At 38.2% G+C, this 288,358-nt stretch overlaps 3 protein-coding genes across 5 annotated transcripts; 2 read left to right on the top strand and 1 right to left on the bottom strand.

The window, feature by feature from the left end:
• Window positions 1-82,052: 82,052 nt before the first annotated feature.
• Window positions 82,053-179,770, top strand: SRFBP1 (serum response factor binding protein 1). Of its 3 annotated transcripts, none has more exons than XM_045794858.2 (14): window positions 82,054-82,226; window positions 93,708-93,796; window positions 94,843-94,915; window positions 123,329-123,400; window positions 137,081-137,162; window positions 137,940-138,648; window positions 139,872-139,909; window positions 143,705-145,177; window positions 147,213-147,437; window positions 153,940-154,000; window positions 154,085-154,220; window positions 172,646-172,853; window positions 173,360-173,562; window positions 178,932-179,770. In XM_045794858.2, the coding sequence occupies exons 1-8, from the start codon at window positions 82,191-82,193 to the stop codon at window positions 143,887-143,889; spliced, it is 1,284 nt and encodes a 427-aa protein (XP_045650814.2). In that variant the 5' UTR covers window positions 82,054-82,190; the 3' UTR covers window positions 143,890-145,177; window positions 147,213-147,437; window positions 153,940-154,000; window positions 154,085-154,220; window positions 172,646-172,853; window positions 173,360-173,562; window positions 178,932-179,770. The 3 variants fall into 3 exon arrangements, with proteins under 3 accessions (XP_045650816.2, XP_045650814.2, XP_087718485.1); XM_087862359.1 differs by having other exon boundaries at window positions 154,082-154,220; XM_045794860.2 differs by lacking the exon at window positions 123,329-123,400 and having other exon boundaries at window positions 82,053-82,226; window positions 154,082-154,220.
• LOX (lysyl oxidase) lies at window positions 166,549-182,739 on the bottom strand. Its single transcript, XM_045794862.2, has 7 exons — window positions 181,742-182,739; window positions 181,291-181,399; window positions 179,764-179,901; window positions 178,212-178,368; window positions 174,511-174,606; window positions 174,035-174,150; window positions 166,549-170,140 (listed from the first exon to the last, which is right to left on the bottom strand). Exons 1-7 carry the CDS (start codon window positions 182,364-182,366, stop codon window positions 170,134-170,136), a joined length of 1,248 nt encoding a protein of 415 aa, XP_045650818.2. The 5' UTR covers window positions 182,367-182,739; the 3' UTR covers window positions 166,549-170,133.
• Window positions 182,740-225,659: 42,920 nt separating this feature from the next.
• LOC123790590 (zinc finger protein 474-like) lies at window positions 225,660-288,044 on the top strand. The gene is made up of 5 exons (XM_045795084.2): window positions 225,660-225,730; window positions 230,794-230,998; window positions 255,506-256,752; window positions 283,119-283,299; window positions 286,324-288,044. Exons 3-5 carry the CDS (start codon window positions 255,718-255,720, stop codon window positions 286,473-286,475), a joined length of 1,368 nt encoding a protein of 455 aa, XP_045651040.2. The 5' UTR covers window positions 225,660-225,730; window positions 230,794-230,998; window positions 255,506-255,717; the 3' UTR covers window positions 286,476-288,044.
• The last annotated feature ends 314 nt before the right edge of the window (window positions 288,045-288,358 follow it).

The raw sequence follows: 288,358 nt of genomic DNA, 5'->3' as shown, positions 1-288,358 counted from the left end.
GGGCTGAAAGGAAAAAAAAAGAAATTGCAACCAAAAATACTCTATCCAGCAAGGCTACCATTCAGAATAGAAGGAGAGATAAAGAGTTTTCCAGACACAAAAGTTAAAGGAATTCATCACCATCAAGCCAGCCTTATAAGAAACATTAAAGGGAACTCTTTGGGTAGAAAAAAGTCCATAATCAGGGGTAAAAAAATTAGAAAAAAATTTCACAGATATGTACAAACATAATAAAAGTACATTCATCACTTACAAAAACAGCATAGATTAAATCTCAAAAGCAGTAAAATCAATTACAGCTATAAAAATCAATCAAGGGATTCACAAAATAAAAGGATATAAGATATAACATCATATGCATAAAACATGGTGAGAAGGTGAGTAAAAATTAAGTGCTTTTAGAATGGGTTCAGAATTGGGGCACCTGGGTGGCTCATTCAGTTAAGTGACGGACTCTTGGTTTCGGCTCAGGTTGTGATCTCATGGTCATGAGATCAAGCTCTGCATAGGGCTCTGTGCTTAGCATGGAGTCCACTTACTTTCACTCCTTCTCCCTCTACCCCTCACCCATGCTCTCTCTCTCAAATAAATGAATAAATCTTTAAAAAAAATAGAATGGGTTCAGACTTAAGTGACCATCGTCCTCATACAGACTGCTATATGCATAGGATGTTATATATATGCCTAATGGTAACCATAAATCAAAAACCTTTAATAGAGAAAGGAACCCAAGCATATCTCTAAAGAAAGCCATTAAACCATTAAGGGAAGAGAGCAAGAGAAGGAAGAGAAAAGAACGACAAAAACATTGTAAAAAAAAAAAAGTAGAAAAAAATGGCAGTAAGTATGTACCAATCAATAATGACATTGAATATAAATGGACTAAATGCTCCATCAGAAGACACAGGGTGATGAAATGAATAAAAAAGCAAGACCCATCTATATGCTGCTTACAAAAGACTTACTTGAAATCTAAAGACATATGCTGATTAAAAGTGACAGGATGGGGGAAAAAAAGTGAAGGGATGGAAAAACATTCATCAAGCTAATGGAAATAAAAAGAAAGCCAGGCAGCAGTACTTATACTGGACAAAATGAAACTGTACTTATACTGGACTTTAAAATGAAACTGTAATAAGACACAAAGAAGGACACTACATAATCACAAAGGTTACAATACAATAAGAACATATAATAATTGTAAATATGCACCCAACATTGGAACACCTAAATACATAAAGTGACAAATAACAGACATTAAAGGAAGAAACTGATAGCAATACAATAATACTAGGGAACATTAACACCCCACTTACATCAATAGACATTTCATCCAGACAGGAATCAATTAGGAAACAGTGGCTTTGAATGACACATTGGACCGGATGGACAAAACAGATATTTTCAGAACATTCCATACCAAAACAGCAGGATACACATTCTTTTAAAGTGCACATGGAACATTCTCCAGAATAGACTACATGTTAGGCCACAAAACAAGTCTCAACAAGTTCAAAAAGCTTATAATCATATCATGCATCTTTAATGACCACAATGGTATGAAACTAAAAATCAAATACAAGAAAAAATCTGGAAAGAACACAAATACAAGGAGATTAAATAACATGCTACTAAACAATGAATTGGGTCAACCAAGAAATCAAAGAAGAAATAAAAAAATACATGAGACAAATGAAAATGAAAACACTATGGTCCAAAATATTTGGATGCAGCAAAAGCTGTTCTAAGAGGGAAGATTATAGGAATACAGACGTACTTTAAGAAGCAGGAAAAATCTCAAGTAAACGACCTAACTTTACACCAAAAGGAACTAGAAAAAAGAAGAATAAGCAAAGCTCAAAACCAGTAGAAGAAAATAATAAAGATTAAAGTTGAAATAAATGAGAGACTAAAAAAACAAGAAAGCAAATCAATAAAATGAGGAACTAGTTTTTTGAGAAGATCAACAAAACTGATAAACCTTTAGCCAGTCTCATAAAAAATAAAAAGAGACCCAAATAAATAAAATTAGAAACTAAAGAGAAGAACTAACAACTAATTCCATAGATATAGAAAGAATTATAAGAGAATATTATAAAAAATTATGTGTCAACAAATTGGACAACCTAGGAAAAATGAATAAATTCCTAGAAATATATAACCTCTCAAAATTGAATCGGGAAGAAATATAAAATTTGAACAGACAAATGAAATTGAGTCAGTAATCAAAAAACTCCCAACACACAAAAGTCCTGGACCAGATGGCTTCACGGTTGAATTCTACCAAACATGTAAAGAGTTAACAACCAATTCTTCTCAAACTACTCCAATAAATAGAAGAGGAAGGAAAACTTCCAAATTCACTCTATCAGCATTACCCTGATACCAAAACCAGATACATACATACACACATACATACATACATAAAGAGAGAGTGAGGTACAGGACAATATGTCTGATGAATGGAGATGCAAAAATCCTCAACAAAATAGTAGCAAACTAAATCTAACAATACATTTTAAAAACTCATTCACCACAATCAAGTGGGATTTATTCCAGGGACATAAGGGTGGTTCAATATTGAAAAATCAATCAATGTGTTACATCCCATAAGTAAGGGAAAGGATAAAAACTACATGATCATTTTAAGACATATAGAAAAAGCGTTTCACAAAATACAACATCCATTCATGATAAAAACCATCGATAAAGTAGGTTTAGAGAAAACATACTTCAATAAGGATCATTTATGAAAAACCCACAGCTAACATCAGACTCAATCATGAAACCTGAGAGCTGTTCCTCTAACATCAGGAACAAGACAAAGATGTCCACTCTCACCACTAGCACTGGAAGTCCTAGTCACAGCAATCAGACAACAAAAAGAAATAAAAGGCATCCAAATTGGTAAGGAAGAACTGAAAGTTTCACTATTTGCAGATGATATTATACTATATATAGAATACCCTAAAGACTCCACCAAAAAACTACGAGAATTGGTAAATTAATTAAGTCACAGGATAAAAAATTAAACTATAGAAATCTGTTGCATTTCATTTCTATATACTAATAATGAAATAGCAGAAAGAGATATCAAGAAAACTATCCCATTTACAATTGTACCAAAAAGAATAGAATACATAGGAATAAATCTAATCAAGCAAGTGAAAGACATGTATTCTGAAAACTGTAAAACATTGATGAAAGAAACTTAAGATGACAAACAAATGGAAAGATATCCCATGCCAATGTATTGGGAGCACAGATATTCTTAAAAAGTCTATACCACCCAAAGCAATCCACAGTTATAATGCAATCCCTAACAACATACCAACAGCATTTTTCACAGATGTAGAACAAATGGTACTAAAATTTGTATGAAACCACAGACGGCCCTGAATAGTCAAAGCAATTTTGAGAAAGAAGAACAAAGCAAACAATTATATGGTCAATTAACCTTCGACAAAGTAGTAATGAATATCCAATGGGAGAAGGAAGACAATCACAAATGGTGTTAAGAAAACTGGATAGCAACATGCAAAAAAAAAAAAAAAGAAAGAAACTGGACCACTTTCTTATACAATACACAAAAAACCCCTCAAAATGGATTAGAAACCTAAAATATGAGACCTTAAACCATAAAGTTCCTAGAAGAAAAACATGGGCAGTAATTTCTTTGACATCGGCAGTAGAAACATTTTTCTAGTTATGTCCCTTTTGGCAAGGAAAACAAGAGCAAAATTAAATCATTGGGACTACGCCAAAATAAAAAGTTTCTCCACAGGGAAGGAATCTATCAACAAAACAGACCACCTACTGAATAGAGAAGATATTTGCAAGTAATATATCTGATAAGGAGTTAATACCCAAAATACACAAAGAACTCATATAACTCAATGCCAAAAACACAAAGACTCCAATTAAGAAATGGACAGAGGATATGAATACGCATTTTTCCAAAGAAGACATAGAGATGGCCAACAGACACATGAAAAGATGTTCAGCATCACTCATCAACAGAGAAATGCAAATCAATGCCACAGTGATATATCACTTCATACTTGCCAGAATGGCTAAAATTAAAACACAAGAAAGAACAAGTGTTGGTGAGGATTTGGGAATAAAGGAACCCTCATGCACTCTTGGTGGGAATGCAAAGTGGTGCAGTCACTGTGAAAAACAGTATGGAGTTTCCTCAAAAAATTAAAAAAAGAATTACCATATGACACAGTAATTCCACTATTGGTATTTACCAAAAGAAAATGAAAATATGAATTCAAAAAGATATATGAACCACTATGCTTATAGCAGCATTATTTACAATAGCCAAGATATGGAAGCAACCCAAGTGTCCATCCATAGATGAACGGATAAAGAAATGGTATATGTGTACAACAGAATACTATTCAGCCATAAAAAATAATGAAATCTTGCCATTTGCAATAACATGAATGGAGCTGCAGAGTATAATGCTAAGAAAATAAGTCAGTCAATGAAAGACAAATACCATGTGATTTCACTCATCTGTGGAATCTAAGAAACAAGACAAATGAGCAGAGGGAAAGGAAAAGAGAGAGAGAAACCAAGAAACAGACTCTTAACTATAGAGAACAAAGGGAGGGTTACCAGGGGGGAGGTGGATGGGGAATGGATGAAACAGGTGATGGAGATTAAGGAGTGCACTTGTCATGATGAGCACCAGGTGATGCATGAAAGTGTTGAATCACACCTGAAACTAATATAATACTGGAATTAAAATAAAAATGTAAAAATGTATCTAAAAAAGAAATAAATGAGCAAGGGATAAAAGAGGAAAATAAAAAAATAAACTCTTAAATATAGAGAACAAACTTGAGGTTGTTAGAGGGGAGGTGGATGTGGAAATGGGTGAATAGGTGAAGGACATTAAGAGTATCAACTTCATGAACACTGAGTAATGTATAGAACTGTTGAATTGTATAGTACACGTGAAACTAATATAACACTTCATGTTAATTATACTTGAATTTAAAAAAATTACAATTGGCTGTTTGGGAAACTTGATAGTACGTTATTTTCAGCCACCCTTGTAACTACAGATACACTCAACTCAAAACCCAGGTAACTAAAACAAAAGTTTTTCACAAATGTACAAAAAAGATCTCAGAAAGTCAACATACTCCCCCATCACCTTTATTTCTTTTCTAATTCAATTCCTGAATTCTGTAAGGGTCAGATCAAATTTCAACATTTTCCTGAATTCTTCCTTAGCCATCATAATTAGTAATGATTATACTAGGCTTCATACTTGACTTTATTCCACATCTGTGGTTGAGGGCAAATCAAGATACTCCCAGCTAACTAAAAACCTCAAATTTATTCAAATTTATAGCCTTTAAATGTGAATTTAGAATTTACTTTGGAGGGAGGAATCCTGATTTTTTTTAAATGTAAAAACCTCTTTTATCATTTTCAGAGTGGAGGATTTATTACATGTATAATATATGAGCTCATTTCGATTATTTTTCATTCTACATTTTTTGCATTAATCACAACTAGATCACATTACTCACACTCAAAAAAGTTGAAAGTAACATACAGGAATATAGTTCCAAATCCTTTTCCAAAACATGTGGGGTTTTTGCCCTGTCTTTAGTGTTAGCAAAACATTTCCAAACTGTCAACAGCTTGCGCTAGAGTTTTTTAATACAGTATCTTGAATAAGCAATCTTTGGGAGGCATATTAAAGGGTTAAACTTTAGATAAAAGAAAATATTCTTTTATGGTAAGTTGTATTCTTCCATTTATCGTTCATTTTATAAAACTTTAGCTTTCATGACTGCTGATTTTAGGTGACTGCCAACTGATTGGCTCAGGGTTGGTAGCATGGCCCACAGTTGCCCTCTGAACTTCATATATCACTTGTTTAGGTGGGTAATGCTTAAAGATGGTGTTTAGTTTGAAGTGTTTAGTTGTAGAGGCTGAATGTGTCATTAGGAAGGGTGGCAGGGGTCACATGTGGAACTCTAACATTATGTATGGTTTGGCTGTGTGGATATCCAGCCCCTCTCGATAACTCTTTTGAAAAAGAGTTAGCTCCTGCTGTGCCTTAAAAATTGATCCAGCTAGGCTTCGAAGATCTCAAAATAACAAGTGAGTGGGGTGAGGTGGTAACTGTTTCAAAATCCTTATGTGAGGACGCCTGGGTGGTTCAGTCAGTTAAGTGGCTGCCTTCGGCTCAGGTCATGATTCCCAGAGTCCTGGGATCAAGCCCTGCATCAGGCTCCCTGTTCAGCAGGGTAGTCTGCCTCTCCATCTGTCTCTCCCCCTGCTCATGTTGTCTCTCACTTTCTCTCTCAAATAAATAAATAAAATCTTTTAAAAAAATCTTTATGTGCCACCTACCCTCAGGTACTAATATAATCCTCTAGGAGAGTTATTTGAGAAATCCATGATATATTCTATTATGTCTGCATCCCTACTGTTTAAAACTCATTACCTGGCATGTTAACACAATGTTCAGCTATAGTATACATTTAATATGGATTTGTAGATTTCATAAGGACTTTCCTTGAATCTATTTCTTTCTTGCCAATCTTAGATCTCTTTCTTTCTGTGATAACACATCTCCAAAATATGTCTCATGGCAAAAGAGTCATGTTTTTCAGTGAGCCATATGTTGAGGTACTTCCTAATATATATCTTTCAATGATTTCAAGTATTTGTATTTTTGTTGCTTGGTTACATTAATATCTTTCAAAAAGTAAACTTTTATATACTCACACTATGCACTTAATAACTTTTTTATTAAAATCAACAGTGCATTCTATTCTGAGCTGATTCATTGGCAGCAAAGATTTGACAGAAATATTCTGCATATTACTGTATCACTTTCAACTAAATCCAGATTGATTCAGTGCATTTATATTAAGAGTTCTTCATTGAAAGCAGTGGAGCTGAGCCCAAATTAAGAATGCTCCATTGCTTTCTAAGAAGTAGAGTCATAAGAATTATTATATTTAAAATCAGGGGCCTCTTTCACCTCCTACCTCCCTACAGTGGCGTGCACTGTCCTTTAACCCAAGACAATTCAATTTTTTCTTGTTCTCATGGAGTATTTCTGAAATATATTGCAGAGGAAGCTGAGGTCTGGTCAAAAACCAGATGATTACTGTTGCAAATAATAGTTAACATTAAAGAAATCGAAATGTCTTTTTGTTATTATTATGACTTTTTATTAAGGTTCTTCTCATCTGGCAGGTCTACCATCCCACTTGTGTGTCACAGTCCAACAGCTGAGATGATATTGCAGGACTACCGTTAGAGGGGAGAAAAACAACTCTAAGTTATGGTTGTGGGTCATACTGAGCTGCTCACCACCTAATGCTCATTCTCCCTCGTGGCAGGGAGCACATATTAGAACCTAGAAAGTGGCGGAGAGGAGATACATAATTAGAGAATGATCAAAGGAGAAATAAGGGCTCTGTAAAAATGCCTGGTTTACATAATGTTAAAATCAATCATTTGGACCTAATCAGCATCACATTTGAACCAAATTAAGTAACAGAGTTGGCTATAATTTATCAAGTTAAGTACTCTCATATGTGTCGCAAGATGCTCTTCACAACGAAAATATAGCCAAACAATATACTAAAGAGTCAATGAATCATTTGACTATTTTAATTGAAAATGTCTTTAAATATCATCTTCTCCTAATATGTTAACCAATCATCTTTTGTTCAAGTGAAGTAGAAGAATAAATAAATTCATGGCTGATCAGGTTGAGAAGAGTGAGAACTGCTTTACGGCAGTTTTCTTTTTTAACAAGGACAGCTCCACTGAAACTGTTACAATCACATTATTTAAGAGAGAATTTTTTTTTAATTTAAATTTTAAAGATTTATTTTTTGGGAAAGAGTGAGAGAGAGAGAGTGGAGGGAGGGGTGGAGAGAGAGGGAGGGAATCTCAAGCAGACACCCTGCTGAGTGCCAAACCTCTCGTGGGGCTGGATCTCACAACCCTGAGACCATAATCTGAGCCGAGATCAGAGTTGGACACTTAACCGCCTGAGCCACCCAGGTGTTCCAAAATATGTACTGAATTTTAAAGTCAATAAGAAGTATCAAATCTTATTAGTAATTACAAAAAATATTGAACTACAATAGTCACAGATATAACTTACATTAAAATTACTCTCTTCATTTTTCAGGCTTCAAAATTATTTATAATTAATTTTAACCCAATCTAAATTTAGAGACTTAGGAAATCTTAATATTGTATTTAAGGTAGTAAGACTTCTAAAACCTGATAGCAGTTTTGTATCTATAGATAAATATATCTTATTGTTCCTCTCAAGTCTAAGAAATAAAGTGTGGTGCCTTGGCTACAGAATTTTGGATTCTGATTATGTTGGGCAACGAACCCAAGTTTGACCAAGAGAATCCTCCAAAAAGAGGCCTCATAAAATAGAACGTAATGTTAGAGATTCCAATATTGACATAAATCAGGGAGGTCGGCCTCAATGTATAATGCACCCAAATAGCATTGGCCAGTGAGGAAGAAAAGATAACTTGGACCAGAGACAAACAGAGAGGCCAAGTACAGTTGATAGTCTTAGTTTTGCTCGGCCAGTATCATTCCAACTTCTTTGGTATCCAGCTCTACTATTTTGTTTGGAGGGTTATTTTCTTCCCACGGTGTGTGATCTTGTGGGATGTCAGTTAAGGGCACCTGCCTCACAGTGCCTGCGTAGCTCAGTTGGTTGAGTGTCAGACTCTTGGTTTCCTCTCAGGTGCATGATCTCAAGGTCATGAGATCGAATCCCAGGTTGGGCTCACACTCAGCATGGAGCCTGCTTGAGGTTCTCTTTTTCCCTCTCCTTCTGCCCCTCCCTCAGCTCATGAGGGGGGGCTGCCTTAATCTAGCCAAAGGGAAGGAGAAGATATAGACCAATCTAGACCAATCAACACACAAAATAACTCTCAAGAATTTGACTCTCTAAGAATTGAGCTCAGGATTACAAGGGTAAAAAAGATGTGTACCTGATTCTTTCCAATTATGGTGATATCTTGAACAAACAAGCCACCAGTTCTACTGCCTCTAGCCTCAAAACTGCTTTTTCTGAGACCTGGTCCTATAGCTTTTCTTCTATGTGTGAGATACAGCTGTACTCTTCTGACAAATATATCTTCGTCTCATTCTTACAACTCGCTCAAATAAGTTTGTCACTTTTATCCAAATAGCCTAACTGTTTCACTGAGAAGCTGGCTGAGTCCAGAACTGGTCTCCAAGTAGAGGGAAGAGATGGTGATAGCCAATGTCAGTATCAAAATGATGAAGCTGCAACAATCCTGGTTCTGTCAAGGCTCAATATCAAAAGAAGTTTACTCCAGGGAAAAATGCACATGGGGAGAACAACTAGCAGGACCCACACTTTCACACAATCAGTTGTGCTGTCCTTACAGAAAAATCAACCTCTTCAAAATAGTAGGCCAGCCAGAAACAAAGATGCTACAAACAGGCCTCCTAGTCAGAGGACCACAGAATATTAGTGACCCCATAGACTGAAGTTCAGCACAAGGGACCAAAGAAGAATATAGAGGTGTTCAGTAGCTCAGGACCTTGATCATCAGGGCTCATCTCATCATAGCTGCCCTGGATCTACACTAACAGGACTGATTCCAGACTTACCTGTTCCTGGGACCAAAGTAGTCAATAAAGCTTTTTACTCCAGTCAGGAATGGCCCAAGGGCTGGGCAAAGCTGTACCAGGTCTTCAATCTGGGGTGACTAGGCAGGGCTGGGATAAGCAGGTTATACTAGGATAAAGATGGTTTGCTAAGAGTGGAGAAAGTCAGTGATAAGCTGTGTTTTGAGCTGAAAAAGTTTTAATATACCATCTACCACACTTCTTGGTATTTCCCAAAATACTACCTCTCTGCATTTGAACTCACTCTTCTTTCTTCTTGCGATGTCCTTTCTTTTATTCTTACATAGTAAGATGTTTTTTTGTGTATTAGATCCAGCTCAAGTACTATGCATCTTCCAGGGAGCATACTTGGCTCTACAAATAGGCTTATGATATTTTTACATAATTCTAATTTGAATTAATTATTTATTCCTCCTACAGGAAGGCATGGACAATTTCCAATTAATATATGGATTTGTGCAATGTGCCCTGCACATCACAGGCATACAGAAAATAGTTGTTGAATGAATGAATGAATGCCAAGTTCATGAAAGATGTAACTCCCTCTTTGGCTGAAATTATTTAGATCTCTCTTTAATGTTTGAAGCATTCATGAGAAATGTTTCAGCTAGAAATTAAACTCCATTAGCATTGGAGCCATGGTGAGCCCTCCTTTATACACAAAATTAATTCTATTACTGATGGTAAAGAAATTTTCCCAAAATAAGGAGAAAGGAAAAAAAAAGTGCAGAGGAATGGAGGGAAAAGGAAGTATATGTCTCACAACTCAGCTATGGAATATATTTCCACATTTCTTAGGTATTCCTCTCTGGTGTATAGATGGAGCATAACAACAAGGCACTTTAGTTTGTTTTTGGAAAATATGCATAAGAATATCAGTAGCAGTGGGGGCGCCTGGGTGGCTCAGTCGTTAAGCGTCTGCCTTTGGCTCAGGGCGTGATCCCAAAGTTCTGGGATCCAGCCCCACGTCAGGCTCTTCCGCTGGGAGCTTGCTTCTTCCTCTCCCACTCCCCCTGCTTGTGTTCCCTCTCTCGCTGGCTGTTTCTATCTCTGTCAAATAAATAAATAAAATCTTAAAAAAAAAAAAAAGAATATCAGTAGCAGTGAAAAAGAAAATGTCTTTGAATGTTCCAGAACCAACTATGGGGGAAGGGGAGTCTAGATTCTCAGTGGCTGATGACCATTCTCTGCTTCATTCAGATAGCTCTTTATTCCAGATCAAAGGCTTGAAAAGTATTTTTTTCCCTCTAATACCTGAAATCCCAGCTTTCAGTGCCCAGAGTCATCAGCATTATCTTCTTAGTAAAGAATTCTTTCTCAACAATGAAGAATAATAAGTACCTTATAATGTACATATCTGAAAGTACTCCATTTAGAATTTCTTCTTTTCAAAAATACAAAATAATGATTTTCGAAGGAGTGATTTGTGCATTTAACTTTTTTCTTATCCACACAGAACCAGCTTTACTCATAATGTAAGTGAATTTAAAAATGCAATTTTAAAATAACCATGACAGCCTACTCTCTGATAATATATATACAAGTTCAAGAAACAATAAATAAAATAATCAAGAGAGCATTTGTTTCATAAAATTTCAGATAAACTTGGTTTTAGCAACTTAGAGTTCTGAAAAATATGTCAACGTATAAAGCACATTTGTGCATTTCCCAGAAGAGTGGCCTTTTAAAAGAAATCAAACTTTATTTCCTTTTACAAAGATAATCAGGAAGACATCCAAACAATTGTTTCAATGGGCTTATGAACTTTTAAAAGGTTAAAGTCTCTATTCCTGCCTCTTTGGGGATTCTTCCTGTATCTTTAACGAGCTCAGTTCGAGCTACACCCATCAAATGTGTTAGCAGTTTACAAGACAACTGTGCCTGCCAGAAACTAGGCCTATATTTTTACTTACCTTGCAGAATATGACATTATAAAACAGCCACTTACATTCTTCTGTCAAATGATACTGCTCACTTATAAGAGTGAGAGGTTTGATTCCAAAATCACAGCAATTTGAGGGATTTCTCTTTCCAAATATCAGGCCCTCAAAGCATACATGCTGCAAATTAGAACTTAAACGGTGAGATAAAACCTCCTGCATAAGCTGTCTTTTTGAAGTTAAGACTGAAAATTATGTCATATTAAGTATAAAGGAATGTTTATTTCCAAAACGTTTCTCTGAAATATAACCTGAATATCTAGCTTTAGAAGAAAGGAACAATCCTAATTAACAAAGGGTCACCCTGATGATGTAGTGAATTTTTTATCTAATTTACTGCTTGGATTTTTATTGTGTCTTTTTAGAAATGTGATACAGCCTCAAATCTTCAAATGGCCCCAAATTCTATCGAGACACATGATACACTTGAACTCCCACTCCCCCGCTAAATGGCAAAGAACAATGCGCTGCAAATATTCTTCAAACTCTCTCCTCAAAAAGCCCCTTCTCTCTCTTCAGGGTTTTCTTTTCTTTTCTTTCCTTTTTAATCTTCAAACCAGTGTTAATTGATCAGAGCTTATATTAAAACCGGGAGTCTGTGGCCTGGTTATCTATAGCAATGTAGATGTCCAGGCCATTGTTGGATGGAGGGAGAAGGGCCAGTCATTTATCTCCATGGTGCGTAGGCTAAAAAGAAGTACCTTCCTTCCAGAAAGCTAGGAAATGCCTTCCAATCCCTAATTACTTTTTTACGTTCCCCCATTTCCTTGGCCTGGAGCCCAGGGCAGAAAATAATCTCCAGCCCTCCCGGAGCTGGAGGAATAAATTATTCTAGGGATCTTTCCATTCTGGGAATGGAGAGAAATGGATTCAGCAGGAAGGGCCAGGCTCTACCACTTCAACCAGTGAGACTATGACCAGTTACGATCAATTTCATGCTCTTACTCTACTGACCATCATTCCAAAACACCCTTCAAGACACAAGAATAAAAGAAAAAAGAGGCAGAGGGTCATGGTTAGAAGGGGGAGAGGTTTCCAGCTCCTTTGGTCTATAGAGCAGTAGAGTCTCAAGGATTCTTTGAGCAGAGGCATCAAACAGGAGTAAGGTAACAACAGATGATGTGAATGGGAGCGTATCAGGTAAAGAAAGCCTGTTGCGAAAGCCTGCGAGGCCATTCCACTTGCTATAAAATCACAGGGATTATATATTGTTTGTAAAATGTGACATAACAAGCTGTCAAAATCACCTGAAAACGTTCTTGATTCCATCCCTGATTCTCAGGTCTCTTCAGTTTTGATTGAAACTGAAATTAACTCACTTGGAGAAGCATGCTTTCCACATGGAAGTTTACACAAGGCACAAGTGTGTTTACAAACTTTTGTAAATTTTGTCAAAAGGAAAACTATAAAATAACTCAGCAGTCTCTGTGATTTTGTGAGCTAGTTATAAAAATAGAACATTGATTTTTGTGTCTTATGTACTTGGCACAAATCAAAATGATTCAGCAGACGTCCAGCATCTAAGTCTGGAGTTTTCCCCATCTTTCTCAACAACACCCTCCTCCCATTGGCCCACTGCCCCTCCTCTCACTCAGCCTCTGACACCCCAAATCCAGTGTTTCTCAAACTTAGAAATGTACTTATCCCTTTCAATGGAAAAAAAAAGAGACTTCTTTGAGGATTTCTGGTGTTGACAAATTATTTTTATTATTATGTTTGTTAAAAATGTATAAACACAAAACTAAGTATAAACTCCTTATGCTTAGAGCTTATGCTTAGAGCATAAGCAACCTACAACCAAAACAAATTTACCAATGTATACAAACAAAATTTAAAAAGCAATAAAATTCAAATTAACAACATTAATTTGGTGTGATAGATGATGCTATTGCGTTGTGACTAAATATAAATATGGTATTTAACTGCCTCCGTACAGGTTTGTCATCTTCATTCTGAATGTCTACACTATCCTCTGATATCTCATAATTCAGGTGTTCTAAGACTTTTCCTATTGAAACTATTGTGAAGCCTTAAATTTTCATGTGATGCCATTTGGCCTTTACCTGGTCTGTAATGTGCATCATTTATACATTAAGTTCTGCCTCTATTTTTTTCATACCAACCCATATTTTAAGTACCACTTTGCTTAAACACGTTCTTAGACACCAATGCACGGTGGATCTCCATTGGGGCAATTTTGCCCCCCAGGGGATATTTGGCAACATCTGGAGGCATTTTTGGTTGGCAACGGGGAAGACAGAGTACTAGCATCTAGTAGGCAGAGTGCAAGGATTCTGCTAAACAACCTACAATGCACAAGTCAGATCCTCACAAGAAAGAACCATCTAATCCACAATGTCAGTAGTGTGGAGGTTGAGAAACTCAGATAAGGCAAATGCCAACTGTTAAATCCTCTCTGAGTACATACTTATAAGTGGTACTGTGGATGATCCAAAATATGTATCAATTGATTTTATATTTTTATTTAAAATTAAAAAAAAATTTAAAGACCATTCTGTTCTTCTGAAAAATTTCTGAATGCCATCTGATTGATGAAAACTAAAACTCCAGAAACTCAGTTAGAGCTTCCATTTTATTTTATTTTTTTAAAGATTTTATTTATTTGACAGAGAGAGACACAGCGAGAGAGGGAACACAAGCAGGGGGAGTGGGAGAGAGAGAAGCAGGCTTCCCACTGAGCAGGGGGCCCAGAACTTCCATTTTAAAGAAGTTAATTTTCAGGACGCCTGGGTGGCTCAGTCAATTAAGCGTCTGCCTTAGGCTCAGGTCATGATCCCAGGGTCCTGGGGTCTAGACCCACATTGGGCTCCCTGCTCAGCGCTCAGCAGGGAGTCTGTTTCTCCCTCTCCTTCTGCCTGCCACTCCCCCTGCTGGTGACCACATTAAATAAATAAAATCTTTTAAAAAAATAATAAAAAATAAAGAAGTTAATTTTCATATATAATATTATAAAATTCTCACCAGGCTCTAGGATTTCTGAAACTTGATCTATTTATTTTTTAGTCTGTGTACTTATACATGTATAAAATTATTCTAGAATGTCAGTAAATTAAATCACCACAAAAATATTTGCTAGCCCATTAATTGACCATAATGCCATACAAAAGACACATAAAATTTACTGTCGAATCAACACTATATTATAACCTAAGATCTGGATATACATTCCTACAAAGGGATGATGGGTATGAGAAAGTTTGCAAACTAGAATTATAGATCATTCTAAAAGGAGATAGCATATAAATTCTAATGCCATTTTTCGTCTATCAAAAAAGTATTTATTGGACACCTGTTATGTGGCATGGTCTCTATACAGTTCAATCTTGGGCCAAGTATAATGCGTGGTTTTCCTCCCCACCAGTATCCATGTTTAATGGATTCCAGCCAGAATGCCTGGAAAATAAATCCTTGCCGATGATAAAGAAATGAGAATGCTTTTAAAGCCAAATTTTTGTTTGCTGCAACAGAAAATTAAGTTTCAAAACAGTGTGCCTTTCAGTTCCTTTTCAACCTTTTCTAGGCAGTTGCTGCAAACTGCGGATCATCTGTAGCATTTGCACTTGTCTATCCACTCTTCTCTAAGAGTATTAAGACATCAGCCTAGAATCTTCCTCTGACTCTGTATTGTCCTGATTAGTTATGTGACCTTGGGAAGTTATCTATCCTCCCATTTCTTCATTTGCACAACAAAGATAATAATGACGGTTTTATTAGCTTTTTATGGCTAAATGTGTAACACGGGGAGAGCTGAGAACAGTATCTGACACTTGGTAAGCTCTCAGTGTTTGCTATAATTATTTGAGCAATTATAATAAGGAATGAAAAGTTTATAAAAGAGAAGACCGCCAAAGCCTATTTTTAAAACACAACTGGATATTTGAAATGAGAAACATTCTTGTGCCTGAAGGAAACCATTTTCTTAATTCCTTCGGGGCAATAGTTCCACCGAAAATGTGTCCATTTACTATTTTTGAATCCAATTTTTTCATTAATTCAAATAACTAAATATTTACTGAGCCCCTCCTATGTTGTAGAGCAGATGGAGTCCAGTGTGAAGTTTCAAAGATGAATAAGGCAGAGGTTCTTCACTCCAGAAGTTAATGATCTAAAGGAAAACTGATACTGGCACGGAACCAAAAAAACACAAAAAATTGCTTTAGCCCAGTACCTGACTCATAGGCTTACTTAAATATGTTAATGAATACCCATAGTCAATGATAATGCCAAGAAAACAAAGAGCAAAAGGATTGCATTTTCCATGCTTCTGTCTGTCAAGAACTCTTTATGAAAACAGATGTTGATTACAGATTTGAGGAATTCATTCCAAGCTTATGTGCATTTATAATTCAAACACACATGTGCGCACACACACACACACACACACACACAGACTCACACACATAAAGCACAGAGTTTATCTTTTAATTTCATGATGTTTGGTAAAATGCTAAGCTAAGTTTCGCCTCAGGATGAACTCCACTGAAAGAGGTGATGGATATTAGCCCCAACAGAGAAAAGACAGAACAGAGAAGTGAAATTACAAGCACTGCATTTAGAACACTCTTGCCATTTGCTTGATTCCCCACAGGGCTGTGAACGAGACTTGGCCTGCAAACACTCTGTATTTATAGTCTTACCTAGCTTCTGTAATGCTCCTAGGCTTTGTCTGCTAAGAATCTTAAAAGGAATACCACTGTGAAGGGGTCAAAGTGATAAAGTAGAGCTCTGTGTGGAAGATGAGGAGCTAAAAGTTAACTAGAAGGACAACAACAACAAAATCAATATGTAATTATCCTATTATAATATTCCCTGGGGGAGTACTTCTACCTGCAGCATTCAAATCATTGTCCTTGTATCTGTCATATTTATAATATTAACAGTAAAAATGCTGCATGACTTTTGAGAGAAAAAGAAACAATTTAGTATCATGTCACTGATTAATAATTACAGAGAATCCACATTTCAGTGTCATTTGGTTCTATAATTGGAAATCAGTTCTAATATCTTGTATCTGCCAAGACTGAAAGGTAAGACTTTTACCCTGTTTGCAAGCTTACACGGTAGTGTGCCACAACTTCACGAGCACAGTTTGAACACACTACTCTTAACTCAGAAGGAAAGCACACTTTGCTACTCTAGCACTTCCAGTAGCCAGAGCGTCATCGCTTTCATTCCAGCTCTCTAAGCCTCGGCTCCCATGGGTCACTGCAAAATGGGCCAGGTGACACCTGTATGAGAGTGAAGTCCATAACCAGAGAGGAACTGGAGTTTAGGAAACCCAAGTCTTTTATAATGGGCAGTCAGCCTGTTTGAACTTTGCCCCACGGGAGGTCATTCTTTTTATCATGGAGAACGTAAAACAACCTGCCCTTTGCTCCAGAGTAAGACATTGCCCTTACTTTCTTCTTAGAGTGTTTGCTATAAAAACATCCTTAAGTAGGTAGTTTAAAATAAGGCAGACAGTGGCTTCTTTGTAAAACACGTAGGAATGCAAAAGGCCTATGGAGAATTGTTGAAAGAAAAAATATAAAACATCAAAACCCCAAATGAACTAAGCTATGACTATGGATTGTGTTCTTTGGGGTCAATTTAACCACTGAACCATGCTCATTCCCACTGTCTCATTAATTTAAATCTAGAAAGTTTGACAGCTATTTTCTATTTTTCCAGAACTTGACTTCTTTAGTGCCAAAGATTTCATATCCACTACATTGGATTTGCTGTTGGGAATAGGGACATATATCCTGTTCCTATTCCTTCCCACCCTAATGATAATGCTAGAATGGAAAGAGCTTTGGCCAAAAGCATGCATATATATATATATATATATATATATATATATATATATATATATATATATATATATATATATATAAAGTCATTCAGGTATAGGTTGTGTGTGTGTGCGTACGTGTGTGCTTGTGTGTGTGTGTGTGTATGTGTGTGTGTGTGTAACAGAGAGAGAGACAGAAAATGAAAGCTCTGGAATACTGAAAACTATCAGAACTCATTTCTCCTCCCTTACTTAGATAGACTACCTTACTTTCCATACAACCCACATGGCAAGAAATATTGTATTTCTATCATGCTAAACTCCACTACAGAATAAGTGCCTTATGTCATGCAATACAGAGTTAATCAAGAGAAATATTCAAAGATTCTTTTTTTAGAAAAATGAAGTCCAATTCCTAATTAACTATAGTCCCTAGTAGACAACCAGGACTTCATTTTATTTATTTTCGTATTTCAAGTCTCTAACAAAAATGTTGAAAATATAAGTACCCAAGGCAGTGCTGGTGAATAAAACAAAATTTAAAAGACGCCCTGTCAGTATTTACATGACTATCTTGATATAAGTTCAAGTGACTCAATATATTAATAAAAATGTTTTTTTCACCTGGACTAACACTTCACTACCGAGACAGATTTCACACAAATCTATTTTGATTCTAATAAATGAAGCAAAGGAGGTCACACTGTGTAGAAGCTGTAGTGATCCAAAATGGAAGCTTCTTCCCAGTCATCCAAAAGCTAACATATCAGGAGGCCAGGAAGCATAGAGCAAGTATACACAAATCTTAACAGAATGTAGAAAAAGGGGAATAAGGAATAAATTTGTAAAATATCAACTTCATTCTAATTAGATCATGCTAAATTAGCCAATATTTACTTCACAGACTTTGTTAAAGATTAATGATTGGATTTCAGCTCCATGATGACTAACTGAACACAAAAACTTACTTATGTCCCCTCTTAAAATTTTCAACATGACAGAAAAATATAAAAGTAAGGTCATATAGGAAGGAACTTGAGATAAAGTAGTCAGGATGTAATTGCAGTTTTCAAGGCTGCCATTTGAATTGTGGCAAATAATCTTAAATTAGGGGAAAAAACACTTGACTATAAGAAATATTACAGTACCTGACAAAATTAGAAATTTCTCTTCAGTCCAGATCTTAGAATATTTTTTCACAGCAAGTTGTAAATTTCAGGATGCCAAAAGATAGAAAGGAGACAAGCCAAAAAACCTTGTACTATACCTGTATTTCCTATCCAAGTCAATGCCAAGGGATAACCTAATTATATTCTTGCTGCTTCCATCCTTCTTCAAAGTTGTGAGTTCTCAGTTCAGTGTTATCTAGGACCATCAACTGGCCTAGGTCAATGGGGTCATAAGGACAACAGAGAGGTGTACTAACAACCCCTAGCCAGACTCTATGGTCAAGTTCGGTGGCTGCCTTAAAAACAGAAAGTACTTCCAAATGTTTGTATTACCTCCCTGCAAAGACTGTATGATCCTGGTGACAGTTCAATTATAACCCTCTTAATTTCCGAAAGGTTCAAAGGTCTAAGGGGAAATGCCATTTCTGTTCTCTGACAGAAACCGAATAACAAGCTGCTATCATTTCTACACTAAGAAATACTTCTCAAAGAAATTTTGCAAGCATTACATATTACATCCCTTGTTATACTATGCAGTATAATTCCATCCATGGAAAGACACACACCAGGCTTTAACTAGGAAGACTAGTTTGGCAAACTCATTTGTCTCCCAGGAGAAAGATGAATTGACATGTCATCATGTTAAAGAGCCCAGAGATTTTTCTGAAGGTCTCCCATGGAGCTGCAGACCATTATAAACATTACACAGGATACTAGTCCACTGAAGAACACAGTAAAGGAGAAGCAGTTCTTCGTCCCTATTCCAGCGGGCCAGTCCAGGCCCTAATGCTTCATGACTACACAATCTCAACAGCCTCCAAACTAGTCTGATATCCTCCAACTGTTCTTCACACGCCAATAGTCTCCCACACTGTCAGCAACATTTTATTTCTAAAAGTGTAGTTCTAAGAATATTATTCATCAACTTAGAATTTTTCCAACAACTCCTTACTACCTATAGGAGGAGTCTAAGCTCCTTAGCATGATACCTTTAGACTCTGATATGACCTAGGTCTAATTTACCTTTTTAGTAACCTTCTCCTTCATTTCTTCCCAAGCCCATCAAGCTGAACTACTCACCCTTCTCCATTTCTTCAGGTTTCCCTTCCTTTTCCAATATTTCTCATTAGTTGGAAATCATGGGCTGCAAATAATTTATCAAGACATGTGACTCTGGGGGCGCCTGGGTGGCTCAGTCAGTTAAGTGTTGGTCCCTGGCTCAGATCGTGATCCTGGGGTCCTGGAATCAAGCCCTGAGTTGGACTCCCTGCTCAGTGGGGAGTCTGCTTTTCACTCTCCCTCTGCCTCTCCTCTCACTCGTGCTCTCTCTCTCTCAAATAAATAAAATCTTAAAAAAAAAAAGATATGTAACTCTGTGCCACAAAATAAGACTAGAATGCAAATATAAGTAAATCAGATACTTGTATTGACGAAGTAGGAATAGGAGAAGTTTATAAGAGTGAGAGCACATGATATGGTCACTAAGAGTCTAGGCTGAATAGAAACAGGTAGAATCTATAAAGAGCTGGAAGATAGGAAAACAGCAAGGCAGGGAAGCAAATGAAGGTCAAGGGAAAGAAAGTAACAGGTTTTGTTGCAGAAATAAAGATCAAAGACATAAAATGTCTGAAGTTGAGCAGTCCTATAATCCACATTAAGATGACAAATTTCAAGTATTGAGTGGCCACTGCTGAAAATAAACAGATTTCTAAGATTTTTTAAATGGAGAAGGTCAAAGGACCATGAGGCTAGGGTTCTGAAAAGCTCATACAGATCAAATCAGCCAAGTGAAGACAGAGGATGGAGTGGAAAGGAAAACCTCGTCTTCACTGCCCACATTTTTCCTTGAGATGGAGGGGTCTCCTGAGAGAGGAAGAAGATATCACTGAAAAGATGACATGGGCCCCAGCTCACTGAACAACCTAAAATCAAACTAAAATATATCCAATTTCATTCCTTGAAATAAAATATAGCTTAAGATAATTAACATTAAAAACAATTGCTCAAAAAAGTACCCATCAAGTTTATCTGTATTCTTATAGTTGATTAGAAAATGAAAAGTACATTGTTTCAAACAAACACTCCAACAACACCTCTCCTGGACCAAACACACAAAGTTGAGAGACTTCAAGTTGAATTGTAACCATGTAAAACTTCCCAGAGTGAAAAGATTGCTTTTAACCCACGTTAAGATACCTAAGTGTTTAACTTTCTGACAAGATTGGACATGTAGCCGTAAAAATGGCTTGGCAGATTTCGAAAGAGAGAAGGGAATCCCAGCCCCTGCTGTTCGAGTCAAGTTTTCCCCAGGAACTTTATTACCAGACTGACACTTTGCACTGCTTCCTGCCTTGGCTATGACTACCTACAGAGGCATGAATAGATTTTTATTAGATGCGTATTAAATACACTGAAAACAGTCTAGGTTGTCTGTCAAAGAAAAGAAGCGTGTCATAAACCATTATGTTACAAGAGAGAAAAATGTTATTTCAGTAGACACCTTACAAGTGGCTATACCTTTAAAATCAGCATTACAAACAGCACATGGTGACCAGATTTTACTCTTAAGTTGTTGGTCTCCACCTTAAAAAGTGAATAATATCAACTAAAAAATCCCAAATAACACTTATATTTTAAAAATCTAGATTCAGCGATATATATATTCAAATTCAGAGACAGTTCCTAAATAATCAACCAACTTTTACAAGTCACTCCCCATTAACTAAACCACGGTAAAGCATTGCAGATATTAATGAAAACTGGAAAATAACATATCTTTCAAGTTGAGCATTCTCAAAATCTGAAAGGCAATGGGAAAAAAAAGGCATTACAAAACAGTTCACTGAGGATGTAAGAAAATGGAAAATAAAACAATAAAATCAATTTGATGGCTTAAAATTTTCAAAACTAATTTTTCTGTAAGAGGGTGATGCTGTAGGTGACCACCTTCATGTTAGAAAATGTGCTTTTCCTGCTTGCCATAATATAAGTATCAATAAGTTTAAAAATTACAGTGTTCTATCATTTCTCCATCAATAAATTGCTATTTAGGGTGCCATATATTTATAAGGATCTTTTAAATTATGCAAATAAAGAAGTATCAACTTGGTGTTTTTATTCCTCTTCACTCACGCACTTTTTATTTCTACCTTAAGAGAGAGTGTGATTACCCACAGATGATTAAGGTCCTCTTTGTGCATTCTGGTGCTATGAGATATATCTCACTAATGTTTCACAATAACCCTTAGAGAAAGACAGGAGACATGAGACCTGATCTTAAAAGAAATCATGATAAAAAGCAATGCCTCCACCACCCATAAGCAGTGAAACTGAGGGCAAGTATCCTAACTTCTCTGAGCTGCTGTTACTCCTTTCTAATGTCTACCTCCTAAAGCTGTAAGCAATCAGTGAGATAAATGTGTCAAAACTTTAGTGCAGTGTCTGACTTTAGGAAAGTGCCCACTAAGTCACAGTTTCTATTACCATTATGGTATAAAACCAGTGAGACAAGAGCAGCAGAAAACGAGATAAAATATAATGCATCAAGACTACGTGTCAGCAATAGAGGTGAGAAGCATTGCGGGAGCTCATAGTGGGGAGACAAGCCAGAAACAAGGCAATTTCCCAGAGATGCTTTCCTTGAGATCTTGCTGCTTGGTTTGGCTTCAAAGGCAGAAGCTCACAAAAGAGATGAGGGGCAGAGAATACACCTGGCAGGACGAAGGTCCTGAGGCACCGGCATATGTTAGGAACCACCACAGTGTAGCCAGAAGGATGCTCTTGGGGGGGATTTTGGAAACTGCAATTGAAACATAATGCGGAAATAAGATTGGAGAAGACATAAATAACAAAGCAAGGGGTTTAGATATATTCAGCAAATGAGAAGTGAACACATTTTCCTAAAGCCTGAATTTTTACAGGGATGTATTTATATACACTGCTACGTTGATTAAAGTACATTGTCAAAAATTACCTTCTGAGATTTCTCAGATTGGGTCTATATTTAAAAAGGCAAAAACATAAGATTAAGCTTATTTTTCTTGGCTCCTAAAAGAGCAACTGATGCATTCCATAAAACCTAGTATATAGTAAGTAACAATATTGTTATTGATAATGGAAAAATAAGGATGTGTGCATAAAATAACACCAAGTATTACATCGTCCAATAGTTTAACCTTTCCCTACTCCAGCAGCCAACAAGGAGGAGAAAAGTGAAAGATTAGAATTCACCTCCTCTCTTCTGTTGGACACGCTAATGAGCAGAGAAATAGCAAAAAGCGGGAATGATGGGCCAGAGGTGAAGTCAGTAAATGACAAAAAAGCAAGTCACAAAAATGAATAATCACTCCCTAAGTAATATAAAGTTGATTATGCAGTATTATGGATAATTACCCTTTCAAAAGCACTTTAACAATGAAAATCATTTACAAACAGCTATCACTTGCATAGTCTTAAAGGCCTCACATCCTAATTGTCCCTTACTGCGCCTGTTACTGCTGAACTAGTGTACATACAACGTAGGCCGGGGGTCTTCCCTTAATGTCAAGGATATGACTGGGACACATGACAGCCAATCCAGTGTTAAAAACTACTGAGAGGCAATAAGGAGTAAGTGGATAATCATACAGGCACAGGAGCCAGATGGCCTGGGTCAAAGCCTGCCTGACTCTAACACCAACTAGCTATCTGATCTCAGGCGAACTTCCTTAACGACTCTGTGTCTGAGTTTCTCATCTTTAAAATATGGACAATAACAGTGTTATCCCATTATTTATGTAAATTCATACATAAAAAATACTTGTAAAAGTATCAAGAACATGATAAAAGTCAGCATAAGTTAACTAATAATTAGACATGAGACAGGTCTCATGTCTCTTGTGTAAACAAATGATAAAGAATTTCCAGAGCAGGAAGCAATTGCTTCTATATATGACAAGTGGTGGGAGTCAAGGAAGTCTTCAAAGGAAAGATACTAGTAGGCCTAAAGTTTGGTTATGAAGGAAAATGGAGAAAAGACAATTCAGGAAAAGAGCAAGATCGAAGGACATGGAGGTACTTGGTGGACTCCAATAGTGGGGAGCAGACCTGTCTTCTGGAAGTGGTGGGAAGTGAAGCCAAAGTCTTGGAGATTGGGATAACCTCCAAGTAAGGAGGTTCTAAAGCTTTTTAAGCTTAAGAAAGACTTGGCTAGACATAAGATTTAGAAAGAACTTAGGCAGCAATATAAAGGCTCCTTGAGTGAAAGGTGAGATAACTCTAGCAGTCTGATTCATTGAAAGATAGTGAGTACACTGTAAGGTTATCACGACTGATTATTTAAATCCTAGGATGTATCAGTACTGTACTAGGAGATACACACACACGTACGTTGTCTACTCTTTAACAAAACCTTGTGAAATAACTACTTGCCATCATACGTTGAATAAACGAAAGATCAACAAGTTTAAATAATCTAGCCAAATAAACACAATTCATAGAGGCAGAGCTGAGTCTTTGAACATTCAGGTTACTGCGTGCCAAAGTTCCCATTCTTCCTACAACACCTAGCTCCCCTCCCAATCTGTTCAATGGCATTAATCTAACAAGGTCCATAAAAGGGACCTATACGAAGGCATCAGCAAAGTAGATCAACAGTGGATGGTTGCTTCCAAATGTCTTGACCATGAGCTATGAAAAGGGAAGACGGTAAAAGTAAGTCTAAATTTCCTAGCAGGCGTAATCAGCCTCCGAGTGAAAGAAGGATATTTGATGAGAAAAGTGACAGAGTTAGTTTAAAGATCCGTGGGTTTGAAGTGTCAGAGAGACATTCACTTGGAAAGATCCAGGTGGCAGGTAGAAACAGAGGTTGAAGCTTCTTACAGAGGTTAGGCTGCAGAGAAATTTATGAGATATTAAGCATTGGGTGATAGTTGATAATAAGAAAAAGAGAGGTTTGTACAGTGGAAACATCTCTTTTTCTTAAAAGAGAAGGAAGATTTTTGTTTATGATACTGGATTAAATTTTAAGTCCTGGGAAAACCAGTAATTTTAATGCAGGTAACAGTTATTCCATTTTGCCAAACTACTTAAGTGTTACAACATGTATTAATGACATAATGTTTTTCAGTTCTTGTCAAATGCATTAAAATGAAGTCAAATGCATTAAAAGCAGGCAAAGCATTGTCTAAATTTACCAAGTACCCTCTGACAGAATTCATTAACCATCAAAATCTCTCTACAAGAAAAACTCAAGAATTCCAATAACAGCTATAGATTAAAATTTGTGATTCAAAATAGGAGCTCCATAAAATTATTGATAAAACTGAACACAGACTTTATACTCCAGAGCATTATTCAGTGGAGTGACTGCATCTGTTGATACAATGTGCATCTGTCCTTCCTTGGGACTGAACTGAAACTAAATCAGTTCACACTGTTGTCTTAATAGCTCTAAAATTATAATTGCTATTTAATCACGACTAAATTGGGCTTGGCCTTGATTTCTTGGCAAGTTGTATTTCATTAGTAATATACTGAGTTTCTTTCTCTACTTTTTCCTATCTTCTTGCCAAACATCACTTTCTAAAATGATAATATGCAAAGTATCACTTTTAAAATAAAATTATAACCACAGTGCAAGGCAAGTAAGATTATTATCTAAGCATCCTTTTCCATTAGAAAAAGAATGCTATCGTTAAGCATCATAAAAATATGACAAGTCCGGAAAATCTCTTCCCCAAGCACAAATTCCCTTCTGCATGGCAGTTCGACTTCACTAATACACAATATGTAAGTGATGAAACTAAAATATATCTCACATTTGTGTTTAAATTATAACAAAGGTCTGTCCCAAAGATACATTATGTTGCTACCAGCTTCCCTGATAATCATATTCTTAAATCCAGTTCAGAGAAAGCATTTCCAACAGTCAAATAAAGAAAAATGAAAATTGTGGTTTGATTGTGCTTTTTTAATCCCTAATTAGGAACAGCGAATGATGTATGCATGACGATTTATTTTATTTTAGTTAAAATTTATTTATTTATTTATTTATTTATTTATTTATTTATTTATTTATTTATGAGAGGGAGAGAGCACACGTGTTTGAGTGAGGAGAGGAGCAGCGGGAAGGGACAAACAGACTCCTCATTGGGTGGGGAGCCCAACGTTGAGCTCAATCCCATGACCCTGAGATCATGACCAGAGCCAAAACTAAGAACCGGAAGCTTTAACTGACTGAGCCGCCCAGGCGCCCCAACAACAGTTTACTTTAAAATTAAAAGATATTTTAATAGCATTAAAGCATAAAGAATTAAACTGTGTGCTTGACTAAATCACTCTTTCAGCCTTCAGTTTTCTCAACTGTAAAATTAAAAAGCTAATCTTAAACTATTTTGAAGTCCTTTCTAGTACTAATATTTTAATATGAAGTGGCAGTACCAAGGTCTCAGTACAGGAGAACTTTGAGACCACATTTCCGGTAGCACTCAGGGTCACTCCCAAATGAACGGACCAATGAAGTAAAAACAGTGGGCTCCTATAACAAGAGCAGCTTGATGCCAACTCACAGCCTGCCCACCCAGCAACATTGCTGGCCTCAACCTTCTCTGATATAGACATTCTAGAGCCGAACAGCTCATACTCTTTATTCTTTACTTCCAGTAATTATTACATGTACTGACTGACAAGGCTTGAACCAGAACAAGTATTTGTCATTCAAGGAACATTTTAAAGCCTACCTTTAGAAAGGGTAAAGGAGCATTTTGTTTTCTTTTCTATAATCCAAAACAACTAAAAGAAATGTCATAATGTTCTTTCCACTAGGCATATTTTGGATTTTCATCATACCAAAACTAGACCCACAGCTGTAGTTTAAAAGTTTTGACATGTTTCCTATGAGAACACAGGAGTTCTGCTAATAAAACTTTCCTTTCAAGGTCACTGACATATGCAATTGAAGCACTTGGGAGATAATTCTATGTTTGATTTAAGAGACAGAAGTTGAACTAAAATAAGCATATTGAGAAGCACTAGATGCTAAATTATTCGCTCAGGTTTTGTAACTAGAAAACTGGAATTAGCTAGTGCCTCGAGCACTGATACATTAAAGTTTTAATATAAAAAGTTCTGCTTATGACTTTGCCCTGATGACTTCTTGTCACTCATATGCCAAAGAAAGGCCATATGGAAAAGCACATCAGGGCATGGGCAATAAGTAATTAACTGCTCCTCACTTAAAATCTTTCATCATACAAGGCAGAAACTGTCTCCCAATGACATTAACTTACTTAAAATGAATAATACATGGCAAAAAATGGGTCCCTGAAGTTCAGAAAGGGGATTTGACTCTCTTTTAGTGCATTGCACAGACAAGGCAAGGGCAATTCTCATTAAAGTGTTGAGCATATAGTCATAGATCGATGAGGCACAGAATAATTACATATACCTCCCAAAAGACAAAGAACATTAATAATGTTACCTCATACACACCTCAAGGATCAGGACTGAAGGAAGTGATTACAGCATAAAGCGATTGTCTAAATGTTCCTGCAAGGGATCTGATTAAATTTTCACGATATTCTAAGAGATTCTTTCCTTTCATATATTTTGAAAAGATGCAGAGTATGTAATGAGTTTATGGGAAGATGAAAATAACAGGGGAAATAATTTTCATCCTTTTCTAAGTTAAATTATTTCATTGATTTATTAAATATCCAATATATTTATTTCATCATTAAATATCTATTTAAATAACATCAAAATCATTCTTCTAATGGGCAACTACTAAACAAAATCGAAATAATTTCAATTATAGGCTAAACTGTTTTCTATGAGCAAATTTAAACATATCTTGGGCAGTGTTTCAAAGGTTTCTGCAATGACAGTGATTTATAATCCTCACTTTCATGTTTTAGTATGTCTAAGTAGTTTCCAACATAACTCTATTTTTATTGAGGTTTTAAACCTCAATAGTTAAAACAGATTATATATTAAAAGCAGACATTTATCACAAATTCAAAAACATTTTAACTGGAAAAAATACAATTTCTGCTTTTAGATGCTATTTTAAGATAAAAGTCTCAACACACATGAAAAATAATAAAAAGAAATTGTCTATAAGAATATTGTTTTTTAAAAAGATTTTATTTATTTGAGAGAGGGAGAGAGAGGGAGCATGAGAGAGAGAATGTGTGTGTGCACAAGCAGGGGGGAAAGACACAGGGAGAAGCAGACTCCCTGCTCAGTGGGGAGCCCAACATGGCTTGATCCCATGACCCCAGGATCATGTCCTGAGCCAAAGGCAGACGTTTAACCGACTGAGCCACCCAGGTGCCCCTCAAGAATATGTTTTTAGTAAAGTTATTTTAATGAATACTTTAATGAAATATTTAATATTTCATTAATGAAATATTTAATATTTTAATGAAAATGTCTCAAGTATTCTTTGTCATTTCCTGTATTTTTTAAAGTGGATCATCTGATTTTGTCATGATAACAATAATATATTTTTAGTCAATAATCTCTATGAGATACCTAAAACTTCCAAATACAACTTTATTACTTTTTTATGAAATCAAAAGTGATTAAGGCATAAATTTCTTATACAACCTCTTGAAGGCAAAGACTTTCTATGGTTCTCCATAGCAGTTATATGAGTAAGGGTATTCAGTACCCATTCATAATATGAATGGCCACAATCTAGTGCTTGAAAGGTTTTGTTTTTTTGTTTTTTTTTTTTTCCTGAGTGGGTTTTAAATCTAGGGCTTAAAAGTTTTTTCAATGAATGGTTGTATTAAATTATTTTTATTAGATTACTTCTGGTTTTTTTTTCCCCAATTCTGAGACCAAATGAAAGGATTACTAGACCAAATGTAAAAAAAAAAAAAAAAATACTTTAGAGCATGTCATAAACTGCAGGTCAAGGCATTCATATTCATCTAACCATACTGTCTAGCTAACTTATCCTCATGTATAAACTAAGGTCAACCCAAGAGTAAAGACTTTCTCTCTCATCTTCATACCATCCAATGCTTCAAAGACCATTAAAGCCAGGTGGTTTATGGACTAAACAAATGACCAGTGTACACATGGATTGATTACAGTGTTTTGTCCTATAGAATGGTGTCCTAGTACAGGACATGGGACAGTTGAGAGGGAACCCATATATGTGGTGACATAGGAAGAAAGAGCAGCATATTAATATCATACAGAACCCAGTTAATAGCTGTTGTTTCCTCATCATCAGAAACTACCATCAGAAATTCTAATACCTACTTATACAACTGTTTTTTTTTTTTCAATATCAAAAACAAATCAGAAAGAATGGTTGTGCTCTCCTATTATCAGGTACATTATTGGGTTTAAAATACTGAAACACTGGGGCGCCTGGGTGGCTCAGTCATTAAGCATCTGCCTTCGGCTCAGGTCATGGTCCCAGGGTCCCGCACACCGGGCTCCCTGCTCAGCAGGAAGCCTGCTTCTCCCTCTCCCACTCCCCCTGCTTGTGTTCCCTCTCTCACTGTGTCTCTCTCTGTCCAATAAATTAGAAAAAAAAAAACTTAAAAAAAATAAAATACTGAAACACTGGTAAACAACTCACTGAGCACCAATATATAAAAGGAAGCCCTGGTTAGTTATTAAAAAAGAGATATGCCAAATGTTTATGTGTGTTCATATTCCCCCATTCCAAATGGGCAGTGTTCTAATAGAGACTGGGAAATGATAAATGATAACTCTTTCCTTCTGAACATCTGGATATATATCACATCCAGGTTTGGTTTATTACAGCTGAGTTTAGCACACATAGCTAATTCATCTCCTCCTTTATCTGAAAAAAGAAAGATACGAAATGAAGCCTTCAGTCATCTGAATCAACAGTTTTGGGTTTAGATAAGCAATTTCAATTTTAAATTAGAGCAATGATATCTCTGAAAATGATATCTCTTACAATCTTAGTTGTACAGATACCTGTACTGGTGCTGAAACACTCATCTATTTCTAGAGATAGGTAGCTTTCAGCTAAGATACTCTCCTTCCTCTGTACAAAAAGCATATCAGCTTATGTTTACCCAGTTTTGAACTTTAGGTAAAGTCAGTCTACTGAATTACCAGCAAGGAGTTAATCCAAAGAAGTAGTTCTCAAGCTTCACAGGCTAAGACACCTCTAGAGAGCTGGTTACAAGGATAGTTTTCTGGGTTTTACCCTAAGAAATTCAGGTTCAGCAGATGTGGGAATGGATCCAAGAATTTGCTTTTAATAAGTCTTCGAGTTGCTGGTAGTTTGGAAAGTATACTCTGAGAAGAACTTACGTAAAAGGCTGGAACCAACACGTGCATGACTCTTACAACATCAATCTATATATATTGTTCACATAATTGTCCAGGTTAAGAGTTGCTGAAGTATATTATAATTATGAAAACCTTTTGCGGAAAGCACAATAATCTATCCAATGTTTACTCTCAAATGGATTAGTCTGTCTGAGTCTTCTTATTTTCTTTTTCCTCTTTCTTCTTACGTGTGTAGGCACAAACACACACATATACACAGTTTGTTGGACTGATTGACAGATTGTTCCATTTAAAATTTTAAAAACCATAAATCCCAACTTCCAAAATTTTTGATATGGGCTTTTATAATATAAGAGGAGCAGCTGGCTCTGTGGAGTATTTGAGCTTCTGACTTCCCTTCAACTAAAGTCTGACCTAGAAAATGTAAAATGTGAAAACATTCTTTGGAAACTAGGAAAGAGTATTCACTAAAGAAAATTTCAAAGGGCCATTATTAGATAATGAGGGGGATAAAAACAAAGAATTTAATGTCAAAAATATGACTATTTAAATGAAATGAACAAATTCATAGAAAAAAGCTTATAAGTATTGGCTTGAGAAAAAATAGAAAATCTGAATAGTCCTATATCAGATAATTGAACACCTTTCCACAGAAAATTTCAAGCACAAGAGACACTGCTAACTAATTCTAAGAGACATTTAAGAAGAAATTAGGCTTATCTCATACAATCACTTTCAGAACAGAATATGAGACCATTTAGGTTTAGGAGAGCATACCTTTGATAGCATCACTGAGGATAACATTTAAAAAAATAAATTTACAGGCAAATCTCCCCCAAGAACATAGATACAAACATCTTAAAGACTGTATTAGCAAACTGAACATAGCAAAATTCAAAATGGAAAAATAATCCTGACAATATTGCTTTTATTTCAGGAATGCAAGTTTAATATTTTAACATTCGAAAATCAATCTATTTCATAACATTAACATTCTAAAGAGAAAAAATTACATGATCGTCCTAATTTAATACCCATGTATGTCAAAAAATTAATAAAATTAAGAGGAGAAAGACAATTAATATAGTAAGGAGAATCTTTTTAGAAAATCTGTGTTGTGGTTAAATGGGAAATATTGAAAACTTTCCCATTTGAAATTGGGAAGAAGTGTGATTATTAGCTCTTTTTAGCTTGTAGTGAAGATCTTGACAGTGCAATAATAGAAGAAAAAGAAATGACTGAAAAAGAAGTAAATACATCTGTAGTTATTCACAGATATATCAACAGATGACTGTGCACATAGAAAATCTAAAAGAATTCACAGAACAACTATTAAAATTAATATGTAAATTTATCATGGCTGTGGATTATGTCAATGTTCAAAAAAATCAACTGCATTTCTGAATAATAACAATAAACAAAAAAATTTTAAAAATTTTTTTGAAAAATAAAAAAAAATAAATGTTACTTTAATAGCATCAAAAATAACAAATATCTAGGAACAAATCTAACAAAAATGTGCCAGATCTCTATAAAATATTAGTGAGAAACTGTCAGTCAAAAAGAGCTTAAGCATATATGACAATGTAATGTGTTACCCTGAATCAACAGAAAGACATTAAAGATTAAGAAAACCTGAATAAAGCATGGACTTTAATTATTGATAATATACCAGTATTGGTTCATTAATTGTTACAAATGTTCCATACTAATGTAAGATGCTAATAATAGGAGAATCTGCATGTGGGGACTATGGAAACTCTCTGTACTATCTGCAATTTTTCTGTAAATCAAAAACTTTTCTAAGATAAAAGTTTATTTAGAAAGAATAACTGTGATTAGAAAACTAGTTTGACTATGTGAAATTATTTCTAAAGGAAAAAATGGCAACTTACACATATCAATAAAAGTTTTTTTTTTCTGGGGCGCCTGGGTGGCACAGCGGTTAAGCGTCTGCCTTCGGCTCAAGGCGTGATCCCGGCGTTGTGGGATCGAGCCCCACATCAGGCTCCTCCGCTGTGAGCCTGCTTCTTCCTCTCCCACTCCCTCTGCTTGTGTTCCCTCTCTCATTGGCTGTCTCTATCTCTGTCAAATAAATAAATAAAATCTTTAAAAAAAAAGTTTTTTTCTTCTTTTAGAAAATTTTACTTATTTATTTGAAAGAGACAGACATAGGGAGAGAGCACAAGAGGGAAGAAGCAGGGAGTCTGAGGTGGGGCTCAATCCCAGCACCCTGGGATCATGACCTGAGCCGAAGGCAGATGCTTAACCAACTGAGCCACCCAGGTGCCCCAAGATTTTTTTTTTCATATCTTCATTGGTTTTGGCCAAGTCTCAGTGCTTCCCAAAATTTTTTATTCCTTCATGGTCATCCTCCTCAATACCCACCATAGAGCCATTTAATTTTCTTTTATAGGATTTTGATTAGCATGAGTAGTATAAGGGATCAAAAAGATCTAGATTTCACAGCCATCTTTGACACTAGCAATAAATATGACCTCAAGCAACTCGATAACCTCCTTATGTCTTCATATTTCTCACCTGTAAAACTGTAATCTAAAGCATATTTTGTTCAATGCTAACATTTCTAAGTACTAAAATACTCTGTATTTATCAATCTTTAGTAAAGACTAATGATACCATGACTTATTTAAAAAATCTTCTGTAGTCTGTAGTAGGCATAACCAGCTATTAATAATCTCTGAAAGAGGAAAAACAAGAGAAACAAATGAAATAGAAAATATTATAAAACGAGTCTACTGCCTAATGCATTTGGTTGAACATCTCAGAAATTTAATCATTGCCAAATTTTCTAAAGATTCTGTAAACAACTTGAAAACCCAGGCAGAATTTCCTTATTTATACCATTTGTTGTTGCACTATATATTCTGATATAGAATCATACATAGCAAAGCTGTAGAGATTTGAACATAGTTTACAAACACTGCCCCAATCTTGCTTCACTGTTGTTTAAACCAGAGGTTTCATAAATATTGGAAGATAAATACTTTTGATGAGAATCTTATGTTCATGATACTATGCTGTATATTCTAATGTTACACAAAATTAACTTAAATAAAAATAGATGAAGTATTTTTCCTTCCAACTAGATAGGAATAACCTGACATTATAAATAATGAAATTGAAATAAAGTATGGACATATGCACTTTTGAAGTTGGCAGTCATATCTCAGGAAGCCAATGGAAATGTTTCAATTCCTTAGAGATTAAGGAAGAAAATGTCTGTTAGATTAAAATGAAAATATTGAAGATTATATTTGAAAGATTCCCTTAACATTCTCTTACCACTGCAATCCTCCTTCCAAGAATCCTGGAAGATATATATACTTCTCTTAAACTCCCAGGCTATTCAACAAATAACTTAGGAATGTCAGACTGGTTGAAAACAAAAAAATAAATAAATAAATTTGGAAAATCAGTAAGCCTGATAACATAAACAACTTAATGTCCTGCACTAGGTTCAATTATGGAATTTTCCTGAAAATGACTCTTGGATAGCATGTTAATATTCAAGAAAGATATAATCAAAGATGTGATATTTAAGAAACCAGGATTCTCCAAAGAGTCAAGGGCAGCCTGACATTCTAGACCAAGGAAAAATATGTGCAAATATATGGTATACTCATGAAAATCCATGCAGTCTCTGATTGATAGATTAAGGCTGGGATGGTAGTCTTTGACTTCTCTTGTAAGTAGTAGGTACAGTACTGGTAGAAGAGTTGTTCATGTGGCTAACCTTGGCTGCTGGGCAGGCTAGCAAAGGAATGAACATAAGAAGAAAGCTGTTACAATGTGAAATAATGAATACCTCGATGCTGAATCTGAGAATAAACACATCAGGTTTGGGTTTGGTGGGATTTCAGGAAATAACACTAGCTGAAACAAAATGAAGTTTTCCTTTCTCTCATTTAAAAGACATCTAGAAATAAATAGCCCAGGTCTGCTAGAGCACTCCACAGAATCAGGGAGCCAGTCTCCTTTCATCTTGTCCTTCAGTTATTTCAAGCTCATACTTTAATTCTCGTGGTCCAAAACGGCAGCTAGAGCTCCAGGGACCACATTTGCTGTCAAGCCAACTAGAAGGAGGAAACAGGGTAATCCCCTTCCCCAACTCCCTTTAAGGGCTGTTTTACTCAAAGTTTTGCTTACATCTTATTGACCAGAACTTAGTCATCTGGCTAAGATTCTCTGTAAACAAAGCTGGAAAGTACAGTATTTTTTTTCTACACAGTCATGCTTACCACAAATCATGGGTTCTATCCTTAAGGTGAAGGGAGAAAGGATGCTGAGGTACATAACTAGCATCTCTGCCATGGTTCTTTTAGCATTTAACATTTCAGAGAGAGAGAAGTTCTGGATGATAATAATGTCCTAGAGTATTATTTTGCTCAAGTGTAGAGAATATAAAAGATACTGATGTTGAGGAACATGGAATACTTGAAGTGCACGAGTTGGATGCATTATGCACACAGACACTGAAATCACTCAGTAGAATATTTGAAGAATAATACTGAACCAGATCCAAAATTCTCACTGGATTTGGGTTAACGTGGAAGTCTATTAACAACTATATAATCAGAGGATGTGATTTTACACATGAAGAGTATTTTACAACAGGGTGGGAGAATCACGGTTTAGAGTTAATAGGCTTCTAACTTCATCCCTCTAGGCCAGGAGATACAGAAGGTAAGGGTCAAGGAAGAGCTCTGAGCTCTGAGAATGAGTCCCACAGATTTGGAGTTCAGTCACAACTTTGCATTCACTAGTTTTGCAATTACTGGCAAGGTATAAAACCATCTTCCTTCCTCATTTATGAACTGGGAATAATTCCTACCTCGAAAGTGTATGGTAAAGATTAAACAGTATAATACTGCAACACTGTTGAACTCATAGTACATGCTCAAAAAATTTTAGTCACATGTTCTTCTCCATCTAACAATCCCCAATCTTTCTGAAATAGGAGTTTTTATTTTTGAGATTACAGCCTTTTCTACAAAAATTTAGGACAGAGTATAAGAATACCATGGATTGAAAATGCATTAAGTAACATTTAATTATGAAGGTTCATAATAGACTTAGTTTATGATGAATGGGGATCCTCTGTTAGGTCATAAATTCACCCACTTATTTTTCTCAGTACCTTCTCTTAGACTTTAGCAGAGAGAGGGTGCTGTGCGCCTCAATGCCATGAAGGAAAAATAAGCAAATATCCTCCCAGGATGCCACTTTGCTAAAAGCCTGCCATATGTCCATAATGCACTGAAGCATTAACAGCACATTTCATTTTATACCCCCACTGACAAACACAACTTAGAGCAAGGATGAGCTGGCTCTACACGTGCTTGTCTAATTCCCGTTACTGCTAATTATGTGCACACAGCAGGAAGACCACATCTCTTCAGACTCAGGCTTACTTTTCAAGAGAGAGATTATGAAAAGTTAGTAAACTTTCAAAGTAGTGAATGATTTCTTACATTTATTAGCAATTGATATGCCTGTGGATATTTTAGTCTATAACCTTAATTGCTATTTAGTTGTGACCACTTACTCTTTCAAAAAATAACATTATTTTTAATCTGTTGCCTGGCAGGCCTTAGTGAAACCTGTCTTCCTAAAGAACTCTTGCCATGCCATTTTCTGATTGCAGAGTAGAAAAATGATCTCAGGACTAAGATGCACCAGTGGAAGGAATGAAACACATAAAAATAAAAACCCTTCTACATCTTTTTATCTGAATTTTACTAGTGTACACCATTTTTTTTAAAGATTTATTTATTTATTTATTAGACAGAGACAGCCAGCGAGAAAGGGAACACAAGCAGGGGGAGTGGGAGAGGAAGAAGCAGGCTCCCAGCGGAAGAGCCTGACGTGGGGCTCGACCCCAGAACACCAGGATCACGCCCTGAGCCGAAGGCAGACGCTTAACGACTGAGCCACCCAGGCGCCCCTAGTGTACACCATTTTTAAAATGCGATAAATAAGTTTTAAACCAGTTTTCAAGGATATTTTCTATTTTGATCTTTCTGATCATAAAAGAAAGTACTTATGAAATACTCTGGCCATGATAGCACAATATATGACATTATAGGACACACTATAAATACCCTTCTCTGTGCAGTTTCCCTTAAGATATCTATAATGTAAACAAAAGTTTAAATCTAACAACTTTCAGTCTTTCACTCTGGATTACGTATTTTTAGAGTGTTTAAGATTATAATCCATCAAAGAGAAAGTGTATTTTGATAAAATGAAATACCGACAAAGCTATAGAGCTTTACATCATCACTATATAGTAAACCAAACTGAGCACATTCTTTCATCAAGCTCTGCCTACATTTTAGAGAAATCCATTTTCTTATGGAATATCCAATGAAAAATAAGCCAAAATCTAATGCTTGGAAATATATGGAGTTTATTTACACTTACCTTCGTTATCCCTACTTGAATGAACACATCATTTTATTTTTACCCAAGTCCCAATTCAACTCTAGATCTCTGAAAATCACTCAATGCTAATATGCTTTTTGCCAAAAGATCTTTCAGCAGATTTCCAATCTATGGAAATTCTTCTTACAATTTCATATTTTGAGCCTCTCTTTTTAAAATTTTATCATCAGGAGTGTTTGAGGCATTTTATGGAAGGAAAACTCTACACCTGTCAAATGTTGCCTTTAAATCAAATTTTCATAAAGGTGTGTCTTCAGTCAAGTGAAGCATGATCATTACACTAAGTTTACAGAGAAGGTAAATGCATGCTACAGAGGGAAGAGGAGAGATATAAGTTCAAGTTCATGCATAGTAGGGATTGAACAATTTTTCTTTTTAATCTTTTCCTATTCTTTTCAAATTATACATGATTTCATCTGTGTCATCTTCAAAATGGAAAGATAAAAATGCAAGATTTTCTTATTCAGATGGTGTAAGTCTTTCCACTGCTGCCAACACATGAAAGAATGGAAATCTCAATTTAAAAGCAGGTTTACTGTGGGTATAAAACTGACCCAAAAACTTCAGCATTACAACAGTTGTATTTTTTCTGTGAAAGATTCAAAAGATGCATTCCTTGTCTTGTTCCTGATCTTGGAGGAAAAGCTTTGTTTTTCACCATTGAATATGATGCTAGCTGCAGATTTGTCATATATGGCCTTTATTATATTGAGGTATATTCTCTCTAACCACACTTTGATGAGAATTTTTATCATCAATGGATGTTGATTTTTACCAAATGCTTTTTTTGCATCTGTTAAGATTAAATGATTTTCATCCTTCATTTTATTGATATGATGTTTGATTTGTAAATATTGAGCCATCCTTGCATCTTTGAAATAAATCTCACTTGATCATGGTGAATAATCCTTCTAACATATTGTTGAAGGTGGTTTGCTAATAGTTTCTTGAGAATTTTTCCATCTATGTTCATCAGGGATATTGGCCCATAGTCTTCTTTTTTGTGGTGTCTTTTTCTAGTTTTCGTATCAGGGTAATTTTGTCTCATAGAATTTATCTGGAAGCTTTCCTTCCTCTTCTATTTTTTGGAATAGTGTGAGGAGATAGGCATTAAGTCTTCTTTAGATGTCTGGGATAATTCACCTGAGTGTTCATCAATACACAAATGGATAAGGAAGATGTGGGGTATTACACAGACATGAAAAGGATGAGATCCTGCCATTTGCAACAACATGGATGGACCTAGAGGGTATTATGCTAAGTGAAATAAGCCAGAATAAGAAAGACAAATACCATATGACTTCACTCATGTGTGGGATCTTAGAAAGAATGAATAAACAAACAAAAGGCAAAATCAGACCAACAAACACACAGAACAAACTGATAGTGTCAGCAGGTGGCAAAATGAGTGAAGGGGAGTGGGAGATACAGCCTTTCAGTTATGGAGCAAATAAGTCATGGGAATAAAAGGTACGGCATAGGGAATATAGTCAATGACATTATAGCAGCATTGTAATGGGACAGATGGTAACTACACTTGTGGTAAGCACAGCATAATGTATAAACTTGCCAAATCACTATGTTGTACACCTGAAACCAGTATAACATTATGTAACAATTACACTTAAATTTTAAAAATAAAAAAAAGATGATGTACTCTTAAGTACCTAAGAGAGCATCTTTGATTATGTGGCCCCACACATCCACCCCAAGTGAGCTCTAAAAGCTGCTCCAAGGTAAAACTAGGGTCATTTATTCTTCTAGGAAACAGAGTGGTATGCTGGAAATGAGAAAATATCCAACTTTCCTCCCTTCAAACATTCTTTCCATCCCCAAAAGATCAGAATCAAATCTGTTTTCGGGACCAGCTCTAGGACAAGGCCTAGAACAGTCCAGAAAATCATTTTCCCATCCAATAACTAAGAGGCAATTCACTAAGCAACTTCTACTATTAAAGATAAAATGTAAATGCAGGTTGAGTGAAGATGTTGACCCTGTCCATACTGCAGAGTAAGCAGAATAAGACTGCTAAGAACGAACAAATAAAAAGTAATTGTGGGACTAGCAAGACATTCTTCATAAGTTGTATAAGTGTAAAAAAAATTTTTTTTTAAAGAACTGGAATTATTTCAACCTAGCTGGTTATTCTAGGCAGGAATGGGATTTGTTGATCTTTTCTTCTTTTTAAATCAATTAGATAAACACTCAGAAATTGATTGGGGTTACAAATCAAGCTTCTGGAAAGAGAATAAAGAAGCCACTGCAAATGTGCATGAAAATGCCTCATTAAAGGGATAGTCAAGTTACCTGGCTCCAGCCTGGCCCTGTGACTCACACTGTTGAACCAGCTGCCAAGCCTCTCCCCAGCGGATAGCCATTAGAAAGCTGGCTAAGTGGCAGGAATTATAAAATAAACAGCCTTTCTATGTGTTTCTTCCCTACCTCATCAAACCATACAGTGTTAACAGTATTGAGGAACAAGGGGAGGAAAAGGAAAAAAAGTTAAATAATGAACGTGATTTCTAGACTAAGAAAATTTATATTACATTCAAATAAGCACATTTACAGAAAAAAACAAGTTTTTGTCCGTATTTGTATTGAAGGAAATGTGTCACACAAATTTACCTATCCCATCTACCTATTAGATGTTACTATTTCCTTTAAAAATAAGCATTTACTAGCTGAAGTTCATAAATCACATTCACATCTAAGTAAAAATTTACTCTTTTCTGGTATGTCCTCTAATTCTGACACTAGCACCAAAGAACCACCCAAATTCAAAGCCTTGAAGTCACTTTTGTTAGTTTAATCACCCTTCCACCTAAGCCTAGCCCTCCCTCCATCTTCCCACTGGAGTTACTCTCCTTCAGACTGCTCTCAGATCCAGTAACAGCCTCCAGTGTACCTTCTTCAACTCTGATTCCTCCCTGCACAAATGTACTATGTAGGTTCCTGACAGAGTAATCTTCCCATGTCCTGCTTTTGGTTATATCCCCTGCTCAAGTGGCTTCAACCTTTCCTGAAAGCCTCCAAAACAAAGGCCAAGTATCTTGGTAAGTATTTAGGAGGCATTCAAGTCCATACTCTTATCTGACCCCAACTTTTCCCATACTTTTCCCCATTGCTCCCCTTCAAACCCTCCCATGAGCCAAACAATCAGATGGCTCTCTTGGATCTGTTCTGCAAACCCCTACTTCTCTTGCCAAGTCCACTGTATCTGCTGCCCAAGATGTTTCCTTTCCTGTGGTCAGCCTCCTCAACAATGTCAGAAGCAAATTCCTTGCCAATTTCATCTAGCCTCCTTCAGGTCTCTGTTCAAATTCCATCTCCTCAGGAAAGTTTCTGTTGAGAACCCACAACAGGTTAGGACCTCAGTTTCATACACTCCTGACATCTGTTTCTCCCTTGTTGTTCTTACAACATGTATGATTAATTAAATCTTTGCATAATTCCTTGTGCAATTGTTTCTGTTACAAGACAGCAAGTGCCATGAAGGCAAAGAATGGTTATCTGTTTTTAATTCTGTATTGCCAGCACCTGGGGATGTAGCAATCACCCCCCTCTTCTTATCTCCTAGATGCAATTTTTCTGTCCCTACACTAGAATTGCTCTCAAACAGACTGTGCGGTGCAGCAACATGTCATGATGATGCGTGTATGCGTCTTATCTGCAGCCTTCATGCTTTATTCGCCTTTGTCTCCCTGACAGCATCTTGCCCAAATCTTCACAGTTAGTGTTTGGTAAATGTTTAATCTAGTTGAATGGAAAAATCATTAAATGAATGCTTTTGTATAAATGTATATGTATATCTACATGGAAAAACTGACCTTTGGAAGACTGGGATTATTAGCTCTGACTTCTGATCAGTATAAAATCTTGTCTAAATGAAAATAAATGAAGTTTACATTTTCTGCCATTTCATTACAGAGAAGGTCTTAAACCTTGAACCTCTAATCACTTTAAATAGATTGATTTTTATGTTTATCATGTTTACACTGCAGAGTTTATTTCACATTGATACAGTACAAATTCCTTTCAAAGTCTATTAAACTCTCTTTTTCCCATGTATGCATACTAGACTTCTTCCCATGGAAATCTACCAGTCTTCTAAAAGGCCAGTTATTTTAGCAAAATGAAATATTTGTTACATCTGGGGATCTCTCCATGTCAAATCCATTCAACCAGGTTTTCTTGAGCATCAACAATGTGTCAGCAGCTCTAGCATTTCCACAGTAGCTCCAGAATTTCTATATAGAAATACAGCAATATAGTTACAGCAATATAGTTACAGCTATATTGTATAGCTAGAGGACTTGTTTTTAAGGTGCAATTTCATACTAAGTGTGCTATTTTTATTTAAACTCTATGTCCCTTTGGAGTGGCCTGGATGGAAGCTAATGTAGATTATGGACAACGTATTCCCCCACCAACAACTGATGGCACCACTGGCCAGATAAAGAGAAACCCAGTATTACTGTAGTTAACAGACAATTTTTCATGTTGCCTGAGAAAGAAAAATTAGGCAATCACTTTTCTTTCTCTTCCCCAACTTAATTGAGGAATAACTGACAAATATATACATATATATGCATATATATACGCATATATATATGTATATATATATATGTGTATATATATATATTTAAAGTGGACAGTGTGATAATTTGATATACAAATGCATTGTGGAATGATTACCAATATCAAGATAATGAACACATCTATCACCTCACATACCTCTTTTGTGTGTGTGGTGAGAATGCTTAAGACCTACTCTCAGCAACTTTCAAGTGTACAATACTGTGTGATTAACTAGCTACCATGCTGAACATCAGATCTTCGGAACCTATTCTTGTAACTGGAAGTTTGTACCCTTTGATCTACATCTTCCCGTTTCACCGTCCCTACAGCCCCTGGAAACCACCATTCTATTCTCCGTTTCTATGAAATCAGCAGGGGTTTTTTGTTTTTGTTTTTTAAATTACACATATAGGTGATACCATGTAGTATTTATCTTTCTCTGTCTAGCTCATTTGACTTAGCATAATGCCTTAAAGGTTCATCCATGTTGTCACAAATGATGGAAGAATTTCCCTCCTGTTTATAGCTTACTAATATTCCTGTGTGTGTGTGTGTGTGTGTGTGTGTGTACATGTAACATTCATTATCCATTCATCTAGGTTGTATCAATATATTGACTACTGTGAATAATGTTGCAATGAACATGGCTGTGCAGATATTTCCTCAAGATACCGATTTCCTTTCCTTCAGATGTAACCATTTCTCCTTCCTCCACAATGAACAACCTTGCAAAGGCAGTAGTATATTTACTAATGAAGAAATGGGTGCTCTATGACTTTGGGTCAAAATGCTAATTTATACAAAGTTCAAATTTAAAATAATTTTTATTATCAACAGTCGTTTGAGTACCATCCAAGTATAAAAACAGGATCTAGGGCAGATAACTATCTTCTCTTACAAATGAATGAAAGTCTAATTATTTTATTTGGAGAAGTGGTGCTTTCCCCATCTGTGTCAATAAATATCATATAATAAATCATCTTATAAAATACATGAGTTCTCTCATTCCAAGCCACCTAATAAAAACCTCTGTAAGAGAAGAAGGAAACTTATTCAGGGCTGTTTGCGTTCACTAATGACTGCTGAACCCGAGTGAGAGAGAGAGAGAAAGTTGCCAGAGATGTAGCCCATGTCTCTCGCCCATGCTGATTATCTTTCTGCTCTTGCCATCGTTCATCTGGCTCTACAGCCAGGCTGCCCACAGCAGTGTTTCCCAATTAGGGTATGTGAGTTCTATTGAGGATTATTATTTTTTTAATTTCTATGTGTTTATTGTAACAACAGCCTAAAAATTTATACATAACCACATTCCAGATATCTGCCTCTACTTGAGTATAGCTTCATCATCTCAGTACCTATTGCATCTGTCTTTCCCATCATAGTGAAACCCAACAGTTCACTGACTTGTTGAGACTAATGACAAAAGCACAGATGTGAACTAAATATACCAATAATATTTTCACACCACACAAAGGTTAGATGGATATCACTGAACACTCTCAAAACAATGGTTATAAGACTGTTTCAATGAAGACAAGTGAACGGACTTTCGAGTCATTCCTGAGCATATGGTGGTAAAGGCATGCCAAGCTTAAAAGAACTTGCCTTGTCGCAGCTGGCTTCATATTTATATTTTGAGCAATGATTCAGTTTTAGCAAACAACATCATCTGTCGCAGTAAAGCAAGGTTTTAAATACAATTTTATGTTCTCTTTTCACTTTGTTTGCATTGACTGATAAGATTATTTTGGAGATTATGGGGGGAAAGGTTGTACCGAAATTATGAGGAACCACTCTCCACCACCAGCCATGAATTGACAGCACCATTACGGAGGAGTAAACACAGTGTTACTGCACTATCGCATGTAATTTTTTAGGGTGTTTTTAAACTAAGAAACAAAAATTAATCCCCATTTTGCACCTCTTTCCCATTCAACAACCTTATATAAAGGAGTAGTACATTCATCAATAAACAAAAAAAAATCTTCAACACTTAAAACTATTGAAAATAAAGACGAAGAAAAATAATTTTAAACTACATTGAGGGATGTGGACATTTTTGTTTTCCTTTAAAAGGGGCCATGCACTTCTCAGCTGTGAGACACACTGCTCTCACCTGCTCAGAATCTTTTGTCCTGCCTTTAGTTATAGCACCCCATTCATCCCCTGGAAAACCACCCCTCTGTTCCACATGGGTCTAGCAGAAGTATAAATCATGCTGCTGCTTTGTCTCTTACCCAAGGTATGGGCAGTCTCTGCTTTCTTGAATGCTTGTTGTTCAACTCACCATCTTATATTATGAGTAATGCATTATCCTTCCTATAAATTACTTTTTTTAGGTTCATCAAATTCAGTTTCTATTGGTCACCACCAAGAATCCTAATTGAGACACTAACCTAAACAAAACTAATCCACATTCACACAAACATCAAAAAAGAAAACCAAAACAACACTCAAGAGTGTAAAAAAGAAAGGGGAAGAGAAGAGCAAGACTGTGTATAATATATTCGTCCTTTCTCTGACTAGCTTTGGATTCACTTACTAATAAATTTTTAAATTGGCATGTATTTGGCTCTATAATGTATCACACTAAACATTTCTTGAAAGCAAGAACTAAATCTTATTCATGTAGTATTTCTAACATCTTATAAAACACTTGGCATGCATAGTAGGTAGTCAATAAATATGTTTGAACATATTTCATATGTCAATAAATAAAAAGTTTTAAAAATTCATAGAATTTATTATAAAGAGAGGCACAGGTAAGTTTTGCAGTCATTGGAGGGTGATCTTTAAGAAAGGTAATTATTACTACCATGAACATCCTTCACTCCACAGTAAGCTCCTTTAAGTCAGAAAATGGTTTTTATCTTTATAACTCCATAGTCCTAAAATTGCCTGGTATATAGGTGTAACTCAAAAATGGTTTCTTTAGTATATTAATTTATATTAAAATTAGATACATCACTGTAGAACATTCATGATATAAATTAATGTGATTTGAATTTGAAGACCGTTTTTATGTCCTCCTCTAGTTCACACCTAATATTCTGTCAAACTATCTGTATTACTTACCAAATTTCCTCCTTAAAGCTATCAAGTATGCTATACAGCAGCACAAGTTCTTCCCAATTCTCTAACAATACACCAGGTCTGTTGAAGTCCAAAGTGAGAACCACAGAACACTTAACTGGCAGCACACACTCTGTCAGGAGTGCTGCTGTTATCAACAACTTTATTAATATATTCTAAGTCCATTTTGCCGAAGTACATTATGCAGAAATCACTTAAACATATGCAGAACCTCTGGAACCTAGCTTGTTTTTCTCAGGCCTCAAACACCAGTTAGACTTACCTTTACTTCTAGTCCATCCTTATTTCACCTTTCCAATCCAAATAGGACATTTTTGTTAGACACTCAGCAGAGTTGAGGCTTCGTCTTATGTAAATTATATCTCATTAAAAATGGATGTTGGGAAGAAGAGTTTTAAAGGAAGTGGTCTCCAAAACTGAACACAGATGTGGCAAGCATACTGTACTCCTGAACTCAGGGAAGTCACTACACTCTTTGGAGCTGTGGAATTTGAAATCCACAAGTAGGAATTGAAATAAAAACTCCTTGTCTGAGATATTCATCAAAACAAAACAAAACATAATTATATGGTCAATTAATCTTCAACAAATGAGGCAAGAATATGCAATGCAAAAAAAGACAGTCTCTTCAACAAATGGTGTTCGGAAAACCAGACAGCTACATGCAAAAGAATGAAACTGGACCACTTTCTTACACCATATACCAAAATAAACTTGAAATGGATTAAGGACCTGAATGTGAGACCTGAAACCATAAAACTCCCAGAAGAGAACACAGGCAGTAATTTCCCAGATGTCGGCTGTAACAACATCTTTCTACATATGTCTCCTGAGACAAGGGAAACAAAAGCAAAATAACTATTGGACCTACATCAAAATAAAAAGTTTCTGCATAGCAAAACAAAACAAAGCAAAACAACAACAACAACAACAACAAAAACCCACCGAAATTAAAAGACAACCTACTGAATGGGAGAAGACATTTGCAAATGACATATGCAAGAAAGGGTTAGTATCCAAAAAATATAAAGAATTTACATAACTCAGTACCAAAAAAAACCAAATAATCTAATTAAAAATGGACAGAAGACATGAACAGACATTTCTCCAAAGAAGACATACAGATGGCCAACAGATACAAGAAAAGATGCTCAACATCAGACATCATCAGGGAAATGCAAATCACTTCACACCCATCAGGATGGCTAAAATTAAAAACTCAAGAAAAAGACAAGTGCTGGTGAAGATGCGGAGAAAAAGGAACTCTCTGTACTGCTGGGGGAAATGCAAACTGCAGTAGCCACTGTGGAAGACAGAATGGAGGTTCCTGAAAAAATTTAAAATAGAACTACCATATGATCCAGTAACTGCACTACTGGGTATTTACCAAAAGAATACAAAAATACTAATTTGAAGGGATATATGCACCCTAAGTTTATTGCAGCATTATTTACAATAGCCAAATTATAGAAGGTCCACGTGTCCATGGATAGATGAACACATAAAGATATGGTACACACACATACACACACACACACCACAATGGAATGTTATTTAGACATAAAAAAGAATGAAACCTTGCCATTTGCCACAATACGGATGGATCTAGAGAGTATAACGTTAAGTGACATAAGGCTGTGAGAGAAAGACAAATGCCATATGATTTCACGCATATGTGGAATTAAAGAAACTAAGTGAACAAAGGGCAAAAAAAGAGAGACAGAGCAAAAACCAGACTCTTAACCACAGAGAACAAACAGATGGTTACCAGAACAAGAGGCGGGTGGGAAGATGTGTAAAATAGGTGAAGGGGATTAAGAGTATACTTATCTTGATAAGCACTGAGCAATATATGGAATTGTTGAATCACTGTATTGTACCCCTGAAACTAATATAACACTGCATGCTAACTATACTAGGATTAATTTTCTTTAATTGAAAATTAAAAACTTTGTATAATCCACTCTCTGCCATTAACTAGCTCTATGACCTTGATCAAGTTATTTATTCTCTCAGAACCTCAGCTGCCATGCCTATCCATCTATCCACATCTATACTTTGAGAGGGAATATTTTTCTTTGAGCATATCATGCTCTTACCTTTATACTTTTGTAAATGTTAGAAATGTTCTTGCCTCCTGTTGATTGCGGGCCTCTTTATTTACACTCAATCAACAGCTCTTCCTAGAAGTTTCCCAAACTGCTCTAGCGTCCCCTGCCTGTGCTCCTACAGCGTGCTGGGCATGTCTCTCCCATAACTCTTATCACACTGTATCATTACAGCTCTAGATCTATCCATCTCTTCTCTTGGACTAAGAGCTCTTTGAGAGTATAGGTTGTATCTTTTTCCTAATGCTACTCTTATTACTTAATATAGTCCTGTGCATATTAGGAACTCAATAAGTGAACTAACAATAGATGAATAAGACAGATTCTGTTCTAATATTGGCGTTTTTCACAACCAAATGGCATATTTGGTAAATATTTGGTAAATATTATTCTACAGATATAAAAACCACAGAAATAAAGCTTGGTCTCATTAAACTACAAAATGTAAGCAAAGGAAAGAAATCTAACTACATCCTTTTCTGCTTAGAAAGGACCACAGGCAGATCTAATATTTTTATGGTCCTTAGATCCGCTTAATTGCAATGCAGACATTTATACAAACACGATTATGCTATTTGTAGTCAATTCATGATAAATACTTTCTTTTAATGATTGCAGAGGCTAAAGGAAAAAATGAACATCATCATTGTCACAGCAGTTTTCATAAATGAGTTTTGAATAATAAATGAATAATATACAAGAATATAATTTAAATGCAGTTTAGGAGGTACATTTTTTTCTTATGAGATATAGATACACATATTTACATACATATATACATATAATATATATATATATATGCTAAAAAGGAGGTAAGGAGTCACATTGTTTCTCATGATATATATTATCATATATAAATTTTCATTGTTTTATTAATCAAGTGGTGTTTAATATTACATAACAGAAAAATGCTGATGCAATAGTATCACTAAACTTTTCATTTATTTTATTTTTAAAAGATTTATTTATCTATCTATTTCTCTATCTATCTATTTATTTTAGAGAGAGACGGGGAGAACACACACGTGCACAAGCATGAGCTCGGGTAAGGGCAGAGGGAGAGGAAGAAGGAGAGAATATCAAGCAGACTTCATGCTGAGCCTTCAGAACAACACGGGGCTCAGTCTCATGACCCTGAGATCATGACCTGAGCCAAAATCAAGAGTCAGATGAGTCACCGACTGAGCCACCCAGGCACCCCTAAACTTTTCATTTTAAAACATATTTTAATGGAATTTCAAGGCTTCTTTACTATCAATGTAGTGAAATCAAGTATATCTTATTTTTAGCCTAAAAAGAAATCACTAAGAAGGTTTCAAATATTTGTTAGTGGTTGAAATTTCACCATAACAAATGAGGCATACCATTCACATTGATGTTTGCTTGTTTTTATCATTCATATTTTACAACTACAAATGCTTCATGGTCTAAGCCCAAGTTGCACTGTTTCTAACACATAAAAACACACATATCTGGAAACCAAAATGTGTCAACAAGAGGCTGTTTTATTTTTGACAATTATTTTTAATTGTTAAAAATGGAAAAAAAGAAAAGATGAAATTTTGAGAATCCAAATTTCTTCTCTAGTGATCAGTGAATACTACGAAGATCACTGTTCTAAAAGTTCAGTAGACTGTTTACAAATTCCCAAAAGAGCAATGAATAAGGAGAAAAAAAGGGAGAAGACACACAATAAAAGAGCTCATTTCTTAAAATCATTGCAGTTTCTCTGGAGGAAATGAATAATAATATAGATACATCTGGAAAACCTCTGAAAGGCAGTTGATGCAAAGAAGTTTTCAATCACCATCTATTCCTTCACCATGTATATTGTCCGTATTTGTGGTTATTTGTTTTCATTTTTAAAAATATTTCTATCTTAAAATATATCAGAAAAATGAATTGATTTAGGAATTAAATAGTATTTTTCTCTAACATTTGGGACACTTGGGGCAACCATAAATTTTAGGAGAGGTATAAAGGTAGCAAATCTGTACATATTATGCAAAAAGAACAGGTCAAGAATGAACAAGTAGGGATACAATGAGTCATCACTGATGTGAGAAACAAAGGCCAAAGAAAAAAATCAAATTTCCTTACTACTTATGGTCCATTGACAAGTCCTTGCAACAGGCAGAGTAACATTCCTCTAGGAACTCAGCTGCCTTGATGTCAATACTTTGTAAAGAGCAAAAGGCAATCTTAGCTTAACATCATTCCAACCTCCAAGATCCTGTTAAGTCTACTTTAACATATACAAATTCCTTTGGGGGTGCCTGGGTGGCTGAGTCTGTTAAGTGCCCAACTCTTGATTTCAGCTTAGGGTCGTGATCTCAGGGTTGTGAGACTGAGCCCCCGTCCAGCTCCGTGCTCAGCAGGGAGTCTGCTTGAGATTCTCTCCCACTCCCTCTGCTCCCCCCCTCAAATAAATAAATAAGTCTTTAAAAAAATTCTTTTGGAAATTTCCTTGATCTCTAACACCCCCCCCAAAGATATATGCTGGCAATCAACCCCCAAGCATATGACTGACCGATATACATCTAAAGGGTCTCATGACTAAGATTTTATTAAACAGTAATAAATGACCTTTTCCTAATAATAGCTGGCTGCCTCAAGTTCCTGGAAACCTTGCTTCCAAAATTTCTTGGAGCCTTATGCTATCCGTAACACCCTCCCAACTTGAAGCTACATAATCAGCCTCTCCTCATGACCCCAGGGCAGCTCATTCTGTCCACAAGTTGTGCTTTAATAAAACCACTTTTTGCACCAAAGATGTCTCAAGAATTCTTTCTTGACTGTTGGCTTCGAATCCCTTCACTTCAAACCACATCAATCATTTCTTTATAGAATTTAATTGACCACTGCAGCTCCAAATGCCACTGGGTTGTCATCTAAAGAAACTTGTGCCCACCAACTTAAAAATAAAAAGCTCACTTTGTCCTCTTCTCAACAGTCAACAAAAGATGTTGAGAAGTCACAAAATTTGCATTGTCACCCTTTGGCTTTCACAGCTCTGACAGCTATCCTCTTGACTCCCCACAAGGAGAGCTTGTTTACATGATAATTGAGTGGTTTAGACCCTCCGCTAATGAATTTTTTCAATATGGTTAATGATCATCTTCACCAGGAATCTCTCTTTAATTCTACAAATTTTATATACTCTTAAATCACACCATTGGTTTTAGTTTACTTCATTTTCACTATTTATCATTTAAAATAATAGCTTTTTGTGGAGTGCTTACTCTCCCTAGCACTATGCCAAGAACTTTATGGAAATTATCTCATTTAAGCCCTCTGAGAACCAAATTCAACAGGTGCTCCTACTACCTTCATTTTATAGATGAGAAAACTGAAGGTTAGAAAGCATTTCCTGGTCTGCTTAGTGAAAGACCCTGAGACCCTCCAAGATCTGTCTGATTCTTGAACTCGCTCTTAGTCACAAATTTAGACTGCTTAAATAAAGAACATGATCATACCACTCAAAATCTCATTTTAATGACTACTCTTCTTCATAAACTATTCATTTTATTTTATCATAATTTAGACTATAAACAGGAAAATGAAATTCCTAAAATGCAGAAAGACAACTGCTTTATTGAGCAAAACTACTGTTAAATCTTGATCTCTTCAGAGTATTACTATTAGCAATTTACATCAGATTCATAAACATCCTGTACCAAAGAGCAGAGTAAGTTTTTCTATTCAATCTCAGCTTATTCTATAGAAATAGATGCTTTATTAAAAGACAGGTATATAACAATTACTAAACATTAATTTCTTAATTATAGACACTAATAGATTATCTAGAGCAGAAAAAACAATCTCATACTCATAAGATGAAATCTCAGCAAAAACTTCAAGTTGCAAACATTATCATGATTCAGCGGAGTAATCTCTAAATTTCGTGATGTTCAATACACCCTAAATCTCTTAAATCATATACAACATTGCCCGTGGGCTTCCCTCAAATCTCTAATTTACTGATTTTTTTTAGACTGCTTTACATCAAAAGCATTTTCAATGATCCTCCTGAGGACTTTCAAGTTCTATCGAGCTGCTCCGGTAATACAACCTTGGTTATTTGTACAGTATCTACACATACGCAATCCTTCCCACGTCCACAGAAATGGAAAACTAAGAAGCAGCACGAAAATAAGGCTTTCATGAAAACCCCATGATAGTCTACTATTTACTTATCAAAATCCTAGATGGCCATTTAAAGTGGCTCACCTATATGTGTCTAAGACTTCCATACGCTGAAACCCATGATTCCAAATGGCTGATCCTTTTACCAAGTTTTATACCCCCACAACTGCCAGACACCAAGACTGTGGACCTCTATGGTGCTAGAGTCAGAACTTAGAGATATGACCAAAGACCTCAGTCCCTCATAACATAAAAATACGTAACATAAAGGAGTTGCTCCCAAAATGTGGGACATGTAACACTGAGTATTTGATATGGTTCAGTTAGTATATATTTTTAATGTTAACATAATGTATCTATTAAATACATATCGAAACATGTTACCAATACATCAAAATTGTGATACTAGTTTAAGGACAAGGTAAAATAGTATATAGGTTTTACTTATTTAAGAGTTATTTTAACAGAAAATATGAAGTAAATAATATGTGTGATGGAATAAGAACAATGCAAAATGTATGAAAATTCTGTAAGAATTACTTAAGTTTGAAAAACAGTAATATAATTTAGCAATAACTGAAAGTTGGCTATAGTCTCAAAAGAAGCATCAAAATTAGGATAACCTAAATTACTATAACTAATTCATAGTTGTTATTGAAGTTAAAAAAGAGAATAATTTGGTTCCATATTAGTGGATAATATCTTCAGGCATATCTCAAAGCTAATGTTTTATTCAATGTGACATTACAAGCATTAACTTTTACAAACCAAGCCAAGAAATAAAATGTGCTGCATTTTAAATAATGTATAATATTTATAGATTTTTCTCCCACTCAGATATGTGCTTTACTCTGTAAGGATGATAAATACCAAGGGCCTGAAAAGATTTGTAAGAGCTTCTTAAAAGCCTTTCTAGAAATTTATTTGAGCCAGAAATATTAGGAACCATGAAAAATAAAGCAAAACTAAGAGTAAAGTAGACTCCATCCCTGACTACATTACGATAAGAATGTGAGAAAAAGCAGGTTCTCATTTAACAGGTGCAAAGGAGAAAACTGGAGAATTTGTAGTCAGATTAGGCAAAGTTTTGAATTTTGCTCACTCTCACAAATTGTGTGAATGTACGGCTTTATTTATTTCCTAGGGGAAATTAAATACAGTTAATTCTTAAAAATAAAATTCTTTAAATAAAGTATACGTTTTTTGTTTCTATTTTGGACAAAAGCGTCCACTAGGAGTTACTATTTTTAGAAAAAAAATGCCAAATTATAAATACAAATTAAATACAATTATTAGAGTATTCTAGACACAAGTGCTTCAATACCAAAGGTCGACAGTATGGTAATACAGAAGCAAATAAGACATACACGATTTCACACATAAAATTCATATACTTTATATAAGTGATACTTCAAAAAAGGTTCGGAAAAATTATAGGATGATATGTAGTGAAACTCATAGGTGAATTACAGCTCCTGGTAATGGTGAGGGCTGACTGAAAATTATTTCATGGAAGTAATTCAAAAATAACAAATTATACTTTAAAAGGCTTTGTCATAAAAATTGTCACAGACAGTAGCTGGGGGGCAAATTAGGGAGCTGAGCCTCAGGCACTCTAGTCAGCTTGTAAGATTAATCAAATATATGTCCATCAAGACTAAAATGCATACAGCTGCAGTACAGCAAAGGAATTGGCCAAGTCACTAAGGCTAACTATTAGAGGTACACAACATGTACATACAGCAGTCGCCATCACAAAGCCCTCTCCACTCTCCACCACAGGACAGCTTGGAGACAATAATCCTCTATCTGCCTTCAATTTATGAAAGTAGGGTTTGGGTCAAGTACCCCTTCTTACCACTGTGATATCTTATTGATAAATATTTATTCCTCCTCACATGGTCTTTCAGTCGGCTCGCTCTTTCCTTCTTTCCTTCCTTCCTTCCTTCCTCCCTCCGTCCCTCCTTCCCTTTCTTTCCTTCCTCTTCTCTTCCCTTCTACCCTCTCTCCCTTCCTACTTGCCTTCTCACTTTCTAAGTTTCTTTTTTTGTTTCTTACTGACTAAATCTGTTTATTACATACTGTTCAGGACTATCATGATTACTGGTCCTCACAAGGCCTCTTCGGTTTTGTATCCATTGTTATATTGTTTGTATCTTTTATTCCCTTCAACCAAACATCCAGGTATTAGCTTCATATAGATTTTTCCATGAATGTAACAGGGTTGTAGGAGACCATAACTTAGAACTTAAAATTATGGTGTTTGATAAATCTTCTGCTTTACTCTCTATACAACCTAAATTCACTCGTCTGTCTTCTACATAGTATTCCAAAAGTACGCATATGGCACATTTGTGGTGTCCAAAAGCCAGCAGCAATTACCTTCCTGGGAGATAGGAATACTAATAATGTAAGATTGTTATTGCTGTGATTAAACCTACTTAACACAACCTGCTTATTCTGAAATAATCCTTTCTAACTTGTCTACTCCTTAATCCTCTATCAAGTTAACATTCTTTCATTTCTGAAAGTGAGAAAGATATACATAATGAATAAATAAAGCATGTAGTTAATCCTTCACAACTAACCTTTAGCAGAAAAAGACTGTCAAATTATCTTCTTCCCATGCAATTTATCACTGCCCTCTGTTTTCTGGAAAAGTGGAGAGATGTCCTTGAGCCAGATAGCTTCGCAGGGTATTTGATGAGTTCCTAAGGATACATATGAAACGTCAAAGAAATATTGCTACTGGACATTTTAGTACCTTAATGAGATCCTTTTACTCTCCCTTCTGCTCTTTTCCTTTCCCTTATGGACTCCAATGGCTTATTACTTTGACAACAATAGAATATATTACTGATGTAACTACAAAATCTCTAGACTAAAATTCAAGCTCTTTTAGCTTGATGATAAAGGCATCAAAAATTGATTTTAACAAAGATATTGAGTCTTTTCTCTCATTCCTTTGCTCTACTTTAGGCTATTTGTACTACCACAAAGTCCCACCCAGGAACTTGAATTTAGAATTATGAGCAACAGTATATACTTGGGAAACTATGAACTGATGTGACTTAACTTCATTTGGCTGCTGTGAGGGGTAAATATGTGTGGATAGTGTCTAGCACAGTGCTTGTTAAAAAGTACCAAATTCGTAGAAATTTCTCCTCCCATCTCTTCTTCCTTGAAATCCCACTTTGGTGCCTTTGTGCTCTATATTTTGTATTTCCTCATAAAACCAAGTGTCAAAGACCTTAACCAACTGAGAAATCACCTTCTTAATAAATCATCTTCAAATCACTATTCTTAAAGAATTTTAGTTGAATGTACTGACAATATCTCCTATCAAAATTTCTAAAAGAGTGAGTGACTTAAACATAGTGGAAACTCGAATATTTTTTTGAATGAACAATTTAAAATGAAATGGTGAGTTTGGGCATGAGGTGACGGAAAAAGATCCTTGATTCATTCATAAAGATCAACTTCTGGGTATGATTCAAACAGACTGTTTAAAAGTAAACCAAAGTCCTAACATCAGAGGGAGTGAGCACATAAAAGAAGTACACCCTTCCAAACTACTTGCTGAGAGTTCTCAACTTGAAATTTTAACTTTTAAGAGCTACAGTTACCCGGATAGCTCAGTCAGATAAGCAACTGCCTTTGGCTTGGGTCATGATCCCAGGGTCCTGGGATGGATCCCCGTGGTGTTCAGTCTCATGTCGAGCCCTATGTTGGGCTCCCTGATCAGTGGGGAGTCTGCTTCTCCCTCTCCTCTGTCCCTGCCCCCGTTTGAGCTCTCTCTCACTCTCTCTCAAATAAATAAATAAAATTTTTTTAAAAAAGAGCCAAACTACTATAGGGGACTGGTCATAAAAATGAAGAGCACATGGTCCCTAAGACTTTTTCCTCCAAAACCTTCCTATTGTTCTGCAATTGAAAACTATTTACTCAGACTGGAAAATATCATTGATACCTACTGACCTGCCGTTAGAATGTCCTGCTGGCATTTGGAGGGGCCAATTCACATGATTATGGTGAGCATACAACCCAGTTTGCCTAGGACAGTCTTAATTTATAATATGAGCAGCCCCACACAGCCACAGGCAAAATGCAGTGCAGGACCCAGCATTTCATTACATTCTCCTAGTTAAATAGCCTCACAACAGGCTATTATTAACTTTTACTAACTCTTTTGCTTTCTGTATCTTTACATTTTAACTTAATATTTGAGTGTGAAAGTAAAAGAGATAAATCTTGTAAAAATTTTTTTGATTACAAAGAAGACCTTTGCTTTTATCTTACCAATTAGACTTACAGTGTTATCTATAATGTTTAAAGTTTGCCCACATCCCACCATCCTACTCTCGTTCCTATGCCAGAAAAAACACTACAGTTAGTCTGACATGAAACCATCCACATAACTTCTTGCGTATTATATTTACCTACATACATATGCAGCAGCATAAAAAAAGAATGATCTTTGAATTGAAGAGAGTATTCACATAAATATCACACTGTTGAACCAATAGTTCAATTTCCTTCTTCCACTCAACATTTTCTAAATGGTTATTGTTGAAGTAAAGAAATCAATTAATTTCTGCAGGTTGGCCACATACTTTTTCCAATTTGATGAACTCAACAATACAATCTAACAACTCACTTGTCTACTCATTTTAATTTTTTCTTGGTTAATTTTGGTTCTCTATATGGCCTTAGAATATTGTCATGTCAGGGACACCTGAGTGGCTCAGTCGGTTAAGTGTTTGACACTTGACTTCGGCTCAGATCATGACATCAGGATTGTGAGATGAAGTCCTGTGTCTGGCTCTGTGCTGGGTGTGGGGCCTACTTAAGATTCTCTCTCTTTCTCTCTCCTTCTGCTCCTCCCCTCTTGAATGCTCTCCCTCTCTCAAAAAAAAAAAATTGTCATTTCCTCTAGACGTTCTAATTTTTTTTCCATAAAGTCTGTCATCATCTTTGTACTACTACCTGGTAGCACTACGAGTAATAACAAACTGAAGTCATTTGTGCTTTCTGCTTTCCTCTCGATGACATTTACCAAAGGTTCTTATTACTTTCAAAAGAATAATATTAGATTCACTGATAAAATCTTCTGGGTTTTTTGTTTATTTATATTTTATTTTTAATATTTCTGCCTTCTTTTCTCTTTCAGTAATTAATTTCTTCTGAATTAGATGGAGGTATGTTTTATTTTTAGTCTCTTAAAGTTCATTTCATTTGCTTTCGATATTTCATTAGTTTTACCACATATTTAAGTCCTAAATTTTTTGAGTGTACTGCTTTACCCACACCCACAAATTTGGATATGTGATACTCATATACTTGTTCAATGACGAACACCTTATAATACCCATCTGCATTTCCACTTGACACAAACATCATTTAGAGTTGTGTTTTTATTTTCTAGTTGTGTACTTAACTGATTATTAATATCTAATTACATTATATTGGGATCAGGAAATGTATTCTGCAGGAAAACAATTTTTGCTGTTTATTAAGATTTTACTCCAAGGATAAACATAAAAAATTTGGAAAAATATTTTTATTTGTTTAGAAAAAATGTATATTCTCTATTTTGGGAGTAGGAAATTTGTGCAAGTCTCTAGATCAACCCTAGTATTGAGGCCATAATTTTCAATAACCTTAATTTATTTTTAATCTTTTAAGCTGTCTTTTCTGAGTGATGGATATTAAAATTTCCCACTATGTTTATAGATTTTATATTTTTCAAATTGTCTAATAAATTCAAGCAAGTATGTTAGGTGCATAAAGGTGCTATTACATGTTTTTGTTCTTCAAGATGAATTGTTCTTATTATGGGGAAACACTCCCCCATTTTCCTCTGCTTATTCAGTGTTGTAAGGAACATATATGTAACATCTACTATGTGGATTTACCTAGATTTACAGGTTTTTAGATTAATTTGAGCTTCAATTGTTTAAAATAGGTACATTCACTGTGGTTACCGACCTGTCTGTTGTATCTCTTACTGTATCATTTTGTATTTTTATTTTTACTATGCTTTTTGGTTTTTGTTTTTTCTTCTTTTGCACTTTTTTTTTTTGCTTGTGTCTTTTTGTTCTTTTTTCCTCTATTGCTTTTACACATGCACTCTACTTTCTTCTAGTTATTAGGAAATTGTTATCACTTGCACTTTTTGTTTATAGCATCTAGCGTTCATCAATATGGTCTCCACTTCAACAGAACAGTAATATGCTATATCTATTTTATTCCTTCTCTCTACTTGCTTTTGTCCTTCTATTTCCCATATTGACATAGTTTGGAATTTTCACTTCAAATTGTTTTTAGGCATTTTAAAGATTCTGTCCTTAGAATTAACTAGGTTTCCTAATTCATTTTCTCCCCACTAATTTTAGAATTTCACTATTAATTCATTCAATTTTATTTTGCTAGAGTAATCCTTTAGTAATTCTTTCTTTCTGACGATGCTTTACCTTTGAAATCAAGCAATTTTAAGTTTTTATCATAATAATTTGGAATCCATAGGAAGTGACTAGGTTTTTGGTTTTGATAATTTATAAGTTTAATAATCTGCTTTTATTTAGTTATATACTTACCAATACAAGCACAACTTTATAAAATATATTTGGTTCCATACTTCTTTAGAAAGTTGGCTTTGACTACCACTGCCACTCACAATGAACAATTAGGAAATTTTAATACTGCCTATTTTTCTTCCCTCATTTTCTTCTCTATTCACCTGATTTGGGCTGGTTTTATAATTATTCCTACTTCAAGTGTTTATCTTCAAAGTTTCTGAAATTATACTTTGTATTCACTACTCTACCTATTAGTTCAGACATTACCTAAAACTGAAAGTGAAAGTCAGTATTCTTCTATCACCAAAATCCATTCTGACTTTTAAAAGCTCTAATTCTAATTGCATTTGCTCCATATTTTTCCTTAAAGAACTATAGAATCTCATTTGTAAAGCTACCGATGTCAAGGCCTCTACCGTCTGTAGAAAGTGAAGGTGAATTCAATTAAAATTTACTAAGAGATAAGAAGTCCATAAGTATACATGCTACTTAAATTCTGAACCATTTTTTATTCCCAAGCTTTTCAGGGTCTACTAGCTTAAAAAAAAAAAAAAAAGTCTTCTCAGAGATAGTCTATAACATCAATCTACTGGCAATTAATTGTATGACATATTAATTCCCCAGTTTTCATAGCAGATAATTCTAGGACAAGGGGGAAGAAAAGCCTAGGATGTGCAAGAATAACTATGTTGCAGAAGTATCTAAAAATAAGACCACCAAAATCACATCTGCTGATTCTATATAGGAAACAAATTATTCTGAACCCCAAATAAATTTTCAAAAAGAAATGTACAATGGAAATCAGACTAAGAATAATAATCCTGAAAAAAACAGTGCAATTATGTAGATTATTGCATTGACACTGAAAAAGTAACAGTTATGGGAAGGGTTGGATTTTAAAATAGCAAAAGATGGGAAAAATTTCAAAAGTAGTATGAAATACAAGGGTTAACAATTATTGCATGTAGGGGGTAAGGGAGATGAAGGAATTAAAATCATTCCACTGCAACCCCTGAAATGGTTCATTATCTTTACTATTTGTCAGTTTACAAGACTGATGCATGCTGGCTATAAAATATTTAAGTGTAACAGAACTATGTAACATAGAAAGAAGTCTCCCATGATCCAAGCCCAAAGTAAAAAAAAACAGATTTTTTTAAAGCATATAGAAACACTTGAACAACATTTTTATATTTGTTTTGTGTTTCTGTTTTTAGGCACTTCTAACATTTAATAGTTTGGGATTCCTTTTGACAAAAAGAAGGGCACAGATGGGACACAATTTGTTTAACTTATCCCTTATTAGGCAACAATTTTCTTGTTTCCAATTTTTCACAATTTGCAAATGAGGGTACAATGAATACTCTCAGTGGATATGTCAACATATCTGTATAGAGTTGTGAAGTGTGCCCATAGTTCTCAAAATAATATTGCTAAATCAGAGGGTATAAACAGTTCACATTTTAAGGCATATCACTACATTTCTGTAAAAATCACTAGAATATTAGAGTATTATACACCTATCAAGGGCACTGGCCTTTCCCCCACATTGTCATCAACACTGGAAAAGAAATTAAATATGTTGATTTTAAGAGCTGTTAAAACATTCTATTGGAAACACTTCAACCAATTCCCCCAGGACAGCAAAAGGAAGAGGATTGTACTGAAAATAACAGTATTGATAGGAGAGAGGGGTGTCTGGCTGACTCAGTCAGTGGAGCATATGGTTCTTGATTTCAGGGTTGTGAGTTCGACCCCACAATGGTTGTAGAGATGACTTAAAATATAGTTTTTTAAAGACCTATGTATTTATTTTAGACAGAGAGAGAGTGTGTGTGAGCATGAGTGCACACACATGTGCACAGGGGAGAGAGGCAGAGGGAGAGAGAGAGAGAGAGAGAGAGAGAATCTCAAGCAGACTCCCTGCTGAGTTCAAGCCCAATGTGAGGCTCAATCTCATGATCCTGAGATCATGACCTGAGCCGAAATCAAGAGTCAGACACTTAACTGACTGAGCCACCTAGGTGCCCTTAAAAATAAAATCTTAAAAAAGAATAACATTGACAGGAGAGAGACACAAATGCAAATGTGAATCCTAAAATCCTAACTAAGGAAACCGTTAAGGGTTATGATGAAAAGAGTAGTCCACATGGTTTTTAAAATAACCTAAAATGCATGAATTCTTTGCAGTTTTTCTCCAATGTATAGAAGAACTTTGCCTGTGAAATATTGATCAACCAGAAAATAACTGTTTCCAACTCAAATGTAACGTTACAGAAGATGTGATAACAAATTACCTAATGTCAATGACAATAAAAGTTAAAGGCTTCTTCTGAGTTTAGACTCAGTTTTTAACTGCCTTTTTAAACCTGTTCAGTCAGAACCAACTGCGTGCCCTGTATTAATCACATCATTTTAAGCTTTGCTATTTCCTCTGACAGTATCGTCATGTATGATATTACCACTGAAATAAGAACCCTTGTGTTGTTGTTTCTTTCATTTTAATAGAAAGGAGTAATTAGATAGAAATAAAATTCGACTCAACTTACACAGCTAAATTGAAACCACCACTTACCTGAGTCCTTCAAACACTCATTTAATCAAAATGTGTTTTTAATGGTAATAGTTACATGCTTACCAAGACAGCTTAATTAAGAAATACAATGATGAAATTAGAAAGGCACCAAAAGAAGCCATCTGGACACTTAGTCTCTCAACCTATAGACTATCTGTATTCCTTTTATGTTTTTAAAATGCATTTAGGAACAATTTGGTGAGCCAATATAGCAATACCAGATGTACTCTGCAAACTGATTATGAAGCAGATGGTTTTATGATCACACTTGTGTTTTAAAAGGTGTTATTCTATTATGTAAGGTTCACATTTACGACACATGCTTCTTGTTTAGCATTGTGGATGGTGTCATTCTGTCAGAGCATCTCACACATTTCTCTTCTTTTGCATCTGTTCAGTAAATAGGCTGACTGATTCTCATAGCAGGAGGGATAAATTATCCAATTACATTGCTGGGAAGATGGTATATTACACAATCCTTATTCTCTTATTAACATGATGACATCAGTATAACTTCTACTAGAGGCAACCATGGAAAATCAACACAGATGTCTAAAAGCCAAGTCAGGTTGCGTACAGTTTGTGAAGTGACTGATCCATGTAACCTCACAAGATTGGACATGAACATTTTATTCCTTAAATGGTGTCTTTCTGCTATATAGCATATAGTTTTGCTTCAACAAGCTTGAAGGTAAAACACACTCTGAAAATAATTCTATATTATGAGACTATAATCATAATTATTCTAGGCATACTAAACTAATAATAATATTAGCCTCTACTTAGTCATAATAGAAAATAAATGTGACTGCAGTGATAAGCATGCCTTTCTGAAGAAAGCAATTAAGTATTATGCTTTTTGCTCATGCACCAAATTTCAATTTTGTCATTTCTTTAGAACATGATGAAATGTAAGAAAAGCATTTCAAGGAAAGCCTGACTTATCTATAAACTCAGTCTGTGTCCTGACATCCTGGCAATGTTCCCCGCCTGATTTGTTAAGGTAACTTAATTCTGGATTTGAGAGATCCAGTAGGATTTATTCTACTATCTTAATGACTAGATTAGTCCTACTGCGAGGCAAAACCCTCATCTTCTCAACTCAACAAGAATTTATTTGCCACCTACAAAATGCTCCTCTGCCAGCCACCAGGGATACAAATATAAGTGGATCTTGTGCGTGCCCTCAAGGAGGTCACAGTCCAAGGGCAAAGCAGGATGCAAACAATTATTTGTGTGTGTCAAAAAGAATTACCATTATTGTAACAATATTAAACTATAGTTAATGGTGTTCATAATGAGGTATTAAAGACGAATTTTACTGATGTCTATAATTTACATTAAAATACACCTAAAATAAGATGAATTAATAATGGATAGAGGAATGAATAGACAGATAAATAGATACGTTGTATAACAAATATAGTAAAAAGTTAATGATACAATCTGGGTAGTGGGTATACAGGTATTTACTGTAAAGCTATTTTAACCTTTTTATATATTTGAAATGTTTATAATAAAATGTTGTAAAGGAAAAGAAAGCAGGATGCTTACAACTGAAATTATGGAGGAAAGAGGGCAGTTGTTAGTTATGGCTAGTTTATAGTAAGAACATGAGAGAGGTTGGCTGTTTTAGGGTGAGAAATGGGGTAAATAAATGAAAATCAAGGAATTGAGAAACCAAGGCAGGGAACTGGAAGATTCATCTACTTAAGTCTACATAGGTACTGAAATCATCAAAATTTTAAATTTACTGTACCAGAGAAAGTTACAGTTAACCAGTATGTAAATCTTCAAGGAATGAGAAACTGGCCAATAATGAGGGACACAGTCTGATGGCAGAAGCTTCCAGGCTAGAGGCTTTTAGGAAGGAGAGAGAGATAATGTTCTGGATACAACAGAGAGAAATAAGAAGCACACTTTTTCCAATTTCAGGTTTTGGGGCACAAGGATCCACAGGAGAAAAATTAGTCACGACTTGAGAAAGCTACATAAAAAATAGTGCAGTAAGGGTAGAACCGAATCTTGGCTAGAGTACTAAGTTAAAGAAAATATTTAATGAAAAGTTTGAAGGACATTTGATAAGGACAAATCACAACTTCCAGAGAGTGCACTAGCAGAATTTAGAAAATAAAATTGGGAATAGTGATAAAAAACGGAGTCAGATAAGGTTAAACACAAGGTATAGGAGGATGAGAGTCCAGATCCTCTAGTGGGGAATAAAATACACAGTAATAAAAAATGTTATTGGTCTCAGACCAAATGGGGTGATGAAGTTTTGAATGATGGAAGGGGAGAAAGACTTGTGGGTGTCTTGTCAAAGCATGCAGAAAGAGTAGATATTTATCAAGCAGACAGGCGAGGAAGGGATTTCCAAGCAGTGGCAACAGCCTGAGCAAATATTCAGAGGGAAGTAACGAAAGAATGTTTCAGGGATTACAACTAGTTGAACATCTGAGGTGTATAAAATGCAAAGGTGAGAGTTCTAACGGTTGAAGCTGTAGGCAGAGGTAGGGTGTTATAGGCCATGTGGGAAGGGTTTAATAGTTATCCTGTTTAAGTACGGGGGAACCACTGAAGAATACGTAACCTTGTCACAAAGATTACTCTGGACAGGGTATGGCCTGAATTGGAGGATGTCACTCTAGAAGTAGAAAGTCCAGCTAAGAGGACTATTCCAAGAGCAGGTGACAAATGATTAATGCCTGAGCTACAAATGCAGCATTAGGGATGGCGAAGCATGGATACGAGATGTCAAAGGACCACGGGGCACCTAGGTGGCTCAGACGGTTAGGCATCTATCTGCCTTTGGCTCAGGTCATGATCCAAGCATCCAGGGATCGAGCCCCAAATCGGGCTCTGGCTCAGCCGGGAGTCTGCTTCTCCCTCTGCCTCTGCCTCTCCCCCCCTGCTCATGCTCTCTCTCTCTCTGTATCTCTCTGTCTCAAATAAATAAATAAAATCCTTTAAAAAACTCTTTAAAAAAAAATAAAAGGACCAAGCTTTAGGGGGAAAAAAAAGGCTACAGCAATTGATGCAAAAAGCAAGATAATGGGAAATATTTGTGACAGACTCAGGTATCTAGGATAATCATGGAGCCAGTCACTACACTGGAAGCAATGGAAACTGGGAGGATTTAGCGGAAGCTGAGAAGCTTTGATCAGGGAAAGTATAATAAATTGCTTTTGTAACATGAGCTTGAATACAAATGTGAATGTGTATAGTCACATTTGGGTTACAGAATCAGAGAATAAGTGAGGATTGTTAAATAACTTTTAGGGTTTTAAATACTGAACTAAAATCTGATCATTCCCTGCCTGTCCACTGCTAGTTCAAGCATTACAATCAAAGAATGAAAATTAATAGGAAAGAAGCATAGAAATCAAGGGAGATTTACACGATTAACATATTTAACATATTTATTATAAGACATTCTCACTTGAAACAAATATTCAAAAAGTTAAAATATGCAAATAGGTAGAAAAATGTAGTTCTGATATATGATCTCAATATTTTTGATTTAGTAATACTTTTAAGAGCCATAACATTTTAATTATGAGCCTATTACTATTGGGCCATGATACGTTATGGAGGCAATAAAATGGGAAGCAAAGTCTTCACTTAGAATAGCTGTAGAGTTGAATGAAACAAAGCTTAATGTTATTCCAATATCTTTGCTTCAGTATAGAAGTTCACATGGTTCCTTTATTCCACAAGCAGTGATAACCCAGTATTTTGGCTATGGTACTAGATCGATGCTATTCTGCAAACCTCAATGCAAAGCCAACGAAAAATGGACTTAAACCCTAGTAAATATATTAAAATATACATGACCATAGGAAACTCTGTTTCTTCAATGAAAAGTTTAGAATCATTTAATAATTCATTTTTTTTGATATCACATTCCAATATGCTTAGGGCATAGATCACTGGATTCATGTAGAAATCACTTCTCATTAAGAATATACATCCGGGGTGCCTGGGTGGCTCAGTGGGCTAAGCATCCAACTCTTGATTTCAACTCGGTTATGATCTCAGGGCCATGAGACAGAGCCCCTGTAGGGTTCCACGCTGGGTGGGGAGCCCGCTTAAGATTCTCTCTCTCCCTCTCCTTCTGCCCCTCTTCCTGCCCCCACTCCTGTACATTCCCTCTCTTTCTTAGATAAATAAATAAACAAACAAACAAACATACGACATTGCAATTGATTCCTACAGGTAAAAATATTATTATGAGGTGTTCTCATGTTAAATATGATAACATGAAAATTTAAAGTTCACTTCCTGAAAACTGGAAAAAAAAAAAAAAAGAACCACCCCATTTATCTCAAAACTAAAGGCCATTTCTTTGCTGTGGAAGCTACCTCACAAAAATCTTTATAAGGTAAAATTCATATCTAAAAGTATAAATTTATACTTCTTTTTTGACACAAAATTATTATACATGGGTGATTCACCATTCTTCTAAATTCATAAGCCCATTTTTCCCATTTCTGTTTAAATAACAGTATTCTAGGCTAGATAGACAATGCGAGTATACTGTGAAAATTCTAACCAAAATTGACATTTCTTAAACTACTTCTGTCACTACTTGGATTTGACATACTATAAGGAGTAAGACACATCCAGAATTCTCACATGAAATACAATTTCTTTTCAGCCCTTTTCATGATTTCTAATTATCTAGTTTTGTTCTACCCATTCGACCTTGCTGTTGTGTTTCCATTGATAGAACACTATCTATACTATTGCTCCTTTGGCTTCTATTGCATTTCCAATTTGTGGGGTTGTTTTCCTTTTATGTATTTGATTATTAGTATGTCTTATATTAACGGCTGGACATATGTTAAGTAAGATGTAATCCTCTTTTAGCTATGACCAATATAACAAAACTGAGGCAACCATAAGAATTTTAGCATTTGTATTCTGGTTGTAGCCCTGCATTAGTGCTGCTGAATCTACACGTTGAAAATAAAGAAGCTAGTTTTTTTTTTTTTTAAGATTTTATTCATTTATTTGACAGCGATAGAGACAGCCAGAGAGAGAGGGAACACAAGCAGGGGGAGTGGGAGAGGGAGAAGCAGGCTCATAGCAGAGGAGCCTAATGTGGGGCTCGATCCCATAACGCCGGGATCACGCCCTGAGCTGAAGGCAGACGCCCAACTGCTGTGCCACCCAGGCGCCCCAAGAAGCTAGTTTTTAACAGGGCAGGTTGATAATGCTGACAAGCAATTGTTATCCTTCTATCTAGGATTCCTGACAAGAGGTTCTTATTCATGATTGCTTAATTTAAGCGCTATTAGAATTAACAGTCTTTTTATAACCAAATAGCAAAAATGGGAGCAACTCCATTTAAAACTGAGTTCTATTCTGATAAAGATACACACAGCATCCAAACCAACATATAATCCAACATAATCAACCACCTCCCCCAAATCTGAAACATCACCACAGAATAAATTAAGGACCGAGCACTTCAGCAATTTTAAGAATTTCTTCCTTCCACATTTTTCTGCTCAGGTATTATGTAAATGGCTCAATGAAAATGACCTTTGGATTCTCCAACTCTTTTAAAGCAATTATCTTAGACCCTTTGACTTTACCATTGATCTTGACCTCTCTTCATTCCACAGCCTACAGAGTCCCTAACATTCTTTCCTTTTCCTCCAGTTTTCAGCCCAATAATCACTTCTGGAACTTAGTAACAGAACTTGGTTCTCCTGTTTTTCACTTTTGCCCTATCCTGAAATACAACTGGTTCTCCCTCTCTTGACTCTTTTTATACAATTTACTCTGGGGATGCAATATGTCTGATGACAATGTAGCTTAACTGCACTCTCCCCCAGCAACCCAAGTGGTTTGTGAATCTCCACCTTAAGATAATCCATACCCCTTTGCCTACCCTACTTTTTTTTCCTTATGACTCTCATTCCTGTTGCTTTTTCTCCTAGAAAAAAAGAAAACTACTAAGGAGCAGTAACATTTCAATTTGTCTGAAATACATCTAGGAAAAGAGGAAGAAAGTAGCTGAGTAGCTTATATGTACCTTCTTATGTAACATGATTTACCCTTACTCATTCTCTGACCAACTGGTTAACAGAGTAGGATTAAGAACCCAGTGAGGCAGATAATTTTTTCCAAAGTTGGTGCTTATTTTCTAAAAAAGTATTAAAACAAACAAAAACCCCATAAAACTTCTTAGTCAATTTTTTGATTATGCTAGCAAACAAATTCCTTTTTAAAACTGATAAAGGCTATCAAGTATTTATCCCGTCTCTTCTACATGACAATACCCTAACATAACCAAATAGTTGAGAAAATTTCTCTTTATAGAAGCAGGATACCACCTAAATAAATAATAAATAATGCAATTAAAATATCACCATTTTGGAACCACTAAGAAATAAAGCTAGACAATGATCAAAACAGATACTAATGTCACAGAGGAATCAAATATTCATGTCTTCTCATGGAAATACACAATATTACTAAAGAAGTGTTTTTATTTACGAAGAGTCAGAGTCCTTTTAGCCTCCAGATCTAAGTCATAAGAAACATAGGTGTTCGAGGACAAATTAAATGACACCATGGTATTTAGCAATAATTTCAGTTCTTAATACAATAAAATAATTTTGAAACTCAAATACTCATAACATAAAATATATCTTGTTGTTCAGAAAGAGTACAATTAATACGGACACTGAGAACATTAAAAAAAAAAAAAGCAGCAAGGATGTTCATCTCCCAGCCTTGAGAGAATAACAAGGTCTAGAATTACTTTCTGTTATAAGCAACTACAAAACTGAATAAGTTTCATAGATAATTGTCAGAATTTCATATATAATTGTCTTATACTAGATAACAGGCAGCACTGGGTTGTAATTCCTGAAAGAAAGCAAACAAATGAATAGAGACCTATTTATGATATTTTTCTAACCTGACCTTTAATAGTTTGAAAAAACACTTTGAGGAATCAAAACCTAGGATACCCTCCAGTTGTAGAACACAAAAATACAAGCATTTTTAAAGTACAGATATATATAAACAACAAGAAAAATGACTGGGAAGGAAAGTAATACATGAGTAGATTAATCAACAGAATTTTTAAAAATATAATTACCATTATGATTATATCAGAGAAAACTAGGTTCACCCTAATGTTACAGAAAACCCAAATTTACAGTCGCTCAAACACACAAATTTTGTTTTTTATTTCTTTCATTCAGGAAAAGCCCAGACTTGGTAGTACAGTTCAATGAAGTAATCAGGAACCCAAATTCCTTCCAAATTTTGACCTCACCATTATTTCACATGGTCTTTATCTGTGTATTTTTAAATATTGCTGGACCTCCTGTCATGATGCCAAGATTCCAGCTAGTGGTAAGGAGGAAGAATGGAAGGTACATTCACTTGAACATAAGCTATACCCACAACTTACATTTATATCCCTTTGGTCAGATATTGGTAAAGTGGCTAACCCATTATAAAGGAGGCTAAAATACAGTCTATATTCTGGGTGGCTGAATATATTTTTAGCTGCCCAGATTTAAAAAACATATCAATGATTCTTTTACACTACCAGATGAGGAAAACCAGTAATGGAAGAAACTCTCAATCTCTGTCACAGTTATAGAATTATCAATCTAGGATATTGTAAGCTAAAAGAGAAAGACTGAAACTAGGAAGTTCAGCAATCCATATTTCAAAGAATTAAAAAAAAAAGTGAGAATAACTAAAGATAAGGTATGGGGGAAGGCAATAGTGAATAAAAGGAAGTTAGTGGTCCAGGAGCTAACTCAACACTGCTGAACCCCTCTAGGACCTATTTTGATGTTTCACTGGACTAGATTTGTTCTTTTAAATAAAAGAAGCAGAAATGAAAAGTAGGGAACACCTTAAATTACCCTTGACAGATATTTCTTTTAGATTAATTGGAACAAAATAAGAGTAAGTAGAAACCAACCATTTCATGCAAGAAATATGAGTGGACTTCCAGGGCATTTGGTTTGCAAAGGTACCTGTTGTAACTTTTATCTCATGGAACTAAGACAGTCTATGTAGAGCATCCATCCACTACCCTAGTTTTACAGGTGAGGATCCTGAGGTTCAGGGAAATGAAGTGACTTACCCAGGGCCACACAGCTAATAAATTTTAATACTAGGACAACTGACCCTTGAACAGCAAGGGTTTGAACTATAAGGGTCTACTTACACACAGATTTTTTTTTCAATAAATATAGTACCAGTACTGTAAAAGTACTTTCTCTTCACTATAATTTTCTGAATATTTTTTCTGTAGTTTACTTTATTCTAAGAATACAGTATAAAATACACATAGCATATAAATATGTGTTAATTGACTGTTTATGTTATTAGTAAGGCTTCCAGTCAATAAGCTATTAGTAGGTAAGTTTCTGGGGAGTCGGTTTTACACGTGAAGTTTGAATTGGTGGGGGTTGGTGCCCCTACCTCCACCCCATGTTATTCAAGGGTCAACTGTACTAGATATAGAAGCATTCTTATTTATTTATATGGATCTTAAACCTAGTTAAATATTGTCTTGGCAGCATCTAGTTATTCACCAAATTTTAACTTTCTCGATCTTGGAAAGGTCTCAATACATCAATTTAGAATTCTCATTTTCAGATCTATGTAACACTGAGTCAAAAAGCCAGTTTAACTTAGATTCATTTTGTACTTGCTCAATTCTGCATTTTTATGAGGATTCATTTAATCCACAGCTCAACCTGCCTTTATGCTCACACCAATCCAACTTTTTGTTCATCTTCTACTATTAATAATAGTCTTGGATATTAAGAAAGTCTGACTTTTTTTCTATGAAGAATATTGTGAATGTAGCCAGGTATTCAATAGCACCCTGTACTACTACATAACCCTGGGGCACGAAAATCACAGAATAGTCTATGTTAATAGCCTGGATATTCTGCTAGATGCTGGAGAATAAAATAAGGAGTCAAACTACCCCTGGTGCCTGCTGACACTGAGGAGACAGATATTAAACCAGCGCACTAACGGCCATATGATTTTAAAACTTATTTAAGGAGAATAACAAGTCCTGTGAAAGCACACAATAAAGACTTTCAACAAATGTTTATTGAATAAATTTGGGGGCACAGATCATATATGGTGACTGTGAGGACTGGTACGAAAAAGAGATGGTAAAGTTAAGCTGCACCACATTGTCAAGGATCTTAAATAGCAGGCTAGGTGCTTACACTTTGCATAACGAAATGCATAAATAAAGTGACCCATTAAAGATAGTAAAGTAGAGGAACTACATAATCCTGTTTACATTTTGGAAAGAAGACTATGATAATAGTGAGATGGTGACATGCTTAGCTAAAACTAGAATCAGGAAGATAGGGTTGCTGGCAATTGCAAGAGTTCAGGTAAGAGGTAATGAGGTCCTCAATCTAACAGTGAGACAATAGGGGCAGGAAAGAATTTGAAAGACATTTCATGGATACTTATACTGGTAACTAACAACCCACTAAAATGTCAGGGATAAGAGAGATAAGAGATTATAGTTAACCAAATGTTTCTAGTTTGGATGACTAAGGCTATGCTGGTAAACAAGGCAGAACAAAGAGAGGTATTGTAAAAAGATCAGAGGAAGCAAAAAGCAGCTCCTGATGTAGAAGACCTGGTCTGAAACATGCACGTTGGCCTAAGTGTTACTACAAGTCCATCCGATGCTCACAGCTAAACTATGATCTGCTCTTGGACACTAATGATCTCACCAAACATCAGCATCAAACAAGGCAACCCTGAGACCATGACTAAGACAAAAAGATAATCACTGTGAAACCCTCAAAATATTAAATAGTTCCCTACCTCAGCTACTACTTATTTACCAATAACAGTTTATCCTTACTCTAATTGGCCTCCCTCTACATAGTTCATATTTATTGAGCTACCCAATCATAGATTTTCCCTGCTTTCTGAAAGTACCCAACTTATAGCTTTGCCCTTGCTTCCTTAGATCCTCCCCAAAATTACTAAAACTAAACCCAAGTGCAATAAGTTACTTCTAACATCCTTTTAGGGAGACATCCTGCATTGCACTATGTTGTACTTTCTCCCTCACTGCAACCAGTAATATTCCCAACTTTTTAAACTGTTAAATGTACTTCAGTGACCTTTGACTTGAGATCATTGACATAGTGATGGGCCTAATACTGAAAACACAAAGTTAAAGAAACTCCAGGTGTATAAGATGCAGTAGGAAATTCAGTTTTGGAGTTCAGATAAAATGAAGGAGTCAATATATATATGTATATTGGGGAGTTACCAACTTTTATGCCAATATTTCCCAAACTAGTATATACAGTTTCCAATTTAATAAATGTAACATGATGACTTGTGCTCCAATGAGGTGGGAGAAAACTAGTTTAAACATGATTGTGAGGGTCCTTTACTTTAGAATTATCATAGGATTTACTTTATATTATAAATGTTATTTTACATTATAAATCATACAAAAATTCTAAATGTGTTTCATTATAGAAACATTTTTCTAGACAGACCAATCATTGTGAAGTTTGACACAGAATATAATTTGGGAAATGTTTCAAAAGAAAGTTGAAAAAGCAAAAATGAACTATTGGGACTTCATCAAGAGAAAAAGCTTCTGCAAAGCAAAGGAAACTAACAACAAAACTAAAAGCCAACCTACGGTATGGTAGAAGATATTTGCAAATGACATTACAGATAAAGAGCTGTTATCCAGGATCTATAAAGAACTTATCAAACTCAACACCCAAAAAACAAATAATCAAGTCAAGAAATGGCCAGAACACACAAACAGACGTTTCTCCAAAGAAGACATCCAAATGGCCGACATGAAAAAATGCTCAAAATCACTTGGCATTAGGGAAATACAAATCAAAACCACAATAAGATACCAACTCACACCAGTCAAAATGGCTAAAATTAACAAGATAGGAAACAACATACGTTGGTGAGGATGTGGAGAAAGAGTTGGTACAGCCACTCTGCAAAACAGTATGGTAGGTTCCTCAAGACATTAAAAATAGAGCTACCCTATAAACCCAGCAATTGCAGTACTAGGTATTTACCCCAAAGATACAAATGTAGTGAAACACAGGGGCACCTGCACCCCAATGTTCATGGCACCAATGTCCACAACAGCCAAACTGTGGAAGGAGCTGAAATGTCCTTCAACTAATGAATGAATAAAGAAGATGTGGTTGATATATACAACGGAATATTACTCAGCCATCAGAAAGGATGAATACTTGCCATTTATATCCATATGGATGGAACTGGAGGGTATTATGCTAAGTGAAATAAGTCAATTGGAGAAAGACAATTATCATATGGTTTCACTCATATGTGGAACATAAGAAACAGTGCAGAAGAACATAAGGGAAGGGATGGAAAACTGGATGGGAAGACATCAGAGAGGGAGACAAACCAGGAGAGACTCTTAACTATGGGAAACAGAGTTGCTGAAGGGGACATGGGTGGGGAATAGGGTAACTGGGTGATGGGCATTAAAGAGGGCCCAAAATGTAATGAGCACCGGGTGTTATACACAACTGATGAACTGTTGTACACTACATCTGAAACTAATGATGTACTTTGTGTTGGCTAATTGAATTTAAAAAAAAAGAAAGTTGAAACACTAAAGGTAGATGAGCTCCCTCAATAAGTAAAAACACACCAAAAGGAGAAAAAAATTCAATAATATAATCTGTTGTGAAACATAGCCACTGTTAACAGTTAATTAATATAAAGTTATCATTAAGAAAATTATATTCCAAAGGTAATAGATACTCAAAAATAAAAAATACATATCCTTCCTAATTTTTTTTACCACACCACACTATCATCTATGCTTTGAGATTACGATTGCTTGATCTTTCTGGTAGATTTCATAAAACAATGTGCTACTGCACATCTCTTATGATCCCCCTGCTCAGTGATACCTCCTTGGTAGCTTGAAATAGATTACAGTGGGAGTAACACTATGAATAACAGCAAATACCACAATTCAGGGCTTGATTGTTTGATTGATTGACTCTAACTTTATGACAATGAAGGAGAAAGTAATGCAGATTAAAAGTCTGCTGTGTCTACAACCATTCATTGTGGATAGCACGATGTTATTCAAAAATCATATCCAATTCAGCAAAGAAGTGCTCTTGTCATTTCTGAACAAATGAAGTTTCAGCAAATGTCTTCATGGTTTTCACTTTCATCCACTCATTAATGTAAATTAGAATACCAATCAATATTTGTGTCAGAATCACACTCATTCATCAACTGAAACCGTAATACTTTTTAATTATATTTATATATTACAAAGGGGAAAACTTATTACTAGACATTGGTCTATCAGGGCATTCAATAATAACATTATTATTTGTATTTTCAAGCCTGAACTTCTGCATATTTGTCAAAACATCATAAAAAATTGATCTTCATATATTCATATTTACTAGGTAATATAGCCAGGTTTATCAATTTATCTTCCCCTACAGGTCAAAAATGCTTCTAATTAATTTTAATCATGTTTCTTTCATATGAAGCAACATCTATGTGACTACTGAAAAAAATCTTAAACCTTAGAAAATATGGCAGCAATTGTCATTCATAATAATTTCTTAAAAATTATAATACTATCCATGTCTTTGTTTCTCCAGGTTGTATGCCAGTGGTTTCAGCCAAAAATATTTCCACTAGAATATTTTCACATTAAAGTTCATCATAAATTTCTCTAATACTGGTTACGACCACACATTTTTTTTCTTCCGCAAAAATCAGAGAAAATTGGGGCACCTGGGTGGCAGAGTCAGTTAAGCAACTGACTTGGTTTCAGCTCAGGTCGTGACTTCAGTCGTCTGGGATCACGCCCAGCTTCAGGCTCTGCACTCAGTTCAGAGTAGGCTTGGGATTCTTTCTCTCTCTCTCTCTCCCCTCCTTCTTCCCCTCCCCCACTTTTTTCCTCTCTCTTTCTCAAATAAATAATAAATATTTTAAAAAATCAGAGAAAATGGAGAATGATAATCAAAGGGGCATTATTTAATCCACTGCTTTAGAACAATCATCCATTCTTAGTGAAAACCATTGAGGCATTTGCCTACAGCTATTTCATTTTTTGTTTTTTGTTTTTTTAGTGGCAACATAATACCAGCGTCATCGGCTATTTGTTTTGGCATTCTTCTTCGAAAGCTGATTTTTTTTTTCTATGTGAATGTCCATTTTCTTATTTTTTCCACATTTCCTATGTGCCTGCCTTCAAGAAATGATTTTAAAGCTTTGAGTTTCACTGTACAATGTTCAATGATGATTCTAGCTGTCTGCAAATTTTTTATCTGATAAACCTCATCTGAAACTTCACACTAGGAAAAAAGATAACTACAAAAATCACATACAGCTATCATTATTTATTTTGAATAGCTATTAAATGCAGGAATATGTACTCTCACAGAGTTTCAAATCAACTGTGTTAAAAAGTGAGCTCAGTTGATTCCAAACAATCACAAACTTACAGGTGTCTCTGAGTCTATGTGTATAACAGGCCAATTATATAACTAGCAGTTCTCCAACTTATTTTTGTATAAAATACAATGTTTACTAAAGTTAATAATGCTAATTTTGGAGCTTACATCTACTCAGTAGTAAAACTGAGGTAATTATTTGGAACTTAAGCTGACAAAATATTCGTGTGGTGAGGAGAATTTTATCACCAGTTTTCTTTTAGAATTTCTAATGCGTGGTGATAATGGAAGAAGGTTGACTTTTAGTCAGGATTGTAACTGATTTTAAATTCTCTACAGAAAAATTCCTGCCCCCTCCTTCATTTCTTACACCCAGAGGTGACCTCTCCCATAACCTGGCCCTTGCTTGGTACTTCCTGTACTCTAAGGCGGTTGTTAAAGACATGAACATAGAGCAGTTCTCAACCCTAGCACTATCAGCATTTAGGCTGGATAATTTTCTGTTGAATCAATAGTGTCTATACAGCTAAGGTCAGGTATGAAATAGTCTGATACGAAGCAACAATACAGAGTAAATCTATCAGGCAAGGCTTGTAGCTTAGACAATGAGAAATGTGAGGAGACAAAAGAGGAAGGGGGTCTCTGGCTCAGCCAACACATTCAGGTGAGTCAATCCCGGCAAAAGAAAGGAGTGATATCTCACACCCTGAACACTCTAAAGTATAGTTGAGTACCTGGGAGGTCACTGGTGACCTTGACAAACATAGTTTCAGTGGAGAGCTAACAGGGATTCAAAGAGCAGTGCATTGACGAATAGCTGAAAAGTGAAAAAGCAGAGATAGCATTTTCAAGATCTCAACTATGAGTTGGGGAAAATGAGAGTTTCTTTCTCTAACCCTAATCCTTACCAGTAAAAAAGCACTGAATTCCTCCAAAAAGAAGCTAAATGAGCAGCTAAATGTAACTCCCCAGGCTATACACCTTACTCTCTCACGTGGCCTCAATGGACAAGTGACCCAAAACATTTGCTACAAATTCCTTGCTCCTTGATGGTCATGATCATATTAAATATATTTTCTCTGAACTTGCTTTTACATCATTCACTTTATTCTGTCCCAAATTTCCATCTTATTGTCTAAATATAACTGCAGCAAAATATTCTTTAAATGCATAAATCCTCAGATATTCTGAGACCCACTTTTTCCAGTCTATTAAGATTCACAATGTTTGGGGGTGCCTGGGTGGCACAGTCGTTAAGTGTCTGCCTTCGACGCAAGGCGTGATCCTGGCGTTCCAGGATCAAGCCCACATCAGGCTCCTCCACTAGGAGCCTGCTTCTTCCTCTCCCAATCCCCCTGCTTGTGTTCCCTCTCTTGCTGGCTGTCTCTCTCTGTCTAATAAATAAATAAATAAATAAATCTTTTAAAAAAAAAGATTCACGATGTTTGATTTTTACCTTAAAATATCTTGTTTCACACTTCAGAGTGTAGGGATAGAGGGTACATTCCTCAATTTCATAAAAACCATCTATGAAAAGCCTACAGCAAATATCATTCTCAATGGGGAAAAGCTGGAAGCCTTTCCCTTAAGATCAGGAACACGACAAGGATGCCCACTCTCGCCACTATTATTCAACATAGTACTAGAAATCCTTGCAACAGCAGTCAGACAACAAAAAGAGATAAAAGGTATCCAAATCGGCAAAGAAGAAGTCAAACTGTCTCTCTTCACAGATGACATGATACTCTGTATGGAAAACCCAAAAGAATCCACCCCCAAACTACTAGAAGTTATAGAGCAATTCAGTAATGTGGCGGGATACAAAATCAATGCTCAGAAATCAGTTGCATTTCTATTCACGAACAATGAGACTGAAGAAAGAGAAATTAGGGAATCCATTCCATTTACAATAGCACCAAAAATCATACGTTATCTCAGAATTAACTTAACCAGAGACGTAAAGGATTTATATTCTAAAAACTACAAATCACTCTTGAAAGACATTGAAGAAGACACAAAAAGATGGAAAAATATTCCATGCTCATGGATTGGAAGAATTAACATAGTTAAAATGTCTATGCTTCCCAGAGCAATCTACACTTTCAATGCCATCCCGATCAAAATACCAATGACATTTTTCAAAGAACTGGAACAAACAGCCCTTAAATTTGTGTGGAACCAGAAAAGGCCCCGAATCGCCAAGGAATTGTTGAAAAGGAAAAACAAAGCTGGGGGCATCACATTGCCGGATTTCAAGCTGTACCACAAAGCTGTGATCACAAAGACAGCATGGTACTGGCACAAAAACAGACACATAGACCAATGGAACAGAATAGAGTGCCCAGAAATGGACCCTCGGCTCTTTGGGCAACTAATCTTTGACAAAGCAGGAAAAAACATCCAGCGGAAAAAAGACAGTCTCTTCAATAAATGGTGCTGGGAAAATTGGACAGCTACATGCAAAAGAATGAAACTTGACCACTCTCTCACACCATACTCAAAAATAAACTTCAAATGGATGAAAGACCTCGATGTGAGACAGGAATCCATCAAAATCCTAGAGGAGAACATAGGCTGTAACCTCTTTGACATCGGCCACAGCAACTTTTTTCATGACACATCTCCAAAGGCAAGAGAAACAAAAGAAAAAATGAACCTGTGGGACTTCATCAAGATAAAAAGCTTCTGCACAGTCAAGGAAACAGTCAAAAAAACTAAGAGGTAGCCCACGGAATGGGAGAAGATATTTGCAAATGACACTACAGATAAAAGACTGGTATCCAAGATCTACAAAGAACTTCTCAAACTCGATACGCGAGAAACAAATAAATCATAAAATGGGCAGAAGATATGAACAGACACTTTTCCAATGAAGACATACAAATGGCTAACAGACACATAAAAAAAGGTTAAAAATCATTAGCCATCAGGGAAATTCAAATCAAAACCACACTGAGATACCACCTTACGCCAGTTAGAATGGCAAAAATTGACAAGGCAGGAAACAACAATCGTTGGAGAGGATGTGGAGAAAGGGGATCCCACCTACATTGTTGGTGGGAATGCAAGTTGGTACAACCACTCTGGAAAACAGTGTGGAGGTCCCTTAAAAAGTTAAAAATTGAGCTACCCTATGATCCAGCAATTGCACTAGTGGGTATTTACTCCAAAGATACAGACATAGTGAAGAGAAGGGCCATATGCACCCCAATGTTCATAGCAGCGTTGTCCACAATAGCTAAATCGTGGAAGGAGCCAAGATGCCCTTCAACAGATGATTGGATTAAGAAGATGTGGTCCATATATACAATGGAATATTACTCAGCCATCAAACAGAACGACTTCTCAACATTTGCTGCAACATGGACGGGACTGGAGGAGATAATGTTAAGCGAAATAAGTCAAGCAGAGAAAGACAATCATCATATGGTTTCACTCATTTATGGAACATAAGAAGTAGGAAGATCAGTAGGAGAAGAAAGGGAAGAAGAAATGGGGGGGGTAAACAGAAGGGGAATGAACCATGAGAGACTATGGACTCTGGGAAACAAACCGAGGGCTTCGGGGCAGGGGGTGGGGAGAACGGGATAGGCTGGTGATGGGTAGTAAGGAGGGCACGTATTGCATGGTGCACTGGGTGTTATACGCAATTAATGAATCATGGAACTTTACATCAAAAACTAGGGATGTACTGTATGGTGACTAACATAATATAATAAAAAATATTATTATAAAAAATATCTTGTTTCACTTTTTAAAAATTACAGTAACTTAAGAGAATTATCATTTTTGGGGTGGGTCAGTGGGAAATATATTTAAGAAATTTAAAAGCTTTTAACTTCTATGTCTAACGATGTTTTTCAAAACTTCAAGAATGTGAAAAATCCTTTATATTACTTTATGAAATACAATGTCTTTTATTACTTTGCTTTTATAGGACAAATTTCCTTTCCTGAGAATTTTCTCCTGATTCTCTACTGCTTATTTAAGTGTCATGCTTCTTTCAAAATAGAACTCAAAAGCTATCTCCTCTAGGAGGTCGTCTCATCAAATTGTTCTCTCTTCCCTATGATATTCTTTCTATGACACTTAATACATTTGGCCTTGGTGTTAGAATTATTAAAGTCATTACTCTGTAAGTCCATACTGAACATGGACAGGACAATGTCTTAATCATTTATCTCCTACTAAAACCAGTACAACACTTGGCAAAGTAGATGCTCAAAAATGTTGATTAAAGTGAATCAAAGCCATATATTGAAAATGAATATACTGGGCTTTAATAACATTTTCTGGACTTAAATTATTATAGGCTTTGTTGCATAATCTTGAGCTTATCTTGGGTTAACTGTCAAATAATTAAAAGAAACAAATCATATATATGAAGGGATTTATACTTTATAAAGTGCATTCATTCATTACTGAATAATCAATAAATAATTAGGTGAATGGGGGAAAATAGCATGGTAGTCATAAATTATTAATGTAATTTATACTTTCATGTCATAGAGTTGTTATAAAACTGCCACCAGTGATTTTATGTCAAGACTTGGACTGCCCTCTTATTATTACCTCTATGACCTCAGGCATATTTGTTTTTCCTAAGACATGACTCCCTCTTAGGTACTATGCCTTTCTCACAAAGTTACTGTCAAGATCAAATGAGGTAATAGAAAACAGCAGTTTAAATTATCGAGAGGTAAATATTCATTAAGAACCTACACTGTGTTTTTTGTTTAATCATCACAACGATCCTATGAGGCTGATTATCTCCCATTTTTATAAATAAAACTTGTCACAGCGAGCTTACATAATTTTCCCAAGGGCGCATAGTTATTAAGAAGTGGAATTAAAATTTACCAGATAGTCTGACTCCAGAGGTAAACCTCTTAGCCAAAATACTACCTTGCTAAGTGTCAGTTCCATTCCTTCAGATTTTGGAAAACTTAGCTATATAACATTAACTAGCTTTTTCAAATTTTTAATATCTAAAATTTCTAGAATAGAAATTTTTCTTTACATTTCCTGGGGATATAATGACAAATCTATCAAAACACTCCACAAAAATTCAAATGAAATTTAGGCAAAAAATAATCTGTTAGAGGATTAATTTAGTAAACATATTAGCCTAGAGACTTGCCAATTACCTGTCTTCTATACAGTAACTAGTCACAATCTTCAGTATGTTATATACCTATACACATATACGTACATATATATATATATACATATATACATACAATTGAATCTTAAATAAATCCTTTAGTAGTCCACCTAAAGCATTGATTACTGTTTAGTGATTCACTCCAAATCAAAAATTAAAAACTGAGGGGTTAATCTTAGGCATTAAAGAAAAACAAAATCTGATAGATCCAACCATTTTTTAATTTGAAAAATGCTATCATAAATCATTTACTTAGATTGCTTTCTTTAACATTCCAAATTTCAACCGTAATGTGAAATTTGGAGAACAACACTGCCATCCAGGGATACAGAACTGAAAGTGCAGAGCCAGAAAACCAAAAATTTAAGGCAGTGGTTCTAGGTATTGAAACAGTTGTGCCGCAATCTGTTGTGAGTGAATCACCAAAAACTATTAAAGTACTAAAGATTACAAATGACACCATATGCTTAAAAAATGACAGGATTCCCCAAAACTTCTCTTTAACCCACTCAATCAAGTACGAGAAAGGTGTAGCACTACAATCACCTTGTGAGTACCAGCTCATTACTTTCCTTTTAAAAGCACTTCACTGAGGTAAGAATAATATTTAAAAAGCTATACACAATTAATATGCTCAACCTAATAACTCTGGAGGTAAGTAAAACCATAACCACAATCTACACCATTAGAATATCCATCATCTCCCAAATGTTTTTCATGCCCTCATTATTGCTGTCCTTTTTTTTTTTTTTTTGAAGATAAAAACACTCAACATAAGATCTATCCTCTCAGCAAATTTTTAAGTATACAAAGATTGTTAACTATAAGCACTCTGCTGTGCAAGAGGTCTCTAGGACTTATTCATCCATATAACTCAAACTTGGTACCCTTTGACTAATACCGCCCCATTTTTCCCTCACACCAGCCCCTGGCAACCACCATTCTACTCCTTCCTTCTCTGAATTTGACTGCCTTAGATTCGTGTAAGTGTTTAATGTAGTATTTGTCCTTCTGTGTCTGGTTATTTCACTTAGCATAATGTCCTAAATTCAATTGATATCTAATATGTAACGATAGAAATGGCAGTCATCGGGCATGTTAGATAAAGAAAAGATTATTTTTGAGGTAATTTTCTTTTCTCAAAGAAGGTGTCCTGAATTGTGTGTCCTCCCTCTCCCTAACCCTCCCCATCCATATATTGAAGCTAAAATCCCCAATGTGATGGTATTTGGAGATAAAGTCTTAGGGAGGTAATTAAGATGAAACGAAGTCATAAAGGTAGAGCCTGAATCCAACAGAATCAGTATTTTTAAATGAAAATCAATAGACACCAGAGAGAGAGAGAAAGACCAGAGAAGTCTCTCTCCAGGTGTGTACAGTGTGAAGGCGATCTGAGGACACAAGAAGAAGGCTGCATCCGCAAACCAGGAAGAGAACCTTCACCAGAAACAAACCTGATGGCACCTTGATCTTGGACTTCTACCCTTCAGAACTGTAAGAAAATAATTTCTGTTGTTGGAGCCACCCAGTATGTGGTATTTTGTTATGGCAGCCTGAGTAGCCAAATATAGTGGCATTTGACAAACTCTTGAGAAACCTGAAACTGGAAAACTGGATTCCCATTCAACATGCTGTTGGATCTTTATTTTCACTAATGGAACACTCTAATAAGGAGGAAAGAGGTCTCACACTAGTTGCTTTTAATGATAATAAATTTGTTGTTTCATACATCTGACAGCATTTAACTGATACGGGTAAACCTTTAAGGAAAAAAAGGTTAAGATGGTTTGATGTGTCGCTTTCGAGAGAAACCTGTAGTTTCTGATTAATACAAAAACACTGTTATTACTAGAGGGAATGTAAATCGCTTAGCAGAAATCATCTTTGCAAAGAATCAAGATAATTTTTGAGATTGTGACATGAAAACGGGGAGATGGATTGACTTGGAAGTGATACATCCGGGACAATGGGAAATTACTATTTACTTTTAAAATGAGCATCTAAGTTTGCCAAGAGCTTATACTATAGAACAGTCTTTGCAGAAAAAATCTAAAATTAAACTAATCTAAATAATATAAAAATGATCTGCTGATGAGAAAAATTAACTTCTGCTGGGAGCTATGGAAAGGATTCTTTAAAAGGATGGATGGAACTTAACTAGTCTTAAAACATAGCCATTGAGAAAGCAGAGCTGGCAGGGGAAAAGACCAAGGAGAGAGCCTGGGCTAAGAAAAGATAGAAAACAAGCACTGACCTGAGAAGACTGTGCTGGCTGGAGAAATGAGGTGTTGGACATGGGGTGGTCCAGAGAAAACACCACAGAGCTTTTAAGAGCCACAAACTTCATATTAAGGACACATTTGCTAGATATCACAGAATCATAACACCAACTTTCTCCCCAGTGAGAAGACAGGTTTTCCATAAAGCTCTACGCTTAACTTTAACATGCCCTTTCCTATGTATTCATGTATGGGGTGCTACTACCTACCTGAGTTGAAGAAGCCACTACAGTCCAGGAGCTCAGCTTCAAGGAGAAGTAAATGAGTAAGAAGACAATTACAATTCAGTGTACGGCTTGTTAGTGGCAAAACTACCTTTGTGCAACATTATTCAAACAGGAAATTAACTATTAATGCATTTGTGCCCAAATCACACATTAAACTAAAAGAATACCAACCCAAATTCAAGTCTGAGTTAAAGTAATTTGAGTACAGAATCACGACTTAGAAAAATGGGCTCTGGGCAATGCTGATAGAGGCTCATAATTAGGCCTAGCTTAAATGTTCTCTCATCAGTGCTGAAATTCTTCATTTTACCCTTGAATCTGAGTTTTGTACGTGAAGTCCAGGGAGACAATGAAACATATCTCAAGGGTTCAGTCTCGGGTCATCTTTTGTCCTGCCTCCCACATCCTCCACTTGGGTTCTCCTTCTTCCTACTTTCTTGTCTCTGCCTAGCAACTGCTGCCATCTTGTTCCAAAACATGCATCCACCCTAACAAAGTCCTGGGATGCAGATCCCAAGCACCTGTGAGGGTCTGGACTAGATCCACCCATTTCCCTGTTTCCTGAGAACATCACATTAAATACCAAATAAAAACAGAGGACCGGTCAAGAGACACCCTGGAAGAAAAGAAAAAAAATTCTTTCCCCGTACTTTTTGAATGAGGGGTCTTGCAGTTCCACTTTGCTCTGCAGATTTGTGTAACCAGCCCCACAGTCCTGTGGCAGTGGTTGGCCCCAGCTGGGCAACTACGGGCGAGACACCCGGCTCCTCGGAAGTCAGTTTCCACATCTGTAAAATAAGAATAGTTCCTATGTCATTACATTTCTGTGAATATTTTGGAGATAATTCATGCAGAGCTTTTGCCCCAGACTTTGATCCATTTTAACAATCAGTACTACCAGGTGTTAATTGTTAATTAAAAGATTATCTAATTCAGATTTACTCCCTAATGTCTCCTCTGCCTACAGGCTAATACTTCAAAATAGCCATTCCCACAGGCAGTTGCAAATGTGCTTTAAACGTTTTGCTTTAAACGTTCACCTTTTTCTTTTCGGGTTTCCTTTAAATTTAAACGTTCATTACCTAAATTTAAATCTTATTACAGTGTGCAGAAAAAAACATGCTCGTGCTTCAGCTATAACGTGAGCTTAGCTGTACCTAATAAGGACTGCTTGTTTTAAGCACAAGAATCTTCACAAACGCTAAATATTCAGAGCAAAAATTGGTCACTCAACTTTCCTTTCATAAAAGGGCTTTCATCCCCACTGGGACACAAAAACATGGTCCTTACAAAGCCGGGCCACGTCTACAAACGAATATAATAAAATCAGCATCTTGGAAAACTTCTAAACTTGGCAGCGGCTTGCGGAGCGCCCTCTGGGCCACCTGCCCGTGCCTGGTTTCCATAGGAACGCGCAGTTCCGGCGCGTAGCACTCCACTCCGGAAGTTGTTCTCACTCACTTCCGTTCTTCCTCTCAGAGAGTCAATCTCCCTATTGCTCAAGCATCGGCTTGAACGGACGTTGGGTGAATTTTGGGCTGCAAAGGCTGCCGTAGAGGGGCGTGGCGACGGAGCCGCGATTTTGTTCCCACAGTTCACGTGCCGGCCGCAGCGGATCTTCTCAGACTTACCATGGCTCAGCCGGGGGCTCTAAACCTCAATAACGAGGTAGGTGCCGAGGCCTGGGGAACCTCTGGGGCTTCCCTTCAGGACCCCCAGAATGGCTTCTCTGGGTCTTTCTGACGGGCCTGTGGTCTCGTGGGGGCGAGGGTAGGGAGTGCGGCTGGGGCAGCTTCTGAATGCGCCCAGGCAGGTTTGCCGGAACGCGGAGCCTGGCCACAGTAACTTCGCCTCACGGTTCTTAGGTGGCTGAAGCAAAAGACCTGTTTCTGGCCCTCAGGCCCCATGAATTTTTATCTGTGGGATGTTGGGAAGATGTGTAATCTTAATATTCAGTGTCCTCGTCTGTAGAACGAAGCTCACGATGGTACCTTCTTTGGAAGATTGTTGCGAGATTTAAGTTAATTGGAATATGGAAGTGTTCGCACAGCTAGTAAACTCTCTACGCGTTACCTGCCTTTTATTGGATGCCGGAAGTGAAGGGGAGGGGCTAAGAGCTATAGCTTTTACTAAGAGATCTTCAGTGCGATGATCGTATCGTTTATAAGGATGTACGCCCAGTACCACGTTTCTTACTCCAGCTACTGTCCCATTTCTCTCCCATTTACGCAAAATTTTTAAAAAGAGTTGTTTATACTTGCCATCGCTAATTCCTCTTCTCTCCTTTCTTAAATTCAGTCTGAAATCAGGTTTGCCCTTATCACTGCTAACGTAAATTGCCAGTGTCACTAGGCTACCATTTCTGCCGCTATCCCCTTTCCAGTTTCTGGTTCTATTTAAGGAAGTCATAAGACATCTGAAGACTTAAAGTAAGCTGGAAAAGCAATAGTCCCAATAAGGACCTCATAGCTACTGCAAAGGAAGTTCCTTTTCTTTAATCAGTGGCTGTTTAAGTGTTTGCCATGAGCAAGACATACTATTCACGTTGTACAGTTGTGTCTAGATGTACTTTCTGTTTTCAAGCAACCTATACTCAGATAGGAAAGGGTAGGCAACACCCACCGATGGTACAGAATCATGCCCGGAAAAACTAGTGCAGAAAGGTTGCCGAAGAAGGCAAAATGAGGTGATTGTACTTTGTCTTTAAGGATCTTATACTGGAATTGCAGTCAGTGATTTAGTGAGGGGGAAGAAGGCATTCCAGGCAGAGGGACTGGTGTAAGGCACTAAAAGAGGATAGTAGGACCGCCTTGGGTGGTGAAGGGCTAGATAATTCTCCATTGATGAGAACTTCTTGGGTTAAGTAGAAAATGAAACTAAATTATAGTATTGCTTTACTTCCAGGTTAATAAGTCCGAATTTCACTTGATAGTGGCATACAGAATATAGTGAAGGGGGAAATTCTGAAGATGTTTAACATATATTCCGAAACCTATGTTAACTTCCAGAAAACATTTGGTGGGCTTTTTCTCATTAGTTTGCCTAGGACATATAAAATAGTTTAACTGGAGTGATATCCTTGGGAATTCTTTGAAATACTAGTGAGCTTCCTTTCAGTTTTGAAATTGCAGTCAGAGTACTAATGACAGTCATTTAGCACTCTTCGCTTAAGGTGTTTTTTTTTTCCACTTAACTAAATCCCAGGCTTCTTTAAAGCAGTTAAAATTTGATCCTTAGGAATTCCTCACTAATTCACCTCAGTCTGGGCTAGGTGTCCATGCTTCATGCAACCACTTTCTACTCTTGAAACCCTTGTCTACTTCTTCCTCTGTTTTTATGTATTTGTCTACCACCTACAACATATATGCTCTGTGACAGTGTTTGCTGGGCGACTGGATGAGCTCATCAAATTAGGAAGTGTATATATCCCACTTGAAAGTACATCTATTTCATATGAAGGTGGGGGGAAAGGACAGCAGAAGTGAAGATGATGGAAGGTGTTATAATTTAAAACAAATGGGAGAAAAATAGCTACGAAGGGGAAAACAAATACAGATTTGTCTACATAAAAACTGGAATGTCCCCAAATTTTAAAAAGACAGCTAATTAGAAGAAAATATATAACAAATATGACAGATAAGTGGCTAATATCATTACTGTAAAATAGTGATTAAGAAAAACTGTCTTCATAGAACATTGGTAAAAGAAATGAATTAACAGCTTCTCCAAGGAAGAAATATATCTGCAAAAGTTCACATTCACTACTTTAATGTATCCATTCCTTTTTCATTGTCATCCCTTCCTAGTCCAAGTTACATCTCTCACCATAAGTACTCTGCTAGCCTTCCAACTACTGTCCTGACTCTTCTCTCCGTCTGGTTTGATCTCCGTAGTACAGCTGGAGTGCTTTCTTCAAAAGAGAAATCTAATCTCATGACTCCCTTTTTTACAGCCTTTTTGATGGTTTCCTGTTGCTTTTGGTTAAGACCAGTCTAAACAAGGCCAGTCTCCTTTCCCCCTTATAGTATACCACTGCTCCCCTCTACTTCAGCTTCACTGGCCTTCCTCCACTAGATAGCATAGCACTCTTACACCTCCTTTGCACAAGTTCTTCCTTCTACTCAAAACCCCTTTTCCTCTCAGTCCATTTCATACTTATACTTTACTTGTTATTTTCTTCAGGGAAACTGGGTTTGACTTTCATTTTACCCCTTCTATAAACTTCTGTAACGCCATTTACTTCTTTTTAGCACTTCGAAGAGTTGCTGAGTATATGTGTGGGTGAATGTGAGAGATTTCTTTCCTCCACCTGTGTGTAAGCTTTTGCTCACCATCATATCCTTAGTACTGATGTGTTCAGTGAGAAAATTGAGCCATCATTTTTATGATCCTTATGAACCTAAATTAGCTCTCCTTAACTGGGATTTAGGAATTCAGGGATCTTATAACTACCTGAAATTATGTGTGAATTGGTGTTTGTGTGTGTGCCTCTTGGGGGAAAGAGTCCATGGTTCATCAGATTCTCAAACATCTCTAAATCTCTGTTATTATCTTTGGAATATTGTTACTTGTTACCTGTGCATGATTTTTAATTACGGCTTTTTCTTCTGAATCGTTCTGTGGCCATCTAATTTATAGCGTATTCAATTTCCCAAAATGTCTTTTGTGAAAATAAAAAGCCTGCCTACACAGGCACCTATTCTATTATGCTAACCTTCAGTGTCTTCTACCCTTAATATTTTTATTTTTTTCAAAAATTTTCCAAGGAGAAAAGCTGACATTTGTACATGACTTCTTGATTCTAAGTTCTTAAAATAACGTTTATTTTTGAGTATGTAAAATCTTACATTTTTAATTTTACCTTTATTTTCTTTAAAAAAAAATAACTTGAACTTCACCTTATAATTATTTATAGCATTTTTTAATTTTGACCAGTACTTTACATGGACTTTTGAAGTGAGAATATTTAACTGACTTACAGCAACTTCCCTAACCTCAAGCATAGTACCTTGTTTACAGGCAATAATGAGCGAATAGTGTTGGGCAGATGAAAGTATGATAGCTCAACTTGAGTTACTTTATGTTCACAAGAGGGAGGGAGATCTCCTAACTGTTCACTTTTTTTCCCTCCCTTTCTGTTAGAACTAGAGAAAGGATGCACAATTGGAAACAACAGCGCCCTAGCATCTAGTGAATAAAGAATTTGTAAAATGAGAGCTGAATTTGCTCCAGTCATGTTTCTTTAGGCAGCACTGAAATGCAAATTCAGAACTAGGAAGGGGGGGCGCCTGGGTGGCACAGCGGTTAGGCGTCTGCCTTCGGCTCAGGGCGTGATTCTGGTGTTACAGGATCGAGCCCCACGTCAGGCTCCTCTGCTGGGAGCCTGCTTCTTCCTCTCCCACTCCCCCCTGCTTGTGTTCCCTCTCTCGCTGGCTATCTCTCTCTCTGTCAAATAAATAAATAAAATCTTTAAAAAAAAAAAAAAAGAACTAGGAAGGGAACCAGTCTGATCATGTACTTTAATTCCATAGGAGGGCCAAAGGCCTTTATATGAAAGAGATATTATTTTATTCCTGAGAGCAGATTACGAAGAAGCCCATTAGACAATTACTTTCCATTTCCTATAAGATAGCAAAGGTAGAATCCAAAGTGCCAGAGAACAAAGTGATTTGCCTCTACATATTGTAAAAGGTAAGAATGTCAAGAACTATATTTGTATGTTCTTTTGAAGTTACATAGCTCCTATTTCATAATTGAGAGCATAGTGCTTTTTAATATTTTTTTCCCAAAGTAGTAAATCAGGGTCTGTCCATAAGAAGAGAACCATTTTCTGTTTGGTTATTAAACTATTCTGGAGGAGTTTTGCTAGGTGGCAGCATATGCTCAGTAGTGATTAAGTTGTAAATAATCACCAAGCATTCTAGAATTTTTAAATTGCTGCTCTTCAAAAGTAAAAAAAAAATATATAATTCAGCAGTAAGTTATCATCCAAATGACCAAATTAGAATCCCTCTCTATAATTAATACCACAATAATTAATAATAAGTAATTATACCATAATTAATTTTGTCAGCTGTGAAGTAGTTCAAACGTATGGAAAATGATGTAACAAATGTCCCTATAATCTGCTTTTTGTATTTAGCAAGTGTCAATATCTTGCTATATTGTAATGCTTAATTCTACCCACCTTCTTCTCTGTCTCAGAAGTAATTCTAATTCTTCCACTGTAATTTTCTCATCCACATTTTTTTTGTAATTTAGTAACATATACCAGCATTTATTATGTTATATATGCCCATAGATTTATGTTATATATTTTTAAATATGCATGTGTTACTGTATTAATGCAGTATTATACCACAGGTATCATTATAAAAGTTAATTTTCAGGGCACCTGGGTGGCTTAGTCCATTAAGCTTCTGCCTTTTGGCTCAGGTCATGATCTTAGGGTCCTGGCTCAAGCCCAGAGTTAGGCTCCACAGTCAGTGCAGCTTGTCCCTCTGAACCCCCTCTCCTGCATGTGTGTGTACATTCTCTCTCTCACACACACACAAATAAATCTTTTAAAAAAACTCTAGAAGTTACTTTTCACCACACAATTTTCGTGTTTACTCATGACAATACATGCATATTTCCTGCATTGATTTATAATACCGCATTGCTTGTGCTTTATTTATATGCATTATTTTATCTCTTGTGCAGCACTTTATAGGAACCCTGCAGTGAACAGTCTTGTGCAAAGCCTTTTCCTGTTGTTGGAAGTGTATCTTCTGGATGGATTCCTAGAAGTAGGACTTTTGTTAGATGTTGCCAGAGTTTCCTCCAGAAGTATACCAGTTTGTTTTCCTGTCAGCAGCATATGAAGAGTGCCTATTTTTTAACAGCCTCATGGACAGAATGTTGTCATGTTTTTTTTTTTTGTATTGCATCTGATAGATGAGTAATAAGTAGAAGTTTTAATGTACTCTGAGAAACATAGGTACACTCAAGAGTTTTCTTAGCACAAAAGCTCTCTTAGAACAATGTTAGCTTTTGGAATAATTGTTTTCTAATAACCATGTGTTTTTGTTAGAAGTTAATTTAAATGCATGGCAAAGTCAGTGAATTACCAAAAGAGGCTGTCTGGTTGACTGGCTCTCAGATAGTTAACTGTCGGTTCAAAGTAGTATTTACTTCTGTCTTTGGACCATAGTTTGCTCCCAGCTTTATAAATCAGAAACTTGCCACCCTTGTCATCCCAAACTATAACTCATTTTTTTCAAAAGCAAATTCACATTAACCATAGCTTATAAGAGACTATAAAAATGAGGAAACTAGTTTATTAAATATTTCTAATGTAAGACAGTAATGCTCATATTGTAAAACATTCTTTTACTGTCTACTGACTATGTAGACTACTTGGAATGTAGAACCGTAGAAAGGGGTTTTAGTGGTACAGTTCATTGTTGGGCTGTGATACATTTGTTGGCATAATGTAGTTACTCCAGTACAAACTGGATTTCTCTTCTCTGAACTGGGGAACGCTTCTTTGGAATCTCCTTCAATTAGACACTGCCAGCTTTTGCCCTTTGTGGCTCCCTGTCCAGTGTTTATGTTGACTCTTCCCCGTATGCCCCCATGGTCTTTTCCCAAGCAGGTGTATTAGCTTTCCACTTAATTTAGTTATGCTCCTCTTTTAGTTATGCTTGGGTACTGTCTACCCAAGAAGTGATCCAGGTTCCATTACTGGGTTGAAATTGTACCAGGTCAACAGAGGGCATCTGCATTCATAGGTTCTCCTTGACCCCTCACTTTCAGCACCTGTATTGTGTGTCTCTGTGTCTTTGTGTGTCTGTGTGTGTGTGTGTGTCTTTTTCTTCTGTTCTTATAAATTAAATACATTCTTTTGCTGCTTGGAGACCCTCAGCTTGGGTTTGGCAGTCTTACTGATGGTGACCTACAGATTCGTCCTTCAGTTTCTTTCTTCAAGCTCTTCCCTTTCACTTTCTTTCATTTTGTTTCTTCTTTTGTCAGCACATTTCATTCCATTATTATGCCTCTATTTCTCCTTGCTCTCTTTCTCTTTCCTTTCATCCTTCCCTCCCAGACAGTATCCTGCTCTTTTCACATTTCTAACAATGGTAGTTCTATTTGCTTTTGGTTGGAAAGCCAAAGCACATTGCCCTTAAGTAGTGCATTGGCCTTCTGACAGTGTTGAATGTTTTAGGCCAATTTGTTGACTTGTGGGTTTTCTGTCAACCAACTTCCTAATTCCTAAGTGCAAATGAATTTTGAATTCTAACTGAAAGGTTCTTGGTACCTGTTTGTCAGTTTTGCAAAAATAGAGTTGAATGCTTGAAGAAAGCTAAGTGCTTGGGGTAGGCAATTGTGAGAAAAATAAAATAATATTTCCATTGTTACATAAAATGAATGTACTTATTTTTCTAATATATTAAACAAATTTTCCTACTGCCTGCACACAAATACTGGAAATGTCAATAAGCTAGAAAAGGATATTTTGGTTTTGGCATGAAACTACATACATAAAGCATTCCCTTTTCTTTTAGAATTCCTTAATGCAGTAACGACAAACATAGTACTTCTTAAATTGGAATTTTAAAATTGGAGTTTAGCTTTCCCATGATTGGAATGTAACTGAGGGCCAACTCTGCTCCCTGCAGTTTATTAGTTAAGTTTGGTTAACAGTAGTTGGAGAATAGCATATAATCATCTTATGCACCTGCAGGATACAGCAATTAGAAATAATTGTTAATGTATTTTAATGCATAATTTATCACTCACTATTAATTTGTCTTATAAATGACCTTCAAAAATGTGTCATAAACCCCCATTTTGCTGCATATGAAATGTAACAATTTTGGGGCGCCTAGGTGGCTCAGTTAAGCGTTTGCCTTCGGCTCAGATCATGATTCTCAGGGTCCTGGAATGGAGCCCCATATCCGGCTCCCTGCTCAGTGGAGATCCTGCTTCTTGCTTTCCCTCTGCTGCTCCCTCTGCTTGTGCTTTCTCTACTGTGTCAAATAAATTTAATTTAAAAAAGGAAAAGAAATGTAACTTTTTTTTTCACTTAAAATCTGGTGTAAGTGGCTTTTTATTATGCAAGTATGAATTTTTTTTTCTAAACCTAACTTCAAAACAAATTCCAAAGGGGTTTAGTATATCTAGTGGGAAAGAAAGCTGATTATGCTGCACTTTGTTAATGTATTAGGCATTTGAAACCATGAATGAACAAGTGAGTATTACAACCTTTCTGGTCATTTATTTACCAGGTGTTAATTGAAAACTCACACTATACCATCAGTGTGTTAGGTGTTAAGATGTGATGTTGAGTAAAACCAGACACTTGACCCTCATGGAATTTATGACCTACTGGGAAGAAGACACATCAGATTGTAATCAGATTACAAGTAAAATATTGAACTTAAATTAATAGTTATGATAAGTTCTAGATGCAATCCTCAGTACTTATAAAGGGGAATTTTAACCCTCTGTGGAAGGACAGAAAAGATTTCACTGAGATATGACAGTTGAGCCAAAATCAGAAGGATGAGATGAAAGAAGAGTAAGAAAGAGCATTCCTACCAGAGGAAACAGCAAGTGCAAAGACCTGGTAGTAGGTGGGAGCATGGTAAAGACAAAGGACTAAAAGAAGGCCCATGTAGCCATCCTAAGACAAACTGGAAACCGCCAAAGAGAATTAAGCTCTGTCATCAGATCTGTGTGTTAAAAATGTATTCTGGGGCACCTGGGTGATTCAGTCGGTTAAGCGTCTGCTTTTGGCTAAGGTAATGATCCCGGGGTACTGGGATTGAGTCCCACATTGGGCTCCCTGCTCAGTGGGGAGTCTGCTTCTCCCTTTCCCTCTGTGGCACGTTCGCACTGTCTGTGTGTGTGTGTGTGTCTCTCTCTCTCTGTCAAATAAATAAATAAAATCTTTTAAAAAAATATTCTGACTCAGTTGTGGATAACCAGCTGGTTGGAGAGGGGTAAGAGTGGTTGTAGACAAACCAATTATCAGTAACTCACCCAGGAGAGCTAGGAGGTCAAGGTAGGGGGAAGAGTGGTACAATTTGGGATATAATTAGGAGATAAAATTAACACGACTTGGTAACAGATTCATCGTGAGGGATTTAGAAAAGAGAACTACTTAAAATGAGCCCTAGGTTTATAATCGAACAAAAGGATTGTTCTTTTCCCTGAAATTTAAAACAACAAAAAAGGAACACATTTGGGGGTGAAGAACATGGGTTCAAGCGTGCATTGTAGATGATTTTAAGCATTCTTAAAAGGAAATGTCAAGTAGACAGTTGCACATCTAGGTCTGGAGCTAAAAATTCTTAGCTGAAGGCCAAAATTATTGAGTCATCTTGTTTAGGTGGGAAATTACAATATACACAGGTAAGATCACTTAGGTCTAAAAAGTGTATTGTGAAAAGAACAGTTGGCTTAGGACTGCCCCTTAAACTTACAACTGGTTAGAGGTGGATGAGTCTTGAAAGAAGACCAAGGTCAAGTGACGAGAGAGGACAGAGGAAACGCTGGAGAGTATTCTGTCATGGAAGGCAATGAATAAGTGTTCCTAGAAGGAGAAAGTGGTCAGTGGTGTCAAATGCTGCTGAGATTGCAAGTAAAGTGAAGCCTGAAAAATTCCTGTTCGATTTGAGGGACTTTTAGAAATCATTGGTGTCTTTCGTAACAGCATTTAGAGGACTAATGGGAATGAAAATCCAACTGGGATTATGTGCAAAAATAGAGTTAGGGAGTTCGAGCCACTCTGAAAGCTTGGCTCTGAGACAGTTGACGAGAGAGGGTACTCCTAGTGATCTTCATAGTGAGAATGTTTTGGTTTATCTCTAGGGAAAAATGAGTCAAGCACAATTAAGAATCAATAGAAACAACCATGTAGAGATTGACAATGCTGAAGTAAAGGGGTAGTCTGTGGTAAGGGTTCTAAGAAGGCAGAAAAGATGAGATCCAAAATACAACTCGAAGGTGAGTATCAGATACTGTGTAGGAGAATTTGTCAATAGATAGGACAGTAGGTGATACAAGTAAATTTGCATTCGTGGTGTTGGAAGGTGATGGTTCCCCTCTGATGTTCATTTTCTCCATAAAATTGGAAAAAAGAGAGGAAGAGGTAGGTCAGATGTTTTTAGAAAGCAGGCAAAGGTTTAAAATAGTCATTGTAGAAGGAATTGACCAAAAAAACATAGTAGGTTTGCCAAGAGTGTAGGAGCCCATTTCATGTTAGTTACAATGCATTTAATGTAGATAGAATGTCTCAAGTATTTCTGTGGTAAAGAACTCAGGATGAGGGTTGCCTGGGTGGCTTAGTTGGTTGGGTGGCTGATTTTTGGTTTCAGCTCAGGTCATGACCTCAGGATCCTGGGATCGAGCCCCTTGTCTGGCTCTGTGCTCAGCGTGGAGTCTGCTTAAGGATCCTCTCTCTCCCTTTCCTTCTGCCCATCTTTGCGTGTGCCCTTTCTCTCTCTCAAATAAATAAATGAATCTTTGAGGGGAAAAAAAACAACTCAGGATGATGTTTTCATCCAGGATTAACTAGAGGGATGCTAACAGGAAGGATAAGAGAGTTTAGGTATTGACAAATGTTGATCATGTACATAAACTGAATAAAAGGAGGAAAATTTAAAAGAATAGGACTAATCATTTAAGAGAAAGTAGAAGGGTCAGTGAGCTGTTGGTCCCAGTGAAGTCAAAGGCCGTGGTGGTGGGTGGAGTTGAACAAGGAAATAGGCATTGTGATCTCAGTGTAGAGTATTTAAATTAATGGTTATGAAAATGGAGCCCTTATGAGTGATAACAGGGCCTACAGTGTGACCTTGGACATGGGTCCTGAGACTGAATAGATTTAAGTCATGAGGAAAAGAAGTCATCAAGTGAGGATATAATAATGGATAGTTATATTACATAGACATCTACATCACCCAGAATGGTGGGAAAAGTTAGGACAGAGATAAAGTGTAAGCTGATTGCCAGTATCTTCACTGAATAAGGGGATGAAATATACTGAGGGTAAGAAACGGTGTTATAGCCAAATGCAAGAGACTGGAAGAAACAGGATGATGTCGGTGTTGCTATTTTGGCAAGGAGAATTTGAGGGATTGTATGTGCCAGGCACTCTCACAACACTTGGAAAAAAATTATCTAGGTACCACAAGGTCCCTGTCCTCTAGGAGTGCCCAGACTATAGAAAAAGATGGTCACATGAGCATTTAGGGACAGTATGGTGAGATGGATGCTACGTACAAAGTATAGTGGGAACGCGAAGGTTGGAGGGGTTATCTCCATCTGAAGAAGTCATTGGAAGACTTCCAGGGAAAGATTATATCTTACCTGAATTTTATATAGTTCTTAAAGTGGAGAAGGCGAAGAAGGATATTATAGGAGAAAGGATAAGATAGATGACTGCTAATAATGACAGGCAAAATATAAACTCAAAATGATAGCATCCTGTTGTGCTAAGTACTGTTATAACATGTAGTTCTTCATCATTAGAATATTTCCATTTCTTGGCCAGTCTTTCCATTTTTTTGTTCTTAGAGTTCAGCACTGTTGTCTAATGGGATGATTTAAAGCATCTGTCTGTGTGCATACGCATGCACCCTTGTGTTTTTCACATTTCTTTTAAAGTTACGCTTGAAATTTTTTACCAGAAACAAATGCAAGGGTTGCTGTATAAATAAGTAAAATATTATCACTTTCATACATTTGCTTTTGGTCATATAAACACTGATTCAGTAAATTAAATTCTTGCCGTTATGGGTAAAGCTCTGTTTTAAATCACAGGGGCGAAAAGATGAATGTGATGCTCTCTGATCTCGGGAACTCACCGTTTATTATGTTCCAAGCACAAAATATAAGTGCACTATCAAAATACTAATCACCGAGAATGCTGTGACTTTTTAAAAAATCATAGCTTGGTTCTCTTTAGTCCTCAGACACATTTTTAGAATGTTGATTTACTCCTTCACTGTTTATGGAAGAAGTTTGATTTCATCAGACTGTGAATATGGTTGAAAATTTGGTTAAAGTGACTAGACTTAATCTGTACTGTTAAGACTCAAAATAAAGTATGTTTCTTCTCGAATTAAGAGAGAACCTTTCTAATTTTGGTTTTATTCCTCAAAGGTTGTGAAGATGAGAAAAGAAGTGAAGAGAATCCGAGTGCTGGTTATCCGAAAACTTGTCAGGAGTGTTGGCAGACTGAAGTCAAAAAAGTTAGTCACTTGTAGTCATGGTCCTATGACTAATAAAATGTCAAAAGTTGTTTTTATTCAGTATTTACAAAATTGAGGGTGGGACCAGGAGGAATAATTAAGTATCTTACTCATACAACACTTGGTTTTATATGGAGAGAGGCTCTGAGTGGGTTACACTGTGCTGTGTCAGCATGTCCTTGCATGGTTTGGGCCACATTGACTTAAGGTACACAATGAATTCTGCTGTTTTTTCAGAGCTCTCCTTCTGGTCTTTTCAGAATGAAAGTCCTTCGGAGTTATTTATGTTTTACGTTATCGGAAGTTATTTCAAGATGTTGATGTAGTTTAATCTAATAATACCTTGAATCAGTTAAAAAGATTTTATATCAGTTTATTCCTTGAATTGCTAAGTAATTGGAAGTCTTCATTACCTTGTGCAAGTGTTTATCAAAACATTATGTTCCATCTATTTTTTAATAATATTTTGTAGTTTCCTTATCACTAGTATTAGAGTAAGCCCGTTAACAGTTTTTACACTTTCAGCATGAATATTTAGTCTTCACATGTATTTTGTTCCTGATTAATTTCTTGTTCTATCATAAATGACCTTTCTCTCTGATGTAAGCAGGTATTTCTTTTTATGTATTCCTTTAATTCCAAAGAACAAAGTTTTATTTAATAAAATTATATCTGACCTTTAATTGTAGCTTATGAAGGTTATGTTACATTAAATGCAAGGTGCCATTAAGCAGGTGATTAAAAAGTATTATTTGGCCTTCTCATTAAGGAATTAGAAGGCCAGCTGTCTCTCAATAGTAATAGTCATTAATATAATGCTAGATAACACTCACATGTCCCAAAAACTTGGGTTTGTTGATGGAATTGGTGTCTGTGTTGGGCAGTGGGGATGTTCAAGGCAGTGCAGCATGATGATGTTTGTTATTTCCACAATGTAAATATTGTTTATTTATGCTTTTCTAAAAGAAATGAAGAGCCTTTTCATTATGATTGGAGTCTAAAATACATGCTTTTCCTGGGTATATATTTTCATGTATTTTTTACAGGGGTACTGAAGATGCACTGTTAAAAAACCAGAGACGGGCACAGCGATTGCTTGAAGAAATTCATGCTATGAAGGTAAGGCCTTGTGTGGGTGTGTATATCTATGTGTGTTTCTGTGTCTCCTCTCAGCCTGCTCTGTGTGTGTGTGTGTGTGTGTGTGTGTGTGTGTGTGTGTGTTGTTAGTTATTTGAATATTATTGCCAGTTGACTAAGACTTAATTTTATGGGTCTGTTTGGGGAAGAATGTAGCACATTTAGAAAATTGTAATAGGTTTAAGCTTGCATTTTTTCCATGTTCTTTACTGAATTTGTTAAAGTCCTAGAATAATTTACATCAAAACTATGCCAAACTAAACTCATCTATGTTTAATAATGCCTTATGCCTGAGATTTTTATTTTTACTCTACTTTTACCCATAAAGTCTACATTAAGTTCGAGAATTAAAGCGTTCATGCTATTTGGTAATGCGGACGGTGATATTGGCGGCTGACATCATGCTTTGCCTATTGCCAACTCAATAAATTTTTGTGTGGTGGTGTCAGCGTTTTATTCAGCTCTGTAGTAACTTGAAATAAAATTAGTGCTGGACCAAAATGATCCGTATTTTTGTTTCTTTCAGCCAGACTCTTCAATAGCATAATTTTTAGGTCTTCTCACTGCTCTTACTTTGTGGAAACTTTCATTTACCAAATGACATACTATTAAATGTCTGGGAGACTGTTTCATTGCAGAACTTAAAAACAACATTTGGTACCAGCAATTACCTTAATTGCAGGGTCATTTTGCATGTATGTTTTAACTATTACATTTTGGTATAACTTCCAAGTTTGGAGATAGATAAAAGAGCAAGAGAATTCTCTAACAATATTTTAATTGAGTTTGATCATCAAAGCTTCTCACCATTTTTTCCTTTGGAAGGGATGATAAAGTGTTTTATAGGACAAAGTTATCACAGTTAATCTGACGAGAAATAGAGGTGGGACATGATTCTTTGTGTGAGTTATGTTTTTTGTGGAGTATTTTTATTTGTCTTATGTTACACAGGTCTGCAAAAATCACAGAATCCATTCGCTGTATCTTTCTCAAAGTTTCAGTCCCCCTTTTATCTAGTCATTCAGTCAAAATATTCTATATGTGGGTCCTTATTACTGTTTGTGTCACTATAGATCATACATGATGTAGGCTTTTTCATTCCTTTTCCCATGAAATTCCTCTGAGAAATAAAATCTTTATAGAGATTTTTGTTTTGAGTGTAGCACTAAGATAGGAAATTACGATTTATCCCTTTTTCTCTTTCACTTTCTCTTAACCAAGGTCCTTACTAAATTACATTCCTTACCTAAATTTTTCCCTATAATTTCTCCTGAATAGTCATTTTTGCAGTCCTAAATTATTCAGATGCTTTGAACTACTGCGTAACTGCTGATTTTATTTTACCCTGGAAAGGATATATTACATACAATAAGCCTATATACAGTGTGTGAAGAGTTTGAGATTAAAATATATTTGTTAATCTTCCTTTCTGTAGCTCTTGATAGTAAATTTAATTTAATTAGAAAGAAAAGTCCTGTTTGATCTACATGTGAAAGTTGTTTTCTGTTATTCTTAAGCCTCATCAGCAGCAGGAAATCAGGCTGAATGATAATTAAAGTTTATAGGTTTACAAGATTGCAGTGTTGTGATCTTATTTGTTTGTTTTCCTAGTTTACTATGATTATTTAAGACCACTGTGGGATCATTGCCTCATAGAAAATTCATAGCCTGTATTTTCCTTGCATTTGTAAAATTTATAGTGTATGGATTCAAATTCTTGGTAGTAGTGGTCTAGATTGGATACTCTGACATCAACTTCTTTCATAATGCTGTTTAAAAACTGGACTACATTTAAATGTAAAATCCAGAATAAAAAGTGTACTAGGAAGACTGTACATTTTTCTTACATTTGAAATTTTATTTCTCATTCATGATTCTTCTACAAAATTAGGCTACTTTTCTAAAAGAAGCAAATGCGTGGAGGATTTTTTTAAATTGAACAGTCATTTGTGATTTCTTAAGGAAGTGTTCATTATCTACATGGGAGTATCAAAGAAATAGTCAGAAAACAGAAAACTTACAGTCTCAATTAAATTTGGAGAAAAAGCTCTACTTATTTGTTTTTCCAGATGATTTTTTCCTGTGGCTCATATACCACTACATTTTTATAGACTTGTTCATGACATATTGTCCTATACTTGCTTTCTATGATAATAGGGTATTTTGTTGCAAGCTGACTTCCTCAAGAAGAAAACCTGAGATATTTTTAGAAATAGGAGTTTGTGTTTTCTGGCCAAGAAAAAAAAATTCACTGATCTTTATGATACTATAAAATCATAGGTTCTAATTTTATAGACTATAATGTATGAATACCAAGTCTTTGCTGCCTTTTCTAATAGTATTCCTGCTTTCAGCTTCAATGTTAGTATAAGTACTGTCTTCCAAACAGTTCTTTTTTCTTTGGAAATTAAAGTAGCTTATCAGCTTTTACAGATTCCTGTTAGTTAGCTAGAAAAGGAGATGGTAAAATTAAGACATACACTGAAGTCAATCAAAATGTTCAAGAAATTCCTTCGTAAATAGTAAAGGTTAATGACTGGCTTTTACTGAGCTTTTACTACGTGCCAGGTACTATATTGTGTGCTTTATATCCACTGTCTTATGAAGTTGGTATCATTCTGGTCCCAATCTTACAGAATATGAAATGGAGGCTTAGAGAAGACAAGCAGCTTGCCTAAGGTCAAATACCTGTTATTTAATTGTGCTGCTTCAGTCAGGCAAGAACTTCCTGAAATATATCTAGATTCTACTCTCCTCGAGATTGGATGAGAGAATCTAATAATAAACTTGATATTTGGCCTCTAGGGGACAAAGGTTTAAAGATGTGCGACATGTTTTCAGATTCTTTAATTCCTCACAACTAAGTATTTTCAGTTACCTCTCTCTGCTTAGTTTTTTTTACTTGTTCCTCGTTGAGGCTGTTCCTTTTCGGTATGTTAGATATTCCTGTACACTGAGAACGTGTGGGTTCTGTGGGACCTTGCTCTGCCTGCAACCCTTACTTCTCTATTTTAAAACTTTCTAATTTTGTTTCCTTCTTCCCTTCTTTTGATGTGCTCAGGTCTCCTACTCAAACCAACCTTTGAGCTCGCATCAGCTGTTAGGATTGCCTGCTCTCATGCCCCTTCATAGCCAGTTTCTAAGTGCTTGGCAGTAGTGGAGCACAAATAGGAAAAATGGTGTAGATTATGATAATATTTATATCCTGTCATTTGGATTTCACCCCAGCTCTGTAAATTACACAGATTCTTCTTTCATAGGACATGTTTAGAAGAGTTCTGGGCTGCAAACATCCACTGGATTATAGATTTATCATATAGTTTCATATATTAATTAACCTTTTGTGACATTTCTGATTGTATTTGCTTTTTAAAAATTTGTTGAGAAATTTCTCTGTAATTTCATATGCTTCTGGTTGTTTTCTCCAATGAATGTCATAGGGCAAAAGATGCCTTATTTTTCCTGGAAGGGTAATGTGTTAATTAGTTGTATCAAATTAACATTTAGTTCACTTATCCTACTAAAGTAATAGTATTAATTAAGTTATGATCTAAGGATCATAATTATTTCTGACAGTTTCATCTTTTGCCTGTAAGCCAATACAAAGAATCAAATCAGACACATATACAGAGATCCTGCCTACAGTCCAGCTTTACTAATAGTTTCAAGGCTATGCAGTCAGAGGCACATGAAGCAAGGAGAGAGATCTGGGATTCTGGTTGATTCCACATGTGCTTCCTTTCTACATCCTTCCTATAACTTTCTGGCCCAGAGTAAATGAAGTCTCTAAATGAGGAAGTGTAGTTATTACCTCATAGTAAAGAGCATTTAGATTTTGAGACTTCTCCATTCTGTTTCCCAGGATTGGCTGGCTTAAGTGATTTTCTTCAGTGGGCCATGCCTCATAAGTCCATAGATTTTTAGGTTTGTTGACTGTAAGCCTCCTTACAAGGGACAGCCTCCTAAGAGCATTTTTTAGGTAAGGACTTTGCTCCTAACAAAAATCATTAGTCTGTTTACCAGGAGGACCAGTTAACAGCATATTATTAACAAGTATGTTAAACTCCTTCACCTACTCTTCCTGGAGTTTCTTCCTGATAAAGAAAGTGAATGGATCCCAGGACAACTGCGTTCATTCTTCCCTGATTTGTAATAGTCTTTTGGCTTTTTTGTGTGTTTGTTTGTTTATGTTTCCCTCCAACTGTTTGGAAAATATTTCAAACCTATGGAAAAATGGTAATTGCACAATATAATAAGAATAATACTGCATTGTGTCATATCCATGGTTACCCCTTTACTAGTGATGCTGAGTTCTAGTCATTTGGTTTGGATGTCTGCCAGATTTCTCTGTTTTAAAGGCACCTTTTTCTGTTTGCAATTATTAAGTAATTTGTGAGGTAATAACTTTGAGACTTTGTGAATATCATGTAGTCTTTCATCCAGTAATAGACGTTCTGTGGCTAAATTAGTTAACAGTTTTTTATTGTTACTGTTTCTCTGCTGGGATTTTTTCGTTTCTCTGATAAGGTCATAACTCATTAAGGGGAGTTTTTACAGATATATACGTGTATGAATCATTGAGGATATTGATAATAGCCATTTTTGCCTATGGAGAATGAGAAGGCATCTCTGTTTCTTGTTTTTTCCTGTGCTGTGTCCTTTTGGATTTTACCCTGGACATTATGGAAGTTAACAGAGATTCTGAGTTTGATTATTTTTCTACAAAGAGTGGTTGTTTTAGCAGTTAACGTTTTGGGTTAGGTTTTACCCGCAAACTTTGCTTTGCAGACGGCAGCTCCAGCCTCAGTTCACATCTTTTCTGTTTCATGGACCTGCTTTGAATCAGTTCTTTGCATGAGTGGTTCAGGTTTAAGAGTCTCTTAGGTGGTTCTTTCCCTTCTGGGTTTCCCCTGCTCTCTCAGTACTAGTGTCTAATGGCTGTACTCTCCACACTGACTTCTGCCACTGCTCTTGACCATGTGGACTGCAGTTTTCCTTAGGCTCCACTCTGAAGAGATGATACTTACTTGTATAGTTCCCCATCTTTACGTACGGATTAGTCAGCTTAGACTCACTATCAGAGTCTTTCTGCTTCCATTTACTCTCCATCTCCTTCAGTCAGGGCTTTTTCTAGTATGTCCAGGTTTTATGGTTGTTGCTGGGGGAAGTGAGGGACAATGGGATTAATTGTATGATCTGTTAGTATCTTAGTCTCCTACCCAGAAAAGAAAGTGTTCAAAGTTAGAAGTAACTGTAAGTAGCAAGGAAAGAGGCCTGACCACTCCAAGACGCTGTAGATTTAGATCTTAGAGAGATGAGGAAGAGTAAGTCAAAGAGACTGAAAAAGTATAGCGAGGGGAGGAGAAAGAGCCAAGAAAGTGTAGCATCTAGGAAACCAAGAGAATGTTTCAAGAAGGGAGCGATGAACTAGGTGGTTTTGGTGGCGGTAGTGTCTTCGAAGTTAGCAGTATTATTTTCAATGTGCAAACCTCTTTATTTGATCATAATTATTGATGGGTTTCTGAAGTTGTATTTCCTCCGTGGCCTAGCCTACTTTGCAGAACTGTGCTGATAGAACCAAAATGGTTTTTGTTCTTACTCGTGATCCTGAGCATTCCTTCCCTCCTCCCCATCCCCGTCCTGTTTCTTATCTGTAAGAAGATGTCTGACAAATGCTTAAGGCTGAATTTGTTTCAAAGTCCTGTTTTCTTTCTTCATCTCTGAAACCTGGAAGCTGCAGACAGTAGTCCAAGTACAGAAGAAGTGTAATATTTCTCTTTCTCATTTACTTCCCAAATTCCTTGAACATATGTGTGTTGTGATCTTTCATAGCTACAGGTTTTGCAACAATCCATACTGTGACTTATAAGTCCCTTTCATAAACCTGTACTCTTTATTTAGATTATTTTTCTCTAGTGCATTCAAGAAATCAAGTAATAAATAATTTCTTGAAACCTTTAGGTTAACTTCAAAGATCCCCAGTAAAAACTCAGGATGGTATTTTTACTAAGAGGGAGACAAGTAAGGTACTTCTCCAGAAGAGTGGCGGCATCTAGGCACCAGGAGAGTGGTGCGACCTGCGTGATTATTGAATTTTTCTCCTTTATTTCTACTTGTCCCATTACATTTTCTCTTCTCTTTTCTCTCCCTGTTTGCTTTTCTCTTACTGCAGTTACTGGTAATATCTATTCTGGTGGACACTTTATTAAATAGCTCATATAATAGGTGAAGGGATAGACTGAGGAATGTAAAAATCAGTGGCTCTTGGACTAAGGTGAATCTGAAAAAATATCTCTTGTTGGAGAGGACATTACTACACGACAGGCAGTCTTATTCACTGTTGGTGAGCATAAAAGGTCATGTGCCCTTTTGACACAGACACTTGGCAAAGCGTCTACTCTGTCTGTGCCCTTTTGCCACAGACACTTGGCAAAGCATCTAATGTGTTTAATTTATCTTTTAATTACAAAGCCGCAGCTGACATATTTTTATATATTATCATACTACTACTTACACTCCTGAAATACTTACTTTACCAAAATGGCAATTACTTATTTATTTTGTATTTTTGGTAGAGTAAGGCCTTTCTAGACATTTACCCTTTTAGCATCTAACATTTTATGATGGTAATAATTGTTTTCAATATGATCTTCCTTGTATTTTGGTATTTAAAAAGTAGCATATGGTGAAACTCTCTAAGGTTTATTTTAAGTCTTTGTTTCTTCAGAAACTAACCCTAGGCTTGTTCTTACTGGTCTTGGGGGCAGGGGTGGAGGTTGATTTTTCTTTTCCCCTTCTATTCAGGGCCAATCCCTCTTAATTTGCCATGTCCCTTTCTTTTGCTCCTTTTATTACTTATGCCTTATTTCACTGATGGCTTCAGACTCTTCCTTAATGTGGTTGTTCCTCAGCTAATATGCTTGTTTAGTTTGTGCCTGAACACCTATCATCCTCCTCTAACTGCCTCTCACTGTCTTCTTTTCCTTAGTAGAATAGCTTCTTTGTTCCTAATAGTATAGCCACTGTGATCTTGACCTCCTCACCTCCCGTTCCCCTAGCACCCAGTGAATTTAGCTCCTCCCTGCCTGTTGATCAGTATCCTTAAATAGGGTTGACTCTGACCCATACGGTGGTGTTCCCCTTCATTTTCTTTCTTTCTCACACTAAACTCTCTGGCCTGGCCACTTGCAAGTTTAACTACCATCACTATTCTGGACACTATAATCTTTCTCTGAGGCAAATCTTTCCTGTAAGACGTGCACTCTTATATTTAGCTCCACTTCGGTGTTTGCACATGCACCTGAAACTGAACATTTTACACAACTCACTGAGCTAAGCTACAGAGGCCTTTTGTTAGGACAGTGGGGTTTAAGTCTAAGGGCTGGAACTCAGTTTAACCTTGCTGGGGTCTATAGTCGGGATCTAGAGAGCTCTCAGAAACTTAGCTGGTTCATGTATATGTTTCCTTCTTGCCCCTTTTCCCCTTCATTATGTGCTCATCTCTGCTTTTCCTCAGTTTCCACCCCAACCCCTCTTCTCCCTCTCTTTCTCGCCAACTCTCCAGACAGCTTTCACTCCCTAGGTGTGTCCAGGCCACCTTACAGTGGCAGCCTCGACTCCAGAATCCTCACACCTTCTGTTCAAAGGAAGAACCTATGCTGGCTGAAGTCTTCAGCCCGTCCTGGGTTAGCTGTCCATCACTGGTCTGCCACCTGGGGTGCTGGGTGTGTTGTACAATACAGAAGAAACAGTGAATGAGTAGATATTCTGAAAGGTTTTAGTGCCTGAATATTGGCCCTAACATTTTATAACTCACCACAACTCTCTTTTTCAGATGTTCTTTTTTTCTCTTCCTGATGTTGGTTTTCACACTATTCATCCAGTTTCCTAAGCCAGAAATCTAGGAATCTCTTTGTATTCCCTTCTTCCTTAGCTACCTGACGGAGTGAATTTTAAGCAAATTTTTTTTTTTTACTTTTATTGGCCTTATTTAGAATGTCAAGGTTGCTCTGCATCTCCGTAGATAAGTAGAATCCTGACCCGTTACTGACTGCGAAGAGTCTAAAACCAGTCATTGTTTCTAACGTTAATTGTCAGCAATGGAAGATGAATAGACTGTTCATTTCACACTCACCTTAGCCATTGCTCTTAGACCATTTGCCTTCTAATTTAGTTTTTTTTACAGGCAGAACTCTTACTGCTTCTAAAGCACAGTAGGATGCCTTGATTTAATAGCTTTCTGTATTCAATTGTGACATTTGAAATGATAAACAGGAAGTCCTAGCGGTATTTTAAAAAAAGATCAGTATATACTGCTCTCCTCACACTCATGAAACAGCGTTTAGAAACAGATCATCACATTGGAATTTGGGTTTGCTTCCTGGCATGTGGTTTCTGCGGCTTTAAGCCAGCATTTTGAATAAGTCATATTCCTGAAGCCCTTAACAGTATTACATTATTAAGCTGTGTTGATATGAAAATAGTATATCAAGTCTCTGGTAGCCTTAAAATACTTTTATCTTTTAAGTAAGAGCATTTGTGGCACATAAAAGTGGTCCCCATCCTCGCTTTGAACCTGCTTGCTTCTATGTGAAAACAAAGGATAAGTTAGAGGTCCTTGTTGGCACAAGTGATGAAGATGTGATTAGCATTTACTGAGTCATTACACACACCTAATTTTAAAATAAAAAACTGACTTTGGAATTGCTTCAGTCAAGATCACCCTAGTTCAAAGAGAAGTGAGTGTGTAAACAGGATTGAGGGTTAGGAAGTAAAAAAGGAGTATCACATGACCCTTTAAAAAATATTTTTAATTTCTTTTTGTATTGTTTTTATTTAATTTTTTAAGTTTTGTAATTCTGGAAATTTGAACTTAAACCTTGGCAGAACATTCCTGCTAACTGTGAAAGTACCCAAAGCCCTTTTCAACTATTAATTTTAAAAATTTGGACAACCAATACCACTATCATAATTCCAGTGCAAAATAATGTGGTGTTTGAGAAAAGAGGCAAATATTACAACATACTTTGTTGGAAATCCACAATGGGAGAGAACAGGCCCTGGGGAAAAGCAGCAATAATAACAGTAAATAACTGGTCTTGCAAAATAGGATTTTCTTTTTTATTTAACTGGATGTCACCTGAATTTTGGTTAAATGGAGACAAATTACATTGAAACATTCACACTCATTAACTTGAACACATGTCCTACATTGTTAGATTCTTATTGTAACGGAAACCGTGTATGCTTTCTGTTCTTTCCTGTATGTTGGAATAACTAGTATTAGTGTTTAGGCTACTCAAAGAATTGTTATTTCGTGATAACAGATCTTACCGATTTCTCTTAAGACTCAGTATATTAAAATAGAAATTGTGGATTTTGGTTTAGTTAACAATAAAAATTATTCTTCTGTTCATCACAATCGAAGATAGCATTCCAGTTCATCAGTGATGATTTATCTTCTTAAAATCCATAAACTTTTCAACCAGAAAATAAAAACAAAAAGTACAAATGAAAAAAAAATATTAGGAATTTCCAGAACAGCTATTATAAATTCTCTATTATGTGCTCAGGTTAGTTAAATACATTTTAATTTAGAACCTACTGCTATGTATATAGATGAATAGATTTCTTTTGTCAGGGAACATACTCTTCTGTGGGAAACAAGCAACAAGCCTATGAATCTGATTAGGATACGTACTCTACCAGTATTATAACCACAGAGTGGTAGAAACCCAGAAAGGGATCAGTTAATTTTATTACTTACAGGACTTAGGGAAGACCTTAGTGAATGGGGGATACTGAGTTGCAGCTCTTAGAATAGATATGATTCTGCTTTGGAAAAAGCAGCCTCCATAAAGAGAGCACACCAAGAACAAAGCATATAGGTCTGAAAGTACGCGGTATGATTGGGTAGGAGTGCTCAGTTCTCTTTTTCTTGTATGGTATTTAGCACATTGAACTGTGATTCTTTCTTTGTATGTCACCTTTTTGAGAATAGGCTATTACCCAGTGCTAGTGCACTAACTGGCAAAAAGCAGACATTCAGCAGGTATTTCCTCGATGAATTCATATCCTGGATGGAATGTGGTATGAATGGAATCACAAACGGTTGATGATAATGACCACAATGGTAAATGAAATCAAGCTGAAAGCCTTTGAGGAAATGTGGATTGTCAAAGGTTTTTGAGTAATCATATTTGTTTTCTGGCAAGATAAATCTGAAGGACTATGAAAGATTGATTTAGAGGGAAAAGAGATTGGAGGCAAGATAACTAGATAGGAAGCAATTACTGACTTAGTTTTTTCATGCATGTTTATTAAACCTGTCTCTATGGAAGGTTGTATGCCAGAGGATTTGTTGTTCCTGCTCTGCAAAAATCTAACACTATCAGAGAAAGAAGCTGGTACACACAGTTTTAAAAACAGGGTTACAATAGGTGCTTTGAAGATTTTAAAGAGCAAAAATTGCTTTTAGCTAGTAATCAAGAAAGGTTTCCTGGGAAGGGTGACCAGTTATTTTAAAAAAAAAGAAATATTATTATTTACCAAATTGAGTATTTCCTTGTTTTTCTTTAATTGTATTCCAGTTAGATAGCAGGATACAATGCAGCGACTTCACATCCCAGACTTACATTATTATTTCTAGCACAAGGAAATTCAACTTCGTATGTTAGAACGCTGCTGCTCATAAACAACTTAGTAATAATCTTAGTTGGTGGTTGTTGAGCGCCTCCTCTGTGCTGGGCGCTTTGCTGCAGCCTACACGTACTCGTCCTAATCTGCATAGGAGCTCTCCAAGGTTCCTCTTTGGCTCCGTGTTACTGACTTGGAAAACGGGGGGCTTAAGGGGATAATTGCTTAAAGTCACACGCGCTTGATAGATAAAACCAGAATTCAGTGCAAATCTGTCAGAATCTGTGGTCCATGTTCTTTACTAACCTTAATCTCTTTAAGTATTAAATATATAATTATATCAAGGATAACTAGGTATTATAAAGAAATGTGTTTTTGCATTAAAATTTTAATGATCACTATTAATAGAAAAGCAAAAACGATGAAATAATATATCATCATTGATTCTTGGGAAAAAAAATGCAATCTATTCAAAATTTGACATAATTAGGGTAGTTGGGCCTTTCTAAAAGGTAGAGTGCTTTATTATCTATAGAAGATTTTGTGTGTGATTTTAGCATTTAGAAATATTATCTGGAAACTAAATACCAAAATAATTGCCTTGGAACCATGAATTAGTAGCAGTGATTAGGTTTCAAAAAATTTTCATTTCTTGCCAAATTTGGTATTATATTTAAAACACATTTGAATGTAATATGATTCTAATATTAATTGAAGTAGTCTTTTTAAACCATTAACACATGGAGGTATTATCAAGAAATGAGTATGGATTTTATTTTCATATGCCCCTAGAAAAGATTACAGAAACTTGAAGATTCTAGAGAAAATACTTGAAGGAATAACAAACAGTTTGACTTCCTTGGGACTTTGGAAGATTTTCCTTTATTTTTTTTAGTTAAAGACCACTCTCAGCACATTCCTATATTCCTGTTAGCACATCTCTGTATCTTAGTCATAATTCCAAAATTATAGGAAAAAACTGGCTCAGTCACCTAGTGTAATTTCCCTAAGGCATTTCGATGAATTCCCAAGTTGATTCACTGTGAGGGGGGAAAATGTGCTATAGGCTTAGGTAATTGTCCATTAAGTTTGAGGTTTTGTTTCTGGTTGTGGTTGGATAGGGGAAACTAGCAAATATATGTCGATGAAATATTTTAGGAGTAAAAATGCAAATATAGCATATTCAGACCAACTGTAATTTTGTTCTCTTTTTATTTGATGTAGTCAGTAATAAACGTAATATCTCTATGCCTGTCACCTTCACTAATTATTTTTGTTCTTAACATGTTATCCTGAAAAAACGTAAAAATTAAGCGGTTTTAAGCATTTCATTTACTCCTTATAAATTGGTCACAATGTATGTTCTTTTAAACAAATGTTTAAATTTTATGTCAGATAACAGTATACTATTCTCCCCAAGGCCAGCCATTTTTTTAGAAGAGAGTCTTTAGAATGAAGAAGTCTGTCTCCTCTGACTTACTAGAATGCAAAACAGCTCTCAGAATCTTCAGGTTGAGGTAAATGCTGGAACTTCTCTCTGCCTACCTCTTTAGACATGATAGAAGTGAATAATTTTGTGTGCCAGGAACAGTGTAGATTTTTTTTTAAAATTGGTCCTGAAAAAATGTAATCCAGTTTAGTCATTTGGGTTTTAAGCAAGCAGTTTTGTCTTATTTTCTGGAAAGTATTTCTACTGTGAGAGGTAGGGCTATATAATGACATGATGGTTTTAGAGCTTCATTTGGCTAAATTATTTGAAATCTCCTGTGAGGTAAAATGCAAACTTAGAAATACTGCATTACGCAAGTTGTTTTCAGTGTTTGCCCACTGAGATTGTAATCATTTTCATATCAGTAATTATTCTCATATCTTGATGAAAATAATTTATAGTAGAAAGATGTGCACAGTTTAGTTTTTAGAATATGAAGATGTAATTTTAAACATGAAAGTCAGCTTGGAACTGAAGTGAGACAGTACTATTTGTAGACATTTAGTAATTCTCTAACTGGCTGCCAGCAAAAACCTGACACTAGTAAAATTTCCTAGTAGTAAAACTACTTTGTTTTATTGTATCATTCTGCTCAAGAACCTAAATTAGCTTCCTATTGTCTCCCACACCCGGTCTGATTCCTCATGGGTCTTAAAAACTTTTTTGTCACTTGGCCTCTCTCATACTGAGCAGCTTTCTCTTTCATCCCTATTTCTGTCTGCATACGACAGGCAGCATTATATTTCCTGGGTGAACTTCATGGATTCCTGTTTTTATGATCCTCTGGATCTATCTGATTAGGCAGCAGTCACTGCCACTTCATGTATACTCTTAGAAAACTAGAGTGAATCCTTGTCATAGCCTTCATGAACCTCTAAAACAGTGGTTTTGGTGGGGGAGGCAGGGGGTAAATGCCTGAAGCGTCATGCCTGGGGACATAGATCATAATGGATGGGAGGTATGTGCGATTTGAAAAATGTCCCACGGTAATTTGTGTCTTTTTATTGTTCCCACCATTGAGAAGTGCCGCACTAAACAGAAGTTGCCCTGCTTACTTCATCTTCAAATATTTAAGTACTTAGCTAATGAGTTTTTAACAGTCTGTTGCTTTGTATCTTCCGTTATGTTATTAGGAGGATTATTTTGAAAATTAAACTCAACTCTTTTTGGTTTCTTTTATTTTTTTAATTGGAGTATAGTTGACGTACAACATTTTATTAGTTTCAGGTATACAACAGAGAGATTCAACATTTGTACACATTATGACATGATCACCATGGTAAATCTAGTTACCATCTCTCATCATACAAAATTAGGACAAGTTTATTGGCTGTATTTCCTATGTTATACTTCCGTTCCCTGTGACTTCTTTATTGTATAACTGGAAATTTATACCTCTTAGTACCTCGACTACCCTCCTTCCCTCTGACAATGAGCAGCTTATTCTCTGTATTTATGATACTGTTTCTGCTTAGTTTGTTCATTTACTTCGTTTTTAAAATTCCATATATAAGTGAAGTCATATGGTATTTTCTTTCTCTGTGTGACCTATATCACTTAGCTTAATACCCTGTAGGTCCATCCATGTTGTCACAAATGGCAATATCTCATCCTTTTTTATGGCTGAGTAATGTGTGTGTGTGTGTGTGTGTGTGTGTGTGCGCGCGCGCCCACATCTCCTTTATCCGTTCATCTGTCAGTGGACACCTAGGATGTTTGGTCTTGGTTATTGTAAATAATGTTGTGATGAACATAGGGTGCATGTGACTTTTCAAATTAGTGTTTTCATTTTCTGAGCATAAATACCTAGATGTGGAATTGCTGGATTATATGGTAGTTCTGTTTTTAATTTTTGAGGAACATCCATACTTTTTTTCACAGTGGCTGCACCAGTTTATATTTTCACCAAGAGTGCACGAGGGTTCCCTTTTCTCCACATCCTTATCAACACTCCTTATTTTTTGTTATTTTAATAACAGCTAGTCTGACAGGTATGGGGTGATATCTCATGGTGGTTTGATTGTCATTTCCCTAATGGTTAATGATTTTGAGCATCTTTTTATGTACCTGTTGGCCATTTGTCTTCTTTGGGGAAAAAAAATGTCTTCAGTCTATTCAGGTCTTCTACCTGTTCTTTAATCGGATTCTTTTTTTGGGGGGGTGGGTAATGAGTTTTAGGAGTTCTTTATATGTTTTAGGTATTAAACCCTTATCAGATATATCATTTGTGAGTATCTTCTCCCATTTGTAGGTTGCCATTTTATTTTGTTAGTGATTTCCCTTGCTGAGCAAAAGCTTTTTAGTTTGCTATAGTCCCATTTCTTTATTTTTGCTTTGTTTTTCTTGCCTATAGGCAGATCCAAAAAAATATTGCTAAGACCAGTGTTAAAGAGCTTACTGCCCACATGTTTTATTCTAAGAGTCTTAAGGTTTTAGGTCTTACATTTAGGGCTTGAATGCATTTTGAGGTTTGGTTTTGTTAGGGTGTAGGGTGTAGGTCCAGTTTTCCCAGCATCATTTATGGAAGACGCTGTCTCTTGCCCATTGTATATTCTTACCTCCTTTGTTGTAGATTAATTGACCATACAAGCATGGGTTTATTTCTGGGCTCTGCTCTGTTTCCATTGATCCACATATCTATTTCTGTGACAAGACCATACTGTTTTGATTACTATAGCTTTGCAGTATTGTTTGAAATCTGGGAGTGTGATACCTCCTGCTTTTTGTTTTTACTCAAGATTGCTTTGGCTATTTGGGGTCTTCTGTGGTTCCATACAAATTTTAGGATGATTCGTTCTAGTTCTGTGAAACATGCTCTCCGTATTTGGATAAGGATTACAGTGAATCTTGGATTGTTTTGGGTAGTGTAGATGTTTTAACAGTATTCTTCCAATCCATGATCATGCAATAACTTTCCTTTTATTTGTGCCATCTTCCATTTTTTTCATCAGCGTCATTGTTTTTAGAGAAGGTCTTTCACTTCCTTGGTTAAATTTCTTCTTATTTTATTCTTTTTGGTGCAATTGCAAGTGGGATTGTTTTCTTAATTTTTCTTTCTGATAGTTGTTAACGTGTAGAAATGCAGCAGATTTTTTTTATAGGCATACCTTGTTTTATTGTGCTTCTCTTTATTGCATTCACAGATACTGCATTTTTTATAAATTGAAGGTTTGTGGTAAACCTGTGTTGAGCAAGCCTATTGGCACCACTTTCCAGTAGCATTTTCTCACTTCATGTCTCTATGCCACATGTTGATAATTCTTATAAGATTTCAGACTTTTTCATTATTGTATTTGTTATGGTGATCTGTGTTCAGTGAATATGACTTGCTGAAAGCTTAGATAATGGTTAGCATTTTTTAGCAATGACTTCTCTAAATTAAGCTATGTACATTGTTTTTTAGACATAGTTCTGTTGCACATTTAGTAGATCACAGTATAGTATAAACATAACTTTTGTATGTGGTGGAAAACTAAAATATTTGACTCCGTTTACTGTGATATTCATTTTATATCAGTAGTCTGGAACCAAACCCACAATATCCCCGAGGTATGCCTATATTGATTTTGTATCCTGCAACTTTACTGACTTCATTGGTATCAGTATTTATATCAGATTTTAAAACAACAGCTGTAAGAAGAGAAAAAAGGTATTACATAATGGTAAAGGGGTTAACCCAACAAGAGGGTGGAACACTTGTAAATATGTATGCACTCAACATAGCACCTAAATATATAAAACAAATATTAACTCACACAAACAGAAAAATTGACAATAATATGATAATAGTAGGGGACTTTAATACCGCACTTACATCAATGGATAGATCATCCACACAGAAAATTAATAAGGAAACATTGGCCTAGAATGACACATTAGAGCAGATGGACTTAATAGATAAATCAGAACATTCTATCCAAAACAGCAGAGTTCACATTCTTCTAAAGTGCACATGGAACATTCTCCAGGACAGATTGTATGTTAGGCCACAAACAAGTCCCAATTAATTTAAGAGAATGAAATCATATCAAGCATCTTTTTCAACTACAGTGCTGTGAAACTACAAATAACTACAAGAAGAAAACCGAAAAAAACCACAAATATATGGAGACTAGACAACATGCTATTAAACAACCAGTGGGTCAAGCAAAAAATCAAAGAGGAAATCAAAAAAATACCTTCAGACAAATGAAGATGGAAACACAATGCTCCAAAATCTGTAGGATGCAAGGAAAGCAGTTTTAAGGAGGAAGTTTAAGCAGTACAGGCCTACCTCAAGAAACAAGGAAAACCTCGGAAAAACTAACCTTACATCGAAAGTACCTAGAAAAAGAACAAAGCCTAGAGTTAATAGAAGGAAGGAAATAATAAGCATCAGAATGGAAATAAACAAAACAGAGACACGGTAGAAAAGGTTAATGAAACTGAGAGGTTGTTCTTTGAAAAGATAAATAAAATGGATAAAATACAAAGATCATAAGACTACTGTGAACAATTCTTTGCGAACAAATTGGACAACCTGTAGGAAGTGGGTAAATTCCTAGAAACACAATCTTCCAAGACTGAGTCAGGAAGAAATAGAATATCTGAACAGACTAATTGCTCATAATGAAACTGAATCAGTAATCAGAAAATCCCAACAAACAAAAGTCCAGGACCAGATGGCTTCACAGGTGAGTTCTACACATTTAAAGAAGAGTTAAGGGATGACTGGGTGGCTCAGTTGGTTAAGCATCTGCCTTCGCTCAGGTCATGATCTCAGGGTTCTGGGATCAAGCCCCGCATCAGGCTCCCTGCTCAGCAGAGAGTGTGCTTCTCCGTCTCTGTCTCTGAGCTTTGTGCTTGTGCTCTCTCTCTCTGTCTCAAAGAAATTAATTAATTAACTAATTAATTAATTAATAAGAGTTAATTCCTGTCCTCCTCAAACCATTCTAAAAAATTGAAGAGAAGGGAACTCTTCCACAGTCATTCTATAAGACCAACATTACTCCGATGCCTAAAACAAAAAGACACTATAAAAAAAATGTATAGGCCAATATCCTGATGAAAAAATCCTCAATTCAAAACATTAAGGAACTGAATTCAACAGTACAGTGAAAGGATTCTACATCATGGTCAAGTGGGATTTATTCAAGGGATGAAAGGATGGCTCAATATCCACAAATCATTCAACAGGATATACCACATAAATAAAATGAAGAATAAAAATCATATGATCATCTCAAGAGATGCACAAGAAGCATTTGACAAATTTCAGGATCCACTTTTGATAAAAACTCTCAATGAAGTGGGTAAAGAGGGAAACGTACCTCAGCATAATCAAGGCCATATATGACAAGTCCACAGCTCACAGCATCATCAGTGGTGAAAATTTGAAACATTTCCCTCTAAGATCAAGAACAAGACAAGGATGCCCACTCTCACCACTTTTATTCAACATGGTGCTAGAAGTCCTAGCCATGACAGACAAGAGAAAGGAAAGAAAGGCGTCCAAATTGAAAAGGAAGAAATAAAACTGTCACTGTTTGTTATTGCCATGATACTGTATGTAGCAAACCCTTCAGTCTCCAGTCTGTGTTTTAAAGTCTGTTTTATCTGATATAAGTTTTGCTACCCCAGCTTGCTTTTTGTTTCTGTTCGTATTGATTATCTGTTTCCATCCCTCCACTCCATCTGTATGTGTCTTTAGGTCTGAGATGAGTCTCTCCTATGCAGCTTATTGGTGGGTCTTTTTTTTTTAATCCGTTCATTCATCCTTTATCTGTTCATTGGTGCATTTAGTCTGTTTACATTTAAAATAATTATTGGTAGATATGTACTGTCAGTAATTTTTTATTTGGTTATTTGTCTTTTTTCACAGTGCCTGGTGTTCTGCACAATAGAAAGCTCTCAGTAACATGTTTTAAATATTAATATGCACATCTATTATAAATAGGTTTTTGAACAGTTTATATAGTAAAGAAACATTAAATTTTTCTAATCAGATTGAAGATCAATCTTTGTTGTAGTTGCTAGTGAATTTTTTAGTTTCCTTTTTTTTTATCCTTCGTCTAATGATAATGCTTGAGACTTTGTTGTTCATTTTTCATTTCAGGTTTAAGAATTTGAATTTCAAAATGAGTTCAGTGTGTTGATAACTTTTAAGATGTAGAAGAGTGTAATTAAAAAAGCAAAAAAGAATAAAGCTACTTGTGTCATTTCCTGAAAGGTTTACAAGTCAGGTTGATAAACCTTTTTTGTACTTTTGTCTAATTTTGTGGTTTTTAGTCTGTTTCTTCATCTTAAAACTGGAAATATTTCCTGTTTGACGTCTTTGCGGTGGGGGTTAAATCTGTAATGGATTCCTGAACCTATGGGTAGGATAATGGTAGTCCAAAGGAGGGAACCAAATTCAACAGACAGTACAGGAGAGAAAGCAGCATGGGGATAGGAACATAACAGAAGCATGACGAAGAGGCCCATGGTGTCAGACGACTCTGAGCTGTCTCCTCTGAGCAGCGGAGGCTGGAGATGCCATTAATTGCAATAGGGAACACAGGAATAGGTAAGGAAGACAGAGATTTTATTTGGAAAAAAATCCCTTGGCAGTATGATGACAGAGTATACCTTATTGAAGTTCCATCTGGTAGAACTGTATTTAGGAAACAGTAGAACAATATTTAGGAACAAAGTTTTTTGTTGTCACTGAAGGGTAACCATAATGAGATTTCCATCTGTGGAAAAGCATGAAGATTTGGATGTTAGTAGTTCTCTCACGAGTTATTTCAGATTCTGTATTTCAGAGAAATGCATTTCTTGCCTCATTTACAAATAGACAAGAAAAAAAATCTCTTAAGAATTCAGACTTCTCTTGTCACCCTTTAATTCTTTGTATCTGGTCTTAGCCCCTCATAATTTAAACATACTCCAATTTTAGTCAAATTTTGGTAAATACAAATATGTTTTCTGTTTTATGAAGTTAAAAGCCCTACCTTAATGAGAGCCTCTTGGAATTAAAAATGTCAGCATATTACTGCCTCTAAGTTACTTTTTGTCTTGACTCAGTCTCGCTCCCCACAGCCTGATATAGCACAGTGCGATTGCAAACATACTTTGCCCACTGAATCAGAGACAATACTACAGTGGTTATCTAGTTATGAGTCAAAAGATATGAGTCTCAAAAGCCTCTGGAAAGAAGAAAGAAAAGGAGATAGCCCAATAAGCAAAATTGGGATGACCTCATTCCAATTAAATTCACCTTTTAGGTGAGGGAAAGCAGTAGCATCGGCATAATTTGGAATAAGGGACCTGGAGTATTCTGATGAGTCTTGTTATTAGTGAATGACTACTTTTAATGTAGGAAACTTGAGCAACTTTAGTTGAATGTGATGAGGAAAGAATGAAAACCATTTCTGATTTATCACCACTGACAACAGGATATGGCAGAAAGCACAATGTGGGGGTTCCAGGCCCAGCCCTGTCGTAATACCTTGAATGGATCTCTTCAACTTTCTTGGGTTAACATTTCCTCTTAGGCTTATTGATTCCCTGGGAAGATTCACAGTACTCAAAAAAAGCTTTTATGCTCACCGTAATATTTTATTACTGTTCAAGAACACAGATTAAAATCAGCAAAAGGAAATGGCACATGAGGGGAAAGTCCAGAAGACACCAGGCATAAGCTTGTATCTTGCTTGCTCTTCCAATATAGTCACATGGACATACCCCCAGCAATCGTATGTGACAGCACTTGCAAAGTGTTGCCAACCAGGAAAGCTCACTTGGTGCTTTGGTGGGGTTTTTATCCGGAGCCAGTCACGTAGATGTCAATTACCTGCCTGACTGTCCTCATCAGTGACTCAGACTTAAGCCTCCCAGAGCATAGACATTGCCACCATAAGTTACATTGTTAGCATCAACTGTCTGAAATAATTGGTACCCCGAGGATACACCTTTTTCAGTTATGTGGAGTGTGAGCACCCCAGGCCTGCTGAGTTAACCCTTTCCTGCATGGGTATAGAATCATAATAGCTTAAGTCTCTTACAATTCTAATGTTTTAATGAATGGGATACTAACTTCTCTCATACAAATTGTAAAGAATTTAATGCTTTATTTCATCTTTGAGATGAATAGGATAATTCTAATTATTTGAAAGCTTAAATAAAAGAAATAAATTATACCGACGCTAGAAAATAAAGCTGGTTTGAATGTCTAGCAATGAAAGAATGTGTGTCTTACACAAGTCAACACAGAGCCCTGCTCACTGATGAATAAACTCCCAAGTGAATAAAATCCCAAGATCAAGATTTTTAGACTTGAGTCATTGTAAGGAAGTCAAAGGAAAAGAAACAGCCGTTTCAGGTTAGTCAGCATTTGATTAGTAAATTACGGATTTTTTTTTATTTCCCTTGCATTGGTGATAAATTTAAACTTTTTTTTTTCTTAATGAAAACCCTTTATAGGGTTTCTCTACAATTGAGTAAAATTGCGCAGGTTTTACTTGTCTAATTTAGTATGAGTCTCTTTTGCACTCATTTTTTAAGTTGTTTGGTGCAGTTTTCTATATTTTGCACTGTAATAGAACTCTGGTATCTTCATTTTCCTATTGTTTATCCTTGATCCGTGGTTTTCTAGTTGAGAACGGCTTCGTGTTTTTCGTACTTATCTTTTTTTTTTTTTTTTAAGATTTTATTTATTTATTTGACAGAGATAGAGACAGCCAGCGAGAGAGGGAACACAAGCAGGGGGAGTGGGAGAGGAAGAAGCAGGCTCATAGCAGAGGAGCCTGATGTGGGGCTCGATCCCACAACGCCGGGATCACGCCCTGAGCGGAAGGCAGACGCTTAACCGCTGTGCCACCCAGGCGCCCCTTATCTTTTTTTTTTTGGTCACTTAATGTGTTTGCTCATATTTATTGGATTTTAAAATGTTAAAAAATTTCTTTTGCTAAATTGAAATGTATCTAGATATTTTTTTTCCCCACATCCATAGTGTATGATTTTGGTATAAAATTTGCAAATTACCTTATGGAATACTGCATTTTGTTCTATTTTTGATATTGTTGAATATTTGAGATGGTTATATTCAGTTTAAGATAGAGAAGACCTTTCTGAAATTTAAGAGAAATACTTTTATTTGGGAAAAGGCTTTAGAATTAATTTTGTATAAAAGAAAACTAAGTGTTCCTCTCTGGTTAGTCATTTTATTTAGAATTAACCCCATATACTAGAAATGGCATAATGCAAAATTATCATACAAACCCCGAGCTGGTGTCTTTTCTCTTACATTTTTAATGGAGTTTTCTTAACCATGTTCATGCGTGGTGCATGAGGGGATCAGATACCCTTTCAAAACTAAGTACATGTAAAATGTCCTTGGAATAAATAAATAGCTGCTATGTAAAATGTCTGTTGCTAGGTCTAGAAAAGGATCTTAGTTTTCCATTTAGCTTAGAAATCTTTTCTCAGAAGGAACAAAGTCTTATCTTTTAGTTGCCCCCTGTCTAGCTTATCAGTTAGTGTGTTTCCCACCCATTCACAACATAATATGTATGTTTCAGTAAGTGCTTAAGTAGTAGTATTTTACCTTCTCCCATTCTAAATAAAAAGGATAATAACGTATGATACTTTTGAGCGGTAAATGCTCCACTTTGAAACACTGTAGGTGTCCTCCTTGCTGTTCTTTCCAGAATTTGTTCTCTTCAACTTTGCTTCATAAAGAAAAAGCCCACATTTGCAACTAAATATTTGTTGTCAAATCCTGAATTTGACCTTTCCATTGATAAGAGACTTTACTGACCTCTTTTAGATTTTCTTTTTTCTAAGAAATAGACATTTTAAATTTCTTTACTCTGGTCCAGTTCTGTTCAATAAATGTTTTGTACTGGAATCTAATAGGCAAAGGTGAATAAAACACCTTTCTTACCCTTGAAGAACCTTATACTCTAAGCTTTTCATCCATTTTTATATCAAGAAAATGGAAGGCAAAGGTTAATACAAGCATAAATTCTGTGACTGTTTTATATTTCTACTTCAGGTCATTTTGGCTGAACTAGATAGCTTACTGCCTGACCATGTTCAAGTTTGCTTCCTTCCCATCCACTTGAAGCAGAGTTGTTCCCAACAAGCTGGTTAGAGTGTACTTCCACTTCTGAATAGTTAGGCAGAAAACTGAAATTGTTGCAACTCTAAATACCATTTGCCTTTCAGAGTTCTTTCCTTTTTACCTAAATTAAGGCTTTTTGGAGTTTTATCCACAAGCCATGCAATTTTACTTGCTTTTGGAAGTCTTGGCAGGGAACCATTCATTTATAACAAAGAGAGTAGATGTATTGTCAGGTAAGATACCATAGCTGAAAATCCTATGAACTACCCATCATCCCAAGTATTCTTTGAAAATTGTGAATTACTTCAGATTAAAAAAAAAAAAAAAGTCAATTCCCAGTATCCCTGACAGTTTAAATTATCTAGTGGACCTTAATGAATTTTGGTGTAGCACCTGGCTTTCATAATCCATTTGCAGGGTAATTTATTCTTAAAATATGACGAAAATTTTGTGGCCAAATTATAACCTATTGTCTAGTTTTTCATTCAATCCAAGAAAAAATGAAAATGTTTAAAACTTCTCCCTTTAAACGTATATTAAATATGCGGAGTCAGAATGTACATAAATCTAGAATTTAGAGCGGTAAGAGACAGTTTGAATTCTGAAAGTTTAGCGTGAGCTTCCCAAGTAGACTCCACAGTGGACTCTTAGAAGGATTCAAGAAGGCTGTGGGTTAAATTACCTCTTGCCTTTTGAAAGAATACTAACATTTGAGGTGTTATCTATCCACTTGTGACAACACATCAGAAGGAATCTTATTTTGAAAGGCAATACCTGATCTCTTATAAATAAACATACAGGGAGGGAGGAATAACTTCATAATACACCATTTATTGCTGTTTTTGCATTGTCTAAAGAAACATTTGATTTATTAGTTTCTCAGTGTCTACTTATGATAGCACTAAACAAAAATTCTAGGTTTTGGTATAGCATTCCTAGCTATTAGGTTTTGCTACTTAAACACCATTTAAAAGTTTTGTATAAACTGTAACTTAGGAGATAGCATCCCCTCTGCTGCATGTGCTTATATTTAAAACAAAGGCAATAAACAACTTGGCCACAAAATACTCAAGTATGAGTGTTGTCATAAGGAATGTTTATTTTTTTTTTTAAGATTTTATTTATTTATTTGATGGAGAGAGAGACAGCCAGCGAGAGAGGGAACACAGGCAGGGGGAGTGGGAGAAGAAGAAGCAGGCTCCCAGCGGAGGAGCCTGATGTGGGACTCGATCCCAGGACTCTGGGATCACTCCCTGAGCTGAAGGCAGACGCTTAACGACTGAGCCACCTAGGCGTCCCTAAGGGAAAGAGGAATGTTTGAGTCCTTCATCTGCATCTAAATTTTGCTTGATAATTTAAGGTAAATATTTGATTCTGGGTATTATTTATGGTACAGAGTGCTTGTCCAAATTATACAGTGTAATGAATAATACGAAGATTGGTAGGATATAGAAAGTATGTTAGCTTCCTAGTGCTGTTGAAACAAATTATCGTAAATTTAATGGCTTAAAACAACAAGGATATATTATCTTAGAGTTCTAGCAGTCAGAAGTCTTAAAATCAGGGTGTCAGCAGGGCTGTATACCTTCCGGAGACTCTAGAGGAGAATCAGTCTCCTGCCATCCTCAGCATTTAGAAGCCACTTGCATTCCTCCACTCATGGCCCCTTCTTCCATCTTCAAGTCCACCAGCATAGCATCTTCAGGTTTCAATCTCTCTCCTCTTGTTCATTTCCTTTCTCCCTCCCCTACCTCCACCGCAATCTCTTTATCTAACTTTATTCTCCTCTATTCTCTGCTCCTCTCCCATGAGGACTCTTGGTTAGCCCATCTGGATAATCCAGGATAATACCCACATCTTAAAATCCTTAATTTAATTAAATCTGCAAGATCCCTTTGGCCCTGTAAGGTAACATACTCACAGGCTCTGGGAATTGGGACATGGACATATTTGGGAAACCGTTCAACCTAGTACAGAGTGTGCAAATAATAGTCACTTACGTTGTAAAAGTAGAGGTTATCATAACCCTAATTTGTGTTTGCTGGTCATGCTCCCAAAGGTACAAATGTAAACAGATGGTTTTCCCTTCTTCAGTCTAAGAATATGTTCTCTACTCAGTAGCCATTTTTCAAAGGTATATTCCTTAAAGGCTCCTTTAGTTTTGAATGCGTGGATTTAATTCAGGTTCATTGTCTACCGTGTGTCTGAGGGTTTTGAGTTTTTTTCAGAAACAACGGATGAGATAGAAAGCAGGTACTCTGGCTCTTGCTGTTGCTGAGTAATAAAGCGCTCTTTATCTCTGGTCCAAGAGTTTTGTGCCTTCTGCTGGCATCCATAAAACCATGTCAGGCTTACTTATTAACTTTCAAGTAAGGTAAAATCTCAGACCCTTCGCAGATCTTGACAGTGGCTCTTGCTTATAATTTACCCAAGAAATGCTCCGCCTTTTTTAATGGCACTCATGTTTCTTTAAATATACTCAACCTCATTAAATTCAGATCAACTTCAGTTTCCCTGTTAAGCATATTCTGTTTATTTTGAGCCTTCATAACATTTTCCCAGTAGTATTTCTGAAACACGACATAAGTTGCCGGAATTACCTACTGGGGTTGCTTAGCACCTCACATTTGTTCAAAAACCTCTATTTTGTGTGTGTGTTGAAAGGTACAGTAAATACTTCAAGCTTCTATAAATCATTACTGCCTCATTTAAAACTAGAAGGTTCTTATAACTAGAAGATTCTGACTGTGTTCAGTGGTAACATGACATTGTGAACCATGAGATAGAGTTTAACTTTTGTGTTAGTTTTTACATGAATGCTTTAAATATGGTGGAAATCTTTTGGCTTATATCAAGGTGTCAATAAAATAGATTATGATATAGTAGAAGCACTAATTAAGGTCAGTCCTTACACCAACTAACAATAGGACCTTGGACAAATCACATGATTTAATTGAGCCTGCCTTCTCATTTGATAAATGAAGAATTGAGTAAAGATAATTTAGGTTCCTTTTAGTTGAGCATTTGCTCATTTATCTTTGTTACCTTATTTTTATTTATATAGTTGTTTAAAAAAAAAAAACTGCTTTAAATGTGTTCCATAGGTTGTGAAATGCAGTGTTGCCTTATTAATTTTCAGAAACCCTGAAATTTCTATTTATATTTTGACCTTCCCAAGAGTTGTTTGAGGTTTTTGGGGTTTTTTTTTTAATTCCTGGTAGAAGAGACTTTTTGTTTGTCTGTTGGTTTCCTTTAATTCCTACTTTTTCATTGTGATCAGAGAATGATGTTTTTAGTATTTTCCTTGATGGGACTTAGTAATACCTACTTTAACTTAATACACAATCAATTTTTTAACATTCTATATGTGCTTGAGAAGAAGGTATAATTTGTATTACTAGAATATAATGTTCAAAATAAATCCGTAAGACAGATACACCTTATTAATTGCTTAAGATTTTCTAATGCTTTTCCCTCTATTTTCAGCTTTCTTGAACACATTGTTATGTGGAAGTCTTCCGTTAGTGGTGTGTTTCCATTTTTCCGTATCTTGTAGTTTCTGCTGTGTCTCATTTCATTTTTTTCTTTACTTGAATTATTCTTCATCTGATACATGATTTCAACTCCTGCTTTCTAATTGTTCCTATTTGCCTTGTATATCTTGGTGAATTCCTTTATTTTTAGCCTTTTTGAATCACTGTGTTTTTTGTGTATCTCGTATATAGTGTAGACTTAGTTTTGCTTTTTGATCCAATCTGGACGTCTTTTTCTTCTAGTATCAACTTCCCCAGTATCTTAATCTTCGCACTCCCTGTCTCTCTGTATGTGCGAGCTTGTAATGCAAGAGTGCTATGTTGGATTTGGTGTTAGTGTCTCAACTTGGAGATATTTTGAAGTTTATTGTATCCTCTATCTCCTAATAATGATGAAGGCATTGTTTGTGTAGTCCTTGTTGAATTTATTCTTTTGGAGGGAGTATGTGGATTGGTTGAAATTTAAGCAGCATTGTCTTCTGCATGTATTATGTTCATATTTGCAATAACATTTAACTGATTTACTCTTTAGAAGGTTTGCTTTTGCTCACAGAGTAGAAAATGATACTTAAAGATAGCTGACAAAAAAAATTGGATATTTTTAACTATAATTTAAATAATTTTACTGACTTTAGACGGATAGGGAGGCCATCTTTCAAATTAGCGCATCAGTTCGTAAAGACATATTATACACACACACACACACACACTTAAAGAATCTGTTATTTTTATGCTCTTTATATAGATTTGTTTTACATACACATATTTTTCCCAGTTGTATTAGTGTATACAAAATAAAATTGAGTCTTTATTCTCAGAAACTGTGCTTTCTGATCTTTCTGACATTGGACCATTATTATCAGTATTTCTTTTTTTTCCATTCTGTTCATTTTCCAAAAGCATAGTACAGCTCTTTAATGCAGAATATGGTAATTTTTCAGGAGTTACACACATCAGTATGTACAAGGATAGTTATTCCCTTCTTTTGTATAAAAAGATAAAAAAAATCAGAAAACATACTAATGTCCAATAATAAAAGGTTGGTTAAATAAAAAGGACAGCGATGTAAGAGAATGAAAAGAAAATGGATAGATATTTGCTCTATCATTAAATGATAAAGCTAGTTTACAAAATGCTATGGTCCTGGGTTTTGTTTTTTTTTTAAGATTTATTTATTTATTTGAGAGGAAGAGACAGAGCGCACGTGCCTGTGTGCATGTGGTGGGGGGGACAGAGGAAGAGAGAAAGAACAGACTCCCCACTGAGCAGGGAAGCTCCATGCAGGGCTTGATCTCATGATCCCAGATCATGGACTGAGCCAAAACCAAGAGTTGGAGGCTCAACCAACTGAGCCCTACCCAGGTGCCCTGGTCCTATTTTTGTTTAAAATATAGTTTAGGGGCACCTTGGTGATGTAGTCAGTTAAACCTCCCAACCCTTGGTTTTGGCTCAGGTTGTGATCTCAGGTGTTGTGAGATCAAGCCCCACGGTGGGCTCCATGCTCAGTGTGGAATCTGCTTCAGACTCTCTCTCTCTCTTTCTTTCTGTCTTTCTAAAATAAGTAAATCTTAAATATATATATATAAAATTTAAATAATTTTCACAGAATAATTCCTGTACAATTGTTACCATATCACACATTTATCTAACTTACTATCACTCAGTGTTGTTTTAAAATCAACTATGTCATTTTATTTAAAAGCTTTCTCCCAAATAGTAGTATGAAAAAAATACACAAAAGTTCATTGTATTTTTTTCATGCATAGTAGAATCACTGCACAACTGTTGAGAGAAATTTCATTTTTATGTGATTTAAAGTCCTCATTCTTTAGTGAAATGTATATCAAACTTAGTTCTCTTAAACATATAGAGGGGTGTGTAATAAAATTATAACCATGTAAACCTTGTTAGTAATTTTACTCAATTTTTCTCTGCTTTTCTCGTTTTTAATTTTCTAAAATAAATTTAGATTAATTCCTTGCATAATATGAAAGTATTTCGTAGCTCAGATTTTTTAATCGTTAATTAAAATTAAGCATTTCTCTATAAATCTTTATATTTCTCTATAAAAAGATGTAATTACTAATGTCCTGACATGTCATTAAAATAAGTAATAATTTCTTTGAAATTTAGAAATTCTAAATTAATATTTTGAGTTATATTACTCTTATTTCAATTAAAGAACTGTTATTAAGCTAGAAATTTTATGGCTTCCCTAGAATCTGAGTGTAATTGTCTTAGGGGGATTAGCTTTTAAATTCGTTTTGCTGTGGTTTTTCATAGTATGATAATTTCATACTGTGATGGAAGTTATTCTTATCTAAAATTAAAAACTTAATATCAGATTTCTTAAAAGCAAAACATGGGAAGGAATGTGCCTCATAAAAATGAATGGTGCATTAAAATTGGAGTCGTAACTGGGCACCTGGATAGCAGATAGCTCAGTCAATTAAGCATCCTGTTCTCGATTTCGGCTGAGGTCATGATCCTCAGGGTCGTGAGATAGAGCACCACTTAGGGCTCCACGCTGGGCATGAAACCTGCTTAAGAGTCTCTCCTACCCTCTCCCTCTGCTCCTCCCCCACAAAAATAAAATAAATAATAAATAAATAAAATTAGACTCATAACTAAAATTCCTTTTTTTTTTTTAACAGGAATTAAAACCTGATATAGTAACTAAATCTGCTCTTGGTGATGATATCAACTTTGAAAAAGTCTGCAAAAAGGTATCTCTCTAATGGATTGTCTTTCTTTTAAGAAAAGTTCTTTATTTATATGGTTGGCTTACTTTTTCTTGTCACCTTTTTCCTTGAAGAAAAAACTAACCAACAAGCCAGTTACTATTAGTATATGATGGTTTTTCCCTACTTGAGCTCCATTATTGCCACCAAAAATATATTTTTATGGTAATTTATGAATTTTGTTTTGCTTGTAATATCACACCTTCAAGGTCCTTAATGTTGAACTTAATGTGGCATTTATGTGTTAGTAACAATTTGTTAATCTTACTAATCAGGACAAAGAATATTTTTATTTTTTCCAAGTAATTTTTATGACTGTTTCATTTAATCTCTGTATTTAGTACTTGTGAAAGATTATTTTTACCCCCTTTTTACAAATGAGGAAACTTGTAAGTCAGAAAGAATGACATGAGCTGAGTTAAGCTATACCACTGTTACATGGCACATTGGGACTTCTACCCAGTTCTCCTGCTCCTACCATTTTCCATTTATCATTGCCGCCCACTTTGCTAATGTCTACATAAGACACTTCCTACCTGAGAGCAGATTTTGGATTAAAGGATGTTTCTGTGTTGCTTTTCTGTTTTCACTTTCATTGGCATTTGCTCTAATGTATATTATTTCTTGTTTCTTACATTTATGTCCACTTTGCTCTTTTTCTAGTTTCTTAATGTGGAAGCTTCAGTTACTGATTTTAGAATTTTTTTTCCTAACAAGCATGTAGTGTTACAGAGTTGCCTTATGTAAGCACTCCTTTAGCTGCACCCCTAAATTTGATGGGTTGTATTCTAATTTTCTGTGCGTTCACAGTGTTTTAAATTTCCCTTGAAACTTCATCTTTGACCTATGGTTTAGTTAGAAGTACATTGTTTAATTTCTGAACAGTTAAGGGGTTTTCTAGGTATGTTTTCATTCCTGTTTCCTTTATGATCCATGAGCAGACTTGTTATGATTTTTATTTGTGTTAAGGTTGAGAAGACTATGGCTTATCTTGGTGAATATTTCATATGCACTTGAAAACAGTGTTTTCTCTTGGGATCAATGTCCAAAAATGTCACGTAGGTCACATTAGTTGTTGGCGTTGTTCAGGTGATTTGTATCTTTACTGGTTTTCTGCCTATTTGTTTTATTGATTACCCAGAGCCTTATGTTACAGTCTCCAACTATAGATGTCAGTTTGGCTATTCCAGCCCTCAGGAAAGAATGCTCTGATTCTGTGTTTTTATAGACTAGTACTGACTTTTCTACAAATGATATGAGGCATGTTAGATTTTAAAGCATTTTAAGAAAGCCAGAACATGCAAGGTTTTTATTTGTTTGAGGGGAGGGAGGACTTGTTGGTGCCATTGTCCTGATGAGAAAAGCAACACTAAATCCGTGAATATGATTTTACAGCAGTCTCTTTATTTTGTACTGGCATAATTTTACAGTAAATATTCTTATTTCATAGGAGTCTTTCATAAAGAGAGGAAAAAAGTATAGTTTTAAAGTGTGGTTTGGACTATATCTCAGACAAAATAATGACATGTTAAATAGAATAGTGGTAACTGAATAAAAATGTTATAGAATTTTTTTTTTGTTTTCTCTTGAAAGTTTAAAAAAAAATAATTTTTCCAGAATACGTTTTTTGAGATTTTTGGTTGCTGAATTCTAAAAGTATTCATTAATGTTTAATCTATGGTGAGAGTAAAAAGCATCTTCTCTGCCAGATTGTTTTCACTTTGGAAGATTAATATTAGTTTATGTGTAATATTTATAAAATAGTTTTTTAAGGTATCTTCTTCTATTTACAACCCTTCCTTCAACTTTCCAGTGTGTGAAGTGTCATTTACCCAAAAAATGGGGCAACAAACATCTATATTAGCTTATCATTGTTATTTTGTATTAGTAAATTCATTTACATATAACAAGATTTGTAGGCTTGAATTTTCTTTTAATTTATTTATTTATCTTAGAGAAAGAGCACTTGCGCGCATGAGCAGAGGTCCCAGAGAGGCGGTGGGGGAAGAAGAGGGACAAGCAGGCTCTCTGCTAAGCACAGAGGCCGAAGGGCTGGATCTCACAACCCTGCAATCACTATCTGAGCTGAAATCCAGTTGGACGCTTAACTAACAGAGCCATCCAGGCGCCCCCGTAGTCATGAGATTTTTAATACTAATTCAGCTAGAAGTTTGGGATCTTGGAGCGCTTGGGTAGCTCATCCGGTTAAGCAGCTACCTTTGCCTCAGGTCAGGTTCTGGGATCCAACCCCATGTCCGGAATCCCTGATGAGCAGGGAGCCTGCTTCTCTCTCTGCCTCTTCCCCTGCTCTCTCTTGCTGGTGCGCGCTCCCTTTCTCTCTCTCTCTCTCTCTCTCTCTCTCTTTCTTGCTCTCAAATAAGTAAATAAAAGTCTTTAAAAAAAAAAAAGTTTAGGATCTCACTGTCAAGGGTCAAGTGAAACCTGATTACATTTCTACCCCGTTAATATCTTCCTCTAAACAAAAGCAAGTAAGGAAGGGAAGGTGGAGAGGGAGGAAGGAGAAACAGTTCTGTTTCATCCAAGTTTTTGAGGGAACCTGGAGGAATTTAAAGCTAAGGGAAACTGCCCTGCTTAAGAAATCATTTCATATTCCTCCCAAGCTATTTGATTTCACCTATTTTGTTAGTGTTTTATTTCATTTGTGATATTCTTCCATTGGATTCAGGTGTTTCTGTTTGAAAACCTGTTAATAAATTAAACCTCTAAAAAATGAGGCAGGCAGCAGTGTTGTTTGAGGAGAAAGGATTGATTGTTCTTCAGTGTGTCAAAGGAAGTGAGCTCAGTGGAAGATAACCTCACAGGAACGAAGTCTTTTACATAGAGCTCTGTACATTTGAGGCTATCTGACATCAGATCAGAGCAGAGCAAACTAATTTATGTAATATCTTACAGCTTGCACAGTTCTTCCATATACATTCTTATCTCAGTTGATCTTAACAACAGTGATCTCATGTAGAAAGCATTCATTTGCACATATGTGCACACACCTGGTGTGTGTGTGTGTAGTAATAGCAGTGTCTTCATTTTTCAAATGCAGAAAAGGGATAGAAAGGTTAAGTAGGCAGTTAATATGTATATGATGAAAGTTTAAAGCTAGAGAGTTGAAGGATGAGACTTTTGACATTCCCAGGCAGCTGGTGCCAGGATTTCAGGAACTTCTCAATTCAAAACATGTGTTGCGTGCAAAGCAATCAGCTAGGCAGTGTGGAAGATACGAAGGGAATAGGAGACTCAGTATTTTCTACAGGAATATATAATCTAGTAGGGAGTAAAAGACTGGTTTATTGAACAACTACCATATAAGGGGAAGCAAATTAATATTTGTTAGCATCTCTTAACAGTTGCTGACTCATTAGGTGCTTTATGTAGGTTAGCTTTCTCAGGGAGGATGATAACTCCATTAAACAAAGGGACAAATGGCCCAGAAAGGTAAAAAATACACCAATAGTCATTAGCAGATAGCAGGGCCAAGGTCTCAACCCTGGTCTCTGCCTACAAAACAAAAGTTTAGGAGAAAAGGCTGGAATGGGTCCCCTATTTTTGTAAGACTACATTTTAGAATCACGGTGTCCCAAGGATCATAAGAGCTCAAGAAATACAGAAAGGTCTCCCATTGCCTTCATTGTGGACTCTAAGCCTTCGGTTGCCATAATTCTTCTCATACAGCTGAATGGGCTGTTTCTTATTACCTCCCTACGTGTTTTTAATAAATGCACACATTAATACGTCTTTAGGTGAAACCTGGAATTGAAATTAAGTCTAAATAATAAGAATACTGCTACCAGCATTCTGCCTCTATCAGTTCACTCAGAGTCAGTTTGTTGTAGGCAGCTTTTCACAGGAAGGAACATTGCATGTAAGAGAGCTTTTTCATTTTTAGACTGTTATTTGTATTCACATGTACATTCTCAAAATTCTTTTCAGAATTGAATACCAAATGCTTGTGTTTATAAGAAATACCCATACGCCAAAATAAAATTTCTCCATAAAAAGATGAGGTGTTTTCCCCTTTTTTACTTAATTTATTTGAAATGGAAGAAACTGGAGGTGTGTGAAAACCACAGTTTCCTGAGAATTTTCCATGGCAAATGTTGTGTCAACGTTAAATAAGGAAAGCTGTGGTTCCTTCATACCCTCCAATGCAGGTGTAAAAACTGTTCATAGACAAATCTTAGCCTTTTAAGCTTCAAAATCAGTTTGTAAATTTGAGGTTATAGGACTGTATTCGAATTTTTTCTGTAAACCTCTGTAACATTTTTCTCTTTCCAGTGAAGTTTATCACATTCTATCTTGGAAGAATTAGTTGTTCATATGTCTTAACCTTTAAAATTAGAGCAAAATTGTGAGCCTCAGAAGATAGTGTTTGTGTCCGTATGTGTAAGACCATGCCCTTCCCATATTTAGGCTTGTTTATGTAAATATAAATATCAGTAAATATTAAGAGGAATAAAGTAGATGAGGAAGGAAGATGAAGGAATAAAGAATTTGAAAGATCTCATGACAGGTTCTGTGCTGCTGCTTCTTGGGAGTTCTTACCCTCTGCCCAGGGACTTAAGCAAACCGTAGACACAGCAAACGGCTGCCGAAACCCAAAGCACAGCCAAAGCTTCAGACTTCTGCACATTTACTTTACAAGCCTCTTTTTTATGCTTATATTTAATTTCCCACCAAAAAGATTTGAGAGAGGGGGTTGGAGATGAGTCACAAAATGTGAGAAAGTTATCTCAGATAATTTAGAAGAAAACCGCTTGAGAATACTAGACTGAATTCAGAAACCTGGCTGTCACTTGTAGCTTTGTTCCCAGCTGGCTAGGTAATCTGGAGATCAAGTCAAGACTGTTAGTCTGATTATTGGATAAAATCATTGGTCTCTATTCCCTTTACCTTTTGTTAATATTTGAAGTCAAAAAATGCATTGAATGATTTCAAATTGCTTTATTAAGAATAAAATCAAACAGAAGTTGAAAATGTTAAATTTGACATTGTTTACTTAGGAGATATAAAGTTTATTTAAATGATTGCTGTCGTTTATAAAACATGATATTTTTAATAAAGACTTTCTTTAAATCAAACATTTTGGGAAATACACGTGTACTTTTTTTTTTTTTCTTTTTTTGGTCTTCAAAGAAAAAACTGAAATCCTTGGTATTTGTAAAGCATGCAGCTGCGTATATGCCATTAATAGTTTTTCCATTTGCCGTTTTTCCCCATTAGAATATTTTTTCTACTCCCCAAATCATAAGCTTTTTTGCAAATTAGTAACTGAGCATCAAGAACAGATATAAATTAACTGAAAACAACCAGCAAACATAAGTTTGAATCTGTACAATGCATTCTAATTGCAAAAATTGCTGGTTAGCAAAGGGAAGAGGCTTACATTTCTAGGAGTTTCTGCATTCTAACTAGTGTTGGTTTGCTGTTAGCTGCCTGATTTCAGGCAGTTTACTTACTATCTCTAGCTCTAGCTTTTTTGTTTGTTTGTTTTTCATTTCTCTAATAAACTCTTACAGATCAAACATTCTGGTAATGCATTTTCGACCCCCTTCAAAGGCCTTATTGCAGCAGATGTAAAAATAACAGGGTCAGTTCAGTGTTCAGTTTCATTTTGCCAAAAAAATTAAGTGTTTTGTGCACCCTCACATACTCAAGAGTTTTATGGCATTTTTACGCTGTATTATCTGTTGATGTTTAAGTATTCTTAAATAACTGACATTTTTCATATTTCAGTATAACGAGAATAGTTGTTCTCTAAGACATTTGGTGATGGTGTTGGGTAGCCAACTTTAACAAAATTTCCAGTTTATAAAAATTAGAAGCAATAAGGACATGCTGAAGTGTGTATTCGCAAATATCATTATGCTGCAAAATAGGTTTGTCACATATCTATAAGACCACATTATTGTTAAATAGATTGCCAGCTAAATGAATGAGAATTTGAGAAGCTGTATCTTTTCTTTTTGCCTAAAGATGCTGATACATTAACTTTAAATATTTTGGTAAAAATTTTTATATTTTTTGTTTCTAGCTTTATTGAGATATAATTGACATATAGTAAACATTGTGGAAGTCTGATGATTTGATACACATATATATTATGAAAAATTACCATAATAAGGTTAACTGTCACATCCATCACCTTATATAATTACAGGTTTTTTTTTTTTTTTGTGGTGAGTGCATTTAAGATGTACTCTCTTAGATACTTTCAAGTATACAATAAAGTATTGCTGTCTATAATCACCATACTGAATATTAGATCTCTAGAGCTTACTCATCTTTTTAACTGGATGTTTGTAGCCTTTGACCAAAATCTCCCCATTTCCTCCACTACCACCCCCAGTCTCTGGCAACTACCATTCTGTTCTTGCCTCTGTGAGCTTGGTTTTTAGATTTCACATATAAGTCATACTCTGCAGTATTTGTCTTTCTTTATCACTCATTGTAATGCCTACCAGGTTCATCCATGTTGTTGCAGATGGAAGGATTTTCTTCTTTCTCGTGGTTAAATAATATTCCATGGTGTGTGTGTGTGTGTGTGTGTGTGTGTGTGTGTGTGTGTATACCTTGCTTTCTTTATTCATTTCATTTGTCATTGGACTCTTGGTTGTTTCCATGTCTTGGCTATCATGAATAATACTGCAGTGAACACAGTATCTCCTTGAGATCGTGATTTCGTTTGCTTCGGGTGTATACCTGGAAGTGGGATTGCTGAATCATATGGTAGCTCTAGTTTTAATTTGTTGAGGAACCTTATCTTTTTACCCTTGTGTCTCTAGTAGTTTGCGTTCTCACCAGCAGTGCTCCAGGACTCCCTTTTCTCCACATACTTGTTAGCTCTTCTTGTTTTGAGACTTGCCATTCTAACAAGCGTGAGGTGGTATCTCATTGCAGTTTTGATTTACATTTTCCCAGTGATTAGTAATGTTGAGCTTCTTTTCATGTATTCATGTACCTGTTGGCCATTTCTTCTTTTGAAAAATATCTGTTCAAGTCCTCCGTCCATTTTCTAATCAGATTTTATATTTATTTTGTTTTATTTACTTGCTCTTGAGTTACATGAGTTCCTTCCATATTGTGGATGTTAGCCCCTTATCTGAGATGTGGTTTGCAAATCCTTTCTCTGATTCTGTAGATTGCCTTTTCACTTTGTTGATTGTTTCTTTTGTTTTGCAGTAAGTGTGTAGTTTGGTGTATCCCCACTTCTTTACTTTTGCTTTTGTTGCTTGTGCTGTTGGTGTCACATCCAAAAAAACATTGCCAAGACCAGTGTCAAGGAATTTTTACCCTACACGATCTTCTAGGAGTTTTATGGCTTCAGGTCTCACATTTAAGTCTTTTTAGTCCAATTAACTTTATTTTTATGAGTCATGTAAGATACGAGTCTAGTTTCATTCTTTGGCATAGGAATATCCAGTTTTTCCAATACCATTTATTGAAAAGACTGTCTTTCCTCCTGTCAAGTATTCTTGGCTCTCTTGTCAAATAGCAGTTTAGTGTATATGCATTTGTTTATTTCTAGCTCTTAGTCCTATTCCATTGCTGTCTGTTTTAATGTCAGTACCATACTGTTTTTATTACTATAGCTTTGTACTGTAGTTTGAAATTAGGAAGTGTAATGTTTCCAGCTTTGTTCTTTCTCAAGATTGCTGTGGTTATTCGGGGTCTTTTGTGGTTCCCTACAAATTTTAGGAATTTTTTTTTTCTGTGAAAAATGCCGTTGGAATTTTGATGGGGATTATAGTGAATTTATAGATAATTTTGGGTACTATGGATATTTTAACAATATCACTTTTTTCCAATCCTTAATCATGAGGTAGCTTTCCAATTTTTTGTGTCCTCTTCAATTTCTGTCATTAAAGTCTTACAGTTTTCAGTGCACAGATCTCTCACTTCCTTTGTTGTATTTATTCCTAAGTATTTTATCATTTTTGATGGTAGTGCTTCTCCCTCTCCCTCTCCCTCTCCCCCCCCACTCATGTTCTTGCTCACTCTGCTGTCTCTCAAATAAATAAATAATCTTAAAAATATATAAAAGAACCTTTGGGGAAAAAAGTAATTACTTTTATCAACAAAACACTTCGAACAGAATAATATAATTTTTATTTACTGCTGACGTTTACTGTTGTTTTATTAAACACAAATTGCATGTAATTACAGAAGTAAAGCTGTGGTATATGTAATTCTTCCTATTCTTCCTATTAAATTCTTCCTATTAAATTATTAAGTAATCATACCTGATTACTTATCATACCATAACTACTTAATCATACCATAACTACTTAATTATGTATACTTGTATACCTTGTAGACTCAAGTCTTTCATGTTTATTGAACTCAATGCTTTATATATGGATGCATAAGCTCTATACTGCACACTCCCATTGTAATGGCCCCCCTGGTATTATGCAATGCAATGACCTTTTTAAAAATCAATCTTAAGTAAGTCCTCCACCTAGGTTGCGATACAAAGCACAGTTATAAGGGAAGACATATATAAGAATAATAACGTCTTCATTTATTAGAGTAATACATTATTTTAGAATTATAAATCCTGTTCTAGGGCCTTTTTCTGAAAAATAGAATTTACTAAAGTCAGATTACTGAGTCAGTTACTCTGGGATACCTTCCAGGGCATTGCTGAATAAACTCGATGATAAAAGGAGTGTTAACAAAATAGGTTTTAGTTAGCACTAAACATGCAAGTATTATCATTCTAAACCTTGTTATAACTAAGATGGTGGTATGTAATTAGCTCTGGAAAAAAAGAATACGCAGTTCGTCAGAGCTTTTAGCAAGTTGTCAAAGCAGGGGTTTGGAACAATAGTGGGTATGTTTTTGAACAATTTTGTAGGAACACATTTAGTCAAAATTTATTTAGGATCTCCATAACTTCTTACCTAAAACATGTGAAATTAACTCATGTGATTAGAACAGTTATTTTTTAATTTATCTGTCTTACAAATACAGATGTTCATATATTGGGGATTATCTCTGAAGTGAATTATTAGTAGCTACAAAATGGAAATACAATGCTTAAAGAAACAGTTACAGAGTAACAGCTGCTGCTGGAGGGTCTTCTTTTCCCTTGTAAGGTAGAGGGAGGGCAGGCTCTTGGGGTGTTTCTCAGAACTAATTGGTTTTGTTTTTATTGTTTTTACATATAAATGTACTGAGATAAGTAAGTCCCGGCAATTAAAACGTACTGCTTTTTCACTGAATACCAAATTTTCTGTACTAAGCCAGAATCTCAAATTATGTCACCATCCGGGACAAACAGTTACTGCATTTAAGGCTATAACTTGTTGCTTTGGTTTGGCAACACAGGTCTGTCGTGTTTTTTTATTTTTATTTTTTTAAAGATTTTATTTAGAGAGAGAGGGCGTGTGAGGAAGAGTAGTAGGGGCAGAGGGAGATGGAGAAAGAATCTCAAGCAGACCCCACATGAAGCACAGAGCCTGACACAGGGCTCGATCTCAGGACCCCAACATCATAACGTTAGCCAAAAACAAGAGTCAGACGCTCAACCAACTGAGCCACCCAGGTGCCTCTGTTTTTGTTTTAAATTGAACTTTAGAACGTCATGAACCTGCTAAAAATTTATTTTTATTTCTTCCTAATTTTTTCATTTACCTCCACCAAGGATTCTACTTGCTTATTATTAGAGCAGGTGTCACACTTTTTCTGTAAAATAATTCCAAATATAATAAATATTTTAGGCTTTGCAGGGCATACATTCTCTGTCACAACTACTCAACTCTGCCGTGTAATATAGGAGAGCTATAGATAGTATGTAAATGAATGAATTTCTCTGTGTTTCTTTGTTTCCAGCAGGTGAGAATTGGCTCATGAGCCAGTTTGCCAACCACCAGTTTTGAGAATCAAGTACTTCTACAAGACTTGTTTGTGAAAATGACAGTTCTCCGTTAGTCCTTCCCGACTTTCAACTTAAGCTGGTTTTCAGGGGATTTACCCCACATATCAATGTCAGCATTAGTATATTTTAAGTATTAGCTATTGACTTCCTATGGTGGTTTATAAGAATTTAGATCTCTTTCCTCTTCCAGCCTGTCATATGTGTATCTTCCTTATCCCTTCCATCCTTCTAAAGCACTTGGGCCGGATTTAGATTAGATGAACATTTAGTGATTGTTATTTTGACTGTGCATCATGCAGTGAGTGATTTATTTTTCCTTTTCTGCACAATATTTCTATTTCCTATAGTTTATTTTTCCTTGTTAGTTTCCTTTCTTTTCTCTAGTGTAATACCAAACTGTTCCTCAGTTACTGAAATCTCCTCTCAAGAAGATTAATACACCAGGGATGCATGGGTGGCTCAGTTGGTTGAGCGTTTGACTTCAGCTCAGGTCATGATCTCCGGGTCCTGGAATCAAGCCCCACATCGGGCTCCATGCTCACAGAGGAGCATGCTTCTCCCTCTCCCTTTGCTCCTCCCTCCACTCATGCATGCATGCGCTCTCGCTTGCTCTCTCTCAAATAAATGAAATCTAAAAAAAAAAAAAAAGATATTTAGTACATCAGGTATTCTAAATTTCGCCATCCTGAGAATCACCTTATCACCATCCTGAGAATACCTTCTGCCTGCATCTTCTGTTTCTTATATCCCATACATTCCTCATTCTTTGTATCCTTCTTCATTTTAGTGGAGCTAGTACCTTCTAAGGAGAAAGGTTTAAGAGATGTAAGCTTTTAAACCTTGCATGTTGGGGAGTATTTTTATTCTTACCTAATTTAGAAATCATTTTCCTATAAAATTTTTATTCAATTGTCTTTGACCTCCAATTTTGATTCCTGATTTTTTTTTTTTTTTGGTAAATGTTTTTTCTCTCTCTGGAAGCTTGTAGACTCTAGTATTCTGATGTGACTCTCAATTTTCATATATCATGTTGGCCTTTTCAGTATGAAAAATGCCCCTCATCAGCTGGTTCTGTTACAGCTTTTAATATACACCCTATAAAAGTAAATCAGATATATTTGACCTATATGTTCAGCAGCGCATCTTGTCACTGAGTGACTCAGTATACCAGCAATAGGTTTTCTTTCCAGATTCTCTCATATATATTGAAGGCAGATAAAATGAGTAAGAAGTCCTGTATTGGACTTCAGGAAACCCAGCAAGGTGTTGAGAAGAAAGGATTATCTTAACACTGTACTTAATGAACAGTCTCCAAATGTACTATGCTTCTTGGACAAGGTTGAACAGAGGCAGGACGCCTGGGTGGCTCAGTCGTTAAGCGTCTGCCTTCGGCTCAGGGTGTGATCCCAGCATTCTGGGATCGAGCCCCACATCGGGCTCCTCCGCTGGGAGCCTGCTTCTTCTTCTCCCACTCCCCCTGCTTGTGTTCCCTCTCTCGCTGGCTGTCTCTATCTCTGTCAAATAAATAAATAAAATCTTAAAAAAAAAAAAAAAGTTGAACAGAAGCAATATCTAAGACTCTAAGAGAAACAGTTTATATTTTACCCTGAGGCTACTTTAGCAAAGTACCACAAACTAGGTGCTTTAAAACAACAAAAATTCATTCTGTCATGTTTCAGGAGGCTAGAAATCTGAAATCAAGGTGACCGTAGGGCTAAGATCCTCAGAAGTTTCTAAGGAAGAACCCTTCCTTGCTTCTTTCAACTAGTGGTGAACCAAGGCCTGTGGCAAGATAACTGCAATCTCTGCCTCCGCCTTCTTCTCTCTCTCTCTCTGCCTCTATCCAAATGTCCCCCTTGCCAGGATATCGGTCATATTAGATTGAGGGCCACCCTAATCCAGCGTACTCACCTTTTAATTGTATCTGCAACGACTCTGTTTCCAAATAAGGTCACATTCTAAGTTTGTAGTTGGACCTGAATTTTAGGAGGATATTCTTCAACCCAGTACACAAGGCAGTTAGACCACAGATGTAATTTAAAGAAGTTCTACTCTCAGTAACATTACCTAGATAAGTCCTCCAAACACAATGGACTTCCGACAGCCATCATCTTGCATTTACTAATGTACTCATATGTTTGTATTACTAGGAGGGAAAAAGCTTTATAGTGAGCTATTAACAGTGAAGAGAAAATTTAAAATAAAGACGTTTGAAGCTGACAGCTCCACTTTGACACACAATGAAATGTATTCATTTGCCTTATGGGTTATTTATTGAATGCAAGCACTAGGTCTACAGCAATGAGGAAAACAGAGCCCCTGCCTCACAGATGGGAAAATATCTACGCTGGCATGCAGTATTAAGTGATGCGAAGTAAATAAAGAGTTCTGGGAAGTGTGGTTCAGATAACGTTTGAGCAGATATGTGAATAGTAAGAGATGATCAGTCATCTATATATTTGGGAATACCGTATTCCAGGAAAAGAAGAGCGTGCAGTGGAATAGCCTAAGCATCAGAAGACAGTAAAGCTTCAAGAAGAACAGATAGGGTCATATCGTGATATGGCTACCATTTTAAAAACTCACTTTGGTGCTCTGTGAAAAATCAGGGGTAGGGGAGCAAGTGACCAGGTTTGAGCGTATTACGTTGGTGCTGCAGGTGAGAGGTGTTGGTGAAATGGTCAAAAGTACTAAGAGTAGAAATGGTGAGCAGTGATTGGTCCTGAATATATTTTGCATTTAGAGCCCCAAGATTTGCTAGAGGACTAACTGTGGGCTGTGACGGAAGGAGAAATGTGATAGAAGAATTCTTAAAGTTTTAGTCCTGAGCAACCAACAAAAGTGAAATTACATATAGTAAGATAAGAAAGACTGAAGAAGTAAGTTTGTGAAGGACATCAAGAATTCTCAGGGCGCCTGATGGGTGGCTTAGTAGGTTAAGCATCCAACTCTTGATCTCAGCTCAGGTCTCATGTGGGTCATGAGTTCAAGCCCTGTGTTGGGTTCCACACTGGGCTTGGAGCCTACTTAAAAAAAAAGAAAAAAAGAATTCTCCTTTAATACGTCAAGTAGGAGGGTCATATATGAGTCTTGAGCTCAAGTTAGAGTAGCAGTTAGAAATTTGGAAGTTGTCAGCCCATAGAAGATATTTAAGGAAATTATCCCAAATCATGAATTTTCTAAATTCATAAATATATTAAATATATAATCAGTTCCAATTCAGTCATCATCAAATATTTATGAAGTGTTGGCTCTTAGCCAAGCAGTGGTAGAAGGTTCTGAAAACACAGTAGAGATACTACACTTTCAAAATACGAATATTTGGCATCAGATAATTTTTACATCTCTATTAACTGGAATTTCAAACATTACAATAGTTATAAATTGTATCACCCAGCTTAGCACTAATGTTATTTGATTCATATTAGTTTAGTTTTTTTAACTAGATCTTTTAACCTTTTTGAAAGCAGGAGCTATATTGCATTTTTTTAATATCACACAGGATGCGTACCAGAGTTCTGAAAAGATACTAAGTCCCCAAAGAATATTTATTAGTTGATGACATGATAATTTTGTTTTGGGGGCGGTTGTATTTGTCATCCTGAGTTTTATTTTTCTTTATTATAGATAATACAAGTGACCTATCTAATGAATTTACTAACAAATTCCAGTTTCCTAGCTCTCATGTTTAAAAGTATGATACATTTTCTTTTATTCACTTAATAGTACTGTATTGTTTTTATTCCCATGTTTGTTGTTTCCATTTGCAGCCTGATTCTACTGCAACCGAAAGAGCAGTTGCCAGACTAGCGATGCATCCTCTTCTGAAGAAAAAAATAGATGTGCTAAAAGGTATGTATTACATGACTGTTAATATGTACTTAAATGAATTTATGTATATGATTTTGAATAAATGGCTATTCATTTATTTCTTTGGGGGTTTTTTTGTTTGGTTTGAGGACCTTTTACAAATATCTTCAAATATTTTTTAAATGTGGAAGGATGCCTGAAAGTATGGAAGTTATCTGATGTCTAATTAAATCTGTATTTTTTCCTAAGTTCTAATATATGAATACATTTATATTTATATATAACATTCATGATAATATTGAATACCATTGATTTGCTAAATTTTGATGTAATTCATGGTATTACTTTTGATGTTGCCAGTTAGTCACATAATTTTCATTTATGTGTGTATTATAAACTGTGTTGAAAGAAATGTTACTGTCACAGATAGAATATATTTATTTTTATGTCTGAAAACACAGTTTATAATAGTACCACAATCATATCAATACATTATTGCTAAAGAAAGTAGAGTTGCTATTTTATTTTATTTATTGGTATTTAGTGAAGTTTTTACTATTTTCAATAGCTACAAGGCCTGAAAGGATGGTTAATTTTAAGAGTTTTAAATTGAATACCTCTAACCATTTCTTGCAAGTTTGGTTTTTAAAGTCAGTAAAATTCTTTTGTGAGTTCAGACCGGTGATATATATAGTTGAAATAATTGCATTTGTCCTCTTAAGTGTTTCCAAATTATTTAAGAAATACTGTACTGAAGTGGTGATGTTTTATATTACTTGTTTTAGTGATGAAACGAATCATGTGCTATTTCTGTTGTAGCTGCTGTCAAAGCCTTTAAAGATGCAAGACAGAATGTTGTTGAAGTTAAATCATCAGAGAATGCTTCAGAAGAAAATCATTCCAAGGACACTTTGTGTTCAAATGATGATGCCAGTAAGTTACAGCATGAAGGAACTATTATCAGTGAACAAAAAGAGAAAGAAGCCAAAATATTGGCAAAGAAACCAATAAATTCAAAAGAAAAAAGAACCAAGATGGAACATGGACCCAGTGCTGTAGAAGTTCCAAATTCTCCATCAAAGCCTTCTGAAAGGGCTGGTGTAGTTTCTTCTGAGCCCCAGAAGACACCTCCTGACCCAAAAATGAAAACCTTAAGTAAAACTAAAAAAGGGAAAGAGTCTAGTAGCTCCCTTGATGGTAACAGTGATGGAGAAGAATTACAAGAAGAAGAAAAGGAGTATTTCGATGATAGCACGGAAGAAAGGTTTTACAAACAGTCCTCCATGTCTGAGGATAGTGACAGTGGTGATGACTTCTTCATTGGGAAAGTCAGACGGACACGAAAGAAGGAAAGTAGTTGCCATTCTTCAGTTAAGGAACAAAAGCCCCCCCACAAAGTGTTACTTGAGGAAGATACACTTGAAACCCATCAGAGTATAAGAAATGACATAAACAAGCCAAATACAGAATCAAGGAAGTTTGAGTCAGTGTTTTTCCATTCTTTATCTGGATCTAAAAGCTCTAGAAGGTAAGAGTATTTTTTCTGTCCTGGATTAATAGTTCTTAATGTTTTTGAAGATATGAAATATCTGCACATGCTAGCAATGACAGAAGAGAATCGCTCCCATACGTACATGTAGTTTATACAGCACATCCTGCGTTTAGACTTGGCCTTTTCGAACTTTATACTCAGATAATACATGCAAATACACATACAGCAGTGCCACATCGATCCCTACGCCAAATAATTTGTCTAGCTAATTTCAGGTTATTCTTCGATTGTCAAGGTTTTCACACTTTGAGTTAGCTTTTGGTGAAAACCTTTTGAAAATGTCTCGTATCTTACTCTTTAAGCAGAACTTTCTGAAAAGAATGGTGGTTGTTTTTTTTCTTTTCTTGATAACCCAGGGCCATTATTGTAAACATCGGTCATTTTCTTGCGCATCGCTATGTCAGTGTATACAGCTGTTTGCTCTAACCCTGAGTTTCTCCAGACTGCTTTACATCTGGTAGTGTTGCTGCGTCTGTCCCTGCTGTTAAACACCACCTTTCACAGCTCTTCTGTTATAAATCAATCCGTTTCATTTCATTTGTAATTCTAATCTGGGAGGGAATATCTTCACATTTTAGGATAAATATCATGGTTAGCTGATTTCTTCAGTAATAGCTACCTTCTCCAGAAAACTTTTTCTATTTATGTATAAGTCAGGGATAATTTTTAATAGAATAGAAACACATGATGTAAACATTTTCTAAAGAAGTAAGAGTATGGAAAAGACACCATATTTGAAACCTTGAAATTAATTAAAATATTTTTTATATCTCCCAAACCTGCCTCAGAAGGCTCCATTTTTTTTCCTTGCTTGAGAATAACACGCCATTATGCTTTCCATCTCCCAAAAAATGAATTTGTGTAATATGTGACTCATTCCCCTTTTAACAAGACTTTCGAAATTCTTTATCTGGATAGTCCTCAAGAGGAGGAGACACAGGTAACCAAGATAGGATATTTTATGACCAGAAGTCCCTGTAAGGGGGGTGAGAGGGAAACTCCCATGTTTCTGCAGTATCATTGGGTTCTCATAAACTTTGATATAGCTAAAACGTGGGGTTTTATCATTTTTTTATTGATTGCTGATGGGATGAGGAGTACCATAGTCCTTTGAGTGAGTTTTATCCCTAGTTTTTTTTACATTATTTTCTTAAGGTCAGTTATCTTTTTAAATCCTAATGGTGTTTTTCTTCTTTTAGAAATTACAGAGAACAGGCTCCAAAAAGCAAAACCCCAGGTATGTATTAATGGCTCCCTGACCTTGATATGAAATTGACTAATGCTTTGCCAGAGTAGAAGGATGAAAAGTTCTGGTTGCTTAATAGCCTGAATGAAATATTTACCCACAGGAAGGAGGACAACAAGGTCTTTCAATTATCAGTATAATTTTTTAAATTTTAATTGTTTATTGGTTTGTTTTTACCTATGTGCTACCAGTATGAAAGATAGAAGCAAAACTTACCAGGAAGTATTGGGTCTATTTGGTTTATCTTGAACTAAATAATTTAAATTTTAAGTATAACTTTAAATTATATCTTGGCATCATGCTGTTAAACATTCAGTAACAAGGATGTCACTTTCTAGGTTCAGAATAAAATCAAAATATTTTCACATTAATTCATAACAAATCAGGTTACATATATTTGGGTAGGCTGACTTCTGTACATAATTCCAAACTCTCACTGGCTTAAAATAATAAAAATATATTTTTCATGCACATCACAGTCCACTGTGAACTGGCAGAGGGGCTGTGTTTCATATAGTAATTCGGCAGTCAGGCTCCTTTCCTTTTTTAGCTCCTTCCTCCTGCAGTTTCCAGATACTCCTCCAGAAGGGAAGAGTACATGGACAGTTTTGCAGGAGGTTTTTATGTGCCAGGTCTGAAAGTGGCAGGAATCAGTTCTGCTCACATTTCATTAGCCAGAATTCAATTATATGATACCATCTAGCCACAAGGGAGCTAAGAAATGCAATCTAACTGTGTGGTTAGGAGGAAAAAGGAAGTAGAATTTCTTAAACACATAACTATCTGCCAGTGACTATCCTTTCTCTCACCAAGTGCTCATTTCACTGTCCCTCCCCCACACATAGCACACTTTATCTCCTTCGCAAGGAAGCCAGCTCAGAGTCCCAGCCAGTCCCTGCATCCAAGCTCCAAGCCCAGCATCATCCACCAGTCAGGCAGTACTTTCTTTCCATCTGGTCTCATGGATTTGACTGATCAAAATTTGATGGCCTGGTCACTAAAAGACAGACTGCCTGTCCCCAGCTCATACCAAATATTCAGTGGCAGACCAGGGACTACGTAACCACAATACAAACTCCCAGTCAGTTAAGGGAAAATTGGGAGGCACATAGCACGTTTACTACCTGAACAAAAATTGTGAACTATCTGGAGGAACTTCCTTATCTGTTGTTCTTCGTGGTTTCTGACTGTGTTCTGGAGAGGTCTGTGTTCCATGCCCACATCTCAAGTGGACATTTAGTATAATTTCCTTGGGAGTTGGCCCAAGTAACTGGTAAAAATACCTGGTCCTGAAGACAGTTCAAAGTCTTTAACAATCAAAAGAGAGTTTTTCAGCCCAGATATAGGATTCTTTTCACAACACATGTCCCTCAGAAACATAGTAGATTTCTGACTTCCTGGTTTCCAGTTAGTCCATCCATGAGCGAATCACCACACCAACAATTTTCTAGTTCTCAAACTTGCCTTATTTATGTTTAGGGGTATTTTTTCCCACACCCACCATTATTAATTGTCTGCCGTATTGAGACTCTCAGGGTTGGTTGAGAAGGCCATACGTGACTCTTACCTCTGCTCCAGGGCTGAATCTCCATAGACCTTTCCTGCTTAAAATCTTTCTCAGTCTTATATCTTACCATTTGAAGTTCCGAGTCTTTTCTAAACCTTAGTTCCCAAATATCTGGACACTCTGTTCCCTTTTGTTTCTGCCTGTGAGCTGGCCAGTTCTTTCCCTCTTGTGTAGTCCATTGCCAAACAGCCATCACTACACTAATTTTTTTTTTCTTTCCACTCATAAACTCTGGTGCTGCAAACTCCATAGGCCTATAGCCTGCTTTCCAGGTTCTCACTGGCCTCAGTTTTACCCACTTCATTAGCATAGGAAGAATGGGCACTTTGCAACCTCCCGTGTCCATTTCCTTATCACCTCCCACTGAGCCGCAAAGCCAGTGTGAAATTTGTATGCCATTTTAAAGGCTGTAACATCCTTCCGAGCACTGCTTTGGTACTCTTCGTAGTAGACTGCCTGCTGTAACCATGATATGGTGATTTATTTCTCATTCATCACCGACTGCACTGCTTGCAGTCTTCTTCCTTCTTGTGCCTCCAGGAATTCTCTATGCTCCCTGCGGGCAGAGAGAGAGAATAAAAGGATCAAATGTGAGGTGTTCACGGTCAGACCTTTTGTTCATATGCCTTTGGCTGTAACTCAGTTGCATGGCCTCATCTAACTGTATAGTCAGGATGGGGAATGCATCCAGCCTGTGCACCTAGTAGGAAAAGAAAACTAGGTCATGGCAATTTGCCTCACTGACCTTATATTCATAAGCAGGAGAACTGTAAACTTCAGGCACTCCCACGTTTTCCCTGTGAGGAGACCCAAGTGAGAGAATTTTTGTTTTTTGCTTAGCTTATATATTTATAGTATTTAGTTTATCAGTTTGTTTTCACGTATCAATTTACTTTCCATAATTATATAAAATATATATTAGTTTAGAATACTGCCTTATTTAAATCTCATTTTTTGTGTAACAGTTTCATTTAACTATTAAATTCTTGGTTCTTCATTACTAGAGCCATTCTGAGTATTGTATCAGGTTTTTAGACCACCTGTGATTTGTACAAGATTCAGGACATTTTGAATTCTTTGTACGATAATATTTTGGAAATGTTATCCCAAACTGTTTGCATTTGTTTGTGTAACATTATGACACTGGCTTTTTAAGAAGATCTTGAAAAGGCTTTTTTTTTTTTCAAGATTTTATTTATTTATTTGACAGAGACAGCCAGCGAGAGAGGGAACACAAGCAGGGGGAGTGGGAGAGGAAGAGGCAGGCTCATAGCGGAGGAGCCTGATGTGGGGCTCGATCCCATAACGCCGAGATCACGCCCTGAGCCGAAGGCAGACGCTTAACCGCCGTGCCACCCAGGCGCCCCTTGAAAAGGCTTTTGACAATGAATGATGTCTAACTCATAGTGGAGAAAGTATGCATCCCTAGGACTACTTTAAAAAATCTATATTTTTGTCTCCTTTTTTTTATTCCCCTGATTCTGTAAACATGCATTGATTTATGTGTTTTCTGGCTGGTGTGTCTCTCCCAAATACTACTTTATTGTTCAAAATAACGTAGTTTAAGTATCTTATAAGAGGCTGTAAGGTCTAGAAACAATTTGCCACCCTCTTATCTGGTGGATAATTTTATGATTGGAAAAGAATCTTATCTTATATTTGAGTAAATTCAGCAATTTATTTTATAATAATTTTATGTTCAGTAATAGAAGGGAGTGGAGTCAATTAGTAGTCCTTTAAAAATACATATCTCCCATCAACATTGTCAAATCCAATATCTTATTTAAATACATGTGAATTTTCTGGCTACATCTGCTCCATATACAGTTATCTTAAACTAATGATATTCCTTTGAAAATGTAAGATGCTCTTTTGGGGTTTTCTTGGCCTTCCATGTTGTCTGCATTCTTTCCTTTCTTACTGCCAATGTAAGTAAGACAGCACAACATACATTAGGAGACAAACAACAAACATCTGTGTAAAAGATTAGAAAAAAAAAAATAAAAGATTAGAAAGCATGTGTCCCAGAATTGCCTGATCATATGTATATTTCAATCTCACACTGTTCCCTGTTGGACTTAGATTTTAAACTGTGATGTATTCCGTTTAAGTAAAACTAAATTCCTTCCTTAAATACCAATGTGAGAAAATGAAATCTTTCTCTTGCATGCTATTTAGATATATAGTTATTTCTCACTATCTTTGCTTTCTCCTCCCAGGTTTTCAGCAAAATGAACCTCAGCTCAAGAATCTGTTTAATAAGAGTGCACAAAGAGGACTTGAAAGTACAAAACAGCAGTCACAGCTGCCTCTTCATCCTTCGTGGGAAGCAAGCAGGAGGCGAAAAGAACAGCAATCTAAAATTGCTGTGTTTCAGGGGAAAAAAATTACATTTGATGATTAATTAGTACCTCTTTTTGTGAACCAGCCCATTATTAAAGTTATGTTTACATAAGCCTACCACAAATCAAGTACATACTTAAATTGATTTTTAATAATATACCCACACTGTTCCGTCTGTGAAAGAATTTTGAGATTATAGCGATCTCAGACTTCCTCATTTGTGCTTTTCATGAAGGGTGTTTTACAGGTTTAGCTCTGTGTCTTGCCTTGAAAATAAATTTTGAGAAGATATATTAAAATAATAATGGAAAATATGAGGAAATTGTAGTTATTTAAAAGAGATCACCTTTGCTAAAAGTTATTCTTAGCAAAACTAAGTAACTTTTACTATGGTCTAAAGATAATAAATTAACAAATAAATATTAATTTTTATTATATTTGTAATTATTTGTGATCTCCTTTTTGTCTGTCTTAAAATAGATTCCAGGGCAGTTTTTGATTTCTGAATTGTATCTCAATTTTTTAGGCAACACACATGTTTAAATGTAGCAACACAATCAAAACTTTGTTATATATCTCACTGCATAGAAATATTTGTTTAAAGCAAGAATGTATAACATGTAGATACTTGACCATACACTTTTATAGAAACATTTTTTGTGGAACCATGGATTAGAATTCATAAGGATAAACTCTGAAGGAAATGTGATTGAAGAAACATTTCCAGATAACTGAGTGCAGTGATGAGATGACTCACTGAGGAAGGAACTACTCTCTATGGAGTACTGTTATTTCAAAAGAAAACGGGATTTTAAAAATCCTTTCAAACGTTTGGCTTTTGCTTCTCTGGAAGAAATTAAAGGTTCTTGGTTAACTAAGTAAAGATAACTAAATTCCATGTTCCTGTTAATGGCAGGGAAAGCCCCTGGTTTGCAGGAATTTATAAGCTCTGGAGAGTCATTTCTATCATTTTCAAGAGCTTAAGAATTTAGATAACTATAGCAATGGAATTCAAGAGATTATACAGAAAAAGTTATTTTTGCTGTGTTGAAAGCAAAATTTGTTTTTTCTACGTTTCTTTTAAATTTTTATTTTGACACGTCAATTATGCAAAATTAAAATTAATTTCAATGAAATTTTAATTATGAATAATTATTACAGGCAAAGTGAAAGAAAAACGTCTCCATTGGCTACCCAGATTTAGCCAAACTGCGAGGTTGAGAGCAGTGTCCTCCAGACCACCAAGTCTGGCCAAGACTTCTTATCCTACCGCAAGGAGTTAGGGTCCAGCTACAGAATTAGAGGAAGAGCCCCCACAAGACCACTATCACTTCTGACACCAGCTGCAGGTTCGGAGACGGAGTTGGTTGGGGTGGGTTCTCCAAACACCCTCAGGTTCAAAAATTTGCTAGAAAAACTCCCAGAACTTAACTGAAACCTATTTATTTGCACACACTGAAACCTACTGAAAGTTCTTGTTTATTACAGGGAAAGGGTACAAATTAAAACCTGTCAAAGGAAGAGATGCATAGGACCATGTCTGTGAGGGTTCTAACACAAAGCTTCTGTTGTCCTCAGGACGCATTACCATCCTGACATCAATGTGCATAGAATATTGCCAGTCTCAGAAGCTCACTAAGCTTTGGTGTGCAGATTTTTTGTTGTGGCTGCAATATGTAAGCATCAGCAGTTGATTGCCCAGATGATTGTTCCAGATGACTGATACCACATGACCCCAAATCCCCCATCCTGAGTTACAGGTTTTGTCTTTTTTAGTGTAGCTAGCTGCTGCCCTAAACAAGCGTACTTCTATCAGGTATCACATAGGTTGCCTCCCAAGAAGCCAAAAGCAAAGGCAGTTCCTCCTTGGGCAAAGCCAAGTTCTTTACCACACAACATCCTTCACCCAGGTTCTTCAGTCGATAACATTTTACCGCATTTGCTTTATCCTCGGCTCTCGTCTGCCTACCCCTCCTCTTCTCCTCATTTCCTCTTCCTCTTCTCTTTCTTCCCCTCTCTCTTTGCTATTGTTTTTGTTGTATTATTACATATGTCTTCTTATCACGTATAAGTTTTTCTGTACTTCCTTGAACATATGGAATATTAGTAGCTGTTTTAATGATCTCGTCTGCCATGGTCCTCCATTTGGGGCAGTTCTACCCTTAGGGAACATTTGATAGTATCTACATTTTGTGTCACATCTAGTGGATATACGCCAGGGATGCTACTAAACATTGTACATTATATACAACAAAGAATTATCAAGCCCAAAGTGTCAACAGTGCTGAGATTGAGAAAGCTTGGCCTCGGTCTTATTTGGCTCCAGAGGCATTACCATTCTAAGCACTCTGTCTAATGCTTTTTCTACTAGCGAAACTTTCCCTTATATCTGGTGAGATGAGAACACAAACCATACCTGGCCCAGTATAAGTTGCTTCACAAACTCCTTTCTAGTGAATTTTTTCCCTGGCCTTGGTAGGTTCCTCATACACATTGCACATATTAGTCTTATGCCATAGATTTTAGGGGATCCTTCCAAAGTTCTCCATAGCACTTAATTCTGTTCATCTTATCCTGTCTTGTATTTTTCCTCACAAATTCTAGTCACAGTAGCCTATGTAAACCCCGAACTCTTTCCAGGAAGGCCACTGAGTTATCTGGGATTCCTTCCCCCTGTAGCATAGTTAGAAACCATGCAATGAGCTAAAGCGTTCAGCTGGTTTGTTTTCACTCTTTCAGGTATTACTATGCTCTATTCCTCTTTGTCCATTGTCTGAAAACTTAAGTAATATTTTATTTAATCCCTTGTTCTAGTTATTTAATCTAGAATGGCAAATCTGATTCCTGTTACTACAGAAGTAGAAATCCATTATTTATTTTGATGCTCAAATTATCCTTAATTTGGCCAGTGGGAGCCTACTCAGGCTGTGTCTTGTGTCCTTTTGCCATCTAACAGTGAGAAAGATGATTCCCGTTACCCACAATATGTTTACTTACTTTCTCAACCCTAGAATACATGGAAGTTAGTTTCAGAGTTGCTCACTGATGCCTCTGCAAAATACAAGTCTGCCAGCCAAAGTTCAGTGTATGTTTAGAGTTCTTTTTTCTTCAGCTTAAGGACATATGGTCTCAAAACTAAATTTCAAAGTTACCTGGGGTGATGTCAGCAAAAATGGTGGAGTAAAGATGTACAGAAATTATTTTCCCCATAAAAAGCAGTGAGAAACTCTATATTATCAGAATCAACTTTTTTAGAACTATGGAGTTAACCACAGGTTTACTGCAATCCAGGGAGTATTTTTCAAGAAAAATGGATAAATCTTGATAGGAATGGTGGTCTTTGTGACACTTTAACTTTCGCTATTTGCATCTTCCACTCCTCAGATCCATGATAGTTTTGAAAACCAACAGCCACAATCACAGTGAAAACCGGAAGCCTGGCAGCCACTAGGAGAAGCAGAACAGGGTTGGAGCTTCTTCAACAGTATATTCACTGAGAATTGTCATTTTTTGACCAATGTGGTAGTTCCCTGGAAGACCCCACTTAACTGAGAACTTGCTCAGTGTGAAAGTCTTTTTCCTGATACCACTTTTCAAAAACAATCAGAGGTAATTGTTTAATATCACAGTTGCTTGAGGCAGTGAATAACAGTTGAGGCAAACAAATTTGGCAAAAAGCTTGAAGGGAAATCTGGAGAATTCAGTATCTCTAGGGACTTTGATGAGTTCTGACATATTTTCTTGGAATTAAGCAAGTCATGTGCTTGCATAGTGCTGTGTATATGTTCGGGAAGAGCTGAGAAGGCCCTAAACTGTCACTTCTAGCTAACCTAGAGGTTCTGCTCTAGCAGGAGATGAAGGCTCAGGTGGAATTGTAAGCTTCCTGGCTGTGTTGAGGGTGTGCCCCAGCATGCGTGAGCACACACACGCACGCACACACACACACACACAGTCGCTCAACAAAATCACAAGTATTCCAGGCATTTAAGGAGATCTGTCTAGTTATTAGTCCACCACTAAACTAATGAAGCAAAAACTTTAATGGCCGCGCACAACAAAGAATATAGACTTCACAAGTTCAAAAAATCCACTAAACAACAACAACAAAAAACAACAACAAGCCCTAGAGAGGGGGGATTATCTGATTTTTAGATTTGCACCATTATATTAGTTAAAATGACCAGTTTCCCATAAAAAAACTATAAAACATATGCAGAAACAAAGTATGCCCCATATACAGGGGAAGAAAAGCAAACTGTCCCCAGAGAGGTCCAGACTTTGGATTTACTCAACAAAGACATTAAATAAGCTATTTTGAGAATATGTGTAAAGAACTAAAGGAAATAAAAGTTTAAAGAACTAAAAGTCTGAGAACAATGCCTTACCATATAGAGAATATCAATAATGAGATAGAAATTATAAAGGAGACAAAAATTTGGGAATTGAATAGTATAACTGATAGGAAAACTCCACATAAGTGGTCAGCAGATTGGAGCAGGCAGAAGAAAGCTTTGGTGAAACTAAAGATAGGTCAATTGACATTATCCAGTCTTAGGAACAGGAGAAGAAAAAAAAAAAAAAATGTGAACGACAACAAACCAGTCCTCAAAGACTCCTAGGATACCATCAAGTGTACCAGCATCAACATAATGAGGGTCTCATATGAACTGCATTTTCACTAATAGCTGTAGACTCTAAAAGAATTGAAAACATATTCCAACAGAAACTTGATCATGAATGTACACAGTACCATTATTCATAATAGCCAAAAAGAAGAAACAAGCCAAATATCCATCACTTGGTGACTGGATAAGCAGTAATGGTATATACATACAATGGAATATTATTCAGCCATAAAAAGGAATGGAGTATTGATACATACTATGACATGAATGAACCTTGAAAGCGTTAGGTTAAGAAAGAAGCCAAACACAAAATATGGTTCAACTTATATGAAATACCCAGAATAGGTGAATCCATAGAGACCGATTAGTAAATCAGTGATTGCTAAGGTCTAGGGGAGGGAGGAATGAGTGACTGCTAATGGGTATGGATGGCTTTCTTTTTTGGATTGATTAATGTGTTCTGGAATTGGATGGTGGTGTTGGTGGCAGAACTTTGTGAATATACAAAAATCCACTGAATTGTGTACTTTAAAAGGGTGAATATTATGGTATGTGACTTATATCTCAATTTTTAGAGTAATAATAATAAATAGTGACCTGGGTTAATGCATTTTCCCTGCCTTCCTTCCAGGTAGTACTTCATTTGAAATGCACCTTAATTCACATTTCTGATGTGTTTTACTTAAGGGATTTTTTTCTTCCATCCTTGGTAATTTAATTTATATTTTTTCGTTATGTGTGTGAAACACGAACATTGTTCCATAAGTCAGAGCTGCACAAAATGATATACTTTGAGAGGTGGCAGTTCCTGCTTCCAGTTGTTTCTTTTCTATTTTACCCCATTTCCACCCATCCTCTATAGATAATCCATCTCATTAGTCCCTGGTATATGCTTTCTGTGTTTCTGTTTGTACAGATGAATAAATGTGTATGTTTATTTCCTGCTCCTACTGCAAAAATTAACATTCCTAGGTGTTTTATAAACTGCCTTTTTTTGAGGCACCTGGGTGGCTCGGTTGAGCATCTGACTCTTGCCTTCAGCTCAGGTCATGATCTCAAGGTCATGGGATTGGAGCTCTGCAGCAGGCTCCACACTGAGTATGGAGCCTGCTTAAGATTCTCTCTCCCTTTCCCTCAGCACCCCACCCCCCTGTGCTCGCTCACTTAAAAAAACAAACAAAAAACAAAACCAAAAAAGACAAAAACTTTTTTTTTCTTTTAAAAATATGTCCTGGAAATCACTGCACATTTGTCCGTAAAGATTTTCCTAATTTAAAACCAAGAAACAACAACAACAAAACTTTCTAGTACCTCATTAGGTAGACCTGCCAATTTATTCAGCTGCTCATCTGTGTCTGATCATACCAGTTATTTTACATATCTCGCAGTTACAAAAAGTATTGCAAAGAAAATATGAACAACAGTATGTGTTTTCATATTATTGGAGTTAGGTCTTTGGGGTAAGTTCCTAGAATAGAAATGTTAAGTCAAAAGGTAAGCGCAGGGGCGCCTGGGTGGCTCAGTTGTTAAACGTCTGCCTTAGGCTCAGGGCGTGATCCCATCATTCTGGGATCGAGCCCCACATCAAGCTCCTCCGCTGGGAGCCTGCTTCTTCCTCTCCCACTCCCCCTGCTTGTGTTCCCTCTCTCACTGGCTGTCTCTCTCTCTCTCTCTCTGTCAAATAAATAAATAAATAATTTAAAAAAAAAAAGGTAAGCGCGTATGTAGTTTTGTTTAAAAACTGCCAAATTTTCCACCATGAAAGTTGTGCTTAACACCAGCAACACAAGAGAAAGTCCTATTTTCCCACAACCTCCCCAGTAGAGTAAGGTGTTCTACATTTTGAGTTCTGTCCATTGGATAGGTGAGAAATGTTACCTCAGGGTAGTTTTACTACGCATTTTTCTTATTGGGGTATTATAGTAGAATACTCGTTAAAAATTGTTAAGTGCCTTTTTTGTATCAATTTTTGTGAATTTTTTCATATCTTGCCCAGTTTTCCACCAGTGAGTTTTTGTTGTTGTTGTTCTTTACCTTCTACCATAATTTTTAAGATTTTTTTATAGATCACGTATACTGGCCCTTTATCTGTTATGTATATGACAAATATTTTTTTCCCAATTTGTCGGTTGTCTTTTGATTTTATTTGTGTTACTCACTTTTTTATCATGCTGTTTTTCTGTCATTTGTTTATAGTCAGATGCTACAATTTCTTTATTTCCTTTTATTTCATTTTTGCATATGAATTTGAAATCATAGTTAGAAAATCTTTCCCTACTATTGTTTGTTTTCTACTTAATCTGACATCAGTGTTGCTGTCCCTGCTTTTATAGTGTTCCCATTTGCCTGGAATACATTTCACTATTCCTTTCTGAATCAGTCTGTTTTAGGTATGTTTCTTGAATGGAGTGTATGATTAGGTCTTGATGAGCCTAGTTGAAAATCTTTCCATTTAATAGGCAAATTCAACCCTTCCTCATTTGTTGATAAGTTCAGTATGTTTGCTTTCAATTCTGTAGATTTTCTTATGCTATAATTATTGTATTTATTATATTTACTATTTCTCTTCAAACCGTATCTGCTATTAAAAAATAAATTTGGTGTGTAGGAAGATTAATATTTCTATTCTAGTGGTTAAACCATTTTTAATGTCCGTTGTTTTTTTATTTGCAATCTGTATTATCCATTTTTAATGACATTCTCTTTCACCTAAATTACATTTTTTAAAAGATTTATTCATTTATTAGAGAGAGAGAGTGTGTGCCCACAAGTAGGGGGAGGAGCGAAGGGAGAGAATCTTCAAGCAGACTCCCCACTGATCGTGGAGCCCAACATGGGGCTCGATCCCACAACCTATGAAATTATGACCTGAACCAAAACAAGAGTCAGGTGCTCAACCGACTGAGCCACCCAAGCGTCCCTCACCTAAATTACATTTAATGAGTTTATTCTCCTTCTCTCCTTTCATTGACTTTATTCTCCTCCCATTTTTAGTTGCATTATTTTTACTTCATCGGAACATAGAACATGCAATATAGAGCATGTTATGTAACATTATTCTACCCTTGCTGCACTTTAGTTTTCATCTTAGATTTTCTAAGGAATATATATTAAAGCTGAATTGCTCAAACTTTCCCAGTCATTTTTTTTTGGATGAGGTTTATTCTCTAGTAGAGTCCTCAAAAAAGGACTCATGGAAAGAATTCTTTGAGTTCTTGATGGTCAAAATCTTTGGTGGTTTTCATACTTAAAGGACTGCGGGTGGATCCCGTGATTCTGCCGCGCTCTTCTTTGTGGCAGCTAAACTCTTCGTTGCATCTTCGGTGAATCTTGTTTGGAAGGCTTTCTTGCCCCTCCCCAAGTCAGGAGATGTGTCTCATAGTCTGGGCACAGGATAGCTTCCTTACCCTCCCCAGGGATACAATTTTTGTTTTGTTTTGTTTTTCATTTACACTTCCCCAAGCCACAGTGAGTCTTTACCTGTGCCCTCTTGACAGTGTTTGGTGACCTACAGTGATAGGCTTTTTTTCAGTAGGAAACAAGAGTCCTTGTGGGTATTTGTGTCTCCTAAAACAGTAACATCTTTCAGGCAGTACCGTCAATGAAAACTTGATCTCTGCTTTGTCCCCCATCTGTCTCCTGAGTGCCCAGTGTAGTCCCATGAAACCCCCACACCTCGCAAAGTTCTCGACATACATAAACAGTTCTACTCTTTTTTCTTCTAGTACTTTTTATAGGTTTATGTTATATTTAGCCTTTAATCTATTTGGAACTTAACCCAAAAATTCTGACGGATTGGCATACCTAATCAAATCAATTAGCACACAACCAGTCGATATTTCTCAGTATCTCCTGAAGTTAGGTTGGAGTCCTGTGACTTGAGAATTGCTTAATGGAATGTGGATCAAAATTGTGTCAGCCACTTCCAGGTCTAGCCCATAAACTCTTCTTCTATCCTCCACTCTTCTTGTATCCCTTTGCTGGATGTCAATTCCCGGCAAGACATTAGATGTCTTTTTAAGACATAACAACATTTTAAGATGTAGCAACAACCATCAGTCTGGGAACCTCAGTACCTGAGAATCATAGTCATCTACTTATTCCTCCCACTTAAGCCAATTGGATTCAAGTTACCAAAACAAACATCTATCGTGTTAAACCAATGAAAATTAGAAATTATTTTTTGGTAGACAGGTGCTATTAACTCTGACTCCAAGATGGTGGTGGAAGGAGGATGCTACTATAAAAATAAATCCAAAGTACATGACATTCGTTGGTCCAGCAATCAATCAAGATGAAAACTAACATCCAGTATTAGAAAATAAGATTTGTGTAATGCAGTGATGAAACAGTTTTTTAAAAGGTCACTTGCAATTACTTGGAATGTGAACCACGTGCCCTTGACCCTATAGCTCCAATGAAAGGCTAAAAAAGGTAATGTTGGTAGTGAGTTGACATTTACTACCTGCACTTATCAAGGTGATTGAAGAAAAGAGGAGGGATGTGACAAGAATTTGTTACCTTGCAAGTACCAAAAAAGAGAGAGAGAGAGAGAGAGAAAAGGGTGGAAAAAACCATTGCTTCTAGTCCCAAATAAGAGATTATGCACAAAGGTCCAGTAAGACTTCTGGCTCCAGCACAGATCTGAATAAAATTGTGGTATTTCCTCCTAAACATGATAGCTTTAAGACAGGGGACAAAGAATGGAAAAAGTAAGTCAACCTTGAGAATTATATTTAGGAAAGAACTTTGGGAGATGCTACCAGCATATGTAGCTGAATAGATACCTTTCTCTCAAAAATACAGTCCGTTTATTTATAATGCCAAAAGAAGCTGCAAGTCTTTAGCAGCTTTTGGGTGCTCTATCATTAGAAGTATTGGGGGGCTCCCAAACTTGCTCAGGAAGGAAATGGGTTGCAAAACTTTAAATTAATCTCCAAGGGGGTCAGGCCCCATCATTTATTTCAAATGTGCTAATGGACAAAAAACCTGCTAAAGAGTAGATCCAGAGCTATGAAGGACGTTGAATAAGTAGTTCCTCCCAGATAGCAAAGTTGAAATCAAGGATATATTCTTACTGCCAGGTTAAAAAGACCTCAAAATTCCTGCCAGAAGTTTATCATAACCACAGTAGACCAGTGCCTTCTGCATGCCTCTGATCTATCCTTTCCCAGATGTAGTTTTTAGTACAAATTTATCCTTGCTTGACCATAGTATGTTGGCCAGGTGGCAGTAGGGAGATTTCTGTAACTTGTGTTGTTTGTGCAAATATCACTGAATACCAAGGAGCTGTATCCATATATGAACCATGTCAGCATTCAGAGATCTTGGACTTGAAGCTGGTTGCAGTAACTGGATGGATTTTGGGGTTGTGTCACTCGGGGAGCGGGAAGTGTGCTCTGGTGGTAGGATACTTGGTAACCAGAAAGTCATACCGTGTTAGACCTAGCCAAGTCCTCACTTCATCTGTTTCTTCTTCCGCTCAGGTACCTGGCTAACTTACGTTTCCCAGCCTCTTGCGATTAAGGAAATGCTGACCAATGGAATGTAGGTAAAATGATTACATGATGTTCACCTCCCCACAAAATGTTCCGGGCAATCTTCCACATTTCTTCCCTTGTTTTCCAGCAGGATGTTGACATCCTGGGCTCCCTTGCAAGATAGCTTTTGAAGACGAAGTTTCTGCCATCCAGGGTCCTTGCACGACTGCGTGGAGCAGATCCCCTCAACCCAACCCTGCACCTGTTGAGCTTTACATGAGCAACAAGTAAGTATTTGGTTAAGTCATTGAGATCTGGGGGGGTTATTTTAATGCATGTATGGTATGTAGTGATGATCTGACTATTCTGTTTGTTCCAGTATGTGTATTGTGCTAATGCTACTTTTGTGTAGTTGGGTCATCCTTTCTCTACTGACTTGAAATGTCATCATACAATCACAGGAATCCTAGGCTCTCTTTTCCTCTATTTCTCTGATCCAGTATTACATTCTAAGTTATTATAGCTCGTGAATGGATAAAGAAGATGTGATATATACGTGGTAGAATATTACTGAGCCATGAAAAAAAAAAAGAATCAAATCCTGCTGCTGGTTACCAGAGGGGAGGCGGGTGGGGGGATGGGAGAAATAGGTGATGGGTGTTAAGAAGGGCACTTGCTGTGATGAGCACCGGGTGTTGGATGTAAGTGATGGATCACTAAATTCTACACATGAAACTAATATTACACTGCATGTTAACTAACTGGAATTTAAATAAACTCTAAAAAAAAATAAAATACAATAAATTAATTAATAATTTATTATAGCTTTGTATTTTCCATAGACACCCACTAGCCTGGTTTACTCATAAGTCTTTTTTTCTCAACATTTTTTTGGCTATTCTTAAGTCTTTTCCTTATAGACATTTTAAAATTAGCTAGTAAATTTTATTTTCAAAAATGATGTTGGAGTATTAATTTTGATTACTCTGAGAAATTATTTGTGACCTGGGAAGTCCTTGTTACTCCCACAGAGTTGCATAGAACGATGGGTCCACTTCTGTGAATGGGCCTAAGTTTTAGAATTGTAGAAGAAATGATATGTACACGAACACGTTCGGTAGCCTAAGTATGACGTCATCACGCAGAAATTAAGTAGCCTTAAGTCAGACTCTGGAATGTTGTTTGTACTTTGAACATGTGTTTCTCTTCAAGGGAAAACTTGTTTTGAAAGAAAGTCATTCTCCATGTTGTTTTCAGGATTAAATTAAAAGGATGTTTTTTAGTAAAGACAGCCAAAACTTAGAGGGTGAGTGAAGGAAGGAGGGTTGTTTGTGTTTATTTTTAAACTAGGCATGGTATAAAAATTCAGTGTTTGGCTTAACTCTCCCTATTATGGACAAAAGTTCATAGTCCTCACATATACCAACAACAACCAGTTTGTTTTATGTCTGAAATAGGTGTGGACTAGTTCTGAATTTTTTTTTCACCATTGGCACTGCTTGTGATAAAAGAGAAGTTTTTCAGGCCCTATCAAATTTTCAGAGATTTTGTAAGCACTGTAATTGCACTATTGTGCATAGAATTTACTTTATTTAGTGCTCGAATTAATGTTCTCCACCTTGATATCTGCATTGTTCCTTCCCTCAGTTTCCCAGGTCTCTGCTCAAATGTCATCTTATCAGGGAGACCTTCTCTGACCTCCCTTCAAAAATATCAGTTGATTATAACTCCCTCCTTGCTAGATTTTTTTTCTTTGACATTCACCACCTTACATATATATTGATATAGCTGTCAGCCTCCCCATCCAGAATATAAGCTTTGTGAGTGCAAAGACTGTTTCCTTCTCTGCCATGTCCCAAACTTGTATATAGTAGGTTCTCAGGTAAATATTTGCCTTTTGAATACATACACTGTAAATATTAGAGTAAATGTTAGTTTGAATAAATAATCATGGATATTTACAAGTTTCCTCAGTTTATTGACTCCTATAATTGAATAGCTACAGCTCCCAGTTAGGAATCTATCAGAGTAATCCGAGTAAGAGAGAGGACGGCTTGGACTTGGGCAGTAGCAGTGGAGAATAAGAATGGGAGAGAAGATAATGTCTGATTATAGAGGAGAAGGTATGAATTAACCTTCTACAAAAAGTATGAGAATGATTGAAGTAAGAAATGGCACGAGTCCTGGGCAGCATTAGGAGCGCATTTAAAGTTCATTGTCTATTAATTTAAAATCAGAGCAATCAGCACAGCTTGAATTTTCTTTTCTGGGCCCTGTTTTTTGGTCATATTTATTTGGGGCTCTTAGTATTTTTCTTACTGATTTGTAGGAGCTCTTCATATGTTAGAGCAATAAGCCTTTTGCCTGTCACGATTTGCAAGGAGCTTCATTTTATCATTTGTCTTTTGACTTTGATTTTTTTTCCAAACAGAATATTTGATTTTATTCATGTTATATGTACTTTGAACCTTCGAACTGGTTATGCTGCACATATGTAAAGACTGTGAACTTCTGTATATCATCAGTTTCCTCAGCCACAGGTTATCAAACTCTCATTGATTTTTTTTTTGAAGATTTTATTTATTTGTCAGAGTGAGAGAGAGAGAGCACAAGCAGGGGGAGGGGCAGAGGCAGAGGGAGAAGCAGGCTCCCTGCTGAGTAGGGAGCCTGATTGGGGGGGGGGGGGGGCTCGATCCCAGGACCCTGGGATCATGACTTGAGCTGAAGACAGATGCTTAACCAACTGAGCCACCCAGGCACCCCTTGTAACTCCATTTCTCTTACCTAATTAGAATGGCTACTACCTCCAGTACAGTGTAAAATGACAGTACTGAAAGTAGACCTCCTGTCTATTCCTGACGTTAATAGTAATATTTCTGGTGCTTCATCTTAAGCATGAAGTTGATTTTTAGATGTACATAGATATGTTTTATGATATTAAGATCTATTATTTGGTGTATTTTTGTAAATCAAGAATGGATGTTGAATTTTATCAAATACCTTTTGAGCATTTATGAAAATGATCTGTGTGATTTTTCTTTTTTTTTTTCTTCAAAGATTTAGTGGAGAATAACTCTGAAAAAAGTATTTCAGCCTGGTGCATTTTGACAAACTTTCTCTATTTTTTCTGTATTAATTTGTTTAGATTTTCACCTGAACTCAACTTATATATATATATTTGAAAGTAGTTTTTTAATTCATGATGTATTTTATTTGCAGAGCAAAACAATATAATCTCTTGTTTTTTTTTTAAGATTTTATTTATTTATTTGACAGATAGAGACAGCCAGCGAGAGAGGGAACACAGCAGGAGGAGTGGGAGAGGAAGAAGCAGGCTCCTAGCGGAGAAGCCTGATGTGGGGCTTGATCCCAGAACACCGGGATCACGCCCTGAGCCAAAGGCAGACACTTAACGACTGTGCCACCCAGGCACCCCAATCTCTTGGTTTTTAAAATTACCTCTGCAAGTTTGGGGTAGTGCGCCATCAACTTTTAAAAGTAGAATAGCCAGTTATTTTGCCAGTGAGATGGGTTTATTTGGGAATAATAGAAGGATTGCAATTCAGGACATGCAAGCTATGGCAAGTCATAGGCAAGTCCAGAGATCAAAGGAGAGGGACGTTATTTATAGGGAAAAGGAGAAAATTGGGAGGGGCTGCTTTGTACCCAAGTCCACTGGAAGGAAGTGAGAATTCAGGGTGACGATGGCTTCTCATTTACTGAGTTGTTGTCTATAATAGTTGCTGGTTGAGGAGAAATCCTTCCTTCCTCCTGCTGGAGCAGTAAAGTAGGCTTCCTCCTGTGGGGGAAGGCAAGATAGGTCTCCTTTTGGGAGTTTGCAATTGAGGACAAGTGGTAGGGCATGAGAGCTCCCCCTTCTGTCCTCCGACTGTATCTTAAATGAGGTTGCTTGTATTCAGTTTTGCTAGTCTTTTGTCTTATTTTGCATGTCTGTGTTTTACACGTTTTTTTTCTAGATTATATAGTTAATTACACAGTTTTTTCTTTGCGCTCTCTTTTAACCATATCCATGGATTCTGATACATGGTGATTTCTGTGGTACTGGTTTTCTCTTTCTACCTTTTCTCAATTGGATTTCAAATGTTTTTTACCCATTTTCCTTCTCTGCTATTTTGGAATTTCTTTTGGGATTTACCCTTTAAGTTTTAAAGTGATTATTTTCTTAATAGCTAAATTAATTTGAGTAAGCCTACCTGACAACACATAGGCTTCATGACTCTTAGTTCACTTTTTTATCTTGCATGCATTTGTATTGACTATTTTAGTTCTACCTTTTAATTTTATCTCCAAATTAGGCAATATCATTATTGGTTTTTACAGTATTTATGTAGACCTTCTCACATGCTTACCAGTTTCTTTGTTCATCAACTTTTCTTTGTCTCCGACCTTATTTCTCATATTTTCCTATTTTCTAAGTACATATTTTTTAACATTGTATTCTTGAAGATCGATTAGATGGTATGCTTTCTTAGTTTTTGTCTCAGAATAATGTCTTTATTTTTATCTCATTCTCAAATGATAGCCTAGTAGGGTAACTACTCTTGGCTAATTATTTTCTTCCATTACTGTGAAAATATATCATTGTTCTCTGACTTACTTTCTATTGAAAAGACGGCTGCCAGTCACATCATCATTCTTTTTAGGCAACTTCTGTGTGTCAGTGATTTTTTTTATAATATGAAATATTTGTATTTTTAATAGAAATTAACCTTGTAATTGTATATACTATACTTGATATTCTATTCCTTTAGAGCAGGTATCAGCAAACATTTTCTGCAATGGGAGAGACAGTAAATATTCTAGGCTTTCCAGCTTAGCTCTGGCTGCTACTTGACTTCACTGTTGTAGCATAAAAGCAGCCATAGATAATATGTAAACAAATGGCTGTATTTCATTAAACTTTATCTGCTAAACAGGAGGTGTGCCTGATTTAGCCACTGGTTCTTATGTGTCAACGACCCCTGCTTTAGATAGTCTGTTCTGAATAATGATTAAATTAATCTATTTCTTCTTTCAGTATCCTTTCCTCAACTGCTAAATATTAGCTTAAGGTTTATCTTTATATTAATAAATCTAAGAATAGGCAAATGAATATATTTATCAGCTTTAAATTACATATTTTGACCCAAGCTATAAAAATATAAAGAAGTAGCAAACTCACCTTTTCTTCTCCATCCTTTCTCAATGTTCATTGGTTGTGCCATTTTAACCTTAAGAAGGTTTAGAACATTTACATTCTGTTCTGTCACCCTTTTCCTTGTCAGTCAGGTGACTTACTGAATGTCACACAGCAAGTAAGTGGTTGAAGCCAGGATACTCAGTGCATTGACAATGATCTTAGATGGCCAGCCGTGTTGTTAACAACTATAGCATGCTGCCATGTTTTTTCTGAAGCTTAGCTAATCTTCATACTAAACCTAACAAAAATTATGGGGAGGTGAAAGGAGCCAAATCATTTATTAATGTGCATCTGAACATGTCAGTCCTACAAACCAAATTCTCTATATTTTTTAAAGTTCAGCATGATCATGGTTAATTAAATCTTAGGAACTGAATTTGATTAAAAACATCACTCTACTGAGACCAATAAAAATCTTTTATCATCCCAATAAAAAACTTGAAGACTCAATGTACCCATTTCTCAGCAAAGCACTTAAAAATCTAGGAATAGCAGGATAACCCCTCAACATGAAAACGGGTATCTTAGACTAATAGCCAGCATTGTATTTTATGAAGAAATATTTAAAGTTAGAAACATAACAAGGGTGGCTGTTTATCACATCATTAGTACATTTATTACTTAACAGTCTACTGAAAGTTGAAGCCATCACAATATGAAATAAAAGAAATACTATCAATGTAGCTAACTAGAAAGGAAGAAATAAAATTAACATTGGTCTTACCACTGCCTAATCTGTAGGGAAATTTCCCATTGATTTTATTCACTTCCAGTTTGATTGTGGTCACAGTACGAGTCTTGTTTGGTTTGCATTTTTTAATGCCACCATCTTCATATAAAGGATCCAAGTTCCCTTATCCCTTTCTTCGGGAGAACCTACATGTGTCCAGGAGGAGTGTGTGACAGGTCATCCATGGGTGAATAATCAGCTTTTGTCCTTCTTCCTTCTGACCACATCCTTCTCCATTTTGACTTCCCACTTTACTCTCTGTCTCTCCTTTTTCCAGGTCCAGTTGTATTTGTTCTTTTGAGGTCAGAGAAAACAGCCCTCCAATTATGCCTATAAGAACTCACCTGACACTCTAGGTCTGCGGTTTGTTTGAATCTTGGTTCCTGAGTGACTATGAACTGGGATTAGAGAAACGACCCCCTGAGTGTAAGTGAGAAAGAAAAGTGGATGGGAAATACCCTGAATACCACAAAATAAACAGAGACGTGGTCCTGCCACATTTGCAAATAGGATTCTGTACACAGCACATAGGGTTCTTTGACAAGCCTTCTGTGAATATTAGCTACTAATTCTTGAAAAACGCATCTGGCTGCCAAGTAATCATTTCTAACCATTATTAATCTTTTAGTGATTTGCTTATAATTAAAATTTTATGGTGAAAATATCTTTAAATCCATCTAGCTCGGGACCAGGAGCTATCTATTTTTGGTGTAGGGCACCCTGATTAACAGGGCCATGTGGGGGAGGTATTACCCCAAAAGGAGTTAAGGTGATCATTTCTTTTAAAAAGCAGGAACACAAGGTGCTAGCCAAGAAAGACTAGCTGTCTACCGCAAGTCTAATAAGAGAGCATGCTTATATGTGAATCTATACCGAAGAAGATATTTACCTTAAGTAATAGAGAAGTAAAGTTCCTATGTGTCCAAAGGGCAAGTACTTTACATCTGGGGGGACAGGAGGTCTAAGAGTAATAGTAAATTGTCTAGTTTGACTAGAAGGGAAATGCACAAAAATGGTAGGGTATAAAACCGATGAAGTGGTGAAGAAAGGGGCCAGATAAAGGCAGGCCTTGAATATCGTTAGGGTTCTTGAGATTTTTTTTTACAGGAAATTGAGAAACCAAATTTAAAACTGAAAACTCTGAGGAAGAAGAAAGCTATGTACTTACGTAGAGATTTAAAGTATGTAATATATCCACCTTGCCAAGTGTCCTTAGCTTTCTTGTGTTTCCAGTAACCTCTTTGAAAATGTTCTAGGTCAGAGTTTTCCCATGATATTTCACATCAACAGATCATTTGTGTGAGGTTAAAATTACACTTGACAATAATGGAGGAAAAATACACACACACACAATAAAAACAGCTCCAAAAACAACGTTTTGGCTTTTCTTGTGAAAGAGCATAGCACCTTAAATGTCTTTGATAAGGTTCCAGAATTATCTCAAATTACTAAAAGGAGGGGGAAAAAAAGGTCAGTTATCAAGTTTCATGTTAAATGTTATTTAATTGAATAAAGTGTGTTAATGAAAGAAACAAGTAGTTCATTTCAAATGAAAAACCATTATGTGCCATTATGGAATACTCTCAGTTCTTCAAAAAAATCAGTGATTCTGATCATTTGAGATTGGATCTGGCAGTGATCATTAATGGCTGCTAAAATGAATAGGTGAAAATGTGCTGGGGAATTTTACAGTGGATGGATCAGACTGATAGCAGGGAACCCACGATTAATGTTAACATCACAAAAAGACAGACGTCCTGGCCTTCCTCATATGATGCAGGTGTGAAGGAGATACCACCACCTCGCAAGTCTTCCTGCTCTCCCAAATCAAACCTAACCTGTATCTGGTCAATTCTCTAGATCTTGAGTTTTTAAAGGAAATACAAAGAACAGAGGAGTGGACTAAATGACACCACCGGGATACAGACTCCAAAATCTAGAATGTGGAAAATTCTGAGACAATAGGTATTCTTTAAAAATCCCTATTTTTTCATACACATTAATAGTAAGACAAAGGAAAAATGATGAAAGGGAAATATATGTATTCTAAAGAGACTGAAAACGTATAATAACCAAATTCGATGTGTGGTCCTTGTTTGATCCTGATTTAAACGAACCAACTTAAAAAAAAAAAAAAAGTTATGAGACAGTTTCTGAAGTTTAAATACTAACTAGAGTTTTGCTGATATTAAAAAACTATCACCTTAGTGGTTATCTCAGTGGGCATTATTGATTGACGGCCACCGACTTAAGTAATTTAAGTGGAAACAGGATGGAAATAGATTTTGAGTAAAGATCCAAAGTCTTCTGATAGGGTGAAGTTCAAGTCTTGGATTCTTAGTTTGTTTTTTTTTTCCCTAGCAGATTGAAATGAGACCAGTGTCCGAGGTTAAAGCATTCACGCTGAGCTCTTCTTGATCACTGAGAAAGAATCCCCTAGGACCCCTGTAGCTGAATTGTGAAATCCTGTGCATGAGGAGAGAGGAAAGGAGAATATGTCATTTTTTTTCCCCAAAGCTCTAATATTCAGAGTATTCTCCTGGGAAAATTGGGGACGTGGGGGCTAGGATAAAGCTATGTGTGCCTTGCTCCTGATGAGCCTTCTCGAACTCTGAAACAATAACAGAACAACTCCCTGGGGACTAAAAAGCATCCCTGGTAAGCCTGGACCTTGGACACAATCTTGGCTTGGTAGGGCATTTTCCAGAGAGCAGGTTGCCTAAATTAGGGAAGAAGCCGCACCACGTGTATGTTTTTGTTCCCATCCTCTGACCTCATCTCCTTAGATCTCTCATCTGCAAAGCACATTTAGCCGAATCACCGATGCTCTTAGACTCAGGTTCGGACACCTCTGGGTTGAGTTGCCCTACCTGTGTATCACCCCTGCCTCACCCCAGCATCAACCACATGTCAGTTTTTCTATACCCTGGATTTAAAAGAACAGTGTGAACTCTAGAATATTGAGAGAGGGCTGAGCATAGCTGACTGCTAGTTCCTCTCACCCAAGCCTCTCATTACCACTGCAGTTGTTCGTGGAATTTTGTCGTGCTTTTTTCTGAGTTTTCCCTCTGTATTTTTTCTACCATTGAACTGTACCCATGCTACGGGGACTATAACTGTGTTAAAAGCACAATGTAACTCATAGAAATAAAAAGCGCAATGCCCCCTCCCCAAGGTACCCCTGCCTGAGAGAGCCTTTCACTGATGCTGAAGGATTAACAACAGGATAGAAGGATGGGAGAGGTGTCAGTGGGAATGGGTAGCAACTGGAGGAGCAAAACCTTAAAGCAATGGCTTTTCCTCTTGTTCTTTTCCCTTTTTCTCTCTAGGTTGACCCTTCTTTTTACAATTCCAGTGTGAGTGTTTGGATAAGAAAGAACTAAAGTCTTCTCACTGAAAAGAATGAGCTTCCTTTCTGAAATGCCCTAAGACTTCATGACACACAGAAGGTGGGGTGAGAGTGAGCAGGCTGTTTAGACCTGCCAGTAGGGAAGGTGGGTAGTGTTGAAAGGGAGAGCAGGATGGAATTACTTCCTTCTGGAGTAAAAATCAGCCCTTAGATGCTGATAATATGGGGTTTTCTTCACAGAAATCAGTTGAATGAGTAGCTGGAAGGAAAGGTCATGAGTTGTGCTATATAGATGTTGATTTTGTTAATCTTTTTGTTAGACATAAATAGGGTGGCTTGTTGGCTCCCAGTAATCTTCTCATTGACAATACCCATAATAATTCACCCCCTACCTCTGGAGTAATCATTTTCTTTTCCCTCACTTTCCTTTCACACCCACACATAAAGCCAAAATGCAGTCACGTGTTTGGGTGGGAGCAGCCATTCTCTTACTTGACCATGTATCCTTGACTTTGGTGATTGAATAAGAACGAGCACTTGACTCAATCTGGACCCGTCATAATATCCACATTAACTGGGTCTGGGTTTGGCACATGATGGAGTCTGAGCCTATGAAATGCTGTCCTCTGGATTTTCAAATTTGAGCTATAGATGAATACTATTTCCTTTCTGATCAACAAGCCAGGTAGATGTGCACCCAAATGTGTTATCTGTAAGCAACATGGTTTCCATCCTCATGGAGAAACTAAACCAAGAGAATGAAGTTGACACACAAATAAACAGAGAAAAGGCGGTAAGAATGTGGCGTTGATGGTGTTTGATTTCCTGATAACATCTGCTCCTTAGGCAAACCCTAACTTTTTCTTTCCTCTTTTTGGTTGCATGAGTCTATGAGTTCTTTTTTAGACTAAGCAAGTTTAAGATATATTTCTGTTACCAGAAACCATAGAGCCCTAAAACAAAAATGAAGTGATCACAACTACAGATTGTTGATACATCCATGAATGTTAGCTCCAGCGGAAACCCAACTATAGATTGTTAAAAAAGTTTTTTTTTTCCTAGTACCGTCCCTCTAAAAAAAGTAATGTCATTGTAATAACTGAAAATAGTTGACTCTGATGTTTGCTGTCTAACAGTGGTATAATTCGCCTGTTTGCAAGTGACTGGTTGTAATACTGGTAACATTGGCACCACATTTGTCAGGCTCCAAATTTCTGCGTTGGTTCAATAAAGGTAAGTGCAATGAAGATCCAATATTATTTGAATCATTTGCAAAAAGGAGTTGTTTCTTATCAGTCTCTGTCATTACTTGTTAATTATACAGTTGTCACCAAGTCTGGCTTGATTTGGTATTTAAGAAATTGGGAACTAGCAATGTTCTCTTTCTCACAGTGGCATAGGCACATCCTTGGTCATTGTATTAATGGTTCACCTTTGGGTTTGTGCCTTTATTTTTTCTCTCTCTCTAGATTCGGTGCCTATTACCCTTCATTAAGTAGCAAATTATTGGCAGCAAGTTATAAATATATGCGTATATCCTTCCAAGTCATTCATTTCCAATCTTGTTTTTCCCTGCCCACTGTGAGAAGTACTAAGATTTACTTGAAATTTACTTAAATTATGCTGTTACATATAACAAAATTATTTCAGTTATACAAGATGAATGAACCATGAAGAAAATGATTGATTCACCCCGAATGTTATAAACTACTACTATCTGGGAGAGGAGAGATTTTAATAAGGAGTACATAAAGCATTTACGTTATCTGACAAATAGGAAAGATCTATATTTCCTTCTAAACTAGAACATGATTTGGAGACTGAAATTATTGTTTCCACAAGGATCCTATTTAACCATTAGGCTTTTAGAACGCAAGACAAGCAGTAAGTTAGTGGGCTTTAGGTGTTTCTGTGTCCCATAGTCGAAATACTACTAGTATCATATATTTGTTTTAATTAATTTATAAATTACCTCATTTTTATGAACTGATAATTACTTAGTATGTTATTTCCCAAAGTCTTCCAAAATAAATGGTTTAACAGAATAATGAGTGTCATTTAAAAAAAAAAAGATTTTTGTGGCAAAACAAGTTTGAAAAACACTGAATAGCACAGACAAAGTGGTTTCTTTACCTCAGGGGATCTGAGATTCTTTAACATGGTAATATGTATTGGGAATCTCCACCACAGAGATAACATCTCCCATACCTATTTTTCTATGCGATTCTTCTGAGTAGCATATCTTGTGAAACTGGAATTCCTCTATACATGTTTTAAGTGATTATTCAACCTCTGTGTTAATCCTCTACTAACATCTGTGGCAAGGATTAGAAATACTAATAAATGAGTAACATAAGGCAGTCAAGTTTGCTAACAGAAGGGAAGACCCTCCCTCCCCTGTCTTTGGTTTATGAGCTTTTGGTTGAATGAACAGTGCTTAAAACACTGACCACTAATGAAACAAAAGAAATCATCTTTTCATTAATAATGAAAGTAGGTTCAGGTACTTTGCCTTGAGCAGGCGAGGGAAGCACAAAATTGGTGATGTCACAGATACCGTACAACTCAGATTGGCAAACTGCGAGCCACAGGCCTACATCTGTTTTACCTGCAAGAACTTGTTAAAGGAGAATTGTTTTTGTGAAGTAATTTTGCAAATTGTCCCCCCAAAGCACTTGCCCACAGTTTGGGGCCTGTTTGCCTTTCCAGGTCACCAATTTCCGGGCTAATCTGGTACACATTTAGGTAAGGATTATTGTGATAGCAGTGGTTCTCTTTTTATAAATAATTGGTAGCTTGAGTCGGAATAAGTCCCCTGAGTATTTAGGCTCATGTGTACTTCTTATAAACCCTAATCAGAGTGTGGTTCTTCTCATAATGCGTGCTCTGCATCCTTAGAAGTTGTTGGTGATGGTGACAGAGGTTAGGGTCCATTCATGTATGAGTTTCTTTTTAAAACATCAGCTAGAGGAGCATCTGGGTGGCTCAGTCGATTATGCATCCAACTCTTGATTTCAGCTCAGGTCATGGTCTCAGGGTTGTGAGATTGAGCCCTGTATCGGGCTCCACACCCATGCTTAAGAGAACCTTAAGGTGTCTCTCTCTCCCTCTTCCCCTCCCCCCTCCCTCTCCCCCCTCCCTCTCTTAAAAAAGAAAGAGACATCAGCTAGATTTCTATTCATCAAAAACAAGTTTCAAGTCACGTGAGCTCATTAAACAGTTTGTTAATACAAAAGGCAGTTAAGCAAAACCACCAACCCTAGATGTGGTTTTAAGATTTTAACCTAAAATGAAAGTCCTGTCATTTATTTATACTTAAAACAAATGACCACTACAGACACTTGAAATCATTTATTCAAGGCATTTTTTACATAATCTTGCAATCCATTATATAAGCATATAATAAAAGAATGTGAGAGTGTAAAGAAGAATATAAAGCCAGTGTCTGGGCATTTAAAATAAGAGCTCTTCAAAAAAGTTACAAATGTTTTACAAATAGGTTACCTGAAAAATTTGGAAGAAATTAGAACTTCATTAAAAGTATTACAATACCAGATCACATGTCACTTAGTTCGTAGCAAGCAGTTATATATTAATTAAAAGTTTATATCCTGTGAGCTAAGGCTTAATACATTTTACATTCAAGTTGAAATATTTCAGCACCATTTTGGTTTGAAAGATAAATGAAATGCTTTAAGTGTTCAAAAGTGGCCCAGGACTTTTGGTAGTTGGTAATGAAATCGAGCTGTTGATTGAGTATGTTGATTGTGAATATGAATTCTGAACATAAAAAATATAGAAAAAGGGTAATTTTTTTACATATCAGTGACTATACGGTTAATATCAAAACAAGTTATTTTTAACACAAAATATTGTCTGTATTTTCAAGAAGTTTGCTGAAGATGAATTCTCAGTGTCATGATCATTTTAGTGCACTGCATTTTCCCCAGAATCTGAGCATCGGGGATGTTTCTAAGTGTGATTATCCTATGAGATTTCAGAGAGAGAAAAAATTGTTCATTATTACAAATAATACCTAGTGAATAATTAGGTAGAGATTGTGAACAAAATTACTATGTAAAAATATAAAGATTTCCTGGAAATAGGCAATGGATTCTTGTGGATACGTGTGGATTCGCATGTTATGGTACTGTGGGGAGACTGAATCCTAGCCTCAAAGGTCGAGACATCTTTAATCTGAATAATTATGAAGCCACTAATATGGCATATGGAATGAGCCAATAAATTATGTTCCTATTTAGCCCATTTTTTCAGAGTCTTTATTAGTCTGAAAGCCAGTCCCTTTTCAGTACTCAGCATTCTTAGGATTATTTCTACTTCCTATTGTAAAAATATTTTATGTGGAATTTGCTAAGACTGGATTAGGTTTTTTATTTAAATTTTATTCATGGATGACTTTTACCAGCTAATCATTATATGCGAGTTTTTGTGGTTATTCAAAGGAGAGATCCCTTGAGGTTCAAAAATATTGAGTGTTAAATCAATACTTGGGAGTTCTTTGGGAGTGTGTAGGGGTAGTGGGAGGAAGGAATATTTACATAAGGAATAAGCAAGAATCTTTAGCCTCCTAATTGAAACATTTTTTTTTTCAGAATCAACCAAATAGTAGGTGTTATATTTAAGAGGCAGACATTTCAAAGATCGAAAATATAGTTTTAATTATTAGTAACACATACATGCATATAACTATTTATTTTAACTTATTTTTTAAAATAAAATATGGTCATGAAAAACAATAGTGCTAAAAATAGAAAATTTTTAGACATGTACTTATAGTTGTTAAAAATGAAATAAGGTGAACCTAAAGGGTAATACTGACATTTTTAATACTTATTGAGGTTAGGGGACAGTTTTTTGTTTGTTTTTTTTTATCGCAAGGCCTAGCATGTAAGTGGCTGATATGTCAAATGGTGATGGGTGGACAGACAGATGGAAGGCCCAGTGAATGATACTAAATGTCTTCTCATATGTGTCCAAAGGCCATAATTCAGTTTTTACAGGGGTAAGAATCTCAATGAAATGATAGGCCTTAATGTGTAGATGCCAGTCTGGCTCAGTATTAATACTGACAGTAGTTTTGTTTTTTTAAAAAAAAGCAAGTATATTAAAATATCTCTATTAGAAAAGATTATGACTTGAAAGGATCATTCTACAGTCTTAAAACTAAAAAAGCAACTTAAGGCAAAGAGGTACATCAAAGAAGCTACTCCATAGCTCAGATACTAGCTCAATGAAAGTTCTGGGTCTCTATCGAGCTGCATTCTCTGTCGTTAAGTGTGTGTCCTGGCAGGTGAGCACGGTATCCACCCCCGCGTGACTGTCCATCTCTAGCCCCTCTTGCTGCACTAGGCACTAGTGATTGCGGGACGACTCTTAGTAGTTGCTGTTGACTTCACAACTCTCTGATATACGACACAGGGATGCCAACTCACTTTTAAATTCTACCAAACTAGAAATCCCTCACTTGAGATTTTAATACTGGGTAATGTAGGAAGACTTCTGCCTAAGTACCGCTAACTTGAAAGTGTCATTTGATTTCTCTCTGCATCTTTTGGAACTAGGGAAAAAAGGAGTTTTCCAAATTTCATTGGGGCACGTGGTTTCACAGTTTTAAAATAAAATCACAGCTGTCTCATTATGCAGCACAGTCGTTTGTTTTATGGAAAGTTTTTTTTTTTTTCCCTTATTCACCAACCCCTCAACTATGTACTGTTATGTGCTTTGCTAATTTAGTTTATACTTTAGACACACGGAAAGAAAAAAAACATGTAGTACTGATTCCTGGATGACCTGATAATGTTCCTATATCCAGATATTATGTTATGTACTCTGGATAATTTAAATTTTTTTTTAGCATTCTTCATTTTAAAGCTGAACATTAGAAAAAAATATTGAAAAGTTGAAAATCCTAAGATGTTTTTCGTTAATGTTTTAAAGTATTTGAGAGACAGTTCCATGTGGTTTGGGGGACTTGTTTGTATGATTTTTATGTCAACCAGGAAAATTTTTCAGTTAACTGTTCTACATACTTAAACACACACATAGTTTCTCTGAATATATCACATCTATCATCAGAATGACTTCCCATAGACAAAGTTATCCTCCATACACCAGTCCCCAGAATGGTGATTTTGAGAATGCCACTTAAAAGGTCTCTGCCCACAGAAGAATTAAAGAATTGAGGCAGCATCAACGAATGTCAGACAGGAGTTGGGCAGCTCAATTACTTAATTTGTTCCAAAACAAAAGCTGACTTAAGTCAGGATGAAATTGTACACTTAGCAGAAAGACAGGAGTTTACTAATTTTAAAATGTAAACATAAAATTTTATATAGGGATGTAACTATCTGAGTACATATATTGCCATTTCTCTGCTATATAGTAATATTTCTTGACGCCAATGGTAATGTTTGTTCCTTCCTCAGCACCAAATGTGTCTGTATCTATTTGAACAGTAGGAGCCTCCTTTCTAAATTAATCTACGCTAAGACAAAGACAAGCCAGTTATTGTTATGGTTCACTGAAGTTAAGAAAATTCTCAGTTAATAGTAATTTTGGCTCATTCACTGAAATGTTATTTTCCCTTTTACACTACAATTTCCAAAGGAGCATAAGAAATTTGGATCTCCTTCAAAGAGCCAAAGTGTGCATCTACAGAATGGAAACACTGTGTTCATTCACAAAGTAATAGGAATAATAGTAACGATTTCCCAAGTAATGCCAATTTAAATGTTCAAAATCCAGTTATGTGCTTTGTTACAAAACAGTCCAAACAAAAATTCCTTTGTTGTTTTCTGTTCTCTCTTTCAAAATATATAAATCCTACTGAAGTTAATCTATTTTTTTCCCACTTCAGAACACCAGGCACTGATTTATCCATTGGGAGTTTTGGCTTGCTTTCTAATACCTAGATTAAGAAAACAAAATAAGACAAATTATTAACTTGATAATATTATGAATGAGTACAGTAGACAAGCTTAATGTTGACCCTTTAAAAAAAAATCTGTAGCAATTTCCCTATGCCTACACAATAGTCACCTCATGAAATTACCCACTAATACATTATTTTAATAATGATTTGAAGGAAGAGACTACGTTAGCTGCCAAAAGTCTGTGCCTGATACCTACAGACTTAATGTTTCCAGTTAAAAGAAGCAGCCTCTGAAGTAATCAAGGGTAAAGCAGGACATAGGGGACCAGCAGCTCTGTCCAGATGAGTTCACTCCATGGAGCGTGTTCACTCCGTGGAGTGGGACGTGTCCATCTGGAAGCAGATCCGTGGCCTCTGCACTGTCTCACATTGCTCCTTTCCCAGCATGGTTTTGGATGTAGATGGATGCCTTAATAGGCGGAGACTGAGTCAAAGCCAACCAGTCCAACATGGTGTTTATACTGTGATCATAGATCCCCATGTAAAGAAACTAAGCAGTCCAAATCACAAACCAGCCATTTCCGAATATTAAGTTTTATGAGAGGAGAACTTAATTGTAGAATCATAAAACATTTTGTTGACAATGAGGAAAAAGAGGAACAGAGGTGGGGCTCCTGGGTGGTTAAGCATCCAGCTCTTAGTTTCAGTTCAGGTCCTGATCTCAGGGTCCTGAGATTGAGCCCTGCATTGGGCTCTGGCTTAATGTGGAGTCGGCTTGACATTCTCTCAGTCCCTGTGCTACTGCCCCAGTGCGTATGTGCGTGCACCGAGTGCTCACTCACATACTCTCTCTCTAATAAATAAACAGATCTTAAAAAAAAGAGGGAGAGTGGATATATCAAAGGCACACCCTTTCCTCCTGGGGAGTTTTTACGCACCAGTGGAATGTTCTCCAGTGTGTGATTAGCATGAAAACAGTGAGTGAACTGAGGGATGATATGTCTTGAAAAGTTAAAAAGGTACAATAACATTACCAAGGGAATCACATGTCGTGCTGCTCTCAGAGCCACCAGACTGACCACACAGTTTTTAGGCAAGTTACAGTCCTTGCTCAAGGAACTTCAAAGACTCCCCATGGCCTTCAGAATGAAGTTCAAACTTTTTAGCTTGCTCTTCAATGCTCCCTTTGATCTGGTCCCAGCTTACTCTTCCATCCCTTTCGCCCAAATCTTAACTCCTTAGCCACACTAGAAGACTTGGTTTTCCAAATATGCCCTGTAGTTTCTCCCTGCCATGGGGTGGCCAGTGATGCTGACTCCTCCTGGCATGTCCTTCTTTAACGGCCCCCAGTGCAATCCTCCTCAGCCTTCAAGGCGTAGTTCATAGGCTGTCCTAAAGCCACTCCTAAATCTCAGCCAGAGGAAACCTCTCCTTCCTCTGAACGCCTAGCAAGGGAGACCAGAAGCGAAAGTCAAAATAAAGGAGGCAGGCATCATTCTCCTGAAGGTGAGGATTCCTCTCTCAAGGTCTTTGCTCATCTCCCATTAGTTTCCACTCATAGACTGGATCTTGTTATTTGATTACAAATTGCTATGGGTCCTTTCACCTTCCCATATTTCCATCTGATCTATATTGCTTATTAAAGTTTTACCTCAACCACTCTGAAATTTAGTTACAGTCAGTGACAGCTGGTTGTTAAAAAAAAAAAGAAAAGAAAAGAACAACTCTGTGTTGGAGCAATATAATGATTTTTATTTGTTCTAGATACCTGGCAATATCCAATTCAGTAGATTCTGCTCATGAACATTCTATGCCACAAGAGTCACATCTCCAGACCTGTTCTTACTGCAAGGTCAGCTGTCACACTTGGGGGTCACCTAGATGATAGCAGAGGTCCTTCTGTTTCCCCTGCATTTTATCTTACCCCTCATAGAATTTTCATATTGTCTCTCTACTACAGTCATAGGTGTATTGCTCTTGGCCTCTCAATTCCACATTCTAAATTCCCTGAAAGAGAGGGTCATTTCTCTACTCTTCGAGTGTTGAATGAGAGGCTAGACAGTGGCAGGCCTGTACCTGGGGATACAGGGGTGGACAAGAGTCTAGGTCCCAGCCATGTCAAAGTGGATAAGAGACAAACATTATACAGGAGGTTCACAAGTAATTAATTGAGAGTTATTGTAATACTGCTATAAGGGAACAGTAAAGGGTCAGAAATCATATTTATCTTTGCCTTACTCTCTAATACCTAGTGTAGGACCTCAGTAAATACACAGTGCAAATGTGAGAATGCCAGTAAATACAGAGAATGAGTGAATAAGGAATCCTAAAAATTAAGGGAAATTAATTAATCCATGTATTTTACATTATTTTCGTTTATTTTAGCTTCAATTACACTGACGTGCTGAGGATTTTCATTTATACTTTGATCAGCTCCACACAATATGGGCCATAAACCCAGCCAAGTTTTCTGCATGGTGGGCACGTTCAGAAAAATACATTTGATGATCTTTTTTTGGTGCTGTCCCTTTGCCGTCCTAGGCTGCATCTATCCCCAGAGCTATGATGACACTTGTCAAGCACAGGCTCACCTCCTTTACGGAAGAATGAAAAGGCTCCCTGCAAGGTGAATGCAGCCCAAGCCACAGTGCATGGCCGTGTCCATGGAACCCAACTGCTCCGTGGAAGCCTCACACTCCCCCCGGCCAGGAGCCCAGGGGTGGGGAAGAATCTGCACAACTAGGTTGAGGTGAGTTTGGGAAATCCCACAGACGACAGATGTACATGTAGCCAACCCCTTCCCTGGTGTGTGTATCCAGGAGAAATGTGTGTTAAGAGCAAGTTGCTGGTGTAGCTCTGTGACAAGTCTCCGTGTGACCCTGGAGGCACTGGTGCCTCCCCACATTGATGCATGTTCAGCATCATTCCCATGGTGTTTTTATAGTTGGGATCAGTCGCAGGTAGCACAGGGGGTAGGCTCGCCAACCCACCAACACTAGAGCAGGCCGGGCTTAGAGGACGGAGGAGGACAGAGACAAGCCACTCAAACCCCCTGATTTTGCTCCGGTGACTCTCATCACAGCATCACCCCTTTGATATTCGTGTGCTGGGATTCCCTCTTAGATTTCATTCAAGGAAGGGTTTTGGGGCTAGGCAAATGATGGCAGAACCTCCACACACCCCTCCTTTTTCTAGGGTATTTTTCTAGTCCTTGTGGTTTTAGAACTCAAATTTGTAATATCTTGGTTTCTACAGAACAGGCAGTCTGACCTCTTCCATGGAGTACTTTAAGGCAATGATTTTCAAAATGCACTTTAAAGAACTCTAGGAATTTCTTCAGAGCTGCTTCACGGACTCTGGCGAAGAGACAGGAAATCCAACTGTTTGGGATCCCGCAAGGTCATCCACATGGCATATGGCATGTTTTACATACTTAGCCACCACACGGGCTTTTCGGGGTAAACAGTGTGTTCTGTGTGTTTGTCTTGTCTCAGAAGCTAAGCTTTAGGATGATAAAAACCTGAGTACATCTCCCCACCCCTTCTCTAGCATCATCAAAGAAAAATCAGCTCTAATTATGTGATAGCATGGACCATTTTACAAGGAAGCTGCAGTAGGAGTAGAAACAGACACATGTAAGGGCGCCTGGGTGGCTCAGTCAGTTAAGCATCTGCCTGATCAGGTCATGATCTCAGGATCCTGGGATTGAACCCAGAGTCAGGTTCCCTGCTCAGCGGGGAGTCTGCTTCACCCTCTCCCTCTGCCCCTCCGCCCTCTTGTGCACGCTCTCTCTCTCGCGCTCGCTCTCTCTCAAATAAACAAAAATAAAAATCTTAAAGAAAAGAAAAGAAACAGACACATGTATAATGCCTGTCAGTGAACTAAAACTCTTTGAGAAGAGAATTACTAAGCTAGGCAAACAGAACTCACGGTGAAATTGTGCAGCCGGAGGCATACGCATGGTGTCCCGTGTAGCGGATTTCACAGCGCACGACGTTGTTGGTATAGTCCGATTCAGGCACCAGGTAGCTGGGGTTCACACTGACCTAGGCAACGTAAACATCATCCATGTTTCAGATTTCATCAGCAGTGTTTGCTGGTTAATTTCTTCCTAGTTGCACAGGGCTAGAACAAGGAAATGCTTCAACTAAATCAAGCCAGGGAGGGGATTTTAAAAGTAAGGCAAGTGGTGAAATTCTGGAGAAGTTATAGAAGGAGACTCTCTATATTTTCCCCTGAAGTTCCTTAAAATATTTTTTTCATATAGGTAGGTTGGTTTAGAAATATTTCTAGGAGACATAGAATTGCTTGCAGGATTGTGATTATTTAATGTTCTATTCAGAAGGGGAAGCCCATTGAGTTGCAGTCAAAACAAATGAAAGGTTTCTATTTTCAAAGGTCTCTACCTTTAGAATGTAGTTGCCAGGTTTTACATCCGTAATATCAATCCATTGGCAGTCTATGTCTGCGTTATAGGTATCATAGCAGCCAGGACTCAACCCCTACAACAAAAAAAATTTCAAAATGTAAAAAGATGGTATGTGGTTAGAGTATACGAAAGAATGTGCTTATTATTTGCAAATTAAATTTTAAGTTAGTACTTACAAGAGTTTGACATAAAACTATACTTATATTGCATCTCCTTTGAGAAGTATATATTACTCAGCCTTATAGCACCTCCAGCTAAAAAAAATACAGGACTAATATAAGTAGTAGTACATCTAGCTTCTTAAAAGTGTCATCAATCACCAGTGATAAATACAATCTTAAGTGACAGAATAGGCCTCCACCAAAATTCTAAAATATCACCAGTTCGGGAATAAAGGCCGTGTAGTCATCCACCTAGCTCTCATGTCCTCAGTACAACCTTTCCCACTTTCTCTGGGAAATTACCTTCCTTTACTCTGAATGCCCCAATTCTATAGTGTTTTCCTCTAATGCTCTGTCTTGTAACGGTACCATATAAGAATATATCTAACTAGAGATTAGAAACTCCCTTAGGGTGGAATCTTCGTTGCATTTTTGAGTAGGAAATGTTTATAAAGTAGGTAGTATGTGCCAGGAAAAATTTTAAACATGTTACATCTATAAATTCAATTTTTACAAGTACATGAGATAGGTACTATTCTTATCCCCATTTTGCAGGTGAGGAAAATGAGTCACTACAGCTAGTAAGTGGCTGAGCTGGTTTTGAGTTTAGATGTTCGGGGCCCAGGGTCCCTATTCTTAACCACCACACTATTCTCTCTCTCGCATTGCCACTGAAATAGGTTATTGAATAAAAGGGATGAATGTATGCCTCAGTAAATGAATGCCGCCACATCACTCCACTCGCTAAGATACTCACTTCCATAAAGAAATGAGTGCTTTCTACAGGCAGGGAGGAGAAGAATTCCAATAAGATCGGGTCCTTGCTCTCCAGAAAGTTACAGTCTGGGGAAATTTGCTCAGATTGGAGTCTGTAGGTATATTCTTGATTCCATTAGTTCTTCTTGAGAAGTTTGAATGGTTGTATTTTCACTCTAATACTAATCTAAAGTAAATTTAAAAGCATATGCTAGAATCATTTTAAGTCATTACTGCCATATCATTTCAGCCCCCAAAATTTCTTTGGTGCTTAAGATCACTTTGGTTGCCAAAGAGACGCCAAAATCCTCTAATCGTGTTCTAGCAATGCTGGTGTGGCTCTTGCTGGAGTGGGGAAGAATGGCACAGCACTATGCTCTGACACAGCGCACAGTGGCACAGACAGGCCACACTCAAAAGTACCTGTGCCACTGCAGGGAGAACCATATGAAGATTTTTCAGTTTCTGGGCCTAGCACATTAATCCTGATTCTGGCACATACTAGATACTCAGTAAGCGCTAGCTACTGTAATTGTTGCTACTGCCAGGAATAGCCGGTCCCACCACCTCCCATGGCTTTGTAACATGTCCTTTCATTGGATGAGCTGCGTATTTAAGACTGTTTAAACAATGCCACAATGCTCATTGTACCTTCAAGGGAACAAAAGAGCTCTAAAGAGTGCTGAAATTGGTACTCCAGTTGGAAGGATTTAAGTTAAGTTTTAACTTTGATTATTTGAACTAGTGCACAAAAAATAGGAATTTTTAAGGCTTTTGAAAAAACAGGCATGTCCTGTATTCAAAGTCAAACTTTAAAAACAGATGGAATGTAGAGCCTTGGGACGCCCCGGTGGCTCAGATGTTTAAGTGTCTGCCTCCGGCTCAGGTCATGATCTCAGGGTCCTGGGATAGAGCCTGGCATCAGGTTCCCTGCTCAGTGGGGAATCTGCTTCTCCTTCTCCCCACCCCCCAACTCATTCTCTCTTTCTCTCTCTCAAATAAATAAAATCTTAAAAAAAAAAAAAGAAAGAAAAAGAAGTGTAGAACCTTAGCCAGTGCTGTCTAAATTAGCTGTTTGGTTTTAGCAAATGAGAAACGATGGTTACATTAAATCAATGAGGTTAATGTGTTTCTTGTTTCATATATGTTGACATTGTAAATTTGTTATCTGAGAACTTAGGAGTTATATGAAATATAGATATAAGGAAGTTGTATCTACTTTTATATTTGGATACATTCAAACAACATTGTCATACACTTAATTCTAAGTCAACACTGGGGCTTTGTGAGGGTTGTTTTGCCCCTTTAAATGAAGTCCATGTTCGAGAAACACCAGTCTAGTGAAAAACACGAAAACGTCAACCACTTGCAATGCAAGACCTGGTGAACAGTGTAAATAGGACATAGAAGATGATTAATAAGAAAGCTACCATAGAAAATGAAGTGGGGTCACCCCAAGGAATTGGAAGACTAGAAGCTCGATAAATACCTATAGACCTAAATTCAATTATTTCAACAGAGAGCTGTCCAGAGTGCCTCTTTCTCTACATGGAGAGAATAAACTCCAGGGCCCCTGCATAGGCAGGCAGCCACTGTGGAGATCACCGAGCGAAAAGGGAATCTCTCTGCCCACATATGTGTAATGTGTGGGTAGGTTGCATCAACTTTTAGTTAAAGATTATGTGCTGCCCCCAGAGCATGTGGAATTGAACCTTTCCCCCCTCCAATTGCTCTGATGTTTTAAGTTCAGAGAAAGAAGCAGTGGTAACATTTTGGTCACTAAAAAGCTTCCTGCCACAGCCCTGGAATTTGTTCCCCGAGATGCCAGATGCCAGTTGCTGATCCCTTTGTGCCCTGCGTTATGTACGTTCACTGCTCCTTGCCAAGATTCCGGCTGGACTAAAATTATAACGTCCTCTTACACAGGAGAATTTCTTATGGAAATACTGGCCTGGCTTTTAACTGACACACATTTTCCCATTATAAGACATGCACACTGCTTAGGTCAGCACTATTTTTAAAAATCCATCCAAAGGACATCTGACATCAATTATACTGTAGGTTTAACTACATAATGCGTGGAGAGAGAAACTGTGTCCTTCTGCTCCCATTTGCATGCTTGAAAGAGACTGGTTTTAAAGTGCTTTTTAAGAAACTTAGGTTCTCTCTTTGGCTAACCCCAATCACTACTCTCTCTCTAGCTTAAGAGATGAAGGGAGGAATGGTTTTGAAGGTGAGAAAACAGAAGTGTCTTCGCCACCGTTATTTGCGAAGCCACTTGAAGAGTACAGAATGAGTGCAGATACTGGAAATCAGTCAGATTTGTTCAGGGACTAAACCACTGCTTTCACTGTGGAACATAGCAATTATACACATTGACCTTCTATGATGATGAAATTCTTTGAATCTGGGCGCCTGGGTGGCTCAGTCACTTAAGTGTCTGACTCTTGATTTCGGCTAACGTCATGATCTCAGGGTTGCAAGATCAAGCCCCATGTCAGGCTCCACTCTGGGCATGGAGTCTGCTTGAGATTCTCTCTCTCCGCCCCTCCCCACCCTTTCTCGCCCTCTCTAAAAATAAATAAATTAATAATAATTTGAATCATCAAGCGACCAGCTTCCTTTTCCTAATTATTTTCCATCTTGACTAGATGACCCCCAAAATCAGTTTATAAAAGACTGGCAGGAGGAAAGAAAAGAGAAGACCACACTATTTTCTCTCTGAAGCCTATGGGTTCCTGACGTCAGGGGGCCAACCCACCTGTGTATGCGCAGTACATGCAAATCGCCTGTGGTAGCCATAGTCACAGGATGTGTCCTCAAGACAGAAGCTCGCTTTGTGGCCTTCAGCCACTCTCCTCTGGGTACTGGCATCAAGTAGGTCATAGTGGCTGAATTCATCCATGCTGTGGTAATGTCTGATACCCCGCACAACACAGAGACAGAGGTCAGTAACATACAGAGAAAGCCATGAGGACTTTAGATGACTTCCACACTGCCTCCCACACTTGTTTTCACATTACAATTGAGATCCAGTTTATCTTCTTAAAGCCAGATTCATGCTAGCTTTTTTCCCCCAGGAACAGTCATCTATCAAAATTGTAAGCCTTTAACTTTGCTTCTTGGAAAAAAGGACTTATTTTGAGTATTTTGTTTTCCAATACCCTCTGTTTTATCTTTGAATATTAAATAGAAATAGACACTAAATTATCTGTGTTTAAGTAAAACCTGCCATATGCTCTCTAGTCTGTTTCTTTTGGCTGCCAGTACTGATGTTTCATTCCAAATAAAAGAAGAGCACATGACTCTTGGGAGGTTTCTGAGAGGTTTTTAAAAAATATAAAACCGTTACTAAAATGCAAAGAAGTACTGGTATGTTTTCTCCACCATTATTATTTAACTGGTATAAAATTTTATTTAAAATAATTCTATTTTATCAGCAAACTAGGTGTTCATATCTGCTTTTCTCATTTCATTAAAGGAAAGGTGCTGAGCTGTGTATCTTCTCACATAAGGAAAGAACAAGAAAAAACTGCTCAAATTGCCAAAGGTTTCAGGGCATCCAGCGGGATTTCCCGGCATTACCAAGATTCCTGGGCAAGTTACCAAGGCAAATTATAGAATCATCTTATACAAAGATCTTTAAATTTAGGACAGACCAGACAATTACCCTGGGTTTGACACAGGCATTTTAAAAGATAGAGGTAGGTCCTTCTCAGCTCATGGAGTATATCATCTCTATCTTTCTTTGAGATTGGTGTATGAATCCTTCTGATAACAACTTGTGGTTTTTATTAAATGCTAACTAGGGTGCTGGGTGGCTCCGTTGGTTAAGTGTCTGTCTTCGGCTGAGGTTACGATCCCAGGGTCCTGGGGTCGAGTCCCACATCTGTCTCCCTGCTCCGTGGGGAGTCTGCTGCTTCCTCTGCCCCTCCTCCCACTGGTTCTCTCAATCTCTCTGTCCCTCTCTCTCAAATAAGTAAATAAAATCTTTTTTTAAAAAAGTGCTAACTAACTGTAGATGATTTTGGCTACAACAAGCTTTTTTAGAAATCTTACCTGTAGTATACTGGAATAAAATTCTAGTGAAGACAATTGCTGTATCCTATCAGCAGTTTTAATGAGCTGGACTTAGAATTTCCATTTTAAAAACAGGATCTGGTAGTGGATGTATTTTCTTAAAGATAGACTCCCTTGATGATGTTACATTACACAGAGAAAATTCTAGAAATGAGACTTTGCATTTGCACATTAAGAACTACCTGAAAAAGGAAAACGCAACTCGGAAGTACTCAGGAGGCCCATCCACTTACTGGTGACAGCTGTGCCATTCCCAGGAATATCTCGGTCGGCTTGGTAAGAAATCTGATGTCCCTTGGTTTTTCACTCTTTGGGGGAATCGTAGCAGCACCCTGTGATCATAATCTCTGACATCTGCTCTGTATGCTGTGCTGTGATTTTGAAAAAGAAAACATTATTACTGTCACAGGATATTAAACTGAAGACAAATTACAAGGAAAATCTTTTCCATTTTATAATGGCAACTACCCCCCATCTCCAAGTAGACTATCAGTTGTAAGAGGCATTTTGCTTATTTTGTTTATTGCTGAATCTCCAGGTCTTAGAACAGTGCCTGGCAAGTGGCCAGAGTTCAGTGAATATTTGTTGAATGAGTGAATGAATGACAACTGTGTTAATCTGCAGTTAGAAAAGTGAAAAAGCATAATAAAATTAGCATTACGCATGTACATGTGGTAAGTAAATTCTGCATTTATAATCAGTTCTTGTTTAACCACATGAATGAGTAGAAATTATCCCAAATTTAAAAATCCTATGTACTTACAAAGAATTTTGAATTCAGCAGTAGGTTTCTTCTTAAACACTTCCCTAAGATGTAAACTGGGGAAATAATTCCAGAAGCATACACCCAGATTAGATCAATAATTTTGTAACTTCGCTATCTTGAAAACAATGGCATGACTGTAATAATATCCTAGGGAGTGCAATAGAGCGAGTGATGCAAGACTCAAGAATGAAAATGGTAAGTTCAGCTTTCTTCTCTTCCTTTAGCCTGACAGTTATAAAGGGTCAAAGTGGGAGAAATATACAGCTGAACAGATAAACATTACTCTGTCCCTCCTAACATATTTTGTGTGAATATACATTCACATACTGTTGAGTATTTTCACTTTCCACTTGAAAAACATTTTATGAGACCTATCAAAACATCTTTTGCTCCCTCTGCTGGTTTCCCAGGAGCAAAGTCAGAGAATTCCATTCCCCAAACTGCTATGATTTTATTTTAGGACTGATTCAAAAACAAAGCTCTTGCTCATGCTCTTATTCTGGCTGAAGTAATATCAAAACAACTAAGTTAAAGTGTGGCCTCAAACAAAAGAAGAAAACCTAAACTTTGCTGATGAGGGGTGCCCCACTGGCAAGTTAGCCCTCTGTATTTTAAGGGGTCATTAACAAGCTCTTCCATTACAATATTTTTTCCATGTTATTGTACAGTTCTTTAATAGAAAGTTATGGGAAACCATAGGCTCCAAAGTTTGAGGATCTTGGAAAAAGAACGTGAGATCCCAGCTCTCCAGGATAAGAGTTTGCTCCCAATCTCCCTGATCTGTGTCACAGTTTGAAAGGCAGAACCCAGAGAAATCTTCAAAATGTTAACTCTCCATCCAGGTCCGCGTGCACAGGAACCCACATTCCACTTCCCAGCTCTTGCCCCATTTCCCAACTCTTGTCTGCATGGAACACGAGTGGTCAGAACCAGGCACAGGAGCAGCGCCTGAAGCGAGATGGGGCAGCCAGGCCGCGGAGATCCCAGCCAGTACCTAGCCAAGCAGTTTTCCTCTGCAGCGCATCTCAGGTTGTACATGGACATCTTTTGCACGTACGTGGACGCCTGGATGTAGTACGGGTCCGGCACCAGGTCCGGGAGACCTAAACGTCAGGAGGCGATGGGGGTAGGTAGCTGTGAGACAACCCGGAGCCCCCTACCCCGGTCCCGGGTCCCTCCGTATCCCTTACTCTTCACCCTTCACCCAACCGGGCTGCGGGTAGCAGGAGAACGGGGGACGCCCAGGGCTGCAAAGCAAAGTGGAAAGAAAGCAGGAGGGGCCATGCGCGCGGTTTGCACCAGATTCCAGGGCTGCCTCTGCAGGCGCAGGGGGAGGGATCGGATCAGCGGGGACTAAGGCCTGCCGCGCCCAGGCAGCCACGTTGGGGACCCACAGAGTTGGGGAAGGGGTGCGCGGCTGCTCCCTGCGACTTGGGGGTGCTTACCGTACTGGAAATAGCCGGTGCCATATCCGGGCCGGTACCTGCTCCCAGGCCGGGGCCTTTCGTACGTGTCGTAGTAGTTGTAATAGGGGTTGTCGTCGGAGTACTTGTAGGGGTTGTACGGGTCGTCGCCCACCATGCCGTCTACACGGCTGGGCGGCTGCAGGTTACTGAGCGCCGGGCTGTCTCCCGGCGCCGTCCGGTTGCTGTCATGCGAGTCCCCAGCGTCGCGGGCCCCGGACGACGAGTAGCCAGCTTGGAACCAATGGCGGGCGGCGGGTCTGGGTCGGCCGGCGACCCCCGACGCGCCTGCAGTGCGCTCGCGTGCTGCCGCCGTGCGGTTGCGGAGCAGCAGGATCGGCGTGCGCGGCTGCGGGGCTGCGGCGTTGGCAGCGCCCGGGGCGGTGGTGCCCGGGTCCCGTCGGCGCTGCGGCTGGTACTGCGAGCCCAGGCTCAGCAGGCTGAACACCTGCCCGTTGTTCTCCCATTGGATCCTCTGGCGCCAGCCGGCCGGAGCCGCCGGCGGCTGGCGAGGGGGCTGCTGCTGGCCGGCGGCCGGCGGGGCGCAGCGCAGGAGCGCGCAGAGCTGCAAGGGCCCGAGCAGGAGCGCGGTCCAGGCGAAGCGCATCGCTCCCTTTGCCTGATTGTCCCCACTCCGGGAGGACGTAGATCACAGAAAAGAAAAACGGGGCCCAAATCACGTGAAGGAGGGAGAAATCTTCAACCAGGGAGGCGGGCGGAGCGCGGGTAACTCAGTCCCTACAAGCAGTGCCAAGGGTGGGCTGCAGACCCTTGTCCAGTAAAGGCGGCTGCTGGGACGTGGCACCCGACTGCCTCCTCTTTCCCAGTCCTCCTGGAAGGCGACGGGGAGCGGCGCGGCGGCCCCGGCGAGCGGGCAGCGTCTGGAGTGAAGGAAGGAGGAGAGATTTTAAACTTTCTGGCACGTTTGCAAAGTTACACAAGCAGTTCTGGCCCGGCAGCCCCTCTGCTATTTGTTCACGTAATGCGATTGGAAACGTGCAAGGCGGACAGCTCCTCGCCTCTGCCTCTGCCCCTCCCTCCCCGTCCTGTCCTCCTCCCCCCAGACACGTTGCACAGGGAGCGTTAAGGGGAAAGAACAAAACGGAACACACATCCTGAGACACACTCGGCTTAATCTGGGGCGAACATGCAGGAATTTCAAAAGACTCAGACAGGCGAAGGCAGCCAGGCCATGGGGCGACGCCAAAATATGCATGAAGAAAAATGCTATTAGGTCACCAGCCCCGGAGAGGCGGGAAGTCGGGAGGTGGGGAGGGTGCTGGGGGCGAGAGTCGGGGAGGGGGGCGGGGAGTGATGCTTGTGACTAACGTTTATCCATAAGGAGTTAACCAGACAAATTTCTCAATGCATACTCACTCGCTTTTATGGGAAGCGCCCTCAGCAAATAAACCCCAGGATATCAAATTTTGTTTTTCTGTGTGTAGGTAACATGAGAAATGGGTTACAAATTTGTTTCCTACAGTGAATATTTTAATAACCAAAAGTGAAATTTTACAGGGAACAAAGCCATCTAACACTGAAGGGATGGATAAACCTGTCTCTTTTTCAAAATGCCGGCCTGGTTTGTACTTTGAGTGGAAGTGGAGAAGCCTCTTTCATCCGGACAGTATCTACCGGGACATTTCAGTAAAGGGGGCTATACCAAGTCTGCCTAGGATCGCACTCTGGAAGCAGCTTCAAAGAAGCATTTTACATGACTTTTCTCATCCTACATCTGCCGAGGAAGTTTGACTTCGGATTAAAGAAAAAAAAAAAACCTTAAATCATCGTTTGTTAAATTTTTGAAAAGTCAGTATAACATCCTATGATGTTTGGGTGATCTTCCAATGTAAGCAAAGGGGTTGCTGAAGAAAGAGCCTTGGGGTTCAGATTATGGTAAGGACAGGGGAGTGGGAAGGGCCAGCCAAGAATGGGCAGCAGATGGGTAGGAGGCATGTAATGCTGACTTGAAAGAGATGCTTGATGGACTCCATGGACTCGTTATTCACATACCACGCGGGGTTGGGGCAGTGTTGGAAGCATTTCAAAGAAAAAAAAAAAATCTTTAGCCTGATTGAAAACTGTGACTCAGAACCAGATTTTAATAACCTTTTTACTGGTCTCATCACTGGACTCTTGTCTGGATAGACTTCATTATTCCCCTCTCCATGTTGACCTCTCTCCCTCTGCATTTATTCACCTTGTTTTGACAATGTGGTGGACAGCTGCTGATTTGAATGCCTAGCATTCATTTTCCTTTGTTTTCTAGCAAGAACAACTGTATTTTCCTTTGGGAAAATTCTCCTACCCAGTTGCATGGTGGGACTGGCTGAGCATTCATGAGACTTCTGCCACTTCAAGCAGTGGCAGTGAGATTCCAGCTTGGCTTATCAAACCATCTCCCTACCAATGGAATCATGAGCAGATGGACACCAGGCTCAAAAATGTTGGAGCTCACGCTTCCCCCTACCAAAGAAAGTTTCTACAAGTTCTTGCTACACAGATTGCCCCTGAGCTGTTTCAGACCCCTGCCTTGCAAGACCTGATTGTTCAGCTTTTCCTTCCTTTTCTCCATTGCATTCCTTTGTGGCTTGACATGGTCAGTCAGTGCTGTTGTTTGCCACTTTAAGAACCCAGACTGATACTGAGGGGGATTGTGATTGGTTCTCTCAGCTAATCAGATCTCATGATTCTGCATCCAACACGATGGGTTTGGCTCTTTTTAGTCAAGTTAGATTTGCTCTGCCCATGACCGCACAGTGTCCTTGGTAACAGAGGAGTTCCAGATGGAAGCTTGCCAGTAGATTGACACATCTGTTGTTTATATGATGATGAAGGCAAAATCCAAGTGCACATCCCACAGATGGCAGGTGAACAGTGTCCCACCTCTGTCTGAAAGTCAGAGACATTTTAGAGACTTGCCGCAGAACTTAAAATTAAAGTACCCGGTGTCTCCAAGCCCACTAAGAGAAGATGGAGCAAAAAAGAAGCAGGTGTATGTAATTTGGATGGACAGGCCAAATGATAGGGGAAGCAGGAAGGGAGAGAGTGTAATTATCTCTCATCTGTCCTCTGCCCATGAGCAGCTTATTCCCCAGAAAGAGAATCCCGTAACTGCTGGGGCTTGACCACACATCACTGAGGGAAGATCTCTTCTGTGGAGATGACACTTGGCAGACCAGAGCAGCCCCTAATGGGAGGGTAGAACGTTTATGCTGGATGCTGGATAAAATATCCTTGTTTTCCATCCCGGTGCTCAATTTTTTTTTAAGAAAGCTGTGTATCTTTGAACAGCTGACTTACTTTCCCTGGCTCTTTGTTATCTGTAGGATTCAAGGATTAACCCAAGTTCTTTCCAAAGTGTTTTTCCTAGTTTTAAAGCCGCTGATTTTTGTGAATGTCTAAGTAATTCCAGTGACTTTCCATTTATTCACTCTAATGTTGCATTATGATCATTAGTATCTCATTCAATGACTCTTTTCGTTGGGCTTTAAAACCTTGGGTGTATTTTATGTGTGAGTTAGAGTCTGCAGACTGCTATTTTCCCTTGTTGCGTATTTCCCTTCAGTGAAATTCAGTAGACATTTTTGCCTTACACACGTCTGTTGATCACACTTATGCTCTGAAGTGTGGTACACCATCATGTTGAATTACGCACATGAACACTCAGTGAAGGTCAACCGATTCCCTCATTTGCAGAATTTATAGCTGAGTGAGCTTTATCATTTGTTTCAGATTGGCTCTAACAGACTTGAAAATGTGTTATCAGAGTATAAAATAAATAACTAGAGCAGTAGTGGTACACACTATTCATTTTCTTTTAAACACACACACAGTACTTTAGGGGAGAAAACATATTACCCTTTGTCACACATCCTACTAAGTTTTCTCTCTCTTCCACTTTCTCTAAACTCTCTCTGGCCTAAGACTCAGCTGAAAATAAGCATATGTCTACCACATGGGGGGCAACTGAAAGTTTGTACGAGGCCTATAGGAGACCCTGTAGCCACACATCGTGCTCTCTGCACAATGACAAAACTATTATTCACAAAACTGGAGAAACCACACTGCCTTCTAACTGACACTGAGACAACAACAGCAGCAGCAGCAGCAGCAGCTGTATCAAAGCACCTTTAGCTTTTTAGCTTTGGTAAGAGCCATAGCTCATTCCACTTTGACCTTTAGACTTTCTTTTCATGGACCATTCTGCAGTATAGACCATATGAAGAAGAGTGTTGGAATGAGACTAATTCTCTTTTTTGGGTCCTAGGCCATTGTTCTCAAGAATTTTTTTGGATTTTATTTATACTTTTAAAGATTTTATTTATTTCTCAGTGAGAGAGCATGAGCAGGGGGGTGGGGGGTGGTGATGGGCAGAGGGAGAGGGAGAAGCAGACTCCCTGCTGAGCAGGGAGCCCATTGCGAGGCTCCATCCCAGGACCCTGGGATCATGACTTGCGCTGAAGGCAGACCCTTAATCGACTGAGCCATCCAGGCGCTCCTTAAATTTAATTTTTGAGTAATCTCTACATGCAATATGGGGTAACAGCCGTGCAACAAACCACAGCCCTGAGTTACCTGCTCTACCGGGTGAGCCATCCAGACAACCCATTCAATATCAAGAATTTAAACTTAAACTTTGGCACATTGACCAAGAAGTGAAGTTTGTCTCAAGCTATGTCTGTGATATTTGTTAACTATATTTATAGTTGTGGGATAATTCATAGAAGAGGAAAGTAGAATTATGCAGAAAGCCCAAACCATAGAACAATGCCCCGTGAATGACCAGGGCCAGAACACTAAAGAACTGCAGGTTGAACATAAATTCTTTCTTTGGGGATCAGAAAGCTCATATCAACCTTGTTTCTTAGTAAAGATGAATGCCTTTATGTGCTTTGGTGCTGTGTAATTTGGAAACATCACAGAAAATAAAGGATGTGGGAAGTTGGAGGTGTGTAGGGGGAAAATGATTGAGAAAAGAGGAAGGTATGACATCAGCACAAGGGGATGACTTAAGAGACGAATAAAGAGTACATTTATAAAAAAATTAATTAAGAAAGTGAACAGAGTGAAACAAAGAACTAGAACTCATTTTACTTGGAGTAAAATGGACAAGAAGAGTGAGTTAGTCTTCACGTTTACAGTACTCTTGTGTTCCCTTTTCATTCTTGTCTCCTGCCACATACCACTTCCAGGTACTCATCCAAATATAAAAAGTAGACAGTTGGTACACACTTGTCTGTGTGTCAAGAATGGACTGAAAAAAAATTCCGTAAACAGACTGAGTAGAAGAATTCCAGAAATAATGAATTTTAAATATATCTTCTTTGGTTACCCATCCCCTTGGGCCACCTAGGGAATGGAAATGTGGAACTTAACCGTAGGGAATTGAAAAGTATTTCATTCTAGTGTCTTTCTGCATATTCATATGTGATTAAATAAATAATGGTAGTCATTATAATGAAATGGAAAAATGAGAAGAGATGAACTTAGGATAGGAGAATGGCTCTTTGAAATTCACTGAATCAGAGTTCAAAGTAATTTGGTGATATTGACCACAAAAATAAGGGGTCAGCCAGTTGGCTGAACTGCCCACAAGTGAAGTCCAAGTGATTGGATTGGGCCTGATGGACTTTCCAATGACAGAGAAGCAACTGTTCTTCATGCCGTGCAGTGTACAAGGGTCATTCCTGTTTCTAATGGATAGTCTAACATGTTCCCTTGTCCACGTCCTGGTCTACCTGCCCCTCGGCTCTTCCTGGATTCAGCGTCACTGCCATAGAACGCTGGAAGTCATTTAGTTTCCTATAACCTGGGTGTGATCCTCTGAGATGGTGGGATAGAGGTTAGGGGGACATTTATGCTTAACTAGGGCATCTCCTTCATCCACCAACCATTAGTCATCTGTCTGTTTTAACTTAACCCTAGTGTACTGCTTTCTTTTGGGGCCAGGGAGGAACAAGATGACAAAGCACTAACAACCTAATGCAAATTATTTGGAGGTTTTTTTTTTTTTTTTTTTCTTCCCTCCCCTATAAAGGAATAGATCTCAGAGCATTTGAGAGTATTATGCATTGGAATAGAGGCGAAGTGAAAGGAAGATGTTGGTTGGGCTACGAAGAGAAAAACCTGTTTCCTAACTGTACTTAAGGTCAGTTTTGAGACTCATAGTTCTTTCTCTTGTTTTTATTATTGGAATACTACTCATTTAAATCATCTTGCTTCCTCTTGATTATATGGCACCGTAAGCACGGAATCAAAGATTTATATGTATGGGTTCTTAAAGCAGTAAGAGTCTCTTAAAGCAGGCCCAGTTAGGACATTGTTGTAAAGATGGATTTCTTTGCCTTATACCTGTTTTATTTTCTTACCTTCCAACTATTACATGGATCATAGTCATTTCTTTCAGAAGATAGCTGATAAAAAGAGAAAAACTGAAGCTCATAAAGTCTCTGGGAACAGTGTCTCATATAGGTCACCTAATGGTACTAGACAGTGTGACCATTCCTCTGAGCTGCTTATGGGAATAAAACAGGTTTTTCTGCCAATTACATATCTTTTATACTCTTTTGTCCATGGTCTATATAAGATTTTGGAAATAATACAAGGACCTATAACACAATGGCATATTGGAAAATATTAAATGGAAATGGAAACATTAAATACCAAGTGAAAAATCTTTTTTTTAAAGGTTTTATTTATTTATTTGAGAGAGAGAGAGAGAGAGAATGAGAAGGAGAACACAAGCGGGGTGAGGAGTACAGGGAGAATCCGACTCCCTTCTGAGCAGGGAACCTGATGCAGGACTCAATCCCAGGACTCTGGGATCATGACCTGAGCCGAAGGCAGACGCTTAACTGACTGAGCCACCCAGGCGCCCCCCAAGTGAAAAGTCTTAAATGAATGTATATAACCTCAAAATGATCGGCAGCTAAGGAATCACCAATGCCAAAATAATCGGGGTGACTACTCAGGGCCTTTCCAAGCTTGCTAAATTGCTCTGTAGTAGAGGAAGGAAATAATAAGGAAATATGCAATAATAAGAAAAATAAGCACCCTCTCTAACAGGACAATACCTGTCCCCTCATTAATAATACGCATTTCTATTTCTTGTCATTTACTGTGTTCTTGGCACAATTCAAAATGCTTAAGCGCATTACCTCATCTTATCCTCACAACACCCCTGTGAAAGTGGTTATTAATACTTTCATTTTATGGATAAAGGAGTGAAACTTAGATAAAGCAACATGCTCAGTTAAAAATTGGCAGAGCTAGATCTTGAACCCAGATCTATCCTATTAAACACACACCATATTAAACTCTTGCCATGTGAAGTAGAAGGTAGGTATTAGGTTTTTTTTTCAATTTTTCATTGTTTTAATTATTGGAGAAATTTGGCTGAATGACTCATTCAAGGTTACATGACAAGGAGACTGTGGCCAAGGCAAATAAATGAGTAGATTAGCAATGACTACTTACCTAGTGCCTCTAGGTAAATGGCTTTGGAATAGGTATGATATACAAGTCATCTAGAAGGTGACGTGTAGGAGAAAGAACATGGGTGACGGAGATAGACAGTCCTTGGAGAAACTCTTACCTCTACTATTTACTAACAGGGAGTTCTTGGACGAATTACTTAACTCTTTTGAGACTCAAGTTTCTCAACCAAAAATAAAGATAGTAAGACCTACCTTGCAGATTATTGTTAAGTGTATGGCAGAGAGTCTAGCTATTAGGCACTAAGTATCTATTAGGCACTAAGTAGATGATGACTATTGTTACTACTTGGTAGTAAGTCTAGCTTGGCAGAGAGTCTAGCTATTAGGCACTAAGTATCTATTAGGCACTAAGTAGATTATGACTATTGTTACTACTTGGTACTTGGACATTTGAATTTAAAAGTCAACAAAGACTATTTTGTATATGGACAATCATGTGAAAAGGCTTTCTATAAACACAGAAACAGAGACATTCTTCTTTACTTCTTAAAGTGCCTGTTTTGTCTCTTTGGGGCAGGAATATTCCATAAAATATAAACTTTATTGAGATATAATTTACATAAAATAAAGTGTACAATTTTCAAGTGTACAGTTTGAAGAATCTTTGCAAATGTATATATATATATATATATATATATATATATATATATATATATATATATATATATATGCCTTTGGAACCAGCATCACAGTGAAGACACAGATTATTTCCATATTATTTCATAAAATCCCCATGAGCCCACTCTACCCCTGCCCCACAAAACCACAGTTCTGGTTTTCTTTTCACTTAGACTAGTTTTATCTCCTCTAGAAGTTCATATAAGTGGGAATTATACAGAAAGTACCCTTTTGTGTCTGTTCTTTTGCTCAGCGCGTCTGTTAAACTCATACATATTGTTGCTCAATCAGAGCATTTGTTTTTCTTAGTGAGTAGTATTTCATGCTATGAAATTATGTGTTTTCCAGATGGGGCTATTATGAATAAAGCTGCTTGAGTATTCATCTATGAATTATTCTATGGATGTAGTTTTCATTTCTTTTTAGTAAATACTTAGAGGCAGAATTGTTGCATCTTTAGAGTAGATACATGTTTAATTTTACAAGAAACTGTAAAATCTTTTTATTAGTAGTTGTATTATTTACCTTCACACCAGCCACATACAGAGTTCCCGTTGTTCCTCAGCCTTGCCAACCCTTGGATATTTCAGTCTTTTTCCATTTTAGCCATTGGCTGTGAAGCAGTATCTCATTGTCATTTTAATTTGCATTTCCTTAATGACTAATGATTTTGAGCATTTCTTTCATGTGCTATTTTTCATGTGCTACACATTTGTGAAATATATATTCAAATCCTTGCTCAGTTTTTCATGTTTTTTAATCTTATTGAGGAGTAAGAGTTTTTTTATACATTCTGGACACACTTATTTATGTGAGTCATATGTATTACAAATATTTTCTCTGTGGGCTTACTTTTTCATCTTCTTAATGATGTCTTTTGAAGAACAGGAGTTTGTAATTTTGATAAAATCTGGTTTACCAGTTTGTTTTCCTTTTTGGTTAGTGCTTTTTGTGTCCCGTCAAAGAAATCTTTTTCTAGCCCAAGTTCACAAGATTTTCTTCGTGTTTTCTTCTGAAAATTTTTAAGTTAACTTTATTTGTAGGTCTGTGATCCACTTAAAAATATTTGGGGGTATAGTGTGAGATAGGAGTTGAGGTTTATTTTTTTCCACATGGCTATCCAATTGATACAGCACTATTTGTTGAACAGACTATTCTTTTATGATGTCCCTTGGCAGCTATGTCAAAAATCAGTTTACCTTATACGTATAGGTCTCTTTCTGGACTTCCTATAATTTTTCAGTGATGTGTTTACTTAATCTTATGCCACTTGGTTATTGTAGATAGTAAGTCTTGAAACTAGATAGTGAAAGTCCTTCAGTTTTATATTTTTTTACTAAAAATATTTGGATCATTTTAGGTTCTTGCATTTCCCCCACGCACTTCAGAAATAGCCTGTTAATTTCTACCTAAAATACAACTGGAATTTTGACTGAAGTTACATTGAATCTATAGATCAGTTTGGGGACCATTTACAGTTTAATAATATGAATTTTCCAATCCATGAACATGGTATATCACTCCCATTATTCAGATCTTCTTTAATATCTTTCAGCAATGTTTTGTGATGTCCAGTAGAGAAGGTAGGCATCTTTTGTTTTAATTATTCGTATTTTATGTGTTTTAAGGTTATTATAAATGAGAATATTTAAACTTAATTTTCTTGTTTGTTGCTAGTTTGTAGAAATACAACTGATTTTATATATTGACTTTTTATCCTCTTAAAAACTTCTCTTCCTTAAGATTTAAGGAGGAGAATAACGAGACCACAAAAGAGGTGTGGTGAATGTAAATAAAAGAAAGAAATACCCAGAATGATTTTATGTAAACAGTTTTAGAAAATAGGTAATGAAAAAACAGTACCGTATCATTTAACTATTGCCGTATAACAAACCATCCCAAAACATTGTGCTTAAAAGAACCTACTGTTCTTTCACAATTCTTTGGGTTAGGTGAATGGTACTTCTGCTATTTCACATGAGCTCACTCATACAGATACATTTAGTTATATCTTTGTCTCAGAAATATATAGGATACATACCTTAGTCTATCTGTGAATGAATCATTTTATTAGGGAAACTAATTTTGACCATAAAAAAATCTATTAAAAAGAACATGAATGATTCATTTCACATGATCACAGTATTGGAAATAACCAGATATTTTCAAAAATATTCACTTGCTATTTAATCTCAGATATTAATACTTTTCAACTAATTATGGTAATTCATAAAATTATAAGGTATTTTATTTATTTTTTAAATAATTTTAACCCATCACAGAATCAATAAAAGAGTTGCATAAGAGGAGGCAGGAGCAGTATTTGTATGTATGAAAGTTGTCGTTAATCCTGGATAAGAAGGAAATAATTTTAAAATATATGGTTAATAATACATTAATACATATATATCTATTCCAAAACTTTTAATTTAAAATATGTCCAAAACCTTATTTTTCTTCACCATAATTTTCCCTTTATTGTCCTTCGTCTTAGTAACTAACCATAGTGCCAGCTGGCTAGTCCAGAAACAGGGAAGTCATCCCTCAGGTCACTCAGCCCTTTAACTCAGTATCCAGCCCACCAAATGGTCCATTGGACCTGTGTTAATTTTTTAGGCATTTGTACTTTTCCCCATCTTCATTTCAAACACCCATTCTCTGTCACCAGTTATCTCTCTTAGGCTTTAACTTCCTAAGCAGTTTCCCCACGTTCACCCATGCCCACCATTCACAGATTCCATAGAGCAGCCAGGATAATTTCATTACAAACGTACTTCTGACCATGCCATTCCTGTCATTACAACTACTTAGGAGATTCTCACTGCCCTTAAGATAAAGTAGAAAATCCATGCTATGGCCTAATGGACGCTGCTCTTGCCTGCCTCTGCTTCAATGACACCCCCTCCCCCTTCTCCTTACAACCCTACTTCCTTTACCCTGCTGCTATTTGTTGCAATTTCCACACCAAACTGTCACGCCCTCTCCCATCAGGGTCTTTTTTTACGTGAACCACTCTTTCCTCTTCTCTTTTGCTAGCCAACTTCATCTATTTCTTCAAATCTCAGTTCGAAGGTCATTTCTTTCTGGAGACTTTCCCTTAACCCCAAGACAAGGTCAGCTCCTTGTCTTTTGCACATACATAGTATACCGCACTTCTTTGTAAAGCTGGCCTCGCCCATAATTATGTGTTCAGTGTTTGTCTTTCCAACTGAACTATCATTTCCATAAGGGTATAAATTTCATCAGTATATTCATCCAAGCTGTTTATTTCCATCTGTAGGAATGATGACTTTCTTTATGTATTGTGTGTGGACCAAGTGCAGTATCTGTTCTCAATACATGTTAATAAGTAGTAATCATAAAAATACTTTGTCCCAGCTTGGTATGGTTTCAACAAACATGTATTACACTCCCAGAATCAGGGTGCCAAATGAAAAGTCACTTCAGTTGTCTCAGAATGGGAACTGAAGTATTTACTAACTTGGGAGAGAAATGGGCATAATTTAACCAGAAGAGCAGAGCGTCTGCTCCAGAGGTCTTGGGCTGAAGCAATTGGAACCTTAATCTTACTAAAGTGACAGGGTCTTGGCGGTGGTGAATGGGAAATCTTGCCCAATACTCGACCACACCAAACTGGATTTAGTCAGGCTCTCACACTGACATGTACTAGTATCTACATGTTTCTTAATTTAAAAAGGATAAGGGTAACTTGATTGTAAACAAAGCAGTTTTCTGATAGACTAAAGAATTTTAGAGTTATCCTATGGAAATTATCATTTATAAATTGAATAATTCGTTCAACTGAGCTGTTATTCACATCTTCTTAGAAGTCTTGGATATTTTATGCACTGCCCTTTGTTGAGAACAGTGTTTGGGCAGGTCAACAATAACTGTACAGTGGATTGTGAATGAGATGAGAAGGAACTTTACAATGATCTAACACTAAACTGCAAAGTTTATGTGGCAAAATGCATGAGCACTGAGATAGGGTTCCTAAAAATACTATGACTTGTCCTGGGAAATAACAGAGCCCCGCTAAGAGCAACTCCAGCTGCATTCCAAATGGTAATATTTTCATATGTGAAGTGCTAAATGATCATTTAGTGATCTTTTAAACCAACCACAGAGGAAATCCGCAAATTACTACAGCAGTCTTTGTTTGTGTTGACACTTATGTACACAATCAAATAGGCTTTTCTTTAAGTGTCTCCATTAAAGGATTGCTTCCAAAAAAGAAAAATCCTCTAGTAGTAGCTATAGGAACAAAGAATAAATGTAAACAGAAATTAGTTTTCTTTATAAATACATTTTTACAATGCTATAACCTTGTACTAATAATCAGTTTTAAATAAGTGATTAGTGAGAACCAATTGACACATTTTACTTATTTCCTTATAAATAAACAGGTATTATCAAGTTGATTATTTCTGGAAAGAAATAATATACTTTCTTGGTTATACTAAGGGATCGCTAAATAAAATACCGCTATAATGTGCTGCTTAATCACCTTTAACAAAGACTTGTTTGTCATGATGGTACTCCAACTTAATTTCTGAGAATAGAGATCGGTCTTAAATATTCAAGGTTTATTTCATATTGGCTAGAGATTGAGACTGTGTGATGTCTAAAGAAATTTTAAAAGAAAACTGTCTATTCCTTAAGTATGTGCCCCCTATTTTGGCGTTCTCCTTGGAGACTGACTAGTTTCTAATTGCTTCGCTGCTGTTAGAATGATTGACTATTGTTTATTGAACAGACATCCTGCTGAGTTGGTATGGAGCCCAAGTTCTATTTGAGTTACATGTTAAGGACTAGATACTTTTCAGAATTCTGAGGCTAGTATATAATAATTGAAAGAACTAAGTACCCCATGCCTGCCTGCCTATGAACAGAATAGTTATGAATGAGAAAATGGTCCCAAAACAAGTGCCAGTGGGTTTTAGAGTAATACTGAAATCCAGCGAAATGTTTTGGAGATGTACTGAAGCAAAATGTCAATTTGGTAGACAAGATGCTCTAATGTAGAAACTGGATTTATGTAGCATTGTAGTGAGGGAATCTGTGAGCTTGGTTTTTAATCCATTCTCCACAGACTCTCAATTGCTTGGAATTTTTCTCCATTCCTTGTAACAATTCCTAAAAGAAAAGAAGACAATAGTAGACCTGCTTTTATTATCTTAATGTCTCTACTCACCTTCCAAAAATTTCATGTCCTCAGAACATGGCTTCCACTGGGAAACTTGAAGTCAAACAGCTTCTGGATTTACCAATACAGGCTACTTACTACTAGGAATTTGAGAAATTCTTGGGAGGTGTCTCACCAGGAACCCAAGAAATGGAATTTTAGGTGTGGTTAGCAAATGACTTGAAACTGCTTTAGTAGACTTCTTTGGAGACAGAAAAATGTTTTCTATAGGTCTAGTGGGCTCCAAGCCACACAGTACTTTCCTTTCCATAGTGGACTTCCTCGCTGCTCAAGAATGAATGTATAGCAGGATGGAGACTGGCTGGAGGTCATATGTCAAGTTCCTAACTTTGAGTGGGTAAAAACTGCTCTTGCATTCTTACAGAAAGCCATTGAAATGAGTTATGCTCTAGGGGGCGATAGAGTCTGATATAGGCTCAAAATTGCCTGGATCAAGTTCCTGAGGGAAGGATTGATTAGGAAGAATTATTAAAAGATCTTAGACGTCAGAATACATTAAGCAGACTTCAACTTTACTCTAGTTCCTCAGAATCTCCCTGAATTTTTGTGGTTAGTGAAGCTAACTGGGGCTGCTGTGGGCCAAGAGGTTCCCTGCAGGAGCATTACAGATGAATGAGCCTAAACCCCAGATGTAGGGAGGACTTGAAGAAGGGATGAGGCAAGGCTGACCCAGCCTCTCTAAGTGGGCTGCTTTATTTAAAGTAAGGTTTCTGACCCTGAGGCACCCTTGTCCTACCAGGGGGATACCAGGTTGGGAAGGGTCCTCCTCATTTAACAGCAGTATAATTTTTCAGCTTCCTAATTCCCTACATTTTATAGTACCTGGAATAGGAGAAAAAAATTTCTGGACCATATCTGATTCCCCAAAACTTTGGTGTGTTGGCTTGGCCCCATACTGTCTCAGTTGTGTTGGTGCAGGTCATCTAGGTGTCACGGGCCCATGTAATAGAATTCTTGGTGCACCTGGGTGGCTCAGTTGGTTAAGTGTCTGATTTTTGGTTTCAACCCAGGTCATGATCTCAGGGTTGTGAGATCAAGCCCCGAGTCAGACTCCATGCTGGGTGTGGAGCCTGCTTAAGATTCTCTCTCCCCCTTTCCCTCTGCCCCTCCCCCAACCCCACTCCTGTGCAAGCACTCTCTCTCTCTCTTTCAAAAAAAAGAAGAAGAGGAAGAATTCCGTAAAATCACCTTCATCCTGATGTTACTGAAAATGACTACCCTCGGTGGGCATTAAAATCCTACTGCTGATACATTTCCTTTCCAATTTTGTAGGAGAAACTTAGATGGACACGAGCATGGTAGTTTTCCACAGTACGTGGTGGGAGCCCATGTGACCCAAGCAAAGAAAAGAAGCATGTCGGAGTGTGAAGCGTGGCGGTGGTGAGTTGTACAAACACATATGGCATTCTCCTCTTGGTAGTGTGAATAAAGATCTAATGGGGCCAAAGGTAACAGAGAAAATAGAAAATTACTTTATAAATATCCGTAGCCTCCCTCAACTCTTTGTTTTCTTTCTGGTTGGATCTCATTTTCTATGCAGAGTTTGAGTGATGGGATGATTCTTATGAGAAAAACAGTCAAAGCCCAGGGCAAGAGTGAACTTAGAGGGAAAGTCATGCAGCAGGGAGAGTGTCTGTAGGCAGCCCGGGCTGTTGGCAAGGGACTGGTAGGAGGGTCCCTCCCCTACAATCAGGTAGATGAGAGAGAGGGTGGCAGTGGGAAGATCACGTTAAGGGGCCGAGTTAAGTTTATAAAGAGATGAGGAGTAAGAAAACGATCCATTAAAAGGAATGTTAAGTCATGTGGCTTATATTAACAACACACGATCCATTTGTAGGCATTTTCCCCACCAAAAGACTTAGTAAAGATTCCAACTGCTTTTATTTACTATTTGAAAATAGGCCATTTGGGGACAGGGACTCAATTATATTTAGATTCTAATTAAATAGCCTATCGATTTGGAATACGATTATCTACTTATTACCCTAAATTACTTCTTCTGGTTCTTTCTTCATTTTATATTTTGATAATACACTTTCCTAAGTAGCCATAAATCTGAGAAATATTTTAGAAATGTATTTTTAAATCAATAAAAAAATAAAGTTCTAGCCGGGTATTACCAGGCCTCCTGCCAAGTACAGTAATTGTTACTTGTGGAATTTTCTTAGAATGGCCAAGGCATTTGACTCAATAACTATAACTCTGGAACGAGTAGCTGGGTGGAGACATTCGTCTGTTGGAAAGTTGGTGGGTAGGTCAAGCCCATATGCTGGAAGAAGAGATTTATGGATGGATTCACTCAGCACATCCAAGAAACGGGGTATATGTTTTCTTCAAATTGAACATTGAATTTCACTCGTCTGTGCTCTTGGTTCTCTCTTTCTCTTAACCATTTCTTTGCCTTTTTTCCTCTACTCTTCTTTTTTGTTGTTCTTTATACCATAGCAGTACACTGTCTATTAAATTATACTCTTTTGGATATGTAAGTACAAAGATCACACGAAGGTCATATTAAGGTCAGTTATTTAAGAACACATGTGCACTGGAAAGAACCCCAATGCTGTGAGGACTGAGGCAGTGACAGGGACCTTAGGACCACAGCATCACTGCTCAACCAAGCACCCCCAAATACATGGTTCTCAGCCCCAGTGTCCAGATCTGGGCTTTGACATTTTCTCTCTGAATTTCCTTGCTGTTCTTTTCAGTCTGGCAGTATGTGGAACAAACCTGAAGAAATGCAGAATACAGGGGTCAGAAACTAAATCGCAAACGGTATACCCTGAGTGCCAAAGGTAACAAAAAAATTCCTTTGCCAGTGGGCTGGTTTATCTCCAAAGTATTGGTTGGGATGTGCCCAAACATAGAGAACGACTAAAGAACAATTTTAAATTTTAAAACGTTCTTCACAATTGCACCTTTATGAGGTTCTGAACATGATTACAATACCTCTGGTTTCCCCCCGCTATTTATTTCAGTCCATTGAACATTATCTGTGAACAATTCATGGTTGCTTTTAAAAGTCAAACCATTAACCTGAGCAATGTTTTTCATTGCTTTTCATATACTTTTTGTATAAAGTTTTTCTCTTGTTTAATTAGTCCATACTTTAAAAATCCTAAACCATGAGATGTGGTCTCGCACATCTCATGGGAGACTTGGCACATGTGTGGCTCCATGTGCAAGGGGCCTGGGGCTGTTTAGGGGCTTCAGCGGGCCTTATCCATTTTATTTTCCCCTTGCATGTAAGCCCCCTTAATAGCCATCATTTTGGAAAATTACAATACCTAATCAGGATATTATTTGGCTTCTTTGTCCATTGATGTGAATAAAAAGATCACTACATTTTCTAAGCAACAGGTAAACCAACCAAACAAGAAGTGCTCAAGGAGATAATAGCCCTCCCTTCCATCTGTAGTATCTGAAATACTTCCGTGCCTCTTCCACTGAGACCTATGAAACCTAACCTTCAAAACTACTTTAAATAAATTTAAAAGGATATTTGGAGAACCTTTCAGTTCATGAATCCCTCGGAGTTGATTTGCTTTGCTTAGAATTCAGCCCTTGGCCACGTCGAGGAGGAAACGTAAGAAGTCGTATAGGCCCAACCGAATGGCAGCTTGCTGGGAAAACATGGTCCTTAAGCTGATGCTAGACTCAGAACGGAGCTTATTAACATTGTGTAACTGTGAAGCATCCAAGAACTACATTTATTACGAATCCAAGAATAAATGAGGTCATTTGTTTCAGGATTGTTAGAATTCTGCTTTGGGATTTTATGGGGGATGTCGTTCCTGTTGCGAGCCTCCTGAACTTCGAAGGTAGGAACGCTCACATCCATACTTCTCAGAGCCCCCCTATAGTTAGGGTTCAAGAATTAGTCTCTGCAAACACATGGGATTCACAAAACCTGAAACGGAGGCAAGACACAGCTTCTCCTTCTCTTTCTGCTGATTTTGCTGACAAGCGTGATTATGTGGGAATTGGGGTTGTCTGCTGCGGAGGTCGCGGGGTCGATTCCGTAGCTTTGTGGGGCTTGGGCTCGCACAGAATCCAGGAGGGGCAAGATGGCTCTGGAGCTCATGGCTGTACCTTCCAGATCCCTGGACTGCAGCTAAGGTAAGTGTTCCCAGAGCAATAGTTCCAGGGACAGCTTCCAGCTTCCCAGCTTTTCTAAATGTGGTCTAGGTAACAGCTCCTTTGGCGAGCCAGTGTTGCAGAATCATTCTGCAATTATTGCTGGAGGCCAGGCTTGTATCCAATTCTCCATCTCTTTCAAGGATTTTATAAAGACCCAATTCCCTGATTTAAGTTACTTCCTGCTTAAAATAGAGCATTTTCTGTTATCTCTGGCTGCACCCTGATTTATAACAGCATGTGAGACAGTAGGTTAGGTATTTAGCCTACTTGGGTTTGAAGGAAATGAGGACTGACTTACCATGAAATGATGGCATAATAATAATCCACAGCACCTGGAATAAAGTGCCTATAGAAAACACAGCTTTGAGGGGCGCCTGGGTGGCTCAGTCAGGTAAGCGTCCGACTCTTGATTTTGGCTCAGGTCATGATCTCAGGGTTGTGGGAGCCCTGTTTCAGGCTCCACACTCAGCAGGGAGTCTGCTGAAGATTCTCTCTCCCTCCCCCCCTTGCTCGAGTGCTCTCTCTCTCAAATGAATAAATAAAATCTTTCCACAAAAACCACATAGCTTCAATAACTGAGTGATAAGGGCCATGGCACAGGATAATAAGACAAATAGGGGAAAACTGGCTACTGAAAACTGCACTGGAGAGATTAAAAAAAGAAATGAGAAATTGAGGGCTTTAAATTTTCCACTCACTACAGTGAGGAAACCAGGGAATTTTTAGCCTTTAAAGAATTTTCTTTTTTGTGGGTTGTTGGTAGCCGGAAATCAATCACAGAGTCTGACCCTATGGCCTATCAAATTACAGGATAGGTTGAATTCACAGACTTGCCAGGTTTCTTATGTGAAATTGCATCGCTTGGGAAAGAGAAGGCTCTGAGAATGGGAGAGGTGAGCCTTGAGAGGATTTGGAAGACTCTGCTTACCCAGAACTAAAGCCACCGACCTTCCTGTGACAGCAAATGTAGCCCCTTCTACCTCGTGTTCTAGTCTTCCCCTGCTTTCAATACCTGTAGTGAACTTTGCTGATGTAGTCACCTTGCCCGGGGATGCTAATTTGCCTCGTGTCCCATCCTATCTCCACCATTTCCTCCAGACCCAGAAGTAGAATCTGATCTCAGATACCACAGGGTCCCAGCGACAAGGCCACCCCTCAAAGAAAAGTGCTTTGCACTTCAAAACACTGCAACATTTTACTAAAGAAGAAATGTGCTGATACTCACGAGATTTGGAGATCTCACCAGGTACCTCACTGCACGGAAGGGGCTGGCCTCATGGAAGAATGAAATGGCTTATTGAAAACAGCGCTTGTGGGGCTAACTGGAGCTCCGCATCTTGTGAGTTGGGGTCTACACAGAAGAGGACATCTCTTCCCAACCAGTGACCAATGTATGTATGGTCTGAGAGTGCAATCTGGAGTAGCACCATTCATGGTATATTGAAGACAGTCTTGCAAAATTGTTGCTTTCTACCTCACTATGACCAGGGCATGCAAAGCTCTGGTTGGCCAGGTCTCAGTTCCATGTCGACCCCCAGTACCAACCATCAAGTCCACTCAAAACAGATCGTTTGAGAATTGGGAAGGTGGTAGTTCTCCAAAGGAATATGTGGATATGATTGCTGGAAGAAGGGAAAGGAATGGGTGGTGGAAACAACTGTTGTGTCATCTGGGAAACCAAGGCCCCTGTGTCCCGTATGCCATCAGAATGCTTGAAAATCTACCACAAGCAACTGCTTACTGCTATTTAAGATTGGCCTTTTTTAAAAATGGTGAACACTTTCTGCTTAGGGTCTTATAGTCATTTGTACAGATGAGAGGTTAAGTAATCTGTCTAGACTGGTAGAAATGAAACTTGATATAGAGCCGTTTACTGCAAAGCCCCTACTCTTTAAAGGAAAAGACGAAAGTAAGTGGTGCACATGCTATGAAATTCAAAAGGCACAGTTGAAGGATATGTAGAGAAAAATAAATTTCCCTTATACCCCTATCCCTCAGATACCAGTTAATCTGCCCTTGGGTGACCTGGAGCCTGAGCTGGGTCCTTCTAGGGTGCATGTCCTCCCAGCCTGCTGTCTCTCTTGTTAACACCCCAGGGGCACCCCCAAGGTAGAGGACAGAGCTGGGTGAATACAGCAGAACAGAATGTGGTGAATTCCCTTTCTCACGGCATTGGAGTATCACGTTCGAAGAGAACAGGTGAATGGGCTGGTGAGAGGGAATGCCACATCCCACACTTCCCGACAGCTAAGCCGCCTTCGGGCCAGTCCTCCATGCCCACAAAGAGCTCGGGAGACACACAGGAAAAGCCTGTCTCCTGCATCTGCTTCAACACACCGGCTCTCTGACCGCAGAGCAGCCACTTAAACGGAGTCCTCCAGACACCTGGATTAAGAGGGGGTCGGATTGCTACAACCTGTGAGAGAGGGCAGGAGCCAGGGGGGAGCATGCAGCCCCAGAATTCTATCTTCTGTCCTCATCTTGTGGGTATTTTCCCCAAGGCTCAGCTGGTCTTGAACACTCCTGCCAAGGAATGGCTCAGGCAGCCAGGAACCACATGAAAAAGCTTGCTTGTTGTTCTGACACTGGTAATTCTCAGGGAGATGGCAACTCTTAGAAAGGATTGTATGCACTTCTGAGATTTTATGTACCTAATCTTTGAAAAATAGGCCTTGGGTTTGCTAAAGCATGTAAAGTCACCTAGTTTGAACTTGACAAAGTGTATAAAGGCCATTTAAAAAGTCGTGTGGTCCTCCAGGCATAAGCACATGGACAGATTTTGGCGAGAATCTACTTAAATCTCCTGAAATTCACATTTCATCATAGAGAAACGTATATTGTTGTTTCAAGAATTTGATTATTAGATCACTGAGGGCTGTATGTAATAACAAGATTTTTACCTGTGCTTGAAAATGAAATAAAGAGGGAAAAAATGCCTAAATATTGATTAATAAGATATCTCAGAAAAATGTACGTAGTATTGTGTACTCAACCTAGTAAACAAGTGTACTTTTTATTGTAAGAATTCATTGTACTTTCTGGATTTTTAGTAGGTGCAATACACAGTTAATTTGTTTAGCAATCCCTTTCTGCCCTAAATTGAATAATAATTAGGAAAGTAGTTACTGTTGCTATGAATAGAAAATGGCATCTATGTTCCAAGTTCAAAAAATAATATATGCAGTTATGGAGACGTGAGAGGTGGTGGAGACAGAAAGGTTGAGGAGTCAGACACGACTCATTGTCTCTCCTTCTGCCAGTAATTGCTCTGTACTTTGGGATACTTACTTGACTTCTCTGGGCCCTTGTTTTCTTTTCTTTTATAAAATGGGGATAATAAAAGCTGTCTTAGAAGATGACTGAGAAGATAATGGCACATAGCAGCCACTCAATAAGGGCTTTGTTTATCATTACTAATAACATGGACAGTAGTCAGCCTAGAGCAAAATGTACTTCCTTTGAATGGTAAATAATTAGGTTCCTGAACTAAAGTTGGGTACAGTGGCTGTTCTGTAAATTCAGCCATAATCCTTTGGATTATGGAGATTTCTTTATATCCAGTAGGACAAAAGTAGTATGGAATTTGTAGATGATTTTATAGTGTGAAATCAGTGCCTCATGGGTGGGAATATTACCTCCAAAGTTGGACACATTGTGTGTCCCCGAGGGAGTCCGTCAGCCACACTCTGCCACAGTGTTGTTATTTCTCAAATACTGGAGATGGGGAGCGACTTGCATGCTAAAATTAAAAGACATAATGGTTTTGTTTTGGAAAAAGCGATTCATCAATATGTTTTTTTCCTTGGCTATAAAAAGTATTTGAAAATGAAACAAAATAAAGTAGTAAAAAATCTTGGTATGTATTTTTTCCTTGGGTAATGAGGTGCTCATTCAAGTCCTCCTGGAAAAGATTATTTTGCGCTCTGGTCAAGGTGGCCTACTTTCTTTTTCTGTTGAAGGCTTTGCAATTAGAACTTATTTGTATTTTCCCAGGGAGTGTCCACTTTGGGAAGAAAGAAAATTATATGCCTGAAGAATATGGTTGGCCAATTTATTGTTGTTTATGTCTGTGCGAGACCTAAAAGGAAATACATAGAATTCAGGTTTCTTTTTTTTTTTTTTTTTTTGGTGGGGCGGGTTGTAGGGGGCAGATATTGCGTCCCATTTTGTTTTATGGTAGAATAATATTATTTCCCCTGTTTTAGCAGGTTCAGAGGTGAATTCTTTGAGCAAGAATTCTTTGAGCTCTCATTCTGAACCAAACCACACACGTGTGTAAGAAATGGGAGGGAGAATGAATCAGAAGTCCTTACGTACAGGAAGGTTTCAATAAGTATGTTTTCCCTCTTCTGAAAAATTCCTTAAACACATTTCAATTCCTCTAAAGCGTTCATTTTGGGAAACTATCTGCAAAAATAAATTCTTCCCTCTGAAATTATTTTTTACTCCTATGGACTTGTTTCTGTGTCCAGTATGGGGAAATCAGTATCTCGGCTACCTGCTACATTACAAAGAACCGAACTGTCACCAAGAAGAATGTGTAACCCCAGTCATCCTTAGATCAAAAGGCGTTTGCCGTGGACGCATGAAAGAAATTGATTTGTAACATGCAGGTTGTAGAGTCCCAGAGGAATCTGCAGTTGGCAGGATTTTTTCATTCATTTGTGCTAGGTGCCCTCTCCTGGTCACTGAGAGTAACGTTCAAGAGCTTCTAGATTCTGCTTTGCTCTGAAACGTGACAGGTCCAACTGCAGAGGTCCTCCGTGCCTGGCTTCCCAAAGGAGGAAAGAATCCTCAAGACCAGTGACTTGATTTCACAAGAGTTGGGGTCTTATCTCCATCCCTCACCCCAGCACTTTTGATCACCAAGCAATGTTTGGTTAACTTGATGTGGTGGGGTCATACTTCTGTTTCTTACCTGCTGTGCTCTTCTCTTTTTCTCACGACTTCACCATCCATCCAAGGGGGTGCTGCATGCGGCCTGCTCGTACACGACAAGAGGGACATAGGGAATGGGCAGCCAGATTCGGCTCTAAGCAGGTCAGGAAGTGCACATCTTCCTATCCCCACGCTCACTCATGCCACCACATTTGGGCCAGCCACAGGAGGTTCAAACCCCAGGGAAAGGGGGGCACCCCAGTCTGATTGTGTGTTGAATTCCAGTATCTGTGAAATCGCTGCATTTTACTCATTTTGCCTTAAGTTGTTGGCATCAGGCAGAGTGAGGTTCTCAGAACCAGAAATCACATGAAATTTATTACTGAAAAAGCCTATCTTCGTAAGTCTGTCTAAAAACTGTGATTGAATTAGGAACTCTTGTAACTCAACAGGAAAACGCAATCTTCGATGAGAGACCCTAGCATACCAGCTTTGGGAGTGAGTGCATGTGTCCTGTAAGTCCAGTTTCTAGTCGAGGACAGAATTGAACTCCCAATCTCTTCTGGGAGGAAGAGGTAAGTGTATCCCCCCAGACAAAGAACAGGCTTGCTTACTATTTGTTTAAAAGGTAGTGGCTCAGTCGGTTAAACTCACAACTCTTGATTTGGGCTCAGGTCGTGATCTCAGGGTCGTGTGATCGAGCCCTGCATCAGGCTCCGTGCTTAGCGCGGAGTCTGTTCATCCCTCTCCCCACCCCCCTCGCCCCCCACTTGCAGTATCTCTCTCTCTCAAATAAATAAGGAAATAAAATTAAAAAAAAAAAGTAGAGTGGATTCTCCAAGTTCACTGTTCTTTAACTGTGATGCAAAGAACTGTGTACCATTGAATCCAGTGAGCATATTGGGTCATGCTGGGGGACTTGGGAACAGGGGAGCCAGTATAAATACGCTGATGCTCACACTGCTTGCTGTGCCGTGAGTCAAAGAGTCCTGTGTTTCTGATTCAGGACCTCTAGTCTTCAGCCAGCGCTCATGAAATGAAACAGCAACAGGCTCATTTATGAGTTTATAAGTGGGGTAAAATCAAATCCCAGACCTGACAATAGCTTCCTCACCAAGCTGTAAATATTTTTACACGGTACCATTCTGCAATTAATGTTTTCACCTTCTGTATGTTAGATGGCAGGCCAATGCCGAAAAGCTAATTAATTTATCTTGTCGATTTATCCCACTTTGATGAGATGTTATTTGTGGAAATTAATTTAAAAGTAATGTGAAAATATGTTAATCTTTAAAAAGTGTATTTCCTGTTAAAAAGCAAAATGTTGAGAAATTTTTAATAAGGTGTTCTGTATACCTTGTTCTTCCAAATAGGAAAAAAAGATAAAATCCAGTACAGATTTGATAAATATCTGTTTCTCAGACCAAGATTTTGAACATGTATTTATTCATTTACCATTTATCTATTCATTTACTGGTATACAGGAGGTGGTCCATTAATATTTGTTAAATGAATTTTGAACAGAAATACTCTAAATTTTGTTAACTGTGATAATGAGCCCAAGATAATTTTCCAATTACCATAAAAATGAATACCATGAGTCAATTACAAATAATAATGGGTATGGTTATGGGAAAAGCCTCATTATTTTAAGATTGGTTTCATTGTAACTGGATACATACTGTTCCAATGATCTTTTCTTTTCCATTTTAAGAAAATGAATTAGAAGCATAAGTATGATTATGCCTAAAGTAAAAAAACAAAAAATGGAAGAGAAAAATCTTTCTATTATGGAAAAATTTAAACATCAATAAAAGTAGAGAGAATAATAGGATGAGCTCCCAGGTACCCACTGTCGGCATCCGCACCTGTGAACCATGGTCAATCTCACTTCATCTATAGTGGATTATTTTGAAGCCAACTCCTGAATGCATATCTATTTATCTTACAAATACTTGAGAACAAACATACTTTTTAATGAAAAATATAAAATTTTCCAGAAAGAATAGATGGTTGTCATGAACTTAGTATTTCTAGTCAAAGTGAAGCATGAGCAGAAGTGGTATTTCACCCTTAAAAATATTATTCCACCTCTGGTATGATCAGCTCTACCTTCTACTCGAGCAGAGAGAAATTCTAAAGCTCTCCTTGCTCTTGTTTGTTTGTTTGTTTGTTTCTTTTAATTTGCGTCACTGAATTTAGAATATACTGATGATTTCACCAGATTCAGGCTGTTAATGAAACCCAGATAAAACCATTTCAATTTTAAACAAAGTTATCCATCAGAAGTAAGAATATGTTCTAATTACCAGCACTTTTAGAGTAGAATTGGACCTCCATGATGGGAAATTTAAAAATAATTATTTTTTGTCTATTGAAATTGCCATGTTGACTTTTTTTTAACAACTCCTGATGTTATAATGTGTCAACAGAAACAATTTGGGAGAGTGATGTTAGTGCGTGCATGTATTTGCATGCTTCTGTATACACACAATGAAAAGTGCTTTCGAATTGTAAGAAAATGCTGTAGTCTGTTAGCTTCAGTCAGCACATGTAAGTTTTGGCTGTACTTGATAAAATAGTAAGATACTAGGGGTACAAGTTGTTGTTCTAAGCCTCCTGACAGTGTTCCTACTGCATCCAGCTCTTAGATGTCCTCATGGTCCTAATAGGTTGAAGTGCAGCCCAGCTGAGAGCCTGTATGACCCTATTCTAATACTAGGCAGTGCCTTGATCTGGTGGCTGGGTGCCCCTGACTGACCGACTGAAAGCATTTTGAGAAACTGTTCAAGTTTAGAAGATGGTATAGAGCAGACCCAGGGAGTAGGTAAAAATGTGGGACAAACTGTGGCAGGAAAAATAAGGAAAATGCCAGAAAAGCAGGATGGAGATAACTAGAAAGCCTAGTTAAGGGCTCCCTATGTGCATTAAAAAAACCAGAACTGGGGCGCCTGAGTGGGCCTTTGGCTCGGGTCATGCTCCCAGGGTCGTGGGATCAAGTCCTGCATCCAGCTCCTTGCTCAGCAGGGAGCCTGCTTCTCCCTCTGTGTGCTGCTTCCCCTGCTCACGCATGGTCTCTCTCTCTCTCTGACAAGCAAATAAATAAAATCTTTAAAAAAAAAAAAAAAACAGAACTTACTCATTATTCCAAAGTGAGAAGACCAGGTGGGAAATAGATTATGGCGACGATTATGAAAAAAAAGTCATAGTAGAACTGTAGAAAGAGTACCTATTCTGAACACTACAAAGCAAGTAAATAAAAGCCCAGTTGTCGATAAAGGTTGCTGCTGGTGGGCACTGTAAAAAAAAAAAAAAATTCCTTATGTGATGCAACATAAATTTGCCAGGAATGGTTTTGTAAGAAACTTTATTAGCTTATGACTACTTCATAACCAACCTTAGTAACCAGGGTTTTACCTTCCTCTGTGTAAAGCACACTCACTAGTGGCCACAGCTTACTGCACGTTCACAGACATCAGGCTTTTCTCCAGTCTACCAAGGTCCTACCAGCCAAGGTAAGCTGTAACCCATCTTCGACAGTTGTATTCGTTCTCCAGTCTGTATACGTCAGCTGTACTTACAACTCTAACTTATAAATTATTACATAAATTAATAAGAGTGAAAAAAGGGAAATCGTTGTTCTTATGAAAATTAAGTTGTAAGCTTTTAAAACACTTGATAGAGATGAGTCACTAAAAATTGCTGTTGAAGTACCTGTGGACAATTAGTGTAAAAATAGGGAGAGGGGAGAATCCTTTTACTCTAGAAGGATTTTACACTTAGATTACTTTACAAGCATCTTCAAAATCTCAATCAACCTTAAAGAAGTAAAAATTAGAAACCATGGGTCATGCATGATGAAGTGGTTTATTTAAAAAAAAAAGAACAGCACGTATTCTGTCATTTAACCTATTTATTCACATCAAAAGATTGTGAATAAATATGCATGCATTTTCATAAACAGTGAATAAATGTCTATTTTTAATTTGAAATGGAAAGTTAAAGGTAAGTATAATTTTTTATGAATAAGTGCTTGAACTGAATTTTTAAATGAATAATCAACTATTGATCCAGATTGTCTCAGCATTTCTACTGTAAATGACTAGAGCCAACTAGAAGCCAGAGTTTAAGTATGAATTTTGTTATTTTCATGAATATCCTATATAGAACTATTTATAGGACTAACAGAAGGGACTAGAGACATATAAATTTTCTTTGTGTCTCTCATGTATGCTATTCATGTTTGAAGAGGAAATGGAGCAAGAGTCTAGTTCTTTGGTCCTCTCCTATGTGAGAGAAAGTTCGAGGAGGTGACCTGATCCAACAAAGCACTGTGATCTGTGTTTACTTGTTCTGGGAGGTCTTGTTGTGCACAAGGCAGCAACATCCATTGCTCAGAGAGGGGAGTAGCCCTGGTGCTCCAGGCTTTGGCTCTAGGCTCTGACTTCAGGAGATTGGAGGAATCCGCGTCACCCTAGGGGACCAGGCTTTCTCCGGAGAATTCTGCCCCAGAGATGATTGCTAACACATAGGAATGTATAATAATACACACCAAGACTCAAATCCACCCCAAATGTAGTTTCTTTGTTCTTTAAAATTCTCATCTTGCCTTGGCAATCCTATTCCTGCTGATGCCAGAAAAATAATTGTACTTGCCAATTAAAAACACGTTATTCTCTTAAAATTCAAAAATGTTTATCAAGGTTCGTGTTCATTGTCAAGATTTTTACTCCCTTTCTTTCTGCCCACACTGATGTCTGGATATAAGGGGAAGCTAATGCAGCCTTTGAACATGGGGGAAGGCAGTCCTTCTCACCAGCATTTGCTCAGATGCCCTCATCTTGCCTTGTTCCTGGGAGAGGGGTGTGGTGTCTGCTGAGTTGTAGCTGGTCTTTTATGGACTGGTGCTGTGGTGCTATGCTGGCGTGTACAGGTCAGGGAGCATGGCTCTAGCCATGGCCTCTGGGTACGGTGCTAAGGAACATAGTCTCCCTGACTGGTTCTGTGAACAGGGACTTCCAGGTCCGGTGCTCTTGAATCATCCCTCAACCAGTTTGGTATCTCTCCTTTTCATCCTGGAGATGCTGACCGTAAGAGGTGGGCTGGAATACTTGGCCATGACCCCCTACCCAGTTCTTCCCCTTCTTGGCTCTGCCACACAGCAAATAGAAGAATCTCCCCTTATTTCTGTTGGATCGAGGCTCTCCTTAACACCATTCTTCATTCCTTTTTTTACTATGGTTTACAATCCATATGCTCAGACCCTCACATTTTGTTCTTGATATATAAAGGGAAGTTTAGGATTTACTTTTAAAAACTGTCTGTTTCAACAAGGCCTGGATTTCGATGCTATTATTTCACAAAGGACTCAAAAGAATTTGCTTTTAGATTCAAATCTCAACAATGGCATTTTTGATCTGGGGAATATCTATCTACTCTTCTGTTACAATAAAACTTTGGATCTAGCCTGAATTGCTAAAGGGCAAAAGTGAAAGGGAGGGAAATCTGGATTACTGTGAGTGGAATCACATTAAGTAGTAGTTTTAAAATTCCCATTAGATATATTCTTCCCAGGTAAAATATGACCCTCTGACTTCTTCAAGCACTGTTGTTTATATGTGGATACCCATCTGCTCAAAGTCATTCCTCGTTCTGACCCAAGGAGTAGCAATAAAAGATGCCTAGGAAGCTGAGTTCCTGGGTGAACTAACTGGGCACTGAAGAAGTGAGTAATAAAAACACCAAAACAAAGGAACATAGCTCTTGATTCTCAACATGCCCCTCCCAACCCCTGCTGCCCTCATGCATCTCTACCAAGTGTCAATCACAAAGTAGCTTTAATAATGTCTTCTTGGCCTTGTTTGCCCATTAAAGCATAGACATAAAGAAAGCAGTTCCACAGATGGGTGGCTCCTTTATAATATGACAGCCGTTTCCTTGGGTTTTTTCCAAAGAGAAATTGACAGAAGCACTGGTAAGCCAGTATTGACAGTTTTTTTTTCCTTTCCAGAACTTTACAGATGCTCCACTGTCTTCTCACTTGCATTGTTTCACTGAGAAGTTTGGTACAATCCTGGTCTTTGTTCCTAGGTAGGTAAAGTTTCTTTTCTTTGTCTGGCTCTCAAAAAAAAATCTTTTTATCACAGATTTTGTGCAGTTTGGCTGTGATTATGATTATGATCATGTTTTTTGTGGTATGGTTTGTTGAGTTTCTTGGAGCTGCCAGTTATAATTCTCACCAGTTTTGGAATTTTTCACACATTATTTCTTCAAATATTCTTTCTGTCTTCCCTCCTCCTTTAGGGACTCCAATTATGTGTATATTAGCTGCTTGGTGTTTTCTCACAGGTATCTTATGCTCTCATTATATATTTTTAAAATTATATTTCCCCCTGTGTGTTTTATTCTGTATTGTTTCTGTTGTTATGTCTTCAAGTTCATTGATCTTTTCTTCTGCGGCTTCTCATATGTACAACTTCTGGCTCCATCTTGGAGGAAACACAGAGTCTGCTTGAGATTCTCTCTCCCTCTTCCTCTGCCCCTTCCCCCTCTCACTCATGCTGTCCCTCAAATAAATAAATCTTAAAAAAAAAACAGTATCATTTCCAATATCTTTAGATAATATGAAATACTTAGGGATGAATCTAACAACAGATACTCAAGTCCTTAAAACTCTAAAACAGTGTTGAGAGAAATTACGGAAGACTGAAATTAATGGAGAGTTATTGCCTGTTCACAAGTTAGAAGATGTTAAGATACTGTAAAGATGTTAATTCTCCCCAATTGATATATAGGTTCCTCTCAATCTAAAAAAGGGAAAAGAAAAAATAAAATCCCAGCAGGCACTTTTGTAGAAAGAAAGAAGCTAAGTCTAAAATTCATATGGAAATGAAAAAGGCTTAAAATAGCCACAACAATTTTGAAACAGAGGAACCAAAGCAGGAGACCAACACTACCCAATTTTAAGATTTATAAAGCTGTAGGAAACAAGGCAATATGGTATTGGTTTAAATACAGACAAATTGATCAGTGAAACAGAATAGAGGGTCCAAAAACAAACCCCCACATTTATGGTCAGTTAGTTTTCACAACAATACAAACATAATGCAAATTATCTTCTCAACAGATGGTGCTGGAACAAATGGCTATCCATATGCAAACAAATTTCAATGTATATCTCACACCACATACAAAAATGAACTCAAATGTACACTCTAGAACTATAAATTTCCAGAAAAAAATACTGAAGGAGAATTTTTTGACCCTCATTTAGGCAAAGATATCTTAGATACAACACCAAAAGCAGGACCCCCCCCCACACACAAAAGCAGTAAATTGGACTCTATCAAAATTAAAAACCTTTATCTATAGTAGCCAAATTATGGAAACAGCCCAAATGTCCATCAGCTGATGAATGGATGAAGATGTGGTATATGTATACAATGGAATATTACTCAGCTATAAAATAGAATGAAATCTTGGGGCACCTGGGTGGCTCAGTCAGTTAAGCATCTGCCTTCGGCTCAGGTCATGATCCCAGGGTCCTGGGATTGAGTCCTGCATCGGGCTCCTTGCTCAGCGGGGAGCCTGCTTCTCCCTCTGCCTGCTGCTCCCCCTGCTTGTGTTCTCTCTGTCTCTCTCTCTCTGATAAGTAAATAAACAAAACAACAACAACAATAATAATAAATAAAATAGAATGAAATCTTGCCATTTGCAATGACATGGATGGAGCTAGAAAATATTATGTTAAACAGAATAAGTCAGAGAAGGACAAAAAAACCATAGGATTTCACTCATTTGTGGAGTTTAAGAAACAAAACAAATGATCAAAGGGGGAAAAAAAGAGAGGAAATCCAAGAAACAGACTCTTAACTGTAGTGAACACACTGATGGTTACCAGAGGGGAGGTGAGTAGGGAGGATGCGGGAAGTAGGTGATGGGGATTAAGGAACACACTTGTGATACGCACCAAGTGTTGTATGGAACTGCTGAATCACTAAATTCTCCACCTGAAACTAATATGACCCTGTATGTTAACTAACTAGAATTTAAATAAAATTTTTTTAAAAAATTAAAAACTTCTTCAAAAGTCGCTTTTAAGAGAGTTAAGTCAGAGACTGGGGGAAATTTGTAAATCATTTATCAGAAAAAGCACTGTATCCAAAATTCATAAGGAACACTGAAAATTGAATAATGGATGAACAATTATAAATTTTAAGTGGAAAAAATATTTTAACAGACTATTATGAAATAATCAGCATCTAAACAGTGGATAATAGAAGGCAGAGAAGAGGGCCTGATTTTTCCCTTGGTGATTGGTGATAAAGCGAGGTAGTTTGCATTCAAGTAGTTGCTGGGTGCAGTGGGCTTCCTCCAGCTAGCACAAGGTGATTACTCTGAAACTTCTCATATGGGCATTATTTGTTCTATCTTCCTTCACATATTCACCAACTTTTCTATTTTAATAAAAATTAATTTCTTTTCCTCTCATACTACCAGAGTGCTAGACAAATGTCATCTTGCCACCCGAAACAACTTTATAAGGAGCCAGGAGTTTATGCTGTTTTTCTAAATTGCCATTCTAAAATTCTATTTTCAAATCAACAAAAATATATTAAGGCCTAGCAGGTACAATCTGTCACGCTAAGTATCGTTAGGCAAACAAACAAGTATAAAAAAGCAACCTCTGTCATCAAAGTATGAGATGTAGCTAGAGCTAAAGAGCACAAGCTTTAAAGGAGAGAAATTAAATAGAAGACAAATTTAAAATAACTGTTCGTTACAAATGGAAGAGGGACTTCTCCTAAGGCAGTGCATGGTTAAGTGTCCAGTGAGCATTCCAGACAATGGCTGCCATGAGAAAGTTGAGGTTCATAATCCGGGCTAGTTGGGGAAGATTTTCTTAAAAGAAGTAGGACTGAAGTTGGGTCTTGGAGGGTTTTATAACATGCACCAAATGTTTGGCTAGACCTAGGAAACACACAATTGCTTTTAATAAATTGTTGGTCTGATGTTCTGTGTTCAGAGAGTCAATATGTTCAGGGAATGCGCTCTGCCAGTAAAAAGTCAGTCCCTTTCGATGCTGCTGCTGACACCCCTGCCAGGGGATTGCCCTTCTCCCAGGCCCAACACACCGTGGGACTGAAGCCTGAAGGGCTTGGTCAGAAATAGCCCACTTGTCAGAACTGGGATGTGTTTGTGGAAGTGCGTGTTGAAGCACCTGTACCCACCCATGTCTGGACGTAGTTATTAGTCCTTCATTTTCTCCAGTGGGAAACTTGTTCACAGATGTTACTGGAGGGAAAGAAAACGCTCAGTGTTTCTGCAAGCAAATCTGCTCTGAAGAAACCATTATGTTCAACTGAGGAAATGCCATAGTTATTTTGGTATTCCTTTAATTTTGGAAGCCTGTATGATTTGCAGGGCTGACCAAAAGGCTTTTTTAAAAATCCACAAATAAACATGAAATTCCTGTTTAATATGGTGGATGTTATTGGTTTTTGAAAAACAAAAGAACAGTCACTCCTGAGCCCAACCGAAAAGTTCAAGGCCTTTCTGGTATTGACAACCCGGAAATCTTATGACATAAGCCTTATTTCTGAGTTAGAACACCTACCTCCAAAAGTGGGCTCTGCAGGAAGGCCCCTTCTATTCTGCACGTTTCTGAAACTGGTAGCAAAGAGCAGACAGATAAGATAAAGCTGAGTGGTATTTTCCAAAAATCAATCTCTCATCGGCAGTCAAGGGATTTTCCCCCCTCAAAACAATGAGCTCTTGCTCTTTTTAACTTAAGCCTTTTCTGAGCTGGATAAATGGAGGAGAATGCATTCGGATTCTTTATCCATCTCAATGCCTAATAAAGTGTTCATTGTCTCTCAGAAAATAAAGAGAAAGGAATGGTAATTTATAATTTTTTTCATAGCTGCGTTACCTCTGTCTTGGTGAATCGAAATAATTCTGGAATCAGTTGGGGTCACCTGTGATAGTTGATGTAAACCCCTCTCTGGAGCTTCTTACTTGGGGGCAAGTTGGAGATTACCAGGGGATTATCTCTGATCTTATCTCTGTCTCTGATGAGAGATCTGATCACCTCTGAGCTTAAATTCCTATTTCTATTGAATTTTTAATCTCCTCTCATTCCACGTGTGATATATGACACTGACTTTTGCTTCCCTAAATACCACTGACCCAAGGCTGTGTGTGGAGGAGAATTTCCGAAAGATTTGGAACACGAATAAGGGTGGAATGGGGCGGATGGTAGATGTCTGTGTTTATAAAAATACTCTAGACGTTTCTATAACCAACAGGCCCTCTTTTCTAAAGTAAGGACCTAACCTCCCCTCCACCGTGCAGCTTTCACTTTTACTCTTCAGATCTCATTACTCATTCTTTAAAGTTTTACTGGCCCCTAATCCAAGATTCCTGTAAAGTAGCTCCTCTCTCAACAGGCCCCAGACCAGTGCTATCCAATAGAACTTTCTGTGATGGAAAATTTCTATAATCTAAGCTACACAATATGGTAGCCACATGTGGCTATTGAGTACTTGAAATGGATTAAACGTCACATTTAATTTTAATTAATTTACATTTACATTCACTAGCTACATGTGGCTAGTGGTTATATTGGATAGCACAGCTCCAGACCATTCAGCGTGGACCAAGAGGACCCTTTTTCTGAACTGGACAGACTTATTAAAATATGTTGCTCAACACAGATATTTAAAAACAGCAATAGTTTAAAAAGAGGAGTTTTTTTTTTCTTTCCACTTGCTAAGTATCTAGTATGGTATGTATCCATGTGCATGCAACTTAGCCATAAAAATATTGAAAAAATGGGTGAAAAAAACCCTCATTTTAGCCTTTAGTATGCTGTTGTTCCAGCCTTGTTCTCTCCAGTACATCTTCTTAAATATGTGCTTATAGATTTATTTAATGCCATTGTCCAAATATAAATGAGCAACTCATAATTCTCTGTGGAAGTGCTTGCTAAATAATTTCTTAGAGCAGCCAAACAATTTAATATATCTAAGCCATAGTTTTAAAATATATAATTTGTGTTTTTAATTTTCAGGATACACTCCAGTAAAAAAAATATATGTATATATATAATATATATGTGTATTTTGTCGGTTGCATCTAAGGAGGTTTGGCATTCCATACAATGGAAGCATGTGCTTAATTTTTGGCTTAATATTCTTCCCTCTCAAGAACTAAATATGCTTCTGCTAATGTGCTGTCCTGCATCTAATTGTTATTTCTTTCCGTATAAGGAATGAGTTTTGGAGCCCTGCAATTCTTTTAAAGGAAGTATTACTTCTCCCAGGAGTGTAGATTTTGTTTCACAATATATATTTGCCTTCCACATTCCTTCCTTTAAAATGTTTATTACAAATGTTAATCTCAAACAGATGGGTTTTGTTTTTGTGATTGACTGTGCGTTTAATAGATGCTGTGAACCCTTCACAAAAAGACTTTTGCTTCTGAGCCAAGGCCTGGCATGGTAATTCCTTTTCTGAAACGCTGCCTTGTTTAGTTATTTGCTTCTTCCCCCTTTATATCTCTTCTGAGTTTTTTTGGCACCCAATCATTCAGGTGTTTCACGTGAAAATTTAGTGTCTCTGTTTAGGAAGATCAGAGAAGACTGATGCATACCCAAGCATTTCCTCTTGTGACTTGAATTGCCACCTTCCAGGTGTTTTCCTTTTCCCTTGGGAAGTAATGCAATTGTCTTCATTCTGTTGGGTGAAATGAGTTCTGCGAAAGAAACCTTTGTTATTGGGCTAGTAATTTATTTTCTTTTAATTTATCACATTAAGTAAAATATCTACTTTTATCCAGTCAATAGTAGTTTCCAGTCTCAGCTTCTTAAGTTTTACACTTTCAATTATAACAGTTACTCTTATTTTGTCACCCATAATACATAATAATTGACATTTAAAATCGCAGATATCTTTTTCATATACCTTAATTATGAAAGTAACATAAGCACGTGAATTTAAAATGTGGGATTGAGAAGAAAATAACCCACAGCCAACCACTCTAATGCAATCATTCTTTTATTTCTTTTCACACGCATGTTTTCACTTAGTTAAAATAAGTGTTTGTACAGTTTAGTGTCTTACTTTGTAATTAGTTAACATTTTATTGTATGGTTTTTCTATTTGTGACAGTCTCCTCAGCCCTCTTTGTTTATAACCATCGTTTCAGTTGGCTACATATTATTTTATTTAGGTGCCACATAATTGACTTAAATAATTCCCTAATGGTGAACATTTGGAATACGTCTGATATTTAAGTCTGATAAACAAGACTCCTAGGAGCATCTTGGTATTCATAGCATTTTACATATTTTGTTTAACCTAATAGTGGAATTATTTATCTATTTATAGATAATGTATCAGTCTGTCCAGGTCCATGTCTAATAGACTATCTATCCATATCTATTATCACTTTACCGAGATAGTTGAATTTTGAAACCCTAACATCAGGCAAGGGTACAACCAGTTAGTATATTAGGAACGGACAATTTTCTACAAGGTTAAATATGGTAACTAATTTACTCAAAGTATCGTTTTGAGCACTATGTCAAGTACTATTCCTGACATACTAAGAAGGCAGCAATGACCAAGGGAGGCACCACTTCTGTCCTGATGAAGTGGTATGGACGAGTCTAAAGAGAGGCCAGTACTTTGAATGGGGAAATAGATGTCCTATGAAAGTGCATAGATACGACTCCACCCCTACTCCCAGAGTCTTGTAGAGCTTCCTAGAAGACATAACATTTAAATAAATCCTAAAGAATAAGGAACTACCACACACACACACACAAGTAGTATAGGAAAAGAAGGTAAGTATACCTCAAGCAGAGCTCATGGAACATTGAAAGACCACTAAGCAAGGGAGCTCATGTGCATAAAAAAATGAAAAGAAAGTAGTGTGCCTGGAGAGGGGATTGTGTGCTGGAATATTTGAGCATTTCTTTTGCATTTTGCTTAACATTCATGAGCAATTGGATTTAATCCTTGATTTATCTATTGAGTTGATAATCCAAGCTTTCTTTCCCACAAAAGTATTCCTGTCCTAATACAAGGCATTGAATTAGAGGTCAGTTAAACTGCATCCTTGCCAGCATCAGATGGTATCTGTTACGTTATTGTAACAGCAGAAGAATTTTAAAAAGATATTATTTATGTTTATAATGATCATTTCAAGATCTATGGCGTGATTTGAGGGAAACCCCCAAGGGAAATTCTGTTGTTCAAAGAGATCTCCCATAATTCTTTTTCTGAAAACTGAAATTCCTATTGTTTCTTTCTCCTTTGGCTTAAAAATATTGAAAGCTCTTGTTAATTTGTAAATTTATTAGTGGAAAGGATTACACATTCTATTCCTTTCAGCTGTGAACACTTTGTAATAAATTATTTTTTCAAAGAGTTGTGTCCTTAAAGAATGGATCACAGTAGAGTTAAATTCTGATTGTGAATTTTGAGACTGAAACAGTTCCTAAAGTGTTTCTTTTTGGAATGTGAAAACCCAGGTGTGGGTATTAGACTTCTGGAAGCCTTGGGAAGCAGGGGTGGAGAGTGGAAAGAAAATATTAGCCCTGGGGTGCCTGGGTAGCTCAGTCAGTTAAGCGCCCAACTCTTAATCTCAGCTCAGGTCTTGACCTCATGGTCATGAGTTCAAGCCCCACGCTGGGCTAAACACTGGGTGTGGAGCCTACTTTAAAAAAAGAAGAAGAAGAAGAAGATTATTAGCCCCAAAAGATGATGAAATAGTTCCCAATCATACTCTCCGCACAAATTTTCCTAATCCCAGCCCTGTGCACAACAGCCATTCTAGAGGAAAGTAGAAAATACCTTTACAATATAACTTTAAACATAAATGTGAGACCTTTTTGCTGCATGGCCCATTACTCAATATCATGCAGACCAACAGAATCATGGTTTCCTTTATACTCTTTGGCTACTAGGCTCTGTATTAGGAGGCACACCCTGTGTCTTACAAAGTCACGAAGAGTTGCACTCGGTAGGGAGAGTAGTGATTAATGCATTTGCTGGCACCAAAATTAGGTGGAGCAATTTAGTTTCGATTTGGTTATAGCAATCATCATAGCTAATATTTCCAGTCCTATCATATATGACATTTGCAGTCTACCGTTTAAGTACTGTGGCCGTCATTTGACTGTTTATGAATTTTCTGATTCTTCTCTTCGGGGTATGTTGTAGTGATTTCACTCCTTCCTTCCTTAAGATGATGACTTACTTTAGCCAGTTATTTGAGAATGAAAGTGATGTATGTCTCTTTCAGATGGAAGACTTAACCAGTGGAAGATGGCATCAAATGGGCTTGCACCATACAGATTTAGCAGCCATTGGGAAAGGTAGAGTTGTGGAGACTACTGAATGAAGAATAAATTCTCATAATAGTCAAAGCAAGAATGAAAATGGACAGTTACACATCAGGATATTTCTGGCCACACTCCACTTGTTATGTGGAAAAGCCAGCATCCGTCAAATTCTTCCAAAGTAGTCCTGGAAGTTCTCAGGAAACTCTTGCCATGTTTTGCAGCCAAATCTTTTGACTTCAGTGTGCCATCTGTGATCTTCTCTTTTGCTCCAAACCACTATGACAATGACAGTGAGCAAAGAAGCAGCTCTTTTGACAGGTGCACATCAGAAGTGTTCCTGCCACCATACCACGATTGCTGAGCCAACATGCAATGCCATATGCCCAGGACAGTGACACCTAAACCAAATTCTGACTGTTGCAGTTAATACAAATGCCCCCTCGCATTGTTACAAAAGATTCTCGCATCGATATAGAAATGTCATGTACTCCCAAAAATCTCACTCATGTTAGTTTTTATTCATTTTTTCATTATAGACCTGTCTCTTAGTACAAATATGAGGTCCTGGTAGCTAGACCAGAGTGACAGACAGAAACGGGGTGATGCTGTGAATCATCCTTACCTCTGTCCTGGCTCTGAATACTCCAAATAAACCAGTGCATCTAAAAGGACAATAATTAGAGCTATTTTTTTAAAATCGCTGTTGCGGAAGCACAGCCACGAACCCTCTGAGCCAGTTGACCAATGCGTGTGGCACAGACTGTGTATCTCCCCAATGCATTCTTCTCTATTTAGTAGCAAAATATGAGTTTTACCTGACACATGGACCTTAAAGTCCTACATGGCTTTTAATGGGAGGGCTGTCTCTTCCATTTCTTCTTTTCCCTTTACATCTGGTTGGATTGGAGATGTAATGGTGGGACCTTGAGCAGCCACCTCAGACTATGAAGCAGAGAAGCCCCATGATGATGGAGCAAGAAGCTACAAGAAACTTGAGTCCCTGACACTGTGAAACTGCTTCTCTGTCTTGAACTGTTTTCATTCAAACTGTTAAATGAGACATACACACATGTCATCTAAGTGAACCAATTATTGTCTTTTTTATAGCAGATCCGTTTGTACCCTAACTAAGATAATGAGAAAATGAAGACAATGAAAAGAAAGCTACCGAAGATTTGGGGAAGCACTGGAAAGATCGAAAATGAAGACAATGAAAAGAAAGCTACCGAAGATTTGGGGAAGCACTGGAAAGATCAGAGTTCTTTTGGGGTAAGAGATACTTAAGGTAAAGCAAGAAATTAAAAATGCATTTTTGACAAAGTTACACCACCCTGTGTTTATTCAGTAATTGAGAAGCAAGTGTGTGGTTTTCCCAAAAGTTAAGTCGCTATAATTCTGCAACCCCTGTCTTCAGTATGGAACATCAAAAGATGCTTTTCAATAGCTAACTTTCCTGTAGTTAACCAATGAATTTGAATAGCTAACTTCACGTTCTGAGCCCAACCATGGGAAATAACTGATTCTCTCATTCTTCAGCATAGTTTCATTAGAAGAATAAGACAGTAGAAGAAACACTTCAGCATCTTTTGTATCTCTGCATTCCCCTATTGCCTATTTCTGTGCCAGGGGCTAAAAACCAACTTACTACAGTCTTCAGAGTAAATTTCCTTTCTGGAAGCCATGAGTGAATGTTCTCTCCCAGAAGACTTGCAGCCGTCAAATTCTCAGACCCCAGGCCCAGTGACTCTCTGCAGGCCACGGGCTGTAAAAGATGGCATCTGCCTCTGGGACGATTGATTGAAGCCCAGTCCTGAGTGGATCACCTTAGTTCATATAATAAATTAAGAATTGTTTGGTTGCAGTTCATAAGAAACATAACCAATGGTGACTTAAACCATCATGATATTTATTATCCCAGTAAAATAAGAAGTCTTGAGGTAGAAGGTTCCAAAATTCCTGGACTTCAGCGGCATTATGACGTCATCAAACACCTAGATGCTCTCCACTCCTGTCCTTTGCTCAGCATTGGTTTCCATTCCTCTTCAGTACAGGATAGCGGACACAACCCCATACTCACATCCCTCTTCAGCCCCATTCAAAAGCCAGAAGCTGCTGGAAGTACAGGAAGCAGCTTTCTCCTTGCACCCTGCTGGCCAAATCAAGGAAGAAAATCCTTGCTGCTCAAATTGTGGTCCGCAGGTCACAGCGTCATCACTCCCCTGGGAACTAATTAAAATGCAATGTCCCAAGCCCCATCCTGATGACCGATTCAGATTCTGCATATTAACAAGATCCTCAGGTGATTCATATATCCAGTAAAATTGGAGATTCACTGCTCTAATGACCTTGTTCTTATGTCTTTTCAGCCAGAGCTTAATGATATGGCTGTCTCCAGGTGGAAAGGAGGAAGGGAAAGTAATTTTTTTTTTTTTTAAAGAAATAAGAAAGAGCTGGGACTCCTAGGTGGCTCAGTTGGTTGAGCATCTGCTTTCGGCTCAGGTCATGATCCCAGCATCCTGGGATCGCGCCCTGCATCGGGCTTTCTGCTCAGCGGGGAGCCTGCTTCTCCCTGTGCCTCTGCCACTCTGTCTTTCTCAGTCTTTCATGAATAAATAAATAAAATCTTTAAAAAGAAAGAAAGAAAGAAAGAAAGAAAGAAAGAAAGAAAGAAAGAAAGAAAGAAAGAAAGAAAGAAAGAAAGGAAGGAAGGAAGGAAGGAAGGAAGGAAGGAAGGAAGGAAGGAAGGAAGGAAAGAAAGAAAGAAAGAAAGAAAGAAAGAAAGAAAGAAAGAAAGAAAGAAAGAAAGAAAAAGAGGAAAGAGCAAACAAGCTAGGGCATGTCTGTTGATCAGACAACTCCCAGGATCTGCGGTAGTATTTCTCCAGGGGGCAGGGTGGTGCAGAATGCCATGTCCCTGTAGTTCACCACTACTCACTGTGGCTCTCTGCGTCTGTGTAGCCTCTGAAACCTGCCCACAGAATGAAGGCCTGGCCCATCCGCAGTATTTTTAACAGCAGGTTGAGACTTTACCCATGTGATTTTGGAAAGGTTTCTTGTTTTTACAATCTTGAAGTTTAAGAGTGCTGTGTAACCCAGGAGAATTCAAAGGAAAAATATTAAAGCCAGTATAATTGAAGGGAAGGTGAAAATTGTAAAAGAGCAGATTTCTTTTTTCAGCAGGTTTAAAATATGTTTTCACTAGAGCAGCTAACAAAATCTATTTTCACATACATCTTTTTCTCTGCTTTGCATTAGTTTTGTTTTGGTTTTTTGGGGGGGTTTTAGTGTTCAGTGTTTCATTATTAGCGTCTAGTAACCCACGGTGCTCATCACAGCATGGGCCCCTCCTTAATACCCATCACCAGCCTACCCCATACCCCCATCCCCTCCCCTCTGAAACCCTCAGTTTGTTTCCCAGAGTCCATAGTCTCTCATGGGTTGTCTCCCCCTCTGATTTCCACCCTCTTCAGTTTTCCCTTCCTTCTCCTAATGTCCTCCATGCTATTCCTTATGTTCCACAGATGAGTTCACTCATATGCATTGGTTTTCTGGCCTTACCGAAAATTTACTGAGAAGGTTATTTGTAAACAGGAAGAAATTGGCTTTGAGGATTTTGGTCTAATTTTAAAAATGAAAATTGTGCTGTTTTAAGGTTAAGCCGTTATATGCAAGTAATAAATCACGGAACTTTAAAAAAATAAATAAATAATTTTTTTAAAAATGAAAAAAAAAAGATTAAGCCGTTAATAAGCTAAGTCTTCTTAAGCATTTCGTAAAGTAAAATTCTAAAAAGTTTTTCAATGATACAAAGTAATATGACATAATGATAAAAATAGAATATAGAAAAAAATAAAGGAGCAATGTCAGGGGACTTCTCAATCTTGGGGCAAGGACCTTATAGATGCCGACCCAACCCAATTTTGGTTTGACCTCCTTGCAAACATGTGATGATTTACATACGGTAGCATAAAAATAACATGTCTTTTTTGGTCTCCACATATGTCTGTACATTTATTTGAAGTCTCCTAGATCATTGCTCTTTCCCACTGGTGACTTAAAAAGCACTTTGAGAATGGGTTTAGGCTACCTTCCCATCTCTTCCCAACTAAATCTTTACTTGTTTAATTCAACGGAAGAGGTATGCTCCCAATGAACTTACTTCTCTGTTGCCCTACCTTTTTGATATGATTGAATTCATTGAGGGAAACTCCAGAGAAAAAGAAATCTCTGCAGGGAAAAACCAGAGTAAACTTCAATATAGAAATAGCTGTTTGACTTCAGAAATACTGCAGACACACTCAAGAGTGTGTCCTTAAAACGAAAGTGCAAACGAATCAGTGGTCATATGCAGGCAAGCAAAGAGTTGGAGGACGTGTCACTTCTTACAACATTTGGCATGTTTTAAGTGCACATAGTTCTCATCGAATTGGCTGGGAGGCCCCTACAGAGATCTGCTGGCAGACTGTGGTGCCCACTAAAACAACTGTGACTTTCAATAAAAATTCATGCCATGGGTGCCAAAGCAAACTTGTGAAAATCGTCCACTTTCAGGCAACCCGGACAAAAACCTTAGGAGGGCTGAAGTCACTATTTAAAAGGGTCTCCATGAGAGCCAAGAGAAATGTATCCCTGATTTATGTGAATACAGATTCTTGTAAGAGGTAAAGCCACAGTGAGCCAAATATGCATTTTGTACCTGGAACCTGGTTTTGGCTCCCCCTGATCTGGCTAGTGAAAACAGTGAGGCTCCTCGGTCCTCATTCTCGAAGATGCTAAATGGAGATGTCAAGAAGATGTTGAAATTGGATTTTAAGTTTAGCAATTTGGTGATGAATTGGGGATTTGGGGGTGTCCTGTTTTTTTTCTTTCAGATTGACTATAGTCACTGAACTGAAAGGAAAATAATATTTTCAACAAAGCAAGAAAGCAAGTTCAATTACGAAACTGGAAGCCTTAAGAAAATATTGTTTTTTCCTTTTTTGGTATTTGAGTTCCAGATTCTCGTCAAATGGGAGTTGTGTCCAGTCTGCTTCGTGGTAAATCAGAATGTCACCACTTGACCTTGGCAAAGTTACCTGGTAATGAGGATGAAAGGTGTATGGAACAATTTGTGTCTATCTGAGTCACTGACTTTTCCTTCAACAGCACAAATGTGTCATCTGTTTTGTCATGGCTCATCTTGAGCAATAGAAGCTGCAGTGGCCATCGAGAGGAATGGGAACGGCACCCGCCCTTGGGTCATGAGGCAGGATTCACACATAGCTATGTGACTGTCGACTGTCAATGCATAGGCTTTCTGGAAGGATGCACAAGAAACTGGTAACACAGGGTGCTGCTGGGGTAGGTCCTGGAGTGGGAACCTGGGGAGTCAGAGGTGGGAAAATAATTTATTTTTTCACGTATGCTCTTTTTTCATTTTTCAGTCTTGTACTTTGTGTGTATATATATTATAATACATGTATTATATACACATATATATACATATATATTTCCCATTCAAGAAAGCATATGCATATTGCATACGTTTGTGTGCATATGTATCCACACACACACATATATATGTATTGCTTATTGAAAAAAATCAATGTAGTATCAAAAAACAGAGTGAGCAAACAAAGGCCATATTCTTCTTGGTTCTCCATTGCACTGGATGGGTAATTTTCTCCCTCTGAACCTTAAATGACTCTTCTTAAAATGAAGTGGGATAAATTTAGACTACAGAAAAGGCTAATGTTTGTTAAAGCAGGGATTCCCCAACCGTAGAAAATAAACATACTCATTTTGAGTCTGATATTGGAGAGATCGTGTCTTGTTAACAATATGAACCGCAAGCAGTATCTTACTAGCCGAAAAGTTCAAAATTCAGTAGTTTTGTTAGAGCAGCTGCTCTGAGAAGGAGCATTCGGGAAGAGGGGGAGAAGTTGCTAGGAGCGGAAGCTGTGGGGGCAGGATAGCAGAGTGGCTGAAGGCTCATGGGGGATAACAGACAACTTGGTCACGACCAAGTTCACCTGACTGGGATCATCACCTCTCAAGAGCCTCTGCCAGTCTGTGCTTTATCTAGGAGTGAATTTTGGTATGGTTGCCCTTGACCAGCCCAGTTGAACTTGACTTAAAATTTTCCTGTAACTGGGCTCTGGCCTCATTCCTCAGCGTATGCACTTGCCCACACTTTACGGCTCCTAGCTGTATTCCTGCCCACTCTCATTCCATTACAGCTTTCATGGGAGAAGACTCCTCTCACTTCTCTGTCCTTGCACTTTCTCTAACTGGCTTTGACATTGCAGAAGTGATTTTACACTTAGTCACATACGACTGAATGTCTGCCGCCTAGCTACTTGGGGTAGGTGACGTGGAAAAGAGTATAGGCTTTGAAGTCAGGCAGGCAGGGCCTGTGTTCACATTTCCAAGGTGTCCTCACTTGTTGGCTGCAGAAATATGACTAAGCTATTTAGACTTTCCGTGCCTGCTGCTTCATTTGTAATGTAATCCCTTAGTTATGCACCATGAGTCTGAAAAGAGCCTGTTGACACGGCCTATTCTGGAAAGAAAGCATTCTCATTTGAACACCCAGAGAGTCTAGAGCATGAGGCTCAACCTTGGCACTATTGACATTTCGAACCAGGTAATTCCTTGCTGTGGAGGGCTGTGTTGTGCACTGTAGAAGTTTAGCTGCCGGTGGCACTCCCACAACCCCGTATGGGACCACCCGGAATAACTCTAGACATTGCCAAATGTCCTTGGGGTGGAGGGAGGAATCATCACCAGTTCAGAAGCACTGATTCACAGGATGAGTTTCCTATCAACTTTTATTTTGGTTTATATAGTCAAACTAGGATTGGTATCTGGACCAAACAACCTTAGTTGTCTTTTCCTGGTGTCCTTACCATGTACCCTCAATCTAGCTTCATCAGATACCTTGCTAGGGCAATGGGGACGTGGTCTGCTATACTCTGAAAGCTTATGGCTTCATCTTAAGACATGGTCTGCCTCTACCAGGAGCCTCTACAAGGCAAACTTGGTCTTGCTGATATGGGTTGATACTTTGGTAAAGCTCTCATGAGTTAGCACTCTAACCAAGTTTCTGTCTTAGCAAAGATTTGTGGGAAATCAGGGAGTGAAGACAGACAGAAAACTCCAACCTATCCTAGCAAAGGGACAATTCAATAACATGTGCCTGGCATAAGATACGGTGCATAACAAGAGTGATCTCTCTTCTTTCTTTCTAGGTCTCAGAATACATGTCTCTCCTGACTCATCCAGGAATTGTGGGCTGTGAATGTGTACGTTTTTGTTTTCTTTTGTTTTTTGGGTTTTTTTTAATCAACGGGGTGGTTAAGAGGAGGGAATTTCTAATGGATGGGAGGGAGGGTGACCATGTTAAATACATCAAAGTCACCGAGGGTGATGGAGAGTGGAAAGACTCTCAGATGAGTTGATTGGGATGCCAGTGATGAGATTCTAAGAAGATGCTTCAGGGAGAAAAGAGGATAGGAAAGAGGTTAGAAACCAGATGATAGGCCAAGAGGAGATAAAAACTGAAAGAAGCCATAAGGAGGCAGTGACTTGGACCTCTTTTTATCAGGAAGATAGCAGGTGCACAGATTCTTGTCCTTTAAGACAGAGGACACATGAGACTGTCTGAAGTCTGAGAGGAAGAAGCCAGTAGAATAGAAGAAATTAAAGGTGCTAGAGAGAAGGGATTAACCAGGAAAGCCAACCACCAGAGAAGAAATCTCCTCCCTCTGAGACTTACGGAAAGAATGAGATTAATAAGAGGGGGCCTGGGCGGCTCAGTTGGTTGAGCGTCTGCCTTCGGCTCAGATCATAATCCCAGGGTCTTGGGATCGAGTCCCGCATCGGGCTCCCTGCTCAGTGGGGAGCCTGCATCTCCCTCTGCCTGCTGCTCCCCCTGCTTGTGCTCTCTCTCTCTGTCAAATAAATACATAAAATCTTAAAAAAAAAAAAAAAGAATGAGAGTAAGAGGGAATCCCCTTATAACTTACGGTTTTCAATTAAGAGTTTGAAATGCCCTTCATAAAATGCACATGGAAAGGTAAAATACGAGACCGTTATCAGCCATGAACACTCTAATTTAAACCAGCTTTGGAAATCTGTGGGCAATAAACTGGTGATTAAGTATTTATTAAATATTTATTGTTCACATGCCATAAGGCATTGGACTTCTGCCAGTTCTCTGAAAAGAGAAGCAAAATTATTTCAAAATGTTTATATTACATGAAGTAGAAAACTTTAAGGATTAATCTGGTCTTAACATCTTGTAACTTTTAATTACCTTCAACCAAGCGAGTCACATCATCTTCTTTTAACAAAGAAACGTGTGTGCCCAGCTTAGTGGGTAAATATCTGCGGGCACCTAGTATGTATAAGTTCTGTGTTTGGCTGGATGTGGTGGGTTTTGAAAAAGAGGAAGAGAAGCAAGATGGAGGGGTGTGTCAGGACATTCTGGAGAGAGCCAGAACTTGTGAAGAGTCGTCCAGATTCACATTAGATATTTAAAACCAAGAATCGCAGGCCTTCAAAAGAGGAGGATTTCCACACAGTATATTACAAAATATTTTATAATCACTGGAGTGCCTAGATATAATAGTGAAAAAAACATCCCCCATCCATAGGGAAGGAGATCAAAAGAAAGAAATCCTTCTCTCTGCCCTGGCAATGTTTTTCATTATGCCAAGGATAAAGCAAGAGAGTCTTTTGACAATTTTTTTTCATTGGAGTCTGAGTTTGAAATCCGTGGCACATAAACAAATAACTTAATGTCCTCTGCCTCATCAATTTAAAAAAGTCAGGCCAATTATGTACTTTTGCCTGAAGACAGTTGGCTGGACTAGAGGCTATTCTAAAGCCCACATCAGCTCCGAGAGTTCTGGTCCTATGGTAAACCACTCAAATGCATAGGAAATATCGTACCCTGATTGGCTTCCACAAACAAATCCATTTTTCTCTTGAACACAGCTGAAGGGCAATTTGCTGTGTTTTTTTGTTTTGGCAGTTTAGGAAGGTTTCCATGGTTTCTGTGTCTTCTTGGTTGCTTTTTCTGTGTATCAGCTTGACCATTGATTATCGGAGTCCAACCTTGTCAGCTCTTTGGATGTATGTCCCTCAGGCATGCAGTCCATGGAGGCAGTATAAATTGGCTTCGGGGATGACATAATTGTAGATAATACATTGGTTTATGGCCCACCATGGGGCCATAATGTATAAACGGATATCAAGTTTATCTGTGGTATTAAAATTTCCTGGTTGGGGGCGATTAGAAAAAAATTTGGAGAGAGAGCAATGATGAAAAAAAAAAAAAAAAGGTTGAGGAACACTGTCCTGGGGCAAGGAGTCCTCAGGGCTTTAAGATGTGTTGGGCAAGATTCTGGTGCATCAAATATACATTATGTTTTAGCTTAAAAAGTCTGTATTTAACTCATTTCCTCTGCCCTTCCTAATCTACCACAGGACACTTTCTATACAAATGTTTAAATTTAGAGGTCTTCAAATTCGATGCAGCATATAAAGCTCTTTCTTTGTCACAAGAGGTGTAGCTTGGAAAACAGCTCTCTCTCTTGAGGTCAGACTGTCCTTTGTGGCAATCCGGCAGCGAGGTCTTGCAGGAGTTAGTGAAAGGGGAGTCCTCGGGCACCAGAAAGACACACATTTCAGTCCCAGACTTGCTTTTGGTTTAGCCTTGCAACTAGGGACAAGTCGCTTAAAGCCTCTAAACGCATTTCCTCATCTGTAGAACAAGGATACACAGGCTTCACCTGGTAGGGTTGTTGAATGGTTTGAGATAACGGACACTTGCTGTTTCTGAGTCAGGCAGAAAGGCGAAGTAAACCGTAACTGGGTAGAAGAGAACAGGGCGCCCAGTGGACCTATTTTGCCGAACTTCACAAACATCCTGTTTGAGTTCCTGCTGCTGCCATTAAAAAAAAAAAAAATCTAGCATGCAGAATGTAGCCCCTGTCTAGTGTAAAGAATGAAGTATTCAAAAGTATCCTAAGTCACTTTCAGAGGGGGACTTGAGCTTTGCATCTATGAAGGGACATCAGGACCATCAGAGAAACCGGCAAAGAGCCGTATTTCTCCTGCTCCATAAAAATCACCATGATTTACTCCTTTAATGAAAAAGTCAGGGGCTCGTGCAGGCACAACAGCTGTGATTTAATGAAGGGAACATAAACCAGAATTCCTTGTGGCGGGGCTGTCGCCACAAGGGGTCAGATCTCGATTATTGGTGGAGCCTGGCATCATCCCTCAGAGATGTGAACATGATTGGACAGCCAAGAGCTTGAAGTAACTCTCAGTTGTTGTAGGTGAGAAAAGCTCATGCAGCCCCAAACTGGACAAAGTCTGGGTAAGGAAGGGCTTCGGTGTCTTTGATCTGAGGCTGAGCTGAGTATCTGGCGAGGGAAAAGAACATGGAACACAGTTAGCTTGCATCTTAAACTGGTTGCTGGTTGTCCACTCAGCGCATGTGAGCACTTTAGCTGTTGCCCTGAATCAAGGGCTTTTCTCCTCAATGTTAAATATAGGGATGGGTAAATATTTTGGATTCATCAGCCTCCAAGTATTCTTCAGATGTTTTAGGTTCGAGCAAACAGAATACATCGTGCTGAGCACATTCTCCCTTGATTTTTTTTAAGGACCATGTGTGATTTATGGGAAATGGAATCCATATGTTTCTGCTTCGTTTACACTTAAGTCATCAAAAGGTTGTGTTGTAAGAACGATTCGATGTCCAAGATGCCTTCTGAGCTTGATCTTTCTGTCATTTAAAAACAAGCTGCTCAAAGGCACTGGTCTCTTTAAAAGGCCGAGAAAGAGAGAGACAGGGAGAGACAGAGAGACCTAGGAAGGCCTGTTGGGCCAAGATGAAATAGATTTGAACACCAGCGAGTTCACGTCAAGCTGAAACTACAATGCCATGAATTTCACATGGGTCCTGAATTTGCAAGAAAACAAAGGCTCCTCTGCAGCCAGTTTCAGAGGCAGCTCTGATAAATGCAGAAAAGCTACTGGCAAGTCAGCCCCCCCTGCCCCCCACCGGGTGGAGAGGGCTCTGAATGTGCTCTTCGCTGCCCAGCGGATGCATATGCCCACTCCTGGAGGACCTGTCATTTTCCGGCTTCCCCAGAGCAGTCTCTCCAGCCCGGATAAAGAACCTTTCGCCCTAAGCGCAGCAGTATCTGCTGTCCGTGTTTTCCCGGGCTGTCCTGCCCTAGGCCAGACTTTCCTATCTGTTCTTCTGCCATCTGGCCCAAGTGGCTGGCCACTGAACGGAATACTGTGGGTGCATGTGGGAAGGTGTTTATTTACTGGGCAATGTCTTTAGAGAAATATCTCACTGAGCTCACAATAGGGTCGAGAAAACATGGAGTTTGGGTCAAGTACAAAATAGGTTAACCAGGGACCCACAAATTAGGAAAAAGCCCACTGTGAAACAAAGTTTTCTCACTCCCACGCTTAGAAAAACATCCAAGTTGGAACTACGTTAGGTGACAGTATCATTGAAACATCATTAAATCTCTCTAGATAAATAGTAATCGATGGAGCATTACAGATTGTTTTTCCCCCCAACTCCTCATCTTAAGGAACATTTAGTAAAATCTTTTCAACATTTTCCACCAGCTACTACTGTAAACATCTCGGTGTACGTTCTCTGAGTTAAGCACGTGCACACACGCGGAGTTTGATGAGATCAGAGCTTCTCTTCCCACAAATAGACCGTGGAACTTTCCCCATGTTTGTAAACTGTTTTACCTCAGGAGATTTAGTGTCTGCAGAGTATTTCATCGCAAAAATGTACCACACTTAGCTTAACGTCTCAGTATTTTTAAATATGGGGCTTAAAAAAATAATTCAGATCCATTTTAAAATGTTGACCTGAGTTCTTAAAAGTCGTTTGCTGTAACTTAGGACACATTAGAAAATAAACTCCCCGGAACGTCCACATCTGGTATTTGCTTCTACAGCTACCCTTTGAGAACCATGGAAAATCTCCATCGGTCTCCCTAGGAGGCCAAGGTTCCTCACTATAGATGATGCTTTCTAAAGACCTTAGACAAGATCAACAAGACAGTCAGTAAATTGTTTCTTTTTCTTCCTTAGAAAAAGAAAAAGACAGTTCCACTCCATTTCCTCCCTGAGAAGAGCCTTGTGGCTTAAATTCATGTGCCTCTCCTCCTTTGGGGCTCAGTCCATTGGATTCAACTTCCAAGAAAGCTGAGATCCATTACCTATTGTCCTGTTGGTTTCAGAGTCCCTCCACCCCTTGTTTTGGATTTTTCCAATCCGTTACCAGAGAACTCAATACTGTCCCTTTTGTTGACAGGTTGCCAGGATACCTCTAGGCTACAAAGGCTGGGGTTCCTCTTCCCGGCAGCCCAGCCGCACATACTCTAAGAACTCCTGCAAGAGGGCATGTGAATCTTGGAGCTCCCAGCTCTTCTCTTCCTGTTTCCACCAGCCCCCGCCCTGAGGGGCTCAGCAGAGCATGATACAAGCTGAAGCAGAAAGGTGACAACAAATATTACCAGGTGAGGCTCTCTCAGAAGGCGTGCTTCTCCTCTGCTGTCTAACTAATCAGTCTCCAACCTTACCTTTCCACTAATAATAGATTCTTATGTTAGGTCATCCTGATCTCCTCCACTTCCGTCTCACTAGTATATTGTGAATACTTTTCACTATAGAAAAGGAACCCTGAATAAAATAATGAATCATGAAGTAAAAACCCTCAAGTACTACTAAAACAAAGTAACGAGTATCATTTTACTTCATTGGATGATGCTGGCAGTAATGTGAACTATGGAGTCAATGTTTTAGGGGTTAAAAGAGAACGAAAAAATTCTATCTGAAGGGATAATACTATTTAAAGGTTTTATTTATTTATTTTATTTCAGAGAAAGAGAGAGAGAGCAGGGCAGAGGGGCAGAGGGAGAGGGAGAATCCCAAGCAGACTCTGCACTGAGTATGGAGCCTGATGCAGGGCTCGATCTCACGACCCTGAGATCATGACCTGAGCCAAAACCAAGAGTCCGATGCTCAACTGACTGAGCCACCCAGGTGCCCCAGGAATAATATTATTTACCTACTGAGCCACCCAGGGAGCCCCAGGAATAATATTATTTAAATGTATAATTATTTAAAAATAATTGTCTTCAAAGAAAGGTAGATAAAATGTGTTTTACATTAATCCAGGATTATATGTTTATTAATCAAATTATCCCTGAAAGAGAAAGGGTTGAAAAAGGCTATAGTTACTCACTTGAGTTGGCAGATTTTTTATTAATTGAGATAAAGTGTACATAGGGAAATGTAACTGGTCTTAAGTTCTTAAATTCAAGTGCCTAAAATCAGTGAGTTTGACAACTATGTACAACCATGTAAACCATCACCTTAGCCAAGACGTAGGACATTTCTCTCATCCAGAAAGTTTCCTCATATCCTTTCCAGTCCGTTGTCTATGAGCAACCACTGTTCTGATTTCTATCACTAGAGGGTAATTTGGCTGTCTGTGAACTTCATAGGAATAGACTCACACAGTATATATTCTTGTATCTGACTTCTTTGGCTCAGCAGAATGTTTTTGAGATTATTCCATGTTACTGTGTATGTTACTAGTTCAATTCTTTTTATAGGCGAGTATTATTGCATTATAAGATTATCCCACATTTGTTTATCTCTTCTCCTATTCATTGGTATTTGGCTTGTTTCCAATTTGGGTCTCCTATAACTACAGCTGCTGTAAGCACTCTTGTGCAAGTCTCTTGGTAAACATACGGTTTCGTGTATCTTAGGTTCAGAACCCAGCATTGAAATTGATGGTAGATGTATCCTTAACTTTATAATGGGTATGAAATGATACGTCGCTGTGGTTATAATTTGCATTTCCCTGACTAACGAAATTGAGCATTTTTACATGAGCTTGTTGGAGATTGCTAGCTCACTTTTGTTAGCTATCTGGTTACATTTCTTGTTCATTTTAGATGTTTCTTTTCTTGTTTATATCATCTTCAGTGATGTATAATTCACATCCAACGCACACATTTTAAGTACACGGTTTAGTGAGTTTTGACGAATGATTATATCCATCTACCCACTGATGTTATCAATATAAGAACATGTCAATTAGCCTTTGCAGTGCATTCTCCACCCACCCAGCCACCCACAAGCAATCACCGATCTACTTTCTGTCCCTTGCAGATTAGCTTTGCCTGTTCATAGATGGAATAATTCAGCATATTCTTTGTACCTGATTTTTTTTATTCAACGGAATATTTTTGAGTGGGATTTATATCACTGTATCAGAAGTTTGTTCATTTTTTTGTTGTGAGGTATATTCTATTCCATGAATATGCCATAATTTGCTTACTCATTCACCTGTTGATGTACGCGTGGGTTGTTTCTTAAATTTTTCACTATTAAGAGTAAAAGCTGCTATAAACATTTGTATACGTCTTTTGCGGACATATGTTTTCACTTCTCTTGTGATTATTTAGGGATAGAATGCCCATGTCAGTAGGTGGGGGCAGGTTTAACTTTGTGAGATCCTGCCAAACTGTTCTCCAAAGTGTTTATATATTTCACACTCTCGCCAGGCATGTGTGGGAGTTCCAGTTTTTTCCACATCTTCACTAATACTTGGTATTAGAAACCTTTATAATTTTAGCCATCCTAGTGTGTGGTATCTCTGGTTCTAGTTTGCATTTTGCTAATCACTAACAGCTTATGATGTTGAATTGTATTTCGTGAACTTATTGACTATAGTTTTTCTGTTGTGCATAATCTATTCAAAACTTTTGCCCATTTTTTAAAATTGGGTTGTTTGAATTAGGACTAAATATATATATGAAATAAATCCTTTTCAAATATAAGTATTATAAACATTTCTTTCCAATGTATGGCTTTGGCTTTTAATTTTCTTGATGGTGGTTTTTATTTTTATTTTTTTAAGATTGTATTTGTTTATTTGAGATAGAGTGAGAGGAGGAGCAGCGGAGAAGGACAAGCGGACTCTGAGCTGAGTGTGGAGCCCAACTTGGGGCTTGATCTCACGATCCTGAGATCATGACCTGAGCCAAAATCAAGAGTCAGATGCTTTAACTGATTGAGCTACCCAGGTGCTCCTTGATGGTGTTGTTTTTTTTTTTTTTTTTAAGATTTTATTCATTTATTTAAGAGAGAAAGATAGCAAGAGAGAGTGTGAGTAGGGGAAAGAGGGGCAGAGGCAGAGGGAGAAGCAGGCTCTCCACTGAGCAGGGAGCCCGACGTGGGGCCCAGGATCCTTGGATCATGACCCAAGCTTAAGTTGCTTAACCAACTGAGTCACCCAAGTGCCCCTTGATGGTGGTTTTTAAAGATCAGAAGTTTCTAATTTATATGAAGGAAAATTTTTAAATTATTTTTCTTGTAAGTTTAGTGCTTTTTTGTGTTTTGTCTGAGAAGTCTTTGTCATAAAGTCATAAAGACATAAAGACAGTCTCCTTTGCTTTCTTCCTGAAGCTTTAAGTTTTTATACTTGTACATTTTATATATTATAGTTTTTATATTTAGTTCTATGACCCACTTTGAATTAAGTTTCATGTGTGGTGAAAGAAGAGAGTTGGTATTAACTTTTTCCCTACGTATATCCAGTTGTTTCACCATCATTTGTTTAAAAAATTTTCTTCCCTCCATTAAATTGTCTTAGCATCTTGGTAAAAAATGAATTGACTGCATATGTGAACCAACCATGTACTTCTGGACTCTCATCTCTTACATGAACCTATTTATCTATTTTTACTGGCGTTGTTAATTTTTAATAAAGCGGCTCATCTTGGCTTAGAAGTAGTGCAGCAAGTATTAAAAACAAATATACAAGTGGAGTCCTTCCATGACTTCTTGCCAGTGGAGCTATGCACAAGCGTTTGAATTAGGTTGGGCATTTTTTCTTGCATGTTGTCCAAATTTTTCCTTAGGCAATAATCTGATTTTAAGTGATTCTATAACGAACAAAACCCAAAAATATACAGTCAGAAATGTATTCAAGAATGATAATCCCAGCAGAAGAGATGCATTTTTCAAATGCATGTATACAGAATGATAATGTGAACTTAATTTTCATTTTTTCATTCAGCAACTTATTGAGTGTCTACTATATTCCAGGCACGGTTTTAGACAAAGAAAGAGGGAAAGAGATTATTTCTTGGTTCATAATTTTTGCAAGGAAACATTATTTATAATCTCTACTGCCTATTTAACAATGTATTCCTCACAATTATAGAGAAAAAAATCTGTATCTGGTAAAATAAACATCAGATTAAATGTCTTCATACATTCCTGTGAATTGACAGAAAATTATCAACACTCAAGTGTTTACTAAGGAACATTTCCCCAAGCTTTCCAAGTTTGCTATCACTGTCAAAAGATATCCATTCCTTCTGAGCCTCAGAATGTAAACTATCATTTCTTTCCCTTGCATTTTTCAGCTTATTTTAGAATTTGAATTTCATGTATTATTTCAAAGAGAAATTTCTTCACAAACTTGGACCTTAATCTGGCTGTTTCTTCTCTGTGTCTAAATAATTTAAATGAATATGCAATATCATCTTAAATAATTTTCCCTTCCCTGGTGAATGAAACGTTTTCAAGAATACATGAAATTCTAAAACAAAACAAAACAAAAAACAAAAAATCCCCATGAGTGGTGAAGAATGTGAACTGTTGCAGAACACCCTTCCTGAGGAAGCAGGTGGTGATTCCTGTGCAGTCTTAAAAACACAGCAGCATTTTCTGAATACCACAGCATACAAGTATGGCACTGGGCATAGCATACACCATGTTGGGGCAGCGGGGAGGGCGAGTGTAGAGGACGCAAGCTGTTGAGAGACTCAAAGTGATGACAAGCTGCAAATAGAATGTCCAGAGTGCAACGCAGCAAGAGAGTTCTGTGGTGGTGGTGGTGTTTTTAGAGAGAAGACTCTATGAGGAGCCTGAAGGAGTCCTATGCAAGCAAAGCTTGGTAGAATTCTGGTTGCGTTGAGTGCTACTTTGTAAATTCATGTTGATTCATAATTGGATGTTTGCTGTTAAAATAAAATGGAGTCTCATCTGTAGGCTCTAATTCAGGAGTCACCAAACTTTTCCTGTTAAATGCCCAGACAGTAAATAATTTAGGCCTTGTGGGCCATATGCTCTGCAGTTGTGGGGCAAAAGCAGCCAAAGCTAAACACAGAAATGAATAAGCGTGACTTGGTCCAGTAAACCCTTATTTACAGAAAGAAGCAGACAGCTGGCCAGATTTGGCTCGTGAGCCATAGTTTGCTGACACTTGTCTAATCTTCAGTTCTGATGAAATACCTTCCCGTCTCATACATTGACATTTAAAGGCCTGTGGCTATGGAACTCTTCTTCTTCTGAGCACCCAGTCCTTTGGGGTTCTCTTCAAAAGAGATATGAGTTCCAAGGGGAATTAAACTTTGAAAAGAATCGCATTCAGAATGTGTGTGATCAAGAGAGACAATGTATGAATAAGTTCAGCTCAGGAAAGCCAACTTTTCGGATCCTTCTTCAGCTTTCTGCCTAGTCACACAGCACGCACTGCCTAATCTAGCTAGTCCTATGTCACCTCTGGTGTGCATGCCAATTATCCCATTCTTGGGCGAAGTTCTAGGCCATCGATGGTTGTTGCTCATCTCTTGATAAACTGTCTTTGCCATGAGGGCTTGGTCCAGTACACAGTCCTTGGATGGATTCTCATTTCTCTTCAATTTGATAGAGTTACACTTCTAAAGCTAGAATACTAATTCCGAGTTTCTCGAGGATTGCAAGGAACAAGGGTTAGATGCTCAGGTATCCCCAAGACTTGAGAAAATACTACAAAGCTGGCCGTTAACCCTTCCTCTCTAGAAGTCCTGTTGTGTTTTCACTCCTCCATTTTAATAAAAGGGTTGAGGGACGCCTGGGTGGCTCAATCAGTTAAGCATCTATCTTCGGCTCAGGTCATGATCCCCGAGTCCTGAGATCGAGTCCCACATCGGGCTCCTTGCTCAGCGGGGAGCCTGCTTCTCCCTGTGCTCCTCCCCCTGCTCGCTCAGTCTCTCTCTCTCTGACAAATAAATAAATAAAATCTTAAAAAAAAAAGGGGGGGTTGATTTCTGTTTAAAATTTGAATATAAAATCAAGCCAAACTCAGTCAGTTCATTCAGCGTTCAGTTTATTTTGTTGGTACCTACTATGTGCCCAGCACTAGGGATAGAGCTATGTGGAGAGAAAACAAGTCCCTAATGTCTTGGAGTTTATGTCCAAGTGGAGGAGACAAATACTATACATAAATAAATAAACAAGGCAAAAATATAATCAGTGCTGTGAAGAAAATAAAGAGCGGTGTCACTGTGGTGGTGACTGTGTCAATGGTGGTGGCATTGGTCACATGTGCATGCATGTGTGTGTGCATGTTGTCTGCGTGTGCATGTGTACTTCTGTGTTCATGTATATGCATGTGTGTGCACATATGTATCTCTACACGTAGGTGTGCGTGTGCATATGTGTGTCAGTCTGTGTGTTTAAAAGAGAGAGAAAATCCTGGGGGAAGCGTAGTCAGGACAGCTTTCTTTGAATTGATGATATTTAAACAGAGAAAATATGAGACAGCTTGGCAAAGAACTGGGGGAAGATTCTAGACAATGGCAAGAGCCTGTGCAAAACCCCTTTCCAGTCCCTCCCCTCACCTACCCTGGAGTGAGAAGGACTTTGGGTTCTTTGAGGACCTGAAAAGTGAGCAGGGATAAAGCTCAGTGCTGGCAGGGAAGAGTAAAGAGGGACCAAGGAAGAGACTTAAAGAAGAGCCAGGGTACAGAGGATCTTCGCAGCCAAAAGTTTGGATATTATTTGAGAGTGGTGGGACAACCATGGAACATTTAATCCAGGGAGGTTTAGAACCCGTTTTGTGATTTAAAGGGTTGAATATGACTTCTCTGAAAAAGATGGGAGCACGGGAGGGGTTATTCCCCTGCAGAACTGAGACAGGCGTGAAAGAACAGAGGAAAGAAGATGCCTGAAGATGCAAAGAGCAGAGACAAGGGAAGATGTGAAGGTGAAAAGAGAAAGGAGAAGATGAGCAGAGTGGAATATGATGTTTATTTCTCTGCCAAATCATGAATAGGCCATCATATGGAGAATGAAGGGACGCTAAATGTTCTAGTGTCTACGGAAGGAAAGCAGTGCCTTCTACCTTTCCTCTTGCTCTCTTCTCCCCAACCCCTTCTGTCCCATGCAAGCCACACTAAGATCAAGAACCTCGTTGGAGAGCTGGGGTGAAGGAAAACACCCTCATGATCATTTCAGCCTGAACTCACCACTGCTGGACTTCTTCCCAGTCCAGAGATATGGTCAAGGGTTATTTTAGTAAAATTACTGTGAAATGAACAAAAAGCAAAATGAGAAGTAATGAGGATGGGAGAAGAAATAAACAATTGCAGATAGAGTCAGAATTCAATTCTCAGCCAATAATTGTCCTTATTAGTACCATCTGACCTGATTACAATCCAACATACTGTTACCAAATAAGTGTTAGATGGATCCTGGCATCAGTTCATTGCTAAGTGATGATTATGACAATGATTTTCAATATATTGTCTGACCCAGAAGGAATATGTGTAGAGGTGTGTGTGTGTGTCTGTGTGTCTGTGTGTTCTTGTGTGTCATGATAACAAATATAGCTAATAAAATTCCAGCCTCTTCCTAAGCGACTATATATATATATTCATTGGAAGGATATAAGTACATATATTCAATTTGTGAAAAACTATTTACATTATGGATCATTTTAAAGTAATAAATGTGTAAAAAGAAATTAGGGTTTACATTATTTGAATCAGTTCATGGTATTTCCCCTCAAAAATACCAAATGATTGTGCAACATAAGAATAAGATAAATCTTGGATTATTTTATCTATTTAGTTCCAAGTGAACCATCTTATATATGAAACACATGACATTTTGATCAACAAAAATTAAAACCTCATTTTCCTCTTCAGTTAGACTATTTCCTATGTCAAATACGGTGTCAAGTAGAGTTTAATTATTTTAGCTATTAGCATATTTATGGGTGATAAGAAACTTGCAAATAAATTTTCAACAGAGACTCCCAGGACAAGCTTATTGATAAGTAGCCCTGAATTACTGTTGTAACTAAAATTACTTAATTGGACACTATCCATTGCTTTCCTAAATAAAATAGGCTCTGTTGTGCTTCACCAACAATTTAATTATCTTTAATGTGATGGCATCTCTTTCAATGTTAATTTTGTAACTAGAATTTTACAATTAACCAAAAAGAACTGAGTTTTGTAGCCTAAAATCATCATTCCTCCACACAGTATTTGCAGGATAGATTCTAAATCTATGCCTCTTCAAATATTGATTCCATAGCATCTTGAGATATGTCAGACTGTTATTTTATTTTATTTTATTTTATTTTATTTTATTTTAGATGTAAATGTGGTATATAAGGTCTTGGTGTTTGAAAACTAGGAACACGATGGTATGAACAAATAAATGAAAACCAGCTTAAAACATGTAAATTAAAGCTTCTGGGAAGAAAGAACAGTGGCAGGTAGGAGGCAGGGAAAGTAAAGCACTGAGAAATTGCCAAAGCTCACTGAAAGCAAATGGAGATTTCACTAAGGACATCTCAGCTGTAGTTGCCCACCCTGGAAACCAGGGTAACAAAATAGTTCTCAAGACAGAGAAGAAGGGAAACCTTTTTAGGCAGCTTAGGAGGCACATGAGAAATTTGTCACATTTGTCTCTCAGTTGGAATAGCCTTTTGTAGACAGGACTTCTGGGCATGAAAACTCAGGAAAGGGAAAGGAGGAGAGAGGAAGTAAGAGGATGTTTGTGATGCCTAGTGTTGGTGTCCCATGGACGTAGGCTGATGGAATTCTCCGAAATGTTTACCTGGGAGCTGGGCCAACCACAAACCATCCCAGAAAACCCATACAGAAGAGCTCAACTAGACCCTGGGACTGGGGACCCTCGGATTGGCTTATCTGTTCTGTGGGAAGACAAGAAATTGACATGATTTAAATAATATTGTAGCACTAGTGCAGTAGTTACATCCGTGAGGGAAAAGCCGAGATCATCACTGAAGCACTGGTATTGTTGAGCCTCTGACGACCTCCAGACTTCTTACTTTGATAAAAAGATATGCCTCTATTTCGTGAAGTGACTGGAGTAGGATTTTCTTTATTTGTAGTGATGCAAAATTTAACAATACATAATCAAAGTAAACATGTTGTAAAAACTAACCTGTTAACTCATGGTTGGAAGGGTTGGGCTCTTTGGAAATATCTCTAATGAATAATGTGGTGTTGGTGGTGGTAGTGATGGGAGCTCAAAAATTACGACACAAAATATCTGTTCTTGACTTTACTGCCAGAGGCAGCATTCTGGGCTGAATGAATTATTAAATAAACTCAGGCAGGCCTTCTTACCATATTCAAGTCCCTCAGACAGTGGGGCATTTATGAGAAGGATACATGTGCATGGAAATACAGGGAAATCTAAAAACTAGGCCTCCGGAAGCACAAGACCTACCTGTTCCAGGGGACTTCCAAGCCAGAGAGTTGAGTAGACTCTGTTCTCTGGCCCAGACACCAAAATAATCAGTAGGCAATTTTCATAAATTGTCAGAATTCTAGAAGAAAATCAGAGGAACTTCTCAACCAAGATCTTCCTATTTCTGCTGAGTAGAGCATTAATAACCGGATATTACCCCCATTGATTTACAGACCTAAGTTCATCAGGTCTCTTTCTTGAATTCTTGAAAAATCTGAGAAGAACTAGAGACCACAGCCTGCTTCCCTTTTTAAGAGAGGTGGAGAAGGAGTCCTGTCCACAGTCAAGATCCATGAACCCAACGTGGTTACCACTTTCTACCTCTGAGGTGACTGCTTCCTCTTTCATACCTGACATAATTGACAGTGATAGCATCCAAATCTAGTTTTCATTTCTTATTTGGGACATGGTGACAAAAGCTTCAGGTATTCTCTACACTCAGAGTAAGATGTAAAGACTGAAGAACATCACATGTCTTCTGTCCCCAAGTCACAATGACAGCTCCAGGTGTCCTGTCATCAGCCTGTCCCATCAGCTCTACTCTGTTTCACAGCTACTCCTGTTCCCTCTGTTCTGCCTTCCTCCAATGCATCACTTATTTCCTGGGATGTGGCAGCTCTTTCTCACTGTCTTCTTGGCTTGAGTGACCATCACTATTCTTTTCCCCAAGAGAGGAACTTGATTGGACCAGTTCTTTTCATGTCAGGCAATGGAATGGCAGCATTTTGTCTAGCACCCAGTTCTGTTCCAATATGCCCAGATTGGGGAGGGGGAGTTGAGTGACACATTTCATACTGATTAGATTGGATGACTTTAAAAAACGTACTCCTTTATCTCTTAACTTTTCAGTATTTCTTTCCTTTTGGGGACTACAGATTGGAATGTCTCTTTTTTAAGACTTTATTTATTTATTGAGAGAGAGAGAGAGAGAGAGAGATCATGAGCAGGGGGGAGGGGCAGAGGGCCAAGCAGATTCCCTGCTGAGTGTGGAGCCTGAGAGGGACTCAATCTCAGAACCCTGATATCAAGACCTGAGTCGAAGGCAGACCTGAACCACCAAGGCACCCTGGAATGTCTTTTAATAAAATATGATCTGGGGCACCTGCGTGGCTCAGTCAGTTAAGTATCTGACTCTGGATTTTGGCTTAGGTCATGATCTCAGGGTCATGAGATTTGAGCCCCACATCAGGCTCTCCCTCTTTTCTCTCTCTCTAATAAGTAAATAAATAAAATCTTTAAAATAAAATATGATTTGACTTAGCTAACTCAACTTTGGAATTCCTCATAATATTTTAGCAAAAGGAGAATAATTTCAGAAATCTCTAGTTAGTCTCCTAATTACATTTTCCCACCTGCTGAGTTTATGAAAATATGGAGAAGAAGACAGACATTAAAGCCATAGAGTGACAATGATGATAACATACTTACCACCTACCACACAGCGTGCTAAGCATTATATCTTACTTTAAAGCCTCACAATAACTATGCCACCTATTATTATCCCACTAAACCTAAGATGAAACTGAGACACCCAGAAGTTACATATCCCAAGATTCCACAACTGATAAGCATTTTGGAGCTGGCGTTTCAGATAGGTCTGAATTTATAGAAGGGGTATACAAGAAGTACTTTGGAGTGGAGACTAAGTAGAGTATTACTTGAGTCTTTGCTATAAGCTACTTTTTCTGCTTTTACTTAGCAAATTAGACCTTACCAGGGGATTTCATGGTTGGCTTGAACTTGGACTTTTTTCCCAGATAGTATCAAACTTAAGATTTCAGTGACCTGATCCCAGGCCACACAGAAAGGGGAACGGGACTTGGTTTAAAGTTCTGTCTAAATGCAGCAAAATTCTACAGCAGAAGTTTGCTTTCTGGTCCAGAAGTGTTTGTCAGGATTTTTAACAAAAATATTTAGACATGTGTCAGCTACTAGTAACGTAAGATGGGACATGGAGGCGACTGTTTGAAACAACATTAAACAGATTTTGAGAACTGGAAGAAACATATACGTCTGGCTTTGTGTAGTACACATAGTCTCAAGAAGTTAGGTACAAGTTACATTTTGTAGATCAGGGTGATCTATTTTCCTACTAAATGTTTGCTTTTAGAGAAAATTCTGCAATGGATCCTTTTAGGAAACTAAAGAACTTCCTTTGTGTAATTCTTAGATGTGAAATGTTGATATTTTCCAGATTTTCTTACTCAAGACCTTTTTTCAATCATATGTTGCATGTGTTATAAAAAAATCTATAACGTTTCCTCATTTCCTGTAAGGCAATCAGATTTCCTGAAAGTAGCTATGGTGCTTTCCATAATTTGTTTTCAAATTACCTTCCCTGTTACTTATATCTGTTATTCTTCATTCTTTTGCCTCTGCCATTTCACCCACTTCTTACTACCCGTCCACACACACATGCACACACAACCACTTACACCTGTTTACCAACTCATATATACACAGCCATTTACACACTCACAACCATCCACTCACACCTATCCACACATCCCAATCACTCATACTCATCTAAACACACATTTACTCATATTCATACACATACCACACTTAATAATTCATATCCATTCACACACTCACATCCATCTCTCCACTCGCATCACACCTATCCATTCCTTTATCCATGCACGCACCTCTCTTCACTCATACTCATGTGTAACCCACATTCATTCACTCATATCCATCTACACACTCGTATACGTACACTCACTCTCAGTTTTACACATTCGTAGACTCATACACATTCCCACTCATCATACAGGCCCACCCATCTACTCACACCCATCCTCACACACCCACCAACTACTATCCATCTACACACTTACACTCATGTACCCGCTCACCCCCACACACTCATCCACTTACATCCATATACTCACATCTCATTACATACCCATCTGCTTATAGGCATACACGCACCCAGACCCCACCTCCCCAGACTTTCGCATACACCATACACACACCTGTCCTTCTTGCCACAAACCAAAGCCCCATGATTTTCCAAGCATGTCATGGTCTTTTAGGTCCCACATCTTTGCATATGGTGCTGTCTGTGTCAGCTGGAAATGTCTTTCTCTCTATGTAACTCCTATTCTTCTTTCACAAGCCAGCCCAAATGACATTGTTATTCTACACACAACTGTAACTTTATTTGTAATAGCCAAACTGACATCAGCCTGAATGTTCTTGAACAGGTAAAACAAATTATGGTACATGCCTACCGTAGAATAGTAGTTGGCCATTAAAAGCAGCTAATTATTGAAACATACAACAGCTTAGATATATCAGCAGGGAATTATGCTGAGAAAAAAAGCCAATCCCAGAAGGTTGCATACTGCATGATCCCATTTATAGAACATTTTGAAATTAAAAAAATTATAGAAATGGAGGACAGATTAATGATGTCTAGGAGTAAGAGATGGGGACTTGGAGGGGGCAGTGGGAGGGAGAGAGGTGGGTATAATTTGGTGACATGAGGCATCATATTGTGTTAGAACTGTTCAGTATCTTGACTATAGTAGTGCTCATGTTTATAGGTGGTAAAATTGTATAGAGCTTAATACACACATGAATACAGATAAAAGTGGATTATATCAATATCAGTATTCTGGTTGAAATATATTATAATTTTACACAGTGTTACCACTGGGAGAAACCAGACAAGGGCATAAGGGATCTTTATTTTTTTTTCGTAGAAATGCATGTCAAGCTACAATTATCTTAATAAAAATTGCAATTAAGAATATAATCATCATGTCATCTTCAGACCTAAGACGTTAACATTAATTTTTGATATCTAGATAACAAGATACATTTTAAAGGATCATGATGTGATAAAACCAAATGGGATGAAATGCACCTAGGAAAATGTAAACTTCTATAATTAGATTCGAATAGTCAATCACATCAGTGCAGACTGAGGGAGACCTGGTTCAGCAGCAGATCACATGGCTGCAACTAGGGCTGGGGACACGATGATAAAGCAAACCAACCATTCACCACAGCTTTAAGCAACACCTTCTGAAGTTGAATTACCAAGTAGGTCTTCTTTGTGAGGAGCACACAGACAGGGAAACATGAAGGAATGCTCCATATTTTGGGTAGCTACATCATGCTAATGCAGTAACTTACCTGGTGCAGCCCTCTTCTACCTATGGAGAAGTTCCAAATACAACTCAGTTATTGACCAAATAGTCTCACCTCTGAATTAAAATAAGATCTACCTCTTTTTTCTGAGTACTACTGGCAATATCTCTCTTTTTTTTTTTTTTTAAAGATTTTTTATTTATTTATTTGACAGAGAGAGACAGCCAGCGAGAGAGGGAACACAGCAGGGGGAGTGGGAGAGGAAGAAGCAGGCTCATAGCAGAGGAGCCTGATGTGGGACTCGATCCCGGCACGCCAGGATCACGCCCTGAGCCGAAGGCAGACGCTTTAACGACTGCGCTACCCAGGCGCCCCTACTGGCAATATCTCTAATGTTCCTGTGCTGTTTGTACAGTTTATTCCAAATTTCTTTTTTTGCTTTTCTCATGTTCATATAATGCATATACATGGGTATGAAATGGCTGAACTGTAATGACCATGAACTATTGATGCCATTTTACGGGGTTATACAGAAAGTGTCATTGGCACAGCATGTTGGGGGCTCCTTTTTATGCTAAGGTTCTGCAGGGAAGGACAAAGTTTCTATACCTTTTTTGGTTCAGTGGCTGGGCCTGAAGAATGTGCTAACAAAAGACAGATTAACAAGAGAAAAATCGAGTGTATTAACATGAGCTTCAAATACACACACAGGAGGACTCAGTGATGAGACACTCTCAGAATGGTCAGAATTTGAGGTTTATATCGCATCTTAACAAAGAACAATAAATTTGTAGAGAAGTGACAAGGCAAAAGTATTTAGGCTTTTAGAGGTAGCAAAATATAGGAAGGTAAATATATGGGGGAAACTAATAGAAGATACAGGCTATTTAGTGATGTGGTTTGTAGCTTCCTCTTGGTGCTTGTCTCTGAGCTGACAAGAGTCTAGAGATACTTTGAGTTTCCCTTCCTGATTTGGGAGAGGTATCTTTACAAAGTTATGTCTTCCTTTTAGCCAAATAGAGTGAGAGCAGAGAGCTTTCCTGGTATCTTCTTCTTCTCAATTGCCTTCGGCTCAAAATAATCCTTGTGCCAAAGTGGTACAATCTGATACCCTACAATTGCAAATAGGAAATCACTCTACAAAACAGAAATGGCTTTTCAGCTCAGAATCCTTTCCACCTAAGAAGGGTTTAAAGATCCAGCTCCATCGTTTGGGAAGGCTGCTTGCGGTCCTCACAACACAGTTGAAAAGAGAGAAGGGGACCCTTGTCATGTACACAGCACACCCCTTAACAAGAAGTGGAGTCAGTTAACCACAAGCATTTTCTGAAGAAAACAGTCAATAAAGATTCTACCTTATGTAAACATGTAGGTGCCAAGACAAAGAATACAGTCAAAGAGGAAAGGGGAATACAAGCTTGACATGTAGACAGGAAAGCTGTATAGACCACACTGAGGAGAATGCCAAATCTGAAAGGATTATTTCCTGAGTCACACTGGTTGAGGGTCCTAACCAGAGCTAGAAAGAGATAATGGACTCTGCTGTATAATATTATGTGAATATTTGTGCCTTTTTTTTTTTTTTTACCAATGGGTGAATTGTATTATAATTCTCATTCTAGACAGCCACCCGGGACATCTTATCATGGCCCTGGGATGGAGTCCCCCCAGTGGTGTTTCCAGTGGAGACTAGAGCTGGGTGACTGTGAACTATTAAAATTCCAGGGTACAGTGTGGCCAAAACTAGCTGAGTAACATTTTTGCAGAAGTCTGCATTCACAGTGCTGGTCTCTTTCTGTTGGGGTGTTTTAGTTTGCTGTTACTGCTGTAGCAAAATACAATAACATTAGCAGTTTAAAACAACCCAAATCCATTACCTCATAGTTCTCTGTGTCATAAGTCCAACATGGGTCTCTTAAGGCTAAAATCAGTGTCAGCCAAGCTGTGTTCATTTTTAGGAGCCCTTTTTGGAAACCCCATGTCTCTTTGGTCTTCCCAACTTCTAGAGACCATACACATTCCTTAGCACATAGCTCCTTTCCTCCATCTTCAAGTCAGCCATGGGTGGTTGGGTCTCTTTCTTCTTCAGTTGTCCTACCTCTTTCAGTGAAAGGCTGTCCACTTTTGAGGACTCGTGTGATTATATTGGGCTTATCATTTCTAATCCTTCTTCCTCCAGAATATAATAGAGTTAAAATATAAGCCACACTTTTCTAGTGTGAGCTGGTCAGCATTGCCTTATGGCTCCAGAGCAGCAAATTAGCAGAGGAGTCAACCACAGGTTACCTTCTCCATGTTGTGTTAGGTTGTCCTTCCAGACCTAAAGTGGAGACAGACAGACAGTGGAAACAATGAAAGAAAATGCAAGAGAGAGCACAGAAGGTGGGAAAAGAGCCTATCGAAACCACAAGAAAGTGGAAAAAATCAACATCCTCAGAGTTGATTTTAAATTGTATTCTTCTAAGCAAATACTCTGATCTTTCTGATCCAAAGTATGACTTAAAATACACACGGATCTTCTTTGTGTTTACTAAAGGAAAACAGAACAAAGCAGTTTGACACTCTGACAGACTTCCTTGCTATCTGATAGTTACCAGGCGTGGGGTGGAAGGAGGCTTTCAGTAAATTTTAAACTACCAAAAAAATTAAACTACAAGCTAAGAAGGTTTGCAAATAAAGAGCTGTCACCACATTTCGTGTTTGGTCTGGACTCTGGGGACAGAGAGGATGGGCAAGTTCCTCCTAGATACCAGAAGACACCTTCTAGTGGTTTTCTGCTGCAGGGAATAGCCCATGTAAGATTCCTGAGCTATGAAAGGATGTTGTATGGAGGACTCTGAACCATTAGGGATCTCAGACCATCTGGCTAGTGAAAGAGTGCCTTGTTCATGAGAGTCAAAGATGTCAAATGGAATGACAATAGCTTTTTGATGACTTATTTACATAGGAGGACCAGAGATGTGGGGAGAAGAGCAACAAAGAGCCCACGTTCAGAAACAGCCTTCAGCCTGTGGCCGTATATAAACTCCCAGGTCTCCAGCGCCACCACCAGGGAAGTCATGCTGAGCAGACCAGAAAATAGAGGCGCATTCATTACACACACAGCAGAAGCCCAGCCTCATGGGCTCGGCCCTGTTTTTGACTTTCTTCCCAGGGACTTCCCTGAGAAATAGTTTTGGGTGGAGAGAGCATTAACAAAGGGTGTTGATGTCTGCAATGAATGGTAATGACGATCAATTTAAGCGTCAGCCAGGCTGTGGGAGGCACCGACCTCCCGGAGGTGTGTAGCACTAAGGCACGATTTCGAGGCTGTTGTCTGGTAAGTGGGTGATGTGGTTAAGAAAAGGTTCCTCCAGGATACAGGGAGGCCCATCTCTCATTGGCCAATCTCTCCTGGCCAGGCAGCTTCCCTCAAAGGCAGCTGTATTCTTCTTTGTGCTTGTTTCCACCTGGACACACGAATCCAGTGACTCTCTCTCTGATACCACCCTGTGGTTTGCAAGTCTGTGCCAAAGATATCCCACGGAGGTAGCGCACTGAGACAATAAATCATGAGCATGAAGACAGTGGGAACTCTGTGCAGACATATCGCATGATGAGGGCTAGGAAACACATGCCTCTATTTATAGTTTTTAAATTCTGAAATGGTATCTATCCTTTCCCCCACTATGTTTTATCATAATACATCAACTTTAGACACTTGATGGATATCTGCTACCTCATTCTAGGCTGAGAAAGAATTACTGTGCTGCTCTTATACATTTTCAATTCTAACTAATTTATAGGTGATACTTGACAAAATGGCCAGTTTGTCAGAAAGAAAAAGTGCACCAGATTCTGTAATCCATACAAGGAAGCGTAATTCTCTTAGGAAGTATTTGCAGCCCAAATCTTGGAAATCTAGCAATACATTGTTAATGGTTTGTTGATGTTCTTTTGACTGACTGATTCTTTCTTTAGATTAATAACTTAAGCGAGCCAACATTCTTCATGTAAGGGATCATTTAATGGTAAATCAAGAACCGTTGGCTTAAGCAGAAGAGTAGCTCTTGTTATATCAGCGGTAACTAAATAATTATGGGAATGCCTCCAAAAAGTTCAGATGGTCTCCAAACACATTTCTTTTTGTGTTTTTCTTTTTTTCTTTTTTTCGTTCTATCATCTCTCCTGTGGCTGATCTAAACACTGGCTGCTTGATTTTTTTTCTCTCTGAAATTAGATTCATCATTTCCTGTGACCTTCCATTAATGTATGAAAATTCCTCCTCAGGTCACTGATTCTTTCTTTTCCCTTTGGATATTTCCTTCCCTCCTAGAAATAAGTCTTTCAGCCTCACTCTGCTGTCATTACAAACCTTTGTTTCTGAATTTTTATCAATAAATCTGTCATGCTTCTAGTAAATATTTCCCATAGAAAATCCTTCATCTGGATTCACAGTTGACTGAGGGCGAGTGCTCCTTGAAGTGATATTCAAATATTTAATTGAGGAGAAAAATGGAGGAAAGGAACACTTTAAAGTGAGGATCACATATGGTCAGGAATTCAGATGCCTTTGAGAATCAAGAATGAATTACAAATAAATAAAGCAAAGGACTGAACTAATGAGAAACTTTGGAAGAGTGCAGACTGGCGGTCTGACCCACAGGCACAGCCTTTATTCAGTATCAGTTTATGTGGGTTGTTGCCACATTAGAATGTGGGCTCTGTATGGCCAGCTCTCCCACTTTCTCAAAAGAAAACAACATCCTGATTTTGTGTGGTATCTCCCAACTTTAAAATAATGGCACCTAATTCAGACTTAAAAAAAAAAAAAAAGTATATTTATTTATTTTAGAGAGACAGAGAGAGTGAGTGAGTGTGGGAAGGGGCAGAGGGAGAGAATCTTCAAGCAGACTCCCTGCTGAGCACGGAACCCGATACAGGGCTTGATCCCACAACCCATGAGATCAAGATCAGAGCTGAGATCAAGAGTTAGATGCCCAACCAGCTGAGACACCCAGGGACCCCAAAACATTTTGATCTCCAGGGAAGTCAAAAAGAACTTATCAATGGGCCAGACTTGGCATATCAACCACTGCTTTAAAGTCTTGAGAAAGAGCAATTTGGAATAGAGCTATTTTTTTGGAATAGTATGTGCCAGATGTTAGAAAGGATGGTTTGTATGCTTGTTTATGATTCAACAGCCTGACTCCCCCACTTTTTTTTGTCTGCCCTTTGAATTTCTGTACATGATAGGATTCTAATGTGATTATACTGATGGTTTCCATAACTAGTTCTCCACCACTCCAAATGTCAATGTTACAATTACATGATCATACCTGTGTGGTGTTCGTGACTCTTGAGTACTCTGTGATTTGGAAGCTCAATATAGAGTGAAAATTACAGACTCAATCTAACAATAGCCTTCATAGGGTGGTATTATGAGCTTTAACAACATAAGATGTCCTTACCAAAAGCTCTACTTAGAAGTGTAAAGAGTACATTTCTCCTGTTTTCTGTTTGCATGGCTTTCCTAACACCATAGACTATTATGTCTACACCTGACAATTAGATTGAATGAAGGTGAAGAAAGTGACTTCTTGGTTTGAAGTTCTTCACAGTGAAGGGAAGACAAGGAAGGGTAAATTTTCATTAGCTATTCAAAATCAGCCTGGAAATGCCAACAGGGACAGCCAGATTCCCTTGAAGCCTTATGCTTCAGGCTCAGTGGTTTTTCTGAGTATGTTTTTATTTGTTCACCTTTTAGACACTGCTCCTGTCTTTCCTAAACTAGACCACCTCCAGTTCCTAGTTGCTCTCGCCTGGCCTTTTGTCACTCCCATTGGAATTGTTGAGGACCACAAGGGCTACTGGCCCAGGCGCTACTCAGAGGGGAGTGCAGAGAATCAGCCAGAGTGATCTGGACCACTCCCCTCAACCCTCCCTGGTCATCCTTGATCTAGGAATGGGATCACTTTAATTTGACTCCCTATGTGACAGTGATGGCCTGAAGGTTGGGCAGTCATTGTAGAAGAGAATCACATAAAAATGAAGGAAAATATGAATATGCTTAAAATGGCAGATTTCCTCTTTTGGTTTAATTCAATCAGTCACAAAAGGAAGAGCAACATTTTCTAGTTCTTGAAGCATGGTGATGGTGTAAAATTGCAAAAATATGTTTTCAGTGGTCTGAATGAGTTGAGGATCGAATGTTAAGATAAGCACCATATTATTTTCTAAGATGCTACGAAAGAATTCGTTTGAGTTTATATTTATTACAGTAGTGAGGTAATGTGCAGCTTGAATATTACAGATTTTTATTACTTATATTCTGAGGGTGGTTGTATCAGTCAGGAGAACCATGCCAGATGTTAGAAAGGATGGTTTCTATACCATACCAATTATTTAATTATAATTTCATATAAAGAATTGTTAACCGAGAAAGAAGTTGTTATGTAGATAGTAAGTAGTAGGACATAAAGAGAACACAACTCTATGAAGGAGACAGCAGATACCCACTCCTAGGGCTGAAGTCTCAAAAGAAAGAGGTAAGGGTTAATCCTACCCATTATGGACCATGTGGAGTCCCAGAGTGAGCATCCCAAAGCTGAATACAGAAAAGAGCATTTGGAATACACAGACAGTGTTAATTGTCACAACAGCGATGCCTTCTAGCTCCTTAGAAAGCTTATGGAAAAAATAAGTTTTGATTTTCTCAAAGCAAAATATGTCATTTGAATCTGTTCCCAAAAAAAAAAAGAATTCTAGGAAAGGAAGATCGTCAATTTCTTAAGGACCATTGGTTCATATTTATAGCTTCAATTTTTTTAATTTCTGATTTTCAGGAAAAAGTGTATGTTTAGTAAGACAGTTTTGCCCCCAAAGTGTACTCTCTCTCAAAAAAAAAAACTTCGCTGAAGTTTAAAATACCACTGTTAGAATTCATTTTGTGCTAAGCCAATGACCAGTTATTAAAATACAACTGTATCTCATTAGAATTAGGTTCTAGTTATAGGTTTCGTGCAGGGAAAAGACTCTTTAAAAGTGGCTAAAATAAAGTTGGATATTTAATTCTCTTATGTAAATAAAGGCTAAGGGTGACACTTGAAAGCTTATAAGGTGACTCCACCATTATTGGGAACTTAGGTCCATCCAAGTGTCTGCTCCATCGTGTTAGGGGTCACATGAATATAGTCTGGTCCACGATGGCTGCTGGAGCTCCAGCCATCACATCCATGTTTTAAGCATCAGTATGAAGGAAGGAAAGAGGAGCAGGTCGTGGACATGTCTTACACAATTCTGCAAAGGGGTCTGCAGACTTTCAGCTGGGAAATCATGTGCCCAGCTAAAAATTGGGGCTCTCTTAATTTGAGGAAGTTGGGCAAAATAACTACTGGTGGGGAACTAGTTGTCTTTGCCAGACTGTGGGAGGGATATTACCTCATCAATCATAAGCCTTGGTGTGAATACGACTATCAGCTCCTTTTTGAAAGCGAGGCTTCAAAAGTAAGGAAGACTAGCCAGCATATGAGGACACCAGGCAGGGGAGAATGGAGCCTGCTGAATGGGGTGGATAGAGGATATTAAAGACAAACCTCCTCTATTTTATAATTTTGCTCAGAGCCAGCATCAGCTCAACTCCATCTTTCTTATTTATTCATTTGTCCATTTAAAGAATTTGGATTCTATACTAATAGGGAAGGGGTAATGAATCACTTACATTTATTTTGTTTCAAAAGACTAAATTTTTAAAAAAGATTTAATCCTTTGGTTGTGCTCTTGCCCCCCCCCTTTTTTAAATAGGGTAACACCTTCTAATGCCAAGTTGGGTTTGGTTATTATATGCATCTTTGTGAGTGTCTCTCCCTTCTCGTGAACCCCAAAGGGCATGGAAAAATGGCATCATATTGATAAAATGTGATGCTTTCCAAGACATTCTTTAAATATCCTATGTGCAAATATGGTCAAAAAGAATAATTCAGACCAACTGGAGTGAACGTTTCTCCACGGTTGCTTGGGGTAGAGCTGGCTAGCTTTGCAAAGTAGTTCTCTTTATAAACTCACGATGTTACTTTATGATGTGTCTGTGTGGCTAGCCAATTTCTTAAGTGATTTAACTATATGTATTTAGTATTTTCCAGTACTTGGGCTTTTAGAACTAACATATAGGGGAGAGCTACTGGCTGGGTTAGGCCTTGCAAGAATCACTCACTGGTGGAAAGAAACATCGCAATGTTCTCCATGAGACACTGCAGTTCCCCAAAATTTCACTTCATCCAGCTACCTCGTCTTTCATATTTTGGTAACTTTAAGCACAGTAAGACAGCGATTTCAGGAGAACATTGAAGGAGGAAAGAGATGGTGGGAAAAAAGATGAAGATACGATTAGGGATTTGACGATGCTCTCATGTTTGCTGCAGAGAAAATATCGCTAGTGGAAAAATGCCCGCGTCCATGAAGATCCATCCCTAATCAAACCAGGGAAGGGACTGCAAAGGGAGCACCATCTGGCCTCTTGGGGTGGCCTTTGCTTTCACCCCGCACTCATTATACCACCCGAGGTCCCCCTGGCCTGTCCCCACACCTGGGTAATAATGTAGATTTCTCTCAGGGACTTTGGTGAGATCAGGAAAAGGATCCATATCGTACATGCCGCAGAGGGACAGCGTCGTCGAGAAAACCACTCCCAGCAAAATGAGCCTTGTTGCTTCAGGAAAAATGCTGTCCCCAGTATCTCCAGTCTGTCTCTCCTGCTTTTTCCATCTCAGAGGCCTGTCTCCTCCTGCGCCCTCTTCCCATCCTCCCTTTCACCTCTTCCTTCTCCTCAAGGGCAGCATAAAGGCCGTTGGGAGCTCAGTTACCTTCCCGTGAGACGTATGAATCATATATTAAAACCGGGATAAAAACTAAAGAGGAGAAGCTCTTTCGGTGGAATTTGAGGCAGAATGAATCATGGAAAGAGCCGACTACTGGAGCCAAAGAGAGCTGGAATTGGTTCCCAGTTCTGTCACTTAAAAACGGACTGTCTTGGGCAAGTTACTTGTCTTTTCTGACTCATAGTGTCTTCACTTATGAAACTGAAACAATCATACCTGCCTTCATTTGAGATTAATTGAAACTGTGTATATAACAAATTAGTACAATATCTGATGCATAGTTGGTGTTCAGTAAATATTAGTTCTCTTACCTGATCCTAAGGAAGACAGGAGTTGCTGGGACAAGTTAGGGGGCCTCCCCAGCATTCTGATCTGCTGGGAGCAGTGTGTGCATGCGTGCATGGGGGGCGGGGGGAGAAACTGTGAGCAAGTTTAGGGGAAGTAAGGTTATTTAGTTGCATCAATTTTTCCTGTTGTCTTAAGTCCTTTTGTTATCTGCAGCTTCCTGGTATGAAGGAAAATGGGAAAGGAAAACAGGATCCTTGTTAAACAAGATGCCAGAACCAAGGAAGCAGAGTGGTTTGGGGGTTATTTCCCCCATGTGCTGATAAAAACCTAATGAAATCATTTCCCCGGATTCCTTGTGTTTTTTAGATCCTCTTTCTCTTTTGGAGGGTGCCAGTCAGGTGACACATGTTTCTGTGAGCTCCGTTTTCTGTGCTGGCTACCCTGGGGCCAATGCATTCTTTTGTCACATGTGTTAATATCACTGTCTTAGGATCTGTCAAAATGAAGAATCGCTTCCTTTTCTGTGCCAGGAGTGATCCGATGGTCTTATTTGCAAAGATTCAGACCTTCCCTTGCACCAAAATACAGGAACGAGGCATAGGTCTTCCAGCTTTTTTTGTCCTTTATCAAATGCAATGCCCAGGTTTTTTATATTCTAGCTGGCCATCCCTGTGCCCTCTGAACTCAGGGGTCTGCTGTGGTCCGCAGGGTCCAGCCTCAGACCAGGCACTGCTCCTTTTGTGGTGGGGGTGTGGGTGCTACAGAGCCTCTCGTCCAGACCCGAATCCCCCTTCAGGAAATGAAGGAGGCCCTGAGATGTCTGACAGTAATCTTTCTTGGGGCCTAGGCAATAATCTTCACCCTTGATGAAACTGACTCATGCCTTTCCCCAAGGTAAAAACTCCTTAGCCTTCTGCCCATGATGAGATTTTATCAGCCCGCCCTTCTGGTTTGTTTAGGAAAATCATGAGCCATGTTGTTACAAAAATTATTTTGAAGATAGATAGATAATATCTATTATAGTATATAGTATTAATATAATTATATGTGATTAAATATATTGCATTAATAATTTATTATTGATAATTATAACTTAAATTTAAAATAATGTAAAATAATAAATTATGAATATAATATATAATATATAAAGTATATTTATAGATAACATATTACCTATGTTATCTATCTTCCATATATATTATATATATATAATATGTAACTATAATATATAAATAGATAATATTTATCTAATTGTATATTATCTGTTATCTAATATTTAACTAGTATCTATACTATTTATCTGTATAGCTAGAGATAGAGACAGAGATAATACAAGGAATTAAGTACAATAGCTATTTAAAGAACATCAGGCAAATCTGAGCCTCTTCATCCCCAGGAAGATCTATAGATATTTTACCAGGAAGGGTATAGGCTGGGGTCGCATTCTTGGCTTGACATCTGTGGCCCCAATTTATTCCTCCTCCATTCCCATAACAAAGAAAAGTGGATACATGGTAGGTTATAAGAAGTTTACCCCCTCTTCGGGTTTTTCTGATAATCCTCATAATATTCACTATTAAATTCCTTCTGCAGGGGCTCTTAACCTTAGACTAATGGGTATTCATTAAGTCTGACCTATTACTGTATCTCAAATAAAATACATATTGCGGCCAAAGATATTTGATCAATTATTTCAATAAAATTAGTTTCACCTGTAATCGTAAGATTTTTATACTTTGCCTTTAAAATCATAGGCTTCAGAGAACTGTCAAAAGGATCCATGGCACTAAAAAGCTAAGAATCCCCAAGGGAGTGGAAGAAGGTCTTTCTAGATTATCTGCAGTTTCATTAATTTAATTGTCACAGTTCTTAGTTCTGTCTTCCGCAGTCTCACCACCATGCCTCTGTTGATTTTTGCTGTGTGTGTCTCTGATCTTTCTCTGGGCAGAACACTACTTTCACTGCAGTAATAGTGCAATTCGTAGTGGAAATTGTCTTCAGATTTATTTCACCATTTACTGAACAAATCTTATGTGCTAGTTACTATCTAGCCAAAGAGGATACTAGTTTAAAAAAAAAAAAATTACTGCTCTTTATCAACTTACGATCTAAGAGTGGTGTGTGCGTGCGTGTGCGTGTGCGTGTGTGTGTGTGTGTGTGTGTGTGTGTGTAATGAGTTCTTGATTTATGTTTCCCCCGCAGATCTTGGAGACATCTGAGGTTTAATGAGGACTTTCCAGCATTCCAGACTGCTGCCCTGCAATGAAGCTCTGAGTCATGGTCTCTGGGTCTAAGGAGTTGGCAACAATGTGGAACCCCAGGACAGCCAACCTGACTAACCTTCACTCCGAGCAGAATCCCAAAATGAGTCTGGCCTGAAATCAGAGCAAGGCCAGAGAAAGACTTGCTTGTTAATGGAAACAGGAAAGGAGAGAAAGGTTTGTAACAAATTGCAACAGACTTTCCATCATTCTAAAGAGCCCACCTTCCTTATCAACCAGGCCGTTCTTTGTGGTGACTCCCATTCTAGCCTTTTGCCAGACACAGAGCATGTCAGTCGTGCTGGAAAAATAAAGACAGGACCTCAGAAAACAAGACCTGGAACGGTGATACTCTCAAAACGGTCCAGTAGGAGAATTATGTCGGAAAGTCAGCCCGGCCCCCCTGTGATCCCGTCCCGCAGGCCTGGATTCCGGGTGTGCTATATCTGTGGCCGAGAATTTGGGTCCCAATCAATTGCCATTCATGAACCCCAGTGCTTGGAGAAGTGGCGGACTGAAAACAGCAAGTTGCCCAAGCACCTGAGGAGGCCAGAACCCTCCAAACCACAGCCTCTTGGGGGCAGTGGGTCCTACAATCTTCAGGCAGTGAACGAGGCAGCATTCCAAAGTTCCCAGGCTCAGCTGCTGCCCTGCGAATCCTGCGGCCGCACGTTCTTGCCAGATCGTCTTCCTGTTCACCAGAGAAGCTGCAAGCCGAAGGGTGACGGGCCCAGAGCACCAACCCCCAGCACTTCTGATGATCGCACTGGTCCCAGGAAAGCTGCTGGTGGCATCCCAGCCCGACCAAAGGCTCTCATCTGCTACATTTGTGGTAGGGAGTTTGGCACTCTGTCCCTTCCCATTCATGAGCCCAAATGCCTGGAAAAGTGGAAAATAGAAAATGACCGGCTCCCCAGGGAGCTCCGCCGACCACTCCCACAAAAGCTTCAGCCACTTCCCACTGGACAGTCCAACGAAGAGGGGCCAAGTCAAGTTCAGCTGGTGCCCTGTCCAAACTGCAGCCGGACCTTTGCCCCGGACCGCCTCCTGATACACCAGAGAAGCTGTAAAGCTCAACTGAGTGGGCCAAAAATGCAGAATTTGACCTTAGGGAGTAAAGGTGGCCTAAAACAGTCCACTAATTCCAAGCAGCAAAGCAACATGGCAGCGCCCACGATGACTGATAAGGTAATTCATGCCAAGTGAGGTGCTTTGGGTGGACCCACGGGTACATTCCGCCCCCGCCCCCGGGGGAATGAGAGAAAACTGTTCCCAGAATCAGCTGCTTCAACCCCTAGGACGGTTTCTTTCAATGCCTTACGTCTGCCTCAGTGCAGCCTGTCCAAGTCGACCCCTGTTGGACCCTGTATCTCAGTTGGCAAGGTCGGTATAAGGACATCCCTGCCTGGTGGGTTCATAGTCCTCTTCTACTCTGTCGCCTAAAAGAAAGAGGGATGGACATCCTTCTACCCTGATTCCTCATACCAATAATCCTTGGGAGAGACTGTTATTTGAAAATGAGTCATTAATGCTGTGTCTACATTGCAGAGATATAATTCCCATTCCAACGGCCAATATTTATTACCGGTTTATTTTAGTCATCTACCTTAGGAATTCATTTTTGGCAACCCCGGGTTATGCTGAGTTTATCTTACTAAAATAGAATGTGTGTCAAAAACCCCAAATGACTTTAGCAACAATTAGGCACTGGAGCACTCGCAGAAATCGACGTGCTCCTCAAATACAGCATGTTTTCTTTTAACACTTACGTGATTATGATATGTGCGAGATTAACCCCAGGGCACGCTCTGAAGCAACGAGGTGTGGGTTCGTGGTTCCCAGAAGTGCTCAGTTCCCACTGCTGCTCTGTGTCCTGTGTTTGGGTTGGGCAGCAGCATTGCTCCCCACTTGGGCGCTTGGGAAGAAAAGCATGATGCCCCGGGTCCCCAACCTGTACAGCGAAGTATTGTTTACCTGAAGGTTCACCATCAGCACAACTGGGGAAGAATGCTAATGAGGGTGGCTCCCCATAAGATGTGGTCCATGTGCTTTGTCCTGCCATTAAGCCCGGGGCATGGCTGCACTGTTCTGTGTCATACCTTACAAGATGTCAAATCATGAGAAATAGGCCGTGGTCAAAATCTTTTCTCTAAGGTTTGCTACCTAAAGCACCCCACCTGTAGGGATACTTTTTTTTTTTTTTTTTTTTTAAGTAGGCTCCACACCCAGTGTGGGGCTCAAACTCACGAGCCTGAGATCAAGAGTCCCATTCTTTACTGATTGAGCCAGCCAGGCGCCCCTGTCTTTTAGTGGACTGCTTGGGGGAAACTGAGGTTACCCAAGCGTTCTAAAGGATTAAACCAGAAGGACTGGAGGGTGGGGTTTGGGGGACGAGAAGCAGCCTTTATTTTTACTGCAGCTTTTCTTCCTTCCTTTTTTATTGCATTATATTGGCAACCATCTAGTACTTTTCCCTCGCTTTCAGGTTTAAAATGAAATGATTAGAAACTTACTGGTTTAGAAGATTCCAAGACAATGATCGTAAAGCCCAAGAGTCAGACTGAGAGAGGCTGGGCAAGTTTTCCGAATGAACATTGAAGAAAGAATGGCTAGTTTCCTTGCCGAACTCAAAACCCACACTTTTAAGTGTGGCATGAGCTGCAGGCTGGTCTCATAAACATGATCTGTTTTTCCCATCGCCTGACTGTTGCTTGTCTTCCAAAACGTGTGGGGTCTGGATTCAGAGAACACAAGAATCCGTGTCTCAGGGCCACACAGCAGCGAGTCCGTTAGCTCTCTGCCTCGCAGCCGTGTTTCCTGAGCGCATGCATTTGCTTCACGTGTTCTCAGTACAGATCCCGAGATAGGGGAGTGTGGTCAGGATCCCGGCTCTTGTTGTTGTAACACATACTGTGTGCCAACAGGCTGAGCACAGCGTGTTCTCACTCAGTCACGACTGCTAAAAGAGGCTGGCCTGGGCCCACAGCTTCGCAGGAAGACACCTCCTGACTCAGCCGGTCGTCTGGAGGGGAGATGTCAGAAGGAGAGGTCACCGCGGTGGCCCTCGGGGACTTGGGCGTTTAGATCAAAGTGGGGGCTGTCCGTCAGAAAAGGGCATCTAGAGGACGTGGCTCTGTCACAGCACCACCAACCCTGCTCCTAGACCTGAGGAGGCGTGTGTCAGCGGGAAGTTGGCGCTCACGGCTGTTAGATGTGTGCTGGCCCGTTTGGGGACCACACAGGCTTTGGTGGAGGGCATAGGAAGGTCATCCAACATAGGGTCCCTTTCGCTGCTGGACGTAAAGCAGGCTTGCATGAATTAAAATGGAGAAAACCGGCCGGCTTCAGAGAGGCATAAGGTCTCTTGAAGCAATGGACTTGAATTCTTCCCTAGAAGAGGTCTTTGCCATTCCACAGCGCTTTTCAGCAGGAAAGCTCCCCCCGGGCAGTGTGGTTTTCTCTTTCAGCTGCAATTTGATCTATTGCTGTTTTTCTTTCTTTGTGTCATTTCAAATTTAGGTAGTACCATTTCTTTGTATCATTGACAATTGAGATATTATGGGAAATCATCCATTTCCCATGAAGATCACTGCCTTGTGCACGATCAGATTTCAACATTTCATCTGCCTGTGTCAGCCGACTTCTGGCTATGACACACACCCGTTCTTGTCACACTTCAGATGTGTGTGGCTTCTTGTCAATCAGAATCTAGAATCCTTGCTCTGACTTCAGATCAGCATCAGCCAGCTTGCCTGACGCTCTCGGGAGGGTTCAATCTCGTAGCGAATTCAGGTGAGGAAGGATATTTTCAGCCCCGTGACCGTGGTGCTTGGAAAACAATTCACTCCAGTTGGGCAACAATGACTGTTTCGCTGGCAGAGTGAATTACCCTCCGCTCAGAATGTTCTTCCAACATAGACTGGCTCAGTTCTTTTATGACACAGGGGCTGCTGTTACCCTTCAATCAAATCTAAACGCAAATAAATACCGCCCGAGGCGAGTTCTTCTCCAAGACTTCCGCGGGCATTTTGTTTTAGTTCTGCTTTGCCCACTAACCACCGTATGCGCTTGAATTGTCCCGTTGCTTTTCTTCGAGAACACAGGGCTGAATTTACCCTTTCTGATCTCACAGGCAAGCTCTGAAGGACGCTAACAGTATGTAAGAGGAATAAAACCCTGAGTGAGGATCTTTATTTCAAAGGTGTGACTGCCCTCTGGTCGCTGCATCTGCATTATATGGTTTCATGAGCTGAATCACCTTTCTTTCCTCAAAAAAAAAAAAAAAAAAAAGAAGGAAAGCCTGCATAAGCAATCTCCACCTTAGCAAGATTTTAAAAGTGGTGATAAGTCCAGATGAAATTTTGATGCATAATATGGAAACCCGTAGGTTACCCTTTTAAATGTTAATATTGCATTTATTTAATCTATTAGATCTTAGTCTCTTTAGTAAACCTACTGTCTATTTTAGTAAGCAATTTCCTAAGTGATGCTGAGAAGTACAGTAATAGAGGTCATTATTGCTCCTTATTTTAATATGAGTGAATAAATTTTAGTGCTTGCATTTTGATATTTGGAAAAAATGTTGCCCTTTTCTAGAACCCGATCATCTTTCATTCTTTGATTTCAGGCCCTTTCTGGCTAATTGGAACACAGATCAGCAGTTAATTAAATGTAGCTACAAACCCAAATGAAGCCTTGGTCTCATTACCTTTTCTTGGTTAGATAATGGTTGGGGTTATTTTCTTAGAATTTTGCTTGTAACGTGAAACATTGTTCCCCAAAATCCCATACTATATTACAAAATAGGCGTTGTTTAGGGAAATCATCTTTTCCTGTAAATGATTCTCTCTGAATCTAGTTTTGAGCTACCTTTGTCTTCCTAGATGTTTAGGTTTGAGCTAAAAAAAATCCCATCAGACACAGCTCTAGCATCTGGTGCTGCCATCTGGTGTTTTCTTTTAAAGTAAGGTCTCTATGCTGTCGAAAATACTATTCTTCTGGTGTTACCTCCAAATATACTTGAGAAGGCGCCCTTATAATACAGACTGCAGTTCTTTAGAGCTATAGTTATATATTTGGTTTAACATTATGAATGCTGTTTCTTGGCTAAGCATCTCATTCTCTAAAGGCAAAACTCTCAGCGGGCATGTCACAATCAGAAAGATTCAGAAGGGGCAGGATGCACGTTGTCACCTTGTCCAATGTGTGTGCACGTTTGCACCTACTGGGTTAGAAGTATTTAGAGTTTATATGAAAGCACGGAAGAAAGGAACTTGACTCTTTCTTGGGTACCTTTATGATCAGTAGTAACCATGCCCGATCTCCTTTGAATATTATCATAACACAGATATGATTTTCCCACTTTCTGTCTGGGGAGACTTAGTCAAAATAACCTGCCCAAAGTCACACAGTGGGCTTGGTAGTGCGTGTCAGAGCCAGATCTAATTCCAAAGACCCTATCTTTTCAAGTCTAAGAGACATGGTGTGTGTGTGACACAAAAAGGGTGTTAAGTGTTAAGTAAGACAGAGGACAGAAGTGTGTTTATTCGGCAAACATTTATTGTTAGGCATTGGACTGAGTCTGAAATACAGAATCATAAAAAAGAAACAGTTCTTGATTTCATGCAGTTTTTATTCTTATGGAGGAGATAATAGGAAATAAATATAGAATTCCAAATTGTGATGTGACGGTGTCTAATGACGGGAGGTTGGCATTCAGAATCTTGGTTAGAGAAATCCTGGGCAGGGGGAGTGATATTTCAGCTGCGACATGACAGGTAAGAAAGAATGAGCCAAGAGTAAAAATGTGGGGGGAAGGGAATTGTAAGAGGAAGAGACATGGCCAAAGGTCATGCGGCCAGAGCTTGATAAAGGAGGTGACAGGCAAACAAGAAGAAGCTGTAGAAATGGCACAGTCCCTGTAGCTGCACAGTGGACGTAGGTCACAGTTGTGTGGTTCTTGCAGGGATCCAGCTAAGAGCAGATGAAAGCTTGGCCAAGGGCGTTGGTAGCAAAGATGGAGATAAGGTATAATAGACGAAATTTGGCAGTAGTTGGGATGTTGGAAGTATTGAGGAGGGGTCGAGCGTGGCTCCCAGACTTCCTTCCGGCTTGAGTAAGTGCTCTGGTTCCATTTTCTAAGATGAGAAGCCTGGAACCAGGGGAGGATCTTGCAGGTTAAGACCAATAGTTCCCTTCTGGACACAGCCCATTCAAAGTGCTTGTGAGATATCTAAGTGGGTAAGTCAAGCTGAATATAGAAGTCTGGATCTCAAAGAGAAGATGGGACTGCGATATATATGTGTGCATTATTCATATATACTTAAAGTCATCAGAATGAGTAGTGGGTTGGAAAAGGAGACGCCAGGCTGAGCCCTGAGGCATTAAATGATTTAGCGGTTAGAGAAGAAGGAGCTGGAGAATGAGAGCCTGGAGACACTGCAGAAAATGTCATGAACAAGGGTGTGGAAAGCAGTGTGCGATGCTGAGAGGTGGAGTAGGAGGAGGGCCAAAAAATACCTATTCAACTCGGCAACGTGGATTGAGTCTCATAACCTTGGAAAGGACGCATTCCATGTAGTGGTGGAGGTTCCAGAATGTGTGGATGATGAAGATTGTATCCTCGGGGTATTTTTGCTGTGAGCGTCTTTGCCACGGACATCTTTGCTCCAAGCATTTTGCCGCAAACATTTTCACCACGTACCTAACTGGCTGTATGGCAATTTGGCTGTAAAAGACAAAATAACTGGTTGACAGTTTGGTTTCATTTCTTCATTGACAAAGTTCCAATTTTAACATTATATAAATCTTACCTAGCCTTCATAAGGCGCCGTACAGGGGCAAACAGATGTGGTGATCTTAGCATAGTGAATAACAACACCATATATAGACTTGATAGAAAATAGAGTGATAAAACTTACTTCAAGTGTGAAAGAGAGTGTGAAGCCAGATTGTATACTATATTCTACCATACTAGAAAATGATAATGCATCAGTGACAATGATAACAAAGCCCAGCAACAAATGCATTACAGTGTTAGCATTTCTTCCACATTTCCCATAGAACTTTGGAACGTCTATCGACAGACATGTGACAATATGCCAAGAACGAACAGTGTTGAAGGCTTTCACAATGCAATGCAAAGCTCAGCTTCAAATATGTTTCTTCATATTTGGAAAATTGAGATCTCTCTTAATGAAGAAAGAAATTAATAGTTGTATTACTTTTTATGTTTCCTTGTGTCCTTTTTACTGTCCCTCTTGTATTTTTTGTTATTTTATCTCTTACGGCAAAATTGCCATACAGCCCATTAGATATGCAGCAAAAATGCTTGCAAAAACTACCTAGAACCAGTAACAGTAGGATGTGTTTTGAAACGTTTGGCTTTGAAGACCAGGAGAGAAATAATGGGTAGGCTAGAAATAGAGATGTGGGTTAACAGAGGTTTCTTTAGAAGATGGGAACCTCTAGACCATATGTGAATGTTTAAGCTCATGATTCAGGGGAGAAAAGGAGGTTGAAGAAGCAGGAGGGGTCACAGGGACAAGCGTGAAACCTGGAGGTGAAACACACCGCAGCGGGTGGGATCCTAGCACACCAGGGGGGCGGGGTTTGACAGGAAGCATTTGCGAATGTCCAGAGGAAGTTGAATGCAGATAAGGCAAGTTTGTAGGCTGCTAGTGGGAAGATGAGGTAACCTGGATCTGTTCACTTATATCTCATGTTTTCTCAATGAAATACCAGTCAAGCTTATCAAGCTTATCAGATGAGAAAAAGAGGCAGAGAGAGAAAATGGTTAATTTTAAGAGTCTACTTAGTCATTTGTCTCTTCATGCCTTGAGTTAGACTGAGTTCCTGAAATCAAGACTAAGGCTTCTGGAACCATTTGCCTCTATGATTCCCAAACACAAGAATGGCTTGGAAGTCTTTGGAGATGGTAGATGAAACATTCAGTGGGATCCTTCTGGGATTTCTTGTCCTTATAATCCTGTTCAGTGGCCCTAATTCACCTCCTCAGCTGTGTTGATGTCATGAAAACCAGCATTGACCTCACAAACTGCCCCCTGATGATGCTGACAGCTGGACCACTAATGGCCAACTCCATGTGCCATTTCTTCATCTTTCCTTGGTGCCAACCATGCCTGCATACCAGGGAAGCATTCTTGGATCCCATGACTCTCAGGTGTACCAAGTGCAACTGTAAGGTAACCAGACCCGTTCTCTTCCACACTCTTGTTCTAGAAGCCAGCCCAAGGGAATCTGTGTGTGTATATGGCGTGTGAGGACTCTTTGCGTAGTGAGGGGGGGAGGAGTCACAAATTTTAGAGCAACAGCATCATCAGTGAAATTGATGTATCACTTCCTAATATGAAAATGTGAAGAGTAATGCTCACCTGTACAAATGACATCTAACATAATTATTTTTTAAAATCAGCCTCAAATTAGGATTGCGTATGTGGTAGGAGAGACCATAACACAGTTACCTCTTCCAGAGCCCAAGACCAGAGCAATATTCGGTAGTCATTGCGTTGGTGTTTCCAACATGTGGCCTTCTGTTCCTGTAGAAACAAATATACTGACCGTCACCTCTGTGAGAGGAGAGTATCACATATAATAAATTCTAATATTATGCAGGCCTAAAACAAACAAAGCTACAATATGCCACCGTCTCAAACAGTTAAACCAGCTTAAATAATTTCGTACATCTCTATGTGCTTGCTTCTCCCTGTCACTCCCTTCTTCCTGCTTCCGGCCCTAAGCAGATGTCCATATTTTCTGGTTGTAGATACTTAGTAAATCTTCACATAATGACTGGATGTACGTAGTTCTTAGAAATCCAAATTCCAGATCTCTCCCAAGATTCTTAGAACTTCCCCAAAGACAATACAACCTTGAAGAAGTTCTTACTGAAACAGGGGTTATTCTCCTGTGAACAGAATCTCACTGTTCAATGTCAGACAGAAGTTCATCCTCTGAATAGGCAGAGCATTGAGAGGGTCTGACTTAGGACTCTGTCTCTTGCTTTCCCTTTATATTATGTAATTCACCTCCTTCTTACATCTACTTCCCCTTCAAATTTTTACCTCTGTGAGGTTGTCTTACATATGAAGAAATGTCCTAGAAATTGAAGGGGGCCTAATATGCCCAGGAATTCAAGAAGTTTCTAATATTTCAATATATCGATATTCTAATATTCTTATTTGACCTTCCCTTTGAGCTGAGGGGTCCATTAGCATATAAATTGGAGACAAATCGAGCGTTGGAAATAACCCAACTTCCAAGTTCCAGTTCGGATTGTATCTATGCTTTGGGCTTTTTTCCAACTATAAAAGCTGGAAAAACTGATTTTCTCAGTTTGTGAGGTTTTTCCTCTCTTACTCCCATTGTTCCCTTTATTGTTCATTCTGCCTGTGACCTGAAAGTCATCTGAAGGCCACAAGGTCAGGCCTTATGCCAAATGGAGAAGCACCAGAACCAAACATCAGGGACATCCTCCAGCCATTTTCTTCAAGGAAAGTCACTCTTGACAATAATTTGGCAAGAAACTTGATCATACACCTCACTTTCCAACCAATATCCTTCTAAAACATCAGAGGCAAAAGCAGTTTTATTTCAAATGCGAGAAGAAGAAAAAGGAAAAAAAAAAAAAAACTTCAGCCAAGAAACTATTCCTTTTAAGAGCAGAGACCAACTTGGAATTTGTTCTTTGACTTACATTTTTCAGCCCTGTATCTCAGGATGAGCAATTAAATAACTAAAATTCCAAGCATATATTCCAAATACTAGTAGCTCATTTTTAAAAATCAGGTACGTACAGATACTTGAATATGAACAGCCTTTCCAGATAGTCGGCGGAGTCTTTCTTATCGTACGAAGGAGCAAAACAAAACTCTACATCATAAGTAACAGACTCTAATAGTTGGCCAATACACAGGCTGGGTTGGAAAATTCCTTAACGTGGCATCCAGTGATTTCCAAAAACAATTCAATTTCAAACAACGATCCTTCCAGATGTGACATTTGGGTAGAATTGTTTGAAAACACCAGAAGGAAATGTGAAATACCAGTGGTTTCTAGACAATCAAACTGCAGTTGTTGAGGTTTGAGATGGAGCTATGCTGTTACTCCTATATATTAAAATGCTATTTATACTTGTCTGCATGTGTATGGTGTGCCTGAGGGAATGGAAACTTAATTATACACATTCAGTCTCAGGTTTGTTGAAATTATGCTTTAAATGGCCGCAGGCAAAATTTTGACTTTGGGAAATGAGTCTCTGGTGACCCGGTCTCATATACTGATCTTGTTCTCCTTTTTAGCACCTTGTGTACCCTCCCTGTCCCTGCCAACCCCCACCTCTCGATATTGTTGGAAGGGGCTTGGGAGAATCTGATAAAAATCCTTCACAGGAAAATATCTCATAGGACTATTTGCATTTTGAAAGAGGATCTGGAAGGAGGCAGTATTCAACCCAAAGGAATGAACATTCGAGGTAGTCAAGAGAACAGGCGTAAGAATTGGGCTGATTTCTCTCAAATCCCACCCAGTGGCTGACTCTTCGGACAAATCAGACTGAGCGTGAAATTCTGCTAACCTTTGATGACCTTACCTCCACCATGTTTCTAGAAGGAGCTGGAATCAGACAGACCTGGAATCCAATAATAGATGAACAATGAAGTCACAAATCTTTGAGCCAATTACTAAACTTCCCCAGCTTCTGTCCCCTCACTGTGAGAGGCTGAAATGAAAGATCTCCCGCACAGGTCCAGGGATGGTGTCTGACAAATCTTCTCTAGTCAGCTCCTTCCTGCCCCTTCACAATGGCAGGGGCGACAGAGCTCCTGTCTGAGTGAACACAACCCTCACTACTTATTAACTACCCTGTGCCTCAGTTTCCTGATTTGTAAAATGGGGGCACCTAGTCCTGCCCAGAGGATTAAAATGAGAATTATTGGGATTAAAGCATGTTAAGCGCTTAGTACAAGGCCTGGCACTTAGAAAGTACTGGGGAATTATTAGCTGCTACTTGGTCGGATATTTTCAATATTGGAATGTTCACAGGATTCCTACAAGAGATTTTATTCTTTTCTCCACAAGTATGGAGGAGAAAAACTTTCACTCTTATTTCTACATCCAAACTTTCTGTCTTCTCTGATATGCTTGTGCACTTACCACAGACATTTCAATTATTTGGCCCTAATGGAAGGAGTCAGGAGTGTGGAAAATTTAAAACAGCAGTGAAGGCCCAAGTCGTCTATGTTTAATTTTGTCATGCAGAAAGAGGAACACGGTCAATGGCATGACACCCATCCAAAGAGCCTCAGAGTCCCTCAGCCTCTGGCAGATGGGGCCCTGTTTTTGACAGCCATCGACCCAGAGTGGGGGCAGCCAAACATCCTCCAGCAAGCAAACGACTTGTGGGTGAGGCAGTTACTGTGCACACGGCGACGTGCGGTCTTGGAAACCATCCTCAGCCTTTAAAGTAAAAACTTCTTTAGACCTCAGGATGGAAGTCAAGACTCCTGTCGAGTTCTGTGGGAATTGCCTGAGTGCTAAATTTAAAGAAAGCAGGGCATTTTCATTGTGACCATCTATTAATTTTCACTGTATACCCTTAAAAAAAAAATACACACCTCCCTCACAACCTGATGAGTATTGAATTCCACAGTCTGAGATTCAGTGCTTGGACTCCCAGCTAAAAGGCAAAGATACCCTAGATGGGTAACAAACCCTCTTTAGCTATTGGCACATGAATGCCAATTAACCTCAAGTTCAGCTCATGTCTTAGAAATGAGATAGAAGGCAAATACCTTTGATCAGGGAGCGGAGTGGGGAAATAGCTACTCAGGCCCCCAGCTCAAGTGCTTTCAGGGTTTAGGCAGGCTGAGTGTGGGGCAATGGGGAGTGGTGGAGCCTGTGGTATTTTGGAGAATACGTCCTCCCTGAAGATATCACATTTAAAACTTTTAAGAATAGCATGCTGGTCGGGGCGCCTGGGTGGCACAGCAGTTAAGCGTCTGCCTTCGGCTCAGGGTGTGATCCCGGCGTTGTGGGATCGAGCCCCACATCCGGCTCCTCCGCTATGAGCCTGCTTCTTCCTCTCCCACTCCCCCTGCTTGTGTTCCCTCTCTCTCTGGCTGTCTCTATCTCTGTCGATTAAATAAATAAAATCTTTAAAAAAAAAAAATAGCATGCTGGTCAAGTACAACATGCCTGTCTCTTGGCTGAAATGGTCATTGGTCCATCGGGTTACAATCTGAGATCCAGAGTACAAAGCAGAGGGGAGGGAGTTCTGGGGGGGAGCCTGGTGAGATGCTGCAAAGGGGACAGACAGAATCGAGAAGAACCCGTGAAGGGACGCACATAGTTGTGTGACAGTTGTGTGCTGGGACCACTGGCCTGCACGCTCCATGCCTGAGCACAGGGTAATCCACCCCAGCCGCCAGCTGCCATTTGGATCACCCATTGGAGTCCCCAGACAATGAGGCTATTCTTGTGAGCCAAACATCCAGGAACCAAACCTTCTAAGAATTTTACAGGGCCGGGCGCCTGGGTGGCTCAGTCGTTAAGCATCTGCCTTCGGCTCAGGGCGTGATCCCAGAGTCCTGGGATTGAGCCCCACATCAGGCTTCTCTGCTGGGAGCCTGCTTCTTCGTCTCCCACTCCTCCTGCCTGTGTTCCCTCTCTTGCTGGCGGTCTCTCTCTGTCAAATAAATAAATAAAATCTTAAAAAAAAAAAGAATTTTACAGGGCCACAAGAAGTACAAGATCCTAGAGTAATCCCACAATCTGGAGAGTAGTTTTTAGAACTTAGCGTCTGAATTTGAACCTATTAGTGGGTGGAGAGGTTAAGAAATGCTTTGTCCACTCAGCGGCCCATTTGTCACCCAGACTGTGCTTCTTGACTAACTTCACATGGGGTGGGCTCTGGGCCTGCCACAGAAGGATCTGTGTACCTGACCTACTGTCCCAGAGAAAAGAGCTTAGGAGAAAGTGAAAAAAATATTTCCCAAGTAAAGTAGGAAGTGAAATAAGGTTATCCCAGGGGCACCTGGGTGGCACAGCAGTTAAGCGTCTGCCTTCGGCTCAGGGTGTGATCCCAGCGATCTGGGATCGAGCCCCACATCAGGCTCTTCCGCTATGAGCCTGCTTCTTCCTCTCCCACTCCCCCTGCTTGTGTTCCCTCTCTCGCTGGCTGTCTCTATCTCTGTCGAATAAATAAAATCTTTAAAAAAAAAAAAAAAAGAAAGAAGGTTATCCCAACTATTGGGACCAGTTCCTGGTTCTGTCCCTAGCATGGTGCCTGGCACATGGCCTGTAACCAGAAGTTTCTTCCTGAGCGACAATATCTGGGCTGCATTGAGTCACCTCCTGACAGACAGCCCATTCCTCCAGATGCATTTCCACTCAGGGTAGGTCTCAACCTTCCAAAAGCCTGAGCCGTGCTTTTAGTAGGTGTCTCTGGGTCTTTTCTGCTCACAATGCAACTTCAGTATCAATATTTAGAACCTCATTGCTTTTCTGGTTTTGTGAAGTTGAAAAAAAGCTGATGAAACCCAGATATTTACACACTGGCCATACTGTGCTCGTTACCAGTTACACTCCCCACACGTCAACATACAGAAGAATGGTCCGAGGCCAAGTCTTGAGACAGGAAGGATTGTCATGTATACCCCTCCCACGGCCATCACTTTTTAATTTTGTGTCTTGTGACTTCTACTCTTAGAGATTAATGATCGCAACCAGACGGTTTGAAAGCGTGTTAAGGTGGGGCACCTTTCTCTAACCTACTTGTCAAAGTCATGGTTTAGACCAACGGAAATGGTTTCTTTTTCAGGATGTTCTCACCTCTGGGTTCCTTGATTCCTCTTTGACTCTCAGGTTAATGGATGCCCCCAAATGATCACAGGACACAGGGCTGTTTTGATGCATGGATGTTATGATGCAACCTTGAAAAAAAGGACAATTAAGGGCGCCTGGGTGGCTCAGTCGGTTAAGCGCCTGCCTTTGGTTCAGGTCATGATCTCAGGGTCCTGGGATCGAGCCCCACGTTGGGCTCCCTGCTCAGCGGGGAGTCTGCTTTTCCCTCTCACTCTCCATTTGTACTCTCCCTCTCTGTCTCTCTCTCTAAAATCAATAAATAACATCTTGAAAAAAAAAGTAAAAATTTAAAAAAGGACAATTAAACTTACTACATTTTTGGTTTCATTTCCAAGTAATGTGTGAAGCATGTTCCTTGGAGGAAAAAAGGCAGGCATTACATACATATTTGGTAATAAAATGACATCTTTTGCGTTTTGATGTGGTTACTTCGGCAAAGCCCTGCAGAAATGACCTCCTCAAAAGGAACAGGCCAACTTCTTCCATGACGGCAAAGAAATCCAGCAAACGACTGCCTCCCAGTGCTCGAACGTGGGAGGCTTCCCCGGCTCTCTGGTGGCACATAGCTAATTGTACTTGTGACCTTCTAGAACCAAAGCTCTCAGCACTCTGTCTCTCTTTTCTCTTGAGGGGAATGAGCTGAGAGATAATAACTGTAGGCTGGAAGGAGGTCAAGGACAAAGCCAAGGAAAACGTAAAGGCATGGAGAGTTTGAAACAAAGGGCGCCTTTGGATATCCCTAACATCACCTGCGGAAAGTGACTGACCTGACCCGTGTCCTTTGTGCATATGCGTGCACACACACACACACACACACACACACACACTAAAGGACTTTGAAGTTTCCTTTCCTGGAAGATGAGAAACTGGTGTGAGTGATGTTTCCAACAGACCAGATGCCACGCACATGGGCACAGAGGGACCGTGCTACTTTCAAACTATTCACCTCTGCCCCAGGGCGAGGGCCTGACAATCTAGAACTGGACTTCTCTGCATGAAATTTTATGTGAATGTGGTTGCTGTTCCCCAGTGCATTATCTCTGGTAAAAATTTTGATGTCCTGGGGAAAAAAAAAAAAAACTCAATAAAATGTTTTCTAATTCTCTCTAGTTCTTTTTCGTTTTTCATTTTTCTTCCGTGGTATTTTTTTTTCTTCTTTCAAGAATTACTTGGGAGACAAATTAAAGGGTTGTGAACCTAGATGACTTAACAATAGTCTCTTGTGCCTGGCAAACATCGCTCTAAAATACATCATTTGATTCTGCAGTTTCCTCTGACGGGGTGTACTGCGGGCTTGGAACTGACTGCAGTCCATGATCACGGCAACGCAAAATACTCCCCTAAACGAGGTCTGCATGAGTGGTTTTTAACCGGCTTTATTGAGGACTGAGAGACAAACAATAAACGGCATTCATTAAACTCTCGCAATTCAATGAGTTGTGACAGTTTTATGTACCTGTTATATCACCACGATAATCAAGATACAGAACATTTTCATCACCCCGAAGATTCCTTATACCCTTCATTCTTGCTTCCACCTCCCAGCAACCCCTGATTTGATTTTTAAGCACTACAGCTTAGTGTGGATTTTCTCTCCCTGGAATCAGGAAGCAACGGACTCCTTCATGCCTGGCTGCTCTCAGCCTAATGGTTCTGAGTGCTATCGCGTTGGTGCAAGCAGCAGCGGTACTTAATACCGAGTAATGGTCCATGCCATGGCAGTGTTATACTTTATCTGTTCACGGGTGTTTGCAGTTGCCTTACTGTTTTTATTATCACTTCAGAGTGCTGTCTGCTTCAGGGCAGGCAGAACCCATCTGCATTTCCTCAACAAGAAAGAAATCAAGATGGTTTAATCTATGAAAAGTATGAAGTGCCCCCATGTGACCCACGCCTTCATCTGATTCTGTCTCAAAAGGATGAGGTCTTCATCCTTACACTCAGGTCTCAGTACAATCAAGACACTTTTTGTTACTTTTCTCATTGCCCTCTCTCTTCCTGATGCCCCAGCCAGCACAATGCCTTAGCTGTGGCTGATGCCACTCTGTTGGCAGAGAAAGTACTGGCTGCCAGTACCTTCTGTTAAATTGCTCCCCAGTGTCTGAAGCATGGCTAGCTTCTAATGGCAGGAAGGTGGCGTCTGGGGTCAGGACCCAAGTGGAACTGCTTTGAAGAGGTGCCAAACTTTGAGTGTGCTCTCAAGGACTGACTGCCTATTTTGAACAGAATGGTCCTTGCTCTCACACTCTCTCTAATCAGTCTTCATGACCGACTTTAATGCGTTCATGTTAACTGACTACAGTAATAAAAAACAGTTGTTGAAAAGGTCAAGTACATTTCTACCTGTTTGACAGCCCATTTTACTGGCTTCTGGTCAAAACCTTTCCTTCCTTCTTACTGCAGGCTCCTGTGGGGCTCTGTCTATGACACCACTTAACAGTTTTTTTTTTTTTTTTTCAAGGTAACTTTATTCAATTCCTACCCTTTTTTTTTTCTTTTTATTTTTTTTTATTTATTTTTTATTTATTTATTTTTTTTTATTAATAATGATTTTTTATTATATTATGTTAGTCACCATACAGTACATCCCCGGTTTCCGATGTAAGGCTCGATGATTCATTAGTTGTGTATAACACCCAGTGCACCATGCAATACGTGCCCTCCTTACTACCCATCACCGGTCTATCCCATTCCCCCACCCCCCTCCCCTCTGTAGCCCTCAGTTTGTTTCTCATAGTCCATAGTCTCTCATGTTTCATTCCCCCTTCTGATTACCCCCCCTTTCTTTATCCCTTTCTTCCCCTACTGATCATTCTAGTTCTTATGTTCCATAGATGAGAGAAATCATATGATAGTTGTCTTTCTCTGCTTGACTTATTTCACTAAGCATTATCTCCTCCAGTGCCGTCCATGTTGTAGCAAATGTTGAGAACTCATTCTTTCTGATTGCTGAGTAATATTCCATTGTATATATGGACCACAACTTCTTAATCCAGTCATCTGTTGCAGGGCATCTCGGCTCCTTCCACGATTTAGCTATTGTGGACATTGCTGCTATGAACATTGGGGTGCATATGGCCCTTCTCTTCACTACGTCTGTATCTTTGGGGTAAACACCCAGTAGTGCAATGGCTGGATCATAGGGTAGCTCAATTTTTAACTTTTTAAGGGACCTCCACACGGTTTTCCAGAGTGGCTGTACCAACTTGCATTCCCACCAACAATGTAGGAGGGATCCCCTTTCTCCACATCCTCTCCAACAATTGTTGTTTCTTGCCTTGTCTATTTTTGCCATTCTAACTGGCGTAAGGTGGTATCTCAGTGTGGTTTTGATTTGAATTTCCTTGATGGCTAATGATTTTGAACATTTTTTCATGTGTCTGTTAGCCATTTGTATGTCTTCATTGGAAAAGTGTCTGTTCATATCTTCTGCCCATTTTTTGATTTGTTTATTTTTTCTCGTGTATTGAGTTTGAGAAGTTCTTTGTAGATCTTGGATACCAGTCCTTTATCTGTCCACTTAACAGTTTTGCCTTCTAATTGAACGAGTAGTTGATACACTAGTCTCCATTATTGAAGAAAGCTAAGGCTTGGCATTCCCCGTAACCTCCAGCACAGGGAAGATGCTCTCCTCCATTTACACAGTTATTGCTGGAAGGAACAGACAAATAAAGTCATGAAGGTAGGAAAAGTGGAGGACTGCAGGTTCTAGCTTGGGGTTTGGGGCTGAGTTTGGTGTGGCTAGTAGACCTGTTTCATGGGGCTAAAGTTGGCATGAACGAAGTCAGCCTGAAACGTTTGGTCTTTATTCTGTAGCCACGGAGAACCACAGAAATTCTGGATACCACATCAGACAGGCGAAGTCTGCACAAAACATAGTCAAGTGCAGAGAAGAGAGGGGAGCAGCTGGGAGGCTAAAAATTATATGTTGATTTGTCAGTCCAGCCACAATTGGGCAACAAAGGACCCAGGGGATGGTTCAATCCATCCATCCCCCCAAATTATCTCTTTGGCTGCCACTTTTCAGCATAAGATGGCTAATACCATACTGTCCCATTTAGTTATTTCTGAAATCATATTTTGGCTAATGCAACCAAGCCAGACAAACGAGTCTGAACACAATGTAAATATCTGGGAAAGCTGTATTTAGATTATATTAGGTGGAAACAAACTCACGCTAAATTCTGTCTTCAGATTTTTTTTCCAGGCCTTTGTATGGCTTTTTGAAGTAATGGAGTAGAATTCTAGGGCCTCAATTAAGTTGCGTCATATAAACATGTAACTGATGTATGTTCAACTATAAACAGTTGACAAAATAAAATGGTACTATTGGGATAATGTAATTTAAGATACTGTAAATATTTTCATTTTGCTTTACAGTTTTATTTTGTGCTATGCATAACTATTCATTTGTAACATTCATTCTAGGTCCAATTACTAATTGATGACAACCCTAGATTGGGTTATATACACAGGCTTGATTACCATCTTTTATCAGTTATTTAAGGAATGTTCAGAAAGTAATTTGGGCTCCACTTGATTTTTCCCATTAGGACTAATTGGATTACCTAATCCCAACTTAAGTTTCGATCCTGGAGTTGATATTCTTTTTATTATTTTATTATTCTTATAAAAATGACACAAATTTATTATAAAAAATTCAAGCCACTAGTAAAGTACAATGGTTGGCATAAAAGTTGCTCCGAGCTCCTTTTTGCTTAACCTAGGTGACTATTATTCCAGCTATCTCTCTGTGTGCACGAACATATATAAATAAACAGGCATGCAGATGTTTTCATAGGACTAAGGTTGTCATGTCCAAGTTGTTAATACAGATAGTATAAAGGCAAAAACAGAGATATTCTATTTAATTTTACTTGAATTTGACAAAAAGAAACCAAAGAGACGGTGATGGTATTGCTGAACTTAAGAAAAATATTTCTTCACTAAAGAATATTCGTTTTTGAAGGACCCTCTACAGTTAAAAACCAAAGATAAAAGATTTGGGGGAAAAATGTAACTCTGGGTTTTAATTTTGTACTGTTTTAAGTGACTGTCATGACAGTAAAGAATTTAGTATCAGTAACATCTTTGCCCCTCTACTTCCCTTCCCTTTAATTTTCTTCTCGAACCCCCAATTTCTAGGGTCATCTCGCTTTGGTTCTAGGCTTACTTGGATCCATTTCCCGCTGTAGAGTCACGGCTTCAAGATTTCTGGGCTTGTTTGGTGGTTTCACCTCTTGATTGCTTCTATTTTGTTAGTGTTTTCCAAAAGGCATCAGAAGTAGAGTGATGACATAATTTGTTAATCAAATGGAGACACCTTAGACAATGCAAGAAGGAGCTATGAATACTTGTCAACACAATAGCACAACAGGTGTCATAGGGACTGCTTTAGGCAAAGCAGGACTGAAAATCGCCCCAAAGCCACAGGTGGTGTATTTCATAAGTTCTTGCTTCAACTCAGCCCTTTTTTTGAGGCTTTTAAATGGTACCAAATGGCTCCTTACACAAAGAAGCATCTATTTGGGGGAAAAAAAGAAGTTTACTCTGATTAAAGGTCCAACAGCTCACTACCTGGGGTTAAAGGGTGGGCTTTGGGGAGTCCACCAACCATTCAAAATCATACCCATAACTCTGTATACGTGTGCATTTTTCTGGAAAGATGACCATGTAACTCATTAGATTTTCAAAGGGGCCTATTGCCCCACAAATATTACTAATTTCTATTTCACCACAAATCTCCAAAAAACTACCTTGCTGGATTATGTTTCCCTAATCTCCTAGAAATGATATCACACAAATATAATTTCACATTATTATTCCTTAGTTTTTGTTGTGGGATTAGTATAAGGAAGGACCAAATGTGAAGAGTTTCTGGTCTTTTGTAAAATCGCTAGTAATGACTTTGATTTTCCTTTTCAGTATTTCTTTCATTAAGATTCGTACAATAACACATAACGTTAGGAATATTTTTCCCCTTCAACCAGTTGTTATACTTCCTTCTATAAGCTCTATCGCGATGGAGTTGTGCTGTTCACTGGGGTTTCCTTTCAGCCTGACCTGTCAGGGAAGTCACTGGGAGCTGTTTGAAGCTATTGAAATAGATATCCTAGTCTAGAATTACTGGAACCATTTCCATTCTTCTTCTATCAATACCTCGTTTAATACCAAAACACTGTTCCCATTGCTTAGATGGTGGTATTACACAGCTATTTATTTTTATTTTATTTTATTTTTTTTATTTTATTTTATTTTATTTTATTTTATTTTATTTTATTAAGATTTTTTATTTATTTATGTGACAGAGAGACAGCCGGCGGGAGGGAAAACAAGCAGGGGGAGTGGGAGAGGAAGAAGCAGGCTCATAGCGGAGGAGCCCGATGTGGGACTCGATCCCAGAACGCCGGGATCACGCCCTGAGCCGAAGGCAGCCGCCTAATGACTGCGCTACACAGGCGCCCCTATTTTATTTTATTTTAATCTTATTTTAATTCCAGCGTAGTTAATATACAGTATTACATTAGTTTCAAGTGTACATTATAGTGATTCAACACTTCCACACATCACCTGGTACTCATCAAGACAAGTGTGCTCCTTAATCCCCATCACCTGTTTCATCCATTCCCCCCACCCCCTTTGCCCTCTGGTAGCCATCAGCTTGTTCTCTAGGGTTGGGAGTCTGCTTCTTGGCTTGTATCTCTCTCTCTTTTTTTTCCCCTTGTTCTTTTGTTTCTTAAATTCCACTTATGAGTGAAATCATATGGTATTTGTCTTTCTCTGACTGACTGACCACTATTATAATCTCCAGCTCCATCCATGTCGTTGCAAATGGCAAGAGTTCATTCTTTTTGATGGCTGAGTAGTATTTCATTGTGTGTGTATACCACACCTTTATCCATTTATCTATTGATGGACTTCTTCTTCTGGGCTTCTCCCATAGTTTGGCTTTTGTAGAGAATGCTGCTAAACATTGGGGTGCATGTATCCCTTTGAATTAGTGTTTTTGTATTCTTTGGGTAAATACCCAGTAGTGTGATTCCTGGATCATAGAGTAGCTCTATTTTTAACTTTTTGAGGAACCTCCACACTGTTTTCCAGAGTGGCTGCACCAGCTTGCATCCCCACCAAGAGTGTAAGAGGGTTCCCCTTTCACCTCACCCTCGCCGACACTTGTTGTGACAGCCACTTATTTTAAATTGTAAAAGTGAGTAGGTGGATGACCGGTCACCCACCCTGACTCGGAGAAAAGTTGTTAAATGTCCACTTTCCTTGGCCATGCACAGTTCTGGCCCCAAAGATTAAACATGAAGTGTTCCCAGCAGAGAAAAGACATTAGCAAAAAGGAGAAAAAAAATGCTGCATGGAAAATAAAATGATGATGCCAGTGGTGGCCAGCAAAATGATTGGAAACATATGAAAGTTAGTGGATTCAAGTTAAAAGAAATACACACATCTGAAGGCTTTCACTGAAGGGCTCAACGCCCTCTGTCCATCTCCAGCCTCAGTAGACTTTCCCGGGAAATCAGGAAGCAAAAGCAAATTTGTGATGAGCCCTAATAAACGTGTGTGTGTGTGTGTGTGTGTGTGTGTGTGTGTGTGTGTGTGTTGGGGGGGGCCTTTAGCTGCCTCCCCCCCATAAAGCAGTTCACACCTGAAAGAACACTTCTGTGGATTCAGGGATTAACTTCTTCAAAAAATCTTGTACCTTGCTATTAAAAAAGTAACGCCTCACCCCCAAGAGTATCTGAAATGTTGACAGGAAAACTGTTGATCTAACCGTTTGCTCTGCAGGAACTTTAGACTTATCGGCTTCCTCTTTGCCTTCCTTTGATTACAGTTTCCTGGAATCCGTGGCCCTGGCAAGGCCCCAGGTAGATAGCCCCTGCACCGTGCCGGGCAAAGCCTCAGTGCACTGGCTTGCGCGGCTGGGCCGTGCCATTTCATAGCAGAGCCTTCTGCCATTTCTGGCAGTGCTGACCTCCTCTCCTCTTCCCTCTCAGTCTTCCCCACACCCCCATCCAGCACAAAACACCAGAGAAGGAGGCTGAAGAGCAAACCCGTGGCAGGGACCAGGGAATGGAGATCGTTCAGCTCTCTTTGCAAGTTTCAGACTGACAATCGTGAAATTAATGAAAAATAAAAGAGGTTCTCTTATCTCCGTTCAGCCCCGCGGGGATGCATTTTTCTCTTCAGCTGTGTCTGGGTTGCTCACACTTCCCTCGAGCAGGCTTCGGAGTAAAATGTTTAAAACCTAAGAATATGGAGTGCATTGCAGGGTTCAACGGCAGTTCAACCACAAATATAGAGCATGGACCAAGCTTTGGAAAATATAATATAGGACATCTTAGCCTTTTTATGGTATTAATTTTCTCCCACATCCCTTTATTTTGTGCGTGTCTTCTGGCCTCTGGGTCTGCCTGTTTTCTTCTAATTTTTCCTTCCAAAAGAAACCTTCTGACAATGTGACATGAATGTCTCCATTAATGACCCATGCCATTTATTTTGCTTATATGCTTGGTTAAATACTGGATTTGGCTCATACTTTCCATATGGAATATTAATATTCATTATTCTCAAAGTAAAGAGACCAGCTTCTCATGTTAAACTAAGAAAGCCTGTATTTAATTAATCTTCAAGTAAATGAACATGTAAAAAATAGTAAGAAACTGTTGGGTATTTTGAAAATTATTGCTTCTGCTTTAGCCTTTCTCTTAGGTCTCGAATTCGCCAAATATTTTTAAAGTCACTTTTCAGGCATTAGATCCTGTTACACGGCTAATGAAAAAGAAGGCTAAAAACGATTCAGTCAGTTTTTGATGAATGTAGTTTATTGGCATAGTTCAGCATAGAATAATAGAAGAAACTATTCTACTTCAAATAATGTGCTTTTAAAAAAATGATTCTTTTGGGGCGCCTGGGTGGCTCAGTCAGTTAAGCATCTGACTCTTGGTTTCAGTTCAGGTTATGATCTCAGGGGTGTGGGATGGAGCTCTGGATTGGGCTCTGCACTGAGCTCAGAGTCTGCTTGAGATTCTCTCTCCCTCTCCCTCTGCCCCCGCCCCCACTCACATGCCCTCTAAATTAATTAATTAATTAATTAATTATTTTAAAAATTATTCTTTTTTAAATTATTGAAGTATAGTCGACATACAATAGTACACAATGTTATATTAGTTTCAGGTGTACAACACAGTGATCTGACGATTGTATAAATTCCCAGTGCTTACCCCTACCAGTGTAGTTACCATCTGCCACAATACGACGTTATTACAATATTTTTTTTTTAAGATTTTATTTATTTATTTGACAGAGAGAGAGACAGCCAGCGAGAGAGGGAACACAAGCAGGGGGAGTGGGAGAGGAAGAAGCAGGCTCATAGTGGAGGAGCCTGATGTGGGGCTCGATCCCATAACGCCAGGATCACGCCCTGAGCCGAAGGCAGACGCTCAACCGCTGTGCCACCCAGGCGCCCTGACGTTATTACAGTATTGATGACCATATTCCCTATCTGTACTTCTCATTCCTGTGACTTTCTTATTTTATAACCGGAAGTTGGTACCTCTGAAACTCCTTCACTTTATTCCACCCATCCCCCATCCACTCTCCCTCTGGCAAATCATGTATGTTTTTTAAAAAGTGGATCATCTTGGGAGTAACTCCATTTTCCATTTTGCTTGCTGTGTATTAGTGCCTTTACTCACCTGGAATCTGTCGTTTCTGCTCGGGTATGCAGAAATCAGAAATGTGTTTCCTTCTTATTGTGATTTTGCTCTATCTCTTTGCCCTGCAGGTGTAACCCCCATGAGCTTTAGTGAAAAGCTTGCTGGCTCTCAAACACGCATGCATTTTACCATGTTTTACATCCCCGGAGGAAAGCACACCACCAATTTCATCTGTTTCTGCTTTCGTGCCATCCAGGCCTACTTACAAACATACCGGAAAAGGTCATTCCATGCCCCTGAAGTTTCTTGCAGCTCAGCTTCCCTGGGTCTTCCCATTATTCAGTGAGTATTCTTCCCTAATTCAATCACTATCACATTCTCTGCAGTGCCAAGAGAATCCCAGATTTTCTTTGCAAAAACTTCTGTAATTTTTGCTGTTCTACTTCCCAGAATCCAAATCTTTTCCTTCTATGAAGATGGTTTGCCTCATACTCAGAAGACTAAATTCTTCCTGTAGGAGCTCCTGCTTGTGCCTCACTTCTTGACGACCCATATCTCTTTCATCTTTTCTCCTTGTCCTCAGAGGCTAACATCTCCAATTACATCTGGGGAACTCATGTCCTCCTGCCTCCTCTGAGACCTTGTTCCCACACTTAGCCCTCTTCTCTCAGTCCTAATAGGCTCTTTCTGCCTGGATACTTCTACCCCTAAAACAACAACCAAACAGATTTTTTAAGATTTATTTATTTATTTTAGAGAGAGAGTGGAGCTGGGGAGAGGGGCGAGGAGAGAGAAAGAATGTCAAGCAGACCCTCGCTAAGTGCAGAGCCCAATGCTGGGCTCGATCTCATGACCCTGAGATCAGGGTCTGAGCTGGAGGCTTAACTGACTGCACCAGCCAGGCCCCCCAAAACACATCTTTCTTCAACTCTACTTATGTCTCCAATTTCCTTTCTGCAAACTTTTTGGAAGTATATTTCTGTTTTCCTTGACCTAATCCTTAACTTGTAACAGTTTAGTTTTTGTCCTTATCCCTCCATTGGAGCTCAAGTCTCAAAAGTCACTGGTATATAATCTGTCAGCAAATAATTCTAGCGACTTTCCTCAACCTCCCCCCCCCCCCCATTACTCACTGTGGCACTGGACAGAAGTGATGACACTGCCTTTCTGGAAACCAGAAGTGTTTCCAGAATTCTGAATGGAGTCTTTTGTCTTCATGCTCTGTTTCTTGACTCGTGAACTTGAACCTTTGTCTTTTCAGGCTGTGATTCCTTTGCCCAATCTCTTTGCTGTAGATACTCCCTCAGGACTTTCTCTCCATACGTACTCTATATGCTCCTTTTCTGGAATTTTCACGGTTTTAAACATCATCTCTGTGTGCAAAGCTCTGAAACCCATTAATTCCAAATGACAGGCCTCTATTTGCTGTTTTGGCTGGACTTACATTTGAATTCTACTAGGATATCAAATGCAACAAGTCCAGAACAGAATCCATTTTTTTCCTCCTTCCCTACCCTGCCTTTCCTGGTTTCCCCTTTTTCACAAGTGACATCACCAGGGACGTTCTCTTGGATCCGTGATTTCCTTACCCCACAGCCATGGATGCTCAAACTCTCAGAGATATCCTGCCAGGACAGCCCTTTGAGATACATTATTGCCAGACTAATTTTCTGAAAGTGCAATTGTAGGTTATTCCCCTGCTTAATAGCTTCCTATCATTTACAAAACAAAATCCCGATCTTAACATGGCACTCATGGTTGTTCATAGAATAACTGCAGCCAAACTATCTGATTCTAGTATTCAAGGCTACACGGATCAACGGGCAACTCTTTGTTATTATTCATATAAATACTTTACATTAGTTACTCTTCTCTCTACTCACCTTCAGGCTCCTGTCCCTGAGGCTTCGCTCCTGCTCTTTCCCATCTTCAAAATCTTCTGCGATCTAATCTCTACCTATTCTTCAGGCTTTCCCTGATATTCACAACTGGAAGAAACATTTCATTTAATGTATGTATTACTAATACAGCCATACTCGTTTTCTTTTGCTTAGTGTTTACATGAAACTTCTTCCCCATTCTTCTGCTTGAAATATGTTTGTGTCTTTAGTCATAAAATGTGTTTCTTGTAAATAACATATAGTTGGGGATTTTTTGTCTATGTATTTTTTAATCTAGTCTGTCAATCCACATCTTTTAATTATGTTCTTTAGTCCATTTATATTTGCTGCAATTGCTGATATGTTTGAGTGTAAGTCTATCACCTTGGTGTTTTAATTCTATTCCTCTTGCCTTTTTTTTTTAATTTGTTGTTTGGTTGGTTCCTTCTTTCCTATCTTTCTTTGGCAAATGGTTAACTTACCTTTTTTTTTTTATATATTCTATGTTGCATGTTGAATTTTTAGTTCTGCCTCTTTGCATGTATTTGTGGTTTGTGATTACTATAGAGATTAAATGTTGTATCTTTAATATATAACATTCTACACTTAAAAAATTAGTTTAAGAAAAATTGAAGAATTCTATGACAATCTATTTCCAATGTTTAGTCCTCACTTTGGGTAAGTTCAGAGCACTACAGGGTTTAAACTCCCATGGTAGTAAACCACCCCTGCCGGTACTTAGTATAAAGCCTAGAGCCACAAGGCTCTTCCCTGTTCTCCTGCTGCACCTTGAGGCTGCTGTGGACCCTTCATGCACGCAACATGGAGGGATCCTTCCTACCGCCCCTCCCTCCTTAATTCCCACCCCTCCATCAGCAGTAGATTGTTCTTATCTGGTACCCAGTGCGAGGCCTAATTTTCCAGCTCTACCTTCACATTAAGGCAGGACCTGCATTCTTGAATTGGTGAGAGTTTCTCTCAATGCTCCTGCCTCTCTGCATTGTTAGACTGCCACTGCACCCCCCCCCAACCCCTGGTGAGTGGGAGGGCTTATGTAGATAGTTACCGCATGCCTACACTTCAGTAGGGTTCACACTCAGCTGTCCTGTCTTTTCTCTGTGGCAGACACCTGCCATCTCATATTCATGTAAGTTGCAGCACGGGAGATATTCTTTTGGCTGTACTGATCCACTGTCAAACTCAGGCAGTCCTTCTAGCTCATTAATTTACCTTGCAACTCTGATTCTCCAACAGACTAAAAACATATGGTTCCGTAAGCCATCTGATTTGTTCTTATTGCTTAGGTGGGAGCAATGTTTCTTGTAACTTTCTGTGCCCTGGACAGAAGCTGAAACTCCTTGTCCATTTTATCCTTCACTCTTTCTTAGATTTAGTTCTCCCAGAAACAAATGCTAAGAAAAGGATTTGAGTTCAAGTAGTTTATTAGACAGGTGATCCCAGGAAACCCCAGGAAAGTAGTGGGAAGAGAAGGAAGTCTATATAGTGTGTGAATGAGCAGCTGAGGTGCAATCCCACCAGGGGCTCTTGGGACACGGCATGGAATCAGCCATTCTGAAGGGGCTATTATCGACCAAATCCCACTTGTTATTGATCAGCCGCCCTGCCTGTGGATGGGTCCTGCTTCAGGTCAGAAAAGGCCTAGCATCACAGGAAGTTGTTCAGGTAAGGGAATGTGGGTCGGTACACAGTGTCCCTTCTAGACTCTCCAACGACACTTATGACTTGACTTCTCAGGAATACTGGCGTACTAAGGCCTGATGTTACTGAAAAGATGATTCATACCTGATTTATTTCCATAGTTTCCCAGTGTGGAGAATGGCCAGAAGATAAGTAATCAAAAATTATTAAATGAGAAAACACATTTTATAAAGTACCAATTTGTAGAATTCTGGTCAGCCCTTCTGTACTTTCTGTCGTCCTCCCAAACCCATCGCAACTCTTCAGATGATGTGGTTTATTTTCTTAATTGCCAAAAAAAGTTCAATTTACCTGAATGGTTGGAATTTTTTAAAAATGTGATTGTCTAGCTAATGTGAATGTATTATAATTTTAAAGTACCATTTCTACACCTGAAAGTTATCTAACAGATATTTTATATTACTTGTAGCCAACAATGATAAGGCGTCCACCAACAGTTATCTGCTACATTTGTGGTCGTGAATATGGAACAAAATCTATCGCCATCCATGAACCACAATGTCTGAAAAAGTGGCATAATGAAAACAACTTGTTACCTAAAGAGTTAAGGAGATCAGAACCTAGAAAACCAGAAGTCAGGACCATTACCGGTAAGTTTTTGAAAAAAGAAAGAAAGAAAGAAAGAAAGAAAGAAAGAAAGAAAGAAAGAAAGAAAGAAAGAAAGAAAGAAAGAAAGAAAGAAAGAAAGAAAGAAAGAAAGAAAGAAAGAAAGAAAGAAAGAAAGAAAGAAAGAAAGAAAGAAAGAAAGAAGAAAGAAAGGAGGGAGGGAGGGAGGGAGGGAGGGAGGGAGGGAGGGAAGGAAGGAAGGAAGGAAGGAAGGAAGGAAGGAAGGAAGGAAGGAAGGAAGGAAGGAAGGAAAGAGAGAGAGAAAGAAAGAAAGAAAGAAAGAAAGAAAGAAAGAAAGAAAGAAAGAAAGAGAAAGAGAGAGAAAGAGAGAAAAAGAAAACAAAAACTTGAGTGTGTAAGGGAGACTTTTTCTTTCTGAACTTAGGAGAAGTATTCCTTTCTTACTTATTCAAACAACTGAAATCAGCAACATTTACTGTCTTGATTATAACCAAAGAGGAAAAACAGTTCTAGAATGCCTCACCGAAGGGCCTCAGATGCTAAGACGTAACAACACTATTGTCAAAACTGCAAGGAGAGAGACCCACTGGCATTCCCCGTCTTTCCCAGAAGTTACTTTCATATATTATCAAACTGAATACTCAAAAACCATGAAGCTTAAAAAATCTTGGAGGGCACGTGGAGACATGTTTTCAAATATGAGTATGTCTTAGTGTTCACAGAGCAGGGTACCGGACTCACAGTTTGCAGGGGCCACCAGCCAGGGTGAAAAACTGAATAAATCGGTCCATGTGTGAAAAAGGGAGAGTGGGGACCATGGGGCGTGGGAAAATACCGACTCCTTAAAGGAAGCCACTCCTACCTGCTTCCTGCTGTTACCATTAAGAAATGTACCCCAGTGTGGCCATATTTTTCAATAACACAAAAGGAAATCCAGAAATCAATATGCAATGCCCAGATCTTTTGAATTTTACAATTAATATTTTGTAAAGCACCACACAAGCCAAATGAAACCCCATAAACTGCTGTGTGTGGCCTCCTTATGGAATCTTTGCTTGCTCATTTGGGGCTAGAACAAAGTAGTTCAGAGAACGTTTGCCAGGCCAACTAAGACTTGCTCAACTTATTTCTACCATCGTCACTTTCTCAGAGGATCCCCTCAAAGGAAAATCATTCTTGGTTTTAGGAAAGTATCATTCAATTCATTAATCCTCCTTCTGTAACTGTAGATTGGCCTAAATGGAGGGTACCTCCCAGTCGTTTAGTATAGATCAGTCCAGAGCACTCTTGTCAGAAATGTGACCCAAGAGAGTTCTCTAACAACCCACAGAGTAGAATCTAGATTGTCATGATAAAGTTCTAGAGCCCACTAGAATCCGACTATTCACAGCCTTTGCCAAGAGTAGGAAGACTCATCATTTAGGTGGGAAAAGAGCTCAAGATGAACACATCCATCCATTGAAATTTGCCCACAAAGACGTGGTTTACTTCATTGAAACTCTCTTCCTAGAAATTCTCTGTGGTGTCAAAAGTCTGTTTTCTTCACTTCTGACTTAATCACCTTCTCTGCCTGAGCATAAGGATCACGAGTCTAGAAGAGGAGAGAGAAATGACTGGTTTGAAGGCCCTGGAGGGTCCATTAGTCTGTTACTGGCCACAGGTGGAAATGGTAGGCCCCATCACTGTACTTTCCTGCAGTCTTCCTCTGGGCGCCATGCTGTTTTTGTTTCTGAAGGCATCCTTCATCTCGAGGCAGAATTCCCATTCCCACTTCTACCCCACAGACTTACTGTGGTCACGGAGTCCAAACAACCCTTCCTCCAGATCCAAAGTCAAAGCCCTGCTCAAAAACTTTTAGCTATGTGATGATTCAATCATTCCCAGTGAGACTCAATGAATACTCTGGAATTTTTGAATCCATATTACATCGTCTGAGTAGGGAGAAAGTCCATGCCGTTCCTTTTTCAATAGTTTTCAAAGCTCTCAAAATACACATTCGTATCCTGCATGGAAAGTGATACTGGGTTTGTCCAAAGGAGAAAAATGAGGTTGTGCTGGGGTTCAGTTTCCCATAGAGTAAAATAAAGAACGTGAGGAAGTAGCAGGATCGGAATCTAAAGTTTGCTATGCTTGTGTGAACCATTAGGAAGAAGTCATAGGAGAATTGCCTGGGCTTTAATGAAGAAATATCTGCTGTGAAAATGATAAAAAGAAAAGTATGCAATTTATGTTTGAGTGCCTGGCTACACTTAGGGGGGCCTGTTTTGGGCAATTCGAAGACACAGTCAATTTAATGTACTAAAGCCATTCTATTTAAATAAGGTTTATTAAAGCTAAATCCCACACTGTTTTTCTAAAATAAAGCCATATGCCTTTTTTCCTATGCTCTGCCAATGAAGATTATACATCTCTCAGATGTCTTGGTTGTTTTCTTAAGGACACTTCTTTTCGTCAGATTAACTATCCTGTTTGCATTCTTCACTTTAATTATTTAAAGAATCTCTAAGTTTATGGCCATGAAGAGATGATACATTTTTAGGATATCATTCATCCTAAATTCACCCTCAACTGTCAGTTTTGGCCTTTCAGAACATTCCACTGAAGGATTACAGAAGAGGAAAACACAAATGCATGTTCTTTTCCCTTTTTAAGTTTATATTTAGAGTCAATTGAAAGAAGGCCAAAAGTTGTATTTGCAAGATAATAATGTGTAAACAAAGATGTTAATAATTAGTGGAGAAAGCATATCATAACACATAAAACAATGTCTTCTCCTTTTTAAAATCCAAGGAGTGAAAAGTCTCTGGTTCATAGCTAACTTTTTACTCAACCCTTGAAAGAGGGAGTGGTACTTTTTTTTTTTTTTTTGGCAAAAGTAGTATGATTTGTTTAAAAGCCTCAGTCAACAGGTATTTCCTGAAAATATTTTCCATAAAAAGTAGAGTATGGTTCTCCAGAATAAAAACTGATCCATTTTACCATTTTTCTTTTTCTTTTCTTTCCTTTTTGTTCCTTTTTTTTTCTTTTTTTTCCCTTTAACTTTTCAGCCAAAGGTTTCTATGATCTCGATGCCTTAAATGAAGCCGCTTGGACCAGCGCCCTGAGCCAGTTGGTTCCCTGTAATATTTGTGGGCGTACCTTCCTGCCAGACAGACTGATTGTTCACCAACGATCCTGTAAACCAAAAGCCGCCAAGTAAAGCCCTCTCTCCCAGTACAAGTGTTACAGGACTTAGATCCTTTTGAGAGAGTTTGGGATATGGAGGGAAGGAGGAAAAGGGGGTAAGAAGAGGAAACAAGAAACACTGGAAACCACTCAAGGTTATCTAGCGCGGGAAGCCAGCTCGGGGGTCTGGTGACATAAGCATGACCATGACCGTGACGTGGTGGGCCTACGCTCTGCCTTTACTGAGCAGCTGCAGGCATGCGCGCAGACACACCGGGGTGGGGGTGGGGGGCGCTCACACTCCGTTGGGCAGAATTACAAGAGGGCTGCCCCTCATCAGGGCTGGCATTTTTGTCTCCAGGAAATTTCAGAGCCAACTGTTGCTGTTTTTCTTCCATTCTCTTTTCCTGAGCAACATTTTGAATTTCACGATTAGGACTATTATTATTCAGGGAAAAAGAGGTTTCAGGTGGCAATTTCAGGCAACTCCTTGGTCTCAAGAAAAACTGGATTCTTTCCCACCCTGTGCTTTCTGAAATAACGTGCCACTCCCTGTTTCCTCTGACCCAGAGAAACGCTGTTAACTGAGTTATTGATTGGGAATCTTCTTGTCTCTATAAAATCATTGCACGGCAAAGACTTTCCCAAAAGAGCTAAGGAGTTAAGGTACTAGAACCATGTCTAACTCCTACTCCCTTACCAAGAGCGGGAAATACTACAGAGAAATTTCAGAACTGGTGCCATCCTCGTATGTCAGAAGATTGCTACAGCGCGATTCATCAAATGGGTGGAGGTTAGCTCTTTCCTTCTATAGGAGAAGTCCAGAGAGTTCTCTATGGCTTCATAGGGGCTCATAGGTGTTTTATTGTTGAGATTGAAAAGCCTGCCAGGAAGTTCTGTGCCTCCCCACCCATTGCCCAGGCAATGGCTTGTGAAAACTGCCCTGTATTTTAGACCTTGAATGTGCATTCATAGAGGCGAGGCTCTCCTGGGAGGAGGCCAGGGTCAGGGAGGTGCTCTGCCCAGGAAATTCTGCTCCCCTGGATGGCGCTGCTTTGCCCGGACTCCCAGCAGTTTTGCTTGAGGTCTTTGTTCATTTTATGGCTGAAGTTCAGAGCCATCCTGGATCCACTGGGTTGCTGCAGACCTTGAATTCATGACCTAACACAGCATAGTCAGCTCCAAATTACACAAGCAAATTTGTTGGACCTAATATTTTACTCACACATCTCTGTATTATAAGAGGTTAGGTTAAGAGTGTTGCTCTAATCATTCATTTTTCTTTTGGTCTGTTCCAAAGGAAGAAGACATTAACTTTTAAAATAGTCTTTAGCTATGTTCAAAGAAGACTATCCTCTTGAGAAAGACATAGCATCTCATACCCCATTGATGGTTTAGTTCTTTGATTTCATTAGCAAAGATGACAATATCCAATACCGGAGTTAGCGTAGACACTGTGCTTCGAGCTCCCTAGACTGCCGTGTGTATAAATCTCCCATCAGCCTACAAGGAGAGGTTATCTTTATCTTACAACTGAGGAAACATATTTAAATAGGTAACAAGCTAACTCAAGGTCACACTGGGCTTGAGTCGAGGGAGGGAATAGGGAAGCAAACTCGCCACTCCCGGAGTCCCAAACTCCCACTTTTACCCAGCGCTCTCTGTATGCTACATTTCGTCATTAATTCAATGAACTATGCGAACAAATGACCTGCCAAATGTGATTTTCTCTTTTATCCAGTGTTCAGTAACTAAGGCAAATGGGAATCTTAGCATGCTTGTAGTTTGCCTGCTGGTCAGGCTTTCTCTCAAACTGAGGAGGTGAAAACCCAAGTTTAAACAGCCCTGTCTTTCAAAAGCCACTCTGTCCTCTGCTGATGCTTAGCGGTCCAGTGGGGAAATAAAGTGAAAATGCTG

Source organism: Ursus americanus, chromosome 5 (assembly GCF_024610735.1).
Source record: "Ursus americanus isolate L20-20 chromosome 5, mUrsAme1.1.p, whole genome shotgun sequence".
In the NCBI taxonomy this organism is placed as follows: Eukaryota; Metazoa; Chordata; class Mammalia; order Carnivora; family Ursidae; genus Ursus; species Ursus americanus.
This window is presented reverse-complemented; position numbering and strand designations above follow the sequence as displayed.

Coding starts and splice junctions, on each gene's coding strand:
- SRFBP1 (XM_045794858.2), top strand. CDS start 82,191: ATGGCTCAGCCGGGGGCTCTAAACCTCAATAACGAG. Junction 82,227..93,707: donor CTCTAAACCTCAATAACGAG/GTAGGTGCCGAG, acceptor TATTCCTCAAAG/GTTGTGAAGATGAGAAAAGA. Junction 138,649..139,871: donor GGATCTAAAAGCTCTAGAAG/GTAAGAGTATTT, acceptor TTCTTCTTTTAG/AAATTACAGAGAACAGGCTC.
- LOX (XM_045794862.2), bottom strand. CDS start 182,366: ATGCGCTTCGCCTGGACCGCGCTCCTGCTCGGGCCCTTGCAGCTCTGC. Junction 179,902..181,290: donor GAGGAAAACTGCTTGGCTAG/GTACTGGCTGGG, acceptor TCAAAATCACAG/CACAGCATACAGAGCAGATG. Junction 178,369..179,763: donor GAATGGCACAGCTGTCACCA/GTAAGTGGATGG, acceptor GCGGGGTATCAG/ACATTACCACAGCATGGATG.
- LOC123790590 (XM_045795084.2), top strand. CDS start 255,718: ATGGAAACAGGAAAGGAGAGAAAGGTTTGTAACAAATTGCAACAGACT. Junction 256,753..283,118: donor CGCCCACGATGACTGATAAG/GTAATTCATGCC, acceptor TATTACTTGTAG/CCAACAATGATAAGGCGTCC. Junction 283,300..286,323: donor AGAAGTCAGGACCATTACCG/GTAAGTTTTTGA, acceptor TTAACTTTTCAG/CCAAAGGTTTCTATGATCTC.